The sequence below is a fragment of the Amphibalanus amphitrite genome, unplaced genomic scaffold (genome assembly GCF_019059575.1).
Source record: "Amphibalanus amphitrite isolate SeventyFive unplaced genomic scaffold, NRLGWU_Aamphi_draft 000670F_arrow, whole genome shotgun sequence".
Classification (NCBI taxonomy): domain Eukaryota; kingdom Metazoa; phylum Arthropoda; class Thecostraca; order Balanomorpha; family Balanidae; genus Amphibalanus; species Amphibalanus amphitrite.
Window position 1 is genome coordinate 1 of NW_024882164.1, and position 288,358 is coordinate 288,358.

Here is a 288,358-nt window from a genome sequence, read left to right on the forward strand (position 1 = left end):
TCGGCCGCCGCGGCTCGGGGCGGCTCATTTTCCCCGTCCGAATGATCGTGCCGGACGTCCGCCAGTGCCGCGCGCCGTTTTGGCGCCCGTAGCCGGTCGCTCATGGACGCCATGCTGCGTCCCAGCAGTCACGTGACGTAGCGCCAAGGTCACGAGCGGCGGCCGCGCGGCGCTCCGACGGCCGTCGACCCGGCGGCTGCGAGGCCGCGCTTGTTTGGTCAGGCCTTGGCGCGCTCTCGGAGCCACGTGACCGGCCGGGGCGTGTTTGTTGTCACGTGTGCCGCCCCGGGTAGCGTCGGTGACGGACCGAGAGCGGGAGGGGGAGGGGCTGAGAATTACCGGGCCATGGGACGTCTGTCAATTCAGCAGCAACGAATATCAGCCACACAGCAGCACATTTCGGGGTGTCTCAATTTTGCTCTAAATTGGTATTAACCCGCGCCCCACTGGGGGGGGGGGGCTATTTATAGCCCCCCTCCCGTTTTTCTGCAATAACTTCCAAACCGCTTGACGGATCGACGCCAAACTTTCAGTACCTTCGGCTGCATCAATTTGACACCTTGTGTCAAAATTTGAACTTCGTAGCTACCATAGGTCGGCCGGAAATGACGTCAGAGTGACGTCATGTTCGTCCGATTTCGACGCAAAACATTGAACCACGGCAATCGCTCCCAAGAGCTCAGTTTTTAAGCTAGATCCAATTTTTTTGCATGAAAGAACTCAGAATTGACCGTGCTATCAAACTGCTATCTCGGATTTCCAAAATTTTCAAAATTCTGAAAATTTTATATAATAATATTCAAAATTTATATTTTTATATTTTTCTCAAAAAGTTTTTGACTTTTCGAAAAAAACCGGAATATATGTGACAGAACGCATGATTATGACTAACTCTAGCAAGTTTAAGCTAAATATCTTCAAAAATGGCCCAAGTTATACGCATTATTGCAAAAAATTCACAATTATTAATTTTTCAAATCAATTTTTCAGTACGTATTTGACATCGTACACCAATATAAATGGCACCATCGTGTTCCTGAGCTCAAACTGCATCTAATAGACACCTTTTTTGTTGAAAAATTTTAACTTCAAAATTTGACCTTTTTGACCTGAAAGTGACCTGACCTAAGCTGAATTCGACTCAAAATGACCTCGAATGACACAGAAGACATCAAATTCGAAATCTATGGCCTAAATGGACCATAAAACATGTGTCACGTGACCGACGCATGGTATAATATTTTCGTGACCTGTGATGACCTGACCCTGGCCTGAAAATCAAAGTACAAGTTTGGTACCCTCAAGGTATCTAGAGAATCTGTTCACGAGTGTGGAAGCCAAAAATGAGCCTGATCTGACTTGTAAGACGGCGGCCAGAGCCCAAAATGTGAACAAGCCAAAATGCTAATAATTTTTACTTTGACCTGACCTGTGACGTCATCGGTGACCTCGAGGTCAATGAAATTAGGTTTCGTTCGACAGTTTTTCCGGGGCTATCAGACGCCGTTTGAATTTTGACGATCGGCCCAGTAGTTTCGGAGTTAGGAGGGGGGGCTATGAATAGCCCCCCCCCCCCCCCAGTAGGGCGTGTTATACACAGACCCCAGTGGGGCGCGGGTTAAGCTTCCAGGTGCATTTTTTGCCGCCTTTAGTTTTTTTTATATCTCCAGAACGGCTACGCCGATCGTCACGTTACCAAACTTTCAGTACCTTCCGTGGAGTAGCTATTACACATTGTGACCAATTTTTTTTCCATAGGCTATGATAGGTTGGCCGCTAATGACGTCGGAGTGACGTCATTTCTGCCATTTTCGACCCAAAACAAGTTTCGCGGGAAGAGCTGTCACTAGAGTATCTGTCCACGGCTACGAGGTACAGCCCACCGCTAAAGTAATGTAGGGTTTTACCAATCTCAACGATTGGCTTTGACTGGCGATTGTTTAATGCGGAGTGATCGAAAGGAAGATGTCCATAGCTAAAATTGCAGCTGCAAGGGTGACGATACATATAAGCTACATTCAAAGTTTCATTGTAGTCTGGCTAATCGTTCCTAAGCTTCAGAAGCAGAACATATCCATGACTGAAACCGCACATTACTTCTGCTGTGGACTGTACTTCCTGCCGGCGTGATCGGCGAAGTCGATGTGTAGTTCCTGGATTCTGGAACGGCCTTTCCGCTGGCGGTCTCCTCATATACGAGTAATCTCTATCTCCGTCACTTGTGTCTGGTCTACCATATTTGTCTGTCTTTCGTCTACCGTCTGTCTTCTGTTTTTGCTCTATCGTTTATGCATTTTGCATGCTGTCCACTTAAGTACCGTCTACCGTTCATCTCATTGTCATTTTGTCTCCTCTTCCTTTTTCTTTTTTTTTTCTCCGTCCTTATTTGTCGTAGAACAACTTATTAAAAGTCCATGGCATGCAAACAAGTGCGCCACTGTACCGCGCCGCGCGCGCACCACCCGCACGCCGGGAGCGCGCGCCACTCTACCGCGCCGCGCGCGCAACACCCGCACGCCGGGAGCGCGCGCCACTCTACCGCGCCGCGCGCGCAACACCCGCACGCCGGTTGGTCAGGAAACAGCGGGGTCTGTCGATTCGGCTGAAAATTGGTGTACAAAGCCTCCTCAATGCGCTGATTCTGAAAATGTACCTCTTTTGAGGCAGTATTTTGCATCATTAACGAGTTAATGGCCTGTTAACATTTGAGAAATGTTGACGGACCGTTAACTCTTTAACCGCGAAAAATACCATCCTTATAAGGTTCACTTTCGAAAAAAGTGCATCGAGGAGGCCTTGTATACCGATTTGAGACACCCCGAAATATGCTGCTGTGAGGCTGATATTCACTGCTGCTGAATTGACAGACCGGGTTGACAGACCGAATTGATTGCTGAATTGACATGAGCCGGCGAGAGCCGGACTGGCGGCGGGGACGGCGCAGATACCATCTACTGTTGCGCGGAGGGCGGCCGGATTCTCCAAACTGAGCTGCTGATGGTAGTTAAAATTTAACGACTTACTCCCGTTATGGCTATGATGGAGCCATCACTTGTCTGTGTGTGCTTCTTAACCCCTCGCCGCCGTCTAGGCTCCGAGGGCTTTCGTTAACGTTGGGCTGGGCCCTGTTTCACGGCCGCTGCTAGCGCGCTGCCATCACACGTTTTAAATTGGGTTTCCATGGAGACATTAACAAATCGAATCTCCAACACTACTGCCACAATGTATGACGTCAGCTCGCGAAGTGCGCTGGCAGCGGGGCACCAGCGTCCAGTGAAACACCGCCCTAATACCCGAGGCACGTCATCGTTTGACGCTTGTGACGTCAGCGAGTGAATCGCGTCATCGCCCTTGCACATACTATCAGGCAGCCGAACAGCGTCACTGTGACCAGCTGCGCTTGCCTCTGGTCTGTTTGTGTCGGCGAAAGCCTGCGGGTGGGTTTGTTGGTGAGGGGCCGGGCGACTCGGCGGCCTCTGCGCCGCTGCCTTGCAGTGTTGCCGCTGACGGTCCGTGCTCGGATCGATGCGCCGCTGACCGGCTCTGCCGTCCGTCCACAGATCCAGCGGGCGCTGGGCGTGGGGCTGAGCCCGCCGCCGGCCGGCGCCGCGGCCAGCCGCACGCCGCCCTCCGACGCCCTCTGGCCCATGGACATGGACCAGCTGATGGATGCGCCGCCGGCGGCCTACTCGGTCGGCGTGCCGATCCCGGGCCGCCAGCAGTGGCAGTTCTCGGGGCCCGAGTTCACCGAGATGCGCGCCGGCCGCGCCGAGCCCGAGCTGGCCACCTCGGCCGGCCGCGCCGGCTCCTTCCCGCCGCCCACCGACTACGGCTCCAGCCCGAGCCCGGGCGCGCCGTGGCCCGTGCACGCCGACCTGGCGCGCAACCTGGCCGGAATCCAGATCGACGACTTCGACCTGGAGGACGTGGACGTGGCCGACCTCATCAGCGGACCGATGCGCGAGCCGACTCTGACCGAGCTCAACGCCGGCGACGACCTCGGCGAGCTGTCGCTCGACTTCGCCGGCGACTCATTCGGTGCCCCGGCGACACCGCTCGTCAAAACGGAGCTGCTCGACGCGCCCGTCAAGAGCGAGTGGGCGCCCTTCTCGTCATCGATCCCGGCGTCGTTCGCGCCGCAGACGGGGGCGCCGCTGGTCGGTCAGCACGACCCGATGCTGCCCAGCTTCCCGACCGGCGGCGGCGGCGGCGGCACCAGCGGCGGCCGTCTGACGCTGCAGGCGCTACTGGCGCAGCCGGCGGCGGCGCCGCGGCCGTCGGGCGCCGCCGGCCGACTCAGCAGCTCGGTGCCGTGCGACAGTCACCTGGAGCAGCAGCGCGCCGCCGGCCGGCTGGGCCCGCTGGCCGCCGGCGCGCGCGTCGACGAGCTGCGCGGCTCGAGCTCGTCCGTCTCGACCGGTGAGTGGGGCCGCCGGCCGGCACTGCCGCTGGCCGCAGCGCCACGGACGCGGCCAGTCGCACAGGCCGGTGGATCGGCATTGCACGGTGCACACGGACCATCCTGGTGCCAAAACAGGTCCGGACCAGTCCGCGTATCGGACGGTCAGTCTAGTGCCGTGGCCTGGTTTTCCTCCGTGCTTGTTAGAAGGAAGTTGAGCGTGATGACTTCAGTTGTGTGTCCTTGGGCTCCTCTAGTGAGAAGCGCCGACCAAAAGTGTACCCGTATTCGTACACAGCAGCTCATGCCTTCTAGTGTACGTTCTGCTGAAGTATTCCTGGTTTCTTGGCCGCCTCAGAAGGCGCTTACAATGATCGTAGTTGGGTGGTCCCCGATTGCCCTGGAATTGCTGTATGTACTGTGGCACAACAGTGGCCATAAGTTAATGTTCTGAAATCTTCCCAAATTATTCGTTTGTGGCGTAGAATAATTTGAAAAGCACGAGATCACTTTCGAAACCCTCTTAACCCGGCAGTTGCTGGGGTATTTTGCCATCCACCAGTTGTTGGGGGGGGGGGGGGGGCGTGAAAACTCCCAGCCGATAACTCGGAACGAATAATTGCAGCCAGGCGGCAAGCGAAAGAACGCAACGAGAGGCTTTTGATCAGCATTTTAAACTTTGCCGCTCCCGGCCGGGATGGGCGTAGACCAGAAGAGAACAGTGATTCGGTTCATAGTGTTACAGAAAAAGGCACCAAACGTTATTCACGAAGTTATCGGTGGAGCCAACAAATAACTAAATAGCACTGCAAAAATAGCACTACAAATAGGATGAATAAAAACAAGTGTCACGTTCCATGAAGACTTTAAACGTAGCCAGTGTTGACGCAGTTTGAATTTATCTCTGCTATGTTCTCAGTGTGTTTGAAATATGTGCATTTGATGTGCATTTGAGACGTATATTTATATTTTAACTTGTAATTTTATTCTGACGAAGGTTGTTTGAAACCGAAACGTCAATAAAAGTACGTGCATTTAGTTATTTGTTGGCTCCACCGATAACTTCGTGAATAACGTTTGGTGCCTTTTTTTCTGTAACACTATGAACCGAATCACTGTTCTCTTCTGGTCTACGCCCATCCCGGCCGGGAGCGGCAAAGTATGTTACGTTCAACTAGCAGCCTGAACTAAGTACAGGGTAGAATGGTTAATGTCCACGTAAGTGGACGTCCCAATAACACATTATTGAGCACACCGCATTGCAGGCCGAAATTCCAACTCTTTCATTGTTTGGCCGAAAACTTTTTGAACTCCCCTGTAATTTCGAGTCACCTGGCGGTCAAAAGTTCATTCCAAGAGTGGCCGATTTTCTCCAATTTATTTGCAACTAAAAGTCCACATTAGATGTCCGTGCACCCTGTGCGGCTGTATGTGTGTCAGAATGTCGGTCCAATTGGCGCGAATGGTGCTTTTCATATGACCCGTGAGCCACTGGCCGCTGGTTCTATCGGTCTATTTGGTGGTCTCTGTTAATGCTGATGTCCCAGACTGGTGGGCCGGGGACTCTGCCAGTCTGGGTGTCCGCGGCTCTGCTAGTCTGGGTGTGCCGGGACTCTGCCAGTCTGGGTGTGCCGGGGCTCTGCCAGTCTGGGTGTGCCGGGGCTCTGCCAGTCTGGGTGTGCCGGGGATCAGCCAGTCTGGGTGTGCCGGGGGCTCTGACAGTCTGGGTGTGCCGGGGGCACTGGTGGATCCAGGGGGGCCACGGGGGCCATGGCCCCCCAAAGGCCTAAAGTGGCCTGTTTGACCCCCCCCCAAAACGTCAGAAAAATTGCTAAGAAAGTATACCTTGATAGAGGTTTTTAGCCACTTGGTGAAGTAAAGCTTTCCACAGCATAATATGGAAGCAATATGGTAGCAGTGAGGGTCAGTCAAAAGTTGCGCGAGCGGAGTCGACCTTAAAAAAAGACTTGTTGGCACGTGTTTATGGCGCGGCAGCTTGTAGTCGGCGGTGCTTCGCGTGGTGTGGCATCACTGGCGGATCCGGGGGGGGGGGGGGCACGGGAGCCTGAGGTGCCCCTGACAGGCCCGTGGTGCCCTTGCTAGGCCTGTGGTGCCCCTGGACCCTGGCAGGCCTGTGGTGCCTCTGGCGGGCCTAGGGTGTCCCTGCTAGGCTGCTGATGCCCCTGGGACCTGACAGGACAGCTGTGGTACCCCTGACAAGCCTAAAGTGCCCCCAACAGGCCCTTGATGCCCCCGACAGGCCCAAGGTGCCCCTGCGTGATGCCGTGATGCCTGCGAGGCCGGTGGTGCCCCTGCGAGGCCGGTGGGCCCCTGACAGGCCCATGGTGCCCCTGCGAGGCCGGTGGTGCCCCTGCTAGACCGGTGGTGCCCCTGGCAGGCCTGTGGTGCCCCTGCTAGGCCGCTGGTGCCCCTGGGCCCTGACAGGACTGTGGTACCCCTGAAGGCCCAAGGTGCCCCTGCAAGGCCGGTGGTGCCCGTGTAAGGCCTGTGGTACCCCTGCTAGGCCTCTGGTGCCCCTGACTGGCCCATGGTGCCCCTGCGAGGCCGGCGGCGCTCCTGGCAGGTCTCTGGTGTCTCTGACAGACCTGGGGTGCCCCTGACAAGCCTGTGGGGCCCCTCACAGGCCCGTGGTGCCCTTGCTAGGCCTGTGGTGCCCCTGGCGGGCTGGTGGTGCCCCTGCTAGGCCGGTGGTGCCCCTGACAGGCCTGTGGTTCCCCCGGGCGTACCAAGGGGGGTCATGACCCATGTGGCCCCCCTTGGATCTGCCACTGATACATAATATATATTGATTTGTAAAGGCGTTATGGCTTATGCAATATGCAATTGCAGGCACTTAGTATCCCTCACCTATCCCTCATTGGAGGCTCTGGCGGGCTCCTGAGGGCCCACGTCTATCTCCGGGAGCCCTAGACAGGCTCCTTTGGGTCCTTTCAGTCCACTATAGCATAAGAGGTCTCCATGCGAGTCCTATACATCTGAGGGCGTACCCTGACGTCTGAGGTACCCAACTGCAGCTCCAATGGTCTCTTACACTGGCGGATCCAGGGAGGGGGCATTTAGGGCCCCCTTCCCATGCCCCCTTCCCAGAGGCCTAAAGTGGCCCGTTTGCCCCCTCCCCCAAACGATAATGAAACATAGTTCAATCAGTGCGTGGCCCAGGAGCCGAGTTAGACAGGGGGTGTTTTACCACCTCCCGGCCCGCAAAGGGACCCTAGCACTGACTCGAAGCTGGTTAACTGGTCGACAAAAGCAATGGTAGGTATTTACAAAGTAATATAAAGGCATGGGTCGGGTGGGCTACCATTTATATATATTTTTTTAGTTTAAAAAAATATTTATAGTGTCAGGGCTGTGACGAAAAATAAGTGGCCTAAATCCGATGAGAAAACAGGATTTGGGGGTACCCTAGGTTTGGCTCCTGCATGAGTTGCCCCCCCCCCCCCAAAACGCAAGCCTGGATCCGCCAGTGGCCAGTGGCCTCTGCCAGTCTGGGTGGGCCGGGACTCTGCCAGTCTGGGTGTGCCGGGACTCTGCCAGTCTGGGTGTGCCGGGGACTCTGCCAGTCTGGGTGTGCCGGGGCTCTGCCAGTCTGGGTGTGCCGGGGCTCTGCCAGTCTGGGTGTGCCGGGGCTCTGCCAGTCTGGGTGTGCCGGGGCTCTGCCAGTCTGGGTGTGCCGGGGCTCTGCCAGTCTGGGTGTGCCGGGCTCTGCCAGTCTGGGTGTGCCGGGGCTCTGCCAGTCTGGGTGTGCCGGGGGCTCTGACAGTCTGGGTGTGCCGGGGGCTCTGCCAGTCTGGGTGTGCCGGGGCTCTGCCAGTCTGGGTGTGCCGGGGCTCTGCCAGTCTGGTGCTGCTCTCAGTGGCTGTCCGTCTCGGTCCGGCCCGGCCCGCCGATTACCGATCTCTGCAGCGGAGCAGGCGGGCTCCGCTGCAGCCGCCGCCGAGCGGTGCCGCTCCGGCCGCCGAGCGGTGCCGCTCCAGCCGGCCAGCCCGTATGGCGACGCAGACATATTATAAAACATTCATTGGGAACAGTTTGGCCGGAGTACTCCGTCGAGTAACTTTGCGAGGCAAACCATCATGAATATGATGCCGATGGCCTGTGGGTGCGCTGCGGAGAAAAGTCCGTGAGCCGTACCTGCCCAGATGAAAAGTTGCCAAGCACATATTCCTACATGTCAACTTGGGCTTTAAGATGTCGGTTGAGATGCGAGCCGGCTGCGGTATGCGGCCGGTCTGCGCCGGTCGAGCACGGCTCACTGAGCAGTCGGCCCGTCCGGCACGGCCCCGTCTGCCGGACCCAACTGACCAGCGCGCCCTGCGGCCGCCGCCCTCTTTCACGGCACGACGCTACAGCGAGATACGCGTATCGGTGTATTGGGTTTCCATGGAAACATCAACAGACCCGGACGCTCGCACCGCTGGAGCCCGCCGAGGCGAATTCGCCTCAAACGCCGCTCCAGTAAAGTCTCTTGAAAGCATCGCGACTCGGAGGGGAGGGCGCCACTTGTCCCAGCCGCGGTTGAGCGGAAAGTTTGAGAGCTACTGTTAGCACTGATCAAAGCCTGACACGCGGTGGCAGCCAGCGCGGCGGGGCGAGGGGAGTGGTTATGGGAGGGAAGGGGGATGAGCGGGCAGTCGCCGTCCGGTAACTTGTGATGGCAGTAAGCGTGTGGTCAACGGAAGCTACCCTGCTCGCAGAGGAGGTGTTGAGACTGGTTTCATTACAAAGCTGAAAATTTTACCCGTCATCGGCACGACTACCACAGGTTTTTGGTGCGCGGCCAGAAAGGAGCCCGCATCAGTCGTCAAGCGGGTGGTTGCCGATGCATGCTCAACAAACGTCATTGATCTATCCAAAACTAGCTAAACGACAGATCAGGACCAGCTACAAAACATTCTACTTTTCGCCACTATTTTCGACATTTTTTTGGATTTTTTGGGTCTCTGGACTCTGGCCTAAATATATATATATATATATATATATATATATATATATATATATATATATATATATATATATATATATATATATATATATATATATACATGCCACAAAATAGTAAACTGAAACACTGTATTCTAACGAATGTGTGCTGACCCTTGAAAAGCCCGAAAAAAGGTGTGTAGACGTCAGATGGCTACAACGCCCAACAGCGGGGACGGCCAGGTATCCATGGAAAATCAAAGCGTGAGACAGTTTGAGCCACGGTGCGCTCAGCCCCAAAGACGACCGATAACACATAGTACTAGTTACTACTGTGGTAATATTCTAGCATTAATATTCGGCAGAAACTGGGTGCCGCGAACCAAATGGTCATGAACGGGTTTGTTTTGGAAACCAAACCTGATTGAAGCCAAAGAATGCAGGCATGAAAAACATCAACAATGCTAGAATGCTAGAACAGTGGTGTAGGTCGACTTTTTTTGTGAGAATGTCTTTGGCCTGAGAGTACTTTGGATTTTTATCTAATCATTATTATAATCATTTTCTATAGATTATCGAATTAATTAAATCTAAAATGATTGTATAATCCTCCGGCTGGCATTTTTTCACCGTTGTCGGCTAATCTTAGTACTAGACAGTAGACTGTCCTGGCATGTGCCATTTCATAGCTACCTAAGTTGTCTATATCGGACGATAAAAAGAAAAAGTGCATTTATTTTTTGCCTTATCTTATACGATAATACCTTAACGATGTTCGAGTACCTACTTCTGGGACACCCTGTAGGTAATAGGTTGCGTTCGATATTTTGCCTGTCTGATATACTGGCTTCGATATTTTGTCTTTTCGATCTTTTGTCTTTCGCTATTTTGTCCTCTACTTATTTGTTTTTCGAAATTTCGTGTTTTCAATATTCTGCGTTCGATAATTTGTATTTTCGACAGCTTTTCGGTGTTGTGTCTTTCGATATTGTGACATTTCGATATTATACGATTCAATATTTTACGATTAGATATTTTGTCATTTCGATATCTTGCTTTAGATATTTTGCGACTTCGACATAATGTTTTCTAAATTTTGTGATTGGATATTTTAGTGCGGACCCCTGGAACCCCCTTCACATCCCCTCAGTCAATTGTGTTCGGCAGGGGACGCAGTGGAGCGCTGGTGAATTGGCTGCGACTGCGACTGTGACTGTGACTGTGACTGTGACTGTGACTGACGGCCCGTGCCGTGTCCGCAGGCGTGCTCAGTCCCGGCTCGCACGAGTCGTACGTGGACGAGGGAGCCGAGTCACCGTATGACCACTACTCGGACAGCGACAGCGAGGCGGGTGGGTACAGCGACAGCGAGGCGGGTGGGTACAGCGACAGCGAGGCGGGTGGGTACAGCGCTCGGAGGCGGGTGGGTACGGCGACAGCGAGGCGGGTGGGTACGGCGACAGCGAGGCGGGTGGGTACAGCGACAGCGAGGCGGGTGGGTACAGCGACAGCGAGGCGGGTGGGTACAGCGACAGCGAGGCGGGTGGGTACAGGCGACAGCGAGGCGGGTGGGTACAGCGACAGCGAGGCGGGTGGGTACAGCGACAGCGAGGCGGGTGGGTACAGCGCTCGGAGGCGGGTGGGTACAGCGACAGCGAGGCGGGTGGGTACAGCGCTCGGAGGCGGGCGGGTACAGCGCTCGGAGGCGGGTGGGTACAGCGACAGCGAGGCGGGTGGGTACAGCGACAGCGAGGCGGGTGGGTACAGCGCTCGGAGGCGGGCGGGTACAGCGCTCGGAGGCGGGGGGGTACAGTACTCGGTACGCTGACCGTCTGACAGTGTACTCCTATGTACGGGCGGGTGCAGCACTCGGGACCGGTATCTGAGGGGTGCGGTGTCACCGGGTGTGAGCGCGGGGCCCGGCGCGGTCCCACTCGGCGTGCCGTGAGCGTCCGTCTGCGTATGGGCCGGCAGGCTCGACGCTCGGGGACGACGCGCCCGGCCTCAGCTCGTCACTGGGCAGCCGCCGGGAGCGGTACTTCTGGCAGTACAACGTTCAGGCCAAGGGACCCAAGGGCCAGCGCATCCAGCTGACTGAGAACCTCAACGACCCGCACCACATCAGCCAGGCCGTCGATCCCGTCTTCTCGTCCAACATCAAAATGGAGGGCATCAAGCACAGGTGAGCGGCCGTGTGGGGACGGGGGGCGGCCGGCTGGGACCGTGTGGGGAAGGGGGCGGCCGGCTGGGACCGGCGCTACCGGCGCTCGGTGCGCCTCCTCGTAAAGCCATCCGCCAGTGGCCGGAAGCCGTGCCGCGGGGGACGCCAGCGGCGGGCAGAGGGGGCCGCCCCAGTGACTGACCCACTGGCCCCGGCGGGTTGACAGTGGTAAGGCGCGCCGCGGGGACGGTAACGACCTGACGCCCAGCCCGCGCAAGCTGCTCAACATCCAGCGCGACCTGGACAAGCTGAACCGGCTCATCAACGACATGACTCCCGTCTCGGAGCTGCCCTTCAACGTGCGCCCCAAGTCGCGCAAGGAGAAGAACAAACTGGCGTCGCGGTGAGTGGGCGCCCGCCGCCAACAGGCTCGGTAACTGTAAATATGCACGATATTACAAAAAAATTACCCGACGTTTCGTTTATTATAACCTTTTACTATGTTAGTTATAATAAACGAAACGTCGGGTAATTTTTGTTGTAATATCGTGCATATTTATGGAATACTTGTCACATTACAACTCAACTGTCAGTCAACAGGCACGGTAACCTATGTGCAGCCCTCAGCAGACTTGCTGATGGGTATTCTTTTTTTTCGACAAAACCGATAACAACTCGAAAGCTATGTTCTCAGTCGGTCGGAACTCACTGTAAATAGATGCGTCATGCTCCACTTCTTTGATTGGGTCTATCACTAAACAAAGAATACGCATTGTTTGACAACAAAATGCAAAAATTTGTTTTGGTGTCAAATGTTAACTTCTGGGTTTTGTTGCCAAACTGGATGGAAAATGAATGCGATAATACCAATCTAAGGTGCGGAGTCTCGCGCGTCTTGCTGTTACTGTTACGATTTCCGAGTGACCGATAGCATAGTAGGTATTCGGGTTATTCTAAGTTTTGTCAAAAAAAAGAATACCTAGGTACCACGCAGTTTGCAGAGGGCTGTATGCGGCGTGCTCTGCGCTCAGAGCTCTGTATTGGTGGATTTGACGTCGATTTGGCCCGTCTGGCCGCGGTCGCTGGCGCCCGGCGGCTGGGAGGCTGGCCGCGCAGTGTGACTGTACAGTGTGTGCCCGGGGCCGCCGCCGCCGCCCGCTCTGACACCGAATATCCTGTGCACTCTATTTGGCCGCAGGGCGTGCCGTCTCAAGAAGAAGGCGCAACACGAGGCGAACAAAATCCAGCTCTCTGGACTGGGCGAGGAGCACAGTAAGTGCCGTGCAGGCGCACTACGCGGCAGCTTCCAGGGGCTGCGCGCCGAGCGAGTTCGCCTCGGCTTCCCTCCTCCCCCAAAACTGCCTGATCCGTGTTACAAGTGAGTGAGCTTGAGTCAGCCGTTGTAGTAATCACGTCCCTAAGATGCGCGCTAATTAGATACTACTCGTTAAAGGTCAGGCTAGGTATATGCGGCGGGAGCGGCCCGAGTCGGGCTGCCGCCGGTGGTACCTACCGCGGTGTCGACTGACGCGGCCGGCCGTGCACCGCAGGGCGGCTGACGGCGGCGCTGCGCGACATGCACGAGGCGCTGCGGGCGCGCCTGGTGCCGCCGGCCGACGGTGGCCCGCCGCTCACCGCCGAGCAAACCGGCCAGATGGTCGACAGAGTCGTCAAACAGGCGCACAGTGAGTGCACGCGCTGTCCCCGGCAGCCACCCGCCGCTTCCAATGACGGAACGCCTGTCCGGCCGTACTGAACTCCTACCCGGGCCGTACTGTACTGCACTGTACTGGTTTGTCCGACTGTACTGCACTGTACTGGTTTGTCCGACTGTACTGCACTGTACTGGTTTGCCAGGCCGTACTGTACTGCACTGTACTGTTTTGTCCGGCCATACTGTACTGTACTGGTTTGTCCGGCCGTACTGTACTGTACTGGTTTGTCCGGCCGTACTGTACTGTACTGGTTTGTCTGTACTGTACTGTACTGTTTTGTCCGGCCGTACTGTACTGTACTGGTTTGTCCGGCCGTACTGTACTGTGCTGGTTTGTCTGTACTATACTGTACTGGTTTGTCCGGCCGTACTGTACTGTACTGGTTTGCCCGGCCGCACTGTACTGTACTGGTTTGTCCGGCCGTACTGTACTGTGCTGGTTTGTCTGTACTATACTGTACTGGTTTGTCTGTACTATACTGTACTGGTTTGTCCGGCCGTACTGTACTGTACTGTTCTGTGCTGATTTGTCCGGCCGTACTGTACTGTACTGTACTGGTTTGTCCGACCGTACTGCACTGTACTGGTTTGTCCGGCCGTACTGTACTGTGCTGTATTGGTTTGTCCGGCCGTACTGTACTGTACTGTACTGTGCTGTATTGGTTTGTCCGGCCGTACTGTACTATACTGTACTGGTTTGTCCGGCCATACTGTACTGTACTGGTTTGTCCGGCCGTACTGTACTGTGCTGGTTTGTCTGTACTATACTGTACTGGTTTGTCCGGCCGTACTGTACTGTTCTGTGCTGGTTTGTTCGGCCGTACTGTACTGTACTGGTTTGTCCGGCCGTACTGTACTGTACTGGTTTGTCCGGCCGTACTGTACTGTACTGGTTTGTCCGGCCGTACTGTACTGTACTGGTTTGTCCGGCCGTACTGTACTGTGCTGGTTTGTCTGTACTATACTGTGCTGGTTTGTCTGTACTATACTGTACTGGTTTGCCAGGCCGTACTGTACTGCACTGTACTGGTTTGTCCGGCCATACTGTACTGTACTGGTTTGTCCGGCCGTACTGTACTGTGCTGGTTTGTCTGTACTATACTGTACTGGTTTGTCCGGCCGTACTGTACTGTTCTGTGCTGGTTTGTTCGGCCGTACTGTACTGTACTGGTTTGTCCGGCCGTACTGTACTGTACTGGTTTGTCCGGCCGTACTGTACTGTACTGGTTTGTCCGGCCGTACTGTACTGTACTGGTTTGTCCGGCCGTACTGTACTGTACTGTACTGTACTGTACTGTACTGTACTGGTTTGTCCGACCGTACTGCACTGTACTGGTTTGTCCGGCCATACTGTACTGTACTGTTTTGTCCGGCCGTACTGTACTGTGCTGGTTTGTCTGTACTATACTGTGCTGGTTTGTCTGTACTATACTGTACTGGTTTGTCCGGCCGTACTGTACTGTACTGTACTGGTTTGTCCGGCCGTACTCTACTGTGCTGGTTTGTCCGGCCGTACTGTACTGTACTGGTTTGTCCGGCCTTACTGCCACCACTGAATTAGGCGGTCGGAGCCGTCGGCTGCGTTTGAGTGTTACTTTGCAACGAGAGGCAGGTTGGATGACTTGATTTGCGACGCATGACTTTCACAGTGAGCGGCTCCTTGGGATAAAAGACTCGCATGAGAACTCCATAGATTTTGACATTCATAGCGCTTTAGTGGGGGGGGGGGGGGGTATTCAGCGAGTGCGGGGAGTTAATCCAGTGAGTGCGGGGAGCGGTTCGGTGACGGCGCCGCGTCCCCTGTCGGCAGAGCACCGCGTGGCCGGACACCTTCCCGAGTATGTGGAGCGCATCCTGGAGCGGCACAGAGCCGGAGCGGGCGCCGGCCACGGCGGCTCCGAGCCGGCGCTGGCCCACACCGACATCGGCTAGGCGCCGCGCCGGCCGCTCAGCACTGGCGGCGCGCCGCCGGCCACGGGTAGCGGCTGGGTGCGCAGCGGCGGCTCTGTGCACGCGGCCGTGCCTAGTCAGCCGGGCGCGCCGCAGCTGCCGCCGCCGACCGCCACCTGCTCGCCCGCGCGTTCATGTGATGTGATGCTCTGTCCAGGTGGCTCGGATATGTTATTTTTAAGCTAGATTTAAGGCGTGCGTCTGTGTTCTGTTGGGCCGCCGCGCCGCGCCTGTGTCGTTGTCTGCCGCGGCGGCGCGATGAGCGGCCGCCGCCCGCTGCGCGCACCGGACACTGCCGAGATCCCTGGCTGTGCGGGGCCCGGGGTCGGGTCGGGGCAGCGGCCGGCCGCCCCGCCGCGCGTGTCGCAGAGTGCCGAGACCATGTAACGGCGGGTCCCGCCGGTGTGTTTGTCGACTGAAGCGCCGCTGCAGTACATACATGCACGCAGACCAGCGCGGCGTGTGGCTGCCGGCCGGGGCTCGGGGAGGCGCCGCGCGCAGCACAGCGGCTGGATGCGCCACGTCAGCCGGCACTAGCTGCCAGCAGGGCTGCCCGGTCCGAGTCGCAGTCGCCAACATCTTATCGACTCAAATCCGACTCCGGAGTAGAATTAGTCAATTTCGTGTAGGTCAGCCATGCCCTACACAAGTTCACTTCAAAATATTGTTGTTCGTTGATGTTTCCATATCAGTTTTTTTTCGAAGCTGAGGTAATTTTTTATTTAGACGAAAAGCAGAAGACAATGGCTGCATTAGACCTTGCTCATAGTTCTGCAATCTGCATACCTACTAGTTATTTATAAGTATATTTGCAACGTGAGATCTTGGAACCCTTGCTTGGAACCGGCAAAGGATTGTTTCAGACAAGACAAAAATATCTCAGACATGAACTTTTCTATCATGATATGGACTTAAGAGAAACAACCGGGGTCGGAGCTGGGGTCGGAGTCGGAGTCACCAAAAATTTCATTGACTCCACAGCTCCGGATGTCAGTCTGTCGGAGCGCGTGCGCTCTGTCCCCCCCCCCCCCCCCCCCCCCCCCCTGAGCAGCAGTCCACCCCGGGCGGCACCGCAGTCGAGCAGTTGGCGCGGAGCAGTCGCCGCCAGGCGGCACCACAGACCGTCGAAGTCCAGTGTGGAAGGAGCCTGGCCTCGACCAAAACTAACCATTATTCACCGCACCCAGGCACTTCACCTTTCATATTCACTGTCGATTGGTATACATATACGCCGGCCGGCCACCGAGCGGCGGCTCAGACGCTTTGTATTGACTAGCCGCCGGCCAAGCACGCACTGCCAAGCCACTAAACAATCCCAGCACACATTGACAAGCCACCGAACAATGTCTGGCGGCCGGGCCGCGTCGGCGCGCCGAACCTGACCGCCCGCAAACATCCGCCGCAAAGGCCCGCTACTTGCCCGAAAACAGCAGTCAGCAACACATGCAAAACATTGGCGCCAGAACATATGTACGGTTGACTATGTATGTACAGAAAGATGTTCCACTCTTCAGAAGCCATCAGTTGACTGGAACGCTTGTCTGTGCCGTTCATCACGCAATTAAGCTGAGAGCTGGGTCACTGTGAACTCTGCCCGTGCGGCACAGACTACACCACTCCGGACAACTGATTGACTGTGGAAAGTGGTACTTGATTCCAATTCTGCAGTTAACTGTACACTGCGGCCTACGCAGCAATACACAAGTCTAGAACTAAGATAATGTCAACATAAGCGTAAGCGTGCTTCCATTCCAGACAGCTGGGCTGCCGATAAAGGCGACAGACAGACTGGAAAATTCCCATCCTGGCTATAGGATTTGTTTTAGTACACTCGGCAGAGCATGAGCCGCTCACTCGGCGGGCCAGGAGCAGCGCGGCCCAGCCGCTCAACACATTCGCGGTGGGATAAAATGACCGGCGACACGGGCGCGCAGCGTCCGGCCAGGTGTGCCAGATCTGGTGACTGGCCGAGGGCCCGACGGCGCGCGCTCCCCGGCTGACTACACGGAACAGGACGGCACGGCACGGCACGACACGGCACGGCACGGCACGGCACGGCGGCAGGCACTCCCGGCAGCGCGCACACACCCCTCCGCACGCCGCGCTGAGTGTACTGAAATAGCACCCCGCCCACACGGCGCGCGACGTGGCAGCTACTACATAGCGCGTACGGCAGTCAGCTGGCCTCCACAGTCGGCAGAAGAATGGTGTTTTCCGAACAACAGCGTGCGAAACCAACTTCAGGAGGCGAGTCGAGACGTCGCAACTAACTGAAAAGGGGCGATGGCAGCAATATTGTGCGATTAGCTATGTCGTGTCTGGTAATCTACTGGTAAGCGACTCCTATACTAAACCCCGTAGTGAGCGTTAGTAAACCGATCTATCGTGGCGGATGCGATTAAACCGTCAAACGAGCAAAGGCAAGGTTGATACACATATGTGCTGCAGAATGGTCCAATCAAAATGCCTTTTAACCCGCGCTCGCTCGCCTATTCACCCATAGCGCATCCGCGGGCGGGGGGGGGGAGGGGCGGGGGAAGGGGCTGTTCCGAAAGGATGGTCTCAGAAAGGCGGGTGAAACGGCCATTGAAAGCTCTCAACAAGTCTGACAGTTGAGAACAAATTGTTTCGCCCAAGTTGGTCACAGGTCAGCTCGAGGGTAAAAAATACTGAAGTTTCTACAGTACCAGCTTTGGAGCCCAGTTGGCGAAGAATTTACTGAGATTGGTCACCCAAAATACGTTCTTGACCATAATGCATGAGCATTGCATACAATGTTATGCTAAGGTGAAGGTCAGGTCAAGTCAGCAAAGACGAACTATAGAATTGGATATGTGCAGCACATGCTTCCCGGGTCGTTTTACGCATATAACTCAATAGGCATTGGGCATACTTAATTAGTAAAATTGACCATATGTGCATGAAGTTCAGTTCCATGTCAGGTCAATTGAGGCCAAATTATTTAGTTGATTTTGAGACCAAAAAGGCATCAATCTGGTGCAGTTTTCACATCGAATCCGATACTGTCATTTTATTCCTGCACTTAGGCTAAGTCCCTAAAATTTGCTTTGAAAAATTTTGTGTGTCGTGACGTCACTGAAATCCGAAAAAAATTAACCAGATCTTCTAAAAATTGGAATATAGGTGCGCAGGCTGCAGACCGCACCTACTTCTCGAAGTTGAAATTTCGTTTGGTGCAAAAAATTTATTTTATAGCGGTCTTTTACCAAGAAATAGGTTTTTGAACATTTTCAAAGTTTGAAATTTAACAACATTATTTCACTCAATTGAATGAAAAAGAAAAATCACGTACATTCTTTTTAACTCTAGTAAATCACGTGCATGCTTTTTACCTCCAGTAAAATCACGTACATTATTTTTACCTCGTGATTAAGAATTGAAGGTGTTTAAGTCGTTTGAATTTTTGCAGCCCTTGAAGCAAAAATGGCTTGACGTCACTAAAACATTTTCTCAGAAATTTTGTATCGGATTTTGTTTAAATTTTAAAGGAATATGTCAAAACGACGTGTGACAAGGTACTTATGTTTGACGACGATGGACAGGCATGGGGAAGCTTTTAGCTTCTGCCCCCCCCCCCCCACGGGGTGCGGGATAGGTTTGGCCAGGCTGAGGGATGAGATTCGCGTGCTGCGTGGCGCCCGGCGGCGGCACAGCACCCGGTCGACATACGCCATCCGAGGTAGGACGGCCGCGGCTGCCGGCCCCAGGGCGGCGGCGCGGCAGCGGCGGCCCGAGCTGCTCGGTCGGAGCGGATTACTTCACCTCCGCTCCCGGCACCTTGGACAGCACCTGGCGGCAGAGGGGGCAGTCACAGTGGACAGCTACCGTGGACGGTCACAGTGGAGAGCTATCGTGGACGGTCACAGTGGAGAGCTACCGTGGACGGTCACAGTGGAGAGCTACCGTGGACGGTCACAGCGGAGAGCTACCGTGGACGGTCACAGTGGAGAGCTACCGTGGACGGTCACAGTGGAGAGCTAATGGTCAGAGTGGACAGTAACAGCAGTCAGTTACCGTGGAGAGCTGGACAGCTGTGGTCAGTTACAGCAGTCAGCTACAGTGGAGAATTGTGGTCAGTTACAGCAGTCAGCTACAGTGGAGAGCTGTGGTCAGTTACAGCAGTCAGCTACAGTGGAGACTGGACAGCTGTGGTCAGTTACAGCAGTCAGCTACAGTGGAGAGCTGTTGTGGTCAGATACAGCAGTCAACTACCAGTGGAGAGTTGTGGTCAGTTACAGCTGCAGTCAGCTACAGTGGAGAGCTGTGGTCAGTTACAGCAGTCAGCTACAGTGCAGAGCTGTTGTGGTCAGTTACAGCAGTCAACTACCAGTGGAGAGTTGTGGTCAGTTACAGCAGTCAGCTACAGTGGAGAGCTGTGGTCAGTTACAGCAGGCAGCTACAGTGGAGAGCTGTAGTCAGTTACAGCAGTCAGCTACAGTGGAGAGCTGTGGTCAGTTACAGCAGTCAGCTACAGTGGAGAGCTGTGGTCAGTTACAGCAGTCAGCTACAGTGGAGAGCTGTTGTGGTCATTAACAGCAGTCAACTACCAGTGGAGAGTTGTGGTCAGTTACAGCAGTCAGCTACAGTGGAGAGCTGTGGTCAGTTACAGCAGTCAGCTACAGTGGAGAGCTGTAGTCAGTTACAGCAGTCAGCTACAGTGGAGAGCTGTTGTCAGTTATAGCAGTCAGCTACAGTGGAGAGCTGTTGTGGTCAGTTACAGCAGTCAGCTACAGTGGAGAGTTGTGGTCAGTTACAGCAGTCAACTACAGTGGAGAGCTGTGGTCAGTTACAGCAGTCAGCTGCAGTGGAGAGTTGTGGTGGTCAGTTACAGCAGTCAGCTACAGTGGAGAGCTGTGGTCAGTTACAGCAGGCAGCTACAGTGGAGAGCTGTAGTCAGTTACAGCAGTCAGCTACAGTGGAGAGCTGTGGTCAGTTACAGCAGTCAGCTACAGTGGAGAGCTGTTGTCAGTTATAGCAGTCAGCTACAGTGGAGAGCTGTTGTCAGTTATAGCAGTCAGCTACAGTGGAGAGCTGTGGTCAGTTACAGCAGGCAGCTAACAGTGGAGACTGGAGAGTTGTGGTCAGTTACAGCAGTCAGCTACAGTGGAGAGTTGTGGTAAGTGCTCACTGTGCGTGTGCGTGCGTGTGCGCACACAAGGTGATCAAGGTGATCTTGTCGTGTGCGTGCGTTGTGTGTGTATATGGGTGTGGGTGTGTGTAGCGGGGTCACTGACCTTTGAGAGGTCGACGCCGGTGAGGGCGTTCAGCGCCGGCGGCACCTGGCCGACCAGCCGTGTCAGCTCCGATGTGATCTTGTCCTCGCCACCCAGAAGCACCATTTCGTCCACCTTGGAGAGCGGCGCGGAGATCTCGGCGGCAATCTGACGACACAGGGCCGGCCGTCAGCCGGCACAGAACACACAGAGCACACATCACACAGAGCACAGAACACGCAGAACACACAGAGTACAGAACACGCAGAACACACAGAGTACAGAACACACAGAGCACAGAACACACAAAGTACAGAACACACAGAGCACGCAGAGCACAAAACACAGAGTACAAAACACACAGAGCACAGAACACACAGAACACACAGGGCACAGAACACAAAACACACAGAGCACAGAACACACAGAGCACAGAACACACAGAGCACAGAACACACAGAGCACAGAACACACAGAGCACAGAACACACAGAGCACAGAACACACAGAGCACAGAACACACAGAGCACAGAACACACAGAACACACAGAGCACAGAACACACAGAACACACAGAGCACAGAACACACAGAGCACAGAACACACAGAGTACAGAACACACAGAGCACAGAGAGCAAAGCACACACAACACACACAGCACACAAAGCACACAGAGCACACAAAACACATAGAGCACACATTACACAAAGAAGACATAAGACAGCACACGACACACAGAACACAGGGCACATAGCACGAGGCATAGGGCCAACAATTACAGTGGTTGGAGGAAATACAAACACGGTTTAGAGCAAACACAAGACCAAGTGAGAAAGTAAACCAACTGGTAGCTTGTTATTGTTTGTTTATTGTTTATGGTAAACAAGCACCAACAGGCAGCATGACCGATAATAAGACAGTCATGCACTTAAAATGACGATAGTTCAGATGCATATGAATAAATAGCATAGCTGTTACCACGGAAACTAAAACTTCATACACATATCCACAGCCATATAAGACGGGTAGGTGCCGCCGCGCGGCTGGCGCAGTCTCGGACACTGGTAAGGAAGGAGTAGCGGGTTGAGGTGGAAAAACTGCTGACGAACAGGATCTTAGGAAGGGAGTTGGTGTGCGTTGGCATACACAGGAGATTACGGAGGAGGGAGGAAGGGAGGGAGGGAGCACAGAGCACACACAGGGAGGGAGAGATAGAGATAGAGATAGAGATAGTTTCGCGAACATCGTGAACTGGAACCCACAAGAAACGAGCTCTATTAATAATTGGAAATGACTATGTATATGTAGTGTAGCGCGGCCTTCACATTAGTACGTGTCAAAGGGACACCTTCAAAAAAGTTAATGAATTCGCATAAAAGCGGTGTCACATGGTTCAGAGTGAGCAAAAATGAATATCTACCAGATTTCAGTGAACAATGTTAACTTGTTTTTGAGATATAAGACAATTACTTTTGTTTATTTTTCAGCCTCCGCTGTTGCTAGGACATTTGGAAGCAATAATTTGGTAACTTAAAAGTGCGGCAGATGTTGCGCGCAAACAGCATATACCACCACTGCTTCACAAATATGTTAGTATAAGATTTTAAAATCGCTAGATCTGCGCTGACGTCACAAATTCAGAGGGGGCATTCAAATGTATTAGCACTTCTGAATCCAAAGTGCTGCAACTTTGAAATTTAATATATCTAAATTGAAGCAGTTCTCGATGCTGTGAGTGTCCAAACCGGTAAGTGCAAGTCACGGTAAGTGCACCGGTAAGTGCACCCCAATTTAGCTATCTCAACTAAAAACTAATGTTAAGGTGGGATGGTCACTAAGCTATCGAAACAATCCGCATGTTTCATTACGAATAGGTACATACAGGGATAACATAACAAGAAAGGTAAAACTGGGACGGAAAAGGTTCCAAAAAGTCCGGAGAACGACCGCCGCTGAGCGCGACCGGCGCCGAGTGATCACCGCCACCGCGTGGGAGACGAGTAGGGACGGCGTATAGTGGCGGCCTCTCAGCCGACCGGGCGCCGCGGCAGCCGCGGCCGGTCCCCCTACTGACCTTGGGCAGCGCCTCCAGCACCATGGCGGCCATGGCGGCGTCGCCATACTGACTGTACGCGGCCGCCTTCATGCGCATCCGCTCGGCGTCGGCGCGCCCGACCGCCTCGATGCCGACCGCCTCGGCCGTGCCAATCAGCCGAATCGTCTCGGCCTCGGCCTTGGCCAGCTCGACCGTCTGGTACCTGGCGACGAGTCAACGGTCACAGGTACTGTATCTGACCACGGGTCAGAAGTCGCGTATTGTACCTAGGTCACGGGCATGAAAAGCATTGCACAAAAAGAGCCCGACCCAGCAAAAGCGGTACAAAAGGGAGTCGGTCCGGTGGCCGCCGGCGCCGGGCCGAGCTGGCGCGTCAGTGCGTACCGTTTTCCCTCTGCGAGCGCCTCCAGTTTATAGCTCTCGGCCTCGGCGGGCAGCTTGACGGTGCCGGTGAGCTCCTTCTCCTTACGCTGAATCTCCTTCTCCTCCACCTGCGGGACAGACACACGGTCACCGTCACACGCAACTACAGTCACACCGACACACAGGTACAGTCAGTCACACAGTCACACCGACACACAGGTACAGTCAGTCACACAGTCACACCGACACACAGGTACAGTCAGTCACACAGTCACACCGACACACAGGTACAGTCACACAGTCACACCGACACACAGGTACAGTCAGTCACACAGTCACACCGACACACAGGTACAGTCAGTCACACAGTCACACCGACACACAGGTACAGTCAGTCACACAGTCACACCGACACACAGGTACAGTCACACAGTCACACCGACACACAGGTACAGTCAGTCACACAGTCACACAGACACACAGGTACAGTCAGTCACACAGTCACACCGACACACAGGTACAGTCACACAGACAGTCACACCGACACACAGGTACAGTCAGTCACACAGTCACACCGACACACGGGTACAGTCAGTCACACAGTCACACCGACACACAGGTACAGTCACACAGACAGTCACACCGACACACAGGTACAGTCACACAGTCACACCGACACACAGGTACAGTCAGTCACACAGTCACACCGACACACAGGTACAGTCAGTCACACAGTCACACCGACACACAGGTACAGTCAGTCACACAGTCACACCGACACACAGGTACAGTCACACAGTCACACCGACACACAGGTACAGTCAGTCACACAGTCACACAGACACACAGGTACAGTCAGTCACACAGTCACACCGACACACAGGTACAGTCACACAGACAGTCACACCGACACACAGGTACAGTCAGTCACACAGTCACACCGACACACGGGTACAGTCAGTCACACAGTCACACCGACACACAGGTACAGTCACACAGACAGTCACACCGACACACAGGTACAGTCACACAGACAGTCATACCGACACACAGGTACAGTCAGTCACACAGTCACACCGACACACAGGTACAGTCAGTCACACAGTCACACCGACACACAGGTACAGTCAGTCACTCAGTCACACCGACACACAGGTACAGTCAGTCACACAGTCACACCGACACACAGGTACAGTCACACAGTCAGTCACACAGCCGCACCGACACACAGGTACAGTCAGTCACACAGTCACACCGACACACAGGTACAGTCAGTCACACAGTCACACCGACACACAGGTACAGTCACACAGACAGTCACACCGACACACAGGTACAGTCACACAGACAGTCACACCGACACACAGGTACAGTCAGTCACACAGTCACACCGACACACAGGTACAGTCAGTCACACAGTCACACCGACACACAGGTACAGTCAGTCACTCAGTCACACCGACACACAGGTACAGTCAGTCACACAGTCACACCGACACACAGGTACAGTCACACAGTCACACCGACACACAGGTACAGTCAGTCACACAGCCGCACCGACACACAGGTACAGTCAGTCACACAGTCACACCGACACACAGGTACAGTCACACAGTCAGTCACACAGTCGCACCGACACACAGGTACAGTCAGTCACACAGTCACACCGACACACAGGTACAGTCAGTCACACAGTCACACCGACACACAGGTACAGTCAGTCACACAGTCACACCGACACACAGGTACAGTCACACAGACAGTCACACCGACACACAGGTACAGTCAGTCACACAGTCACACCGACACACAGGTACAGTCACACAGACAGTCACACCGACACACAGGTACAGTCAGTCACACAGTCACACCGACACACAGGTACAGTCACACAGTCAGTCACACAGCCGCACCGACACACAGGTACAGTCAGTCACACAGTCACACCGACACACAGGTACAGTCACACAGTCAGTCACACAGTCGCACCGACACACAGGTACAGTCAGTCACACAGTCACACCGACACACAGGTACAGTCAGTCACACAGTCACACCGACACACAGGTACAGTCAGTCACACAGTCACACCGACACACAGGTACAGTCACACAGACAGTCACACCGACACACAGGTACAGTCAGTCACACAGTCACACCGACACACAGGTACAGTCACACAGACAGTCACACCGACACACAGGTACAGTCAGTCACACAGTCACACCGACACACAGGTACAGTCACACAGACAGTCACACCGACACACAGGTACAGTCAGTCACACAGTCACACCGACACACAGGTAGTCACACAGACAGTCACACCGACACACAGGTACAGTCAGTCACACAGTCACACCGACACACAGGTACAGTCAGTCACACAGTCACACCGACACACAGGTACAGTCAGTCACACAGTCACACCGACACACAGGTACAGTCAGTCACACAGTCACACCGACACACAGGTACAGTCACACAGACAGTCACACCGACACACAGGTACAGTCAGTCACACAGTCACACCGACACACAGGTACAGTCAGTCACACAGTCACACCGACACACAGGTACAGTCAGTCACAGTCACACCGACACACAGGTACAGTCAGTCACACAGTCACACCGACACACAGGTACAGTCACACAGACAGTCACACAGTCACACCGACACACAGGTACAGTCAGTCACACAGTCACACCGACACACAGGTAGAGTCACACCGACACACAGGTACAGTCAGTCACACAGTCACACCGACACACAGGTACAGTCAGTCACACAGTCACACCGACACACAGGTACAGTCAGTCACACAGTCACACCGACACACAGGTACAGTCACACAGTCACACCGACACACAGGTACAGTCAGTCACACAGTCACACAGACACACAGGTACAGTCAGTCACACAGTCACACCGACACACAGGTACAGTCACACAGACAGTCACACCGACACACAGGTACAGTCAGTCACACAGTCACACCGACACACGGGTACAGTCAGTCACACAGTCACACCGACACACAGGTACAGTCACACCGACACACAGGTACAGTCACACAGTCAGTCACACAGTCACACCGACACACAGGTACAGTCAGTCACACAGTCACACCGACACACAGGTACAGTCACACAGACAGAGTCACACCGACAGTCAGTCACACAGTCGCACCGACACACAGACACACAGTCACACAGACACATTTCAAAGTCACATGGACACTTTTCACAGTCACACAGTCACACCGACACACAGGTACAGTCACACCGACAAACAGACACAGCCACACAGACAGAGTCACACAGTCACATTTCACAGTCACACAGTCGCACCGACACACAGGTACAGTCACACAGTCAGTCACACAGTCGCACCGACACACAGACACAGTCACACAGACACATTTCACAGTCACACAGTCGCACCGACACACAAACACAGTCACACAGACACATTTCACAGTCACACAGTCGCACCGCCACACAGAAACACAGTCACACGGGCACATTTCACAGTCACACTGTCGTACCGACACACAGAAACACAGTCACACGGGCACTTTTCACAGTCACACTGTCGTACCGACACACAGAAACACAGTCACACGGGCACTTTTCACAGTCACACAGTAACATTCACACCGAAGCTGTCACACAAACACACACAGTCACATGAACTCACACACACACAGTCACAGACACAGGCACACAGTCACAAACCTGAGCAGGGCACTGGGGGCAGCGGACGGGGCAGGGCGGGGGGGGGGGGTTCAGACGGACGGGGCTGCCTGGCCTGTCTCTGGGGCAGCAGACGGGGCAGGGCCGTTCACCCACCTGAATCTGTTTTTTCCTTTCGATAATGTCGATGGAGATCTCCTCGTTTCGAATTCTCTGCTTCTCTTTGGCCTCCTGCAGTTCGTAGGCGAGCTGCGCCTCTGCCCTCTGCGGACGCACCGCGCCACACCCGGTGAGAGCGGTCTGCCAGCGCACACTGCGCCCACTGGAACCTCTAGCACATGGGTCAAAAAGGAGCTCCGTGGAAGTGCAATAAACCCATACCTACCTAAAAGTAACAAGCAACCAGCGCGGTGGGCGAGTCGGCACAGCAGCGCAAGCCTAATTCAAAAATTCACAAATACACTAAACAACGCATACGCATCATTTCATAACGACCCCCTAGGTGACATTGCGGCTTTGGACGTAGCAGCCAAAAACTAGCCCGTACCGGGCCGGCGCTCGGCGCTAATCGCGCCGGGCCAGAGAGACGTCTGAACACCCCTCCCTCCCCTTTTCTAACTCGGCTTCAAGTTTAATGCAAGCCTCATTTTTGGACGAGCCGAGCATACCTTGAATAGCATAGCCTCACTTCTCCACAAAGTCACGGTGTGTTCAAATTGCCCCACCGTAGGGTAATTTGAACAATATGAACATACTGCCTTTACATGCCATAAAAACGATAATCTCGCCATCACCGATATTGTTTGATCCATAAACAAATAGGCAGAACAATTCTAAACATACCTTCATTTGAAAAATCAACACAACAAAAATAACAGTTGCAAAGTATCAATATCTGTACGCTGCACACCGGTCAGTTGACAGAATTCGCCTCTCTTCAATAAACAGATCATTTCTGTTCGATAAAAACTCTACCAAACCCTACTGCATCTGTAAAAGTGGTGCCAATCGGAACCTGGACATTCGGAGTTCCCATTTTTTCCAATGTCCAATTCGGAATTGGTTGAACAAAGGCAGCAGACTGGACAACATTGGACGATGGCTTGCTACAGTTCAGCATTTTTATAAAGTAATCGTGCATAGCATTGATTGGCCAATGGAAAGCTTGTTAAGCTCTCAATATAATGAACACTTTTCGGCTGGTAAAATTACAGAATAAGCAATTTAAATGATAATTTTGAGTGTTGATTACTGCATAATTTTCGGATATATTTGGACAAATGGCTGACTTTAACATTTTTTTGGACGGAAAATTAACGAAAACGCCGGACATTGGACGGGTATTGTGACTGCAGGCCACCGCCGTGCTGGTGGCCTGAGTTTTCCGCGTCGTGCTGGGGGGGGGGCCTTTTCACACCCCCCCCCCCGATGTAATTCGGCTCCTGGGCCACGTAGCGACACACAGTAAGCGGCAATCGAAAGAGCGTCAAAAATAATTACGAAAACACTTCGGCCATTTTTAGATCAGATCAAATGTCGGGTCGCCATAGGTCAGCAAAGGTCAAAATAAGTCCACTTCACAAGTTTGGAAGCTGCCAACGGCTAACTCGGAAGCCATTGGAGCTACAGCGCCGCGGAAAAGCACATTTGCTAGCCATTTTAAAGACCTTTCTGAATTTTGTTCTCACATTTGACCTCAGGTTAACAGATTAGCCTCCAGAGGGCAAAAACTCTCAAGATAGCCGTTTTCACGAAACATGTTTTTCGGTAATAACTTTTGACTCAAGAGAGCCACGATATTTATTTTGCAAGCATCGCTTTCCTCTCGTCGAGATGCGTCGAATGAACTATATGTCGGCATCGAAAGGTCAAGTTGAAAATTTGACCTCGGGTCAAGGTCATGTCAGAGGGCCCGAGCACCGGCTCTGCGCTGTATGAGGAGCTACAGCCCCGCACACCCGGACGGTTCAAATGTGCCCAGTTGACGTGCAACAAGCTGCCCCGTCCCGGGGGCCGCAATCAGTGCGAAGGGCATCGATCCGAGACAGCGCTCGGTGACCGCTCGCCCGGCGGCCACCAGAGCCAGCAGCCGTGCCACAGCCAACCTAACCGGCGCCTGGGGCCCCCCCAGTCAGCCGCCGCTGGGGACCAGCCCCTCAGTCAGCCGCCGCTGGGGATCAGCCCCTCAGTCAGCCGCCGCTGGGGATCAGCCCCTCAGTCAGCCACCCCCAGAGAGGTGCGTACGGCCGCCCGCCGCGCCCGCCGCCGCACGTACCGCCGTGTTGACCTCCCGGTCGAACTGGGCCTTCTGCAGCTTGAACGCCTTGGTGTTGTCCTCGATCTTGGTGTCGGTACTGTACTTGACGTCCATGGCGGCGCGCTCGCACTCGGCCTCCTGGAGGCACACACAGACAGACAGACAGATGTCACCAGCACGGCGCGGCCAGCTAAATTACAACTGCACTCGGTGTAGCCCGCCCAGCGCGGCGCCGCCGGTCCGGCTGCCGGAGTCCCCCACCCACCCTGCCGGAGTCCCCCACCCACCCGGAGCTGCCGGAGTCCCCCACCCACCCACCCGGAGCTGCCGGAGTCCCCCACCCACCCTGCCGGTGTCACGGCTGCCGGCGTCCCCCACGCACCCACCCGGCTGCCGGAGTCCCCCACCCACCCGGCTGCCGGAGTCCCCCACCCACCCGGATGCCGGCATCCCGCAGCGCCATGGCCACGCCGGTGTTGGCGTCTCTCTTGACGGCGGCCGTCTGCGTGCGACCCAGCGACGAGAGGTACTCCACCGAGTCGTACACGTCCTTGATGGTGAAACTGAGGATCTCCACACCCATGCGTCCGACGTCCGGGGCGGCCACCTCGCGCACCAGGGCGGCGAACTGGTCCCGGTCCTTGAATATCTCCTCCACGGTCAGCGTTCCTGAGGTCAGAGAACAGCAGCGGTCAGACTAGGACAGCGGTCAGAGGACAGCGGTCAGAGGACAGCAGCGGTCAGAGGACAGCGGTCAGAGGACAGCGGTCAGAGGACAGCAGTCAGTCAGAGGACAGCGGTCAGAGGACAGCGGTCAGAGGACAGCGGTCAGAGGACAGCGGTCAGAGGACAGCAGTCAGTCAGAGGACAGCGGTCAGTCAGAGGACAGCGGCCAGTCAGAGGACAGCGGTCAGAGGACAGCGGTCAGAGGACAGCGGTCAGTCAGAGGACAGCGGTCAGAGGACAGGAGTCAGTCAGAGGACAGCGGTCAGAGGACAGGGGTCAGAGGACAGAGGTCAGTCAGAGGACAGGTTGTCCTCTGACTGTATCTGGTTGTCCTCAGCTCTTCCCCCCCCCCCCTCCATTCCAGCAGCCAAGGATGGCCCGCAGGAATCCCTCGAGCGTCTGCAGTATGGTGACTAACTAGCTGCCCCTCCCCACCCCACCCGGCCCCTGCAGGTACCGAGGATGGCCCGCAGGTGTCCCTCGAGCGTCTGCAGTATGGTGACTAACTAGCTGCCCCTCCCCACCCCACCCGGCCCCTGCAGTTACCGAGGATGGCCCGCAGGTGTCCCTCGAGCGTCTGCAGTATGGTGACTAACTAGCTGCCCCTCCCCACCCCACCCGGCCCCTGCAGGTACCGAGGATGGCCCGCAGGTGTCCCTCGAGCGTCTGCAGTATGGTGACTAACTAGCTGCCCCTCCCCACCCCACCCGGCCCCTGCAGTTACCGAGGATGGCCCGCAGGTGTCCCTCGAGCGTCTGCAGTATGGTGACTAACTAGCTGCCCCTCCCCACCCCACGCGGCCCCTGCAGTTACCGAGGATGGCCCGCAGGTGTCCCTCGAGCGTCTGCAGTATGGTGACTAACTAGCTGCCCCTCCCCACCCCACCCGGCCCCTGCAGTTACCGAGGATGGCCCGCAGGTGTCCCTCGAGCGTCTGCAGTATGGTGACTAACTAGCTGCCCCTCCCCACCCCACCCGGCCCCTGCAGTTACCGAGGATGGCCCGCAGGTGTCCCTCGAGCGTCTGCAGTATGGTGACTAACTAGCTGCCCCTCCCCACCCCACGCGGCCCCTGCAGTTACCGAGGATGGCCCGCAGGTGTCCCTCGAGCGTCTGCAGTATGGTGACTAACTAGCTGCCCCTCCCCACCCCACCCGGCCCCTGCAGTTACCGAGGATGGCCCGCAGGTGTCCCTCGAGCGTCTGCAGTATGGTGACTAACTAGCTGCCCCTCCCCACCCCACCCGGCCCCTGCAGGTACCGAGGATGGCCCGCAGGTGTCCCTCGAGCGTCTGCAGTATGGCGACTAACTAGCTGCCCCTCCCCACCCCACGCGGCCCCTGCAGTTACCGAGGATGGCCCGCAGGTGTCCCTCGAGCGTCTGCAGTATGGTGACTAACTAGCTGCCCCTCCCCACCCCACGCGGCCCCTGCAGTTACCGAGGATGGCCCGCAGGTGTCCCTCGAGCGTCTGCAGTATGGTGACTAACTAGCTGCCCCTCCCCACCCCACCCGGCCCCTGCAGGTACCGAGGATGGCCCGCAGGTGTCCCTCGAGCGTCTGCAGTATGGTGAGCTCGATGTCCTCCACCGACTTTCCGAGGAACTGTTCGGAGGCCGTCTTCAGGATGTCGTCCTGTTTGATGATCTTGCACTGGGCCACGGCGTTGACGGTGAGCGGCACGCCCTGCGCCGTCTCCACGCGCTCACACATCGGATTCAGCGTCATCGTCTGCCGCGCAGAGAGAGAGAGAGAGCCAGGCGGGGACGGTCAGCGGGGGGTCACCGCCTCCCGACAGACGACAGACCGCGCCCAACCGAGCACAGACACTGCACTGAGTGACTGCACGAGCCCTACCTGGAGGCTGAGTGACTGGACGTCGGTGACCGCCCACCAGGCCCAGGCCCAGCCGAGCACAGACACTGCACTGAGTGACTGCACGAGCCCTACCTCGAGGCTGAGTGACTGGACGTCGGTGACCGCCCACCAGGCCCAGGCCCAGCCGAGCACAGACACTGCACTGAGTGACTGCACGAGCCCTACCTCGAGGCTGAGTGACTGGACGTCGGTGACCGCCCACCAGGCCCAGGTCCAGCCGAGCACAGACACTGCACTGAGTGACTGCACGAGCCCTACCTCGAGGCTGAGTGACTGGACGTCGGTGACCGCCCACCAGGCCCAGGCCCAGCCGAGCACAGACACTGCACTGAGTGACTGCACGAGCCCTACCTCGAGGCTGAGTGACTGGACGTCGGTGACCGCCCACCAGGCCCAGGTCCAGCCGAGCACAGACACTGCACTGAGTGACTGCACGAGCCCTACCTCGAGGCTGAGTGACTGGACGTCGGTGACCGCCCACCAGGCCCAGGCCCAGCCGAGCACAGACACTGCACTGAGTGACTGCACGAGCCCTACCTCGAGGCTGAGTGACTGGACGTCGGTGACCGCCCACCAGGCCCAGGCCCAGCCGAGCACAGACACTGCACTGAGTGACTGCACGAGCCCTACCTCGAGGCTGAGTGACTGGACGTCGGTGACCGCCCACCAGGCCCAGGCCCAGCCGAGCACAGACACTGCACTGAGTGACTGCACGAGCCCTACCTCGAGGCTGAGTGACTGGACGTCGGTGACCGCCCACCAGGCCCAGGCCCAGCCGAGCACAGACACTGCACTGAGTGACTGCACGAGCCCTACCTCGAGGCTGAGTGACTGGACGTCGGTGACCGCCCACCAGGCCCAGGCCCAGCCGAGCACAGACACTGCACTGAGTGACTGCACGAGCCCTACCTCGAGGCTGAGTGACTGGACGTCGGTGACCGCCCACCAGGCCCAGGTCCAGCCGAGCACAGACACTGCACTGAGTGACTGCACGAGCCCTACCTCGAGGCTGAGTGACTGGACGTCGGTGACGGCCCACCAGGCCCAGGCCCAGCCGCCGACGATGGTCCGCTTCTGTTGGGAGCCGCACCACCCTCCTGCGGACCGGGCGCAGGGCGGCGTCAGCGGACAGGGCGCAGGGCGGCGTCAGCGGACCTCTCTCCCCAGACCGCCGGCGCTAGCACCCACCGGACCGGGCGCAGGGCGGCGTCAGCGGACCGCTCGCCCTTCCCCCTCCCCAGAGCCGGCGCTAGCACCCGCCCAACTTGCCGCACGGAGACACCACCAGAATCGCCTGCTCTCCATATCTGGTGCGTGCCTGCCAAATTCCGACCCGTAAAAACAGCCAACTTCACATGGGTGGAGCCTTTCCAGGGAAGCTGGTGGGGCAAAAAGTCATCAAACCTACAATGTCCAATTGTTAAGTTGATAATGTGCAACAATGAATCAATTATTTTCTTTACATAGATAATATGTTGCATTACACATGCATTTCAAAGTCCCTCGATGCAAAAAAAGATTGGTTTGCTAAGCACCAAATCAGTTAAAGTTGGTGGGGCAAAATGTTTATTGGTGGGGCAAAATGGCAAGTTGGTGAGACAGCCCCCCCCCCCCGTCAACTGAATAGGAAGCTCCGCCCCGCAACTATTGGCTACGTAACACAGCCCGGTGATCATGCAATATAGCTGCAGTGTGATAAAACGAGCGCTCTGCATTGATTGTGGCAGACCGAGACAAGCATACCTGAAACTACGAGGGCTTCATTTGGCCCAACAGTGTGGATATTCCCCATGACGGCTGCTTTAAACAAAACACCTGAAACATAGTACATTGTTAACCAGCCAGAAATGCATTACTGACATTAATTAGTAAAAGCTGTCACATAAATCCTCAGGCAAACATGGATGAAACTTTGACATAAGCACTGGGGTCCCAAACGGCCAAGGGGGCCTCCGCCCTCTATCCAAGCGGGGGCCTCCAGGCTCCAAGAGTCGCAGGAGCACTAATTTACGAACTGCAACCAAAACACGCGAAGAAGGCCGAAATGCCTACGCATTACCCACGCCGGCCGAGGGGGGCGGGTACCGGCAAGCACAGACACTGCATTACACATGGGTGAATAAATTCATTTTGAAGGATCCATAAACCAGTAGGGTAGTGTGGGGTAATTTGAACATATTTTTACGTCTTCTCCGTTGTACCAAATTCCATCTCAACCCTGGATGAAGAAAAACTGCTTCAGTAGCGCAAGTGTCACTTGCTTTCACCATGCAAGCCTCATTTTTGGACGAGCCGAGCATACGTTGAATAGCATAGCCTCACTTCTCCACCTAGTCACGGTGTGTTCAAATTCGCAACGCCCTCACTGCCAGAGTAGCTTTCACAGGGAAATGAAACTTGCAGGATCTAGTATCCATTACGAGTCTCACAACTTGTATATCTCGGATTTTTCCTAAAGGTCATATGAGGTCAGGTCATTTTCGTGACCTCACCATTATAAGTCAACGGGAAAAAATAAAAACTGCTATTTTGGCACCGGGAACGATCTCCCACTATCCCAAGCACACAGAATCGTGATTTCATGCACTCCTTGCAAGGTTAGAGGCGTCATTTTTGCAATGTTGACGTTGCGTAACGTCATTTATGACGTGATTAGGTTCATAGTTTTTCTTCAATGACTCCCGATCAATTTGAGCTACCGAGTCGGGAAAGCCACCAATAGACTCAGGAAGACCTGCCGAATCGATTTTTTTTTTTAAATTTAGTCCGAACCTTTTGAATGGAAGGATTCACAAGGACAGAGCCACAGCTAAGCGAAGCTTGTTGCGATGACCCTGCCCTCTACCCTCCGATCGCGCAATTCCGGTTCTATGGCAGAATTTAGAGTCCAAAGTTTAACGTGCGCACAAAGCCGCGCACGGCCGGTCCCCTCGCTGACTTCGCCTGGCTACGGCCTGCCACCAACCGCAACCATACCTGTCAGGAGGCCCATAAATCTCGAGCGCCCGTCGCGCTTCGAACCCGGACTGTCGTAACCGGGAACGCGTGCTCTCACCACGCGGAGTCCAACGCTCTAACCAACTGAGCTACGGGACCGGCTGATATGATATGCCGATATGAATGATATGCGACATGACCTCCTTCGACCAATTTGGTGACCAGGGGCGTTTTTGCCCCCCCCCCCCTTGGCCGGCGCATATGTAGAAAACCAATGGGTTCGGCGAGGGATATATGTACAGTAGGGTAGTGTGGGGTAATTTGAACATATTTTTACGTCTTCTCCGTTGTACCAAATTCCATCTCAACCCTGGATGAAGAAAAACTGCTTCAGTAGCGCAAGTGTCACTTGCTTTCACCATGCAAGCCTCATTTTTGGACGAGCCGAGCATACGTTGAATAGCATAGCCTCACTTCTCCACCTAGTCACGGTGTGTTCAAATTGCCCCACCGTGGGGTAATTTGAACATACTGCCTTAACCTGTCATAAAAACGATAGTCTCGCCAGCACCGATGGTGTTTGACCCATAAACAAATAGGCAGAATAATTCTAAACATACTTTCACTTGAAAAATCAACACAACAAAAATAACAGTTGCAGAGTATCAATATCTGCACGATGCACATCGGTCAGTTGACAGAATTCGCCTCTCTTCAATTACCAGTATAACGCCTTTGGGGCGACTAACAGAGCGAGCAAGAGGGTGAGCCTTGCACGTGCGAAATTTCGACGGGGTACCTCCAGCTGACTTGTGCACGGCACCCTACTAACCGGTCTCTAGCGATGTGCCAAATTTCAGCACAATCGGCCCAGCCGTTCTCGAGATCTGGAAGCGGCACCCTGCACGTGCGCACGTGCAAAATGGGTCCCAACTGACTTTTGCACGGCACCCTACCAACCGGTCCCTAACCATGTGCCAAATTTGAGCACGATCGGTCCAGCCGTTCTTGAGATCTGGAATCGACCCCTGCACGTGCGCACGTGCAGCAGCACCCCAATTCTGGCACATGGATATGCATTGCCTAGTGGGTGCCTACCTACATGCCAACTTTCAGCGCAATCGGCCAAGTAGTTACGGAGATATTGCAACAATTACAAAAGTGACACCTCTTCGTTTTGCACGTGGCACGTGCATAAGGGGTCACCCACATGCATCGGGAATAGTCCAATACTTGGTAGAAGGAATGAAGCTACCCTACAAAAATTACCGCGTGTAAATCGGTCAAGTGGTTGCTGAGATATAAGCGTCGCAGAATCGTGACCACGGCCGGCCGGCCGGCCGCTCATACTCAGAAAGGAAAGACTACGCTCGCTTCGCTCGCTCCGTAAACAGAACGTCTATCATTTTTGTTCAATAAAACTCTCCCAACCTTACTGCATCTGTTATAGTGGTGCCAATCGAAACCTGGACATTTGGAGTTCTGATTTTGTCCAATGTCCAATTCGGAATTGGTTGGACAAAGGTAGCAGACTGGACAACATTGGACGATGGCTTGCTACACTTCAGCGCTTTTGATAAAGTAATCGTGCATAGCATTGATTGGCGAATGGAAAGCTTGTTAAGCTCTCCATATAATAACACTTTTCGGCTGGTAAAATTACATTATAAGCAATTTCAATGACAGTTTTGAGTGTTGATTAATGCGTAATTTTCGGACATATTTGGACAAATGGCTGACATTAACATTTTTGAACGGAAATCACCGAAAATGCCGGACATTAGACGGATTTTAGACGTAAATTCTATAAAACTGGCATCACTAATCTGGTACTACTTTGGCTCGAAAATATTGGCAAAAAAACTGGGAGTGTTGTTTTTTTCGGAGCTATCCCTGTCTTCAATGAAATTCTCACACTATGTTCAAATTACCCCATGCTAAAAGTTATTTTACCATATTTAAAAACAGGTTTCAAAAGCAAATTTCTTGTATTGAAGGCACTGATTAGGTCATTGTTCAACAAAAGCCGTTGCGTATTAGGCGCTAACAATGCAAGATTTTGCGCTGCAATGAAGTTGCAATGACGTGTTTTTAGGCGTTTTTACTTGCGAAAATGATTTTTACAGTGTGCGTCAGCATCTTCATTCCATGAAACTTTAAACCCCGTTCATGACAGCCCTTTTAGTTACGATAATTTCCCTCACTGGTCATATTGTCATGCCACTTATGGATTTTCCGTAATTTTGTGTTTTTCACACTATGTTCAAATTGCCCCACAAGTTCAAATTACCCCACCCTACCCTATGCAGTGTACAGCGGACACAGCTGTATACAGTAGCACTCCGTAGTTAAAAAGAAGTAGGACCTAGGAACTCGTCCATATTCCGTAATACGAGTATGAGCAATAATTGGCAGGCTAGCAGTGGCGCAGCCAGGGGGGGGGGTAAAGGGGTGAGATCTCACCCCCGTCTCTTATCCTAGGGGCCCACCGTCAATTCGAACTGTAACGTTATGCAGCCTGACAATTTTTTATCATAATGTCAAGGTTCGTCAGATGATTGAAAACAGTATTCAGGCCTGATAGCCCCCCTTTAGCCCGCGCCCCACTGGGGGGGGGGGGCTATTCATAGCCCCCTCCCGTTTTTCTGCAATAACTTCCAAACCACTTGACGTATCGACGCCAAACTTACAGTACCTTCGGCTGCATCAATTTGACACCTTGTGTCAAAATTGGAACTTCGTAGCTACCATAGTTCGGCCGGAAATGACGTCAGAGTGATGACGTCGTCGCCAATCGCTCCCAAGAGTTCAGTTTTTAAGCTAAATCCAATTTCTTTGCATGAAAGGACTCAGAATTGACTGCGCTATCAAACTGCTATCTCGGATTTTCAAAATTTGAAAAGTTCGAAAATTTTATACAAGAATATTCAAAATTTATATTTTTATATTTTTTTCAAAAAGTTTTTGACTTTTCGAGAAAAAAAAACGGAATATATGTGACAGAACGCATGCTTATGACTAACTCTAGCAATTTTTAGCCAAATATCTTTAAAAATGGCCAAGTTATACGCATTATTGCAAAAAAAAATCACAATTATCAACTTTTCAAATCAATTTTTCAGTACGTATTTGACATCGTATACCAATATAAATAGCACCATCGTGTTCCTGAGCTCAAACTGCATCCAATAGACACCTTTTTTGTTGAAAAATTATAACTTCAAAATTTGACATTTTTTTACCTGAAAGTGACCTGACCTAAGCTAAATTCGACTCAAAATGACTTCGAATGACACAGACGACATCAAATTCGAAATAAATGGCCTAAATGGACCATAAAACATGTGTCACGTGACCGACGCATGATATAATATTTCCGTGACCTGTGATGACCTGACTCTGACCTGAAAATCAAAGTACAAGTTTGGTACCCCCAAGGTATCTAGAGCATCTGTTCACGAGTGTGGAAACCAAAAATGAGCCTGATCTGACTTGTAAGACGGCGGCCAGAGCCCAAAATGTGAACAAGCCAAAATGCTAATAATTTTTACTTTGACCTGACCTGTGACGTCATCGGTGACCTCGAGGTCAATGAAATTAGGATTCCTTCGACAGTTTTTCCGGGGCTATCAGACGCCGTTTGAATTTTGACGATCGGCCCAGTAGTTTCGGAGTTAGGGGGGGGGGGCTATGGAGAGCCCCCCTCCCCCCCCCCCAGTAGGGCGTGTTATACGCAGACCCCAGTGGGGCGCGGGTTAGAATTCATAGTTTCATTATATGATTTAAGAGGGTACCTACTACCTACCTACATCCAAGGCCCGATTGAGCTAATCCAAGGCCTACATAGGAGGGCCCGTTCCATGGCATGAGAGGGCCAGTTCAGGCATTAGAGAGCCAGTTCAGGCCTGAGAGGGCCCATTTCAGGTCTGTGAGGGCCCATTTCAGGCCTGAAGGGGCCCAGTTGAAGCTTGAGAGGGCCCATTTCGGGTCCTAGAGGGCCTGTTTGAGGCATGAGAGGGGACATTTCAGGCCTGAGAGGGCCCATTTGATGCCTGTGTGGGCCCACTTCAGGCCTGAAGGGGTCCATTTCAGGCCCTAAAGGGCACGTTTGAGGTCTGAGAGGGTCCATCGCAGGCCTGAGAAGGGTCATTTCAGGCCTGAAGGGGCCATTTCAAGCTTGAGAGGGCCCATTTCATGCCCTAAAGGACCCGTATGAGGCCAGAGAGGGCTTGTTTGAGGCCTCATTCAGGCATAAGAGGCACCATTTCAGACCTGAGAGGGCCAAGTTATGGTTTGAGGGGGCCCTTTTTCGACATGATAGGGACCATTTCCGGGCTGAGAGGGCCCAAAAATTAGATTAGCCAATCAACGGCTGGAGTGGGCGGGGCGATGACCATACAGGGGTGTGCGCTAGAATCCGGAAAAACTTTAAATTGGCGTATCGTATAAACTTTTTTGAATATATCATTCTTCTTTTCCTCATAGGTTTGTGACTTCAGTCGCCTTCGATCGGAAACAAAATAAGTAGAAATATCCTCTTAGCTCGAGCGCCGCACCTCGGTTATTGTGGCCCTCCGTTGCGGCCGCGCGCCCAAGGAAATTGTGGACTTCTTTCAGTTCCCGAAATCGGCCGTGTACGACCTTGCAAAGTCCTTCAAAGAGTCTGAAGAGACGATGAGTGAGTCTCTGACTCCTAAGAGGAAGGAACAGGACCGATTCGAGGTTTGGAAGCGGAATAAGGACTTCTTGGAGCAGCTCGAGGCCATGATTGGAGAAGGTCCGAGCCTTCCCATGCAGAAGGTGACTTCGAGGCTCAATCTGCGCAGGGTAACAGTTCTTCGTGCCATTCACGACAATCTCCGATACAGGAGCTACGTTCTTCAGGTGAGACAGATGCTCTCAGAAGTCATAAAGACCAGGAGATTCGGAGATGTTAGCTGATCATCACTTCTTTGGAGCACAGAGCCACCGGCCAGAGCAGCTTCTTTCCCGACCAGAAGATTTTCCGTGTCCGTGCGACCACTTTCTCTGGGGCGTCCTTGAGAGAGAGTCCAACAAACGACCTCACAACACTTTCGACTCCCTGGGGACCGCCATCATCCAGGCCGCGGTCAACTTAACCCGGGAGCAGGTCACCAACGCCTGCGGCAGGTTCCGGCGCCCTGTGGAGGCTGTGATTGGAGCTGGAGGGTGCTAAGTCGAGTGACAGTACAGAGGAGGGATCAGTCTTCGCTATAAAAGTAAAAATTTTGAAGGGAAACCTTGCGATACCAAATAAACCCTGAAGTTCTTTCCCTTACATTTTTTTCCGGATTCTAGCGCACACCCCTGTATATGGTCATAAAATCAGACAGCTTCATCTTTTCAATGAATCCTAGCATTCAAATGAAAAAATAAGGCATAAGAATGTTTTTTAACCACACAAGGCCTTCACTCACTTGGTGCAAAATTAACTGGCGGCTCTAAATCGCAGAATTACAATGCAAGGTCAAACAGTGATTGGCAAATATGGCTGATTGAAACAGACATGCCAAAAAATGTAAGCAGTACCGTGGTTTAAAAATGTCATTATTTTTATTATTTTTTATGGTTTTTCTAATTGTGGTTAAGTTATCTTTTTAAAATTAAATACCTTTGCTTATTGTAATTAAATTAAATCTTCAATTTTCTTTCAAAACACCAATCCATTTATTGAATGGCCAGCTGATTGTGACCCCCAGAACCTGCAGAAAAGCCGTTTTCCTATCACCATTTTTTAGTCAATTCGCCAAATTTAATCAAATCACACTAATTCCTAGTGAAAAATGGAAGCCTTTTCTCTCCGATAAGTGGACGCCATACCGCAAGTAGGTACCGGCTTGTTATACCATTTTTCACCCTTAGTAGCGGGGGCTGCATTTATGACCATATATTGGACGACAGTGAAAGCAGGGCGCCTGGGGCGATTTGATCAAGGTTCGTGAAATTCACACGAGACGTTTAGCATGTAGAAGGCCGACGGAGGGGGAGAAGTTCCAAATGTCACATGACTAATATGCCCTCCGACGCCCTGTTTTCACCGGCGTCCCATATATGATCATCAAAAGTCCATTCATTGACCAATCATTTTTTTGATATTCGCCTCGTAGGTATCTAGTTACTAGTTTCCCCAACTGAAATAATAAAAATTATGACATTTTCAAACCATGGTGCTTCTTACATTTTTTGGCGCGTCTGTTTCAATCTGCCATATTTGCCAATCACTGTTTGACCTTGTATTGTAACTCTGCGATTTAAAGCCGCCAGTGCATTGTGCACCGAGTGAGTGTAGGCCTTGTGTGTGTGGTCAAAAAACATTGCTATGCCTTATTTTTTCATTTGAATGCTAGGATGCATGGAAAATATGAAGTCTGATTTTTTGACCATATATGGTCATTGCCCCGCCCACTCCAGCTGTTGATTGGCTGATCCAATTTGTGCTTGGCTCCTGCCTCCTCGTAGTTTCCCCAACTGAAACCTCCCCCGACTGAGGGTGAACGTTGACGTTTGCGTTGGGCCGTAAAAGCTCCTGATTTGTGCTTGTCTCAGCTCAAGCTACAAAACTGCTATTCATATTCAAAACCCCATGTTAAAAGTGAACTATTTCCTTTAATGTGATATCACGCTTTCTCACCTACCCTTCCAAAACAATTTCTCTACGGTTTTGTTTATGTCGAGTCCGAGAATCGCGAAATGACACCGCTCAACATGTAAGAAAACCCCCACTAACCAATGCGTGTTTGGACTGATGACGTCATCGAAAATGGGGGATTCGGGAAAATGTGCCACACATGTGTAGCAGCAATAAATTTTCACCACCTTTTGCAGGAACCTGAAATTGGCATCGTTGATTGGCGATCAAAAAACCTCACACGGACAGAGTGGAACGTAACTTTAAAATAATCCAAGAGCAATCTCGCCGATTCTCATATCTTGTGGTTTGGTCTAATTACGCACAACATGCAGACCAAAAAATCAGGTAGATAAACAAAAGGCATGGCGGCTTGCGCGGGTGTAGTTCCGTTTACTCAATGCAGGATGTTAATTTTAAGTCAAATTCGCCTCTCCTGTTGCAAGCGAACATTTTCAAACACCCCTAAGCGACTGACACCTAGTTCCGGAAATACGAAGTAAGTGCTGCTGCTATAGAAATAAAGACGCCTCTGCTCACGATTTTTTTTTTTTCAATATCGCTGCGTTGTAAATGTCACCGTAGAAATGGTGTTTGTCAAATTGGAACACTGTAATTTTTGCATTCGGCACGGCCTGGTACGGCCCTCCAGGTATTTAGTCGTTGGTTGCCAACATCACAATAAGCGATCTGCATGGGTGAATACGTCTAATGGCTGTTGAAACCCATTGCCGAAGTGTGTGCACGAACCCTCTTCTCATTTCTATTGAGTCATTTTACAGGAGTGTGTCTCTGTCATTCAAAGTTATTACACCAAAAGCACATAAGCTAACCAACCACTCTTTTGCTGGAGGGCCGTACATACAGGGAACCGCAGTGGTAGCCGTAATAGCAGGCGTCACACTTCTGTGTATATGCTGGAGGTAGTGTGACGGGCTGTGCCTTGAGACTGGCGCTAGTGTCGTCGCAATATATTACGTCACGGACGTACTATCGATGCGTGTTTTCTATCGATGAGGGAGGGATTACCGGGCATGACAACCAACGACAGCGGGACGTAGTGGGACTCAGCAGACTACAGCGGAACAAACTGGGACTCAGCCTGACATCAACGGAACATAGTGGGACTCAGCCGACAACAGCGGGAGTCGGGACATCGTGGGGCTCGGTCGGTCCCAGCGGGACACAATGGGACTCAGCCTGTCCCAGCGGGACAAAGTGGGACTCAGCTGACTACAGCGGGACAAAGTGGGACTCAGCCGACTACTGTGGGACATAGTGGCATAGGCGGCGGAACGGGGAGGGCACCGGGGCACAGTGCCCCCTTTGATTTTGGCATTTTAACATAAGCCTTATGGGTGTTGCATGGAAAGAATGGGACCAAAAGTCGGCAGTGCCCCCTTTAATTGAAGGTGTTCCGCCGCTACTGCATAGTGGGACTCAGCCTCACCCAGCGGGACAAAGTGGGACTCAGCCGACTACATAGGCGGCGGAACGGGGAGGGCACCGGGGCACCGTACCCCCTTTGATTTTGGCATTTTAACATAAGCCCTATGGGCGTTGCATGGAAAGAATGGGACCAAAAGTCGGCAGTGCCCCCCTTAATTGAAGGTGTTCCGCCGCTACTGCATAGTGGGACTCAGCCTGTCCCAGCGGGACAAAGTGGGACTCAGCCGACTACATAGGCGGCGGAACGGGGAGGGCAACGGGGCACCGTGCCTCCCCTTGATTTTCGCATTTTAACATTAGCCCTATGGGCGTTGCATGGAAAGAATGGGACCAAAAGTCGGCAGTGCCCCCCCCTTAATTGAAGGTGTTCCGCCGCATACTGACTGCGGGACATAGTGGGGCTCAGCCGACTACTGCAGGACATAGTGGGACTCAGCCAGACTCAGCCGACTACGGCGGGACAAGTTGCGATTCAGCCGACTACGGCGAGACACAATGGGACTTGACCGGTCCCAGCGGGACAAAGTGGGACTCAGCCGACTACTGCGGAACAAAGTGGGACTCAGCCGACTACTGTGGGACATAGTGGCATAGGCGGCGGAACGGGGAGGGCACCGGGGCACAGTGCCCCCTTTGATTTTGGCATTTTAACATAAGCCTTATGGGTGTTGCATGGAAAGAATGGGACCAAAAGTCGGCAGTGCCCCCCTTAATTGAAGGTGTTTCGCCGCTACTGCATAGTGGGACTCAGCCTGTCCCAGCGGGACAAAGTGGAACTCAGCCGACTACATAGGCGGCGGAACGGGGAGGGCACCGGGGCACCGTACCCCCTTTGATTTTGGCATTTTAACATAAGCCCTATGGGCGTTGCATGGAAAGAATGGGACCAAAAGTCGGCAGTGCCCCCCTTAATTGAAGGTGTTCCGCCGCTACTGCATAGTGGGACTCAGCCTGTCCCAGCGGGACAAAGTGGGACTCAACTGTCCGACTACATAGGCGGCGGAACGGGGAGGGCAACGGGGCACCGTGCCTCCCTTTGATTTTCGCATTTTAACATTAGCCCTATGGGCGTTGCATGGAAAGAATGGGACCAAAAGTCGGCAGTGCCCCCCCGCCCTTAATTGAAGGTGTTCCGCCACATACTGACTGCGGGACATAGTGGGGCTGTGGTGCGCCTGCGTTATTCGTTGCCTCGTCACGATGATGCAATAACCACGTGTGTCGCCGGCCGGCACGGGAGTCCCCGGGCCGGCGCAGACCGATTCGCGCGCCGACTTGTTGTGAGTTGTGACGTCGCTACCCCCCCCCCCCCCCCCGGTGCTGGGGGCGGCCCAGGGCGCGCCAGTGAACCTTGTACCCTTTCACGAGGCGACCAAGGCCATCTATAGAAGGTACAGTCACTCCCCCGCCGACCAATCAGAGACAGATCCTGAGTGACGTCATCCCTGATGCTCGCAAGGGGTACTCCATTCCTTTGCAACGTAAAAATGACTAATTTCATTTGAAGATTATTGATGGCACTCTACACATACCGCTCAACCGTTGATGTCAATGGAAAGCCCAACTAATTTTCTAGCGACAAAAAAGAGCAGCAATATGCTAAGAAATGGCCGGTTTTGAAGATATAGACGATTTAAGAACCCTCTGCAGCAGCAGGAAAGCAACGTAAAAATGCATCGAGCTTATATTTTTACTTTGAATAAATCATTTTTCAGTAAGTTTTTAAATATGTTACAGATTTATGTTACAATTTTATTACAATATTTTCATTATTTGAAACTTTATTTAAAAATAATATTTTCAAAAACACTAGCTGTTGGCAAGTAGCTTGGCAGCGATTGTGGCGCACCGCGCCATTAATTGTCCTGAGACCCCCTTATGATGTCATCAAAAGTGGAGTGACATGGGCCTGGAGGCGACCGCGTGTCTGCAGCCTGCAATGCAGTGATTCTGCTGACCAATCCGCGCTCGATCCGCCGCCACGTTGTCTCCGAGTGTTTCTGCGCATGTCTGGGGTCCGGCCCGCTGCGTCGGGCCGCGCGCTCCCCCGGCATTCTAGGCCTAGCTCTTGACCCGAGCAGACGCGTCACGTCTGGCTCCATTAGGGCCGTTCTGTCCGGGATTTAGAACTTAAGATTAGCAGGGCATATTTGGCAAACTTGGATTTCGCTCTCGTCTCTTCGTCACTCCACTGCATGATTCGTTGTTTCGGTTTTTGACTTGGTTTTGGAACTTAAAATATAACAACCCGCTCTTTTGATTAATTCTTTTACTTGGGGCCGTATGGATCGAACTGATTGAATTTTTGGAACACGCACCAGGTTGATATTTTCCATTTCTGATTAACGTAAAATCCAGTCACTGATATGTGGTGAACAGCCCCACAGCACCACATATTGGTGACCCCGACGTGATTCTTGTTCGATTTTTTTCCATACTTCCGGGTTGTCGCCTCCGCTCATTCCCGAATCAATTATATTATATTATTCCCCCACATGGATTGCTATTCCGTCGCTCCACAGTGGCTTCTGCGCCACTTTTCCATGATGGTTTCTGTGCCATCTCTCCGCCGTGTGATTAGTTAGGCATTTATCTTCTCGGTGATTTTATTTCGGCGTTCCATTGGCTCTTTCGGATTTTGCACTCGGTGTTTTAAATTTTAATTGTTCAGTGCATTGCAAACACCGGCTATACTTTAACGATCATGACGAACGAGGGCACGATGGAACCCGCTCATGCTGAGCCGGTCCATCATGTGTCGATCAAGCCGCCGGTTTTTATGGACACCGCGGTTGACGGCTGGTTTGCTATTATGGACGCCCAATTTAACATTGCCAAAATTACCAACTCGCAGACCAAATTCTACCACGTTCTCTCTGCCCTGCCTCCGGAAACCATCTCGCACATTCCGCGTGCTGTCTTGAGCAACAAAAATTTCTCTGAGCTACAGACAGCCGTCACTGACATGTACGAAAAGACAAAGCCAGAGATGTTTGAGAAACTGATCAGCAAAACGCGTCTGACGGGCCGACCCTCACTCTTTCTAAGCGAACTCAGAGAGGTGGCCGACAAGGTTGGTGTCGGAGACGATCTCGTTCGGCACAAATTTATCCAGTCGCTACCCACAGGCATTGCTACGGCCCTGGCTTCTCAGCGCGAGCTCTCACTGTCGCAGTTGGGCAAACTCGCGGACGAACTAATGCCTCTTGTGCAAAACTCAGCTGCTAACATGGTTCACTGTCAGGATCAGGACCCACAGTCTGACTCACAGGCGTTCCTTGTGGCTCAGCAGCACCCAAGGTACCACAGGGCCACTCAGTCGCAGAGCCGAGCCGCCACACACTCCCCTGCTCGTGGTGCTCGTGATTCAAGGACGTCTCTCGGTCTCACGCCGTTCCACCCTGACCAGAAGCCGAAAGTATGCCGGGCTCACGTGTTTTTCGGCAGCAGAGCACGCACTTGCAAACCATGGTGTCACTGGCCCGACAAAGCTGCTGATCTGACCATGCAGCCGTCCTCACGAGCTGCATCTCCCTCCCGTGCAGCCTCAGAGTCGGGAAACGAGAGGAGCAGGCCGTAAACGCAGCCCTCGGCCTGCCGCTCCTTAGGGTAACAGCCAAGGTGAATGATCAGCCCCTGAAATTCATCGTGGATACTGGCGCTGGTGTATCCCTGGTTCCGCCCTCCTATGTGAATGGAACTTTAATCCACCTGTCCGCTGTTTCGATCACGACTGCCAGCGGGCAGCCACTGCGCGTGCATGGCGAGGCCACTCTCGATATTGTCCTCCCCACACTCAGACGCAGTTACACATGGACATTTGTAGTGGCTGAAGTGACAGAGCCACTACTCGGTAACGATTTTCTCGCTCACAACTCGTTGGTTGTCGATTGTGGTTCCCAAGTTCTCCGCGACTCCACCACTCTGCTCTCTGCTCCCGGTGTACCGACGACCGGGGAGTCTGTTCATTTGGTGATAAATGATCTTGCTCAGGTGCCTGAGGCAGTGCGGCCCATCCTAGAGGATCATCCCCCTGTTCTCAGCCCTAACCAGCCGGATTACACAGACTCGCCAATCAAAACCACTCACTTCATCGACACCGGCAGCGCTCCACCCACGTTCGCCAGCCCACGCAAGCTGCCGCCCGACAAACTAACCGCAGCAAAGCAAGCACTCGATGTGCTGCTCAAAACAGGAGTGATTCGTCCGTCTAGGTCCCCGTGGGCCTCACCCATCCACATGGTTCCGAAGAGTACCCCTGGTGAGTGGCGTGTCACCGGTGATTACCGCGCGCTCAACGCCGTAACCAAACCGGACCGTTACCCACTGCCGCACATTCAGAGCCTCTCAACCAAGCTCCACAACGCTCAGTGGTTCAGCAAAATCGATCTGCTCCGTGCATATCACCAGGTGCCTATGAACCCCGCTGACTCAGAGAAGACGGCCGTCACCACGCCCTTCGGCTTGTACGAATACGCCTTCATACCAATGGGGCTTCGCAACGCAGGTGCCACATTCCAGAGGGTCATGGACGGCATCTTCCGAGACGTGCCGTGCGTGTTCGTCTATCTCGACGATATTCTGGTATTTTCCGAGAACCAGGAGCAGCATGAGAAGGATTTGCGTCTCGTGTTCAGCAGGCTGGCTGAGCACAAGCTTCGCATCTCGCTGGAGAAATGCGAGTTCATGAAGAAGTCACTCATTTTCCTCGGTCATGACGTCACCAGCACAGGTGTCACACCTCCCAAGGCCAGAGTGAAGGAGATTCTGGACCTCCCTCTACCGCATGACTCAGAGTCACTGCGTCGCTATCTTGGACTCATCGGCTTCTACCGGCGTATGATTCCGCGATTCGCCGATGTCACGTTCCACCTGACCGAACTGATTCGACTCAACCCAAAAAGCAAAGAACTGACGTGGACAGAGGAACAGACTCAGGCGTTCAGTGACAGTAAAGCAGCGCTGGCTGGCGCCTGCACTCTGCCACACTCAGTGCCACACTGCGAACAGTACGAGCTCGTTACTGACGCATCACAAGTCGCAGTGGGTGCCGCGCTCCATCAGATTGTGGACGGAGTACCCGTTCCCATTGGCTTCTTCTCACGGAAGCTCAGTCAGGCCCAACAGAAGTACGCCGCGTATGACAGAGAGCTACTCGCGGCTTATCTGGCCACACTCCATTTTCGTGACATGATCGAAGGCCGCCACGTTATCCTGCGAACAGATCACAAGCCACTCGTGCGCGCTTTTCACAGCCCGCACACGGCTAAGTCTGACCGCCAACAGCGCCACTGGTGTGTCGTCACGGAATACATCACGGAGGTCTCGTACATTCGTGGCAGTGACAACGTGGTGGCGGACTGTCTCAGTCGCCCGGTAAATGCAGTGTCCCTCGATGCATGTGACCTCCATTATATCGCGGCGGCTCAGAAACAAGAAAAGGAGAGAGACGCCGACAGTGCCGATTCAGAGCACCAGCATGCCGAGTCAGGTTCAGAATCGCGCTCAAAGCCGCAGGACACCTCCCGATTTGAGCCAGTAACACTGTCTGGCGACATCACAGTCCTGTGTGAAACCACTGGACCACATCCACGCCCGTACGTACCAGAGGCATGCAGGCGCGCCGTGTTTGATCGTTTCCACGGCCTGTCACACCCGGGTAGGAAAGGCACCACCCGTCTCATCAGCTCTCGCTATTTCTGGCATGATATGCGCCGTGACATTGCGCGATGGGTGAAGGAGTGTGAAGCATGCCAGGAAGCCAAGGTGCACAGGCACACTCGTTCTCCGCCCGATCGGTTTGACGTGCCCTCACAGCGGTTCGAAACTGTACATATAGACATAGTCGGGCCGCTGCCCCCGTCAGTACCCCACGGGCACCCCTTCACCGCGCCATTTCGTTATTTGTTGACATGCATCGATCGCGCCACGCGTTGGGTCGAGGCCGTGCCGTTGGTCTCGATCACCGCGGAAAGTGTAGCCTCTGCTTTCCTCGACACTTGGGTGTCCCGATTCGGAGTTCCGCTGCATGTAGTCACAGACCGTGGTTCCCAATTTGAAGCGGAAGTGTTTGCGCACTTGTCTTCAATGATAGGTTTCCATCGCCTCCGAACCAATGCTTATCATCCGACGTGCAATGGAATGGTGGAACGGGTCCACCGAACGCTCAAAGCCGCGATCAGGGCGCGCCGGCAAGAGTGGCTGCGCGCGCTACCAGTAGTTTTGTTAGGTATAAGAGCTATGCCAGCAGAGTCGGGTTTTTCGGCATTCACTGCCGTCACAGGCGCGCAGGTGCTGTTTCCCCGCTGCGCCGTCGAGAAGGTCCCCGTCGGGACAAAGTACGTCCAAGAACTGGCAAAACGTATGTCAGAAATCGATTTCGTCACACTCTCACAGGGCTCGAACCACGCCCGCACACCACCGACGCACGTGCCACCCGATCTCATGACATGCACACACGTGTGGGTACGCGTTGACCGCGTGCGGCACTCTCTGGAGTCCCCGTACCGCGGCCCCATGCGAGTCATCAGACGCAGCCCTAAAGTGTTCACGTTGGAGCTGCCGACTGGCGCCCACGACACTGTAAGCGTCGACAGACTCAAACCGGCACACATGCCGCCACCTGCGGACACGCTTGGTCCGGGTAGTACCGAGCCTATGGCTCCGGAGCAGCAGCCGTCACCGTCGACCTCGCTCGGGCCCCTCGCCACTGGGGCACCCGACGAGCCGACACAGACGCCGACGACTACAAGACCGTCCAGCAAGAGGACTTCAAAACCTGGAGTGACGTCTTCCGCATCGCCGGACAAGGACGACAAGCCGTCCGCGGCTGCGCCGGTGCACACCCGCAGCGGCCGCCGCGTGCAGTTCCGGCCGCAACCGGACTTCCGATATTTTTAGTGCGCCCGCGTACGTGCGTTCGAGGACGATCCTGATCGCGTGGCGCCGACAGTGAAGTGATAACTGCGTCGCGCGGTGTAGTGATTCTTGCGTCGCGCAGGACCGTGCAGTGACAACTGCGTTGCGCCGTACCGTGTAGTGATTATTGCGTCGCGCAGTGAAGTGTTGATCGCGTCGCGCACCGAGTGACGTGAAAAGTGATCGTTTTGGCTTATCGTGTATGCGCTCCGCGCTGAGGCGGTGAGTACTGTGGTGCGCCTGCGTTATTCGTTGCCTCGTCTCGATGATGCAATAACCACATGTGTCGCCGGCCGGCACGGGAGTCCCCGGGCCGGCGCAGACCGATTCGCGCGCCGACTTGTTGTGAGTTGTGACGTCGCTACCCCCCCCCCCCCCGGTGCTGGGGGCGGCCCAGGGCGCGCCAGTGAACCTTGTACCCTTTCACGAGGCGACCGCGTGTCTGCAGCCTGCAATGCAGTGATTCTGCTGACCCGCTCTCGATCCGCCGCCACGTTGTCTCCGAGTGTTTCTGCGCATGTCTGGGGTCCGGCCCGCTGCGACGGGCCGCGCGCTCCCCCGGCATTCTAGGCCGAGCTCTTGACCCGAGCAGACGCGTCACGTCTGGCTCCATTAGGCCCGTTCTGTCCGGGATTTAGAACTTAAGATTAGCAGGGCATATTTGGCAAACTTGGATTTCGCTCTCGTCTCTTCGTCACTCCACTGCATGATTCGTTGTTTCGGTTTTTGACTTGGTTTTGGAACTTAAAATATAACAACCCGCTCTTTTGATTAATTCTTTTACTTGGGGCCGTATGGATCGAACTGATTGAATTTTTGGAACACGCACCAGGTTGATATTTTCCATTTCTGATTAACGTAAAATCCAGTCACTGATATGTGGTGAACAGCCCCACAGCACCACAGGGCTCAGCCGACTACTGCAGGACATAGTGGGACTCAGCCAGACTCAGCCGACTACGGCGGGACAAGTTGCGATTCAGTCGACTACGGCGAGACACAATGGGACTTGACCGGTCCCAGCGGGACAAAGTGGGACTCAGCCGACTACTGCAGAACAAAGTGGGACTCAGCCGGTTCCTTAACCCGCGCCCTGCTGGGGGGGGGGTGTTTGAACACCCCCCCTTGTGGTTTTTCGTGAATATCTCAAAAACGGCGGCGCGGAGCGCCGCCGTTTTTGGTACACCTTATCATCCATCAATTCTATACATGTTGTGAAAATTTCAGACCAAGGTCATTCAAGGTCAGGTCACCAGGTCACTTGAAGTGACCTCACCTCATAAAAAGTTTCAATGTCTGTCATAGCTACACCGAGTGACCGATCGCTTTGAAACTTTCAGCGATTGCTAAGAGCAATAGCATGTACAAGATGTATATCTCAGAATTTTGATATCGATGACCTAAGGTCAGGTCAATTTTGCGACCTCCCCATTATAAGTCAATGGGAGAAAATTGAAATGCGCCTCTTTTGGATGAAAGACGTTATAAACACTCCCAAACACCGAATTACAAGTGGTTTAGACACACTGAACATGAAAATGGTGTCCGTGACCCTTATTTATGCCCTGAGGTCATCTTAGGTCACGAATGGTATCTAACAGTTTTTCGCAAATAACTTTTGATAGAGGCATGCTAGAGCGATGAAAACACCTTAGATGTGTTCAGCTCGACGATACGGATCGACTGATATGCAACATGACCCTTTCCGGTCAGGTCATGACCTTGACCTGATGTCAAATTTTCAAGTTGACCTTTCAAGGTCAGGTTATAGTCCATTCGATGCGTCTTGACGAGAGGAACACGATGCCGGTAAAAGTAAGCTCGTAAAAGGCTTGGGTCAAAAGTTATTGCAGAAAAACTGTTTCCGGAAAAATCGGCTATTTTTGCAGTTTTTGCCCCCTGCAGGCAAAACCGTTGACGTTAGGTCAAATCTGAGAGCATTATTCAGAAAGGGCGTTATTAGGGCTATCGAATGCGCTTTTCCGCGGCGCTGTAGCTCTATTGGTTCCCGAGTTAGGGTAAGTGGCCCCTATCACGCACACCTAACAGGAAAACTACTCGTGTGACCTACTGACGCCTGTAATGTTGACAAGGTTGGTACCAGTAGTTGTCCTAAACATTTCTTTGTTTAGCCCGGCATTTGCTTTTCAGCGGTTTCCTATCATTTATGATATATAAGGCCAAACGTCGACCAACTCGCGGTGTGCGCTTATAGAGCATCAGTGCTGTTATTACGCACATGCACATGCTTCAAATGCGCACAGGAAGAGATGACAGGATGGGGATCAAAATCATCGAAATAAGTATGGACAAATCGCTTTATTTGAAAGTGCCCCAGACTCGGTCTCTCCGGCCGAGACCCTGGGTCCGGTCCTACCGCTCGAGACCCTGGGCCTAGTCCCACCGCCTGAGACCCCGGGCCCGGTCTTACCGCCCGACAGTCCGAGACCCCGGCCCCGGTCTCACACCTGAGGCTCCAGGCCCGATCTCACCACCCGAGACCCTGGGCTCTCCAGCCGAGTCCCCGGGCCCGATCTCGGTGGTCGAGCCCCGGGCCAGGGCGGAGTTTCACGGCCGATAGCAGCACACTGCCAGCGCATTTCGCGAGCTGATGTCACAGTTTGCAGCTGTGTTGGATATACGAGTTTGTTGGTCTCCGTGGAAACCCAATTTGACACGTGTGCAGGCAGCGCGCTGCTAGCGGCCGTGAAACACCGCCCTGGAGTCACCGTCCGAGCCCCCGGACCTGGTTTTAAATCCCTTGGCTTTTTGTCAAAACGCAGGGGATCATCAATCTTCCAGAACTCTGTCAAATGTTAACGTATCACAGTAATGCGATTTAAACCGTTCCCTCTAAAAAGAAACGTTAAAAAATCCATCTGATGTATGTGCATTTATGCAGCATGGCACCTGTGCGTCATTGGAGAACCAGCTGCCCTAAACACGCACGCTTCACATTCAGCCCTTTCCTGTCTTCCTCGACGCATTCCAGGTAATACACGTATGATCAAAGAAAACACTGACTTATTGGCCACAAATTGATGCCTGATAATCTATCCGGTATATTTATGGTTCCGTGAAAAATTAATGCACACCGATACACGCATTATTATATCAGGCACTTTTTCAGCGTTAAAAATCAGCACTTCCTTTACAAAGCATGCTATCATTACTTACCTTTTGATGCGAGAACGCTGAAACAACTGCCCGCCGCGGCACAAATGTCGCCAGAAATCGTTTTCGGTCGATTTATGCTTTCTACACTTCTGCTTGGGCAGCTATATTAAAAAGAGTCATTGGTGTGCGTGTTTAGGACGTGTGCGTGATAGGAGCCACTTACCCTATGCGTTGGCTTCTTGCAAGTTTTCGACATTCGACCTGGAAATCGGCGAAATTTTGCCTTCAATGACCTCTGGTGACCTGACCTTTGACCTGACCAAAAATTGACCGAAGTGATTTCGTCATTATTTTTTACGCTCTTTCGAACGCCGCCTTCCGCGTATCGCTACGTGGCCCAGGAGCCGAGTTACAAGGGGGGGGGGTGTTCAAACACCCCCCCCCCCAGCAGGACGTGGAAATCCAGGACCCCCAGCCGGGCGCGGGTTAATTGAAGGTGTTCCACCACCACTGTACAACTGTGCTATTGTTTGCGTGCTGGTGGCCATTGGAGAAAGAAAATGTAGCGCAAAGTATAAAGGAATTATACATGTCTGCCCCTAGGATGAAGATTATGCATTATTCATCTTACCGTCAAAGATATTTTTCCAAAACTAAAATCGCGCTATTTTTCTGTTCTGGTTGCCTCCCTAGATCCCGTCCTTGGTACTTGCTTACGCTCCCTCTACGTGAATGAAAGTCACACTCACGTGACTACTAACTACACGTTTGCGCACAGTAGGTACTAACACACCTAGCCCGAGGGCCGGACCGTAGCGGGGAAGGGTAGAACGTCAGAGCTCCAGCGCAGTAGAGGTGGTAGTGGCCCGTATCATAAAAAGGCTGGCGTACGCAAAACGTTCAAAACGACGAAATTGACATTCGCTGACAAGTCAATCGCATTGATAATCGCTGAAAAGGTTTCGCTCCAATGTCGCTCGCTGAAATGACGCTCGCTCAAATGTCGCTGGCTGAAATGACCAGAACCGGTTGTCACCAGATGTGGCGAATGGCGTCACAGCCACACCTGCAACGGTTCGTTAAGCGTGAGCAGTAGAGTTCAAGCCAGCATGGGCCTAAAGTTTTTTGTGCATATAAGCTTCTTATACTTAGCTCCTCAATCTAGAGCCACTTCTCTCAAGCTTCATTTATTTTAATTGATGCTAATACCTATTGTGCAAGTCGTTATTGCATTTCAGCTCGATGATCGGTAAGAAACTGCAATCAGAAAGGAAAATTGAGTGCTTCGGCAGTAGGCACTTAATAGATATTTATACAATAGATATTTAAAAGATAGACACGCCAATAGATATTTAAACCTCGCCCGTTTTGACATTTTTTCAGCGTCTTACATATAACGGAGGGGCAGCCCCCAGCCGTTCGGCCCCTGATAGAGCTATAGGGCTTCACGGACAAAAAAAAAATTAGCGTGCTGCCCGTGGCGAAAGAAAGCCGATGGTTTTTTCTAGATTTACGTTATAGGTCAGGTTAATAACCCTAATGCACGGGACATCTGGTCCTGCTAGATTTTTTTTTTTTGAGGTGAGCATGGCTAGTTTGAGCATAATTATGAATATTATGATGTTAGAAAATGACCTTATGCTCATGATACAATGAAATGATATTAAAATAAGTCCAAAAAGTATTATGATATATTTCGACTTGCGTCGTCTTCAGAATGTACATTTTCGGAATTGTCGACGAGCAAATTCAAATCCTTTCAAAATAGCGTGCAACATTTTTGTGAGATCTCTGGCTAACAAATTACAGTCAGGTCATACCTTTGATAAATTTTAACAGCGTACAATACAATGCTCCAATATCACTGAATAAGAATTGGATAAATATTGTCAATGCTACACAATACCTAAAAGTAACACAGGCATATGCTATTTGTGCAGCACGCCAAACTCGCGAAAATAATGCAAAACCTATGCAGAGTGATTGGCATGATAAGATGCATTCATACACTTAATTACACATGTTTCAGGTGCGTACAACTAATACATACACACAGCAGAGTAAACATGACACCAGTGTAGAGCTCGCTAAGGTGGTGCATGAGTGGAGGGAGGGGGACGCTGTCAGCTGCGTCTACCCCAAATCAAATTAGTACAAATGGCGATGAAAGACGCAACAAGCTCTTCAGGTGACACAAATAATGCGAGCAAAAAGAATGGATAAGCCAATAGAGACATGCTGACAAAAAAGAGGACGGAACGCCAAGCATAGAACATTGCCTATGTGGGAGTGTAGGCAGGGGGATGGAAAAGGGGCCAGGATGAGGGTTGTGTGTTTAGGCATGGTTTTTGGTTTCTTTTTTCAACAGATTCTGCTAATTTCAGATCAGCCACATCTTTACATACTCTCTCTATGGTAATTTTGAATGAGGATGACGATATACTACATGATGGGTGGTTGAGGTTAACATGGTATTGGTCTCCAAGAGGGGTGTTTTTGGTCTTGTTTTTAGCATTCCGTAGATGCTCATTAACCCGCGACCTGGTGGGCGGGGGGGGAGGGCTATTTTGCCCCCCCTCCAGACTTTTCGATATATCTCCAGAACCGCTGCGCCGATCGTCACCAAACTTTCAGTACCCTCCCGGACATCAATTTTACACATTGTGACTAAAAGTTTTTCCAAAGGCTATGATAGGTTGGCCGGAAATGACGTCAGAGTGACGTCATGTTCTGCCGTTTTCGACCCAAAAAAGGGTTTCGCGGGAAGAGCTGTCAGGCCTATAGCTTTGCAAATACAGAAAAATGATCAAGACATAAAAGGTGTAGAATTGACAGGGCTACAAAACTGCTATCTTGGATTTTTAAAATTTTTGGATTTTGACCCCAAAAATCAAACAATAATTTTTTGGATATAATAATCGAAAAATCCAAAACGTTTTTTGAATTTCGCAAAAACCGGAATATATGTGATAGTCCTTACCGCCTTCCATCCACATACCAAATTTGAGATTGATAGCTCTTTTTTTGGCGAAGTTATAGCGAAAAAAACTGTTAAAAATTGATGACGTCAAATTTTCGAACTCAATTTTTAGCAATTCTAGACCCCGTAGCGCAAAACAAAGACCACCATTAGACTCCCCGTGACGAGCTGCATCGAATCAATACCAATTTTATGCAAAACTATCAACTTTAAAATTTGACCTTTTTTGCCCTGACCTTGACCTGACCTTGACCTGAACTTTACCAGAAGGTGACCTAAGCCGTACCTGATAGTCTTATAACCAACACCATTGAGTTGGAAATGAAAAATTGGCCATAAAACATGCATCACACAACCTTAGTAAAGTTGGGCTCATGTGACCTGACCTGTGACCCTTGGTGACCTGACCTGTGACCTGACCTGGTATTGTCAGTGACCTCTAGTAGCAACATATCTACTAGGCAACTGACGTCCTATCGCTGATTCTCGGCAAAATGCGTTTTCCTCGCCCCTAGGTGTTATAGCGCATTCCCTAGAAGACCCGTGAAAGGTGAAACATTTCATCTTTGACCTGACCCCCAGCCAGCAATTTCACTCCGGGCCCAAGCAGGCTAAAGTGCGGCTTGCCCGAGATTTTAGTCGGGCTTAAGTCGGCTAGGGCTTGGGCTAAAGTCGGCGTATGACACAAAAACGCCGACTAAAGCCCATGCTCTGCCGGAGGTATGCCCGCTCTGCGAGCTCCAGACAACCGTAGTTAAACCCTAGTTGAGCGACGATTGGCGGTAGCCCGATGTAAGCCCGACCAAAACGTGACTGGCGTAGAAATGCGCATGCGTGAACAGCCGATCAAGCATGGCTAATCTCTGGCTTTACTGCAGTTAGCCAAAGGAGACAGCCAGCTTGATCAGCCCGCGCTCCGCCCAAGTTGAGCCTGCTTTGGATGCGCGGGCGGATGACGGGCTGCGCTGCAGCTGGCCACACTGGGGCATAGCTGCGGCATGCCCAAGCTCAGCCCAAGTAAAAAATGCATTGGTTTTTATCTAACTGGGAAAACCCAAGCTAAGCCCAAGCTGCCCGACGTTTGCCATAGTTTAGCCCAAGCGAATTGCTGGCTGGGCCTGTGACGTCATCGGTGACCCCGAGGTCAATGAAATTTGGTTTCCTTCGACAAATTTGACAGGCCTTTCGAACGCCGTTTGAATATTGCGGATCCGTCCAGTAGTCAGTGGCGGATCCAGGGGGGGGGCTGCGGGGGCTGGCAGCCCCCACCCAAGGAAAACTGGCGCCACTGCGCCGAAGGCGCAGTGGCGCCAATTTTCTATTCGCAACTCATCGGAGTGCCGCATACTAGGACTAGGATGCAAAAATCAGTCGAATAACGTCGTTTCAGTACGCTCCGCACCGATATTTCCAATCGTGTGGTGTCACTGTACATACTGATCCTGGGCGCCTCTTGTCAGGGCCACTGGGCGCCAATATTTCAGCGCCAATACGATGCGACTATGGCGCCCATCCGGGGCGTGGCGCCCAATTATGACCTGCAGCCCCTCCCCAGTGAAAATCCTGGATCCGCCACTGCCAGTAGTTTCGGAGATACGAGGGGGGGGGGCAAAAAATAGCCCCCCCACCAGGTCGCGTTATAAACAGACCCCACCAGGGCGCGGGTTAACCCGCGCCCCGCTGGGGGGGGGGGGGAATCTACCCCCTCCCGTTTTTCGCCAATAACTTCTAAACGCGTTACGCCAGCGACGTCAAACTTTCAGTACCTTATAATACATCAATTTGACACGTTCCCTGAAAATTTGAGCGAAATCCGTCGGGAATATTTTGAGAAAATGACGTTTTAGTGACGTCATGTTCGCCATTTTCGCCTCAAAAACGGCAAAATTTCAAACTCCGCTAACATCTTCGTTTTTAAAATAATCAAAACGTACCAAAAAAGGTTATACGTGATTTTTCTTTGTCTATCAAATGGCTATCTCGGTTTTTTTTTTTTAAATTTTGGATTTTGGCCCAAATTTTTTTCTTCAAAAAACTGATTTTTTGGGAAAATAATTATAAAATCCAAAATTTTGAGTGTATCGAAAAACCGGAATATATGTCAGAGAAGTGGTCTATGTGCACCTACATACCAATTTTTAGAAGAATCGGTTAAAAAATGTGGGAGTTACTCAAAATTTTATGACGTCACGACACACAAAACTTTTGAAAAATGAATTTTTTGGAAGTTCTAGACCTTGTACGGAAAAAATAGCACGATTCGATTCGCCGTGACAAACTGCATCAGATAGACACCTTTTTAGGCCTTAACAACCAACTTCAAAATTTGACCTCACCATGACCTGACCTTGACCTGACCTCGACCTGAAATTCATCCAGATGTGGTCCATATCACTTATGGAGTGTGCCTATTGAATTCTATGAATAAAATGACCCATAAAACATGTGTCGCCCATGCCCTTTTCTATATTTTGTTTTTGGTGACCTGACCTGACCTGATCTGACTTTGATCTTGACCTTCGAATGATATTGTATGCAACGAATATTGTCTTGGTAGCCTAAGAACACTTTTTGGGCAATCAGTCTCAGTCCATTCTTCGGCAACTACGGTGCAAGGCCGATACTGTAGAAACTTGCGTTTTGTACCCTTGACCTGACCTTGACCTGACCTCTGACCTACTTAAACAAAAAATTTGGGCTCTTAAGATCCGCCTTGTTGAGAGCTTTCGATTGCCGTTTTCCCCGTCTTTCTACGACCATCGGTTCGGAAGTTAGACAGGGGGGGGGGCAGAAGCTGCCCCCCCCCCCCCAGCAGGGCGCGTATGGCTGAATAGCCCAGCGGGGCGCGGGTTAAATCTTTCGCGGACTCTCCTTTTTGATTCACCTACGTACACAGCGGGTTTCTCATCACACAGGTTACATGTGATTTTTATATATGTTACAGGGAGTTTGAGAAATCCGTGAGTTTGCAAACTCCCTAGGGAGTTTGCAAACTCCCTGACCCATCAGTGAGTTTGCAAATTCACTAGGGAGTTTGGCAAACTCACCAGGGAGTTTGCAAACTCACGGACCAGTCAGGGAGTTTGAGAAATTCCAGAGCGATTGGGACAAATAAAAACAAGTGTGCAGCATGTGGGTGGCATACGTGCCGTCCGTAATGTTAAAACAAACGCGCCTAGTTGTACATGCGGCCTTTTTAACAGTCGCTTGCAGACAAAAAGCTTACAGATCATATGCACCACCATACTTTTGATTTTAAACTGTTCAGTGATCTAGCACAAAACATGTAGCGCCGCTTTATTTATACATTTATTTAGTTCACGGCCCAACTGTATCCGTTCCACACAAGTGTGGCTATTCCAGAGTCAGGCTCAATATATCAAAGTAGAAACAGCTCTGTTGGTCATTTATGCTAAAGCATATAAGGCATACGTGTGGAACACTTGTGTGGAACGGATCTATGTATAATTGGGACGTGAACTAAATAAGTGTATGACTAAATGAAGCGGCGGTACATGTTTGGGCTAAATCACTGAACAGTTTAAAATCTCAAGTAGGCATTTATGGTGTGCATATGATATGCAGGCTTTTTGTCAGCGTGTGACTGTTAAATAGGCCGTAAAACTAGCCACCTTTGTTTTAACATCACGGACGGCACGTATGACACCCACATGCTGCACACTTGTTTTTATTCGTCCGCAATCGCTCTGGAATTTCTCAAACTCCCTGACCGGTCAGTGAGTTTGCAAACTCCCTAGCAAATTTGTAAACTCCCTAGTGAACTTGCAAACTCACTGATGGGTCAGGGAGTTTGCAAACTCCCTAGGGAGATTGCTAGGGAGTTTGCAAACTCACGGATTTCTCAAACTCCCTGTAACATATATATCATTCGGTGCGGCTTGACATAGCGAATGCGATGGTACTGTTGTCGCAAGATAAGGGCCCAGGCGACCTGTAGTTCGGATGCGGTGAATACCCTCACCCTCGCCACAACTCGAGTGGGGGCTGAGCTGGGTGGGAGGAGGGGTGCACTCGGCCCGAGCTGTGGCGAGGGTAAGGGTATTCACAGCATCAAAACTACATGCCGCCTGGGCCCTTATGTTGAGACCAATAGTACCACTGCCGTAGTTCTAAGACCATTTTTGTTGAAGGCATTTGCGAAAAAAAACTAAAACCCCAGGTTCTGGGTCTTTGACCTGACATCTGGCCTCAGGTCACCATAACTATTTTTCTATTTTTATGGGTCAAACGCTACGCAACCGTGCTCGTAATTTGCCTTTATCTCTAAAACACTGTTTTTGCAGCTATTTGACGTTCACGTCTGTGACGCCGAAGTTTGCCGTGCGTGGGTCTGGAAAATCGACCCTGTGACGTCATCAAGGGGGCTAGGTCCTTTTTTTACTTCAGAAGATGTCAAATTGATGGGAGAAAAGGTACTGAAAGTTTCGTCTTCCTATGCCTAAGCGTTCGGGAGCTGTCGCCAATATTCGCCGGGGGGGTGGGGGGAACAACGGCCCCCGTGCTCGTGCACACTTTGGAGACCGTCGCCAGCTGGCGTCGTATTTCTCTTTCGTAGAGGCGAAGAATGGCGAGGGATGGGTAGGGGATCTCAGAGTCGACCACCACCCGGATCAAGGGGTGACATGGCTTGACAAGCGGCAAACGGCAGGAGCAATGTATTAACCCGCGCACCGCTGGGCTATTCAGCCATACGCGCCCTGCTGGGGGAGGCAGATTCTGCCCCCCTCCCCCTGTCTAACTTCCGAACCGATGGTCGTAGAAAGACGGGGGAAACGGCAATCGAAAGCTCTCAACAAGGCGGATCTTAGGAGCACAATTTTTTTTGCTTAGGTAGGTCAGAAGTCAGGTCAAGGTCAGGTCAAGGGTACAAAATGTAAGTTTCTACAGTATCGGCCTTGCACCGTAGTTGCCGAAGAATGGACTGAGACTGATTGCCCAAAACGTGTTCTTAGACTACCAAGACAATATTATTTGCATGCAATGTCATTCAAAGGTCGGTCAACGTCAGGTCAGGTCAGGTCAGGTCACCAAAAACAAAATATAGAAAAGGGCATGTGCGACACATGTTTTATGGGTCATTTTACTCATAGAATTCAATAGGCACACTCAATAGGTGATATGAACCAAGGCCCTAAATACAAGGTTGCACGGATTTATTTCTACTAAACCTACCAGAATAAAGTTTCACGGTTGATAATTTAAATAATTATTCAATCAAAATTTCTTTATTATTACCTCGTAATCATTTATAAACAATTTTATAAATCAACTTTCAATTTGCTTGCCTTTTACTAGCAAAATAACTTTTCTAGTATTGGGTCAACATAGTGGTGTAGCAGTAGGAACCACATCTGGCAAAACCCCAATACCTACATACAGCAGAAAAGCAGCCACCAGGCGTCGCTACAGTCGCAGCACAGATGTCGCGCGCGTCGCCAATCGCCAAACTACCGATTTCCATAAGGCTGCATATGTACAAATATGTAACGGAAAGTCGCCCTTAAGGATTACGCTTACATCCTTCGCTTATCAGGTCGATGGTTGGAAATTGGGAGGGTCTCGGCTATTTTCGACCACGGATATGCCTTTATCACATGATGAGGAACATGCTGATAAGCGTTTTATGTGTCATAACAGCACAAAAGTATTTTTAATCATTTTTCAAAAATAGCCGTTCTGCCGTATCTTTCAGTGCAAGGTGCCGTCGGTCATCCCCGACGTGACGTCACGCCGGGGATTTCCAGATTTTCCTACTAGACTTCGACGCCCCCTGATATGAACCACCTCTGGATGAATTTCAGGTCAGGGTCAGGTCAAGGTCAGGTCAAGTGAGGTCAAATTTTGAAGTTGGTTGTTTAGGCCTAAAAAGGTGTCTATCTGATGCAGTTTTTCACGGCGAAGCGAATGGTGCTATTTTTGTTTCCGTACGAGGTCTAGAACTTCCAAAACATCATTTTTTTAAATTTTGTGTGTCGTGACGTCATAAAATTTTGAATAACTCCCACATTTTTGAACCGATTCTTCTAAAAATTGGTATGTAGGTGCACATACATAGACCACTCTCTGACAAATATTCCGGTTTTTTCGATACATTCAAAATTTTGGATTTTATAATTATTTTCCCAAAAAGGCAGTTTTTTTAGAAAAAAATGGGCCAAAATCCAAAATTTTCAAAAAACCGAGATAGCCATTTGATAGACAAAGTATAACTTTTTTTACATCACGTATAACTTTTTTGTTACGTCTTGATTCCTTTAAAAATGAAGATGTTAGGGGCGTTTGAAATTTTGCCGTTTTTGAGGCAAAAATGGCGAACATGACGTCACTAAAACGTCAATTTCTCAAAAATTTTCGACGGATTTCGCTCAAATTTTCAGGGAACGTGTCAAATTGATGTATGATAAGGTACTGAAAGTTTGACGTCGCTGGCGTAATGCGTTTAGAAGTTATTGGCGAAAAACGGGAGGGGGGCAAATTCTGCCCCCCTCCCCAGCGGGGCGCGGGTTAAGTTATTAACACGCGCACTGCAGCGGGTCTGAGCCGAACACGAACTGCAGGGGGGTTGAAAACAACCCCCCTGAGATCTCGAAAACGGCGCAACGTAGCGACAAGCGGTAAACGGCGTTGGATAGGTTGAGATGAGATCTACTAGAAATACAAATATCATTTTTGGGTCAGGTCAAAAACGAGGTCAGCAGAGGTCACCAAACTCAAAATGTTGCGATTTTTTAGCGATCTCGACATCCCTCCATATTTCCCGCTTTATCTCGGGAACTAGATGAGCTAAAAAGTTGCGAAAAAGCATTCGATAGCTGTTGAAACGCTCTTTCGCTAAGCTGTCCTCAGATTTGACCTAAGGTCAACGGTTCAGCCTATAGAGGTCATGTAATGTCAGATCAATATTGCAAATTTTCCGGAAATGCTTTTTCTGCAATAACTTTTCTTCCCAAAGAGATAGAGAAATAATTCACACACCATCGTTCTTAGCTCGTCAAGGTGCATCGAATGGTATATAATATGACCTCGAAAGGTCAAGTTCAAAAGTTGACCTCAGGTCAAGGTCATAACCTGACCGAAATAGGTCATGTTGCATATCATTCGATCCGCACTGACGAGACAAACACGATAAACGTCGAACGGAGATAAAATAAGCGGGATGGTGAAAGAATGGCGTTTCTATGTCCCATACTTCTCGAGTTATGTCCGAAATTGCATGCCGGGCCCCAAAAAGTGACCTGACCTAAGGTCACAGAAATAAAAATTTCGAAATATACAAAATGTTCCTTGTGGTCTCCTAATATGTTTCTGAAATTTTCATAGCATTCAGCCAAATGGTGTGGATGTAGAACAGCGTCAAACTTTTTATGAGGTGGGGTCACTTATCGTGACCTGGTGACCTGACCTTGCATGACCTAACACTAATTTTTTTCAGAGGTGATGTAAAATTGTTTGATGGACAGCTATACAAAGTTTCAAAGTCGTGGCTTCACTGGTTTTTGAGTTACAGCGAAAAAACCAGAGGGGGGTTGAAAACACCCCCCCCCCCCTGCAGTGCGCGTGTTGGGGAGCATTCATTCTGGCCAGGGTTCATAATGTCCAGGGTACGTTATGCCCAGTGTCGAAATGGCCAGTGCCTTAAATGGGCCAGAGTTCATAATGTTCAGGGATTGCATGGTCCAAATGCGGCCAACTGGCTGCAGATAGGGTATATTCAAAGAGGCCAGGGTTCATAATGTCCAGGGCACGATGTGTCCAGTGTTCGAAACGGCCAGGGTTCATAATGTCCAGGGCACGATGTGTCCAGTGTTCAAAATGGCCAGAGTTCATAATGTCCAGGGCACGATGTGTCCAGTGTTCAAAATGGCCAGTGCCTTGAATAGGCCAGAGTTCATAGTGTCCAGGGATTACATAGTCACTGAAAGTGACGTCATTATGTAAAAAACACGGAACCAGCTCAATGCGAAGCAGTGCAGTGCCGAAGGCAATGCCTTAGGAGAGATTACAGGCAATAGTAAATCAAATATTTTTAGGTTAAGTGGTTATGCATCAGGCTTCAGGCCGAATCGCTTGCAATCTATTCATGCGAGAAACTATTTCCTTATCCCCGGTAGGCAAACATCATTACCTTAGGTTAGGTTAGGTTAGGTTAGGTTAGGTTAGGTTAGGTTAGGTTAGGATAGGTTATGTTTGGTTGGGTTGGGTGGACTATGTAATCCCTGGACACTATGAACTCTGGCCCATCCAAGGCAGTGGCCATTTTGAACACTGGACATATCGTGCCCTGGACATTATGAACCCTGACCATTTCGAACACTGGACACATCGTGCCCTGGACATTATGAACCCTGGCCATTTCGAGCACTGGACACATCGTGCCCTGGACATTATGAACCCTGGTCTCTTTGAATTTACCCTATCTGCAGCCAGTTGGCCACATTTGGACCATGTAATCCCTGGACAATATGAACACTGGCCAATTCAAGGCACTGGCCATTTCGAGCACTGGACACATCATGCCCTGGACATTATGAACCCTGGCCTAAATAATACGCACCCAAAACGCACATGGGGGGGGTTCCCTCCCCCTCCGCGCCATTTCGTTCCTGTTGGAGATAGAGCTTCGCGGTAAAGACCAGAAAGATTATTTGGGAAGAGACGAATCCAATGATACCCATTTTAACCTTCTCAGGTCAGTCATTGACCTTCCAGGTCAGGTCAAACTAAAAAATGTTGCTGTTTTGGATCACCGTTGGATATCAAGTGCGCTGCTTATCATATACCGATGACAATGCCGTTTTGTGGTGCAAGGCAAGCTAGAAATTCTTTTTCACACTATCCGACCAGGTTTTTGCTGCTGAGGTCATTTCAGGTCAAGTTAGGTCAAGGTCAATGATGTGTTAGTATGTCTGTGTGTGTCTCTGTGTGCACCCTGTATTAACCCTCGCCCGCACATGCCATTTTCACATCCTAGAACGCACATGGGGGGGGGTTGCCACCCCCCGCGCCATTTCGTTCCTGTTGGAGATAGAGCTTCGCGGTAAAGACCAAAAAGATTCTTTGGGAAGAGACGAATCCAATGATACCCAGTTTTACCTTCTCAAGTCAGTCATTGAGCTTCCAGGTCAGGCCAAACTAAAAAATGTTGCTGTTTTGGGTCACTCATACTCATACTCATACTCATATATTTCGGTTACATCCAGGAAATTGGGTTTTCAGTAAACCACGTCATACATTCAGTAGTTCAAAACTCATACCTGTACATACAGGACAGATTCTATAGAGGTTAAAACACACCACACATGATAAACTAACTGACCACATTGACCTAGCGCAGCCGGATTAAACATGCCGTTTCTTAACCTTTTTACGGAACGCCGCCAGGATGTCACCGTTGGATATCAAGTGCGCTGCTTATCATATACCGATGACAATGCCGTTTTGTGGTGCAAAGCAAGCTAGAACCTCTTTTTCACACTATCCGACCAGGTTTTTGCTGCTGAGGTCATTTCAGGTCAAGTTAGGTCAAGGTCAATTATATGTGTTTATATGTCTGTGTGTGTCTGTGTGTATACTGATGTGTGCACCGATTGTTTATGTGTCTATATTACATGAGATCATGAAATGAGAAGCTTTTACCAAAAATACAGTCAAAGAAACATCACGAAAAGTAAATTCAGCTTGCCTAAAACGCAATGTTTTTAGATGACCTAGGTTGACCTTGACCCTGACCTTGACTTAAGTACATCGTTCGTCTAACAGCATGTTCCATGATAGGTGGGAGGTAAGACTTGGTAAAAAAGGCCGAAATCAACGTGTCAAAAGCTCACAAGACCCATAGCCAACGCAAGATATTGGGTATTTGTCCTTTGGGTCATGACATGACCTGAAGAACAAGGTCATATCTCCGAAACCAAAAACCATAGAAACTTGAAATTTTCAGTGGACATCAAGAAAGGATAGAGGAGCAGCTATATGAAAAATCAGGCTTCTAGCTCTAAAAATGTTGAGTAGCTAAGTGCAGAGCAGAAAAACTACCTGGGGAGGGGATGGCACCACCCCCTTCCCCCCATGTGCGGGCGAGGGTTATCGATAGCGAGGTAGGCATTGCGTTGAGTACGCCGCTGCGGCTGTGTATACCTAGTACCTACCTCCTGTTGTGGTGCGCGCCGCCGGCTGCTGACAGTAGGTGTGCCGGCTGCTGCGGCTGTGTATACCTCCTGTTGTGGTGCGCGCCGCCGGCTGCTGACAGTAGGTGTGCTGGCCGCCGACCGCCGGCCGCTGCGGCTGTGTATACATCCTGTTGTGGTGCGCGCCGCCGACTACTGACAGTAGGTGTGCTGGCCGCCGACAGCCGGCCGCTGCGGCCGCTCGCCGGCGGCGCCGCCACGCGCGGCCTGCGCATCTACACCAAGACGGGCGACGGCGGCACCTCCAGCACGTTCACCGGGCAGCGGCTGCCCAAGGACGACGCCCTGTTCGAGGCGCTCGGCTCTGTGGACGAGCTGTCGGCCACCGTCGGGTGAGCGTCCACACCAGCGCACCAGCGCACGCACTCCCAAGCTTATGTATAAGGGCCCAATCTTATGTATACCTAAACGGCATGAAATGGATATGGCAGCACTGTAAGGCTCGATGTATAGCACGCAGTCTTATAAAGGCCGTGAGATCGAAAGTACGGCACGCTATTTTCTGTACTTGGTAGCAGTCGGTTTTTGAGGATGCCGTAGAATGATTTCACCCGTGAGCAGCTGCGCACATGTCATAACACCGACAATAACCAGTATAACGCCTTTTGGGGCGACTAACGGAGCGAGCGAGAGTGTGGGCCTTGCACGTGCGAAATTGCGAGGGGGTGCCTCCAACTGACTTGTGCACGGCACCCTTCTAATCGGTCTCTAGCGATGTGCCAAATTTGAGCACAATCGGTCCAGCCGTTCTCGAGATTTGGAAGCGGCACCCTGCACGTGCGCACGTGCAAAATGGGTCCCAACTGACTTGTGCACGGCACCCTACTAACTGCTCCGTAACCGTGTACCAAATTTGAGCGCAATCGGTCAAGCCGTTCTCGAGATCTGGAATTGACCCCTGCACGTGCGCACGTGCAGCAGCACCCCAACTCTGGCACATGGGTATGCATTGCCTAGTGGGTGCCTACCTACATGCCAACTTTCAGCGCAATCGGCCAAGCAGTTACCGAGATATTGCAACTATTACAAATGTGACACCTCTTCGTTTTGCACGTGGCACGTGCATAAGGGGTCACCCACATGCATCGGGAATAGTCCAATACTTGGTAGAAGGAATGAAGCTACCCTACAAAAATTACCGCATGTAAATCGGTCAAGTGGTTGCTGAGATATAAGCCTCGCAAAAGCGTGACCAGTGACCACGGCCGGCCGGCCGGCCGGCCGCTCATACTCAGAAATTTCCGTTATTCTACGTAAGACTCCGCTCGCTTCGCTCGCTCCGTAATCAGCTATTTGCGGCTTCAGCGGCATCCATTTCACGCCAGACTTTGCAGCGTACTTTGACGAGCTGCTTTAGTCTGTTGAATTGATGCAATATAAATTCCAAGTTTTTGACGATGTAAATATGCAATACCTTACATTATGATACTTTTAACCCGCCCATAACTGGGGTATTTTCCATAACGCGAGTGACAGGGTCGGGGGGAGGGGGAGGCTCTACAGAGTTCCCCAGCCCCTCCTATCTCCGAAACTACTGGGCTGGTCGTCAAAATTCAAACGGTGTCTGATTATGATAGTCCTGGAAAAACTGTCAAAGCGAAACTTAATTTAATTGACTTCGAGGTCACCGATAAGACGTCACTGGTCAGGTCAAATTAATTTTTTGAAGCATTTTGGCTTGTTCACAATTTAGGCTCTGGCCGCCGGCTTACAAGTACAGTCCACAGCAGAAGTAATGTGTGGTTTCAGTCATGGGTATGTTCTGCTTCTGAAGGCTAGGAACGATTAGCCAGACTGCAACGAGACTTTAAATGTAGCTTACATGTATCTTCACCCTTGCAGCTACAACTTTATCTATTGACGTCTTCTTTTCAATCAGTCCGCATTTAAAAATCGTCGGTCAAAGCCAACCGTTGAGATTGGTAAAACCACACATTACTTTAGCGGTGGACTGTACAATCAGGCTCATTTTTGGTTTACGCACTCCTTCATATATGCCTTAGAGGCCCTGAGGGTATCGGACTTGTACTTCGAATTTTTCATGTCAAGGCCAGGTCATCCTATATCACGGAAGTTTGCGCGTTGCAGGCTGAAATTTCAACTCCTTCGTGGTTGGGTCCAGAACTTTTTGAATCCCTTAACCCGCGCCCCACTGGCATGGGCAGCGCCACCATGGGGGGGGGGGGGACCGGTCCCCCGCTATCGAAAGTTAGGGGGGTACGGTACCCCCTATCGGCGAGGCCCGTTCAATAGTTGATAGTAGTGTGTTGCGGAGTTATCCGTCGCATTTAATACATCGTTGGTTAAGCAAGGCAGATTCTGAATAAAGATTGCTGCTGAAATATATCGCAGGTGGTCTTAGCCATTTGCTAAACATATAGCTGTATGGAGCTCTGGGCCCAGTTCATTTAGAGCCCCCTTGCTACTAAGTGACACTTATTGGAAAGGGCGACCAATCAAATGGGTTCATATAGCCACCCTTAGGTACAAACCTGCACCAATGTTCCCAAAAGTGTCTCTCTGATAAGTGGCACTTTGGCAAAGTGACACTTGCCGACTGGCTTTTCTATATGAATTGGGTCCAGATGTTAGTGATCGGCAGGCCCTCTGGGATCGTACCCTCCCCTCTTTGGGCGCCAGGCAGAGCCATTACCTGCCCCCCCCCCCCCACACACACACACACCTACCAGACCCCATTGTCGACACAACCAAGTTTACTGAAATTCCATAATACATTTCAGTTACCTACTAACTATATGTATATTTTCCATTCCTAATTAATCAAATTTTTATTTAAGTATGGCAGTTCTACCACAGAAACCATTTACAATGTGTGACATTTAACCCTAGCACTTATGGGGAGAACTGTTCGGATGGATCCAGGGCCAAAAGGTCACGCAGTAGCCCAAAACCTTACAATTGAGTAGCATCGACTCCCTCTCGTCAAGGGGAGAGCGCTCGTTTTTTCCGCAAAACTTAAGTTCGGTCGGAGGCCGAACGGCTGGGGGTCTAATCGAGCCCTCCTCCCTGGCTACACTATGCGTTTTCTGCGTGCGTTTTATGCGAGTTTGCGTGATTTGCGGAATATCGTTCTAGAAAGAAACGACATTAAGTTTTTGTTAAATGTTTTCATGTAAACTTTTAATTAATATAAACATTTTATTAACTTTTATATTAATATTAAAGAAGTTGAATTAACCCGCGCCATGATGGGGTCTGCCGAGCAACGCGGTCTGATGGGGGACCCATTTTGGCCTCCCCCTAAGATCTCGAGAACCACGCAACATAGCGGCAAGTAGTAAACGGCTTTGGATAGCCCTAACGGGGAACTACCTTGTGACCCAATTTCATTGACCTCGGTCAAACCGATGACGTCACAGGTCAGGTCAAAGGTTGATTTTTCACCGTGTTCAGGCATTTCAAGAAATGCGTCGTAAAATCGAGTAAAATGCATTTCATTGAAAATCATCGGTGGGGAAATGTTCTTCAAACACATATTTTGCTATTTGAGGTCACTGATACCAGGTCAGGTCACAGAGGTCAGGTCACCATGGGCGGTCACAATATGAAAGTGTCGTGTGATACATGTTTCATGGTCCATTTTACATGACAAATGCGAGTTTGTGGGTCAGGCAGACTTTTGGGCCAGCTTAGGTCACGTTTTGGTCAAGGTCAGGTCAAATTACGTCAAATTTCAAAGTTGATATTTTTGCATAAAATGGGTATCGATTCGATGCAGCTTGTCACGGGTAGTTCAATGGTGGTCTCCGTTTTGCGCTACGAGGTCTAGAATTGCTAAAAATTGAGTTCAAAAATTTGACGTCATCAATTTTTAACAGTTTTTTTTTTGCTATAACTTGGCCAAAAAAGAGGTATCGATCTAAAATTTGGTATGTATATCGAAGAGCGCAGGGACTATCACATATATTCCGTTTTCGAAATTCGATAATTTTTTGGATTTTTTTTTAGTTTTTCTAAAAAAAACATTTTTTTTATTTTTAGGGGTCAAAATCCCAAAATTTCGAAAATCTGAGATAGCAGTTTTTTAGTGCCGTCTTTTCTCTACACAACCACATAAAGAACTTTAAAATTGCTTGTTAACTGTAGAATTGGTGAGCGTTTCAAGATGTCATGTTTTTTGCTCATTTTTACTCGAACATGACCTCAGTTTGACCTCGATAACTCCTGACCTGAGGTGACCTGTGACTTGCAATTTTGTGTGTAGGTGTCAAATTGATGCCCGGTAAGGTACCCAAAATTTGGCGGCGCTGTGCGCCGCCGTTTTCTCGCTATTTAAGAAAAACCACAGGATGGGCCAAAATGCTCCCCCCCCCCCATCAGGGCGCGGGTTAATAATAACCTTTTTTCTGGAACGATATTACGCAAAACACGCAAACTCGCAAAAAACGCACGCAGAAAACGCATAGTGTAGCCAGGACTTTACGTCAGCGCGGCTGTGAAAATGCCATTACGGTTGATTGTTAAACAAAACATGGCAGTTGGGGCATTCTACGAAAGATCGTACCAGGCCCGTCACCCTCATCTCTCAGATTGTAATGAAAATGGGTCGTAGGGGTAATCATAGGCCCCAAAGACGCCTGGCAAAATATCAGACTTTTCAGATCAAAACTTTTTGAGTTGCATTAGGCATTTTTTTAACTTCGGTTTGTAACGGTGAGTTTGATGGCCTATAACTCAAGAACGGGTTAAAGGGACCCTCCCACCTTAAAAAAAGTTAATGAATTGGCATGAAAGTGATGTCGCTCGGTTCAGAAAGAGCAAAAACGAATATCTACCAAATTTCATCGAAAAATATTCACCGGTTTTCAAGATATTAGACTTTTACTTTTGTTTACTTTTTGGGATCTCCGCTGTTCCTAGCGACTTTATTTGAAAGTGCGGCATTTGTTGCGCGCAAAGCAGCATATACCACCGCGTGCTACAAAACGTTTTAGTCAAACATTTAACGGACGTTCGAAAGCCTGATGACGTCATCAGATTCCCGTAATGGTTAAGAGATAGGGACCACGCTGGTCCCACCCTGCAAGTAAAGGGAAAAAATTTCTTGAACACCATAAAGCTGCGGGGGTTGCGACCAGGATAAATGGTGGTTTCTGAGCCTGGCCACAAACTTGGCTATCTCAACTTAAAACTAATGTTAAGGTGGGAGGGTCCCTTTAAAGGGACCCTCCCACCTTCAAAAAAGTTAATGAATTGGCATGAAAGTGATGTCGCTCGGTTCAGAAAGAGCAAAAACGAATATCTACCAAATTTCATCGAAAAATATTCACCGGTTTTCAAGATATCAAGATATTAGGGGTTGCGACCAGGATAAATGGTGGTTTCTGAGCCTGGCCGCAAACTTGGCTATATCAACTCAAAACTAATGTTAAGGTGGGAGGGTCCCTTTAAGCAACCAACAAACGGTAAACAACACTAAGCTTGCAATGAATCAAAAAATTAATATTATTTTTTTTAAATTCCAACGAAAAATTTTGATTGTTGAACAAAAACTTTAACCTTTTTTCAATTGCCTCTAATGACTTTTGGGACCAAAATTTTTCACAATTTTTTTTCTTCAAAACAAACTTCATGTCTATTCGGGTCTCGGCCAGACCCCTCGTCGGTCATGGCCGGACCTGCACTGCACTCGACACGCGCGGCAATCACACAGATGCACACGCGTCCGTAGGTCGGATCAGACTGTTGCGCTGCCCGTTTATTGGCACGCTTGGCACCGGGCCAAACCCGGCCGGTGCCGCCATCTCTTGGCTGGTACGGGAACTGCTAGTGCAGCCCCGCACACCCCCTCACCAGTCGGTGGCCGCAGTGGCGGATCTACGTTGGGGCAAAATGGGCAATTGCCCCCCCCCCCCTAAACGGAAAACCTCTGGGCAAACATATCTTTTTGCCCCCCCTAAAAAACTACAACTTGAATACTAAAAATATGGTGTTTGAAAAGAAAATGTGAAATAAATGGAGGACTAGAAGGTTGTCATATTCGTGATATTAAGTTGTGAGCTGATAAAAAGTCCTCCGCCCCATGAATGTCAGTCCATCATCCATCAGCAGTGCTACTACTGCTACTGCTACCAAAAAAAATAAAAAAATAACGCGATTTATTGAAAACTTGAACCAAGTAAACAAACCGTCAACAGCAGACCGCCAGACGCCAGTGGGGTCAGGGGTCACCACACTGGTGAGCGGTTGGACAGTGGTGGGTTTGCATGGGTATATAAGAAGTGTTTGCATAATGTTTTATTGCTAGATAGCATGGGTGTAGGAGCTGAAAAAATATTGGTGGGTCTAAATATCCATTAGTACCTAGCATTTCCACTGTGGCTACATTAGTTATGTCCAGAGGCGGATACAGCCATTTCCAAAGGGGGTGCCAAAAGGGTGCCAAAGTCCGAGAGTCTCTACAAGAGCTGCATATGTGTATGCATGAAGTGCGAGATAGGTTTCTGAGCGGAATAACGTAAAGAAGATTACCAATCGCGGCTTTTTCATGAGCCATACCGTTATCTAACGGGGACAAACACAGAAAGGCTCAGTCAGAGCTTTTGGTTTGCGAGGTGTTGGAGAAGCTCAGTATGTTGTGGGAACTTAACGCTGTTCAGTGTGATTCCGTTGGCTGTTGCGCTGTGGTCCTATGTAGTCTGTAGAAGCATCGTTTATCTCCTCTCGAAAGTAACACTTATTGTATAATTTTGCTAGCTCGCGAAGTTTAGTCCCAAAGTTAAGGAATGTTCATTGTAATTGCATCAATAAATGCAGGACCGAAAACAAATGCGCTGTTCTTCGTCTATTTCTTGTTGGGATTCTTAATCGACTGATCTCATTTTCTATTACCGGAAACAACTGTTAATACGTTTAACTACGAGGCAACCCTGACTGCGTATAGTATCGCAGGTACGCTGATGCGGCCTTTGGTCGTGGGCATTTACACATGAACCTGCTGCTGCGACCCTTATCGGTCTCCGGATACAGAAGCCCTTGAGAACCGGCGCGGGCGGACCTTTCGGACGAGGTCTTGCCGAGGTGATGCGGGAGGTAGAGGACGGACCGTCCATAGCGCCGGTGAGCTATTCTCTAACCCGCGCCGGGCCGGTGCTCTGAGATTCCGCGCCGGGCCGCGGGGGGGGGTGTCTGAACACCCCCTTCTAACTCGGCTCCTGGGCCACGTAGCGACACGCGGTAAGCGGCAATCGAAAGAACGTCAAAAATAAGGACGAAAACACTTCAGTCATTTTTTGGGTCAGGTCAAAGGTCAGGTCACCAGAGGTCACCAAAGGTAAAATGTTGACTATTTCAACATTTTGGAAACTGCCAATGGCTATCTCGGGAACCGATAGAGCTACAGCGCCGCAAAAAAGCGCATTCGATAGCCCTTTTACAGACCTTTCTGAGTAATGTTCTCAGATTTGACCTCAGGTCAGCAGTTTAGCCTCCAGAGGGCAACAACTCCAAAAATAGCCGTTTTTTACGAAAAACGTTTTTTTCGGCAATAACTTTTGACTCAAAAGAGCTATGACATTACTTTTGCCAGCATCGTGTTCCTCTCGTCAAGACGCGTCGAATGAATTATAATTTGACCTTGAAAGGTCAACTTGAAAATTTGACCTCAGGTCAAGGTCATGACCTGACCGGAAAAGGTCATGTTGCATATCAGCTGATCCGCAACGTCGCGAGCCGAACACATCTAAGGCGTTTTCAGCGCTCTAGCGCTCCTCTATCAGAAGTTAGCATCGAAAAACTGTTAGATTCTGTTCGTGACCTGAGATGACCTCGGGGACATAACGAGGGGTCACAGTTGCCATTTTCTGGTTCAGTGTGTCTATTTTACCTACATCTCGATGTTTGAGAGTGTCTAGAATAGCGTTCGTGCAAAACAGACGCTTTTCAATTTTCTCCCATTGACTTATACCTAATGGAGAGGCCGCAAAATTGACCTGACCTTAGGTCACCGATATCAAAATTTCGAGATATACATTTTATAGATAGTGTTGATCTAATCAATCGCTGAAAGTTTCAAGGCAATCGTTCAGTCGGTGTAGCTATGACGAGCATTCTTATTTTTTCTGAGGTGAGGTCACTTTGCGTGACCTGGTGACCTGACCTAAGGTGACCTGGGTCTGAAATTTTCACAACATGTGCGGAAAAGATGCACGAACAGGTGTGCCAAAAACGGCGGCGCTCCGCGCCGCCGTTTTTGAGATATCTGCGAAAAACCGCAAGGGGGTGTTCAAACACCCCCCCGGCCCGGCGCGGGCTAACTATCTCCCGGAGTCAGGGTGGCTGCAAATTTTTTTTTTGCGCTGCCCTGGCTTGGCCGGACTGACAAAAATGTAAAAAATAAAAAAAAATCCCGAAATCCGAGGAGAAAAATAGGGGTAGCTCGTTTTTTTTTTGTTCCTAAGACTGGACGTTTGAAATTCTCGCCGACTTGCCTGGCGGCGCAATGTTTGCCCCCCCTAAACTCAAATCCTAGATCCGCCACTGGGTGGCCGGTCAATTACGCGCAGGTAAAACCGGTCACCGATTCAAACAAACATACAAACGGTGAATCAATGGCGAGCCCTTTGCACACACATGTTGCAGCTCGGCGCTGTGCAACTGCACACGCCACACACACACACATGGGACATATCGCGACTAACTCAGTCGCGACTCAGCCCGTGCACAAACGACTCACGAGTGTCGTCGCTCATTCCGAAACGGCGATAATCACGGTAGGATGGAGCACACACTCACTCTCCCACCCCTATGTCGGCGTCAGATCAGACAGCCGACACTCGGCGATCAGTCAGGCCCAGAGGTCGGCGCCGGTCGCGCTCGGAGCGTCGCTGGAGCACCGGCGGCGGTGGCGACGGTGGCGTGGCGGGCGGTTCTGGGAGCTGCCTGCCGACCAGAACCCCTCGGGAGCCACGCGAAAAATGCTGCGCAGCTCCTGCTTGAGCTGGGCAGTAGTGGCGGTCTTGCCGAGCGAGCGCACAACTTGCCACCCTGAGAAGGGGTCGACCGCTACCAGAAAGTACCGGCGAGAGTCCTCGTAAAGGTCGGCACACTGGTGCTGGAACGGCCGTATCGGTGCCTCGTCGAGAGCGACGGGAGAAACGGAGGTGGCCGGATCGTCCTCGGCCAGCTCGAGGTCGGCGGCGAGCGGAGATTCTGAGAGGACGCACTCCGGCTGCACGCCGGGCGTCGGTCGCGCGCTGGGTGGCGCCGGCCACTCGTGGCGCGCCGGTCGCGCGCTGAGGGGCGCCGGCCGCGTGCTGGAGGGCACCGGCCGCGTGCTGGGCGGCACCGGCCGCGTACTGGAGGGCACCGGCCGCGTGCTGGGCGGCACCGGCCGCGTACTGGAGGGCGGCGGTCGCTCGCCGGTCGCCGGCCGATCGCTGTGCGGCGGCCCTGCTCGGTGGGGCACCACCGCCGTTGGTCTCGGCGGCACTGAGGGCGGCGCTGCCGCTCGGGTGCCCACTTGGTCGGGCGTCGAAGTCGCCAATCTCGGGGGCACGGGTGGCGGGGAGGATCCCGGTTCGGACCACGGCATCGCCGGTCGCGCGCTGAGGGGCGCCGGCGGCTCGCCGGCCACCGGCCGCTCGCTGTGCGGCGGCCCTGCCCGGAAGGGCACGGCCTCCGTCGGGCGCCGAGTCACTGAAGGCGGCACTGCTGCTCGGGTGCTCGCGTGGTCTGGCGTTGAGGTCGCCGATCTCGGAGGCACTGGTGGCGGAGAGGCCACTGGACTGGTTCGGTCGCCTGCGCTGGTGCGGCACACAGCCGGGGCCCGCGTTGGAAGCTGCTGCGGGTACTGCTGGGGCTCGAGTCTCGGCCCGCTCACTGTGCCGCAGGAAAGGGAGGCCACGGTAACTGCCGATGCAGTTTTTTCGCCGCGTCGGTCTGGGGCTTCCTGCGAGCGGCACACGATTGAAAAGTGTCCGGAGGAGCCGCATCTGTAGCACCGGCGGCCACGCGCCGGGCACTCGCCGTCTCGTCGATGCGCGCCCCGTCCGCATTTTCCACACGCGGCGGCCACCTGGCGGCCGCCATCTTGAAACCGGCCGGCCGACTGGCCGCCGAAGCCGCCATGTTGGCGGCGCCCGCGCCGGGCTCCAGCCGGGGCGCGGCACGCGGCGACGCTGACCCCCACAATGTCCTCAACGGCCCGGGACGCGGTTTCTTCAGCGCGGCACACGCGAACGGCCTCAGTTAGGCTTAGGTTCGGTATAGCACACAGCTTGCGCACAGTCTCTGGGTCGCGGAGGCCGACGACCACGCGGTCGCGCAGGGACTCACCGCAGTCGTCGCAAAATCCACACGAGCGGCTGAGGTCACGCAAAGCCGTCAAAAAATCGTCAAACGACTCTTCCTCGTGCTGACACCGCAGGTGAAAAGCTCGCCGCTGCAGTACTGGGTTGACTTGACCCACGGCGTAGGCCTCCAAGTGCCTCAGGACCACGGCGAGGTCAGTGCGGTCGGAGGCGGAGAGCGCAAAGTTCGCAACCACTTTTACCGCTTCGTCTGACAAGCACGAGCGGAGCACGGCCATCTGGACCGCCGGCTGCTGTGTAGCGAGGCCCGACAGCAATGCGAAGTCATCCCATCGGGCCCGCCATGCACGAAACGATTCGCCGCGATCCGTCGTCAGATCGAGCCGCGGCGGCGCGAGCCTCGGCAGCATCGCGGCCATAGGAGACGCACTAGGATTCGTAGGCGGCTGCGCCATGTTCGGGTCTCGGCCAGACCCCTCGTCGGTCATGGCCGGACCTGCACTGCACCCGACGCGCGCGGCACTCACACAGATGCACACGCGTCCGTAGGTCGGAGCAGACTGTTGCGCTGCCCGTTTATTGGCACGCTTGGCACCGGGCCAAACCCGGCCGGTGCCGCCATCTCTTGGCTGGTACGGGAACTGCTAGTGCAGCCCCGCACAATGCCATTGGAAATCGACATGCAAAAAAATAGAAAGGTGTTCTTTCTATAAGTTCCTCATTTTCTCGCAAACAAAGTGGGTTTGGGAGGGGTTGACACGACCCCAGCACGCCGTTTTGCTTCTAATAGAGCTAGAGCCTCGCGGAAAAAACGAGCGTGTGTGCCGTTACAAGTCGCAGCGATTGGTGGAAGCTACCGTGGAAATTGTTTTTATCAGATCAGAGGAAGACCTTGCTACCGGCGCTCCTGATTTCCTCCAATATCTTTTGGGCCCTGTGAAGCCGCTTCTCCTTGAATGCCGCCGAAATTAGGTGTCGACGTTGCATCGTGTATGACTTAAGGCCCAAATTGTCGTTCATGATTCTCCTGATCGTTTTGGGCGAAAAATCGAGGTCCTTTGGCAGTTTGCGCATGCTTCGCCAAGGATTTCGAGACACCATCTTGTGCATGATATCAACCACCTTTTTGGTGCGGACATGCGTTGTTCTGCCTGGGATGGACTTCATCGACACTGCACCTGTCCTTTTAAGGCATTTCATTATACAGCTCGGCCGGATACTTGCTGTTTTACTCGGCCATCGACCAGCGGCTGTAGGCTCTGGCACTTCCGCCCGTAGCCGAGCGAACGTTCAGTTCGTCCTCCATTCTTGAGGGCACTGTGAGTTTGTAACGTGACTGCAATGATTGCGTTATTCAAGCTATAGGTAGGGGACCTGTAAGTGTAACAGAAAATGTAATATTTTCTGCATTTCACGTTATATTTGAGACTAAATTGTTTTCATTATTGTATTGACAATCGCCGACACTCCACAAACACAGTAGTGGCTGTTCCGTGTCGTAAGTCACGAAGTAAAAACAATGCGATACGTAGGTAGATGGGCATAAGAGAAACATACGCTCACGTCATTCACCACTTTCACACAGATCTTAGGCCTGTCCCCTCGCGGAGTCCCCATTACGCTGCGACTTAATGTAACGCTGGAAATGAGCCGGGTCAAGTTCGATGACAGCCGGTGGAGGTTCGTTTAAAAGAGATGTTGCGCGATATAAAAAGGAGCGTTGCCCGGCTGCTGAGCGAGTAAAAGGAGGTCTAAAATGCCGGTCCTGTCGAGTGCTACGGTCACATCGTTGTTGGCGCGATTCACCGAAAGTCACAAACAGAGATGAAATGTCGGCCGGCTCGTCATACACAATTGCCTTATGGGCCACAGCCATTGCTGATATCTCGTACATACGTCGAGGACAGAGCAGTCCAAGGTCCTCTCGCGCGCGAGACACGTGACCGTACTTTCTGAGGCCAGTGATCACCCTGGTAGCAAAGTTGATCACGCTGAGCAGCCTTGAGTCGTTTTTTGCGGTACCACCGCCATATACAGATATACAGTATCTCACGCGCGAGAGGACCAGACCATCGACAACAGTTCGCAGTACACCCCGCGGGAGGAGATTCCTCAGATGGCGGAGACCGATCAGGAGGCCAATACAACGCCGGACCACGTCACCAACGTGTGCGTCCCAGCTAAGGTGGCGATCGAAGATCAAGCCCAAGTTTTTTACTGTCTGGCTCTCCTGAACGGTCTCCCCACCGACCCGTACGCTGACAGGGGATAGGTCACGCGTGTTCTGCCGGGTACCAAGGACGATGATTTCAGTTTTGGATGCGTTGAGCTTTAGACCATGGGCATGGAACCATGTAGACAGGGTGCAAAGTGTGAGTTCCATGCGTTGGATAAGGGAAGGAAGGTTGCGTTTGGTGTCGGATATAAGGATTTGGGTGTCGTCAGCGTACTGGGTCACATGAGCGTACGGCGCGTGCAGGCTGAGGTCATTGGCGTATATGGTGAACAGGAGAGGACCGAGGGCAGATCCCTGAAACACTCCCATGGCATTAGGGAGTGGATCTGAGATCATGGAGAGGATCATTATATTGTTAACAGTTTTTATGGTAACACCGAGCTGTTTTGGAACGCTTCAGACGCTGTGGCCAGTCTGCATCGGCGCCGCAATTTGAGCTCTTTTTGTAATTTCCGCCATAGCTCATCAACAACCATGACGATATTAAAAACGATCATAATTTTTTTTTTATCCCAGCGGGCTCGGTCTATATATTTTCACATCCATGATCAAAAGTTATGACAATTTTTCGAAATGCTGTATCCAGCTGCGCAACATAATATTATCGTCACCCCACACACCGTCACCACGTCACTTCCCCTCCCTCCTTCTGGCCCCTACCCTCCACCATGTCCCAGGTCAGCCGTCCGCGTGGCTGCCGAGTCAAATCGCGTGGCAGCGCTGCTGGCGGTCCCGCCCCGCCACCGCGAGGGTGGGGGAGCGCGTATCGTGCTACTGCCGGCCAGCGCGGTTCGCCACTCGCCGTGCGCCGGGGCAGTGCTCTTAGCACCATCATCGCCAGTGAAAACTCCTTCAGGGGCGTGTCTCTCTCGGGCCCTGTAGCAGAGAAGGTAGGCGGTGGCGTCTCGAACGCTGGCGGCAGAGCACTCTCTCACTTTAGAGTCATCCATAAAGAACCAGCTGTCGGCGGGATGATCGAAGCTGTGCGCTGTGACGTGGCCGCTATCATAACAATTATACACGAGTCAGTTGGAAAGCCGCATGCAAAATTTCACAAAAATCCGTCCAAAACTTTTTGAGTTATGGGCTGAAAACAAACAGGTAAATCTTTCTGCCCCACCCTGTAGCGCGCGCGCCCGTTGGGTATTGTTAGGTTTTGAGGTTAGATACGTAGTTAGTTGAGGTAGGTTAGGTAGGTATTGAGTGATAGCTTATCCGTCGGTGCTGGTTATAAAGGACCATTAAGTATCTTTCATACGTGCATAAAAAATGATTACGAGCGAGCGAGCGCAGCGAGCGAAGCGAGTCTTTTCAATATAACGGAAAAATCTCAGTATGAGCGGCCCGGCCCGGCCCGGCCTGTAACGCTTTTTAGAGGCTTATATCTCAGCAACCGCTTGACCGATTGGCCTGCGGTCTTTTTTGCTGGGTTGCCCCATCCCTTCTACCCCGTAATTGACTACTTTTGATACATCTCAGTGACCGTCGTGGCACGTGCCACGTGAAAAGCCAAGGGTGTTCAAGCTGTTTTGCAAAAGTAGTTATTTTGAGAGGCTCATATCTCAGCAGCCGCTTGGGCGATTGACTTGCGGTAATTTTTATAGGGTAGCCGCATCCCTTCTACCAAAGGTCGGATACTCTTTATCTATGTGAGTGACCCCCAGTGCACGTGCAAAATACAACAATAAGAGGTGTCAAATTTGTTCCCATTTTAATAACTCGGTAATTACTGGGGCGATTTCGCTGAAACTTGGCATACAGGTAGGCACCCACCAGGCAATGCATTCCCATGTGTTGCGGTTAAGGTGCTACTGCACGTGCGCACGTGCAGGGGGCGCTTCCAGATCTCGAGAACGGCTGGGCCGATTGCGCTCAAATTTGGTACACGGTTGGGGACCAGTTAGTAGGGTGCCGTGCAGAAGTCAGTTTGGACCCCGTTCGCACGTGCGCACGTGCAGAATGCCGCTTCCAGATCTCAGGAACGGCTGGGCCGATTGCGTTCAAATTTGGTACACCGCTAGCGACCGGCTAGAAGGGTGCTTTGCGCGAGCCCGTTGGAAGTACCCTCTCGCCCTTCCGCACGTGCAGGGCTCACTATCTCGCTCGCTCGTTCTTCGCCCAAAAGGCGTTTTACTGGTTACGAGCGAGCGAGCGCAGCGAGCGAAGCGAAATCTTTTCAATATAACGGAAAAATCTCAGCATGAGCATTGAGCAGCCCGGTCCGGCCTGTACGCTTTTGAGAGGCTTATTATCTCTCAGCAATCGCTGGACCGATTGGCCTGCGGTCTTTTTTGTTGGGTAGCCCCATTCCTTCTACCCCGTAATTGACAACTCTTGATACATTTTAGGGACCGTCGTGGCACGTGTCACGTGAAAAGTCAAGGGTGTTCAAGCTGTTTTGCAAAAGTAGTGATTTTGAGAGGCTCATATCTCAGCAGCCGCCTGGGTGATTGTCTTGCGGTAATTTTTGTAGGGTAGCTGCATCCCTTCTACCAAAGGTCGGATACTCTTGATCTATGTGAGTGACCCCCAATGCACGTGCAAAATGCAAAAAAAGAAGAAGTGCCCAATTTGTTCCCATTTCAATAACTTGGTAATTACTGGGGTGATTTCACTGAAACTTGGCATACAGTTAGGCACCCACCAAGCAATGCATTCCCATGTGTTGCGGTTAGGGTGCTACTGCACGTGCGCACGTGCAGGGGGCGCTTCTAGATCTCGAGAACGGCTGGGCCGATTGCGCTCAAATTTGGTACACGGTTGGGGAACGGTTAGTAGGGTGCCGTGCAAAAGTCAGTTTGGATCCCGGTTGCACGTGCGCACGTGCAAAATGCCGCTTCCAGATCTCAGGAACGGCAATGTTGTTTGACGCGCAAGCTTTTTACGCGTTCATTAAACATATCGCGTAGCTCAAACCCATTGGCTGTAAGCAGCATGCTGCTTGGCTGACGATGACGTGGCTGCATTCCTCAGCAAGGCACTTTTTCGGGACGAGAAATGGAATATCTTTGCCTAGGGTGATCGTTGGGCCGTCAAAGCTCCTGATTTGTGCTTGTCTTAGCCCAAGATACAAAACTGCTATTCCAGTTCAAAACCCCATGTTAAAAGTGAACTATTTCCTTGAAAACATTTTCTAGAAAGATGGCAAAGTCACCCAGCTAGGCAATGTCGTCCCCGTTTACGGTACCATAAAAATCAAATGGCTATCTTCGATTTTTGCTATTTCAATAATCTTGAATTCAGTCTTGGCAATTTCTCGCCACTCGCGCTGCGCCTACGATTAACGCCCCCCCCCCCCCCCATCAACTGGCGGGTGACGGAATACCCCAGCTACTGCCGGGCTAGTTTTCGAGTTATGCGCCTGTTTGTTAACCATTGTTCGAGGTCAACGGACGCCGCCGCAATAAGCGCTACAAAGTGACTACGTCGCACACGGCGGCGGCGGCGGCGGCGGATTGGATTATGTTAACACAGACACTGACAGGGAGTGTTAACCTGTCAGTGTCTGTGCTTATTTAACCGTTAACTATTGTACGTGTTTGTGTCCGATATCTTGGTGGTAACGTTGATGGCGAATAAACCTGTTGATTGTTCGACATTTGACCAGAAAATTAGCGAAATTTGGCCTTTAATGATTTCTGGTGACCTGACCTCTGACCTTACCTGAAAAGTGACCGAAGTAACTTCATTTTTTGCGCTCTGTCGATCGCCGCTTAGTGCGTCGTGGCCCAGGGACTGGGTTAGAAGGGTGGGGGGGGGGGGGTCGTTCAAACAACTCCCTTCCCCAGCAAGGCGTGGCAATCCAAGAGCCCCAGCCTGACGCGGGCTAACCTTCGCCCGCACTTCTTTGTTACGACGCCTAACGTATAGGGGACCGTTGGACCCCGTGCCGTTCGGCCCCTGATCAAGTTGAGGTTTCGCGAGAAAAAAACGAAGGCGTTGCCTGTGACGAGGAAAAGCCGATGCTGCTAAATTTTAAGGTCCTATGTAATTGGTTAATCTTACATGTCAATCAATGACTCAAAAGTGGGAAAATTGGGACCTGCTAGAACTTTTTGTCAAGTGTGAGATTATACGTTCTTTTCGGGTCCTGATTACGAATGTCGTATTTTAGTTGCCATCAAACTGATGTCCTAATGCATTTGGGGTAGGTTGTCGGGTCAGGTCAGATCACTAGACGGGCAGTGGACTGCAGTGGACGGGCAGTGGACGAGCAGTGGACGGGCAGTGGACGGGCTGTGTGACGGGCAGTGGACTGCAGTGGACGGGCTGTGTGACGGGCAGTGGACGGGCAGTGGACTGCAGTGGACGGGCAGTGGACTGCAGTGGACTGCAGTGGACGGGCAGTGGACGGGCAGTGGACGGGCAGTGGACTGCAGTGGACTGCAGTGGACGGGCAGTGGACGGGCAGTGTGACGGCTGCCCTCTGACGGCTACCCTCTGACGGGTATTGTTGGCCCTGCAGGCTGGCGCGCGTGCTGGCACGGGACGCCGGCCACACGTACTGCTGGCAGCTGGAGCGTGTCCAGTGTGCGCTGCAGGAGGTGGGCTCGCTGGTGGCCACTCCGCGCGGCTCGGCGCGGCCGGCGCACACGCGGCGCACGGGCCAGCGCGTGCCGGCCGCCTGGGTGACCGAGCTGGAGGCCTGGATAGACGAGCACACAGCGCGGCTGCCGCCTCTGACCAACTTCATCCTCCCGGTGGGTTGCCGTCTGCAGCACCGCCGCACGCTGGGCCAGCGGCCCGGAAAAACGCCAGAAAGACCCCAACACTGTCCCAATATGAATAAAGTAGGTACAGTATATCTAAAAAGTATGTCCCTGGTTTGGCTCTCCCACAGGAGGCGAATCGGTAACTTGGCTGAATCCCAGTTGCGGCACCCGGCCGCCAGGGTCGCTGCCGCGCGAGCGGCCTTGACCGCTCGCATGTCATTGGCAGTTCGGTCCCTCCCCATCTATACCGAGGTGGGGAGGGGAGAAGAGGGGAAGAGAGGGGAGGGAGCGGCATCCGCTCGGCACTTGGCGATACCTGGCTGACCCCGCGCTCCCTCGCTGACCTTTGTCCTGCCCTCAGGCGAAGCTCGACTTCCTGGCCTGTAGCGGCCCAGCGGAAAACCGAGCTCGTGGGGCGCGACTCCATTGGCCTAATCTTATAAATGGAATGCTGTCGTATTCACGGCATTAGATAGGGGAAGTTGGGGCAATGCCGGAGTTGGGGCAAAGCCGAAATTCGTGATATTTCGAAAACCGTAAGACATGGATGCCACCTGTCAGTGATGCTCTGAAGCTTAAGTGACTACAATTATCGCATGTTTGTTACGAGTCGTCATTCGGAATACTTCGACTGTGAGGGCGCCAAGAGCGTTTTCAAGGTACGTTTCCCCATGGGCGGCGCCATCGGGGGGGACGGGGGGACAGGTCCCCCGCTATCAAAAGTTAGGGGGGTACAGTACCCCCCTATCGGCGAGGCCCGTTCAATAGTTGATAATAATGCATTGTAAAGTTACCCGTCGCATTTAATGCATCGTTGGTTAATCAAGGCAGGTTCTGAATAAAGATTGCTGTTGGGATGTATCGCAAGGGGTCCTGGCCATTTGCAAAAGGTGTGGAGCTGTGATGTCTAGAAGGTGATCGGCAGGGCCTCGGGGATCGTGCCCCCCCCCCTTTTTGGGGCGCCAGGCTGGGTTATTACCTCCCCACCCCACTGCCAGACCACATTGCCGAGAAAACCAAGTTAACTGAAATTTCATAGATTTCCGTTACTATATGGATATTTTCCATTCCTAATTAGTCAAATTCAAGCATGGCAGTTCTACCACAGGAACCATTTGAAATCTATGCCATTTAACCCTAGCACTTGTGGGGAGAAGTGTTCGGATAGATCACAGGCAGGACCAAAAAAGCACGCAGTAGCCCAAGACCTTATAATTGGGTAGCATCGGCTCCCTCTCGTCAAGGGGCTCGATAGCACTCGTTTTTTTTTTCTGCAAAACTAAGTTCGGTCGGCGGCCGAACGGCTGGGGGTCTAATCGAGCCCCCCCCCCCCCTCCCCTTCTTACGTCAGCGGCTGTGAAAATGCCATTACCAGCTGTTGAAACATGGCAGTTGCTTTTGCATGAGTGTACGAAAGTGTTTTAGGTACGTGATACGTGAAAGGTTCTACATGGAAACTGAGATTCACCAGCTTATCAAATTGTGCTCACTGTGGTGCGCTCGGTTTTACCTTGACTAGTCTTTGAATTTTGGGGTGAAGCAGACCAGTCAAGAAACCTGTTCCATAAGGAGAGCCACTAATGCTAAAGAGATGTCAGATGAGGGATGAGGTTTCCAGAGACCTTCATTACCTCCCAAAGGGGGTGCCCCGCCATTTGTCAATCCCCATGCTGTGTTGTTACGATTGGAGGGTGAATATTAGAACGATGCAGGTCGTGCCAGCTCGATCATGACGAACACAATGGTGCCGACATCACAAGCTCTTCTGCCATTTTTGACGAAGTTAATCAACAAGGACCGGAATCCTACCCTGGGGCATTTCACCTGCAGAGGCCGCCGGACCTGAGACCCTTTCACTCAATTTTTTTCAACGGTGCATGCGGCATGCGCTCGTTTTTCCCGCGAAGCTCTTGGTAAGTAAAATCCATCAGAAAGTGTGATCAAATAACGGCTGGTGACCTTCCTTGACCTACATAGCATGACCTTTTGAGTGACCACCAATGACATGACCACTGACGGCTAGCCATTAGCTGCACCCTGCCCGTTGCATATGGATCAGGTGGTGATGTCATGATTCTGAAATTATATTGCAGTTTTGGCGCACTTGTCAGAGCAGAAGACATTCCCACTTTTCCTCCATGACTATATGATGGTGAAGCCATGAAGCTGACCAGACGTAAGATCGAAAATTTGAAAGTACGAAACGTAAGAATAGTTGGCACTGCTACTCGACACTGACCGACCGGTCGCGAACTTCCCGCCTCCGGATTTCCAGCCGGACACCCAATCCACTCGGCCACGCGGCCAGTATCCCTAAGCAATTCGCAGCTTGTAGGAAACCAGCTTTGAGTTGGCAAGACTGCAAATTTTGATTTAGAGGCAAGGATGCTTGAAAAGGTGATCGATCTTAGGTGTCCTAGGATAAGTTTGGAAACGGGATGCACCATTCGATGTGTTTTGGGCTTTGCCAAGTTTCGCGGCGTTACGTGCCTCGTTTTTTTTTTTGCATACACGATCAGTATCTACTTTTGGGATTTTCGGACAGCTACAGTCCCCGTCCCCCCCTATCGAAAACCCGTGGCGCCGCCCCTGCGTTTCCCTTGTACTACATGCGCCTTTGAAGCTGCATTTCTTACTCATTATGCTACCGTTTGTCTGGCCAATTCGGTCAAGTAATCTTTAGCATGTCTTTGCATAAGTGTGCTGCCTATTTGAAATTTATACAGCACGTTGAAAAGTTATGGGCCTGCAAATGAAAGTATGGCAGGCTGGGGTAATGCCGAAAACGTGCGATTACGCACGTGTTAAAAGCACGCTACGTGGACTTTACTGCTGTAGAATAGCAACGCGTATTTTTAGTCACACAAATTACACTTTCAACCGACACAACGGCCTGTTACCTATAAGGAATGATTTACCTGGCATGTTCTTATTATATCACACAATTATAACTTCCAGTGTGCACCGCGTCCTCAAGCTCTTAAAACGCGTGTCAGCTTTGATCAATTCTGGATAAAGTTTGAGATAAAATGGCAAAACATCAATGTCGGCATTCCCCGTAGATCATTTCTCCCATTTTCGGCTTTCCCCGCAGTCCGGGGCAACGCCGAAAAAGTCACTTCTTTGATATTTTTAGTTTGTGCGCTTAACGGTATGCGAATTCATCAAATGCGCCTGGTATGTTTGAAAGGCAAAAGACTGGCCTCTCGAATGACGCCAACAAGAATAGCTTATGTTGTCTACCTTGCGTGCTACGGGCGTCAGAAAAAAGTCTTCGGCGTTCCCCCAACTTCCCCTAATATTAATAGTGATACCAGCAGTGGATGTGGTAAAATACAATCCAAAATAAACGAAAGCACACGATTCGTGCATAATGCGCCCTCCCATTCAAATAAGCCCGCCCACTTTGATAGATGGTGTAGTTTCTTAGGGCGTAAAAGATGCAAAACACTACCGATTTTTTTAGCTCGGCCACTGGGACCGACAATATACAATTGACTGAAATGCATGAAAACCATTTTGCATTTAGGTAATATAGTTCGTTTTTTTTCAAAAGGACGCTGGCTCAAAGTTCAATATCGAAGCTCTCACGTGAGTTTTGGCAGCTTCAGTGTCTGGCGAAGAATTTCTTACCGAAAAATAACCGATTTCAAATTGTGCACGGTAAGTAGCTGGAAACTGTTTCTTAAAAATGAACATACTACGATGACGTCACTGGTGGCAGCAGGCACCCAAATGTACGTGCAATGGGACAAGTGTCAACGAATTTGGGTGAAACTTAGTTTTTCACTGTTGCCGAGCTTATAATCGAGTAAGCAGTTCCGTCCATGATAGTTATATGTTACATTGCAATACATGTTCGACAGTATGACGTCACCACTGTTCTCATATATGGTTCCAAAACGCACATATGGAAATTATCGGGAAGAAATCGCATGCTAACATTAGTCGACGTTCGATTTTCTCAGGTTCAGTTTTTGCTCGTTTTGCTCGCTAAAACACGTGCTTGTTCGAAAAACATACTTGGAGCCAGCGTCCTTTTGAAAAAAAAAAAAACGAACTATAGCCGTTTTCTGCACCCAAACTTCAGCCAGTGACGCCCTGTCCATTCTAAAGCGTTTATAAGATTGGTCCCAGCACCCGATTTTATATGAGGAAGTGGTTTAAAAAGCATCTTATTTCTAACGAATTTATTATTATGGCCACTTTTACAGGACGTCTATAGAGCTTTGACTTTTACATTTCTTCCTCGTTCAGGAGAAACGTTTTAACCCTCACCGGACCTTCAGGTTTTCTGAATACCGAGGGGACGTTGGGGGTTGGAAGTGAGGAAACAACCCCCTTCGCCGATTCGCCCCTAATTGAGCTAGAGCCTCACGAAAGAAACGATCGTGTGCGTCGTTACGAAATGCAGCGATTGGTCTCCGATTTAAGGACCAGGGTCAGCCGATGACTTCGGAGGTCAGGTAAAGTGGCCCAAGGCACAGGTTCGGTTTTTGGTAAATAACTTCGCTAAAAATGATCGCAGATCCGCGATTTTAGCAGCATCGTGTTTGTCTAGCTCAGGCGTCTCGAATGGTATACTTTTTCTTCGGGTGAGATCAACTTAACCCTCGCCCGTATAGAGGGGGGGGGGTCGAACGGACCCCCCTCCCTCGGTTTTTCGCGAATAACTCGCGTAAAAAGCGGCCGATCGCGACGAAACTTTCAGTACCCTCGCGTTAATCAATTTTACACCCACCCTGAAATTGTCATGACCCTGACCTTAATGACCTTTGACCTTTGACCTACTTTTCGAGACCATGTTTGGCCGGAATCGCGATTCGGCGTATGTCGGCTCGCATTAGCGGCGCGTTTGCAGTCTTTTCATGGTTTTAAGCGTTCAAACATGGGATATGATGTTGCTTCCATGCATTAGGGTGGGTGTCAAGGTCACCGGAAAGTCAGGTCAGGTCATTGACCTTTGATGACCTTGGTTCACTTTTTCGAGGTTTACATGTTTCTAGGCCAGTTTTAGGAGCTGAATTCGAATTTAGCAGCCATATGAACATTTACGAAGTAGTTTTGGTGCCCTCGTAACATGTTGCGAAGCTGTCAGAGGCGGTTGCCACCTACTACGAATACCCTTACTGGTTGACCTGACCTGACCTGACCCGACCTGGCCTAAATGCATGAAGACATCATCTGTGATCAAAGCTAACATGATATTCGTGATCAGCACCCCGAAAACCCCATAGCAGCCACGCTTTACGACTTTCTAACAGGTCCCGATTTTCCCGACTTTTGGGTCATTGATCTGACCTGGAAAGTCAACCGATGACCTATGACCTTAAAATTGGGTATCATCGACTTCCTTTCGTCACGGCCAACACGCTCGTTTTTTCCGCGAAGCTCTAGCTCGATCAGGGGCGAAACGGCAAGGGGGGTCCAACGGACCCCCCCCCCCCTTTTACGTTTGCGGCTGGAAAAACACCAATACGGGCGAGAGTTAAGGTGTTAACCTTGCGTCAAGGTCAGGTCACAGCCCGTCAGGTCACGAAGCTGGTCAAAGAAGGTCATATTGCATATCAATCGATTCGGCAGGTCTTTTCATGTCCATTAGTGGCTTTATCGACACGGTAGCTTTAGTTGATCGGGAGTTATTGACGAAAAACTGATAGCCTTAGTTACGTGATAAATGACGTCACGCAAGATCAGCAAAGCAAAATTGAAGCATCAGACCTTGCAACGAGCGCATGCCGCATGAAATCACGATTCCGTGTGCTTGAGAATTTGAGATAGTTGTATATCATTTCCGGACCAAACCCCATACTTATCGTATGATAAAGAACGTCAGTGTTAGAAACTTAATTAACAATTTTATTTAGGATAGTTTAATTCAAGTGGGTATAATCCGACTTGACAATTTACTAGGAGGGTTTTGCAGCGCTATTAGTTCGGCATTTAATTATAAATCATTGCTAATTTCGATCCGGATATCGTTATTCAATGCTGGCCTTTGCGTCCTCAGAAAGTTGTTTATAGTCATGAAGGCTTGCATTGACCCATACTTTCCATTTTTCAGCATTATTATTCGCCGTAGTTGACCACTGACCAGGTGTTTTTCTTCAGCTCTCCCCTGAATCCTTTGGCTTAGACCTGGCGTATCACCCGTGCATCGCAAGACGGGTGACGGGTACCACACAAAAGTTCACGATCCCCACGAACCCGCATCAGCGTCCGTTCGCTTGTTGTGTGACCCCCTTGACCTTTGGCCGCGACAACTGCCAGCTTGCTGGAGCACCCCTCCCTACACGCGCTGCCCCGCCCGCTCCCCTCCCTCACCCCCCGCGGGGTCGTGTCACGAAGGTTCGGGCTTACGCTACTACCGGCCGCTGCGCAGCTGTCACCTAGCGCTTGGGAATGTGTGGTCTGGTGCGGATTCAGCCAACTACCGGCTCGCGACACCAGCGCCACGTAGTGGCGACGGTACATTCTTTTTAAACACACTGTACGTACATACAGTACCTATGTCTAAAAAGAATGTACCGTCACCCCTACGCGGCGCTGGTGTCGCGCAGTGTTCCATTTTTCGGAATTTTGGGTGGAAAATCACACCTAATGGGCAAAATATTTTCATCCCCAAAACCAGGTAAATTGGAATTCTTTCATTTTTGAAAAATGCTCAACTCATGCTCAACAATTAACAGCCAGATTACCAGATATACCTAGCAGCGCCATATAGACAGTTAGAACTTATAGGTTTGCTACATAATACATAATTTCCATGAAAAAAAGATGCGAAATCAAGGCACAAACCCAACAACTCACCCTGACTGACAACGAAAGAAAATAACCTTGCACACTTCCAGCTGTTAATAACAAATATGCGTTGAATGACCTTGATCACCTCAACTGTTTGTAAAAACCAGGTTTGTGTTCTGAATAAATGCTTTTGGATATTCATAACAACTATGATTAGTGGTTTGCTGCCAACGCAAAACGGATGAGCCGCTGCTTGCGCAAATTAAACACTACCTATGCAATTCGCTTTTGACTAAGTTGCGCAGGAAACGCCTACAAAATTTTCATCTTTGGACCCGCAGTCAGCTGGGCACACCCTGGCACACCCTAGGGATGAATTTAAAACTCCGCGGGCTCTGGCTGGTTTCATAGGTAAAATAATGTTTTGAGACCGATGCCAATTTATTCTGCGTTTATTTCTGATCCTATCGCATTAATTTCGCCACAAATTATGTCCGTCAATGGCTTCTAGAGGACTTTAAAGCTCGAGGCGTCGCGCCTGGTAGAGGTCCAAGATGAGAAAAGCCACCCTGGGCACACCCTAGGGATGAATTTAAAACTCCGCGGGCTCTGGCTGGTTTCATAGGCAAAATAATGTTTTGAGACCGATACTAATCTATTCTGCGTTCTTTTCTGATCATATTATATCAATTTCACCACAAATTATTTACGTTATTAGTTTTTAGATGTCTTTAAAACTCGAGGCGTCGGGTCGGGCAGGGGTTCAAGATGACTGACACGCCACCCTGGCACACCCTAGGGATGAATATGAAACTCTGTGGACTCTGGCAGGTTTCATACGCGAAATGAGGTTATAAGACCGGTAATGATGTATTTTACGTTAATTTCTCATGCCTTTGCAATAATCTTACCGCCAATTATTCATTTCAATTAGTTTCTAAAGGTTTTTAAACACGAAGCGTTCGGCCGAGGGAAAGCCAAGATGAATGAAAGGATACCTTGGCACACCTCTAGGGATAAATTTAAGATACGGTATTCCCAAATCTGCCCAATACATGTTCTGAAGCTGATAGATGGGATTAAGAAGGCCCTAGCTTCTTAATAAATTATCCCTCGCCCGCATAGGGGGGGGGGGGGGTTGTCGAACGAACCACCCCTCGTTTTTTTTTCGAGAATAACTCGCGTAAAAAGCGGCCGATCGCGACAAAACTTTCAGGACCCTCGAGTCAATTAATTTGACACCTACTCTGAAAATCTCATATTCCTGACCCAAATGACCTTTGACCTGTGACCTATTTCTTGAGGCCATGTTTGGCCGGAATCGCGATTCGGCGAGCCGCTAATGCGTTCCGTTCACTCCCGTTCCGTTTCGGGTGTTCTGGTCAGTTGTGCTCTCGCTTTCCCTTCCGCTTGGGGTGTCCTGATCAGCGATGCCCTCCGTTCCGTTGCAGTTGCTCTGATCAGTGATCACTGATGCCCTCCGTTCTGTTGCGGGTGCTCTGATCACTGATCACTGATCATTGACGCTCTCACTCAGCACTTATCACGTGACATGATACGAAGCTACCGCTCCGTTTCGGTGGCCGGCCATGAGGTCGGTGGCATCCTTTTATTTTTTTTTTTTGCATCCCGTTCCGTTCCGATATGGATGCCCTGGTTACTGGTTAGTTGCACGCTTTTTATTGCGATATTGCGTATTATGCTGCGCAGTGCACATCGTTCCGTTTGGGGTGCCCTAATCAGTGACCCTTTGTCTAGTCTCATGTAGTGCACCGTTCCTTTCGAAGAGTTGCGCTGACACCGTTTCCATTTTCACTATGCGTAATGAGTACCGACTATCGCTGGCCGTTCCGGCGTTCGGGCCGGGAGATTTCCGGCGTATGTCATGCTGCATAGTGCGACTGCAATTGCATACTCAATACTGCGTCCCGTTCCGTGTGCCCAGAGCAAAGGCACCATTTCCAGTATCATCCGGCCATTGTCATATCTGTTGAAAATGGAAAGCTCAAAGCTATACTGTGTACACTGTACGAATATTACCAGATCAGATGCGAACGAAAACTACATACTTATATTGCCGCATATTATCTCAAATATACAGTAATCTTGGAAGCGGTGCTGCCATATTGTAGGCGCAAAACGTCCCAGAGGCCAGAACACATGAGTTATACGGTTTCTGGTTTCATAGTGATCAGTTACGTCAACAAACTGCCCATCAGGGTATCATGATTACCTAAGATTTTATGTCTGACAGTGTCACAGTGATGACCACGCCTCACGCATTACACAGTCTGAGTCAACTGCACTAAATCAATAATACAGGACGACAGAATGATACCCTTTGCAACGGCGACAGGTTCCTTCCCACTTCCTTTGCTTAAAAAAGAAAGAAAACTTCTCCACATGGCACTAGTACCAAAGCCTGCATATAGGGAGAGCTCCCTCACCCGCCCCTACCCCACCCTCCTTAAGATATGACAACAGATTTCAACAGAATCATTGCATCTTCTGCTTCTTAAAGACCTAGTTCGCTCGCATGATGGCGACTGGCGTCGCGAGGATGGAGGTCCGCGGATGATCTTCTTTAGGAGAAATATACAGGCAGAAGGACCGTCCTGGATCCGTGCCAGTAAGCATGAGTAGGAACTTAGCAGATGCTGACGGTAATATCTGCTGTCTGCATCTGAAACGGAAAGGAAGGCATTGATTTAAGGCTAGGAGAAGGATGGCCACTGGACAGTCATTCAATTGTGACAATGCATTTTGACTTGTGAGGAAAATGAAATCTGACTGGTTGAAGTAGGTATTCATTCTTAGCTGTATAAGAGACAAGGGTGATTCTTAACTTCATTAGTCTCAATCAAACACAAAGGTTGGGATAAAATGGGACGGATTTAGAAACACTTGGCGATCAGATGCTTAAGTTATAATTCTGCCGTATATCATCCTTACCTATTTGCATCGTCTTTTTCGGTTAGTTTTGGTGGTCAGGAATGGTATGTTCTTTTATTATCAGCCAGCGTAGCGTTACGCCTTTATTGCGAAACTGACATAGGTTTTCACTTGTTTTTTTCTCATCCTAGATTTTTTGGTCATCATCGTCACACCCAACCAAAATCCAATTTTAGAACACTGGTGTCGCGAGCCGGTAGTTGGCTGAATCCGCACCGAGAGACTCTACGTATTCACATGCACTCGGTGAGAGCTACGCAGCGGCCGATAGTAGCGTAAGCCCAAGCCTCCGTGACACGACCCCGAGAAGGAGGGAGGGGAGCGGGCCGGGGAGCGCGTGTAGGGAGGGGTGCTCCGGCAAGCTGGCAGTTGTCGCGGCCAAAGGTCAAGGGGTCACACACCAAGCAAACGGACGCTGATGTGGGTTCGTGGGGATCGTGAACTTTTGTGTGGTACACTCGGGGGCAGATTGATGTTCCACCACTCCCTACCCATTGGGCCCCCATGGCTCAGCACTGGCCGCTGCCAGTGTTGCCTGCCCTCAGCACTGCTCAGCACTGCCTGCCAGTGCCAGTGCTGCCAGTGCTGCCACTGGCAGCAGCCAGTGCTGAGCCATGGGAGCCCGATGGGCAGGAAGTGGTGGAACATCAATCTGCCCTCGAGTGTACCCGTCACCCGTCTTGCGATGCACGGGTGATACGCCAGGTCTAAGCCAAAGGATTCAGGGGAGAGCTGAAGAAAAACACCTGGTCAACTACGGCGAATAATGGTGCTGAAAAGTGGAAAGTATGGGTCAATGCAAGCCTTCATGACTATAAACCGCTTTTCTGAGGACGCAAAGGCCAGCATTGAATAACGATATCCGGATCGAAATTAGCAATGATTTATAATTACATGCCGAAATAATAGCGCTGCAAAACCCACCTAGCAAATTGTCAAGTCGGATTCATACCGACTTGAATTAAACTATCCTAAATAAAATTGTTAATTAACTTTCTAACACTGACGTCTTTTATCATACGATATGTATGGGGTTAACCAAGATTCAGCATCTTCCGCGTTCAAACAATCACCTGTAAGGCTAGAACATTAATGACCAGGGAAAAACAAGGTCGGGATTTGATTAACCGGATTATAGGGGAAGCGGGGGAGCACCGCCACCTTGAGCATTTCTGCTCACCGAGCTGATATGCGTAGTAAAAACGAAGCTCTTTTGCATTCATGTGAAAGTGGGGATGTTTTCCTACATGTTGGCAAAGCTGACTGAAATAGTAACTCATACTCATATAAGACACACAAAAGTTGGTTGTTAGTTTGTCACAGATCAGACTGTTTGGTGCGGAGAACAAGATACAAACCTATGCAGACAACCTATGCATACAAAGGTGAAGGAAAATTCACATTTATTTCGAAACATCAACGTGAGGCTACTCCGCACTCGCATATCCATGAAAAATGCAGAACACATTCAGCGCCACATGCCGGCGACTGTTCATCATCTAAGGGTTTTATCTGTGACCTTAACTGTCAGTAGTGTGACCTTAACCCTCGCCGGCCGAGGGGGGGGGGGGGGCGGGTGCCGCCCCCCCCCATAGGGTTTTTTCGCGATAGCTCCGAACACGCTGGCGATAGAGAGCTGAAACTTGGCATACCTGACCTTTGATCCAAGCCGCATCTTTTGACACCAACCGCATTTTTAGGTCAGGTCAGGTCACTGACCTATGACGTCATAAGTGAACCTCTGCACGGTCTTCAGATGTCGCAACTTCGCAACGCCCTCACTGCCAGAGGAGATGTCACAGGGAAATGAAACTTGCAGGATCTAGTATCCATTATGAGTCCCACAACTTGTATATCTCGGATTTTTCCTAAAGGTCATATGAGGTCAGGTCATTTTCGTGACCTCACCATTATAAGTCAATGGGGAAAAATTCAAACTGCTATTCTGGCGCCGGGAACGATCTCCAACTATCTCAAGCACACAGAATCGTGATTTTATGCACTCCTTGCAAGGTTAGATGCGTCACTTTTGCAATGTTGACCTTGCGTGACGTCATTTATGACGTCATCAAGGTCATATTAGTTTTTCGTCAATAACTCTTGATCAAATTGAGCTAGCGAGTCGGGAAAGCCACCAATGGACTCAGGAAGACCTGCCGAATCGAATGATATGCGACATGACCTCTTTCGACCAACTTCGTGACCTGGGGGTGCTGACCTGACCTTGACCTGAGGTCAACACCCCAAGTTGACCTGACCCGGACAAAAAGTATATCATTCGACGCGCCTGAGCGAGACGAACACGATGCTGCCAAAATCGGCGCTCTGCGGCCGTTTTTTGCGAAGTTATTCACCAAAAACTGAACCGTACCTTGGGGCACTTGACCTGACCTCAGAGGTCACCGGTTGACCTAGGACCTTAAAATCGGGTACCAATCTCTGCGTCTCGTAACGGCGCACACGCTCGTTTTTTCCGCGACGCGCTAGCTCCACCAGGGGCGAAACGGCGAGGGGGGGGTCGTACCCGCCCCCCCCCCCCCTCGGCCGGCGCGTATGTAGAAAACCAATAGGTCCGGCGAGGGTTAACTGTCAGCGCTTTCTACTGACAGTTAAGGTCACAGATAAAACCCTTAGATGATGAACCGTTACTGCACATTTCATGAGCCCAGCCACCGCATGAACTGCACCGCAACCACACTTCATTGCGTCGAGTGACGCCCTCTTGGCAGTACAGTCTGTCTTGAAAGTACCGCAGCATGGCAGGGTGGCGCTGGTGGGCCGGCGCAGCGGAGGGCGGTCAGGTTTGAGGGCCACTGGATCGCCTGACCCTTGGGGGGAAGGGAGGGGAGGGAGGGAGGAGAGGGGTGGGCGCGAGTGAGCGGGCTCTCGGTGCTGCCAGTGCGGCAGACAAGGCGCTGTTTTATGAATACGTTATACAGAGACACCAGCTAAGCGTAGTAATTCTCTTCCTGACATGAAAGTTTTGATAAATGGAAAGTGAAGCTTCCCTTTCGAGCCTCGCCAGACATTTACGTGTTTCACTTGTAATCCGGCCAGAGGGCAGCGGGTGCAGCCTCCGTCGTATTTCGCTCAGATTCAGCTAGGGCTTCCAGAAAGTTGTGTGCGTGGTTACGAGACACACGTTGAGAGTATTGGCTGCTTTATAGCGTCCACTGATAGAAATGGTCCGTAGGAACCCGCCTTACAGCCGTTCGGCTCCTGATCGGACATGTGAAATGATCAGGTCGGCCCTGATCATTTCACGTGCTGGGACCTGATGTTTCAATCACAAAAGGCCTGGAAACGCATAGATAATATGCGCTGACATGCATGGAATCGGCATTTTGGCCTGACATGGTGTCGAGAAGGAATTTACGGGTCAAAGGCCATTGGGTTCAGGGTCATTTTCAGGAAAGATATAACATTGATCAATTCGAGGATATTGAAAGTTTTGTCGTGGTCGGTCGGTCGGTCGTATTTTACGCGAGTTATTCGTGAAAAAGCCGTGAGGAACCTCCTCCTGTAAGTGTGAAGGTTAAGATCTCAGGTCAACCGGTGATCTCTCGAGCATTCTTTAGAGCCGGCGAGCATTATAACTTTTCCTGAGGCTAGGACACTATAATGTAACCTAAGTGACCCGACCTTAAAAGATCTGGGTCTGATTCATTCCGCCATCAAAGTGTTTAAAAAAGATGCAATATCAGGTATGTGTGGAGGGACGTTGCAGCCCCCCCCCTTCCCCCCAACGCAGCAGTGTGCAGAGAGCCTGCTTTGTGAAGCAATAAATCTAGCCAGCTACTTTGAAGCCGAAAATATAAAGAAAAAGGGTTCTGAGTCGCGACGGCGCTGTTCCAACTGCAACTCCAAATCTGACTTCGGCCTGCTGATCGGCTCCGACTCCGACTCTGACTCCGGACCAGTGCACTGCCATAAGCATAAACGTATCACTTGCCGGTACGGGGATTGACGCAACTCTTCCGGACTGCTTTTGGTAGCTATTTTAGACTCTGCAACATTTGTTGGAGTCCGCTAAAATTTTCAGCATCTTGTGGAGGGAGAGGGAGAGAGATAGAGAGAGAGAGGGAGGGAGGGAGAGGGAGGGAGAGAGAGAGAGAGAGAGAGAGAGAGAGAGAGAGAGAGAGAGAGAGAGAGAGAGAGAGAGAGAGAGAAAGGAAGAAAGAGAGGGAGAGATAGAGAGAGAGAAGAGAGAGGAGCTTTGATAGATCATTTTAACCCTCGCATGTGTGCGGCGTTTGCCAGCTTCTAATGTGTAGGGGGGGGGGGGTCGGTTGGACCCCCCCCCCCCTTGCCGTTTGGCCCCTGATCGAGCTAGAGCTTCGCGGAAAAAACGAGCGTGTTGCCCGTGACGAGAGGAAGCCGATGATACCCAATTTTAAGGTCCTAGGTCATTGGTTGACCTTCCAGGTCAGGTCAATGACCCAAAGTCGGGAAAATCGGGACCTGTTAGAAAGTCGTAAAGTGTGGCTGATAAGGGGTTTTTCGGGGTGCTGATCACGAATATCGTGTTAGTTTTGATCACAGATGATGTCTTGAAGCATTTAGACCAGGTCGGGTCAGGTCAGGTCAGGTCAACCAGTAGGCGTCGTGACGGGTATTCGTAGTACGTGTCAACCGCCTCTGACAGCTTCGTAACATGTTACGAAGTCACCAAAACTACTTCGTAAATGTTCAAATGGTTGCTAAATTCGAATTCAGCTCCAAAAACTAGCCTAGAAACATGTAAAACTCGAAAAAGTGACCCGAGGTCACCCGAGGTCACCAAAGGTCAATGACCTGACCTGACCTTCAGGTGACCTTGACACACACGGGAGTAACATCAAATCACATGTTTGAACGTTTGAAACCACGAAAAGCTTGCAAACACGCGGCTAGTGCGAGCCGACATACGCGAAATCGCGATTCCGGCCAAACATGGTCTCGGAAAAGAGGTCACAGGTCAAAGGTCATTTGGGTCAGGGTCATGAAATTTTCAGGGTAGGTGTAAAATTGATCAATGCGAGGGTACTGAAAGTTTCGTCGCGATCGGCCGCTTTTTACGCGAGTTATTCGCGAAAAACCATGGGGGGGGGTCCATCCGACCCCCCCCCCCTACACATGCGAGGGTTAAACGAATAAAATTCACACCATACAGCCTCGTATGATCTCAACTCTCATCTTGATTCTTGAACTGAACAGTGAACAGTGAGCACTCAGGAACTGAAGATTAATATGCCGCTACCTGTTAATACCCATAATCTTAGTGACCTTTCGGCATAAATCTGCATACCCCGTGTTTGGTATACGATTATCAATCCTCTACCTAGAAGTAGGCGCTGCGAACAATTGCTTGGCCAGCCGATCGTAAAATGAAAATATTTGCCTATAACTTTTATGTATAGGAAATAAGGAGTATAATGTGTTAGTTATTTTGTGATGTTTTTTTATGTAGAAGCCATTTGCCTTCTATAGTGTTTTTTTTTTTTTTGCATGATAATGATTATACTTCTAATAAGATGGAATAGTAATCTTTGGCATATAACTAAAGGAAGACAAAAACACACAAGTGTAGGATTTGCTTTGGCTTCCTTTAGTTATGAGCAAAAGGTTATTATTCCATCTTACATCCATTAGCTTTCGCTTAAATACTATTTTGTTTCAATCTCAACAAGGGCGGTGAGAATGGGAGTTTTTTTTTTACTTTTTATCTCGCATAAATAAATACGAAACAAATTACTTTATCCTAAGTTACTGGATCAATCGATCAGATTTTAACCCTATTCCTGGCGGGCTCCGCCGGGACAAGAAACTGGCGGGGGGGGGCCGATTCGGCCCCCCCCCCCTGAGATCTCGAGAACGAAGCAAGCTAGCGACAAGCGGTAAACGGCATCGGATACGCACGGCCAAGATCTACAATTTTTACTAAGGTCATTTTCAGGTCAGGTCAAAGATGACGTCACAGGGGTCGAAAAAGTCAAAATGGCGGCACTAGATATGGAGAGAGTTTTTCTCGAATAACTTTCGAATTAGTCAAGATAGGAACAAACTAAGGGCATCATCGTGATCCTCTCGTCAATCCGCATCGAATGATATATATGTTGACCTCGAAAGGTCAAGGTCAAAGGTTGACCTCAGGTCACGTGACCTCGAGGTCATCATGTATACCATTCGATGCGTCTTGACGAGCTGAACACAATAAGACCATCCACGCGTCTGTATCTTGTTCCTGTACGGAGTTATTGGCCAAAAACCTTTGGTGACCTTTGATGACGTCACATGACCTCACAGCTGCCCAACAGCAAAACAGACCTCAAGGTAGTGAAGGTTGATCGTATATGAAGTCATGTATGGTATATGGGGCCATTCCGACCCGTTTTAGTGGTAAAAACAGGGAGTTGATTTTTCCCCCATTGACTTATAATGGGGAGGTCGCGAAATTGACCTGACCTTAGGTCACCGATATCAAAATTCCGAGATATACAAATTGCACATACTGGTACCCTAACTAAACCCTGAAGAGAAGAAATTGATCGGTCAAAAACTCTAGCTCTGGCGTGATTGCAAACTTTTCTGAGGTAGCGTCAGCAAACCGCCTCTGGTGACCTGACCTGAGGTCAAATCAACTCAAAATTTTCAGACATGTTGCGTAGAAGCCTTTTAGGAAAAGTCAGAAAATTTGAGCTTCCTAGCTCAACGCGTTTGGGAGATATAACCAAAAAACCTCAGGGGGGGCTCCTGAGGCCCCCCCCCCCCCGCCAGGAATAGGGTTAACCCAAAGTTAATCTGAGATTTTCGACAAACTACTGCGTTGACATTGTTCTGTGTTGTTATTCACATTGTTATTTCAGTTTTATTACATTTATTCTGTTCTGTTCCATGATCGTAAAGTATTGTTCATAGTGTTCAATATGTGTCATGTTCTGATAACAATGCAAGTAGTCGCGCTCAGCCTTTAGATTGGCTTCGTCTGTCTTTTCGTCTAGAATAAAACGGTTCCAAGGGTGAACCGGCCACCGCGCCGGGGGATCGGCCGGGCCGGTCAAGTTCTCCACTCGTGCTCGCGGACGGCCCGTGCCCCCGGGCGACAGGCGCCGCAGCGGGGTGGAAAGAGTAAGGGAGAGCGGCACCCCACGCGACCTGCCCGGTCACTCTCTCCTGGCTCACTGCCGTCACGTGCTCTGGGGCTCTCAAACCACCGAGCTCCCGACCTTTAGTTCGCCGGACCGCCGCAGCCCATGCTGCGGTACTTTCAAGACAGACTATACATGCATATGTCGCTGTCCGCCGTGTCAGCTGTCTTACTCGCTTTCTTGGTTTTCTTCTTTGCGCTCTTCTGCTGTTTCTCTTTCGGAGTCTTCAGGTTCTTTTTACGCTCTTCTAGCGCCTTTTTCACTGGCGAGCTTGTCAGCACCACAGACGACAATCTCTTCCTGCTGTTACTTGCTGCCTTCTTTCTCTTCACCTGAGGCACTGGAAGAAGGTCATACAGAGAAGCATCAGGACCATCCATGGAGTAATCCTGAGCTGCATCTTGCAGAGAGGCTTCAGGAGCTGGACCCACGGGAGCTGCACCCTCCTAGGAGGCATCAGGAGCTAGACCCACGGGGGCTGCACCCTCTTCAGGTGTTTCAGGAGCTGGACATACGGGAGCTGCACCATCCTGGGAGGCATCAGGAGCTGAACCTACGGGAACTGCACCATCCTGGGAGACATCAGGACCTGGACCTCGCAGGAAGGAATCGGAAGTGGAAGACTGCGCGATTGGATCGCGTCCATCTTGAAGCAGCGACTCCAAATCTTCGGTTTCCCCAGGTTCATCGTCAGCGGTCAGGATGGTGTTGTGCACGAAAACATCATCGTTGCACATCACGCTGTCCGGGTTGTATGGATGGATGCCGGTAGCCTTGAAGCCGCTGATGATGTTGTTGTGACCTGCCCTGACGGCGGTGTCGTACGCTCTTCCAAACAGGGCTCCTATGTCCCCATCTCCGATCCGTTCACCCGGGTGGTTGTCGTGATGGTACTGAACCTGACGGTTCCACGCCTTCTTGAAGGGCCCATAGACCGACACGTCCAGTGGTTGTAGGACATGTGATGTATGGGGCGGTAGGGTGATTATGTCCACCCCATTACGGCGTGCCTCGCACACTAGGTCCATGCTCACATGACTCGAATGATTGTCCATTATCAGGAGACACCTCCTCTGTGGGGAGGCTCCGACATGGTTAACAAAGTGCTCAAACCATTTCATGAACAACTCTGTTGTCACCCAGCCATTATCACTCACACCTCCGATGGTGCCAATCGGGCACCCGGTCAGGAGTTCTTGCTTCAGCCGCTTCCGACCCCCGAAAATGAGCATCGGGGGAACAGTCTCGCCAGCCGCACTCACACAGCAGATTGCAGTTGTTGTTTTGCCTCGTTCACCGGACGCCACTCGGCCAATTTTCTTGGCCCCTTTAGTGGCCAGGACTTTTTGGCCAGGGACGACGGGCGACAGTCCCGTCTCGTCAACGTTGAAAATGCGATGCGGTGAGTATGTTCCCTTGCTGATGACCTCTGCAAGGTTGTCGTAAAAGGCTCGCATATTCTTGCGATTCACGGCTTCGATACGCGCCATGCTTACATTCTCAGGCTTCCTTACTGAGATTTCCGGATGTCTGCGCAAGAAGCCGTTCACCCAGTCACGCCCAGCCCTACGCGTTGTCCGGTTGAAGCGGTGAGCGATCTTTTGACGCTCGGCGAACTCAAACGCAACTGACGCGAGCTTGTCTGTGGTTATGCCATAGAACAGCTTCGACAGATGCAAGATTCGTCCTACAAGGTCTGCTTCAAACTCCTCTGAGATGACGCAGACGCGACCGAGGATCGGTGGAGCGGTCTCCCTCACCGGACAGTCGTCTTTGAGTCGGTCTCGAAGTGTTGACCTGGGGATGTTAAACCTTTTGCTTGCTGCTTTGACCGATACGCCTCTCACGCGCACCGCGTTGAGCGCGTTGGTCACACTTTCGCAGCTCCACGAGCCTCGATCCGTTTTTCTAACGTAGTTTCGTGGCATCGTGTTCGGACAGGGACGGCTGTAAGGAAAGAGACCCAGGGTTAGGACCTTGAAATTGGTATTAGGTAGGTAAACGGGTATGGGACAACACCAGACATGTGCAAGTGGTTCCAGGCAGGCTAATTGTCTAATGGAGTTGGCTAATGGATATGGATGGATATGGATATTCAGCTTTTTTGCATGGATATGGATGGATATGGATTAATTTAATTTTTTTGGCGATAGATATGGATGGATGGAATCCATATTTACAAACTTCATGCATGTCAATCTCTAGCTTATCCCGATTTACAGGCCGGGATGAAACATGCATGCTAGCCTGTGAATATGTACCTAATGATTAAATCTATTAGGGAAAATAAGTAGATACGGGGGAAGGTATTGATAGGTAGGTAAGAGCCAAAAACGATGTTTTTTAAACGAATATCTTATGTGCCTACCTAAATAGAGACCAAATGTAGGTTTACAATATTCCTTACACGCGTTAAATCGGTTTCTTTCCACATTTACTAGGTGTGCAGTTGCCTAATCCACAAATTAATATCATTATCTTTATCGGGCACCACTTATTACCACTAGCAATCAATGCATAAGTGTGAATGTGGGTAACACCGCCACCCCTTGGGGTAGCACCGCCGAGCATGGCGGTGTTACCCCACACACAGTCATGGACTGACAAAGCCCCGACGGGAAAGCAAGTCGGGACGCGATTCTTCTGGAATTCCTTTCTTAAAGGGACCCTCCCACCTTCAAAAAAGTTAATGAATTGGCATGAAAGTGATGTCCCTTGGTTCAGAAAGAGCGAAAACGAATACCTACCAAATTTCACCGAAAAATATTCACTGGTTTTCAAGATATTAGGCTTTTACTTTTGTTTACTTTTTGGGATCTCCCCTGTTACTAGCGACTTTATTTGGAAGCAATAATTTGGCAGCCTTAAAGTGCGGCAGACGTTGCGCGCAAAGCAGCGTATACCACCACGTGTTAACGATGGTTTTAGTCTAAGATTTAAAAATCGTTAGATCTCCGCTGACGTCACAAATTCTAAGGGGGCATTCCAATGCATTAGCCCCTTAGAATCCGAAAACTGCAAGTTTGAAATTCCATATCTTCGAATTAAAGCATTTTTCGATGTTGTGAGTGCCCAAACCGGTATTTGCAGGCCATATCCACCAATTTGGCTATCTCAACTCAAAACTAATGTTAAGGTGGGAGTGTCCCTTTAACGAAGAGCACTTCATGCCCTCAAATTTAACGTAAAAATCGAGGCACTCAGACATGAAATGACCACTTTGACTTACATGCTGCTAAAACATGCCAAATGATTACAACGATGGTGAGAAATTCACAAAATGGGCAATTACGATCTTAAAATCAAATAAATCTTAGCGAAACTTACCTAACGTGGCGCACCGCTTCCGTTCGGACACCGAAATGGCGGATGTTTACATTTACAGTTGAGAGTTTCGCCGATAGAGGGGATGGCGGTGTTGCCCACATGGCGGTGCTACCCCCGCTTCCCCTAAGTTGATTTTTTTAGTCGGGATTTGATAAGTCGGATTTTTTTTTTTACGCCAACCGCATTTTTAAGTACAGTCAGATCACTGATCTATGACGTCATAAATGAACAGTCCTAAAATGAGCTGTGTGAAACTGTCCTAAACTGTCCTAAAATGAACATTTTAGGACTGTGTGCAAAGTCCTATAATGTTCCAACTTCGCAACACCCTCAGTGGAGAGCTTTCATAGGGAGATGAAACTTATAGGACCTTATAATTTTTTTTTTATTCGTGCCTCCCTCCAACGGGCTCTTGCATATCCCAATTATAGGAGGGCTCCATCTCCTCCCGGCCACTGTACCCCACCCCCCCAGGCTACGGCTGAAGTGGGAGCCTACCCCACCCTGGTGACACAGCCGGGGACGACGCCCGCGGAACGGGCGGAACCGGGAATCGAACCCGAATCCGGCACCGCCCGCACCGCGGGTCGACGCCTTAACCCTCGCCCATGTAGGGGGGGGGGGTTGGTGCAACCCCCCCCCCCCTGAGGTTTTTCGGAAATAGCGCAAAAACGGCGGCGCGCAGCGCCGCCAAATTTTGGGTACCTTATGGGGCAAACCTTGCGCATCTTTTGATAAAAAAAATTTGACCGGGTCATGTCAGGTCACGGAGTTATGACGTCACAAAGGGAACAGCCTCCGGCCGGATTTTCACAAACTGAGTGCCAACGCCCGAGGTTTCCTGCCGGTGGTACGGAGATCGGTTGATGGATCGTGATGAAACTTCCCATGCATGTTGGGGCAAGTATTGGCTATCATATGGTATAAGAAACTTGACCGGGTCAGGTCAGGTCACGGAGCTATGACGTCACAAGAGGAACAGCGTCCGGTACTATTTTTGAAAAGCGCCCGAACCACTATTTTGCTAATTCTTGTCACCTCAATGGGAATATGCAGCAATATTAGCTTCTATAGGGAGCAAATGGACCTCCCAAATCCAAAAATACAATCAGATTTCAAAAATTTAAATTTTGATTTTTCGAATTTCTGCCGCCGACTGTGACCTTGCCGACTTCCGGCGCTCCCAACGCGCCATTTTTAGAGCTAGGGAAACGAAATACATACCAAACGATAGAGAATTGATCAAGGAACACGATAGTGAAGGTTTCAAGTCGATATCTCCCACCGTTTTGCTGCAATCGCCGCCGAAAGTTGAAAAAAGTCTATTTTTCCGAAAATTTGACCTTTGACCGGTCAAAAGTAGGTCAAATGTTGACCTAGGACCAAAAAATATACCACCAATCGCGAGATCTCGGCGAGAGCAATCCGTTGGTTTTTTCCGCTAAGCTCTACGACGCTCCGTTTTCAAACGCCAAGGGGGGGGGTCGCACCAACCCCCCCCCCCCCCTGCATGGGCGAAGGTGGCAGATCGCCGTTTACGGGCGAGGGTTAACCGACTGCGCCACCAGGGCCGCTTTATCATCGAGAGGTCTCACAACTTGTATAAATGTATATCTCGGATTTTCTGAAGGGTCGCCGGAGATAGTCGGTCTATCGCCATTAACCTTCCAGGCGGTGGGGGTGGGGGGATTTTTTGCCCCCCCCCCTTAGTTTTTTTTCGATATATCTCCAGAACCGCTGCGCCGATCGTCACCAAACTTTCAGTATCCTCCCGTGAACAGCTATTCCACATTGTGACCAAAAAAATTTTCCAAAGGCTATGATAGGTTGGCCGCTAGGTAATGCCGGGTTAAAAGTCAGGGGGAATATGGAAATTGCTAGTTTGGTCCGGAAATGATCTACAACTATCTCAAATTATCAAGCACACGGAATCGTGATTTCATGCGCTCCTTGCGAGGTCTGATGCTTCTCTTTTGCTTTGTTGATCTTGCGTGACGTCATTTATCACGTTACTAAGGCTATCAGTTTTTCGTCAATAACTCCCGATCAACTAAAACTACCGAACGGATAAAGCCACTAATGGACATGGAAAGACCTGCCGAATCGATTGATATGCAATGTGACCTCCTGTGACCAGCTTCGTGACTTGACGGGCTGTGACCTGACCTTGACCCGAGGTTAACACCTTAAATTGATCTCACCCGAAGAAAAAGTATACCATTCGACACGCCTGAGCTAGACAAACACGATGCTGCCAAAATCGCGGATCTGCGATCATTTTTAGCGAAGTTATTTACCAAAAACCGAACCTGTGCCTTGGGCCACTTGACCTGACCTCAGAAGTCATCGGCTGACCCTAGTCCTTAAAATCGGAGACCAATCGCTGAATTTCGTAACGACGCACAAGATCGTTTCTTTCGTGAGGCTCTAGCTCAATAAGGGGCGAATCGGCGAAGGGGGTTGTGTATAGCGAATATTCGTACGACAGCTCGTCTTCGCTCCGTCACGAGACGTTGAGCCAAAAATTCAAATTCTCTTGCATCGTTTTCTTGATTTCATATTTGAATAGGATTTTGTTATATTCGGCACTGTAGTAAGTTATATCATTTTGTTGTTATATTTGATCATTTACATTTTTCTATATCCTTTCTTGATTAAAAGCGGTGTTGATTTCCTATCTTACTGACGGCTTGTTTGTTTCAGGATGAAACCTTTTACTTTTGAAACTTTGAAATTTTTACAATACGAAACGAAGAAATATGAATGAATAAAGTTATACGTCTCAGTGCTATTATGATTTGTCTTTCCATTGGTGATTTTGCGAAACAGACAAAACAGGTTGTTCCCTGACTTCCAACCCCCCAACGCCCCCTCGGTATTAAGAAAACCTGAAGGTCCGGTGAAGGTTAAAACGTTGCTCCTGAACGAGGAAGAAATGTAAAAGTCAAAGCTCTATAGACGTCCTTAAAAGTGACCATAATTATCCCTCGCCCCGTTGGGGGGTCCATTTTGCCCCCCCCCCCCTGTGGTTTTTTCCTAAATAGCAAGAAAACGGCGGCGCTGCGCGCCGCCAAATTTTCAGTTCCTTCCCGGGCATCAATTTGACACCTTCACACCAAATTTCAAGTCTTAGGTCACCTTAGGTCAGGAGTTATTGAGGTCAAACTGAGGTCATGTTCGAGCAAAAATGAGCAAAAAACATGCAATCTTGAAACGCTCACCAAATCTACAGTTATCAAGCAATTTCAAAGTTCTTTATATGGTCTAGTAGACAAAAAGCGGCGCTACAAAACTGCTATCTCTGATTTTCAAAATTTTGTGTTTTTGGCCCCCAAAAATTCAAAAAATTATTTTTTTTTTTATAAAAAAACTAAAAAAATCCAAAATTTTCCGAATTTCGAAAAAAACGGAAGATATGTGATAGTCTCTGCGCTCTTCTATATACATACCAAATTTCAGATCGATATCTGACCCACATAATCGCATTTGTCATGTAAAATGGACCATAAAACATGTATCACACGACACTTTTGTGACCCCCCAGTGACCTGACCTCTGTAACCTGACCTGGTATCAGTGACCTCAAATAGCAAAATATGTGTTTGAAGAACAGTTCCCTTATCGATGATTTTCAATGAAATGCATTTTACTCGATTTTACAACGCATTTCTTGAAATGCCTGTAAACGGTGAAAATTGGACCTTTGACCTGACCTGTGACGTCATCGGTTTGACCTAGGTCAATACAATTGGGTCGCACGGTAGTTCCCTGATAGGGCTATCAAACACCGTTTGCCGCTTGTCGCTAGGTTGCGTGGTTCTCGAGATCTTAGGGGGGGGGGGCAAAATGCCCCTCCCCCAACAGGGCGCTTTGCTCGGCAGAGCCCAACGGGGCGCGGGATAATAAATAAATTGGTTAGAGATTAGATGCTTTTTAAACGAGTTCCTCATATAAAATCGGGTGCTGGGACCAATCTTATAAACGCTTTAGAATGGACAGGGCGTCACTGGCTAGTGGCTAAAGTTTGGGTACAGAAAACGGCTATTACCTAAATGCAAAATGGTTTTCATGCATTTCATTCAATTGTTTATTGACGGTCCCAGTGACCGAGCTAAAAAAGTTCGGTAGTGTTTTGCATCTTTTACGCCCTTAGGAACCGATAGGCGTTATCACAAGTGTATTCGCGGCCATTGGGGCGACGTAAGAAAAGAAGAAAACAACTGGCCCCAAGAACTTTAAATTATCAGTTAGCATGCACCTTTTCCTTGATATGTAGAGAATTTACCATTAATTGTTAGAGAAAATTGCATTTAAATCTTCCATTTATGCTTTTTTCATCGTTTGCACAGTATGTTCTTTTACTAAGCTAGAAACACTAATTATAAATAGTTTCCGCATCATCAAGAACAAAAGGAAAGTTTTGAAGTGAATACAATAATCTAAACGGTTTTGTAATCCATGTGAAGACACTTCTAAAATTGCCTGTAGAAATATTAAAGGCAAAAGTTCAACTTTTTCACAAGACGGATGGCTATAAACCTATTCAACGTGTGACAACTCAGCCGGTATTTCGTCGCCTACAGCCCAGCTTTTCCTAGTGACCGATAGAGGCGCTGCTATCGATGTCCGCCCGTGCCGCCTAACGCTACACCATCTGTTGAAGTGGGCGGGCTTATTTGAATGGGAGGGCGCATTATGCACCAATCGTGTGCTTTCGTTTGTTTTGGACTGTATTTTACCACATCCACTGCTGGTATCACTATTCATATTATCTAATGCCGTGATTACGACAGCATTCCATTTATAAGATTGGGGCAATGGAGTCGCGCCCCGCGAGCTCGGTTTTCCGCTCGGCCGCTACGGGCCGAGGAAGTCGGTCTTCGCCTGAGGGCAGGACTGAGGTCAGCGAGGGAGCGTCAGCAGGTATCGCCCAGTGCCGAGCGGATGCCGCTCCCTCCCCTCTCTCCCCCTCTTCTCCCCTTCCCACCTCGGTATAGATGGGGAGGGACCGAACTGCCAATGACATGCGAGCGGTCAAGGCCGCTCGCGCGCCAGCGACCCTGGCGGCCGGGTGCTGCAACTGGGATTCAGCCCAGTTACCGATTCGCCTCCTGTGGGAGACCCAAACCAGGGGACATACTTTTTAGATATACTGTACCTCAAGGTGGGGTTATTTGAGACAGTAGGGTAGAGGCACAGTTGTGGCAGCTGTAGAGACAGCTGTGGAGAGGCACAGCTGAGTTTTTACCATTAACCCGCGCATGACTGGGGGCTCTTCAGAGACCCCCTCCCGTTTTTCGGCAATATCGTCTAAACCGTTTAACAGATCAACACGAAACTTGCGGTACCTTCAGCGGCGGCAATTTTACACCTTGTGTTAAGATTTCAACTTTCTAGCTACCAACGTTTGGCCGGAAATGACGTCAGAGTGACGTCATATCGGCCGATTTTCATGCAAAATATTGAATTACGGCAAACGCTCTCAAGAGCTCAGTTTTAAAGCTAGATCCAATTTCTTTGCATGAGTGGACTACAAATAGACGTAGCTATTAAACTGTTTTCTCGAATTTTCAAAATTTTGACAATTAACCCGCGACCTGGTGGGGGGGCTATGTTTTGCCCCCCCTCCAGACTTTTCAATATATCTCCAGAACCGCTGCGCCGATCGTTACCAAACTTTCAGTACCCTTCCGGACATCAATTTTACACATGGTGACAAAATTTTTTTCCAAAGGCTATGATAGGTTGGCCGGAAATAACGTCAGAGTGACGTCATGTTCTGCCGTTTTCGACCCAAAAAAGGGTTTCGCGGGAAGAGCTGTCAGGCCTATAGCTTTGCAAATACAGAAAAATGATAAACACATAAAAGCTGTAGAATTGATAGGGCTACAAAACTGCTATCTCGGATTTTTGAATTTTTTGGATTTTGACCCCCAAAAATCAAAAAATAATTTTTTTGGATATAATGATCGAAAAATCCAAAAAGTTTTTTGATATTCGCAAAAACCGGAATATATGTGATAGTCCTTACCTCCTTCCATCCACATACCAAATTTGAGATTGATACCTCTTTTTTTGGCGAAGTTATAGCGAAAAACTGTTCAAAATTGATGACGTCAAATTTTCAAACTCAATTTTTAGCAATTCTAGACCACGTAGCGCAAAACAAAGACCACCATTAGACTCCCCGTGACAAGCTGCATCGAATCAATACCCATTTTATGCAAAACTATCAACTTTAAAATTTGACCTTTTTTGGCCTGACCTTGACCTGACCTTGACCTGAACTTCACCAGAAAGTGACATAAGCCGTACCTGATAGTCTTATAACCAACATCATTGAGTTGGAAATGAAAAATTGGCCATAAAACATGCATCACACAACCTTAGTAAAGTTGGGCTCATGTGACCTGACCTGTGACCCTTGGTGACCTGACCTGTGACGTGATCTGGTGTTGTCAGTGACCTCTAATAGCAACATATCTACTAGGCAACTGACGCCCTATCGCTGATTCTCGACAAAATGCGTTTTCCTCGGTGTTATAGCGCATTCCCTAGAAGACCCGTGAACGGTGAAACATTTCATCTTTGACCTGACCTGTGACGTCATCGGTGACCCCGAGGTCAATGAAATTTGGTTTGCTTCGACAAATTTGACAGGCCTTTCGAACGCCGTTTGAATTTTGCGGATCCGTCCAGTAGTTTCGGAGATACGAGGGGGGGGGGGCAAAAAATAGCCCCCCCCCCCCACCAGGTCGCGTTATAAACAGACCCCACCAGCTCGCGGGTTAAGAAAAATTAGTATTTACAATTACAAAAATATATTGAACCGAGGTCATCAAAGGTCAATGACCTGACCTTACCTTCCGTTGACCTTGACCCCCACCCTTATGCATGTGAGCAACATCATATCCCATGTTTGAACGCTTAAAACCACGAAAAGACTGCAAACGCGCGGCTAATGCGAGCCGACATACGCCGAATCGCGATTCCGGTCAAACATGGTCTCGAAAAGTAGGTCACAGGTCAAAGGTCATTAGGGTCTGGGTCATGAAAATTTGAGGCTAGGTGTAAAATTGATTAACGCGAGGATACTGAAAGTTTCGTCGTGATCGGCCGCTTTTTACGCGAGGTATTCGCGAAAAAACCGAGGGGAGGGTCCGTTCGATCCCCCCCCCCTATACGGGCGAGGGTTAATATTAGTGTGGTACCCCCTCCTGGCGCGCCGTCCCGCGCCCGCCGAGAGTCCGACGGCGCGCCGTCCCGCGTCCGCCGAGAGTCCGACGGCGCGCCGTCCCGCGCCCGCCGAGAGTCCGACGGCGCGCCGTCCCGCGCCCGCCGAGAGTCCGACGGCGCGCCGTCCCGCGCCCGCCGAGAGTCCGACGGCGTGCTGGGCCTCGTTTCATAAAGCGAGTCCGTAACTTACGCCGGTTTTTGGTCTTGTATTGTAAGTACATGTGAAGCGATGATGATAGTTTGAATCGTTGAATTTATTCATCTTGCAAGCAAGAACAGAAGGGAGAAAGGGAAATAAATTTATCTATTCACATGCGCTTGCAATACAAGCCCAAAAAACGGCGTAAGTTACGGACTCGCTTTATGAAACGAGGCCCAGGTCTGCGTCGGCTGAGGGTCACGTAGGCTGACGCTGTGCTGGGCGGCGGCTGCCACGCCATCCATCCGAGTAGTGCTCGCTGCAGCAGCAGCCCCCGTTGCTTCCGCGGAGTTCATCTGTCTCGGATAGTTCGCTGGAACAAGCCCGAGATATTTCGTGACGTGCCAAGACAAAATCAATCGTCTTACACCGGGGATGATGTGCACTTGCTCGACAACTTGAGCGGGTCCTAGGCTAATGTTTACACCTATCTGTCCGATGGCGCAAGTGGCGCGACCATCGACCACCTTGGGATGGACTGTAGGTGGTGACATACAGCCGCGTCCAAATCTTTCAGCGAATTCGGGGCCCGCCAGGCTGATGTCGGCCCCCGTGTCAGGAAGAGCGCGCACTTTGTCGTGTGACCTCTGTGACGCCTGTGACGTCACAGGATAGCGTCCGCCGACCTCGGCCGCGCGCCGCACCGCTCGGGGGCAACGGTACCGCACGGCCGCGCGCAGCACCGCCCGGGGGCAACGGTACCGCACGGCCGCGCGCAGCAGCCGAAACGTCTGGGCCGGTCCCGCCATCGGTGATGTTATAAGCATCGCGTGTCGCGCATTCTTCAGAACGGCAAATGGTGATCGCCTGATCGAGCGTAAGGCCGGGTACCGCACACAGACTTCTGATCACATCGGTATCTCTGATGCCGTCACGGATCAAGCTGTCTCTGCAACCATCGCAGAAGCCACAGTCTTTGCTTAGATCCCTGAGACATGTTACGAAATCATCAAAGGTCTCGCCTGCTTGTTGAGCGCGCAAATTAAACGTCCATCTTTGCATCACTTGGCTCACCTGTCCAATAGCATGTCGTTCCAGGCGCTCGAGTATGACATCCAAGTTTGAACTTTCAGCCTGCGATAGTCCCATGTTCTCGACTATACGAATGGTGTCATCCGATAGACCTGAACGCAACATTGCCATGTGCACCGCAACTGGCTGGGACGGCAGACCAGATAGCGTGCCATCCGTCCACCGAGTATTCCATGCTCTGAATGTTGCTGCTCGATCCACTGCTAAGTCCAACTTATCCGGCTGAGTCAGCTTGCCGAGCCACTGTCCTGGTAGCGCTACAGCGCCCGAAACACCGGAGACCCCATCGGGGTTGGACCCTGCCGGCTGCGCCATGTGCGAGTCCGACTCGGCTCCCGCGCACGCACAGACACACACTCGCCTCGGTCACTCAGAGATAACTCTATTGCCCGAGCGCCCGAACCCTGTACCGATCGAAGAGCCACCTAGTGGCACTGGACACAACTCTCACAGAGGGCAAAATAAAAGTTGTGGGAGGGTGTGACATTAATTTTGGGACACCCTGTAGGTGACACTCAGTTTTTTCGCATGGAGACAGCTTTTAGGATTTATAAGAGTCGAAAAACTTACCCCAGCCGGGCCGGAGTTGACTGAAAGTTACCCCGGCCACGGCCGGGGTGGCCGGGGTAGGTTCTCCAATCCCCAACCATGGCGGCAGATAAGTTTCAGGTACCGAAATGACGGTGCTGCGACCATTTGGGGGATTTATTGACCGACAATTGGATCCCTGCTTCAGGGCATTTGACCTGACCTCAGAGGTCACCGGTTGACCATAATGATATAGCTGTATTTGGAAGGTCAGCTTAAGATGTTTTCCTCAGGTCGAAGTCACATCAAAACCGCTGAGGTCAAGAAGGTGGTCAACTGAGGTCATATCAGCCGTTTTCATGACGGATGTCTGACGAATCTAGCCAAAGCTGTTTTACTCTAGCTATTTTCATAACGTAATTTTGTTCCAATGTTTGATTTAAAAGTAACGTCTGATAATGTGATAAATAAGGTCAATGAGCAACTAGTGCAACCCAAGCTACTAGCAATTAAGAATCAGCTATGAACCAAATTTGACCAAATCGCATCAAATATCAGCAAATGTGTGTTAGATACTTGTCGTGAAAGCGGCTATTGTAGGTATATGTATGATTAAGTTCAGCAGGGTTCCGCGAGTTCACGCACTGGTGGCTTATTCGACTCGCGAGATTAATTCCATTCAAAGTCATTGTCAAAAAGAAAAAAGATGACCTCAAACGACCATACAAAGCACCAGCCTATACGACGTCATGCAAGGTCCCCAATGCCAAACCTAAGAATCGCCCTTTGCAAAGTGTATGAAATCACGATTACAGGCGTTTGATATTGATTTCAGGCTTAGGTCGTTTCCGACATCGAAATAAGAGTTTCAATGTTGTAATATTTCCCATTGACTTGTAATAGTGAAGTCACGTGACTGACCTCGAGTGAAAGTTAGGAAAGTTGATGTGAAATCTCAAGAGCCGTTACTAACTATATGCCGTTACTTGTTTCATCCCCTGCAAAAGGTTTACTGAGGGCGCTGTAAAGCTGCAACTTTTTGCATCGTTCCAAGATTTATTTGTGACGTCATAGGTGAGTAAGCTGACCTCAGCCTCAAAATCCTGTTGGCGTAAAAAAATCCAGCTTAAATCAATGATCAGGTTAAGGTGGGTATGTCAACTTTCAGCTCTCCAGCCTTACAGCGTTGCAAACGATCTCGAGAAAACCGTTGGGGCTGCACATCAAACCATCCCCTTCGGCTAGGTGGGAATAAAAATACTATGAAAGTGAATGTTAGTGAAACATGGAGCATCCCAAGCCATTTAATACCTTGAAATACATTAATCCAAAACGTTAGAGGTGCTTCCAGTTCCAGAAAAAGAGAATACAATCTCGGCCAGTTTTCACGTACTTGTAATTTTGTCACCTCCACCCTCTCTGACCTGGTCACGCCCCTGGCAATTGCAATCAATTACTTCCAAATGCCGCATTTTGTCTGCATTTATTTTGTGTGTGGCATATTCAATAAGCAATATCACTGAAAGCCCATTATTTACATGGACAGAGCGAACTGCATGCGATTACTAGCTTCAGCCTTCTCCTTATTTAACCCTAACACAGCCTCGGCTGTTATGAACGATTTTTTTTTCGCATGTCCGGCCACAACGTCCGATTTACAAATTTGATATTTCCTAGCCTTTTATCAGTGCAAGCTGTATAGAAGCGTGTCAGAATTACATGCAAGGCAGCGCACATCAATGTTCGCCTAACTTTCTTGACAGACATTGAACAATGCCCGAAAGTGAAGCAAAAGTGAAACGAAAGTGAAGCAATGATTATTGAATAATCACATGCCGGTTGTGTGAGTGTGAGTGCCAGGCTTTTATTTCCAACTTTCATTAACTATTTCGAGGATATGAGGGCAGGAGAATGATTGGTTTTGGAAAGTGTCACCAAATGTTCCCTTTTACACTAAACATTGCCGTAAACAAAAAGTTATATAAAAATCTCCAATTTTTTTACATGAAATTTCCATATCCAGAGGCATCTTTTGGCGTAATCTTTTTGTCAAAAATTTAATGGCCACATTTTGAAAATCAAAAATCAAAAATTTATTCATTAATAAAATGTTGTGATTTTGATTTTTTCAAAATATTTTGATTGATTAGTTTTCTACGGTCAATGAGGATTCCAATGATATACATATTAATTGTAAGTTACTGGCCATATTTTTATATAATACGAGTCAAAAAGAGGGTTACTCTGAGCATTTTGAAAAATGCCACTGGCTGTAACTCGTAAACCGTTTGTAGTATAACGCTGAAAATAGGAGATTAAGAATCTACGGTACAGATAACCCCCCAGACGTAATTTCATCAAAATCTGAGAGGTAGGGAGTTATGGCTTGGTCGATATGTCATGGAACGCCCCAACTGCAAGGTAGCTGACAAGCAGCGTTGTGCTCAATCCGTGAGCTGGAAGCTGCCAGCGCGGCGCCACTGCTCCTTGGAGGTGTCGGCACCAGCCGGGGCCGCTCTGCGCGCCCACTGCGCTGCAGCTCGCTGACTGCTGGCGACAGCCACCAGGACCGATGAAAGGAGCGGTGGCCGGCGGCGGCGCTGCTCCCGACACGGCCCATTCCGCTGCCAGCTTCGACAGCCCACTGTCGGTGAAAGGCCACCCGGCCGGCCGGCCGGACCCAACAGCCTACCTTGCCACACGGACGGTGCGACCGTCAGCCCACGGCCTAAGTTTTAGAGCAGGGGAGACAGGCATGCATACTCTGAAGCTAGACTTTCCCAAATGTTTCATTTTTTTTTCATTGTTTGAGGAGCCTTGTCTATTCAAACTGAACGACTAAATGTTGTACTATATTTTACATCATTGGTACTCTTCCACTCAAGGTGGCCATTGCGAGCCCTCGTCAAAACAGTAAGCGCGTTAAAAAGACAATAAAAAGCGCGGACCAGACATGTCAGGAACGGACCTGAAGCTCCGTTCTTATGGCATGTTCGTTGTACAGTTGATACGCTCGCTGCTTAAAAGTTCTTAGGCCAAGGCTGGTTCGAACACGCGGTACATGTTAACCCGCGCCCGGCTGGGGGTCCTGGATTTCCACGCCCTGCTGGGGGGGGGGTGTTTGAACACCCCCCCCCCTTCTAACTCGGCTCCTGGGCCACGTAGCGATACGCGGAAGGCGGCGTTCGAAAGAGCGTAAAAAATAATGAGGAAATCACTTCGGTCAATTTTTTGGTCAGGTCAAAGGTCAGGTCACCAGAGGTCATTGAAGGCAAAATTTCGCCGATTTTCAGGTCGAATGTCGACAATTTCCAAGAAGCCAACGCATAACTCGGGAACCAATAGAGCTGCAGCACCGCGGAAAAGCGCATTCGATAGCCCTATTAACGCCCTTTCTGAGTAATTTTCTCAGATTTGACCTAACGTCAACGGTTTTGCCTGCAGGGGGCAAAAACTCAAAAAATAGCCGATTTTTTTTTCGGAAACAGTCTTTCTGCAATAACTTTTGACCCAAGCCTTGTACGAGCTTACTTTTACCAGCATCGTGTTCCTCTCGTCAAGACGCATCGAATGAACTATAACTTGACCTTGAAAGGTCAACTTGAAAATTTGACCTCAGGTCAAGGTCATGACCTGACCGGAAAGGGTCATGTTGCATATCAGTCGATCCGTATCGTCGAGCTGAACACATCTAAGGGGTTTTCATCGTTCTAGCATGCCTCTATCAAAAGTTATTTGCGAAAAACTGTTGGATACCATTCGTGACCTAAGATGACCTCAGGGCATAAACAGGGGTCACGGACACCATTTTCATGTTCAGTGTGTCTAAACCACTTGTAATTCAGTGTTTGGGAGTGTTTATAATGTCTTTCGTCCAAAAGAGGCGCATTTCAATTTTCTCCCATTGACTTATAATGGGGAGGTCGCAAAATTGACCTGACCTTAGGTCATCGATATCAAAATTCTGAGATATACATTTTGTACAAGCTAATGCTCTAAGCAATCGCTGAACGTTTCAAAGCGATCGGTCACTCGGTGTAGCTCTGACAGACATTGAAAGTTTTTATGAGGTGAGGTCACTTCAAGTGACCTGGTGACCTGACCTTGAATGACCTTGGTCTGAAATTTTCACAACATGTGTAGAATTGATGTATGATAAGGTGTACCAAAAACGGCGGCGCTCCGCGCCGCCGTTTTTGAGATATTCGCGAAAAACCACAAGGGGGGGGGGGTGTTCAATTACCCCCCCCCCCAGCAGGGCGCGGGTTAATGACCCGACTGCCTAGTCTGACGCTCGGAAATATCCCTATTGTACGATATGTCCTGTCGCAGTACAGGTCTCGCGAGATTAAGCGGTAGGTTTTGCACTTTTACATTTCCGGTTATATCTCAGAAACTAATCGATCTACGATGAAGCCATTTTACACGATCATGGCCGACTTGTTACCCAACAAGTCGATCGCATCTTCAACACTTAAAAGCTTAAGACGACGAAGATATAGCCTGAAGTACACTAAATTTTCTAGGTGCAAAACCTACCGCTAAAACCCGCGAGACCTGTACCTCAGGCTCACCCCTGCTATCACCCTGTTTAGCAGACACGTCTTTCATGTCAATCAACGCACTGACGGGGGGAGCCACTCCAAACTCATAATCACGTCTGACACATGATCATACTTCTGTCTGCCAGATGTCACTCTGGCAGCAAAGTTTTGCACTTTCTGCAGTCGCTTTAAGCTCGTTTTGCTGGCACAGCCGAATACTTGACTACAAAAGCGCACATGTGACATGCACAATTCAGTATGAACCGTACAGAAGCTATTCGGAAAGTGAATTTTGAAGCTACCCATGCAAATGGCCCAATTTGCAAAGTGCGATAGGTATGATAGAATCTGTAGGAACCGTAGAATCTGTATTTCTATCTGACTGGCTGAAACTAAGGCCTACCATAAAAATGATTTTCAAGCATTTTGGTCCATCATACCATACTTTGAGGTTTCCAAGAATACGCAAAGTGGCGATGCAATAGCGTCGCCCGACCGATCTGAAAAAGAGAAGCAAAAAAAAATACCACACCGCACGCCCGTGGCGGCGCGAACAACGCCAACGCAAACGTCGCAAAAATATCCAGAAAAAAAAACGAAACAATGGAAAAAACCGCGCCGTTTGCCCCCCCCCCCCAGCCAACAACGCACTGCAAACGATGCGGGAAAGGAAAAGAAAGAACAAATGAAAGGAAAAATGCAAGTGACAATTGAAGTACTGAATCGCTTCGCGGTCACTCGTGACGAGAGCAGAGGGCGGTAGGGGGGATGTTGCCCAGTGGCCGGTGCTCCCCTGTCTTTTCCACTTTTAATCGTTAGCATGTGCAGAACATGAGAATATGCTGACGCCTTAAACATTTGAAGGACCAGTACAGTTTTGTTTTGCTGTAGCTTATCCCTGAGAGCCCAGTTTTCTGCCTGGTCTCAAATCCGGTGCGTACCTACTCTGCGACTTGCCGTACCTCCTCCTTCCGCTGTCTGTGGCATGTTTGATGTTTGCTCCGAGTTTTTTTTTTTTGCAATCTACGATTCAATATGATGGATAGCCGAGACGGATTCTAATATTCACACGACACCCAGCACAGACGTACAGGTCACCGCTGAAGTAATGTGACGTGCTCCTCACTGCTGTATCAACCAAAACCTAGCACCATTCATTGCAGGTGAGATGTATCGTCAAAGACAAGGATCGCACAGTTTTGTATTTTACAGGGTGTCCGGAAATTATTTGCCCCTCCATCAGCTCGCCGCCATTATTAATAAACAAACAGCCCCCGAGTCACGGTTTATTGACCGATTTATTCCCTCATCCACTTTGGTATTCCATAGATCAAGATGTCAAGAGTATTCGCGCTGATGCTCAGCCACACCTTTCACAGGTTCCTCTTCAAGTCCGTTTACTGTGGGAGCTGGTTCAATCTTGCCGAGCCCCTCCTTCATGATTCTCCATAGGTGTTCAATTGGGATTAGGACAGAGGAATCGATTTGACTTCCTACTTCATTCCAGTCTTCACCATAACTTCAGCGCGATGAGGCTTTGTCAAAGAATTTCTTTCGTTAAAACGACGTTACTGATTGTTGATGCAACTGATGTAGCTGCTGTCACTAATATGATGATACTTTGGTGACTATAACTGCTGTGACTGGTATAACTGCTGTGACTAGCAGGGTTGTATACCAATCAAGTCGATTGAATTGATTGATTTGATTCAACGCGTATTTTGAGTTGATTGGATTGAGTCGATTGACTTTTCGAGATGACTGGTTGACTGACTCGTTTGACTTTAGCGACTGGTTGACTGATTTGATTCCCGAAAATTAGAGTGACTCGTATGATTGAGTCGATTGAATGGAAAGTTGAAATAAGTTTTAGTTGACGAAAAATAATGACACCAATTGATGACATCAAAGATCACAAAACTACACTGAAAACTGCTTGTCATCACAACTGCAATATGGGGTAGATGGCCAAATAAAGAACAGGGCCTAAACATGAACAGCCAACTTTGACTTTCAACTGCAATAACTGCTCCAATCCTGTGATAGAACCTGGCGATGCACCTACCTAGTACCTACCTTTCTGCACTCAGCAAGAAACTTTTTTTTTAATCCAGATGATAAAGTGCAAGGCCCTATATACTAATAAAGTGTGATTAATTACTAATTCACATCTCCACATCTCCTCAGAAACAACCCACTGAACTCTATAAATATCTGAAACCCCTACAAAAATAACTGAAACAAAAGCGCCGTTTTCGTCTCGCTAATTACGTTTACATTAATAGCTAATTTGCTGCATTGTTTAATTTGCAGCAGAACGTTTGTTGATCCTTTTCTCCTGAGAGCCTAGGCATAACATATTTAATATATTTCATTTTCCTTAAAAAAAATTACCGAATATCATTAAGTGGTTTTATTTCTAATGAAATAATAATTAAAACGAAATTGGTGTTGTACAACCGATTTATTTTATGATGATCTACCATACTACATGATAATCAATGACGTCATCTTACCAAAAAATCAAAAGACGTAGAATAAGGATTTATAAAAGCTTAGCATACTTCTTGGCAAAACGTTTTCTTTGTTTTTTTTTTCCGCAGTCGCACCGCACCAACGGCATTTAATTTTCCTTGTTCCTCTTCCTTTGTCCTTAACTTATCCTGTGGTTCCAGAGTCCCTGTCCTTTCCATTTCCTTTTAAATATATTTTAATGCTCATCCCTATCCCCCAGTCCTAACAGTTTCAAATTGTATTGCAATAAAATGTTTTGAATTCTTCACATATAACCTAATACCTATCTACCTTCGTTGGTACTGTTGGTAGCCAGTGACACATCTAGGCAGGTAAGTAGGTACCTACCTGCTTTCCTGCTGTCTTCATAAAGCATACCTAATGAAGTTGTCAAATTTGTAGCACATTTTCAACACTTTCATATCAATATGGTATCAGTGTGGCATGTAACCTAGCTAGGTTCATTATGTTCAGGGTTCAATTCAGAAGAGCTCCGCATAACTCACATAAGAGACAGACGGGGGCTTTACATGGGGTAGATGGCCTGATGACTTAGCTGGAATATGGCCAAAATTAAATTGACAACTTTTAGGTGAAAGGTGGTGATTTGGGTTAACCCTCGCCGGCCGAGGGGGGGGGGGGCGGGTGCCGCCCCCCCATAGGGTTTTTTCGCGATAGCTCCGAACACGCTGGCGATAGAGAGCCGAAACTTGGCATACCTGACCTTTGATCCAAGCCGCATCTTTTGACACCAACCGCATTTTTGGGTCAGGTCAGGTCACTGACCTATGACGTCACAAGTGAACCTCTGCACGGTCTTCAGATGTCGCAACTTCGCAACGCCCTCACTGCCAGAGGAGATGTCACAGGGAAATGAAACTTGCAGGATCTAATATCCATTATGAGTCCCACAACTTGTATATCTCGGATTTTTCCTAAAGGTCATATGAGGTCAGGTCATTTTCGTGACCTCACCATTATAAGTCAATGGGGAAAAATGAAAACTGCTATTCTGGCGCCGGGAATGATCTCCAACTATCTCAAGCACACAGAATCGTGATTTGATGCACTCCTTGCAAGGTTAGATGCGTCACTTTTGCAATGTTGACCTTTCGTGACGTCATTTATGACGTCATCAAGGTCATATTAGTTTTTCGTCAATAACTCTTGATCAAATTGAGCTAGCGAGTCGGGAAAGCCACCAATGGACTCAGGAAGACCTGCCGAATCGAATGATATGCGACATGACCTCTTTCGACCAACTTCGTGACCTTGGGGTGCTGACCTGACCTTGACCTGAGGTCAACACCCCAAGTTGACCTGACCCGGACGAAAAGTATATCATTCGACGCGCCTGAGCGAGGCGAACACGATGCTGCCAAAATCGGCGCTCTGCGGCCGTTTTTTGCGAAGCTATTCACCAAAAACTGAACCGTGCCTTGGGGCACTTGACCTGACCTCAGAGGTCACCGGTTGACCTAGGACCTTAAAATCGGGTACCAATCTCTGCGTCTCGTAACGGCGCACACGCTCGTTTTTTCCGCGACGCGCTAGCTCCACCAGGGGCGAAACGGCGAGGGGGGGTCGTACCCGCCCCCCCCCCCCCTCGGCCGGCGCGTATGTAGAAAACCAATAGGTCCGGCGAGGGTTAAGGGGCGTTTGTTGAAGTCAACTACTTGGTTATTTTGCACCCATTAAATGAAACTTCTGCTCCAATTCTACCCATTGAACCTCAATATCATGATCCACCTGTCCATCACTAGGTATCCTTCCTTTTTACATAGAAACTTTGAATGGCATGGCAATTTATAATTTTAAATGACAATATTTTTGTTTCTTCTGTAGGTAGGTAGGTAGGTAGGTACACCAGACTGCTATGGACACTTCCAAGTTGGTGGGGCAAAAAACCTAATGTATGTCTTGGTTTGAGTCGTTTGATTGAGTTGATTGATTCCTTTCATTGTCGCGTTTGAGTCGATTGAATCAATTCCCGAAAATTGCTCTGACTTGATTGATTTGATTGGTTTCCCAAATTTGTCGTGATTGAATTGATTGCTATTGATTGAGTCGTATACAACCCTGGTGACTAGTGTGTCTAGTGTGACTGCTGTGACTGGCTTGTGACTGTGCCGACTGCCGTGGCAGGGCGGCGGTGTGGCCGGCGCCACGCTGCACCTAGCACGGACCGTGTGTCGCCGCGCAGAGAGGGTGGTCACGCCGCTCACCAGAGCCGACCGCGTGGACGCCAGCGTGGCTGTCTACCTGAACCGGTGAGACCCCCCCCCCCCCCCACACACACACAAGCACACAACCATACGCCAGTCGGCTGCTGGTACACGGGGCGCCGTGTGGGACGCCGGGACTGCACCGCCGCCGACGGCCGGGGCCCAGCGTTTGACTCAGGAACCGTACACTGCCACGCTCAGTGCTCAGGGGACGCCTGAACTACAACGTATCGATCTGTAGCCGTTCTAAACCATGTAGCGAAAAACTCAGACCAGCATCGGATTGTTCGGGAGAAGGCACATACGTCAGGAAACCACTTCATATTCTTTGCCAAAGGCACATTTTAAATTCGTAAGACCACAAAAAGTGTTTCAATTTACTTTTTTGCTGAATATGATGTTTTCCTAGCTTCCAACAATACGCGCTGCCTTTTTGTTAATTTTGGCATATTTTTCGTTCCAGAGGCGTTCCTGATGTTTTATAGACTTTAGACAGCCTTGATCATGATCATTCGTCGTATACCTAGCGTGCAGATAGATCGGTGACGTTTGTTTACGACCATGGGAATCACCCGCTTGACGACTCGTGCATGGTCCGTTTTGGCCGCGCTCAGACATGTAAATCATGTTACCTCTTGCTCTCTCTGGCTTCGCTCGCTGTGCTTTGCTCAACCGTTACTGCTTGCAGGTGAGCTGCTGGAGCTCTCCAGCAAGAACCACGCCGAAAGTCCTTTTAGAAAGTTCACAATTGCACTTGATTCAGCGTGGTTACATTTTGTCTGCTAAGCTTAAAATGGAAAGGGACTACTCTGCTGGCTCTGGGTAATAAGTAATTGATTCGAGTCGTGACCGGTTATCGAAACCACACACTCTTCAAGCTCTGTAAGTTAAGGGATGTTTTAGAATCAAGCTCATTCGTGCTTTTGGCCACAAATTAAATGTTCTTCAATTTTGGGACACCCTGTGCAGATAATTTTGATCAACTTGATCATCTGTGGAAAGCAGTGTGCGCTAGCCAGTTTTCCAAGTAACCTATCTAACAAATAGCGTGCTGTGTTACCAGAGACCTTTATTGGGGGTCGAACTTAAAATGCGAATTATATTTTTTCACTCATATCTGTTAAACCCTCGCCCGTATAGGGGGGGGGGGGGTCGAACGGACCCCACCTCGATTTTTCGCGAATAACTCGCGTAAAAAGCGGCCGATCGCGACGAATCTTTCCGTACCCTCGAGTTAATCAATTGTACACATACCCTGAAAATTTCATAAACCTGACCCAAATGACCTTTGATCTGTGACCTAGGTACTTTTCAAGACCATGTTTGGCCGGAATCGCTATTCGGCGTATGTCGGCACGCATTAGCCGCGCGTTCGCAGTCTTTTCGTCGTTGCAAGCGTTCAAACATGCGATATGATGTTGCTCTCATGCATTAGGATGGGTGTTCAGGTCACCTGAAGGTCAGGTCAGGTCATTGATGTTTGATGACCTCGGTTCACTTTTTTCGAGTTTTCCATGTTTCTAAGCTAGTTTTTGGAGCTGAATTCGAATTTAGCAACCATATGAACATTTACGAAGTAGTTTTGGTGCCATCGTAACATGCTACGAAGCTGTCAGAGGCGGTTGATACCTACTACGAATACCCGCCAGGACCCCTACTGGTTGACCTGACCTGACCTGACCCGACCTGCCCTAAATGTATAAGGACATCATCTGTGATCAAAACTAACATGATATTCGTGGTGATCAGCACCCCGAAACAACCCATAGCAGCCACACTTAACGACGCTCTAACAGGTCCCGATTTTCCCGACTTTTGGGTCATTGACCTGACCTGGAAGGTCCACCAAACCAATGACCTAGGGGCTAGGACCTTAAAATTGGGTAGCATCGGCTTCCTCTCGTCACGGGCCGCGGAGCTCTAGCTCGATCAGGGCAGCTTATCTCTTGCTCTCTCTGGCGTCGCTCGCTGTGCTTTGCTCAACCAATACTGCTTGCAGGTGAGCTGCTGGAGCTCTCCAGCAAGAACCACGCCGAAAGTCCTTTTAGAAAGTTCACAATTGCACTTGATTCAGCGTGGTTACATTTTGGCTGCTTAGGCTAAAAATGGAAAGGGAAATGGAAATGGGCGAAACGGCAAGGGCTGAAAAACACGTTCGCGGCTGGAAAAACACCAATACGGGCGAGGACTAAGCCATTTACCTCAGGCAAGACCCGTATGCAGCATTGTTTTTGAGCCTTGTTCGTCGGCCGTGCTTGGTCTTCGGAGCGTGATGTCACCGACCCGGTGTCCCGGGCTCAGCGACTGTCCGACCTCTCACCGGCCCGGTGTCCCGGGCTCACCGACTGTCCGACCTGTCACCGACCCGGTGTCCCGGGCTCACCGACTGTCGGGCTTTTTGTTCACGGTGGCCCGGGTTCCTGTGTTCACAGACTGTCGGACTTTTTGTTCACGGTGGCCCGGGGTTCCTGTGTTCACAGACTGTCGGACTTTTTGTTCACGGTGGCCCGGTGTCCTGTGTTCACAGACTGTCGGACTTTTTGTTCACGGTGGCCCGGGTGGCTGCGGCGGCCGACGGCGTCGACGAGGAGGTGTACGTGCGACCGCCGCCGGGCCAGCCGTCAGAGTGACCGGTAACAATAGGTACGGCCGCCAAATCGACACATAGGCACAACCGGCCGGTGCTGTCTGGCTGGTTACGCCCCATGCTTAGATCTTCTCCATGAAGCGTTTGATACAGTCGTGTGATTTTGTTTAAAAAGTGCTAAAATGCCATTTTTACATCTGGAACACACGTTTGATTTGCATTTCATTACCAATATGTTTTAACAGTTTAGATAACTGAACGAATACGTTAATAACTTCACACACTGAAACCGTTTAAAGGAAATAAGTGTATGAATATGAAAATTAGCAACGCACTGTCGTTGTAGTAAGCTCTTCCCCTCCCGTCAGGTCGGAGTGGTCTGCCGGGCCTCTCCCGTCAGGTCGGAGTGGTCTGCCGGGTTGCGGCTGCGCCGTCTGCCCCCTCCCCCAGCGCGGCCCGGCCCCCACCTGCAGCGCAGTGCTCTGCAGGCGCGTATAGCGACGAGGGAGCTGACGCACAGCTGCGCCGGCCACGCTGGGCGCGACAGTCGGCACACGACCCGCCACCTACAAAATGCCAAAACAAAACGGGACTGAAAATGACCTCGAAGCTCGGATCATCGGGCATCCAGTTACGCCCGAGGCCTGATCTGTGTAGATCTGATATGGGTGTTGTGAAACGGGATGTGGTATACATAGTAAATACGCTGCGGCTTGAAACTGCATTTGAAGTTATTAAAGGTAGTGTGCCACCTTTGAAAGATTTCCCATTTTATTTTTCCTAGGATAAGAAGCTTCTGTTTTTACCTAATATCGCAAAAAAAATCAAAAATGGGCCTGGAATAGTGCCTTTTTCGCCTAAAAGTTTATCGGTTTTTAGATATGTATAACAACTGTAGTGGGCTCACCTGCAAACAAGCGTCGGCAACAATCGCGAATGCGGCGCACATGTGACAATAAGCAAAGGTCATTATAGTGTTACGACCATACGACGTACGGGAATGAGTTATCAGCTGTCTAATCGTAGACAACACAATGTCGAGCCTTAAACTGTAAGCCTGTATTGGTATTGTTTCTTTTATTTGGCTGTCGAACATTATTTATGGTTTGAAATATGATTTTATGTAAAATAATTGATATGAAAAAGCCGTCTCATAAGTTATGACCCCATTTCACCACACGCAAGTGGCAGAAATGACAATGATCAGCTGACGCATTTTTCTTGGCCGAAGTCAGAGCGCGCAGCCCGACGCACCACCACCGCACCACAAAGTATGAGCAGAAGCCGCGCCCAAAGCCAGGGCCCCGGTAACGTGAGGTAGCCGAGTCGGGGCAGCGTGCGCTGACCCAAGCCGGGGCCGCAGCTTTGGGCGCGGTCTACCGCATCCCCGCGGGCAGCCCCGGGCTATCACATGACACCGGGAGGACGCGCGGCTCCGGCTTGGGTCAGCGCACGCTGCCCCGACTCGGCTACCTCACGTTACCGGGGCCCTGGCTTTGGGCGCGGTCTACCGCACCACCTAACAGGCGTGTTCGAAACCGCAGGAGCTGATGATGAACGGGTTTATCGAAACTTGATTGGATGAGCATATCGGTAATAGCGATTTCAGTGTGTGCATTTATTGTTCATAGTGGTGTGAAATGTGGTTGGGGTACGACCGACAACCCGTCGGGGCGAATTTCGCACTGGGGTACTCAAAATTTGAAGAATTTAAGACGTTTCCATGAGTTTTGAAGGTATGGATAAGTTCTAAAAATCCGGTTCTCCTTATCTGGGCCATTAACTCCATACGGTCCAGGAAAGCTGGCACACTACCTTTAAGCAGTCGCGTTGTGAAACATGAGCGCTCTCTGTCTCGGCGTCGCTGAGTATGTCGTGTGCAAGCGCTGTAATGAAAAAAATATACCCGCTCGTCAGCTGTACGGATTTTCTCCCTTCACCGAGCTACAGGGTGTAACGAAATTATCCGGACATCTCTCTTCGCGCTATAAGTAAGAAGCAAGACAATCTGCTATTTTCCCTTTTGAATTATTGTATTATTGTATTTGTATCGTATTTATTGCATACCATCAACAGGTCTGAAAACCCAATAATAGACGGAGTCAGACATATAAAAACAATAAATACGACACACATTGTTAAAACTTCACACTGTATGGCGAACGAACACAGACACACACTTCATAAACCGAGAGCGCCTTCCAAAAATGTCCGCTCCGCTGAATTATTACATTCAATATCTTTCATAAAAGCGCAGGTACTAATTTTTTGGAGCATTCAGCCACTGGGTTTTCCAGCACAGTGGGTTTCATTAGTGATGTCAATTACGGGAAATCGGAATACCGATACCAAACCAAATACCAACCAAAACCGTGGGGAAATACTGAAACCAAACCAACTTGGGAATATGAGGGAAATACCAACTTTTTACCAAGTTTTCAGCCTGTTATACATTAGTGAGGGTTCATGATACCAACAAAATACCAAACACAATAGCATTTAACCCTCGCATGTGTGCGGTGTTTTCCATGGCCCCTGATCGAGCTAGAGCTTCTCGGAAAAAAACGAGCGTGTTGCCCGTGACGAGAGGAAGCCGATGATACCCAATTTTAAGGTCCTAGGTCATTGGTTGACCTTCCAGGTCAGGTCAATGACCCAAAGTCGGGAAAATCGGGACCTATTAGAAAGTCGTAAAGTGTGGCTGCTAAGGGGTTTTTCGGGGTGCTGATCACGAATATCGTGTTAGTTTTGATCACAGATGATGTCTTTAAGCATTTAGACCAAGTCGGGTCAGGTCAGGTCAGGTCAACCAGTAGGCGTCGTGACGGGTATTCGTAGTACGTGTCAACCGCCTCTGACAGCTTCGTAACATGTTACGAAGGCACCAAAACTACTTCGTAAATGTTCAAATGGCTGCTAAATTCGAATTCAGCTCCAAAAACTAGCCTAGAAACATGTAAAACTCGAAAAAGTGAACTGAGGTCATCCGAGGTCACCAAAGGTCAATGACCTGACCTGACCTTCAGGTGACCTTGACACCCACCCTAATGCATGGGAGCAACATCAAATCACATGTTTGAACGTTTGAAACCACGAAAAGCTTGCAAACGCGCGGCTAATGCGAGCCGACATACGCCAAATCGCGATTCCGGCCAAACATGGTCTCGGAAAAGAGGTCACAGGTCAAAGGTCATTTGGGTCAGGGTCATGAAATTTTCAGGGTAGGTGTAAAATTGATCAATGCGAAGGTACTGAAAGTTTCGTCGCGATCGGCCGCTTTTTACGCGAGTTATTCGCGAAAAACCATGGTGGGTCCATCCGACCCCCCCCCCCCCTACACATGCGAGGGTTACATACCAAATATCATGTTGGTATCGGTTTGGTATCGGTATACCAAAAAGTTGGTATCCGATTGACATCTCTAGGTTTCATATAAGAGTAGCGCCTTACTAACCTATGCCCACAGTTGGGTGGCGCTGGTGGCGGGTGTCCCCTCATTCATCTCCTGCTGGACAAAAGTGCATAACATATCGATGGAGTTGGGATGGAAGCTATTTCCAAGCCATAGCCATAGCCATAGAATATTCAAAGCCTGAAGCCCAAAGTTCAGGAGCTGACGTTTGAGCTCAATCGTCACTACGTCATGCTTCTGGCTGAGACCTGGCTGCGCTCGACAACCCCGAACCGCCTCCTGGTCAATCCAGGATACACGCTCTGTCGTGCGGACCGCCCAGATGGTAGCGGTTACGGCGGTGTCGCAATTATCACCAAGGCTAAAATCACGTCAACCGCACTAAAGATCCCGGGCAGTGGGAGCTCTGCCAGCAGCCTGGAGTCACTGCGGGCGCTGCTAAAGCTTGAACAGGGCCGGCAGCTGATTATCTGCTCCCTGTATCGGCCACCCCGACACAGTGAGGCTGCTCTTCTTGCCGACTTTACGGACCTCGAGGTCCAACTGCAACGAGTTATAATCGATTACCCCCAGTGTTCCGCTTGTCATCTGCGGCGACCTCAACTGTGATTTATTGAAAGAGCCTAATTTCCGCGCGTGTCAACACCCAAGCAGCTTCCTATCAAATTACTCATTAGATCAATTAGTGACAACTGCAACATTTACCTCCGGCTCACTCCTGGATGTGTCTATTGTTAACAACCGTGAGCTCGTTTGCGACACCCGTGTTAAAGATTGTCACTTCAGTCCTCACAAATTTATCGATGTCGTTGTGAATGTGCCGAAACTGCGTCAAAAGCCCACGGTTATCTCGTCACCAGGTCACTTTTAATAACCCAACCTCAAGTCACTTTTTGCAACTTTGTCGCCGTGTCAGAGCCACAGTTATAGATGACGGACGCCTTTGAAAGTCACAGGATATTATTAGGTCATTGGTAGCTAAAATTTGTATATCTCGGAATTTTGATATCGATGGCTCAACCCGGCAGGCGGTGGGCCTCCCGGCCACCTTCCGCGCGGTGGGGGGGGGGGGGCTTTTTTTGCCGCCCCCGTATCTCCGAAACTACTGGACGGATCCGTAAAATTCAAACGGTGTTCGATGGCCCTGTCACATTTGACCTCGGGGTCACCGATGACGTCACATGTCAGGTCAAAAATAAAATGTTTCACCGTTCACGGGTCTTCTAGGGAATGGGCTATAACACCGAGTAAAACGCATTTTGTCCAAAATCAGCGATAGGGCGTCAGTTGCCTAGTACATATGCTGCTATTAGGGGTTACTGATGATACCAGGTCAGTTCACAGGCCAGGTCACCAAGGGTCAGCACAGGAGCCCAACTTTACTAAGGCTGTGCGATGCATGTTTTATGGCCAATTTTTTACCGCGAAATTTTCAGTACCTTCCCGGGCATTAATTTGACACCTTCACACAAAATTTCAAGTCTTAGGTCACCTTAGGTCAGGAGATATTTAGGTCAAACTGAGGTCATGTTCGAGCAAAAATGAGCAAAAAACATGAAATCTTGAAACGCTCACAAAAGCTACAATTACCAAGCAATTCAAAGTTATATATATGGTCATGTAGACAAAAAGCGGCGCTACAAAACTGCTATCTCGGATTTTCAAAATTGTGGGATTATGACCCCAAAAATTCAAAAATTGTTTTTTTTTTAGAAAAACGCAAAAAACATCCCATTTTTTCCGAATTTCGAAAAAAAACGGAATATATGTGATAGTCCCTGCGCTTTTCTATATGCATGCCAAATGTTAGATAGATACCTCCTTTTTGGCCAAGTAAAAAACTGTTCAAAATTGATGCCGTCAAATTTTTGAACTCAATTTTTAGCAATTCCAGACCACGTAACGCAAAGCAAAGACCACCATTGAACTCCCCGTGGCAAGCTACATCGAATCGATACCCATTGTATGCAAAAATATCAACTTCGAAATTGGACCTAATTGGACCTGACTTTGACCTGATCTTGACCTGACCTTCACCAAAACAATCTAATCTGACCCCAAAGGCTGCCTGACCCACATAATCGTATTTGGCATATAAAATGGACCATAAAACATGCATCGGCATGATATTTTCATATTGTGACCCTCAGTGACCTGACCTCTGTGACCTAACCTGGTATCAGTGATCTCAAATAGCAAAATATGTATTTGACGAACATTTCCCCATCGATGATTTTCAATGAAATGCATTTTACTCGATTTTACAACGCATTTCTGGAAATGCCTGTAAACGGTGAAAATTCGACATTTGACGTGACCTGTGACGTCATCGGTTTGACCTAGATCAATGAAATTGGGTCACAAGGTAGTTCCCTGTTGGGGCTTTCCAACTTCGTTTGCCGCTTGTCGCTATGTTGCGAGGTTCTCGAGATCTTAGGGGGGGGGGCAAATTGCCCCCCCCCCAGCACGGCGCGTTGCCCGGCAGACCCCAACAGGGCGTGGGTTAAAATTGAGTTTAAAAATTTGACGTCATCAATTTTGAACAGTTTTTTCGCTATAACTTGGCCAAAAAAGAGGTATCGATCTCAAATTTGGTATGTGGATAGAAGGCCGTAGGGACTATCACATATATTCCGTTTTTTTTTCGAAGTTCAAAAAAAAACTTTTTAGATTTTTCGGCTATTATATTAAAAAAAATAGTTTTGATTTTTGGGGGTCAAAATGCAAAAATTTCAAAAATATGAGATAACAGTTTTGTAGCCCAGTTTATTTTACACCTTTTATGTCTGAAACATTTTCTGTATCTCTAAAGCTGTAGGCCTGACAGCTCTTCCCGCTAAACCTTTTTTGGGTCAAAAATGACAGAAATGACGTCACTCCGACGACATTAGCGGCCAACCTATCATAGCCTTTAGAAATTGTTTGGCGCCCTAAAGCCCCAATAAACAAACAATATTTTTTTGTTTTGTTCATAATGTGTAAAAGCTATTCACGGGAGGGTACTGAAAGTTTGGTGACGATCGGCGCAGCGGTTCTGAAGATACATATCGAAAAAAACTAAAAGGGGGGAAAAGATGCCCCCACCCCACCGCCTGAAAGGTTAGTGCATTTTTTAAGTACTATTGTGTCACATGCATAGGCAGAAGGACGTTGGCAGGTGTTTCATGATCTGAAAATATGCCTACAACCGCGTAAGTTCTTCGTTTTTTTCCCTAATAAATATTCATTATTCTCTCTCGTTTTTTAATTAACCCTCGCGGGCCCGGGGTTTGTCGCCCCGCTGGCGAATATTTGCGATAGCTCCCGAACGCTTAGGGAAGCGAAACTTTCAGCAACTTTTCTCCCATTAATTTGACATCTTCTCAAGTAGAAAATTTGAACCTTCGACAAAAATGACCCTAGAGATACGGCAGTGGTACAGCCCACCGCTAAAGTAATGTATGGTTTTACCAATCTCAACGGTTGGTTTTGACTGGCGATTGTTTAATGCGGAGTGATCGAAAAGAAGATGTCAATAGCTAAAGTTGCAGCTGCAAGGGTGACGATACATATATGTAAGCTACATTCAAAGTTTCATTGTAGTCTGGCTAATCGTTCCTAAGCTTCAGAAGCAGAACATACCCATCACTGAAACCCCACATTACTTCTGCTGTGGACTGTGGACTGCATTCGCCTTGTCAAACCGCGTCGAATGATATATATTTTGTTCGGAAAAGGTCAAGTTTTATGTTGACCTCATGTGACCTCGATTGACCTTTGGTTGACCTTGACACATGAAAGGTCGTTTATGATGGCTTTGTACCCGCTGATCACGAATCTGGCATCTATTTTCCTCTAATCCTTCATTTAGAGCCTCCGGATGACAAAATTGTCTCGTTTATTATTACTAACTTGAATCAGTAAAATAGCCTCTAGCAAGGATACGCTTCTGTGACTTTGACCTTTGAGCAGCCTTGTATCGTAAGATGAACCACAAATAGGGACCTGATAAGTCTCAAAACATTTCAAAACATCTTGGAAGCTAGCACGCAAGATGTACGAAAAAGTGCAAAGTTTGAGGTCAATTTTGAGCATGAGTTTGACATTGACATTTAATTTTGAGCACATTTTCGAAATCCTCAGATTCTCTTCTTTCGTTTGACACCCAATTTTGCCGGTTTTATGGATCCTGCCGTCCTCTAGAACGCTTACTTTGAGATCACTAAGCATGTGCCGGTTTTGCCTTTGACCTTGACCTCTGACCTTGAAAATTGACCTGAGGTCAAAAATTTTAGGTGCTTTAGAATAATCTCGTAAGGACCTTTCGTTTGGTATCGCTTTTGTTTCCGTAGCTCCCTTATTTGCGGAGTTAGATATGGGGGGGGGGCGGAAAAGCACCCCCCGGGCTGCGGTGGTTGGGATTACCCCCGGGCCCGGCCGGGTTAAAATGGCCGAAATCCAACAAGGAACGCAGATTTAGGGGTAGGTGGGTATTGGCGACCAGACTCAAGCGAAGGTTTGTGGCGAAGCCCTGGAAAAATGTCCCTAGAAGTTCTGAAACCATTTTTTTTTATAAATTTAGTCCGAATGGTTGAATGGGTGGATTTGAGGAATCAGAGCCCGCACTAAGCATAGCTTGTTGTGCTGACCCTGACCCCACCACCCGATCGCGCAATTCCAGTTGTATGGCAGAATTTTGTCCGAACGTTTAACGTGCCCTCACGACTGGACACGGCCCCCTCCGCTCACTCACGTTACCTGGCTTCTGTGCGGCCCCTGCCACAGACACGCACGCCATTACACGTAGGAGCTAAATGTGGCCGCCCGCACCGGGGCTTGAACCGGGCTCTCACTACCGGCTAAGCGTCGAATTCCGGCGCTTTAATCCACTCGGCCACGGAGGGGACATGGTGACGCCGCTGCATTTTTAGAGGTGAAAAACGAGCAGGCTAGGGGTCATAGGCGTCGCCAGAGATTTTCGGTTGGGGGGGGCAAAATCAACTTTTGTGTTAAATCTTGCCTTTCCCCAGTAGTTACTCACTCGTTTTACATATCGTTCGACGCGCAATGGTGCGAAGAATTCCATGGTGACAAAGTTTTCCTTCTAGCTATGACATGCAACTTTTTTACAGAGAAATTCGAAATTTTCAAATTTCTGGACAAAAACGACCGGTAGAATTACAGTGGCTGCGTTGCCGACGCACTGCAGAGGGCCCTTGTGCAGACTCTCGTCGCTCATGATCATTACCCAGAAAAAGGTGACCAACGCTCCATTTAATCCGATCACCCTGCTAAAACCTCCATTCACGCAAGCATGCAGAGGTTTTACGTGAAATGCATAGGGCTTATCCCAGCCGCCGATTGTAGCGAAGTTGGGCATTCGCCGGAGACTGAGAGTGAATCTCGGAAGTGTGAATCGGAAATAATTCATCTTTGCTCCAGTGAGAGGAAGTGTTTTGTTCACTCGAGTGTGAACAAAACGTTTCTCGTTTTTCGTGTGAAGGGAAGCGCTGCAAACGTGAACAAAAAATGTTTAACGGAACCAAACGTTACGCACGGCATAGCGGCAAGGGATCCCTTAGAGATAGGCTTGGGACTTCCAAGCCATTTCAGGCCACTCATGATCAGTGTGGACTCTCAGAAGCCTGCTTAGGACACCTGAGATCGGCGTGGGTCATCCCAAATATTTACGTGTATGTGGTGCTTTGGGGCTTTCCGAGCCCAAGGTGGGACCCACAGAAGCCAGTGTAGTCGGCGGGCGCTAAGAGACTGGGCCCAGGGTAAGCCTGGAGCCCTCGGATAACAGTGTGAACCGTCGGGGTCTGTGTCGAATCCCTTAAGACCCTACGTAGGGACATAAGAAACATGTGTTGCGGCCCTCAGAGGGACACGTTAGTTGTGATCCCTCAGATGCCGGCTTGGGGTTACCAAAGTCTGTCGCTGAAAAGTTCGACTGAACTATCCGAGGCCAATTAAGGTTCTCAGAAATTTTCGAAGGCATCCTCAAAGATTCGTGTGTCCCTTCAGAGGTCTACATAATGTATAAGGTCCTCAAAGATCCCTGTAACGATCCCTCAAAGATCCCTGTTAAGGGCCCTCAGAGAGCATGGACACCAGTGGGACTTTCAGAGGCCGGTTTGGGCCCTCTGAAAGCTTCTTCAGGGCTCAGTGGAGCTCCTTAGGAGCCTGTGTGAAAAGCAAGCTCATGAGCCCTGCGGCACTTGAACGGTAGTTGAGCCTGTCACAGACATTTGGCGAGAGTTCAGAAAGGCCGCGAAGATTTCGTGTCACGCTTTGAACGAAAATTATGTCAGTAGGCTCCAAAACTTATGAAAACCAGCTATAAAATGTAATAAAGAACCAACTAGGAACATGGAATGAATCACAGCATTGGCATTTCTGAGTCTGGAGTCGGAGTCTTGAAGATTTTTGGCGACTGCGACTCTGACTCTTGTTTGAACTGCACGCTCCAACCGAGTCTGACCTCACAGACATTCTCCGAAAGGTACCCCCATTTTTTCCCGACTCGAAAATCTCATCGGATCTGCATCGATCTCAGGGGGTGCCCGGTCCGAGGTTGGGGGGGCAAGCTGCCCCGCTTGCCCCCCCGTGGCGACGCTAATGCTAGGGGTGATCAGATTCGGGTCATAATCGATAGCGTAGCTTACTCAGGCTGAGGAGTACGGTCAGCTCAGGTCAAATTTAACTTATATACCTGACCTGACCGTACTCCTCAGCCTGAGCGAGCTACGTTATCAACTATGACCCGAATCTGATCACCACCAGCCTCTGCCCGTTTTTTCAGCGCTAAAAATGGGTTGTGCAGTGTGCACCTTCCTATGTGCAACCATACTCACACCCATTCTGATGCACACAGTCAATGCACTTTGTTATCTTATCCCCTAATCGCACGGCAAATTTGATCGAAATCGGGAAGCACACAATAAATGCACTTTGTTATTTCCCCATCGCACACCAGCTTTTACTGAGATCGGTTTGTCCGTTTTTAGCTGTAAATATGGGGTGTGCAGTGTGCACGTGCGCACTTGCATTATCACACCTTCGTCGACTTAGAAAAACTCATACACATTCAGCACCCAATCACACACAAAATTTCATTGTAACCCGTCGGTCCGTTCCTGAGATATGACAGATGGGTGTGCACGTGCGCACGTGAGCACGCGCAGAGCTACAGGCTCCTCGGTGCACGGCACCCTACCTACTGGTCTCTTGTGATGTGCCAAATATGAGCGCAATCGACACAGCCGTTCTTCAGATGTGGGAGCGGCACCTTGCACGTGCGCACGTGCAATGTGGGTCCCAACTTACTTTCGCACGTTTTGTGGATGAAATGACTTTCCGACGAACCGTTTTATTTTGCTTTAAACCATACGTATAACTAAGTAACTACACCTTAGTTAGAACACCGGGCCAGCCCGCCGCCGCTGCCACCGCCACCGCCGGGCCGAGCCGGCCGGCCGACCGAGCGTCCCCTCAGCGCCCCAGGGCAAGACCTGTCAACCAGCCGGTTAGCGCGGCCGCGCCGGCTGACGGCACGCGCCGCGGCGGCAGGGGCGCATCCAGGCAGCGGGGCAGGCGGGGAGGCGCCAACTGGCGCCGTCACGGTGACGCTGGGTCGGATCAACTCATCATAGGACAACTCAACATTCAGTCCTACAAACCCAAGCTACACGACCTTCGGAATGACATTCATGATACCTACGGCTTTGACGTTCTGGCGCTCTGTGAGACCTGGCTGGCGCCGCCCGTGCCTGACCGGCTAGTCGGTGTGAGCGGCTATAGGCTGTTTAGACTGGACAGGCCGGCCACCTCCAGCCTGCCCAGAGGGAGGGGCGGTGTGGCCGTGCTGGTCCGTGACAGCCTGAGCTGCGAGCTGCTCCCGACACCTGTGACGGGCGTGGCCGGCTCCAACCTGGAGATCATCTGGGTGATGGTGCGGACCAGCAAGCACCAGTCGGTGCTGGTCGCGTCGGCATATCGAGTGCCGCACAACACCGCGCGTCAGCTCGCGACCGACCTGGACGACCTGGAGTGCCAGCTTCAGCATATGGTCGCCAACTTCCCACGAGCAACACTTATCCTCGGAGGCGACCTCAACTGCTGTCTACTTAAAGGGAGATTATGACCTTTTTCCACAAAATCTGAGTTAGGACCATTTTCTGACAAAACACAACAAGTTATAATGTAAATTAAAACCATTTTGCTCAATTCGGTACCTTGCCGCAAATATCTCAACTTGAAGTCACGTTAGCGGGGAGCGCTGAAAATGACCGTTGAATAAGTACTTACATCACTTTTTGGTACTTGCATGTAATTTTGTAAAATGAGCGTATTCATTACATTTGATCTTCATCACATCTAGTTAGTTAATGGTCGTCTATAGTGCCTTCAAAAGATATTCATGGTTTGGGGGTGGTTTATGTCTAAATTTACGCAACTATTTTTCCTGTTCATCATCTGTCGCCATATGCTGCTATTTTAGTAGCAACGACTCAATTTTGAATCGGTCCCGCCGACTGCACAATAAAAGAAGATAGATACAACACTTTTGCGGCATCACTGAAAAACTTATGCAGTACTGTTATCAAAATTCTCATAACACCGTTCGACAAACCTGAAGTCTTTTTGAAATAAATATGCTTGTATTTTTCGCTTCAGGCTCTGAGGCCAAAATAATGAATTTCGTAGTCGCAATCGCAAGATTTGGCTGCGATTCTGGCGCATGCCGTTCATTTGTGGCGCAAAATAATACTTGGAAACAAAGAAGAGTAGGCACTATGTACCCCCGAATTAGAATCTAATTAATTCTAAACCGAATTGACTCTAATTCAAATTAGAATCCTTACAACCAAGCAACGACAAGGCGATAACATAAACAAAAACCCAAGCGTCGCTGTTTGAAACAAAAGCGCCATATACTGCGACTTTTTATAGAGAAGGACAACGCATTTCGGTGGGTGTTACAAGTACTGCAAGTACTGCTTCTTTTTTGCAGAAATAAAAACCTTTTTCACATACGAAAATGTGCTAGGAAATTTTCATATTTTATAGAAACTACAGTAGAAATAGTATAGATGTCGAGTAATTTTTATTTAAGAAAAAAGAAAGCTCATAATCTCCCTTTAAGGCGAAGACTAGTGACACCAACCCCCTGATTAGACTCTGTACCACCTATGGACTCCACATCACCAACCAGTGTCGAGCTACTTATCGTCCGGCCGGGTCTCTGCTAGATGTCGTCATTACTAACCGTCCGGAGTTGATCAGACGTGTCGGTGTCACCAGGGCCCAATCTTACCAATGCCGTGAATAGGATTTGGCAGCACTGGCCGGAATTTACGGCACTGATATCAAAGATGTCCTTTTTATTTACCTCCAGGTAATCTTGTCCAATGATTTTGATAGCGTGAATGATTATGAATGTCGCCAGAACGAATGAATAACTGAATGTGGAATAGTTCTGAATGTCACCAAATGCCGTGAATACGCATTCACGGCATTTGGTAAGATTGGGCCCAGGTGTCACTACGGAGGTCCGCATGACTTCACTCGTGTTATGGTCAGTCGTGAGAGTCGTGCGGCGCCACGCCGGGAATCCAGTGTGTACCGACGCCCTATCAGCAGGATAGATACAAACTCGTTTAATCAGCAGCTTGCTGATACCGATTGGTCTCCTGTGTATTTCTCGGACTCGACTGAGCGTAAGTGGAGCGTTTTCCGTGACACGTTCGTTGAACGATTGGATGCTGTCGCACCGCTCAAACTCGTCCGTGATAGGCAGGTGACTGCGCCGCCCGTGTCAGCCGAGACCCAGCAGCTGCTGCAGTCCCGCCGCGCGGCCTTAGCTCGGGGCGATCGAGCCGAGTACAAACGGGTGAACCGGCTGTACCGCGCCGCCGTGCGGAACGAGACCCGCGCGCGGTATGCTGGTGCTATCAGCCGCGGTGACCGGGGCGGGCTGTGGCGAGTGCTGCGGCCGGTCGTGGGCAGGAAGCAGCAGTCCTGCGAGATACCGAGAATCACGCCGAATGCATTGAATGATTATTATGTTGCGATCGGTCCTTCCACTGCAGCCAGTGTCCCCGCCGCTACTGTACGTGTGCCCACGCGACTCCCGAGAGTTTTGACGTGTGCATTTGAGGTGCAACCTACCGATTTGGACACTCTTTATGCCACATTGCTGTCGATGAAACCATCTATGTCGACTGGCAAGGACGGCGTCAGTGTGCGCATGTTACAGAAGTTCTTTCCCGGGATTGGCCATGCGGTTGTTGTGAACTCCAGCCTTTCTAACGGAGTAGTACCGCAGGACTGGAAACACGCTCTGGTTACCCCAATTCCGAAAGGAACGAGGGCTACCGAGCCGTCCGACACGCGTCCCATCTCCATCCTGCCTGCGATTATGAAATTAGTTGAACGTGTCGTGCAAAAACAGTTGGTCTCTTATCTCGAAGAAAATTTCCTTCTCTCGGACGCCCAACACGGTTATAGAAAACAACGTTCAACGGAAACCGCGCTTCACGTCTTTACTGATCATGCTCTTCAGGCAATGGACAATGGTAACATTTGTATCTTGGTACTACTAGACCTCTCAAAATGTTTTGATGTTGTTCCTCATGTTACACTTCTCGACAAATTGTCTGTGTACGGTATCAAAACCACATGGTTCCGTGCCTATTTGGCTCACCACTCGCAGCAGGTCCAAGTGAGGTGCGCGGACGGTTCGACACTGCTGTCGGACAGCAAGGCTAACGCGATTGGCGTATACCAAGGCGGCGCCCTGAGTTGTCTCATGTACATGCTGTACTCAAACGATCTGTGTCTGTGTGTTCCCGATGACGTCACGGTAGTCCAGTATGCTGATGACACCCAGCTGATGGTTACTGGCAAGAAGAGCGACTTGAATCTGTTGACCGCGCGTATGGAGGATGCACTGGGTCGAATGTATCAGTGGTTCTGCCACAATGGAATGAGACTTAATGCTGCGAAAACACAGATGCTTGTGATCGGCACCCCAGCGATGCTTCGCAATTTGCCGCCTGTCACGCTGACTTTCTGCTCTACCACCATTACGGAGTCAGAAACTGTTAAAAATCTAGGAGTGACGATCGACCGTCACCTCAGCTTTGTGTCCCATGTAGACGGTGTGGCGCGGAAATGTACCGGGATGCTGACAGCGCTACTGCACGCTCGTCACGTTATACCGCGGTCAGCACTGAAGCCGATAGTTGAAGCCCTGGTTGTATCTGTGCTGCGGTACTGTCTGTCGGTGTACGGCTCGTGTGGTGAGGTGCAGTTAGGACGGCTGCAAAAAGTTATAAACTTTTGTGCACGCGTTGTGTCCGGTCGGCGACGACGTGATAGCGTGGCGGCTGTCATCAAGCAGCTGAAGTGGTTGACTGCCAAGGATTTGGTAACATACCACACAGTGAGTGCTGTCGAGCGTATCTTTGTGTCGGAGCAGCCGGAGTACCTCAAAGGTACGCTGGGGCAGCGGGCTAGCCAGCGGCACCGGCACAACACTAGGCAGGCCAGCTACCTCACCCTCCCCTTCATTCGAACGGAGTCGGGAAGACGTAGATTGTGCTACCGAGGTGTGACTCGTATGAACGAACTTGGAGTAGAACCAGGGACATTGTCGTACCGGGCGAACATCCGAAAGGTGCTGCTGTCTAAGCAACAGACATGAGCAATAGCATGTATGGGTGCGTGTGTGGGAATTATGCGTGCTGCACACTGTTCCTCGTTTTGTATACTATCATGACGTGGACATGTGAAAAGCCTCACTATTGAGAGGACCTTGTCTGAATATATCTGTAATCTGTAATCTGTAATCTTTTTTCATTGCGAGTCGGCATAGATTCAATTGACCGTAACCATAGGCGGCCCAGTTCGGTAAATGAGCATTGTGTTAGACTTACTTTGGACTGTACGACAGTTTTCATTTCGTTAGTTTATCCGCTGTTTATTTTCGAACGGTGTCACAGTATATATCGACAAGGGCATTTGATATCGACACGACACTGACAATAGATTTAGTCTTAGTTCACTTAACCCGCGCCCTGCTGGGGGGGGGGGGTGTTTGAACACCCCCCTTGTGGTTTTTCGCGAATATCTCAAAAACGGCGGCGCGGAGCGCCGCCGTTTTTGGTACACCTTATCATACATCAATTCTACACATGTTGTGAAAATTTCAGACCAAGGTCATTCAAGGTCAGGTCACCAGGTCACTTGAAGTGACCTCACCTCATAAAAACTTTCAATGTCTGTCATAGCTACACCGAGTGACCGATCGCTTTGAAACTTTCAGCGATTGCTAAGAGCAATAGCATGTACAAAATGTATATCTCAGAATTTTGATATCGATGACCTAAGGTCAGGTCAATTTTGCGACCTCCCCATTATAAGTCAATGGGAGAAAATTGAAATGCGCCTCTTTTGGATGAAAGACATTATAAACACTCCCAAACACTGAATTACAAGTGGTTTAGACACACTGAACATGAAAATGGTGTCCTTGACCCTTGTTTATGCCCTGAGGTCATCTTAGGTCACGAATGGTATCTAACAGTTTTTCACAAATAACTTTTGATAGAGGCATGTTAGAGCGATGAAAACGCCTTAGATGTATTCAGCTCGACGATACGGATCGACTGATATGCAACATGACCCTTTCCGGTCAGGTCATGACCTTGACCTGAGGTCAAATTTTCAAGTTGACCTTTCAAGGTCAAGTTATAGTTCATTCGATGCGTCTTGACGAGAGGAACACGATGCCGGTAAAAGTAAGCTCGCACATGGCTTGGGTCAAAAGTTATTGCAGAAAAACTGTTTTCGAAAAAATCGGCTATTTTTGCAGTTTTTGCCCCCTGCAGGCAAAACCGTTGACGTTAGCTCAAATCTGAGAGAATTACTCAGAAAGGGCGTTAATAGGGCTATCGAATGCACTTTTCCGCGGCGCTGTAGCTCTATTGGGTCCCGTGTTATGCGTTGGCTTCTTGGAAATTTTCGACATTCGACCTAGAAATCGGCGAAATTTTGCCTTCAATGACCTCTGGTGACCTGACCTTTGACCTGACCAAAAAATTGACCGAAGTGATTTCGTCATTATTTTTGAAGCTCTTTCGAACGCCGCCTTCCGCGTATCGCTACGTGGCCCAGGAGCCGAGTTACAAGGGGGGGGGGTGTTCAAACACCCCCCCCCCCCCAGCAGGGCGTGGAAATCCAGGACCCCCAGCCGGGCGCGGGTTAATTTAGTCGCTTCTCGATTGAATTAGGCAATACAAAATGGATTTCGTTAATGGATAATTTGATTTTTATTTGCATTTGATTTTTTGTAGGACAATGAAAATATGAAACATGTTTTGTTTTGTGTTGATAAACTATGCTGAAGTAGCAAACTGACCACGTGGCGTATCTATATCATTTACACTTGAACCTCTACTGGTTCCCGGTAGGCTAGGTGACCTCAAGCCAGGTCAGTGTGCTTGCGTCATTCGGTATCAAGATGCCGGGACTCCGCCATACCGTTTGTGCCGCGGACCGCGAGCGAATCATCCAAGCGTACCGTGATGGCAACGATTACGTCGCTGTGGCCCGCCGGTTGAGCGTAAAGAGGACGACCGCCTGGTACATCGTGGCAAAGTGGATGCGTATTCGCCGTTCTTGAACCCCATTGAGAACTGTTTCTCTGTCTACAAAGCAGACCAGAAGCAGCGTCTTGGACAGGTGCAGGGTATACGCTGGACGATCGCGGCACGGCTCTGGCGGCAGGACACCGTGGCATCGGAACGTGGATGAGCGCCATTCTGGAGGAGCTGGCGGATCAAGCGATGGCTGCCATCACCCAGGAGAAGGTGGCAGCTGCTTATCAACACGCTAATGCGTTCATCGGCGCCTGCCTGGCCAGAGAGGACACCTGGGCGGAGTGAACGCACCGGCGCGGCGACAACTGGCGGCGGCCGAGCGGTCGGTTATGTGCACTGGTTGTGCTGCTTGTGTTCATTGTTAATGCAGTGTCACGTAGTGTTCTTTTGATGTGGCATGGCCATTGGCCATACACAAATGAAATTTTGTTTATCATGTTGCTTTTTTACCAGAGGCATTTCAAGCTGATGAGCCATTACTGTGGATTAAATTGATTCGTTAACTGCTTGTATTTATTTGTCTTAAAATGTTGAAGTACACACACATAAATAAAAGTTCTACTTGTATTGAAACCAAATTGTGTTGTATCGTGCAATGAGACTAAAAAGCAATTCTATGGTGTTTTATGAACGTGATAACAATTCATTATCTGCGTATATTCGTAGAGACAGGCCGCGAGGACAATCAAACCAAATTCAGTTATGGGTATGTCGATTATGAACGCTCAACTCATACATATTGATGATATGTATACGATGAAGTTTGAAATAATCGTAAACGAAATTAAAAGACCTTTGTCAAAATTGATTCACGCCCGTCTATATCAGATGGACGTTGTCATATTCAGTGCGCTATGTCTAAATCCACTGAACAGTGTCGAAGTTGTGCACACTGCCTTTTTTCAATGCCCCTTATCGCGAAGGCGCGTTGTGTCGATGAGAGGCGCGCAAATGTCGAAAGACCACGCCTGCCGCCGGCTTAAATGAAAGAAGTCTATATGACCTGCACAGATGCCGACTCGCAATGAAAAAAGGTGTGGTAAGGATGGTGCCGAGGCCGTTGCAAATACCTTTCGCTCCATTTTAGTCAAAATCATCACAAACGCTTTCCGTGGCAATTCCAAATTACGCTCTTATCTCATTTTGGCCTTGTGTATGTGCAGCGTATGGCGCCTGCGCCATTCGAAATCGAGCCTGTTAAAAACCTAGAAAATCGTCAAAAGTCTGGTCGCTTTGGGTAGATAAGGTGACAATAAAAACGACCAATCATGTTCCATCACAGCCCGCGGTGATCTAAAATTTCCCCTGACGGGCGAGATTGTAAGAAAATATACATGTTCGCGTATTTACTTTCTACCCTGTAAGCTCTTTCCACTCTGAGACGGTCGAGCGGTCGGCCGCCACGCCGGTGGTTCACATTTCCGACAAAGGAGGAGGTTTCGGCGAAACGGACTACTTGGCTGACCGAGCAGAGCCGGGCAGGGATATTTCTGCGGAGACGTTCAGCAGTTAGTCACGTCGTGTCAGTTGGGTGCTCTCCTCTTAGCTCATTTAAAGTGGACACTAAAATGGAACGGTCGCCGTCTCGCGCAGCCGACATGCAACACCTCAGAGAAGCTCAGCTCATTTTGGTCCCAAATATTGCTCAGTGAAAGATCGGTAAATGACTGGGCTCCGTGTGGCTTGTGAAGAAGGCCGTATCGCCTCTCGCTGGCAGCGGCGGGTTAGCGGCCGGAGAGTTTCACGCCTTTTGACACGCGCTTCCTCACTCAGCCTGCTGACTGAGCATAGAAACGCTAAAATATAGACTAACTAAAATATAGACTAGGGTAGTGTGGGGTAATTTGAACATATTTTCACCTCATCTTCGTTGTACCAAATTCCAGCTCAACCCTGGATGAAGAAAAACTTTCAGTAGCGCATGTGTCACTTGCTTTTACCATGCAAGCCTCATTTTTGGACGAGCCGAGCATACCTTGAATAGCATAGCATCACTTCTCCACCAAGTCACGGTGTGTTCAAATTGCCCCGCCGTGGGGTAATTTGAACATACTGCCTTTACCTGCCATAAAAACGATAGTCTCGCCAGCGCCGATGTTGTTTGACCCATAAACGAATAGGCAGAACAATTTTAAACATACCTTCATTTGAAAAAGCAACGCAACAACAAAAATAACAGCTGCAGAGTATCGATATCTGCACGCTGCACACCGTTCAGTTGACAGAGTTCGCCTCTCCTCAATTAGCAGAACGTCTATCATCTCCGTTTGATAAAAACTCTACCAAACCTTACTTCATCTGTTATAGTGGTGCCAATCGGAACCTGGACATTCGGAGTTCCGATTCTTTATAATGTCCAATTCGGAATTGATTGCTCAAAGGTATAGTAGTCTGGACAACGTTGGACGATGGCCTGTCACACTTAACCCTCTCTCAATTAGCAGAACGTCTATCATCTCCGTTTGATAAAAACTCTACCAAACCTTACTTCATCTGTTATAGTGGTGCCAATCGGAACCTGGACATTCGGAGTTCCGATTCTTTATAATGTCCAATTCGGAATTGATTGCTCAAAGGTATAGTAGTCTGGACAACGTTGGACGATGGCCTGTCACACGACTGGGAGCACTCTCCGTCACTGTGGCAGTCTGCTACTGTCCGCCAGATAGCAGCACCAGCCTGGAGCGGATCATGACCTGTCTGGAGCAGCTACCGGCTGGGCACCGCCGGCTGATCGTGATGGGTGACTTTAACCTACCGGAGATCAGCTGGACCCATACGGCTGGCGGCTGCACCGCTCACCTGCGCCGGGCCTCCGCCCGCGGGACATGCTTCCTGGACTGGTGCCAGCTACTCGGACTTAAGCAGTGGGTGCACGGTGCGACGCGCGGTGATAACACACTGGACCTCGTCCTAACCCGGGACATCTCTGCTTCTGTGACGGCCAGGGACAGTCTTCTCCCGTCTGATCACATGGAACTGGTGGGGGCATGTCATATTCCTGTGACACGCCCGCCTCTAGTGACCCGCTCCAAAGTGTTTAATTATCGAAGGGCCGACTTCAATGGACTCCGTCTCGCCCTGAGAGCCATCCCCTGGGATCTACTAGAAGATCTACCGGTTGATGAGGCTGTAGACGACTTCTACACACTGCTGGAGGCGGCGATCGCGGACCACGTGCCGGTGGTGACTCTGGGACGCAGTTATCCCCCGTGGTTCAGCCAGGAGGTACGAGCCGCTCTCCGGCAAAAGGAGGCCGCCTACAGGAGACTAAGAAGAAACCGGCAGGATGAGACGGATCGTGATTTTACAGATAAGCGACGCGTCTTTAAAAACCTGGCGAATGGCGCGTATATAAAGTACCTTCGTGATCTTACTGACGATTTTAGAACTAACCCGAAGCGTATGTGGTCTTTTTTGAAATGTTTCAATAGAAAAGGCGGAACTGCCCCGATTCTAACAGATGGTGTCAGGAAGATATCGGATAGCAAAGAACGAGCCGAACTTTTGAACCGCACTTTTGCTGCTAAGTTTACTGACCCGTCGGCCAGCTTTTACCCAGACGTTATTAGTCACAGCATTTCCAATCTGTCGACTCTTCGTGTTACTAGTAATGATGTGCGCAGGGTTTTGCTGAGCATCCCCAGTGGCAAAGCTTGTGGACCTGATAACATCAGCTCTAGGATAATCAAGGAGTGTGCCGAAGAGCTTGTAGCACCGCTAACCATACTGTGTCAACTGTCCTTCAAACAAGGCGTATTTCCCTCTAAATGGAAACAGGCGAATGTTGTTCCGATTCATAAGGGTGGTGACCGCACCAACCCGAGGAATTATAGGTCAATTTCACTGCTGCCTTTGTTCGGTCGCGTTCTTGAGAAGATCGCCTGCGACATATTGATGCAACATGTTCGCCCTGTCATATCGGATGCTCAGCATGGCTTCTTATCCGGCCGCTCTTGTACCACGAACCTGGCTGTGTATCTGTCTCATGCGTGGGAGACCCTGTCGGAGGGATGTCAGACGGACGTTATTTACACAGATTTCTCGGCCGCCTTTCAAAGTGTTAACCATAAACTGCTGTTACATAAGCTTCAAAATTCGTTCCACGTTGAGGAACACGCCTTAAACTGGTTCGTCTCATATCTCTCCGGCAGGGCCCAGCGTGTTGTGCTAAATGGCAAAACGTCAGCATGGACTCCTGTCATCTCCGGAACTCCGGAAGGCGGAATTTTATCGCCGCTGCTCTTTTGTTTGTACGTCAATGACCTGCCTTCTGTCGCGGAGTCGCACTCTTTGATGTACGCGGACGATTTGAAACTGTTTCGATGTGTACGGTCAGAAGATGACAGCGTTCTTCTACAGAAAGATTTGAACCACGTATCGGATTGGGCAGAAACATGGAAATTGGCCCTGAATGCATCGAAGTGCAAAACCATGTCACTCACTCTAAAGCGAAATCCTGTGCAATATGTATACACAGTTAGAGGGACTGTCTTAGAAAAGCTGGACACGATGCGTGATCTCGGTGTTATGTTAGACAGTAAGCTAACTTTTACCCCACATGTCGACAGTGTTGTTTCCAAGGCCCGCCGTGCGTTAGGCGTTCTTATGCGATCATTTCAGCTGTGTCACAGACAGAACGGACTCCTGAATGAGAAGGCTATTATGGCCGCGTACACTGCCAACGTGCGCTCTATCTTAGAATATGGATCGCAGATATGGGCCGGAGCAGCGAGTACACACCTGGATAGAATAGAACGTGTCCAGCACAAGTTCCTTTTATGGTTAGCACATCGCACAGCGACCGGACGACAAGCGAGGGATTTGTCGTATGATGCGCTGTTGGACTTGTTTAAACTGCAGACGCTTGCATCTCGTCGACAGCAACATGACATTGTCTTCTTACATAACATTATCCAGGGTAGATGTGACTCGATGTATCTTTTGGGCCGTTTCTCTATTCGTGTACCATCCAGAAGCACTCGCTACCGTGCTGCTTTTTTCGAGCCTGTCGCCAGAGTGAATACTATTAAAAACGGCATGTTTTGTAGATTACCCAGACTCACCAATGTTTTTCTTGCACGCTGCCCTACCGTTGATATGTTCTGCGACGGCAAGGCGACGATTATCGCACGACTAGCCAGGTGCCTGACAAGTGACCATCTGTAATGTTGTGACGCATATTTATTTATTTATTGTTTGTGTTTTATCTACTCGACTTTGCCTATCATTGGGAATCTGTCCTGTTGGCAATAAACTGAATAAATACAAATACAAAAAATACAAATACAAACCCGCGAGTTGCTGGGGGGGGGGCGTTAAACGCCCCCACTTTTTTCGCCTGGCCATAGCATAAAAATGGCGCGCCGCAGGCGCGCCAAATTTTGGGTACCTGTAGGGAATTGATTGAAGTTGATTGTGACAAAGTTTCAAAAAAAAAATCGGTCGGAAAATTTTTGAGATATCGAGGTTTTAGTGATGTCATGATTTCTGAGTTTTCGACCAAAAACGGCATATGTTCAAAAAATCATATAAAATCACAGAATAGACATACAGACATGCCGTAAACGCCATTAGAATGCCAATACCATGAACAATCAAATGGCTATCTTTGATTATTGATTATAGTTCCGCATTTTCCAAAATCTTGAACTGAATCGTGACAATTTCTCGTGACTACTTCACGACCATGATACATGAATTTCTTAAATTGATCTTTTTAAGCCAAACACGTACACATATGATAAAATGAATGTCACCATCGTGTTCTACGGCCCAAATTACCCATAAACCATGTGTCATAGGCTGCGAATAACAGTTTTGATTTTCGGGGATATGTGCCTACCCGGTTGACCTGACCTTGACCCTGACCTATGCTTGACTGATCCCTACATGAAACTGACACTCTTGTAGGCCTTATATGATGGATTGTGCACCGTTTTGACAGAGTTTCTGACGAGAGGCGCCCATTGCGAAGTCCTGAAGTCCATGCTACTGAAAGCCCGATTTCAGGTGTTTGACCTGACCTTGACCCGACCTGTGACCTCAAAATTCAACTTTAAAGTACTCATCTGAAGCGTCTCGTCGCGTTCTTTCGTTTGCCGCCTCGTGCGTTTCGCTGCGCCTATTGGTTCTCGAGTTATCGGCTGGGGGCGTTTAACGCCCCCCCCCCCCCAGCCAACGGTGGGTGGCGAAATACCCCAGCAACTGCCGGGTTAAGCATTTTTATCAAGTAATCGTGCGTAGCATTGATTGGCGAACGGAAAGCTTGTTAAGCTCTCAATATAATGAACACTTTTCGGCTGGTAAAATTACATGATAAGCAATATAAATGACGGTTTTGAGTGTTGATAGCTGCATATTTTTCGGACATATTTGGAGAAATGGTTGACTTTAACATTTTTGGACGGAAAATCAACGAAAATGCCGGACATTAGACGGATAATAGACGTAAATCTTCTAAAACGGGCATCACTTATCTGCTACTGCTTTGGGTCGAAAACATTGGCAAAAAAACTGGGAGCGTTGTTTTTTCGGAGCCATCCCTGTCTTCATTGAAATTCTCACACTATGTTCAAATTACCCCACGATAAAAGTTATTTTGCCATTTTTTTAAAAACAGGGTTCAAAAGCAAATTTCTTGGATTGAAGGCACTGATTGGGTCATTGTACAACAAAAGCCGTTGCGTATTAGGCGCTAGCAATGCAAGATTTTGCGCTGCAATGAAGTTGCAATGACGTGTTGTTAGGCGTTTATCCTTGCGAAATTGAGTTTTTACACTGTGCGTCAACATCTTCATTCCCTGAAACTTTAAACCCCGTTCATATGATAGCCCTTTTAGTTACGTTAATTTCTCTCATTGGTCTCATTGTCATGCCACTTATGGATTTTCCGTAATTTTGTGTTATTCACACTATGTTCAAATTGCCCCATCCTACCCTACAGAACAATACATAATCTACACTGACCTAATCTTACCTACAACCTACCAATTTACAACCTACCGTCCAAGATATACAAAATTCATATAAAAAAAATATTGTGATAGCGAAAACCGACATATAAAACAAGATAACTGCTGAGATCATGCCTACTTAACTTGGTCCTACCCCCTTATTTCATATACCCTGACCTTTTCCGCTTTTTCCTTCTCTATTAGAAAGTTGAATTGTATGGCACTTTTGTTACAAATAAGGACGCTTTGTTGTTTTGGTTTATCGCCCCTTGCAAGGCTAAAGGACTTAGCATTTAATTAATAACCGTTTATTTTTGGTTTATTAATAAATTAACCCGCGCCCCGCTGGGCTATTCAGCCATACGCGCCCTGGGGGGGGGGGCAGATTCTGCCCCCCCCTGTCTAACTTCCGAACCGATGGTCGTAGAAAGACGGGGAAAACGGCGATCGAAAGCTCTCAACAAGGCGGATCTTAAGAGCCCATTTTTTTGCTTAAGTAGGTCAGAGGTCAGGTCAAGGTCAGGTCAAGGGTACAAAATGCAAGTTTCTACAGTATCGGCCTTGCACCGTAGTTGCCGAAGAATGGACTGAGACTGATTGCCCAAAACGTGTTCTTAGACTACCAAGACAATATTCGTTGCATACAATGTCATTTAAAGGTCAAGGTCAAGGTCAGGTCAGGTCAGGTCACCAAAAACAAAATATAGAAAAGGGCATGTGCGACACATGTTTTATGGGTCATTTTACCCATAGAATTCAATAAGCACACTCAATAAGTGATATGGATCACCTCTGGATGAATTTCAGGTCGAGGTCAGACCAAGGTCAGGTCAAGTGAGGTCAAATTTTGAAGTTGGTTGTTAAGGCTTAAAAAGGTGTCTATCTGATGCAGTGTTTCACGGCGAATCGAATGGTACCATTTTTGTTTCCGTACGAGGTCTATGACTTCCAAAAATCATTTTTCAAAAATTTTGTGTGTCATGACGTCATACAATTTTAAATAACTCCCACATTTTTGAACCGATTCTTCTAAAAATTGGTATGTAGGTGCATATAGACCACTTCTCCGACACATATTCCGTTTTTTTCGATACACTCAAAATGTTGGATTTTATAATTATTTTCCCAAAAGTCAGTTTTTTGAAAAAAAATGGGACCAAAATCCAAAATTTTCAAAAACCGAGATAGCCATTTGATAGACAACGTAGAATCACGTATAACCTTTTTTGTTACGTCTTAATTTCTTTAAGAATGTAGATGTTAGTGGCGTTTGAAATTTTGCCGTTTTTGAGGCGAAAATGGCGAACATGACGTCACTTAAACGTCAATTTCTCAAAAATTTTCTGACGGATTTCGCTCAAATTTGCAGGGAACGTGTCAAATTGATGTATGATAAGGTACTGAAAGTTTGACGTCGCTGGCGTAACGCGTTTAGAAGTAATTGGCGAAAAACGGAGGGGGACAAATTCTGCCCCCCCCCCCAGCGGGGCGCGGGTTAACCCTCGCCCGCACATGGGGGGGGGTGGTTGCCACCCCCCCCCAGGCAGTCTTTCTGCTCTGCACTCAACATTTTTAAAGCTAGAAGGCTGATTTTTCGTATAGCTGCTCGTCTATCCTTACTTGATGTCCACTGAGAATTTCAAGTTTCTGTGATTTTTGGTTTCGGAGATATGACCTTGTTTTTCAGGTCATGTCATGACCCAAATGGCCAATTTTCAACATCTTGCGTTTGCCATGGGCCTTGTGAGCTTTTGACACCCTGATTTCGGCCTTTTTTGCCAGTCTTACCTCTCACCTATCATGGAACATGTTGTTCGACGATGTACAGGGGTCAAGGTCAGGGTCAAGGTCAACCTAGGTCATCTACGATAATTGCGTTTTAGGCAAGCTGAATTTACTTTTTGTGAAGTTTTTTGACTGCATTTTTGGTAAAAGCTTCTCAGATCATGATTTCATGTGATATGGACCCAAAAACAATCGGTGCACACATCAGTATACACACAGACACACACAGACATACAAACACATATAATTGACCTTGACCTAACTTGACCTGAAATGACCTCAGCAGCAAAATTCTGGTCGGATAGTGTGACAAAGAGGTTCTAGCTGGCTTGGCACCAGAAAACAGCATCGTCATCGGTATTTGATAAGCAGCGCACTTGATATCCAACGGTGACCCAAAACAGCAACATTTTTTAGTTTGACCTGACCTGGAAGGTCAATGACTGACCTGAGAAGGTAAAACTGGGTATCATTGGATTCGTCTCTTCCCAAAGAATCTTTTTGGTCTTTACTGCTAAGCTCTATCTCCAACAGGAACGAAATGGCGCGGGGGGGGGTGGCAACCACCCCCCCCCCCCATGTGCGTTCTAGGATGGGAAAATGGCATGTGCGGGCGAGGGTTAATAATGTGGAAGGCGCATCGGCCGCCAGATGGTGTCCAACGGTGCCGCCATGCTGGCAGACCAGGAAGTGGCCGCCGCCTGTGTTGGAGAATAGGGAATTCGGGACCTCGATTTACGTTTGCGGCCGCTTCATCCGTTACGTTCAAGCTATGTAGACGCGGAACCCGGCATCTTACGCAGAATTGAGTGGAGAACAAGATGAAATCTTAAAACATCCTCAGATACAGGGAACTTATACGTTAACCCGCGCCCGGCTGGGGGTCCTGGATTTCCACGCCCTGCTGGGGGGGTGTCTGAACACCCCCCCCCCTTCTTACTCGGCTCCTGGGCCACGTAGCGATACGCGGAAGGCGGCGTTGGAAAGAGCGTCAAAAATAATGACGAAATCACTTCAGTCAATTTTTTGGTCAGGTCAAAGGTCAGGTCACCAGAGGTCATTGAAGGCAAAATTTCGCCGATTTCCAGGTCGAATGTCGACAATTTCCAAAATGCCAACGCATAACTTGGGAACCAATAGAGCTACAGCGCCGCGGAAAAGCGCATTCGATAGCCCTATTACCGCCCATTCTGAGCAATTCTCTCAGATTTGACCTAACGTCAACGGTTTTGCCTGCAGGGGGCAAAAACTGCAAAAAAAAAAAACGATTTTTTTCGGAAACAGTTTTCTGCAATAACTTTTGACCCAAGCCTTGCACGAGGTTACTTTTACCGGCATCGTGTTCCTCTCGTCAAGACGCATCGAATGAACTATAACTTGACCTTGAAAGGTCAACTTGAAAATTTGACCTCAGGTCAAGGTCATGACCTGACCTGAAATGGTGATGTTGCATATCAGTCGATCCGTATCGTCGAGCTGAACACATCTAATGCGTTTTCATCGCTCTAGCATGCCTCTATCAAAAGTTATTTGCGAAAAACTGTTAGATACCATTCGTGACCTAAGATGACTTCAGGGCATAAACACTAAACAGGGGTCATGGACACCATTTTCATGTTCAGTGTGTCTGAACCACTTGTAATTCAGTGTTTGGGAGTGTTTATAATGTCTTTCGTCCAAAAGAGGCGCATTTCAATTTTCTCCCATTGACTTATAATGTTCGTAAACTTGGGAAGCAAGTTGTTTTCGATGCAGATCTGGTTAAATGTAACAGCAGCATTTGTCCTGATAAGTCTTTTCCAATCAGACACAGGAACCCAGACATCAACCGCCAGTACAAATTTAAAGTATACCTTAGTTTGTTTGATGGCCCCAGACTTGTGTAAAATAGCTAGTGCTAGATTCTGTGTGATCCTTTTCCAAAAGTCACCATGTTTCGTCTTTCACGTGTACCATTGTTATTTTTGTGTCGCTGTGTCACTTAAAGTTTGAATCGATTTTCGTCATCTGTGGTGTATAATTGTTTCACTGGTATTCTATAATTTTGCACTGTTATATCTACCAATATGGTGACCTAATATTTAACGTCTTTGTCATGTTGCAATGTCCTAACTTATAATTGTATCGTGCGCAACATAGTCTCGCTGAGGATGATATAGGGACTAGGGAGTATATCGAAACCGGTCCGAAAAATGTATGTAACTTGGAATGTGTTTTTACTTGCTATCATGAATTCTATCTTCAGTAGAGTATCGATCCAAGAAAAGAAGGCGATAAGAAAACTAGAATCCATTGGAAAAGACTTAATCAGGACAAATGCTGCTGTTACATTTAACCAGATCTGCATCGAAAACAACTTGCTTCCCAAGTTTACGAATGTTCGCCTCTACAACGAAGCAGTGCAGCAGGAGCCGTTTACCGGGGAGTTCAGACGAAACCTCGTGAAACATGAACTTACTACAAAGAGAAGGCGACAAGCCGTACTGCTACAGCATTTTGGTGAAGCCAGAAAGAGTTTCTTTGATAAGTTATCAAAGAAACTCTTTCTGGATAACATAACCGACATTGTCCTACAGGAAAACATAAGGGCAACGTTTGATGAGCAGCTTGACCACTATAAGCGGGTGATTGAGTCTAGAACACAAAAGAAACTATGCAGGCTGTATGGAAGCTGGGTCCCCCTCCCCGTACCTGCCGAAGGATACGTTAACCTGTCTGATTCAGAACTCAGTGATGACCAGAAGGAACTGCTCAATCTTGGCCTGAACTTTTCCTACAGCAAGAAATTTTCACGACTGGAAAAGGAGGCGGAATTGGAATTGTTGTATCAGGATATTTGCAAACTAAGACAGCAGGAGAAGATTATTGTGAATCCTGATCTGAGGGAACAGCTTCAAGCAGAATCTACTAAGAACAGGGGTAGATTTGATAAGCCGTCCCTCCCACCTAGCCCTCGCCCGTATTGGTGTTTTTTCCAGCCGCGAACGTATAAGGGGGGGGGGTCCGTTGGACCCCCCCCCCCCTTGCCGTTTCGCCCCTGATCGAGCTAGAGCTTCGCGGAAAAAACGAGCGTGTTGCCCGTGACGAGAGGAAGCCGATGATACCTAATTTTAAGGTCCTAGGTCATTGGTTGACCTTGCAGGTCAGGTCAATGACCCAAAAGTCGGGAAAATCGGGACCTGTTAGAACGTCGTAAAGTGTGGCTGCCACGGGGTTTTTCGGGGTGCTGATCACGAATATCATGTTAGTTTTGATCACAGATGATGTCTTCATGCATTTAGTCCAGGTCGGGTCAGGTCAGGTCAGGTCAACCAGTAGGGCACCTGCCGGGTATTCCTAGTAGGTGTCAACCGCCTCTGACAGCTTCGTAACATGTTACGAAGGCACCAAAACTACTTCGTAAATGTTCAAATGGTTGCTAAATTCGAATTCAGCTGCAAAAACTGGCCTAGAAACATGTAAAATTCGAAAAAGTGTACCGAGGTCATCAAAGGTCAATGACCTGACCTGACCTTCAGGTGACCTTGACACCCACCCTAACGCATGGGGCAACATCATATCACATGTTTGAACGCTTGAAACCACGAAAAGACTGTAAACGCCGGCTAATGCGAGCCGACATACGCCGAATCGCGATTCCGGCCAAACATGGTCTCGAAAAGTAGGTCAGAGGTCAAAGGTCATTGGGGTCAGGGTCATGAAATTTTCAGAGTAGGTGTAAAATTGATTAACGCGAGGGTACTGAAAGTTTCGTCGCGATCGGCCGCTTTTTACGCGAGTTATTCGCGAAAAACCATGGGGGGGGGGTCCGTTCGACCCCCCCTATACGGGCGAGGGCTAGGCTGAAACAGGCTGCAAAAGAGCTCCGTGAGAACGAAAACATCATTGTGAGGCGCGCGGATGAGGCACAAGTCTATGTAGTCCTTAACAAGGCAGACTACTTGAACAAAACGAACGACATCCTGAACGACACTACGAAATTCCGAAAGGTACGCAAGAACTACTCCATCGACAAGTTAAAGACAGCGGCAAACGCCTTGATTGATTCTGCCAACTCTCACATGACTAACAAAATAGAAAGAATAGTGGGAGACTACAAACCTGGGTACTTTTATGGAAACGTTAAGACCCACAAAGATGCCAACCCATTGCGCCCAATAATCTCACAGATTCCGCTCCCAACGTACCGACTGGCCAAGAAACTGAACGCCATCTTGCAACCCTACGTACCTACCACCTACTCACTAAGGTCCACGTCTGACTTTGTGGACATCGTAAGAGACAACCCACGCCGGGGAATGCTAGCTTCATTAGATGTCTCCAGTCTCTTCACAAGTGTTCCTCTGGAGAAAACCATCGACATACTCGTCAAGTACGCTTACCATCATGACAGTATGGATGCACCCGAATTACCAGAGGCGAACATGAAGGCGATGCTCCGTCTCTGCACCAAAGAGGCTCCGTTTAAGAGCCCACAAGGTGACATGTACCTCCAGGTCGATGGCATTGCCATGGGCTCCCCGTTGGGAGTGCTATTTGCCCAGGCGTACATGGCGGCCGTTGAAGAAGAGGTGCTTGCCGTCAACAAACCGTACGTTTATGCTCGGTATGTTGACGACATATACGTCGACATCGAAAACGAAGAAGCGCTGTTAGCGCTCAAAAGACGCCTTGAAAAAGAATCAGGCTTGAAGTTTACACTTGAATACAGTGTCAACAACAAGATCAACTTCCTGGATGTTGCAGTGGACTCGTCAGGCTCGCAGACGACGACAGACGTTTACCGGAAGCCGACTGACGCTGGTAAATGTCTCCACGGTCAGAGTGAGTGTCCAACCCGCTATAAAGAGTCTGTGGTCCGGGCATATGTACATAGGGCTATCAAATGTTGTTCGTCCTGGGAGCTCGTCAATCAAGAGATTAGAAGAGTGAAGCAAATGCTTACGAACAACGGCTACCCAATAAACATGATTGACAGAATAACAAAGAAAACAATGGCGAAACACATCGGACAAGAAAACGACAGTGAACGCAGGGTGACAGGCACGACCCACGTACTATACTGCAAAAACCAAATGTCCCAGGCGTACAAAACAGACGAGAGCGCCCTCCGAACCATCGTTCACCGAAACTGTAAGCCCGCCCAACAAAACGACAAGATCGACCTACGAATTTACTACATGTCACCAAAAACAAGATCCCTAGTCATGACCAACAACCTAACAAGAGACAAGGCTCCACTGTCACAGACCAATGTTGTTTACCAGTATAAATGTAACAAGGAGGGATGCGCACTCCAGCCTGGTAACGCTTACATCGGCAAAACAGTGGATACTCTAGATCACCGACTACAAGGACACAAATACAAAGGAGCACCAGAACAACATAACGATGAACACCACGCGGATCCCTTGACTAAAAAACAGTTAGAAGAGAGCACCACTTTCCTCTGCTCAACGACCAACCGGAGACGTCTGGGTGCGCTAGAAGGAGCCTACATCAGACACAGGAACCCAGACATCAACCGCCAGTACAAATTTAAAGTATACCTTAGTTTGTTTGATGGCCCCAGACTTGTGTAAAATAGCTAGTGCTAGATTCTGTGTGATCCTTTTCCAAAAGTCACCATGTTTCGTCTTTCACGTGTACCATTGTTATTTTTGTGTCGCTGTGTCACTTAAAGTTTGAATCGATTTTCGTCATCTGTAGTGTATAATTGTTTCACTGGTATTCTATAATTTTGCACTGTTATATCTACCAATATGGTGACCTAATATTTAACGTCTTTGTCATGTTGCAATGTCCTAACTTATAATTGTATCGTGCGCAACATAGTCTCGCTGAGGATGATATAGGGAGTATATCGAAACCGGTCCGAAAAAATGTATGTAACTTGGAATGTGTTTTTACTTGCTATCATGAATTCTATCTTCAGTAGAGTATCGATCCAAGAAAAGAAGGCGATAAGAAAACTAGAATCCATTGGAAAAGACTTAATCAGGACAAATGCTGCTGACTTATAATGGGGAGGTCGCAAAATTGACCTGACCTTAGGTCATCGATATCAAAATTCTGAGATATACATTTGGTACGTTCTCTTAAGGACATGATGTGGAGTTTGTTAATGTAATAGGTAAGTGAATAAGGACTTTACTCCACAAGAAATCGTTCGGGTCGGAGCTTTCGAATTGTATTACAAAACTTCGTCAGCGAGTCGTAATCGGGTTCGAGGGGTATCGGTCGCAAAATTCAGGACAGTTCGCAGTCGGTAGACAGTGGCATGACACAGATAGTAAAATACATGAAAAGCACGTGACATCCTATGCTAGAACTATTTAACATTTATTTAATAAAGAAAAACTAATAGCACTGTTGTACAACTCCTAAACATAAGGTGACTAAATATGAAAGCTTTCAGAAAAGTAATAAAGTGTAATAAATATCTGCATACCTTAATAAGTATACAAAGGCAATATAAGGCTCAGGCGCGGATACAAGGGGGGGGGGGCATGGGGGCCATGGCCCCCCCCCCTTGGCCGATTTTTTTTTTCAAAAATAAAATAAAAAGTTAAAAAGTTAAAAAGCTGAAAAGGGGGCCTCCTGAAAATAAAGTGGCCGAAATCCGATGAGTTTTTTTTAAACCTACCCACTTAGTTATTTCTTAGAAGACTAGCTGAGAAGACTTCTTTGTTAGAAGATTGGTAAAGCTTTTCATAACTTGGAGGTCTCTTATACTCACAGAAATGACCACTTTTACAGGGCCTCCTAACCCGCACAGAGGGCCTCCAAGCCTGCACAGATGTTGAGATGTTGCCTGAACAGCTAGATAAGCTCAATAGACGCAGTTTTTTTGGGGGGGGGCCAACAAGTGGGAAGATGGGCCTCCAACAGGTGGGATTATGGGGGGGGGGGCCTCCTGGTTTCTAATGGCCCCTCCCTTGGAGATTTTCTGGATCCGCCCCTGATATAAGGAGAGCAAAAGGAAAAAGCTGTATAAAAAAGCACCTTCACACGACATGGACCACAATGAAGGGGGGGGGGGTGATGAAATAAAAACAATGTGAATATGTGCTCAATGTAAAATACAGTCAAAAGGCATAGAAAGCCTTAACTAACAACATTAAAAGCAAAGTACAAAGTATGGTAGAAAAGTCATATAAAGTTGCCGTATCAAAGGGGGGGGGGTATAAGACTATAAAAGGTTAAAAAACACGACTTATTGGCGGCACGCACTGCGGATAATAGGTAACCAGCGATCCTGTAACAAAGCACCTGAGTTTCTGTTCAAATTGGCATCATTTGGCGACACTAACACAGTCTCGCGTCGTCCTACCGTTCTGATATAGGCAGATTCCAAAAGGAGTCGCATCTGGTGGTGGGCGGCACGGTCGAGGATCTTGGCATCATCAAAACGAGGCGTGCACTGCCGATGGGTGTTGAATGCTGAGGCGTTGGCTCTGGAGCTCCTCGAACCAGACCAGCAGTCTCGGTGCTCTCTGACTCTCGTTCCCAGCTCCCTGTCCGTCTCGCCGATGTAGATGACCGGATCACCGTCGACCTTGCAGGAACACTCTATTTTGTAGACCACATTGCTCTCCTGGTGCTTCGGTAGCTTGTGCTTGGTCTTACTGCACAGAACCGCTCCAAGTGTCTGAGTTGGTTTGGAGACGAGTGAGACGCCGATCTTGTTTGCTGCTTTTTTCAGTTGGTAAAAGCAAGCACCGGCGAAGGGCACAGATATTCTAACCGGCTGCTGACTGGGGCTGGTGTCTGGTGGAGCGGGCAAGGCCCGAGCTTTCAGACGGAGGTCTTCGTTGGTCTTGTGAATGGTGTCGTTGATGAATGAAGTGGGGTAGCCGTACTGATGAAATTTCCGGCGAATGATGTCCATTTCTCTCTGACGATCTTTTACGCTCGTGCAGTATCTGCTGGCGCGTATACAGTCTGATCTGATGGCCGATCGAAGGTATCTTGTCTCAGTGTAGGAGTTGAAGGATGGAACTTGATTTGTAGAACACGCTTTTCTGTACACTTTTGTCTTATAGCTGTCTTCCATTCTGCTGATCATGATGTCCAAATAAGGGAGTTGTCTGTCTTCTTCTGTCTCTGTGGTGACTTTGATGTTCGGATCTTTGCTGTTCAGCTGCATCACCCACTCTGTGATGACGTCATCACTGCCTTCAAACAGGACAAGGTATTCGTCGGCATATCTGCAGAAGCCATGGACTTGGCCTCCACAAGCGAGAGCCACTCGCTCCAGGTCACTTTCCCAGTGGCCCATGTAGAGGTCAGCGACCACAGGCGAGTAGCTCTTCCCCATGGCCAGGCCAGTAGTTTGTTTGAACCATCTCTCTCGGTCCCCGTCTCGAACCACTGCGTGGCAGTTCTTGATGGACAGGTCCAAGAGGTCGGCGATAGCTTCTGGCTTCAGACAGGTGACGTCATACAGAGCTTCTCTGTGTTCTAGAAGCATGCCTTTGATGAGTGGAATGGCTTTCTGCGTCGGGATGGATGGAAACATCGCTTCCACGTCTAGGGATACCATGCGGCATCTGCTTGCTGTGTGCTGCATGCTGTTCAGCATCTCTAGCACTTGGAGCGGAGAACTGATGGAATGTGGTGGTCTTGGTAACACTTTCAAGCAGGTTGTCAGATGTTTTGCCAGCTCATAATCTACGCCGCGGTGGGCTGGGCAGATCGGTCGAAGTTTGAGACTGGAGATCCAGTGGAGCCTCCAACAACAGAGGCCGAAAGGCTCCACTGGATCTCCAGTCTCAAACTTCGACCGATCTGCCCAGCCCACCGCGGCGTAGATTATGAGCTGACAAAACATCTGACAACCTGCTTGAAAGTGTTACCAAGACCACCACATTCCATCAGTTCTCCGCTCCAAGTGCTAGAGATGCTGAACAGCATGCAGCACACAGCAAGCAGATGCCGCATGGTATCCCTAGACGTGGAAGCGATGTTTCCATCCATCCCGACGCAGAAAGCCATTCCACTCATCAAAGGCATGCTTCTAGAACACAGAGAAGCTCTGTATGACGTCACCTGTCTGAAGCCAGAAGCTATCGCCGACCTCTTGGACCTGTCCATCAAGAACTGCCACGCAGTGGTTCGAGACGGGGACCGAGAGAGATGGTTCAAACAAACTACTGGCCTGGCCATGGGGAAGAGCTACTCGCCTGTGGTCGCTGACCTCTACATGGGCCACTGGGAAAGTGACCTGGAGCGAGTGGCTCTCGCTTGTGGAGGCCAAGTCCATGGCTTCTGCAGATATGCCGACGAATACCTTGTCCTGTTTGAAGGCAGTGATGACGTCATCACAGAGTGGGTGATGCAGCTGAACAGCAAAGATCCGAACATCAAAGTTACCACAGAGACAGAAGAAGACAGACAACTCCCTTATTTGGACATCATGATCAGCAGAATGGAAGACAGCTATAAGACAAAAGTGTACAGAAAAGCGTGTTCTACAAATCAAGTTCCATCCTTCAACTCCTACACTGAGACAAGATACCTTCGATCGGCCATCAGATCAGACTGTATACGCGCCAGCAGATACTGCACGAGCGTAAAAGATCGTCAGAGAGAAATGGACATCATTCGCCGGAAATTTCATCAGTACGGCTACCCCACTTCATTCATCAACGACACCATTCACAAGACCAACGAAGACCTCCGTCTGAAAGCTCGGGCCTTGCCCGCTCCACCAGACACCAGCCCCAGTCAGCAGCCGGTTAGAATATCTGTGCCCTTCGCCGGTGCTTGCTTTTACCAACTGAAAAAAGCAGCAAACAAGATCGGCGTCTCACTCGTCTCCAAACCAACTCAGACACTTGGAGCGGTTCTGTGCAGTAAGACCAAGCACAAGCTACCGAAGCACCAGGAGAGCAATGTGGTCTACAAAATAGAGTGTTCCTGCAAGGTCGACGGTGATCCGGTCATCTACATCGGCGAGACGGACAGGGAGCTGGGAACGAGAGTCAGAGAGCACCGAGACTGCTGGTCTGGTTCGAGGAGCTCCAGAGCCAACGCCTCAGCATTCAACACCCATCGGCAGTGCACGCCTCGTTTTGATGATGCCAAGATCCTCGACCGTGCCGCCCACCACCAGATGCGACTCCTTTTGGAATCTGCCTATATCAGAACGGTAGGACGACGCGAGACTGTGTTAGTGTCGCCAAATGATGCAAATTTGAACAGAAACTCAGGTGCTTTGTTACAGGATCGCTGGTTACCTATTATCCGCAGTGCGTGCCGCCAATAAGTCGTGTTTTTTAACCTTTTATAGTCTTATACCCCCCCCCCCCTTTGATACGGCAACTTTATATGACTTTTCTACCATACTTTGTACTTTGCTTTTAATGTTGTTAGCATGGGTGGAGCTTTTCCAGGAAAGTTGGTGGGGCAAAAAGTTGTCAAACCTACAATGTCCGATTGTTAAGTTCGATAAAATACAACGATGAATCAATTCTTTTCATTACAGAGATAATATTTTGCATTACACAGACATTTCAAAGCTCCTCAATGCGAAAAACATTGGTTTGCTAAGCAGTAAAGTCCTGCAAATCGGCTTAAGTTGGTGGGGCAAAACTCTTATTGGTGGGGCAAAATGGCAAGTTGGTGGGGCGGCCGCCCCACCAAGTGAATAGGAAGCTCCGCCCCTGGTTGTTAGTTAAGGCTTTCTATGCCTTTTGACTGTATTTTACATTGAGCACATATTCACATTGTTTTTATTTCATCACCCCCCCCCCTTCATTGTGGTCCATGTCGTGTGAAGGTGCTTTTTTTATACAGCTTTTTCCTTTTACTCTCCTTATATTGCCTTTGTATACTTATTAAGGTATGCAGGTATTTATTACACTTTATTACTTTTCTGAAAGCTTTCATATTTAGTCACCTTATGTTTAGGAGTTGTACAACAGTGCTATTAGTTTTTCTTTATTAAATAAATGTTAAATAGTTCTAGCATAGGATGTCACGTGCTTTTCATGTATTTTACTATCTGTGTCATGCCACTGTCTACCGACTGCGAACTGTCCTGAATTTTACGACCGATACCCCTCGAACCCGATTACGACTCGCTGACGAAGTTTTGTAATACAATTCGAAAGCTCCGACTCGAACGATTTCTTGTGGAGTAAAGTCCTCCTTATTCACTTACCTATTACATTTGGTACGTGCTATTTCTCTTAGCAATCGCTGAAAGTTTCAAAGCGATCGGTCACTCCGTGTAGCTATGACAGACATTGAAACTTTTTATGAGGTGAGGTCACTTCAAGTGACCTGGTGACCTGACCTTGAATGACCTTGGTCTGAAATTTTCACAACATGTGTAGAATTGATGTATGATAAGGTGGCGCCGCCGTTTTTGAGATATTCGCGAAAAACCACAAGGGGGGGGGTGTTCAAACACCTCCCAGCAGGGCGCGGGTTAAACCCCTATAGGTCAATGGAGAAATATGGAAATTGCTATTTTGGCGCCGGGAATGATCTGAAACTATCTCAAGCATATAGAATCGTGATTTCATGCACTCCTTGCAAGGTCCGATGCTTTACATTTGCATTGTTGCCCTTGCATGACGTCATTTGTGACATCACAAGGGTCATAAACTTGTCTTCAATAACTCCCGATCAAATTGAGCTAGCGAATCGGGAAAGCCACAAATGGACTCAGAGTGACCTGCCGAATCGAATGATATGCAACATGACTTTACTCGACCAGCTTCGTGACCTGAGAGCTTTGACCTGACCTTGTCACGAGGTCAATGTCGTAAATTGACCTCACCCGAACAAGAAGTATATCACTCGATGCGCCTGAGCTAGGTGAACACGATGATGCCAAAATCGCGGCTCTACGGCCATTTTTGGCAAAGTTATTTACCAAAAACTGAACCCGTACCTTAGGTCACTTGACCTGACCTCAGAGGTCACCGGTTGACCTGAGACCTTTAAAGCGGATTCCTACCAGTCACTCTGCAATGCATTCTGCCGCATACGACCACTTAAGTCTTTACCGCTAAATTCTAGTTGAATTAGCGACGCATTAGCGAGGTTGGTTCAATCAACCCTCTCGGCCGGGCAAATGTAGAAAGACGATGGTCTGGCGAGTGAATTTGAGGAATTCTGAAGATTCGATGGTGTTCCCCACTCAATGCTGCGTAAGATGCCGGGTTCCGTATCTACGTAACTTGAACGTAACGGATGCGGCGGCTGCAAACGTAAATCGAGGTCCCGAATTCCCTATTCCTCAACACAGGTGGCGGCCGGTTCACGGTCTTCGCAATATGGCCGCCACCGTTAGACACTACGGCCAATAGGGTTGAAGCGGCAGTGCTCCCCTGTGGGCACGCGCCAAAAACGAAGCGAAATTTTCGATAGCGACTACTAAATTCATTAAGCGAGCGTCAGAGCCTAAAGTGAAAAATGCTTGCATATTTATTTCTAAAATACCTACTTCAGGTTTATGGAACCGTGTCATTAGAATTTTGATGATATAAATATATAGTTGGATATATAAATATATTTTTTATAGTACTGCAGTATTTTTTCAGTGATGCTGCAAAAGTGTTGTATCCATATTCTTTTATTGTGCAGTCGGTGGAACCGCGCGATTCAAAATTGAGTCGTCGCCACTAAAATAGCTGCGTATGGCTCAGATAATAAAACGCAAGAATAATCGTGTAAATTTAGACATAAAACACCTCCAAACCATGAATATCTTTTGAAGGCACTTTAGACGAATGGTAAGTAACTAGACGTGATGCAGATCAAAGGTGAGGATTACGCTCGTTTCAGAGAATTTCATATAAGTACCAAAAAAGGATGTAAGTACTTGTTGACCGGTCATTTTCAGTGTTCTCCGCTTACGTGACTTTGAGGTGAGATATTAGCGGGAAGGTACTGATTTGAGCAGAATGGTTTAATTTACATTATAACTTGTGTTTTATCAGAAAATGGCCCTAAGCCAGATTTTGTGGGAAAAGGTCATATTCTACCTTAAACTGCTTTTTTAAGATAGGCCGACGAAGAAAGACGAACAACTTCCGAAAGTTCCCATAACTAATAAACGAAGCTGGTGTTTTGAATATTTTTATGCTAGAATGAGCTGTTTCTTCTTTGATATATTGAGCCTGACTCTGGAATAGCCACACTTGTGTGGAACGGATGTAATTGGGTCGTGAACTAGATAAATGTATGTATGACTAAATAAAGCGGCGGTACATGTATGGGCTGGATCACTGAACAGTTTAAAATTAAAAGTATGGTGCGCATATGATCTGTAAATGTAACGGAAGTTAGCCCACATTCAGCCCACATTCGGCCCAGCCCAGATTGGGGCTGCCAAATCTAGGGAAAAATCTAAAAATCTAGGGAAAAATCTAAAAACCGTTTTACGCCTAAACGGCTGAGCGAAACTGAAAAATAAGATCACCATTTGAAAGATCTCTTCACCCCGGACCTAATGATATAGGTAAATACCGGATCAATTTAACCAAAAGCATGATTTAACCAGGATGAAAATTTTCGGTCAATGGGGCGGCCCCTACGATTTTCTTCAAAATCGGCATGGTGATACTACAGGCCGAGATGATCAATCTGGCTGAAGAAACCCCTATGGGCATTGAAATCTATGGGGTAAAAACGCCCTTGGAAAGTTTTACCCACGCATTTCTGGCAAGTGTATTGCACGCATCCCCCCAATATGGGTATCATATAAAAGCCCATGAAAACCCAAACAAAATGGCGGGGTAAAATTTACCCATTACCCCATCCAGGGTAAAGTATACCCAAGATGAAAATTTTCGGTCAATGGGGCGGCCTCTACGATTTTCTTCAAAATCGGCATGGTGATACTACAGGCCAAGATGATCAATCTGGCTGAAGAAACCCCTATGGGCATTGAAATCTATGGGGTAAAAACGCCCCTGGAAAATTTTACCCACGCATTTCTAGCAAGTGTATTGCACGCATCCCCCCAATATGGGTATCATATGAAAGCCTATGAAAACCCAAACAAAATGGTGGGGTAAAATTTACCCATTACCCCATCCAGGGTAAAGTGTACCCAAGATGAAAATTTTCGGTCAATGGGGCGGCCCCTACGATTTTCTTCAAAATCGGCATGGTGATACTACAGGCCGAGATGATCAATCTGGCTGAAGAAACCCCTATGGGCATTGATATCTATGGGGTAAAAACGCCCTTGGAAAATTTTACCCACGCATTTCTAGCAAGTGTATTGCACGCATCCCCCAATATGGGTATCATATGAAAACCTATGAAAACCCAAACAAAATGGTGGGGTAAAATTTACCCATTACCCCAACCAGGGTAAAGTTTACCCAAGATGAAAATTTTCGGTCAATGGGGCGGCCCCTACGATTTTCTTCAAAATCGGCATGGTGATACTACAGGCCGAGATGATCAATCTGGCTGAAGAAACCCCTATGGGCATTGAAATCTATGGGGTAAAAACGCCCCTGGAAAGATTTACCCACGCATTTCTGGCAAGTGTATTGCACGCATCCCCCCAATATGGGTATCATATGAAAGCTTATGAAAACCCAAACAAAATGGTGGGGTAAAATTAACCCATTACCCCATCCAGGGTAAAGTTTACCCAAGATCCAAATTTTCGGTCAAGGGGGCGGCCCCTACGATTTTCTTCAAAATCGGCATGGTGATACTACAGGCCGAGATGATTAATCTGGCCGAAGAAACCCCTATGGGCATTGAAATCTATGGGGTAAAAACGCCCCTGGAAGGTTTTACCCACGCATTTCTGGCAAGTGTATTGCACGCATCCCCCCAATATGGGTATCATATGAAAGCCTATGAAAACCCAAACAAAATAGTGGGGTAAAATTTACCCATTACCCCATCCAGGGTAAAGTTTACCCAAGATGAAAATTTTCGGTCAATGGGGCGGCCCCTACGATTTTCTTTAAAATCGGCATGGTGATACTACAGGCCGAGATGATCAATCTGGCTGAAGAAACCCCTATTGGCATTGAAATCTATGGGGTAAAAACGCCATTGGAAAGTTTTACCCACGCATTTCTGGCAAGTGTATTGCACGCATCCCCCCAATATGGGTAGCATATGAAAGCCCATGAAAACCCAAACAAAATGGTGGGGTAAAATTTACCCATTACCCCATCCAGGGTCAAGTTTACCCAAGATGAAAATTTTCGGTCAATGGGGCGGCCTCTACGATTTTCTTCAAAATCGGCATGGTGATACTACAGGCCAAGATGATCAATCGGGCTGAAGAAACCCCTATGGGCATTGAAATCTATGGGGTAAAAACGCCCCTGGAAAGTTTTACCCACGCATTTCTAGCAAGTGTATTGCACGCATCCCCCCAATATGGGTATCATATGAAAGCGTATGAAAACCCAAACAAAATGGTGGGGTAAAATTTACCCATTACCCCATCCAGGGTGAAGTTTACCCAAGATGAAAATTTTCGGTCAATGGGGCGGCCTCTACGATTTTCTTCAAAATCGGCATGGTGATACTACAGGCCAAGATGATCAATCGGGCTGAAGAAACCCCTATGGGCATTGAAATCTATGGGGTAAAAACGCCCCTGGAAAGTTTTACCCACGCATTTCTAGCAAGTGTATTGCACGCATCCCCCAATATGGGTATCATATGAAAGTTAACCCTCGCATGTGTAGGGGGGGGGGGGTCGGATGGACCCCCCCCCATGGTTTTTCGCGAATAACTCGCGTAAAAAGCGGCCGATCGCGACGAAACTTTCAGTACCCTCGCATTGATCAATTTTACACCTACCCTGAAAATTTCATGACCCTGACCCCAATGACCTTTGACCTGTGACCTCTTTTTCGAGACCATGTTTGGCCGGAATCGCGATTCCGCGTATGTCGGCTCGCATTAGCCGCGCGTTTGCAAGCTTTTCGCGGTTTCAAACGTTCAAACATGTGATTTGATGTTGCTCCCATGCATTAGGGTGGATGTCAAGGTCACCTGAAGGTCAGGTCAGGTCATTGACCTTTGGTGACCTCGGTTCACTTTTTCGAGTTTTACATGTTTCTAGGCTAGTTTTTGGAGCTGAATTCGAATTTAGCAACCATTTGAACATTTACGAAGTAGTTTTGGTGACTTCGTAACATGTTACGAAGCTGTTAGAGGCGGTTGACACGTAATACTAATACCCGTCATGACGCCTACTGGTTGACCTGACCTGACCTGACCTGACCTGGTCTAAATGCTTCAAGACATCATCTGTGATCAAAACTAACACGATATTCGTGATCAGCACCCCGAAAAACCCCTTAGCAACCACACTTTACGACTTTCTAACAGGTCCCGATTTTCCCGACCTTGGGTCATTGACCTGACCTGGAAGGTCAACCAATGACCTAGGACCTTAAAATTGGGTATCATCGGCTTCCTCTCGTCACGGGCAACACGCTCGTTTTTCCGCGAAGCTCTAGCTCGATCAGGGGCCAAACGGCAAGGGGGGGGGGGTCCAACCGACCCCCCCCCCTACACATTAGAAGCTGGAAAACGCCGCACACATGCGAGGGTTAATGAAAACCCAAACAAATTTAATGGTAATGGGTAAATTTTACCCCACCATTTTGTTTGGGTTTTGATAAGCTTTCATATGATACCCATATTGGGGGATGCGTGCAATACACGTGCCAGAAATGCGTGGGTAAAACTTTCCAGGGGCGTTTTTATCCGATATATTTCAATGCCCATAGGGGTTTCTTCAGCCAGATTGATCATCTCGGCCTGTAGTATCACCATGCCGATTTTGAAGAAAATCGTAGGGGCCGCCCCATTGACCGAAAATTTTCATCTTGGGTAAACTTTACCCTGGATGGGGTAATGGGTAAATTTTACCAAACCATTTTGTTTGGGTTTTCATAAGCTTTCATATGATACCCATATTGGGGGATGCGTGCAATACACTTGCCAGAAATCCGTGGGTAAAACTTTCCCTAGGCATTTTTACCCCATAGATTTCAATGCCCATAGGGGTTTCCTCAGCCAGGTTGATCATCTCGGCCTGTAGTATCACCATGCCGATTTTGAAGAAAATCGTAGGGGCCGCCCAATTGACCGAAAATTTTCATCTGGGTAAACTTTACCCTGGATTGGGTAATGGGTAAATTTTACCCAACCATTTTGTTTGGGTTTTCATAAGCTTTCATATGATACCCATATTGGGGGATGCGTGCAATACACTTTCTAGAAATGCGTGGGTAAAACTTTCCAGGGGCGTTTTTACCCCATAGATTTCAATGCCCATAGGGGTTTCTTCAGCCAGATTGATCATCTCGGCCTGTAGTATCACCATGCTGATTTTGAAGAAAATCGTAGGGGCCGCCCCATTGAACGAAAATTTTCATCTTGGGTAAACTTTACCCTGGATGGGGTAATGGGTAAGTTTTACCCCACCATTTTGTTTGGGTTTTTATGGGCTTTCATATGATACCCATATTGGGGGATGCGTGCAATACACTTGCCAGAAATGCGTGGGTAAAACTTTCCAAGGGCGTTTTTACCCCATAGATATCAATGCCCATAGGGGTTTCTTCAGCCAGATTGATCATCTCGGCCTGTAGTATCACCATGCCGATTTTGAAGAAAATCGTAGGGGCCGCCCCATTGACCGAAAATTTTCATCTTGGGTAAACTTTACCCTGGATGGGATAATGGGTAAATTTTACCCCACCATTTTGTTTGGGTTTTCATAAGCTTTCATATGATACCCATATTGGGGGGATGCGTGCAATACACTTGCCAGAAATGCGTGGGTAAAACTTTCCAGGGGCGTTTTTACCCCATAGATTTCAATGCCCATAGGGTTTTTTTCAGCTAGATTGATCATCTTGGCCTGTAGTATCACCATGCCAATTTTGAAGAAAATCGTAGAGGCCGCCATATTGACCGAAAATTTTCATCTTGGGTAAACTTTACCCTGGATGGGGTAATGGGTAAATTTTACCCGACCATTTGTTTGGGTTTTCATGGGCTTTCATATGATACCCATATTGGGGGGATGCGTGCAATACACTTGCCAGAAATGCGTGGGTAAAACTTTCCAGGGGCGTTTTTACCCCATAGATTTCAATGCCGATAGGGGTTTCTTCAGCCAGATTGATCATCTCGGCCTGTAGTATCACCATGCCGATTTTGAAAAAATCGTAGGGGCCGCCCAATTGACCGAAAATTTTCATCTTGGGTAAACTTTACCTTGGATGGGGTAATGGGTAAATTTTACCCCACCATTTTGTTTGGGTTTTCATAAGCTTTCATATGATACCCATATTGGGGGGGATGCGTGCAATACACTTGCCAAAAATGTGTGGGTAAAACTTTCCAAGGGCGTTTTTACCCCATAGATTTCAATGCCCATAGGGGTTTCTTCAGCCAGATTGATCATCTCGTCCTGTAGTATCACCATGCCGATTTTGAAGAAAATCGTAGGGGCCACCCAATTGACCGAAAATTTTCATCTTGGGTAAACTTTACCCTGGGTGGGGTAATGGGTAAATTTTACCCCACCATTTTATTTTGGGTTTTCATGGGCTTTCAGATGATACCCATATTGGGGGATGCGTGCAATACACTTGCCAGAAATGCGTGGGTAAAACTTTCCAAGGGCGTTTTTACCCCATATATTTCAATGCCCATAGGGGTTTCTTCAGCCAGATTGATCATCTCGGCCTGTAGTATCACCATGCCGATTTCGAAGAAAATCGTAGGGGCCGCCCCATTGACCGAAAATTTTCATCTTGGGCAAACTTTACCCTGGATGGGGTAATGGGTAAATTTTACCCCACCATTTTGTTTGGGTTTCATAAGCTTTCATATGATACCCATATTGGGGGGATGCGTGCAATACACTTGCCAGAAATGCGTGGGTAAAACTTTCCAGGGGCGTTTTTACCCCATAGATTTCAATGCTCATAGGAGTTTCTTCAGCCAGTTTGATCATCTCGGCCTGTAGTTTCACCATTCCGATTTTGAAGAAAATCGTAGGGGCCGCCCCATTGACCGAAAATTTTCATCTTGGGTATACTTTACCCTGGATGGGGTAATGGGTAAATTTTATCCCACCATTTTGTTTGGGTTTTCATGAGCTTTCATATGATACCCATATTGGGGGGGGATGCGTGCAATACACTTGCCAGAAATGCGTGGGTAAAACTTTCCAAGGGCGTTTTTACCCCATAGGTTTCAATGCCCATAGGGGTTTCTTCAGCCAGATTGATCATCTCGGCCTGTAGTATCACCATGCCGATTTTGAAGAAAATCGTAGGGGCCGCCCCATTGACCGAAAATTTTCATCCTGGTTAAATCATGCTTTTGGTTAAATTGATCCGGTATTTACCCATATCATTAGGTCCGGGGTGAAGAGATCTTTCAAATGGTGGTCTTATTTTTCAGTTTCGCTCAGCCGTTTAGGCGTAAAACGGTTTTTAGATTTTTCCCTAGATTTTTAGATTTTTCCCTAGATTTGGCAGCCCCAATCTGGGCTGGGCCGAATGTGGGCTGAATGTGGGCTAACTCCTGTTACATGATCTGTAAGCCTTTTGTCAGCATGCGACGGTTAAAAGGGTCCTACAACTAGCCGCCTTTGTTTTAACATCACGGACGGCACGTATGCCACCCACATGCTGCACACTGGTTTTATATGTCCCAATCGCTCTGGAATTTCTCAAACTCTCCGACCGGTCAGTGAGTTTGCGAACTCCCTAGTGAATTTGTAAACTCACTGACGGGTCAGAGAGTTGGCAAACTTCCTTGGAAGTTTGCAAACTCACGCGTTTTTCAAACTCCCTGTATTATTTATTAACATATGCACGCACGCACGCTCTCATCTAGTCCAGTATCTGGTGTCCGGACTTGCCCGGTGCCCGGTGTCCCAACCTGTCCGGTGCCCGGTGTCCGGACCTGTAGGGTGTATCCAGCTCCACGCCGCGGAGCCAGGGCTGACGCCAACTGAATTCCATTCTGAAATGTTGTTCCTTCTCAGTCGTCTGGAAAATGAAACGTCAGAGCCGGGAGAATCATAGACTTTTGATGGAAGTAAGTTCAGCGTACCGTGTACAAAGTTCATTAGGAATGCAGGTGTAGAATGCCTAATGCATATTCTTATTAGAATTCAAATAATGTCCATAGCTACTTGCTGGTCGACGTAGCGGGCAGCCCAGCTCAGCTTCGCTGCGTATCCAGCGCACAACTCTTCTCACATATGAACCTGATGCACAGTGGCCAACTTTAGAGAATTAATCCGGCTAGCATAGTTTTCCCACAACAGTTGATGGGGTAAGTTTGATGTGCCATTGAGTTGAAACACGGCCTGTCTTCTCACAGAGCTCAGCAATCTGTTTTGTGTCAAACGAATACGCTAGCGTTAACGAATCAGAGGAGCATAAGATGAGGGAGCCATGAAACTGCCTTTAAACTCCGGATTCTTTGATCATGTATTTTGGGAATAATAATGCGATTTTGTTTGCTATTGCTATTTTAAGCAGCGCTCCGCTGTGGGTCCTGGATCTCCACGCCCTGCTGAGGGGTGTCAACGGATAGCTACATCGCCGCGTAAATGCACATTTGATAGCTCGTTTAACCCGCGCCCCGTAGGGCTATCGGTGGTCTCTACCACCCGTAGGGGGAGGGGGTGGTTTCACCCCCCCCCCAAGATCTCGAGACGTCACCGGCCGATTTTTAACATTCAAACGGCGTTCGATAGCCCAACCGGGAAACTACCTTCTGAACCAACTTCATTGACCTCGTTCAAACAGATGACGTCAGAGGTCAGGTCAAATGATGTAACCAAAGGTCGCATTTTCACCGTTTACAGGCATCTGAAGAAATGTGTTGGAAAAGTCGATTAAAAGGCATGTTTTTTAGAATCATCGATGGGGCATTGTTCGTCAAACACATATATTGCTATTTGAGGTCACTGCTACAAGGTGAGGTCACAAAAGTCAAGTCACTGTTGGCCAAAATATGAAATGTCGTTTGATGCATGTTTCATGGTCCATTTTACATGACAAATGCGAATATGTGGGCCAGGCAGCGTTTGGGATCAGTTTAGGTTATGTTCTGGTGAAGGTCAGGTCAAGGTCATGTCAAATTACGCCAAATTTCAAAGTTGATATTAAAAAAAAATGGGTATCGGTTCGATGCAACTCGTCACGGGGAGTCTGATGGTGGTCTTTGTTTTGCGCTACGTGGTCTAGAATTGCTAAAAATTGAGTTTGAAAATTTGGCGTCATCAATTTTGAAGTTTTTTTAGCTATTACTTGGAAAAAAAAAGATAATCGATCACAAATTTGAGTAATATGGATCGAGGTCGGTAGACTATCACATATATTCCTTTTTTCGAAATTCGGCAAACTGTTTGCAGTTTTTTGCTATTACATAAAAATACGTTTTTGATTTTTTGGGTTAAAACCGGAATTATAAAAATCCGAGATAACAGTTTTGTAGCCCGGTCAATTTCACACCTTTTAATTCTTCAACATTTTCTCAAAAGGCTTATGAGAACGTTTTTGCAAGTATTGCCAAAAGATATTGACCGAAATCCAAGGAGATAATAGATTTTGAGGTAGTTAGGATGCCTCAAAAGTTCGAGGCGGTGCCTCTGCGAGTCTGTCCCTCCTTCCCACCCCCACGCACCTTCTAAAATGTTCCTACGCCTTTGATTTAAAGGTTGCACAAAACTCTTGATGGGCATGTTGTTGGGTGCAGTAAACCACATTAGTTCGCAGTCCTAGCAAAATCGGTGGCGGAGTGTTATGTCATTTTGTTAAAAACCATAATTAAGGTTTATTCATCTATTTACCTACCTGTATTGTTAAATGTCTGGTGCAGAAACATTGTTTCTGTCTAGGAGTTGGTGGATCCTCTGCCACATAGAATATCATGGTAGGACGTAGGTACCAGTATAACGCCTTTTGGGCGAAGAACGAGCGAGCGAGATAGTGAGCCCTGCACGTGCGGAAGGGCGAGAGGGTGCTTCCAACGGGCTTGCGCAAAGCACCCTTCTAACTGGTCGCTAGCGGTGTGCCAAATTTGAACGCAATCGGCCCAGCCGTTCCTGAGATCTGGAAGCGGCATTCTGCACGTGCGCACGTGCAAACGGGGTCCCAACTGACTTTTGCACGGCACCCTACTAACTGGTCCCCAACCGTGTACCAAATTTGAGCGCAATCGGCCCAGCCGTTCTCGAGATCTGGAAACGCCCCCTGCACGTGCGCACGTGCAGTAGCACCCTAACCGCAACACATGGGAATGCATTGCCTGGTGGGTGCCTACCTGTATGCCAAGTTTCAGCGAAATCGCCCCGGTACTTACAGAGTTACTGAAATGGGAGCAAATTTGGCACCTCTTATTGTTGTATTTTGCTGGGGGTGACCCACATGCATCGAGAGTATCCTATTTTGGGTAGAAGGGATGCTGCTACCCTATAAAAATTACCGCAAGTCAATCACCCAAGCGGCTGCTGAGATATGAGCCTCTCAAAATCACTACTTTTGCAAAACAGCTTGAATACCCTTGACTTTTCACGTGGCACGTGCCACGACGGTCACTGAGATGTATCAAAAGTAGTCAATTACGGGGTAGAAGGGATGGGGCTACCCAACAAAAAAGACCGCAGGCCAATCGGTCCAGCGGTTGCTGAGATATAAGCCTCTCAAAAGCGTTACAGGCCGGGCCGGGCCGGGCCGGGCCGCTCATACTGAGATTTTTCCGTTATATTGAAAAGACTCACTTCGCTCGCTGCGCTCGCTCGCTCGCTGCGCTCGCTCGCTCGCTGCGCTCGCTCGCTCGTAATAAGTAAATCTTGAAAATTTGAATGATTTGGGCATCACACAGTTCTGAAAGCCGGTAACGTTTGAAGCAGTGATAGTTTAAAAATACCGTGTATTTTTGTAGTCGTAATATTTATTCAAAGCCTCCGAAAATAGTGGAGATTTGTGGTTCGTGGAAATACGCCTTGTTATGTAACAGGCAATGTGTCAGTGTGGGATCAGGCGATTTATATAGAATTATACAGAATCCCTAGGCGTTCTGTAGAATGCCTAAGTATTTTGATTGTCCGAAACAACAATTCGAAATTTGTGTCAGAGGTAGTAAAACTATTTGTATAGGGGAGGATGGGGTAATTTGGCCGCTTTTTAGGAAGCGCTGTAGCTCGAAATTTGCGACATACTTCTGCACTCTTTCAACGTTGGCAGATGTAGCATTCATTTTACTTTCTTGTTCAGTAAACTGGAAATTATAGAGCAACTACTTATGCCTGAATTTTGACGTTTTACAAAGATGTGCAAAGCGGTCAAAATGCCCCGCTGGCAGGGTTGTTGGGCCGGTGGGGTGGCGCAATTTGGCCAGTGTTTAAGGCCTTTATTTAATTTTTATGGTATGAATATTTTCACAATGAAACTGATAATCAGTAAATAGTGAAAGGGCATTGTCTGAGACAGATGCTGAAGAATACCAGCTTTGAGTGGTCTCCACAGGCCTGCCGCGACTTCCAAACACTGAAGGACCTCATCTCTTCTAATGCAGTTCTAGCGTACTATGACTCATAGAAGCCGGTGACGCTTGAAGTCGACGCTTCCAGTGTGGCGCTAGGTGCAGTGCTGCTGCAGGAAGACAGACCAGTCGCGTTTGCTTCCAAGGCGCTGAGCGACACTGAGACAAGATACGTAAACATCGAGAGAGATGCTAGCGGTCGTATTTGGATGTGAGAAGTTCAGGACGTACCTGTTTGGACGTACGTTCGAGATCATTTCAGATCACAAGCCTCTAGAGATGATTCTCCAGAAGAGCATCTTTCGTGCCCCGGCGCGGCTGCAAAGGATGCTCCTTCGCATAGAGAACTACACGTTCACGCTCAAGTACAGAAAAGGAGACACGATGTATGTCTTCGATGCACTGTCCCGACTTCCTACAAAGCGTGAAAGTCCAGCAGCAACTATTCCTCTGGAGGTATGCGTCGGACTAGTGCAGTTCACTCCAGCTCGTGTAGATGAACTGAGAGCAGAAACCAGAAGGGATGAAACACTCCATGAGCTAAAGAAGGTCATCTTGAATGGGTGGCCAGCAAGACGCTGTGAAGTGCACCCGACGGTGAAGGAATTCTGGTCTATTAAAGACAGTCTTGTGATAGATGACAGCCTCATCATCAAGGGCACCGCCGTTGTCATCCCCAGCTAGCTCCAGCTGTGTTATCTAGACAGATTGCACGATGGTCACCAGGGCCGCGTGAAGATGGAGCTAAGAGCCAGAGATGCCGTCTACTGGCCTTCGATGAAGAGGGAAATCGAGGCGCGCGTCGCGTCCTGCCTGCCATGCCAGACGACGCGCCCCGCCGCAAGAGCCAGCACCATCGGTGCTGAGCATCAGCAACCCGTTACAGCTGGCCCATGGATCGATGTCAGCACCGACCTGTTCTACACCAGCGGGAAGAACTACATCGAGCTAGCAAGCACAACCAGCACTCAAGTCGTCAAAGTACTGACACAGCTGCTCGCAGAGCAAGGTTCACCCAGCACTGTGTACTCCGACAATGGTCCACAGTACAGCTCAAAAGGGTTCAAGGAGTTCGGCGAGACGTTCGGCTCCCAGCATGTCACGTCATCTCCACACCACCCTCAGAGCAATGGCATCGCAAAACGGCACGCACAAACCGTCAAGAGCCTGTTAGGCAAATGTGCAGGAAACTTTAAAAAGTTTCAAATAGGACTTCGTACGCTGAGAGCGACGCCGATCGACAGCGCTCTTCCTTCGCCCGCTGAGTTATTGTTCGGACGCCGATCGACAGCGCTCTTCCTTCGCCCGCTGAGTTATTGTTCGGACGCAAGATTGAGCTTCTTCCGCGCCGATCAGTCGAATGTGATACGGCGGCCAGTCACAGAAGCCGCTTAGAGTACCGACAGCAGCGGCAATGCGAGGAGCACAACGCACGGCTCAGACGTGGCCATAAGGCAACGGTGTTCAGCTCCGGCGACCAAATCTACATCCGTAACAAGGTCTCCAACCACTGGGAACGAGGGACCATCAAAGGAGAAGACAAGACCCCAGCATCATACCTGGTGACACAGGAACGCACAAGGGACTGCAGTGTCTCCTCAGAGGAACACGAATGAGTCCCACGCACCGTTCGGAGGACGGCACATGACATAAGACCGGACCCACAAGTCAGGCGCTCTGGTCGTGTGTCCCGCGCGCACACTGAGAAAACAGTGTCCCGATTTTCGGGCTCAGAGACCAGTTTTCGGGCTAATGTACCATATTCAAAACAGACAGCACATTTCGAGAATACTTTCTGAGCTAGCGCCACATGGGCTCATACGATCCCTTAAATCGGTATCATTGATCGCAGAAACAGAGCTCAGTCAGTACCCATTATCGGTGTCAAGCTCTAAAACTAGTCTCACTATGATACCAGTTTTCAGCCTGATCCCCATTTTCGAGCTCACCTGATTCCAGTTTGAGGGCTCAAATTGTGTGGTGAAGCCAATATTAGGGCTCACGTCATCGCTTTTCGGGGCTTTGGTAAAAGCTGGATTGCGTCAGCTGGCTGGCCAGCTGGCGACGCACGAAAGGTATTTAATTTTAGATATACCTAAGCGCGGTAGTAGGATGGACATAAATATTTCAAATGGCTTTCAATGAAAAATTGATTGGTAAATATTCATTCTTTTATATCTAGCATTGATATGTAAGAAGCTCTGCTAGCGCCACCATACGGCGCCAGCTGGCAAAAAATCCAGTTAATACCAGAGCCCGCTTTTCGTCCGATGCAGCCCCTCCTCCCCCCTCCCCCGTGTCCAGCAGCTGCGAATAAGACGAAGCCGCGGACAAACTTTTTTTTTGCTCGGCCAGCCTAGCGCCAGTCTCGAGCGGTGGGACAGTTAACCGGCAATTTTGGCCGGGATGCAAAAGTTACGTTAAACCGGTTTATGTTAACCCGGGAGCAAATAACAACGTGGGAGCCTATCTTAGGTGTGGCAAAGCTAACGGATTACTTACTTGTTGCCGAGGTGCCCAAAGAAGGTACTGGAACCGAAAACACAACATTGGTTCATGTATTTATTAACATTCATACACACAGTCATACTTGTGCAAGGTGTCAGTGTTCGGTTGTGGGGTGTAATAGCCAGGGAAAAAGTTCTATGAACTGAAAAACCCGGCGCCTATTACTTCGCAACATGGTTGTGTATTCAACATGAACTGCAAGGAGTGCAGACGACATTGCCTGTGCTAACTTAACGTCTCACGGGCAGCGCCGCGCTCTGACACCTTGGTCCCAGAAGCGGCGGCGTTTCTGACCGCAAATCGCCGGAGAGCCGGTCGACGCCGTTGAGGGGACTGAGCAGGCCGCTGCCAGCTCCACCTTCACGTCCGCGCGGCGCAGCTCGGTGTGCGGCGGCGGCTCATCGCGCGGGCCGCACCCGTCCGTCCGCTGCACGAGCCGCTTTTCGATCCGACAGCGCAACACCGGCACGCCATTGTGCTGGCTGAGCGGCGGCAGCGGCACGTAGGCAACAAAACAGTAGAAATCGATGGGCCTGGATCGGCGTTGCCAGCAACGCCGGCAGCGGCGCGGCGGGAGGCGCCAGTGCCGCCGTCGGGGACGTGTGCCCTTCGCTGCGCTCATTCGAGTTGGCCGGCCGGCCGCGCGGCGTAGTCCTTTTGACACGGTGCGAGAAGAGCCGGATGAAGGTGGACTTTTTATTGGCGTTGCTGGTGCTCACGCCGCCGGCGTCCAGTTTGGGCGGCAAGTCCGAGTACCAGGAGTCGGACAAGTCCCGCGCGAACGCCGCCAGCCGGTCGTCGTCACTGCTGGCGGCGGCCCGCCGACGGCGCTGCCTCAGAATCGGACGAGTCGGTGGTACTGAGCACCTCGCGGGACGGGTAGCTGGGAGTGGGCCGGCCGCGGCCCCTGCCAGGCCGCGCCACCTTCACCGGCGCAGCCGCCTTCAAACTGCCCTTGCTGGGCGGCGGGTTGGTCGGCGGAGGCGGCAGCGGTGCCTCGACGTCAGTCCGAGTCGCTGTCACTGGGCGGCCGCCGCGGAGACGGCTTCTGTTTGACCCGCAGCCGGCCTGGGCCGGCTCGGCGCCCTCGGCCGGCGGCGCGCGCCGTTTCGAGCGTTTCACCTTTTCACTGTTACTCTCGCCTGGTCCTCAGCGTCGAGCGGCTCGGCGCTGTTCGGTTTCATGTGGCCCATGCTGCTGGGAAACTCGGGTGGGGACAGCTTTCTGACTGGAGTGCCGTCGAAGATGGAGGAGACGGGGGTGCTCGCAGAGTCCTTGCCCAATGCCCATGATAGAGCCGAGGCTCCACTGGACGCCCAGCTTAATCGGGCTATCGCCGCCCTCCTTCTATGGTGGATTCTTCGGCCCCCTACAGCCACTAGGGCCATCATATACTCCCAGATGGCGGCACCTAGGGGATGAGGGGGGGGGGTGTCTGGGCCACTTGTCCACCTCGTGGCGTCGCCAGCGACGCCTGCGAGTCGGAGCAAATGATTATGGGGTCTTTCGAAGGACGGGTGCTTCAGGAGATGTTGCTTTGCCGTTTTGGGCGCCACCATCTCAGATCGGTAAATGGAGCAAATCCTCCCCGCCGCCTCCCGCAGTACCAATGTTGTACTGTCTGGGTGCTCGGTGAGGACCCCAGCGCCGCCTTCCTATTACTCCCCCGGTCGCAGACCCGTCGACCCAGGCCCACGTCGCACGCTGGGGGAGCGCTCCCAGTCACGCCTCCGCAGCACTCCTCCTCGCTGTCGCGGACGCCCCGATCGGCAGCAGGTCCAGGTGGACCGTGACGCCGTCTGTTGGCGTCTACGGGGGCAGTCTCGTGGATAAGCGCGCCTCGGCGGGCAGCGCCACTCCAGTGGTCCCACACCGCTCCCCCGCGCTCTCTCCAGCCGGTCACTGACTTCAGTCACGGTTGGGGGGGGGGCTTCCGCCACGACGCGGCGGGTCCTCCGACGGGAGGGAGAGCGCCTTCGCCAGTAGGCGCGATGCCAGCGCATCCCTCCTCATCTCTCCATCGGCACGACGCCCGCCTCGGCCCTCACGGCGAGTCTTGGAGCATGGAAATCGGGCAGCCAGTGATGACTCATGCCACCATCAGCATCTCCGCCTCCAGGACGCCAAGATGTGTGGCCGCAGCCGCAGGCAGCCACGCCGACCCCGCTGCCCGCATGCCCAAGTAGTCTCGAATCGCTGACACCTCTCCTGAAACAAGAGTGGTGTCGTAAACTTAAACCCCTTGCTGGAGCCCGCCAGCCGCGACAACACCGCCACACCAATTTTTGTGACCCCGGAACTTCCGTCCCGAGCCTTATTTCACGGCACGATGCTACAGTGCGCTACACGTATTGTGGTATTCAGCTTCCATGGAAACATCAACTAATTTGGACGCTCAAACATGGGAGTCAGGAGTGGTTAAGGCCCAGAGCGTTCTGTCTGGTTTATAAAACCTTGGCCAGCAGATGTAAACGTGCTTTTTGTATAAGTGGCTTAATTTTGACGCAAAAGGGCACTAACTTTCGGCGCAAATAATGCAGAAATTTCAGCGCAAATTGCAAAATAGCTTGCGCCGAACTTCGGCGCATGACGGCTTCACGGGCGTCCGGCGTACCATATGGATGTTTTCCAGTTTGGGCTGCAGGTTTTAGCTCTAGGTTTTAGACTGTAGGTTTTGGGTTGGGTTGGGCTGGGATGGGCTGGGCTGGGCTGGGCTGGGCTGGGCTGGGCTGGGCTGGGCTGGGCTGGGTTGGGCTGGGCTGGGCTGGTTGGGGTGGTTGGGTTGGGTTGGATTAGGTTAGGTAAGTTTAGGTTAGTTTAGTTTAGGATAGATATGAATACCTATTTTTTGTAAGTTGAATTATTTTTTTCATTTTGTAGCATCATATGCCTTCCATCTTTGAACTGCCATATTCAAGCACCAGAATAAGTATGGACTTGAACCTTTTCCAGTCTGGATGCCTGTATGGAAGTTGTGCAAAATCATGCAGTTGAAGGTATTGTAACCACAAATAAGAGCTCATGACTCAAGTCTCAACTTGTCCATAATTGGTTATCTTGATGTATACTTGTAGACCCTTCCTCTTACTTGGCACACAGGCATGGTGTCACAGTGTTCTAAAATTGGATTTCAATTGGGTGTCCCAATAAAAAAAATCTGAAGACAAAATGAGATAGATTTAGTCTTTCCGCAAAACTGCATAATGCCATTTTTACCTCAGATTTTGTCAGAACCTTCACAGGATCTGAAATGAAATGATGTAGAGTAGATGCATCAACTGTCAAGTCATGCGTAACCTGGCAGCTGGCTGTTGAATCAAACTTTTGACATATTTTTTTAGCAAAGATGAAATAAAGCCACTTGTCATATTTTTAGGATGAAAACATTTTCCCCATCATGTATGGTTATTCACCTAAAATTCTGAAACATGGAACACTGTCATACCAGCATTCCATCCCAATGCGGATGTCAACCAGCATTCCGCAGCATGTTAGCAGAAGCAGCAGCATGTTATAAGTATATGAAAGATCCAAATAGGTTGTAGGTTGGTAGGTATTGGTACTAAGTTTAACTTAATAGGTTAGTAGGCAAGGTTAGGATTAATTTTAGTTGAGCATCAAGATAACCATTATGAACAAGTAACAAAATCCTTACCTACCCTTGAAAGCATCGCTTCAATCACATCATCACGAAGAACCAGACAAAATTTTTGCACATTCTTACACTATTTGACATCCTGAATCCAGATATGATGCTTTCATGTGGCGCAAATACAAGAAAAACGAATAATCAAACCCGTGCGTATTCGTATCAACGGCGCCACAATTGTAGATCAGACCTTTTCTGAACAAATGCCACCACAATTTTAATTGATAAGGGATTAAAATGGCATGAGCATCAACATCTTGATTTTTTCTAAAAGATAGCGATAACTGATAACTAATAACTTACCATTCATTTTGAAATCACGGCGGTAGGTACACCAACACATGGCACTGAAAACAGCAAAAGACGGAATGGCGGAATGTCGTATGGAGCCCTAAAACGCAGCTCGAATTGAGCCCGAAAAGGAAGACGAACTGATGCCGCTTTCGGGGCTAATGTACTTTGAGCCCGAAAAGGGCGCCTAACTGATCCCGATTTTAAAATCATACAGATTTGAGCCCTGTTTTGGCACTCATATGAGCCCTTATTCAAAAATGTTCTCAAAGTGTTTTCTGAGTGCAGCTGTCCGTTTGACATATACAAAGTGGCTGGCCATGAGACGTAGTGCCGCTACAGAGTGTTCATAGTTGTGCCAATGTCTTCAGTGTGTTCTCCCTTATCTGTTGGAGGAAGGGGATGTAATGGTTAGTGGTCAGTGACCACTATGGTAGAGGTCACTATGTGTCACGATGTCACGTGCTGTGCAACACAGTTAAAAGGTGACATTCTGTTGAGCGAGTAACCCAGTTTTTTTTTCATACTAAAAAACACGGCTTACAGTCTACTACACTCTGTACATGATCAGGGCCAGTTTCACCAATAAAAAACAGACGGCTGCGATTATTTTTTGACAATACGATAGTCTATAAATCCTATTTACCGGTGGAAAAAGTAATTGCTGACCAAATAATATAGCACTTAAAAGCTACGTTATTACATTTTTCAAGTCAGCGATTAGTATTTTTAGCAGTAAATGACATTTTGAGACTATCGTTTTGTTAAAAAATAATCGCAGCCGTCTGTTTTTTATTGGTGAAACTGGCCTCTGAGCAGTTTTTTCCAGGAGGTTTTTTGGAACTTTCAGGGGTGGCAGAGATCGGTGGCTGATGCCTGATGCTGATGCGACAGTTCAACGCTTTCGCCGCAAAAGCCACAAATGCAAGACAAAAATAACAATCATGTCGGACCGCACGTGATTATAGGCACTAATTGCCTTCAATTAAATCCCAAAACAAAGACATGCGTGACATTACAGACACCATAGCACCGAATCATAAAGAGGGTGAGAGGATCTCATACTCCATTCATTTATTCATTTATGAATTCATTCACTCTCACCCTCTTTCCGCCCTCTAGGTCGAACGCACGTTTAGTCCCCCGTCTTTGTCGGTTAGCCCCATCCAGCGGTTCTCCCTCGACCTCCTATAATCCACATTCCCCCTCCACACTCGTTCGAGTCCGACCACTTGCAGGTGGTCCAAGGAGTGGTCTGTCGCTCTAAAATGCCTATCCACAGGTAGGTCGATCGCCGGGTTCTCCACACGGATAGACGAGAGGTGGTTCTGCATATGTGTGTAGATGCTCCCCCGGTCTCACCGACATACACAACCTTTTTGCACGCGTCACACCAGATCCCATAGACGACATTTTGTGATCTGCATCCTACTGTCCTATCATAAAAGCACTCTTTGGGGTTGCCCTTTACTCTACCATTGCCAGAATACAACCGTTTACACATGACATAATCTTTCCCACAGCTTTCCTGACCGCGCAGTTTCTCCCCATAAACAGCCCGCTTGGTTTTCCTGTGAACCAGATCGTCTCTGAGATTTCGACCCCGCCGAAAAGCCACTAGAGGGTCCTTGGTGAATATGTTCCTAAGATTTTCAGAGTTCTGTAATATGTGTCTCTTTCTCTGTAGAATTTTGCGCACATCCGGGAGATGACTAGAGTACGTTAGCACCAGAGGGACTCTGTTATCTGTTATCTCTGTTATCTGGAATCGACCCCTGCACGTGCGCACGTGCAGCAGCACCCCAACTTTGGCATATATATGGATATGCACTGCCTGGTGGGTGACTACGTACATGCCAACTTTCAGCGCAATCGGCCCAGCAGTTACCGAGATATTGCAATCGTTACAAAACTGACACCTCTTCGTTTTGCACGTAGCACGTGCATAAGGCATCACCCATATGCATCGGGATTAGTCCAATACTTGGTAGAAGGAATTGTAGCGCGGGGGACTGAACAGGGGTGCGGTGGAGTGGGGGTGGAGTTGTTTTCCGGGGGGGGGGGACTTTCTTGGAGGGGTCTGTTAGCAGTGGGATTTCGGTGCCAATGTGAAGCGCTGGAATTGTGCTGTTGGAGACTGGAAGTGTGTGCGTAAGTAAAGTTGATTTCTAGAAGCCCACCCGGCATACAAATGCATCTGATGGGAGATGCTTTCATTTTGAGGCTTGATCATCATCGCATTGTATAGACGTCGACTCGGTAACTTCACTGCTCGGGCAGGATGGACGGGCTCCAGCCCCTGGGATATCAACACAGTGAGAAAAGGGCTGGATAAGGCAGTTGGGGTCGTAATGATCACTGCCAAGCCATTTGTTGGCGTTTAACTTGATTTACTGGATGGTCATTAGTCCAGTCACCAATTCATCATCACTGGTCTACTCTACCCTTTTCAAATTTGCCCACTTATATCGTATTAGCGTAGCTGAATTTAAGTGCCCTCGAGAATCATTGGCGTGACTGTCCTAACCGAGCTGCACTTAACTCCTATCGGCCTTAACCCTATTAGTGGCAGGCTCCTGGCTACAGGGTTGAAAAAAAGCTCCGACTCGCCGACGCACGCAGGTGACAGCTTATGACATTTGATGAGACAGCTGGCGGCTTGTCAAATTGATAGTTGACAACGAAAAGCTATAAACAGTCATCACGTCCGCAATCCCTCACAATTCACATTCATTCCAAAGCATAATATATATCCTAATGTGAAGTCACGTTAAAATCATACCACGCAAAAATATAGCAGACGCGTCCACCAGCTTCCGACATCCCTGCTGGCCAATGAAAAAGGCCGGCCATGTCGTGAGTATACCGGTGGGTTCGATGGGTCAGCTACAATTATGGCGCGATTCTTATAAATAGTGGCTAGTGATTTGTTGCACCACATTTTATCACAACGTAAATGACGTCATTAAATTTGTGAATTATTTTTTCCATCTGTAAGAGTCCATGTAAAAGCAGTTATTTGTTACATATTTAGATTGTTTAATCCAAAAGTAATGTTTTCATGTGCTTTTTGAGCTATTTGCTAAAATACCTACTCATAAGTTTTATTTGTCAACGACTCGCGTTTTTCTAGCAAGCAGACCAAGTCAACTAAAGAATGCACGCTGTTTCTAGCAAGTAGGCAGTAGCCAGTAGGTCACATTTTGAAGTTTATCATCCTGAAGAAATCAACTAATTCAAATGGTGAATGACCCGTGCTCACGTGAATGATCGCAGCAGATCGCAGACTCTTTGTCCTGTTTGTGTGGCGGGATTGTGGCCGTTGGCGTTTTTGGTAATTTTTGTTCCACGTGGTTGTGCTCCACTGAAGATGGGAAAAGCCAGACATCGGACACCAACACAAACACCACGAATGATGCGAGTGGTGCCTCTGCATCTGTCTTTTCTCAATCTCAGTCTACTGCAAACATGCCATGTCAGGTAAGTCAAAGCATTTGGTTGGCTTATGGCTACCATTTTGCACGAAATCAAGCCGATCTTCTAGGGCGTACCTACAGGGTAAATATTTCTCTGCACCCCACCAGCCACATCGCATCTCTCCGGGCCGCGCCGCTCGGGCCCATATAGCGTAGTTGGTAGCGTCTCGGATTACGGATCCGTGGGTCGTGAGTTCGCATCTCGGAGGCGACGCATGTTTATTGTTTATGCGATGAAGTTCGAATCAGGTTTGCATTATAAAGAGGAAAAGTGTTTAACGGTGAACATATGTTATTTGTAATACCAGCTTGCTCCTGAGGTCGATAACAAGTAAAAGTGCTATCTTGTTCAGTAATATCAAACAATCAGGTTACGTTTTTTCAGCTAATTGTAAATTAAATTTGCGGGGTATTTGTTAACGGTGATTCTATTCCCGAAAAAAACTACAAATGCCCGATATAGGTACTTACGATGTTATACCAATGCGTAGCGCTAGTCACAATTCCTCTGCGCAATACTCGGCCTCACAACCGACACAACGAGGTTCGATCACTAAGACTTTTCAAATTCGACTGACCAGTAGAATCTTCGGGGTGCCATCGCCGGCCCCATAAACAGGCCTCGGACGTTATGGGACGATAGGACTGAGACTCCGCCGAATCGTCATAAACCGTGGGCAAGGCAAGGCCGTATAACAGGGACAGGGGACGGCGATCCTCGCCGCTCGCCATGGGCCTAACAACCGTAGGTATCTATTGGTGTCTCGAACAAGCTGAGTTTGTTGGTGCTACATACTAATCAACTACTCTCTAACCGAACCGAGTTTTAGAAGGAGCATGCTAACGTCACTCGACGAGAGCCACCCGTGTTTTGAGGATTATGATTTATGATCAACCGTTGTTCCATCTCCTTTTCTCGAAAACATTCACCTAAATGGAATTGTGGATGATAATCTTGTTTGTGATGTTTCTCTTCGTGTCGAAACGACCTCAAGCCATGCATTAAATAGAACGAAAATTTGCTTCCGCTTTGAATGGACAATACACTCAGCGCTCCTCTACAGCTTCTTCCTTTTATCTACGTGTCAGTCAGTAGCGGCGGAACACCTTCAATTAAGGGGGGGGGGGGCACTGCCGACTTTTGGTACCATTCTTTCCATGCAACGCATATAGGGCTAATGTTAAAATGCCAAAATCAAGTTGCCATTTGATTTTGCCAAATCAATCCTTTTATCTACGTGTCAGTCAGTAGCGGCGGAACACCTTCAATTAAGGGGGGGGGGGGCACTGCCGACTTTTGGTACCATTCTTTCCATGCAACGCCTATAGGGCTAATGTTAAAATGCCAAAATCAAGGGACACGGTGCCCCGGTGCCCCCCCCCCCCCGTTCCGCCGCCTATGGTGTCAGTGGTTTGTGATTCCAATAACTGCAGCACAATGATGTGAGTTGTGACTGTCGAAAATTGATAATTTCATGATAGGCGTACCTTGAGGTCCTCAGCGCATCTCAAACTTCATTTAGCTACTGCTCAAATGTCAAAATTAGGCGTGAGTCAGCTGGACCTTCCGTCGGTGACAGCCTGAGACATTTTTTCACCCCTGCCTGGCTACCCCATATTAGTGGCAGGGGGGGCTGTTTACGACCCCCCCTTGATATCTCGAGATCTAACCGGCCGATTTTCAAAATTCAAACGGCATTCGATTTGGCTCAACAAGATCTACATTTCTAAAAAAAAAATGTCAATAGGGGGGGGGGGTAGAGGGGGGTAAAAACGGGCAAATTGCAGATACATTTTAGACTGTTTATCACGGCCAGGTTTCTGAACCAATCTTAACGCAACTTTTGCCGATCGATAGAGAATGAACCAGGAATTCACATGGATCCTAAAAATATGCATTTTCAAAAATCATAGGCGGATACAGATCATTGAGATTGAGATTACACAAAAAGTATAGTAAATAAGGTTTTCGTTGGTACTGTTTCTAAAAAGGGTGGCAATGGTCTTGTTATGTTACAATTTTCTTATGAGAGAACGACTAAAATTGTATTGGTCATGCATAGGCGGTGTCAGGGCACCTATGTTGGGAGGCAAAAAATAACCCCCCTTTTTGGACGCCTGGATCCGCCTTTTATAGCAAAAACGTGTCAAAAGAGGATGCACAATAACTTTGTATATGTTATCACATGATACCTTTCATTCACTGTTCGTAAAACTGGTGCAGCATCGTGATCTTCGCCCAAATGACTCGCTTCACGAATAGGACCCCCAATTCCCAGTGCTCTGGAGCCGCCCCTGGTAAAGTTATGAACTTGAAATTTTCAGGGAATGTGCCCAATTTAGTTTTAGGAAAAGTCAGAAAATTTCAGCATCGTAGCTTCAGCGGTTTCGGAGATATTCCCGAAAAACCTGAGGGGTGGATAAAAACAACCCCCCTGCCACTAATAGGGTTAATCTGAGATTCATTCTTTTATCATACGCACTCACATTCTCACACACAAGCGCTCTTCATTTATTCACCAAAATTTATTTAGTGCCCCTCGAAATCCCTCCGATAGTGTTAGGTGCCTGGCAACAATAACCTCCCCGGCGAGATAAATGTCTCTCTTATGAATCCATGTGTGCTCCCGCTAACCGGTGGCCAAGCCACAGGGCTGTCCAGTATTGCATGCAGGTAATTCTTCACCTTTATAATTTAGTCGGATCCACAACACGTTCAATAGACTTATGATGCGAATTCGCGAATTACACCCGGCTGGTTTCCCTTTTGAGAGAGCGCTAGGCCTCGCGCTCTCTCCGGTCCACGTCCTGGAACTTACCGTTCACGTCCTGGGACCATAGTTCACGTATCCACGTCCTGGAACTATCTGCCTGGAACTCATCTGGTTCCGTGGGTCTTACGTTACCAGGACTCACGAACTCCGAGGGGGGACTCTCCCGGTCCCCCAGAGGCTGTCCATCACCGGATGTGGCCGGAAACTCCTGGCTCATGCCGATGATCAAGATGCAGATAAGTATGATGAGTTCCTGGGACTTACGGCTTCCTTCACCACCTGTGGATGACTTACCAGTGACCCAGCACTCCACCATTCCTGATGAATCCTTGACTTCCGCTGGGATCCGCCGTTTCATGCCTCTGAGCCTGCCTACCTTTGCCCACTAAATAATTCTGCGGGACACCAACGACAACCGCGGTATCGCCACGGTGGGTAACGTGAATAGCTCTGCTAAAGACGATGTGCTCCTTACCTTATATTACCGGTCTGGACGAATTTCTCAGGAAGTTCTGTGTCTAAGTCATGCTAGTCAACATTCCGACATAAGAGCCGGGCAAACAAACCCTCTCCTCATTTAGACTCCGGCTTATTGATCTAAGATAGTCAGCTTGCAATATACCTTATAGCCACTCGAATATGACAGATAGAAAGATCAAATGTATACTCTTGAGCCATTAAATTTTCGTCAATCTGTGTCGGGTGAAATACTTACCACCAGCAACCACAAAATCACGAGTATTCAGGTTCGCTAAAAATATAAGCCCCAACAATTTCACTGATATTGTTTACCTGGTCTGAAATATTCTGCGTCAATAAATCTCCCATAAATTACGACCGAGAGCCGACGGACCGTCCTGTCCGCCGCCAGCTCTGTCCTGCGACTAGTGATGCAAACAGTACGCCCGGACTGCCCAAGATAAACGTCATTTGATGGCTATGCTCGATAATACCGCGACATTACGACGACCTAGTGACATTATGATGACCCAACATCTTTGAACAATTTACCACGTTAGTTCCAAAATTGCATGCCTCGAGTAATTGAATTCCTTAACAGCTGAATTCTGACCTGAATTTGCAGTCCAGCTCATAAACCTGGGCGGCCCACCGCCGCGCCGCTTCACCCGTCGGAATTAACAGCTGGACCAAGGTCGATCAGATACCGTGTGCTTCTTCTATATGTACTCTTCGTATTCGGTGTGTGTGTAAATCTAATGTAAAACTCTATACTGTAGTGTGAACTGCACGAAACACCAGAGTGGAAAAGCGTTGATGACATCTCGACGGATGATCTTATTGACCTTGTGGCTAATCACCCGTTTACAAATTTGTAAGAGCTCGATCCTTCCCACTATGCCCACAACAGAACGTTTCATAGCTTTAGTGTGTATTCTAAATTAAACACGTTGAATTTAAATACAGTCTAATTCATGTTCCAAGTCAAGAAGCTAATTCAGCAGAATACCAATAATATATGACTTAGGTATGCCTAACTGGGTAATTTGTTAACTTTGTCTTTGACAGGTTCGCACAGAAACTAACAGCTTCATTATTAACCCGCTATGTGGCGCAGCAATACCAGCTCACATCACTGTAAAAGAGACTGAAACCACGCCTTGAACTCCTCTCATAAGCCCAACTGAACGTCACTGTTGAATGAACATACTCGTAAACACACTGAGAATCCCATTGTAATCCTAGTCTGCAAATGGTAAGCTGAAGATCCTAACAATGACATATACGCACTCGTGAATTTTTAGCTAAACCTCGATCACCTATAACGCAGCTTATCCGGTATTAAGACCCCAAGAACAAAACCGCAATACAGCTTTACACCAATAATTACTGGCGATCGCGGAGAGTGGAGACCACAACTAGAATTGTCTGGACCGACCGTATAAATCAAAGCAATTTGCTATTAGCTTGGCAACGACCATTGGAGAGATCGGGCAAGGCGTGAACCAGGGGGGGGGGGAGAAAGGATCAGGGAGAGCAGACTTTCGACCATTCAGATTGAACACTCACATTAAGCAGCTGGAGTGCGACGTCAACCTCGGCTGTTGCACTTGTGTCCCTTTTCGTCGACGGCTGCTGTCCTGCGTCTCCATCACTCGAGGCACTAGCAGAGAACTGGAACAGGACGATTGCAGCGATGCGGCTGAACTGGCCCGTCTCCCGGCGGCATGGCTTCTCGGGCGCGGTGATCCCGGCGCGACTGCGGCGGTCCCACTGACTCGGTCCTCCCGTCCCGGTCTCACTGTCTCGGTCTGACTGATCCCGAAGTAAAGCGGTCCCTTTTTTATAGTTGGGTCAGGGTGGTGTCGCCCTCTCCTGACCTGGTTCCGGGTGCTGGCTCCGACTCAGGTGCACTTCTTTTGTCTTCTTACTGCGGTGGTTTGAGGGTGTGCCCGGTTTTGCATTTGCAACGGCCTCTCCAAAATACGGTTGCACTGAATGTGAAAACATTTAAATAGACATGATGGCACAATTCTTCGGTTCCAGTCTTCATCGGCGAACGATGCCCGTTATTGTTGATCTGCGCTTGTTTCTGATAAAGCGGCTTGAAATCGAAATGCTTGTTTATAGTAGGCAGCCCGCAACGATTTATCCTTTGTAAGGTTGTCACTAGTTTCCGTTACACTTGCTCACCCACTCGTACTCTAGGTGCCGTACCTCTTGTTCAGATGCTCCTCCGCCACAAGGACTTGCTTTCCGAGCTCATTAGCTGCTAGCGCAATGACTTCCTCTGGATATCATTTAGACAGTCTACATTCCATAAACGTCCTTGTTGCACTGCTCGTTGCTGGAATGTTGTATGGTGGGGTCAGGCGATAAAACTATTGCGACTTTCGGATCGCTTGGTGTTCAAGTTGATCTGAATTGCAGCTTTGTGCAACGTCCAGTATTGAGTTGATTTTTTTTCATAACTGCATTCTTGCATGGCTTTATCATATTCCCTTCCGGTTGGTGCTGCCCTCAAGTGACGACGTCCGTAACGAACGGTGACCCGCTAGGTCAACGCGTCTCTTTCTTCCGCGTTACCTCGCTCTGTGCTGCTGTCATTTCTAAATTATGGGCGGCCGGTGTCGATAGGGACGTGGGACAGGGAAAAACAAAGGAAAGGGTCTCTACGGAACGCGGCCAGCGTGTCCGGATCGGGCAGAAGTCGGTCGTGCCAGGATTTAAAGTTTACAGCTAATAGTAAACTAATAGAAAAGATGTAGCCCGCTACAGAATGAAGCTACCCTACAAAAATTACCGCATGTAAATCGGTAAGGGGTTGCTGAGATATAAGCCTCGCAAAAGCGTTAGAGGCCGGGCCGGGGCGGGCCGCTCATACTGAGATTTTTCCGTTACATGGGAAAGACTACGCTCGCTTCGCTCGCTCCGTAATTACACTCAGTTTTTGAACACGAAGTGTCTTATTCAATTGATGCATCAAGTTTCATATCTGCATTGAAGGGATTGAACCGTTTCTATTGCAGCGCCTTCACGATACCATGGGGACATTTTGTACAAACGCACAAACATTTGCACAAGTATACAACAAACACGTAAGCAAAACTCCTGTTAATTCTCTTTTAAAGCAGAGCAGGTTTGGTCGATCTCTATTCGCGGCATCACATCTCAGTTACACTAAAAATCACAGCAAGTGCGCCACCGGGCGCGGGCCCAGGGTGTGCTCATCGTTCACAGATCAGCACGACCGCCAGCCACCGAACGCTCGCGCAGCTCGCGCGCCATCGACTAGAAACAGTACATACAACGGCGCTGGAAGGTGAGCGGTCACTGGTCAGGCTCAGCTCGTCAGTCTCAGGTGCACTATGGTGGCTGCGCCCCATTGGAGGACATCGGTCATCTTCATGCTCTTTGTTTGGTGTCCGTCAGTCGTCCGGAGCGGCCACCCTATACCGTCCGGAGGGACCGTGTGAAGGGTGCCCTCCCAGAGCCCGGAGGGTCGCCGGCGCCGCGCACAGGTCGCCCGGAGCGCCTCACAGCTACATATAGTCGGATTCAGGTCAGGTCACCAGGTCACGTAAAGAACTCACCTCAGAAAAGGTTAGAATGCTCGTCCTAGCTCCACCGACTGACCGATCGCCTTTAAAACGTTGAGACATTGATACGAGTAACAGTATGTATCAGTTCAGGGCCTCGTCGGAATTTTCACTGGGGGGGGGGGGGGGGGCGGTGGGCAGAGACTGAAGGAGCCAAACCTAGGGTACCCCAAATCCTGTTTTCTCACCGGATTTAGACCACTTATTTTTCATCACAGCCCTAACATCATGATTTTTTTTTTTGAAACTAAAAAAATAGTAGGCGATCCGACCCATGCTTTTTATTAGTTTGTAGCCTCCCCACATTGCCCCATCAGACAGTAATTATCACACTTCTCGGTGTCAGGGCTACAAACAGTTCATAATTGTCATTTGTCAAAGAGGTCATTTTGAGGCTACAAACAGTTTTTTGCCAATAACTCTCGATTGGAAAAAGATAGAACGCTGGGGTTGGCCTCATGGTGTTTGTCTTGCCGAGACGCATCGACTGATATGCAACATGACCTTTTCCGGTCAGGTCATGACCTTGACCTTTCCGGTCAGGTCATGACCTTGACCTGAGGTCAAATTTTGAAGTTGACCTTTCAAGGTCAAATTTTAGTTCATTCGACGCGTCTCGGCGAGAGGAACACCATTCTGGCAATAGAAATGTCCTAGTTTTTTCAGTCAAAAGTTATTGTCGAAAAACACTTTTCGTAAAAACAGCTATTTTGGGAGTTTCTGCCCTCTGGAGGCTAAACCAGGGCGCGGGAACTACTTTCCGACTGGGGGGGGGGGGGGGGGCACACCATAACAGAGATTAACCTAGGGTACCCCCAAATCTAGTTTTCTCACCGGTTTTAGGCCACTTATTTTTCACCCCTCGGCTTTTTCAACAAAAAAAGAAAACTTTTGCAAAAAAAGTGTGGTATTCCGTCTCAAAGCTGTGGGGGCACCGCCCCCACGGCCCCAGAGTTGGGGGGGGGGCAAGCTGCCCCCACTGCCCCCCCGGCTCCCGCGCCTATGGGCTAAACCGTTGACCTGAGGTCATTTTTGATAATGACCGTATCAAAAGAAGAGCTGAAAAGCTATCGATTGCTTTTCCCTGCGTTTTTCTAGCTATCATAGTTCCTGGGATAATGGCATGTTTTCTAAAAAGATATAATGACAATTCGCAAATTTTGACATTTGATAACCTCTGGTAACCCCAATATTGCTCTAAGATGAAAAATGACCGAAATACTTTCAAACGTACGCATCAAGAGCTATCGACTGCTTTTTACCGCGTCTTTCTATCCATCTTAGTTTTTTAGGTAGAGGTGGGTGGTAACATATGCCCCCCCCCCCCTCCCCTACTACTAGGGCGAAGTTGGCTGAGACCGCCACAGGGGTGCGGGTTAATCTAGCACCTAATCCTATATTTACAACTACCCACGCCCTGCTGGGAGGGGGGTGGGGTGGGGTGTAAGGGAGTGTTTGAACACCCCCTTGTGGTTTTTAGCACACCTTTTTATACATTTTCTCTGCACACGTGAAAATTTCAGACCCAGGTCACTTAAGGTCGGGTCGCCAGGTCAGGTCAAGTGACCTCACTAGTCACTAAATAAAAAGTTTCAATGTCTGCCATAGCTATACCGAGTGACCGATTGCTTTGAAACTTTCAGCGGTTGATAAAAGCAACAGTACTTATGTAAAAAAAAATGTTTAGGAATTTTGGTATCGGTGACCTAAGGTCAAGTCAATTTTGCAACCTCTCTAATAGGTATAAGTCAGTGGGAGAAAATTGAAAGGCACCTCTTTTGGACGAAAGTCATTATAAACATTCCCAAACACTGAATTAGAAGTAATTTAGACACACTGAACATGGAAATGGTGTCCGTGACCCCTGTTTATGCCCCTGAGGTCATCTCAGGTCACGAATGGTATCAAGGGTTTTTCACAAATAACGTTTCATAGAGACATGTTAGAGCGATGAAAACGCCTTAGTTGGGTTCGGCTCGACGATAGGGATCGACTGATATGCAACATGACCCTTTCCGGTCAGGTCATGACCTTGACCTGAGGTCAAATTTTGAAGTTGACCTTTCAAGGCCAAATGATAGACCATTCAATGCGTCTTGAGGAGAGGAACACGATGCCAGTAACAGAAAACTCGTGTAAAATTCGTGCAAGGTTTCGGTCAAAAGGCATGCAGAAAAACTCGTGTCTATTTTAGTAGTTTTTGCCCCCTGCAGGCAAAACCGTTGACGGCAGGTCAAATCCGAGGAATCACTCAGAAAGAGCGTTAATAGGGCTATCAAATGCGCTTTTTCGTGGCGCTATAGCTCTATTAGTTTCCGAGCTGTGCGTCGATTTATTGAAATTTGTCGAAATATGACCTGGAAATCGGCGAATTTTTGTCTTCAATGACGTCTGGTGACCTGACCGGTGACCTGACCAAAAAAGTGGCCAGTAATTTCTTCCTTATTTTGGCGCTCTTTCGAACACCGCCTTCTCCGTATCGCTACGTGGCCCAGAAGCTGAGTTAGAAGGGGAGGTGCTCAAACCCCCTCCCCCCCCCCCTGCAGGACATGGAAATCCAGGACCCCCAGCGGGGCGCGGTTAATGATGTCTTAATGATATGATGGAGGAAAGCCATTCTGCAAAGTCGGCTAACCTTGTGCCATGGAAACGTAACATCTATCAAAAGTTATTGTAAAAAATGCGGACACCTTTCATGACCTGAGATGACCTCATGGGCACAAAGTCACTGGTGTAATTTTCCGATTCAGGGTATCATGTTTACCTGTAAACCGATGTTTGAGAATGTTTAGAATAGAATGACGTTCGTCTAAAACAGACGCATTTCGATTTTCTCCGATTGACTCATAATGCAGAGGTCGCAAAATTGACCTGACATTGGGTCACAGATAGCAAAATTAACCCGCGCACCGACGGGGGTCTGCACCAACTTACAACCGCTGAGATCTCGAGAACGAAGCAAGGTAGCGACGAGCGGTAAAGGGCATGGGGTACGCACGGACAAGGTCTACAATTTTTACTGGGTCATTTTCAGGTCAGGTCAATGATGACGTCACGGGGGTCAAAAAGTCAAAATGGTGGCGCTAGATATGGAGTTTTTCTCGAATAATGTTCGACTTACTAAAGATAGGAACAAACTAAAGGCATCATCGTGATCCTCTCGTCAATCCGCATCGAATCACATATATGTTTACCTCGAAAGGTCAAGGCACAGGTTGACCTCAGATCACGTGATCTCGAGGTCATCATGTGTATCATTCGATGCGCCTTGACGAGCTGAACACAATGAGACCATCCGTGCGGCTGTATCTCGTTCCTGTAAGGAGTTATTGGCAAAAAACCTTTGGTGACTTTTGATGACGTCACATGACCTTACAGCTGCCCAACAGAAAAAAAATGCCTCAAGGTAGTGAAGGTTGATCGCATATGAAGTCATGTATGGTATATGGGGCCATTCCGACGCGTTTTAGTGAAGAAAAAAAACAGGGAGTTGATTTTCCCCCCTTGACTTATAATGGGGAGGTCGTGAGAAATTGACCTGGCCTTAGGTCATCGGTATGAAAATTCCGAGATATACAAATTGTAGATGCTAATAGCCTAATAACATCCTGCGACTTTCAAAAGCTTCCGTCATCTACTGTAGCTCTGACACGGTGACAAAGTCACAAAAAAGTGACTTGAGGTTGGGTCATTCAAAGTGACCTGGTGACCTGACCTTAAAAGTTAGGAGGTTCAAACTTGCACACCATGTGTAAAATTGATGAGAAAATAGTCACACCCGCACACCCGTGTTTTCCCGTTATTAAAGAAAAAAAAAACTCGGGGGGGGGGGCGGATAACCGCCCCCTGTCGGTGCGCGGGTTAAGGTATATACAATACATTTTGTGCATACTGTTACTCTTGTTAATCGCTGAAAGTCTCAATGCGATCGTTCTGTCAGTTTAGCTATAGCATGGGGTGGAACTTTTTTTGAGGTAAGGTCACTTGACGTGACCTGGTGACCTGACGTTGAACAACCTGGGTGCGAAATTTTCACAACCTATGCAGAAAAATGTATGATAAGTTGTGCTAAGAACTTGGGGGGGGGGGGGGGCGTAAAAACGCCCCCAGTAAGGCGCAGGTTAAAACGATCCGACCAGCTTAAAATTCCGAATATATTAGTGTCGGGGAATCTGCTCTGCAGGCTTCAGAGGAGCGCCCTGCCGTCGCTTTGCTGGTAGCAGGCTATTTCGGTTTATTACGAGCACCGCTGAGCTCTGTGGGGTCATGGGGCTAGAAAGAGCCATTGGGACTGTGCGGACCACCGTAAGGGACCGTCCCGGAGCGGTGGGACGGGGGTGTACCTACCGCCGGGACTGCCCGCCCTGGCACCCAGCCGGTCAGGCAGGCCGCCCACCCTGGCCAATTCAGATGGGCTTTGTCTGATGAGGGTGATGGTCAGTCCGGGTAAGGGGTGGGGATGCGGTGTCGGTGTCGGATGCCGGCTGCTTCTCAGAACGGATCACAGCTGTCGGGAGGTCAGTGGGTAGGGTGTCCTTCTCAGAGGTCTCAGTGCTCACAAAGGCCAGTGACATTGCCCACGCAGAGGTTACAGAGGTCACAGAGGTCAGGTCACAGAGGTCAGTCACAATCCACGCCAGGTCGCACAGGTCACAGACGGTGGCGCTCACACCGTCTGCGGCTCCACTGAGCGGGCGCTCACACCGTCTGCGGCTCCACTGAGCGGGCGCTCACACCGTCTGCGGCTCCAGTGAGCGGGCGCTCACCGCTCACACCGTCTGCGGCTCCACTGATCGGGCGCTCACACCGTCTGCGGCTCCAGTGAGCGGGCGCGCGGCACCGCTGCTCGCCACCGCTCACCGCGGCTGGCGCCCGGGTGCGACCAGAGCCGAACCGAGCGGCGCGCCGGCGCCGCCTGCTCGGCCGGCCGGCAGTGCTGCAGTGGGCGCAGCCACAGGCCGCTGCTGTCCGAGCCGCCGGAGCCCTCCGACCTCCGCGGCTGGCCCCCGAGCGGCCACGGCGACTCAGGCGGTGACGGCGACGGCGAGCGGGAGCAGGCCCGGCCGTGGCGGCGCGGCTGCAGCTGACCGCGCGCCGCCGCCACCGCCGCCGGGTCGTGCGGGATCGGCAGCGGCGCGCGCTGCACCGCGCCGCCAATCGCCGCCGGGAACCGGAACGCGCGGGCGGCGATCGCCGCCGCGCCCACGGCCAGCCTGGCCGGCGAGCGCTGCGATACCGGCGAGCCGGCCGAGCTGTCCGAGTCGGCCGGCAGGGCGTCCGTGGAGTGGGCGCGCAGCGGCTCCGGCCGCCCCTCCAGTTGCTGGCTGACCTGCGCCCAGGTCAGCTCGGAGGCCTGGCGCCGCAGTCGCGTGTGACGCCGCCGCCGGCGCCGACGGCGCCGCTGGTTGGGCGTCCGGACGAAGGCGTCCGACAGCCGGCGCTGCAGATGTTTGGGAAGCTGCATGGTCAGCTGGGTGGCGATCGACGGCCGCTGCAGGCACGCCCGCGGCGCGCGCGCCTGGATCTCCAGCTGCATCTCCGACTTGTACAGCTGCTTCCGCACAAAGTTCTTGAAGACGCGGCGCAGGTTTTTGCTGCGACACCCGTAGATGAGGCCGTTGAGCGGACTGAGGCAGAGCAGCAGGTGGGCGCCCAGCGCCAGGCGCTCGTCCACTAGCGCTCCGGCCACGCTCTGCCAGGTGACCAGGCTGGCGAACGGCACGTACATGAGCAGCAGCGGCAGCAGCACGTTCACGGTGGTGCCCAGTGGCGAGCGGCTGCGCTGCGCGCACTCGAGCCGCTGCTGAGGGACGGCCAGCCGCGCGTTCATCGTCACCGCCGACACGATGGCCGACACGATCCGACTGCGCTGCGTGCGCGCCACCAGCAGGATGCGCACGTTAAAGAAGACGATGAGCGCGGCGGGCAGCAGCAGCATGCCGCAGATGTAGATGATGCCGAAGGCGGCGTCGGGCAGCCGGCGGAAGTGCGGCAGGCAGAGCCCGGCGCGCTGCTGGTACGAGAGGCCGGCCGCCAGCGGCGCCAGTACGCAGCCGGCTGAGAGCGCCCAGCACGCGGCCAGCGCCGCCGACACCTTCCACTTTGTCACGGCCTCGCTGTAGGAGAGCGGCACGCAGATGGCCGAAAACTTGTCGTAGTTGAGGCCACAAATGGTCCACAGCGATACAGCGTGCAGGAGCAGCGTGACGCCGCCAACCAGGGCGCACTGCGCCCCGCCGGGCACCCAGTTCTCCTGCGGGAGGGGACAGCGCCAGGCTGAGAGGACACAGACCAGTCTGAGTACATACAACGCCAGTCTGAGGGGACAGCGCCAGTCTGAGAGGACACAGACCAGTCCGAGTACATACAACGCCAGTCTGAGGGACAGCGCCAGTCTGAGAGGACATAGACCAGTCCGAGTACATACAACGCCAGTCTGAGAGGACAGTGCAGGTGTGAGAGGACACAGACACCAGTATGAAAGGACACAGCTTCCAGTCTGAGAGGACACAAAGCAGTCTGAGAGGACACAGCCAACAGTCTGAGAGGACACAGACAGATGCCCAGTCTTCTGAAGTCGGGATCATTTATAATTGGGTACAGCCGCACCAGACGCATATTATAATCCTAGTACCGTAAAGTGGGGCTATTTGAGACAGTGGGGCTATTTGAGACAGTAGGTATTTAAAATCGCTATAAAATAAAGATCGTTTGATTTTTGTGTGATATTTTTGCTCAGGGAGGTGTGGGATCGAGCAGTAAATCGCCTGAGCAAAAAATTAAGGATAAATTTTAAGTGGTTTTTATTTTATAGCCATTTTAAATACTGTCTCAAATAGCTCCACTGTCTCAAATAGCCCCACCTTACGGTATGTATATGTGATATGTATGTATATATGTATCTATATGTATGTATGTATAAGTAGAATATGTATGTGTATGATATGTATTTATGTAGGTATATGTGATATGATACTATAATGTGTATGATGATAGTTACCAGTAAAACGCCTTTTGGGCGAAGAACGAGCGAGCGAGATAGTGAGCCCTGCACGTGCAGAAGGGCGAGAGGGTACTTCCAACGGGCTTGTGCAAAGCACCCTTCTAACCGGTCGCTAGCGGTGTACCAAATTTGAACGCAATCGGCCCAGCCGTTCCTGAGATCTGGAAGCGGCATTCTGCACGTGCGCACGTGCAAACGGGGTCCAAAATGACTTTTGCACGGCACCCTACTAATCGGTCCCCAACCGTGTACTAAATTTGAGCGCAATCGGCCCAGCCGTTCTCGAGATCTGGAAACGCCCCCTGCACGTGCGCACGTGCAGTAGCACCCTAACCGCAACACATGGGAATGCATTGCCTGGTGGGTGCCTACCTGTATGCCAAGTTTCAGCGAAATCGCCCCAGTAATTACCGAGTTACTGAAATGGAAACAAATTTGGCACCTCTTATTGTTGTATTTTGCACGTGCAGTGGGGGTCACTCACATAGATGAAGAGTATCCGACCTTTGGTAGAAGGGATGCAGCTACCCTATAAAAATGACCGCAAGACAATCGCTCAAGCCGCTGCTGAGATATGGGCTTCTCAAAATCATTACTTTTGCAAAACTGCTTGAACACCCTTGTTGACTTTTCACGTGGCACGTGCCACGGCGGTCACTGAGATGTATCAAAAGTAGTCAATTACGGGGTAGAAGGGATGGGGCTACCCAGCAAAAAAGACCGCAGGCCATTCGGTCCAGCAGTTGCTGAGATATAAGCCTCTCAAAAGCGTTACAGGCCGGGCCGGGCCGCTCATACTGAGATTTTTCCGTTATATTGAAAAGACTTCGCTTCGCTCGCTGCGCTCGCTCGCTCGTAACTAGTAGGGTAAGGTGCCTAATTAGCGACCCCCTTAATTTGAACCGTCATTGCTCACGCTCTGTGGGTGCCACTGTATTACTGGCTTGATTTTCGGAGAGATCGTTCATTTTTCTATTAAAATATAGTCATTTTCTGCCCCAATATTCACTAACTTATTTGTAGTGAGCATTTTAGCAACCCATTGCAAAAAAAACGCTAATAGGGAACTCTTCCCGATTAGCGACCGGGGAGGGTCGCTAATAAGTCTATGGGTTTCCCCATATTAAAAATAGCAAAAAAATGCGACGCCTGAAAAGATGAAATATGATCTCAAAAAGGTAACCTATACGCAAAGCACTCAATCACTCGAACAAGGACGTTTATCCAACACATTTACGTAAGTAAAAACTGATCACGTGATGCACCGAAGGCGAAAAGAAGGCGGAAGCCCAAATTTTGCGGGCTATCTCGTATGATATTCGAGGTCCGCGCTGAATTCGGCACCCCTGCAGTCGGTGACGACATTTGGCATCCCCTGCCACACATTGCAAGCTTCAGCAACACCTCATTTTCATTTCTCTCTTTTTCCCTTTCTTTCCCTTCTTGAGCTATTTGCGACCATGTCAGGCGCAAATAGGAAATATGAGTTGCGACACATTTTTAACCGTCATGCTGTGCACAGTTGAGCGATTCACTATGGGAAAACGGCAATCAATTGAAAAAGGAATGTCGATTCAGAATAAAAAAGGTGCATCATCCTAATGTGCATCGCTTTTCATCAGAGAGGGCCCAAACACACACGTTTTGGATAAGAAACTCGTCATTTTTATTTCAACTCACCTGAAACGTCCCACCAGAAACATCGACGACCGGAAAATAATTTAATTTGATAACCAAAGTATGGCTGACCTTTTGACGATGTTTTTACCCCGTTTTCTCCTGCCAGTTTTTCTGTAGGGAGGTAGGTCGCAAATCGGAAAAGGTCGCTAATTAGGCACCTTACCCTAACTAGGCTGACTTTTGGATACATAAAGAAAACAGACCGGAGTCCGAGGAAGAGAGGGAAGATTCTTCCTCGCTGTTTTAATGTTGGGGAAGGGGGCCCGCCTCTTGGCTGCTAAGCTGGGGGAGAGGGCAAGCGCTCGCGCTGCTCCCCCGTTCCTGGAATAATGTAGCTGCACGCAGCTGTGGATGGACTTACCTGCACGTAGCTGTGGACGGACTTACCTGTACGCAGCTGTGGACGGACTTACCTGCACGTAGCTGGGGACGGACTTACCTGCACGTAGCTGGGGACGGTGGCCAGCAGCGTGGTGGCGCTCAGAGCGACGTCCACCAGAGCCAGGTGCAGGATCAGAATGGTGGATCCGCTCAGGTACTGGAACGACAGACGGTGGGACGGTCAGCGGTCGGCCCACCCACGTGAACTGCCACCAGCGGCCCGCCGCTCATCACTGGCTGTCCATTGTTAATGTGGCCGGTGGTACAGAACAGACTCTCGCTCGGCCTGGCAACCAATTCATGGGGCAATTCTTATTTATGAGGTCATCTTTTTCTCAATATGCGTGTGGTGAAGGAAAAGGGTTTGAGCGACGGCGAGCAAACAGATAAATCAGACATTTATGAAGCGCACGGACAGACGGAGTAGCGCACCCGGCTGGCGCCGTGCAGCTATCGTTGGGACCCGGCTGGGGCCGTGCGGCTATCGTTGGGATCCGGCTGGCGCCGTGCGGCTATCATTGGGACCCGGCTGGGGCCGTGCGGCTGTCGTTGGGACCCGACTGGGGCCGAGCGGCTATCGTTGGGACCCGGCTGGGGCTGACGCCGCCGAGCGCCGCGCCGGCCGTCCGATGCCAGATCCAAACACACTGCGGTGCCGGCGCGGCCGCCACGGTGTACAGTAGGCCTACAAAATAAGTCTCCGTCGTATGCAGGTCACCAGTGGGCAGTTAGCGCCTGAGCGCAACTCGGGCGCCACCTGCCCGCATACGGAGAGGACTTGCCAAGCATTGGGCCGCCGCCCCTATGACCCATCCGGGCCAACTTGGGTACCGGTCCCACTTGAAAGGGACCGGTCGGCCGCCCGGGCGGGAGGGGCGCCGGCCTGTCGGGTCGGGTCGGCGCTCCCCTCGCCCGGGCGGTGGTTAGGGGGCACCCCCGGGAAAGATGATTTTCCGGGGGTGCGGGCGGGGGCTCGCGGCCCGTCTGGAGCGCCGGGGAGGTATCCACTAGATCTCCCCGGCCCGGGGAGGTATCCCACAGCTCTCTCCCCGGGGCCGGAACGGCACCGTCCCGGTCTGGCCAGACGGGCCGCCGTACAAAGTTAGGGGGGAGGCCGCAGGCTGGCGGAGCGCGTGTGGTCCAGCTGTAACTTGGTCGGAAGGTCTGTCGGGGTGGCGCGTGGGACCTGGTGTGTGTGTGTGTGTGTTTATTTCGGTGATGCTTTGTTTCGTTTTGTTTTGTTGAAGAGGTGCCTCGTAATGTGTTTATGCTTTTGCACCAATTCAACTTTATTTCTGTCTATTGTCCATGCCCATAATCATGAATAAACGACAAACAAACAAACAAACTTATTTTGATATATTAGATATTTAGGCCTAACCTACTGTACGGCTCTCGCGAGATTAAGCGGTAGGTTTTGCATTTTTACATTTCCGGTTATATCTCAGAAACTAATCGCTCTACGATGAAGCCATTTTACGCGAGCATGGCCGTCTTGTGAACCAACAAGTCGATCGCATCTTCAACACTTAAAAGCTTAAGACGACAAAGATATAGCCTGAAGTACACTAAATTTTATAGGTGCAAAACCTACCGCTAAACCCGCGAGACCTGAACATTGGGCCTCGGCTCGGCCGACCCGTTGTCCACTGAGCGACGGGCGCCATTACAGCGTGTCGACCGCCCGCCCGCTGCCAATTTCTCGCGCCAGCCCTACAAAGAAGGCGCGCCGGCGCGGAAATTGTTTCCGATGAGTGCACAGGGTGATTGGCAGAGTCGGTGCGGCGAGCAGAGTTAGGTCAGTGGTGGGGCGCCCGGCCTGCTTCTCCTATGGAACATCTCCAGTCGGAGTGTCACAGCACGTTTGGCTTCCTGAGTAAGGCTGGTGAGGCTGGCCGAGGAGGCCTCATAGCCATAGTCATATTCACCAGTGTTTGTTGTTTCAGTTTGTTTACTTTTTCAATGAAATACACAAACAAACTGTTCACGAACAGATGTGTTTGCTAACGAGTGACGTCATCGGCCAAATTTTATAGTACAAACAGGGAAAAGTTCGTGAACGTTAATGAACTGTTCGCGACCACGGTGAAGAGGGGGGTGGATAAAACCCCTCCCTAGCCGTCTCTTTCTTATTATCTTGTCAGAGGATTGGTCGGAGGAGTCGTACGTAATTTGAAGTGTTCCGTCATTTGCATTGTTTTTATGGGAATTATATTCTAAGTCCAGTATGAGCTGAAAAAAGAATTCGTCATAGTAACTTTTGATGTAAAAATGGTTTTGTGTCTAACCACTTAACCCGCGCCCTGGTGGGGTCTGTTTATAACGCGACCTGGTGGGGGGGGGGGGGGCTATTTTTTGCCCCCCTCGTATCTCCGAAACTACTGGACGGATCCGCAAAATTCAAACGGCATTCGAAAGGCCTGTCAAATTTGTCGAGGGAAACCAAATTTCATTGACCTCGGGGTCACCGATGACGTCACAGGTCAGGTCAAAGATGAAATGTTTCACCGTTCACGGGTCTTCTAGGGAATGCGCTATAACACCGAGGAAAACGCATTTTGTCGAGAATCAGCGATAGGGCGTCAGTTGCCTAGTAGATATGTTGCTATTAGAGGTCACTGACAATACCAGGTCACGTCACAGGTCAGGTCACCAAGGGTCACAGGTCAGGTCACATGAGCCCAACTTTACTAAGGTTGTGTGATGCATGTTTTATGGCCAATTTTTCATTTCCAACTCAATGGTGTTGGTTATAAGACTATCAGGTACGGCTTAGGTCACTTTCTGGTGAAGTTCAGGTCAAGGTCAGGTCAAGGTCAGGCCAAAAAAGGTCAAATTTTAAAGTTGATAGTTTTGCATAAAATGGGTATTGATTCGATGCAGCTCGTCACGGGGAGTCTAATGGTGGTCTTTGTTTTGCGCTACGGGGTCTAGAATTGCTAAAAATTGAGTTTGAAAATTTGACGTCATCAATTTTGAACAGTTTTTTCACTATAACATCGCCAAAAAAAGAGGTATCAATCTCAAATTTGGTATGTGGATGGAAGGCGGTAAGGACTATCACATATATTCCGGTTTTTGCGAAATTCAAAAAACTTTTTGGATTTTTCGATCATTATATCCAAAAAATTTATTTTTTGATTTTTGGGGGTCAAAATCCAAAAATTTCAAAAATCCGAGATAGCAGTTTTGTAGCCCTGTCAATTCTACAGCTTTTATGTCCATATCATTTTTCTGTATTTGCAAAGCTATAGGCCTGACAGCTCTTCCCGCGAAACCCTTTTTTGGGTCGAAAACGGCAGAACATGACGTCACTCTGACGTCATTTCCGGCCAACCTATCATAGCCTTTGGAAAAATTTTTGGTCACCATGTGTAAAATTGATGTCCGGGAGGGTACTGAAAGTTTGGTGACGATCGGCGCAGCGGTTCTGGAGATATATCGAAAAGTCTGGAGGGGGGGGCAAAAAATAGCCCCCCCCCCCACCAGGTCGCGGGTTAAGAAGACTTTATCGACATGACAAAAGCATCAAAAATAACATTCTATCTGCTCTTCACTATAATCACCAGTTTTCTGGGAAATAATCAACTTGGGACCTAAAAAAGCTCAAAATGTATCTGTATGCCCACTCCAATGTGCATATTAATGCATCGGTGTGCATCCTTGACATAGTGTGGAAACTCGAGCTAATCGAAAAAATGGATACCTTTTCCGAATTCGGCACACAAAACTTGCATTGGAACGGTTAAGAAATCTTCAGTCTTGGGGGGAAATGTGTCAGCATGCCCACTCCAATATGCATATTAATACATCAGTGTGTGAGCTGTTATCCTTGACATAGTGTGAAAACTGGAGCTAATCGAGAAAAATGGATAGCTTTTTTGGATTCAGCACACGAAACTTGTATTATAGAACAGCTGAGAAATATCCAATTTTGGGAAACAATGTATCAGTATGCCCACTCCAATGTGCATATCAATACATCAGTGTGTGAGCTTTTATCATTGACATACCTAGTGTGAAAACTCGAGCTAATCGAGAAAAATGGATAGCTTTTTTGAATTTAGCACACGAAACTTGTATTAGAACAGCTGAGAAACATCCAACCTTGGGGAAAATATATCAGCATGCCCACTCCAATGTGCATATTAATGCATCAGTGTGTGAACTTTTATCCTTGACATAGTTTTAAAACTCGAGCTAATCGAGAAAAATGGACAGCTTTTGCGGATTCAGCACACAAAAATTGTATAAAAACAGCTGAGAAGCATCCGACCTTTTGAAAAGTCTTGAAACGCCGGCCAGTGAAATACACAGTCGCCGCGATTCGCACACGGGAGAAGCTCATAAACGCAAAATACTCGTATGCTATCTCGTTTAATGAATTTTGCTTATCAAACAATCCGCTCCCTAGATTTACAAATGCCCAAAATGTGTATAGGTACACGCCGACCATTGCTCCCGTCCCTTTTTCCGGTCCTGGCTGTCCCCCGCCGGTCCCAGTTGTCCCTCCCGAGCTGTCCCTCCCGGCTCCAGCCGTCCCGCCTCGACGGTCTGCCCAGTACCCACCTGTTTGGACCAGATGAGGCCCGTGGTAATGCACGCGTTGCTGAGGAATGTGCAGATTTGAACCAGCGCTAGAGAAGCAGCCACGGCGACCGTCACCGCGCCGGGCATCTCCTGGCGACAGTGACGTCAGCGGCGCCCGACAGTGACGTCAGCGGCGCTCGACAGTGACGTCAGCGGCGCCCGACGGTGACGTCAGCGGCGCCCGACAGTGACGTCAGCGGCGCCCGACAGTGACGTCAGCGGCGCCCGACAGTGACGTCAGCGGCGCCCGACTGACGTCAGCGGCGCCCGACTGACGCCAGCGGCGCCCGACGGTGACGTCAGCGGCGCCCGACAGTGACGTCAGCAGTGCCGGTCAGCGTGCACACCTCCTGTTAAAGAAGGAAGGGTCACTGGCGGTCACTGGCGGTTCCAAGGGACGGGACAGTTGGGAAATTGTCCCCCTTGCAGCTCACGAAATTGATGAAAATTTGACTTTTTCCTAGGATAGCATGAAAACTAGACACAGAGAAAAAGTTAAAGAAAGAAAGAAAAAGAAAAAAGAGAACTTGAATGGACTAAAATCTTGCTTTAAACTAGTTAACAATGTATATGTTACAGGCAATGCGTGGAATCAGGCATTCTATAGAATGCCTGCCTGACCGACCAGGCATTCTATAGAATCCCTAGGTATTCTATAGAATGCCTGACCCAAGGCCATATATAGAAGGTACAGTCACTCCCCCGCCGACCAATCAGAGACAGATCCTGAGTGACGTCATCCCTGATGCTCGCAGGGGGTGCTCCATTCCTTAGCAACGTAAAAATGGCAAACTTCATTTGAAGATTATTGATGGTACTTTTCACATATTGCTCAACCGTTGATGTCAATCGAAAGCCCAGCTAATTTTCTAGCGACAAAAAAAGAGCAGCAATATGCTAAGAAATGGCCGGTTTTGAAGATAGAGGCGATTTAAAAACCCTCTGCAGTAGCAGAAAAGCAACGTGAAAACACATCGAGCTTATATTTTTACTATACCTAAGTCAATCATTTTTCAGTATATTTTTAGATAACGTATTGATATGAATATTTATTACACTTACATTTACATTTATTACATTTAATTTATTTATTACATTTGTTACATTTACATTTACATTTATTACACTTTATTACAATATTTGTTTTATTATTTGTAACTTTATTTCAAAATTATATTTTCAAAAATGGCAAGTTTTGGCAAGAAGCTTGGAAGCGATTGTGGAGCACCACGCCATTATTGTCTTGAGTCCCCCTTATGATGTCATCAAAAGTGGAGTGACATGGGCCTGGCCTGACCCACCAGGCATTCTGTAGAATGCCTGATATTCAGGCATTTATTTGCTTATTTTATTTGCTGGCGAATCCCCTTTGCGAGCGGTGCCTTGCGTCGGCGTTTGTTGTCCAAAGTTCAATGACCTCCCGGCTCTGATTCTTTTCACTCAGTTTTGCAAGCGAAGAACTGAGCCTAAAGCACGTGCAATTCTGCTCGGCGCCAGCCGCGGCCCCACCACGTGTACACCGCTGAACCCACCCGCTCGAAAAGTTGACACGACAAATGAGTGCACGCGTCCGACTTCAAGCAAAAATTTCACCCCCGTAGCCCTTACCGTTTCTGAGCAATAGCGTGTGTTTGCCGTTTCTAATGCTAACCATATTGCACACGTGAGCACGCGCCAAGGGTGCACCCCCGGCCGCACCGTGACCAAAATTGAATACGACCTGTTGAATCATGTGACCCACGAGTGGTAAAAATTTCACCCTTCTTCGTCAATCGACGGCGCAGCAATAAGCGTTTTTGGGAGTAACCCCGACGGCGGTGGCGGCGGCGACGGACTTTTTGGGATTTATAATATGGACTAGGCGCCCAGCATTACGCGCAGCGTAATAAATCAATTTTCATTTAAATCGGCCCAGTAGCTACCGAGTTATTGCAACAATAAATTTGGCGTCTCCTCCTGGCCGGTGGTGCCCTGCGCCGGTGGTCATTGCCAAAGGTCAGTGACCTGCCGGTTCTGATTTCACTCAGCTTTGCAAGCGAAGAAACTGAGCCTAAGGCGCGTGCCGTCTGCTCGGCGCCGGCCGCGGCCCAAAATGTCGGAAAGATGCACCCGCCACGTGCAAACCGCCGAGCGCACCCCCACCAAAATTTAATGCGACAAATGGTTGCACGCGTCTGACTCGGCGCCAAAATTTCAACCCCGCAGCCTGCATCGTTCCGGAGCAACAGCCCACCAAAGGAAACTGACGCGTTCCGTACATACATACTTACAGACGTTTTGATTTTTATATAGGTAGAGGGACAGCATTACTCACAGCGTAATAAATCGATTTTCATTAAAATCGGCCCAGTAACGGCCGAGTTAATCTTACTTAAAGGGACCCTCCCACCTTCAAAAAAGTTAATGAATTGGCATGAAAGTGATGTCGCTCGGTTCAGAAAGAGCAAAAACGAATATCTACCAAATTTCATCGAAAAATATTCACCGGTTTTCAAGATATTAGACTTTTACTTTTGTTTACTTTTTGGGATCTCCGCTGTTCCTAGCGACTTTATTTGAAAGTGCGGCATTTGTTGCGCGCAAAGCAGCATATACCACCGCGTGCTACAAAACGTTTTAGTCAAACATTTAACGGACGTTCGAAAGCCTGATGACGTCATCAGATTCCCGTAATGGTTAAGAGATAGGGACCACGCTGGTCCCACCCTGCAAGTAAAGGGAAGAAATTTATTGAACACCATAAAGCTGCGGGGGTTGCGACCAGGATAAATGGTGGTTTCTGAGCCTGGCCGCAAACTTGGCTATCTCAACTCAAAACTAATGTTAAGGTGGGAGGGTCCCTTTAATAAATTATAAGTTGTCTGCGTGTCCGTCAGCCTTATGTGTCTTAATGCGCCGGCACGGCGCCGCGTATCGACGTGAAATTTGGTGACCACAAACATTGGGTGGGGCGGACCATCGTATCAAAAGATGGGCGCAATCGGACCACGGGTGCAGCGTCAGCGCGTGCATCTCTGCCCCAGGCTGGCCGAGGCCGGCGCCGAGCAGAGGGCACGTGCTTTAGGCTCAGTTGTTCGCTTAAAAAACTAAATGAAAAGCACCAGAGCCGGGAGGTCGTTGACCTTTGACAATGAAGGCCGACACAAGGCACCGCTCGCCAAGAGGATTCGCCAGTAAATACAATTAATTTGTTTTTGCAATATCTCAGCCGTTTCTGGGCCGACTTAGCTGAAACTTGGACTGTCGGTGGTAGTGTAGTGTGGGGTAGGGTAGGGTGGGGTAGGGTAGGGTAGGGTAGGGACTAGGGGTAGGGTTGGGTAGGGTAGGGTAGGGTAGGGTAGGGTAGGGTAGGGTAGGGTAGGGTAGGGTAGGGTAGGGGTAGGGTAGGGTAGGGTAGTGTAAGGGTAGGGTAGGGTAGGGTAGGGTAGGGTAGGTTAGGGTAGTGTGGGGTAGGAGTAGGGGTAGGGTAGGGTAGGGTAGTGTAAGGGTAGGGTAGGGTAGGGTAGGGTAGGATATGGTAGGGTAGGGTAGGATATGGTAGGGTAGGGTAGGGACTAGGGGTAGGGTTGGGTAGGGTAGGGGTAGGGTAGGGTAGGGTAGGGTAGGTTAGTGTAGGGGTAGGGTAGGGTAGGGCAGGGTAGGGTAGGGTAGTGTAAGGGTAAGGTAGGGTAGGGTATGGTAGGGTAGGGGTAGGGTAGGGTAGGGTAGGGTAGGGCAGGGCAGGGTAGGGTAGGTTAGGGTAGGGTAGGGTAGGGTAGGGGTAGGGTAGGGTAGGGTAGGGGTAGGGTAGGGGTAGGGTAGGGTAGGGTAGGGTAGGGTAGTGTAAGGGTAGGGTAGGGTAGGGTAGGGTAGGGTAGGTTAGGGTAGTGTGGGGTAGGAGTAGGGGTAGGGTAGGGTAGGGTAGTGTAAGGGTAGGGTAGGGTAGGGTAGGATATGGTAGGGTAGGATATGGTAGGGTAGGGTAGGGACTAGGGGTAGGGTTGGGTAGGGTAGGGGTAGGGTAGGGTAGGGTGGGGTAGGTTAGTGTAGGGGTAGGGTAGGGTAGGGCAGGGTAGGGTAGGGTAGTGTAAGGGTAAGGTAGGGTATAGGGTATGGTAGGGTAGGGGTAGGGTAGGGTAGGGTAGGGCAGGGCAGGGTAGGGTAGGTTAGGGTAGGGTAGGGTAGGGTAGGGTAGGGTAGGGTAGGGTAGGGTAGGGTAGGGTTGAATTGAGTCACATCCTAACTTACAAAGGGCTCGAACAACTCGCATGCATCACCATCATGCTTTACAGTTCAATTAAAAGCAGCTACCCAGTTCTACACAAATAATACCAATAATAAAAATGCAAGTTTCTACACCCAAACTAATGCATCCGTTAATCATACATATCAAAACATACAGTTATCGCGTAAACCTGTACCTCTAGTCTTTTACTTAATAAATTACAAGTTGTCTGCGTGTCCGTCAGCCTCATGTGTCTTCTTGCGCCGGCACAGCGCCGCGTATCGACGTGAAATTTGGTGACCACAAACTTTGGGTGGGGCGGACCATCGTATCAAAAGATGGGCGCAATCGGACCACGGGTGCGGCGTCAGCGCGTGAATCTCTGCCCCAGGCTGGCCGAGGCCGGCGCCGAGCAGAGAGCACGCGCTCTAAGCTCATTTTATTCGCTTGCAAAACTGAGTGAAAACGATGAGAGCCAGCTCGGGAATTCAACTCTGTGGATATCAAGAATACAGAGCCCTGTTCGGGACGTTCGTATAATTGCATGCAGATTGATATCAATCTCGTACATGCAGATTCCGGACCCTTTCAAATCGCCTCAAAATTGGCATGTAGACCAAACAGGACACGCTGATCACGAATCCGAAGTCCGTTCCGCGGCACATATGAAACTTTTCCCGTAATTGACGAATTACGGATCTGCATGCAGATTCCGGACCCTTTCAAATCGCTTCAAAATTGGCATGTAGACCAAACAGGACACGATGATCACGAATCCGAAGTCCGTTCCGCGGCACATATGAAACTTTTCCCGTAATTGACGAATTACGGATCTGCATGCAGATTCCGGACCCTTTCAAATCGCCTCAAAATTGGCATGTAGACCAAACAGGACACGATGATCACGAATCCGAAGTCCGTTCCGCGGCACATATGAAACTTTTCCCGTAATTGACGAATTACGGATCTGCATGCAGATTCCGGACCCTTTCAAATCGCCTCAAAATCGGCATGTAGACCAAACAGGACACGCTGATCACGAATCTGAAGTCCGTTCCGCGGCACATCTGAAACTTTTCCCGTAATTGACAAATTACGGATCTGCATGCAGATTCCGGACCCTTTCAAAACGCCTCAAAATCGGCATGTAGACCAAACAGGACACGCTGATCACGAATCCGAAGTCCGTTCCGCGGCACATATGAAACTTTTCCCGTAATTGACGAATTACGGATCTGCATGCAGATTCCGGACCCTTTCAAATCGCCTCAAAATCGGCATGTAGACCAAACAGGACACGATGATCACGAATCCGAAGTCCGTTCCGCGGCACATATGAAACTTTTCCCGTAATTGACGAATGACGGATCTGCATGCAGATTCCGGACCCTTTCAAATCGCCTCAAAATCGGCATGTAGACCAAACAGGACAGGCTGATCACGAATCCGAAGTCCGTTCCGAGGCACATATGAAACTTTTCCCGTAATTGACGAATTACGGATCGGCATGCAGATTCCGGACCCTTTCAAATCGCCTCAAAATCGGCATGTAGACCAAACAGGACACGCTGATCACGAATCTGAAGTCCGTTCCGCGGCACATCTGAAACTTTTCCCGTAATTGACAAATTACGGATCTGCATGCAGATTCCGGACCTTTTCAAAACGCCTCAAAATCGGCATGTAGACCAAACAGGACACGCTGATCACGAATCTGAAGTCCGTTCCGCGGCACATATGAAACTTTTCCCGTAATTGACGAATTACGGATCTGCATGCAGATGCCGGACCCTTTCAAATCGCCTCAAAATCGGCATGTAGACCAAACAGGACACGCTGATCACGAATCTGAAGTCTGTTCCGCGGCACATCTGAAACTTTTCCCGTAATTGACAAATTACGGATCTGCATGCAGATTCCGGACCCTTTCAAAACGCCTCAAAATCGGCATGTAGACCAAACAGGACACGCTGATCACGAATCTGAAGTCCGTTCCGCGGCACATCTGAAACTTTTCCCGTAATTGACAAATTACGGATCTGCATGCAGATTCCGGACCCTTTCAAAACGCCTCAAAATCGGCATGTAGACCAAACAGGACACGCTGATCACGAATCCGAAGTCCGTTCCGCGGCACATATGAAACTTTTCCCGTAATTGACGAATTACGGATCTGCATGCAGATTCCGCGGAACGGACTTCGGATTCGTGATCAGCGTGTCCTGTTTGGTCTACATGCCGATTTTGAGGCGATTTGAAAGGGTCCGGCATCTGCATGCAGATCCGTAATTCGTCAATTACGGGAAAAGTTTCATATGTGCCGCGGAACAGACTTCAGATTCGTGATCAGCGTGTCCTGTTTGGTCTACATGCCGATTTTGAGGCGTTTTGAAAAGGTCCGGAATCTGCATGCAGATCCGTAATTTGTCAATTACGGGAAAAGTTTCAGATGTGCCGCGGAACGGACTTCAGATTCGTGATCAGCGTGTCCTGTTTGGTCTACATGCCGATTTTGAGGCGATTTGAAAGGGTCCGGAATCTGCATGCCGATCCGTAATTCGTCAATTACGGGAAAAGTTTCATATGTGCCTCGGAACGGACTTCGGATTCGTGATCAGCCTGTCCTGTTTGGTCTACATGCCGATTTTGAGGCGATTTGAAAGGGTCCGGAATCTGCATGCAGATCCGTAATTCGTCAATTACGGGAAAAGTTTCATATGTGCCGCGGAACGGACTTCGGATTCGTGATCATCGTGTCCTGTTTGGTCTACATGCCGATTTTGAGGCGATTTGAAAGGGTCCGGAATCTGCATGCAGATCCGTAATTCGTCAATTACGGGAAAAGTTTCATATGTGCCGCGGAACGGACTTCGGATTCGTGATCAGCGTGTCCTGTTTGGTCTACATGCCGATTTTGAGGCGTTTTGAAAGGGTCCGGAATCTGCATGCAGATCCGTAATTTGTCAATTACGGGAAAAGTTTCAGATGTGCCGCGGAACGGACTTCAGATTCGTGATCAGCGTGTCCTGTTTGGTCTACATGCCGATTTTGAGGCGATTTGAAAGGGTCCGGAATCTGCATGCAGATCCGTAATTCGTCAATTACGGGAAAAGTTTCATATGTGCCGCGGAACGGACTTCGGATTCGTGATCATCGTGTCCTGTTTGGTCTACATGCCAATTTTGAGGCGATTTGAAAGGGTCCGGAATCTGCATGCAGATCCGTAATTCGTCAATTACGGGAAAAGTTTCATATGTGCCGCTGAACGGACTTCGGATTCGTGATCAGCGTGTCCTGTTTGGTCTACATGCCAATTTTGAGGCGATTTGAAAGGGTCCGGAATCTGCATGTACGAGATTGATATCAATCTGCATGCAATTATACGAACGTCTGTTCGGGTCCGCGCAAAATATTTTGCTGAGTGTGAAGTCACACATGCGATGATGTCAGCCGCCTGGCTCCGCCCATGCTCCGCCCCCTCTCCGCCGGCCCGCAAAGCCGAGGGCCACGCGACACGCGGCGAACCGTGGCGCGGATGGACTGGTGTGTTTCGTTCAATTACTGAGTAAAATGCGTTCAAATGTGGTTAATAGCAATGTGCCACTGAAAAGAAAGATAATGATACCAAAATAACACCAAACTAACCACTTACAATAAGAAATATATGAAGGTAAACTTTAATCCGCGCCACTCTCGCCTCCTGCAGCTACTATTTTCTTCTTGCGCAAAACTGAAAGATTTTGCGCGAGCCTACGTCACACGTGTGACGTCATACGCCGAAGGGCGGAGCTTGGCACCCGAGAGACCCCAACTGCGCATGCGTGGTGCAAAATTTTGCAATAGGATGCGCTGCCCGAACAGGGCTCAGGTTTTCGGTTAGGATCAGGTATAGGCGCAGGTACAGGTATTAGGTTCAGGTTTCACCAGTAAATAAAATAAAGTTATAACGGAGCGAGCGAAGCGAGCAAGGTGCGAGCGAAGCGAGCAAACTTTCGGATCTGCAGCGCTCCTCGAAAAGCGCATATACCTACATGCCTACCATACAGTGAAGTAAGTAAACAAACTTAACCCTACTAGCATAAACGTACAAGTTTTAACAACCAAACTAATAATCCCCTTAAACATATCTCTCGAATCTATACAGTTATCGCGTAAACCTGTGTTCTAGGCCGGCCGGCCGTGGTCACGCTTTTGCGAGGCTTATATCTCAGCAACCACTTGACCGATTTACATCCGGTAATTTTTGTAGGGTAGCTTCATTCTTTCTACCAAGTATTGGACTATCCCCATGTACGTGGGTGACCACTTATGCACGTGCCACGTGCAAAACGAAGAGGTGTTGGTTTTGCAACAATTGCAATATCTCGGTAACTACTGGTCCGATTGCGCTGAAAATTGGCATGTAGTCTTACTTAGGTGTCTCAATGCTTCTAAATCCTCTGCCGCTCATTCTTCGTCACTATATCTACCCTAATCTGTGTCTTCATTTAAGAGTAGCGAACCAACTTTCAACACGGCATTGCCGTACAGTATGCACTCAGGCGGCTATAACCGCCAGAAGCGACATTGCGGTACAGTATGCAATCAGGCGTTCGATAGTTCTGCCATCTAGCGCGTAAAAGGAAAGGTGGGGCGGCGGACACGACATTGCGGTACAGTATGCACTCAGGCGGCTTTATTCGCCAGCACCGTCATTGCGGTACAGTATGCAATCAGGCGGTGATACGGCAGACGCGGCACTGCGGCACAGCGTCCATTCAGGCGCTTGGTGCTCCTGCCATCTAGCGAGTAAAAAGGAATGTTTGGGCGGCTATGCGAGCCGCACTTATTGGGTAGGTATGCACACTCGATTTTCTACCTGGCAATCTTCAAGAGAACAACCTTTCACCATTTAAAGCATTAACAATATCCATGATATCGAAGAAACGAATGTGATAGAATACAATTAGAGTAGTTTACAGTGCTCATGTTAAGAACGTAGGTATGTTATGTTACAACTTACTGGTGGTTATAGGAATGCACTAGAGTAAGGTGGGCATAGAGCCTATGAGTAGGGTATGGGTAGGGTGTAGGTAGGGTATAGGTAGGGTAGGATATGTATATGGGTAGAATAGCGCTTTTTTGCGGCGATCCCGATTGGCGGCGGGTGGGCGTGTGATGCGGGCGATTTTCATTTTTTGTGGCGTTTGCGGCTGGCGGCTGGCGGGCGGGCGATGCGGGCGATTTTCACTTTTTTGTGGCGTTTGCGGTTAGCGGCGGGTGGGCGGGCGCACGATGCGGGCGGTTTTCATTTTTTTCGAGGCGTTTGTGGTTGGCGGCGGGCGGGCGTGCGATGCGGGCGGTTCTTATTTTTTTTTTGCGGCGTTTGCGGTTGGCGGCGGGCGGACGCGCGATGCGGGCGGTTTTTATTTTTTGCGGCGTTTGCGGTGTTGTTTGCGATTGGAGGCGGTCGTTTTTTATTTTTGCGGCGTTTGCGGTTGGCGGCGGGCGGGTGTGTGTTTTTTTTAACCCGCGCACCGACGGGGGGGCGGATATCCGCCCCCCCTGAGGTTTTTCGCGGATAGCGGGAAAACCGCGGCGCGTAGCGCCGCGAAATTTGGTATGACTATTCTCTCATCAATTTTACACATGGTGTGCAAGTTTGAACCTCCTAACTTTTAAGGTCAGGTCACCAGGTCACTTTGAATGACCCAACCTCAAGTCACTTTTTTGCAACTTTGTCACCGTGCCAGAGCTACAGTAGATGTCGGAGGCCTTTGAAAGTCGCAGGATGTTATTAGGTCATTAGTAGCTACAATTTGTATATCTCGGAATTTTATGTCGGTGACCTAAGGTCAGGTCAATTTCGCGACCTCCCCATTATAAGTCAACGGGGGAAAAATCAACTCCCTGTTTTTACCACTAAAACGGGTCGGAATGGCCCCATATACCATACATGACTTCACATACGATCAACCTTCACTACCTTGAGGTCTGTTTTGCTGTTGGGCAGCTGTAAGGTCATGTGACGTCATCAAAGGTCACCAAAGGTTTTTTGCCAATAACTCCTTACAGAAACAAGATACAGCCGCGCGGATGGTCTCATTGTGTTCAGCTCGTCAAGACGCATCGAATGATATACATGATGACCTCGAGGTCACGTGACCTGAGGTCAACCTTTGACCTTGACCTTTCGAGGTCAACATATATATCATTCGATGCGGATTGACGAGAGGATCACGATGATGCCCTTAATGTGTTCCTATCTTGACTACTTCGAAAGTTATTCGAGAAAATCCTCTCCATATCTAGCGCCGCCATTTTGACTTTTTCGACCCCTGTGACGTCATCTTTGACCTGACCTGAAAATGACCCAGTAAAAATTGTAGACCTTGTCCGTGCGTATCCGATGCCGTTTACCGCTTGTCGCTATCTTGCTTCGTTCTCGAGATCTTAGGGGGGGGGGCGGTCATCCGCCCCCCCCCCCCGTCGGTACTAAGTTGGCGCAGACCCCCGTCGGTGCGCGGGTTAATGATTCCGTGTCCAAATTTTGGGATCCGTAGTGCTCCTCGAAAAACCATGCCTACCTACTATACAATTAAATAAAGTAAATATCAAACTCAACCCTACTGATATAAGCATACAAGTTTTGACAACCAAACTATTGGCCCCATGAACAATATATATCCAAACGTACAGTTATCGCGTAAACCTGTATTCTAGTGCAAGAATAAATTTGGCGTCTCCTCTTGGCCGGCGGTGCCCTGCGCCGGTATTCATGGACAAAGGTCAACGACCTCCCGGCTCTGATTTCGCTCAGTTTTGCAAGCGAAGAAACTGAGCCTAAAGGCCGCCCCACACTGGACCTCGCATGCGGGTTGCGAGTTTTTGGGTTTTGCGGTTTCTTCAAAATCAAATAATACAATCTAAGCTGAATGACCCACACTACCATCTAACAAGCGAGTCTGCATGTTTTTAGCTTGTGAGCGACCTTGCATCGCATTCCAAAAGTTGTATTTTAATAAACTTTCGATTTCCCTCGCAGCGAGGTCTGCGAGTTTTGCCAGGTTTGTGGGTTTTTCGTCGAAGTCGAATTTTGGCTCGTTGTGCTGGTGTTGCGACTATATGTAAGTTTCTGAAGGTGTACCGGCTTCACTGCATTCATGAAGTTACCATAAGGGAACGGTCTAATCACTCTATGAATTAGTATTATGCCCGCAAACTTAAAACCCGCAAACTCGCAACCCGCATGCGAGTTCCAGTGTGGGGCGGCCTTAAACGTAAATTGTCAGCTAAAATACAAAATTTGATATTTGGTAGAATCAGCACTCCACTTTACGAAACTGAAATCAGATTTTCGAAATTCGGTCTAAGTCACGAGTAATTTAATGTTGAAATTGGGATATCACATACTTTTGTACTATTTTTACATTAAAACCCAATGAACCCAATGTTGAACCCAATGTTGAAATTGGGATATCACATACTTTTTGTACTATTTTTACGTTAAAACCCAACAGATTCCCCAACTATCACTATATTTGAATCGCGTGAAATCGGAGCTTCTCTACGAAACTTCAAATCAAAAGTTAATTTACGATTTCGCCGAATATCAACATAATAATATCATCCTAGGTTATGAACGTTCTGAATGTACTACCAGTTAAATTATTTTCAAAAACCATTGGCGTTTCGCATTTTTCATTTTGCAAAAAGAAAGCAGAAATCGATTCGCCGATGCTGTGGCTTTGGAGATTAGTAAACATTAGTACCATTCACTCAACGTTGGCGCCGGAAATCCCGGCTTTGGACCCGGCGAATCGATACGCCGCAAAAGTAGGTAAACAAAGCCGGGTTGACGAGATTCAACGTTCGGGTATGGTACGAAGGTATCTGGTTGTGTGTTGGCATCATTTTTTCCCTTTTTCTTTAAATGTGGAACGGGCGTGAGGCTTATATTGAAAAAAAATAACGTTGTAGCTTGCCTTCGGAAATTGCGTGATATATGTATAAAGTGCGCCATTCAAGGTGACAATTTCGCCGTCGGCCATCATGAAAATAGTGATGAAGGCTTTTCGCACGTACTATTTTAGACTTGTAAGCGACTCTGGAATCATTTATCGAAAGATCGTGTTTGAAGAATCCGGTAAGTCTGAAACCTGCACAGAACGACTTCTAAAATTCGAATTGTGCAATCTTATAAAAATGAAAAAGGTGATAGTTTCCCTTTAAGGCGCGTGCTCTCTACTAGGCGCCGGCCGCGGCCAAAATCCCGCAAAGATGCGCCCGTCACGTGCAAACCACCGAACCCACCCCTTCCAAAACTTTATACGACAAATGGTTGCACGCGTCCGACTCGGCGCTAAAGTTTCACTCCCGCAGCCCGCACCGTCGCCTCGCAACAGCCCGCCAAAGGGAAATGACGCGTTACGTACATACGTACAGACATTTTGATTTTTATATAAGTGAAATTATGACGTGAACATGGCATTGAGGTGCACTAAGGTGCAGGCTGTAAACGGTTGCTTTAGAGGGGCTCAAGCGGTTTCAGAGGGGCGTCATGCGTTTCCGCACTTCTTCCAAAAAACAAACTTTGGCAACATACCGAAAATCTTCGAAGTTCTAGAGTCATTTACAACAACGCACGTGATTTATTGAATTTGAATTATCGGCCAATAGGACCCTCCGCGATGTCTTTCTTACCGTCTCATTAGAGGGATTTTTTTCATTTGACTCAAGCTATTTTGCCACTAGCTTTTTTGATCACCCTAGCTATTTTTCTTCACTACCGTAAAGTGGGGCTATTTGAGACAGTGGGGCTATTTGAGACAGTAAGGTAATGGTATAGTAAAATCGCTGTAAAATGAAAACCGTTTGATGTTTTTTCGTCATTTTCGCTTAGGCTAATGTGGAATTGAACAGTGGATGCTCTGAATAACCTTTTTGAAAATTTCGAAAAGTTCTGAAAGAAATTTGCAATAAAATACGAAATACAGAGAAACGCACAATTTAAGTTGCTCGAAAAGGACCCCTACCTGCAGCTTAAAAAAGTTGAAGTTTTAACAGCTTCGCCACTGTATCCATCGTTACTACCTTTTTGCTTATAGGCTAAGCACATTTTTCATGAAAATATTATATATTGTTAACGGTACTCCCGATTGCGTAACCCATTGTCTCAGAATCCCGATGATGCCCACCTGGTCAAACCTCAACGGATATGCCAAATAGCTGATGATAACGGTGATGCGATGTACCCGAGAAGACTTACCGCCATCTACCTGAAGTGCATCGAACGTTCGACATAAGCATCACCGGTGAATCGGTCGTGGTCATAAACGTACAGTGGGTTCATGGCAGGTACTTCAAGCAGCAAACAATATTTACATGTTCGTAGTGTAACATAATAACCCTTTAGCTGGTGACCAAACTAGTTACTCTGATGAATATGTGCTTAAAATTTGTTTCATCAGTTACTGACTCAGTCGACAATCAACATATGTCTACCTTGGTTGACCAAAAAACACCATTGAATGTTACTTAACACATGAACGTACTGTTAGGTGAGCCTATTCAAGTATTTGTGGTAGGGTAACCGGCCAATTGATACAGCATGCAGCGATCGAGGAAAATTGGCATAAAATCAAAACCGTTTAACATTTTTCTGTTATTTCTTCGCATGGAGATGTACAATGGAACAAACAATCATGCAGACCATTCACTCAAATGTTTTCGGAAACCTTTTGCCTTGTTTGATTCATTACAGTGTGCTTCATAAGGTAGCGAGACTGTCTCAAATAGCCCCACCGACTTTCGGTATATCTGTTTTCACGTCACCGGGGCTAGATACAAAAACTTACTTTCAAAATTTTACTGTCGATGACTTCGAAATAGTCCTTGATGATCATCCCGTCATTTTGAAAGCTATGGGTCACATCATATTATGATAGCCTTAGCATATAGTGATGCAATTTTATACCCTACCGAAAAGAAGTGTCCTACGAAAAAGGAAAAGCTTGAATATAAAGGTCATATAACAGTCTTTGAAAAAAAACAATTTTTGCCAAAATGATCAAAATTCAATTTCCAAATGCATGGCGTTTAAAAAATTATCTCTAGCATGACCGAGTTTCTTGAATTTCTTTGCAACTAAAACTGTCTCAAATAGCCCCACCCTATGGGGCTATTTGAAACAGGCTTTAACATAAAAATAACCTTAATCATTATTACTAGCTGAACCAAAATGCACCTATATGAAAGAGCTCACAGAGAACTACATTTTTGCAATTTACATGCTATAAGAAATATGAACCGTCTTAAAGGGAGATGCCAACAACTGTAAAATCCGTTTCAAATAGCCCCACTTTACGGTAGCTATTTCGACGATAGCGATTTTGTCACTAGCTGTTTTGAGGTACTATGTCTTTTTACTAGCTGAAAAGTCACTAGCTCAAATATCACTAGCTTGCGCCCTGGTGGGGGGGGGGGCTATTTTATCCCCCCCCCCTCCAGACTTTTCAATGTATCTCCAGAACCGCTTCGCCGATCGTCACCAAACTTTCAGTACCTACCTACCCTCCCGGGCATCAATTTTACGCATTGTGACAAACATTTTCCAAAGGCTATGATAGGTTGTCCGCAAATGACGTCAGAGTGACGTCATGTTCTGCCGTTTTCGGCCCAAAAAAAGGTTTCGCGGGAAGAGCTGTCAGCCTATAGCTTTGAAGATAAAGAAAAACGTTCAATACATGAAAGGTGTAGAATTATTAGGGCTACAAACCTGCAATCTCGAAATTTTGAATTGTTCGAATTTTGACCCCCCAAAAATATGTTTTCTGAATATAACTGCCGACAAATCCGAAAAGCTTTCGATTTTCGAAAAAAACGGAATAGGGTAAGGGCGGGTTAGAGTACGCGGGCGATAAGAGTACGCATCAGCTGTTTCGGTTGCTTAGCAACGCGGGTTCGTCGAGTTCATGAAGTGACATGAAGCCGCCAGTGCGTGCTTGTCACCAACGGAACGTGGGCGTTGAGCGGCGACGCTGTTGAGTTTAAGGCGATGAATATTATTTTTGAGCGTTATGATATTATTATGGTATAGTACAATAATTTTGATACTTGGCAGTTGAGATAAGGTACATTTCCGTGATTGTTGTGGGAAACTTGTGAGGTTTTCTGGGGAAATACTGTGCAGTGCAATATTCTGTTTGCGAAGTTTTGCACTACGTTTCGGGGTTGTTTTTTGCGCGAATTGCATGTACGGTAAGAGCACGCACTGTTCAGGAGGGTAAGAGTACGCAGAATTATACATTAAATCGAATATACAGAAATATAAAGTTATTAATCTATCGCTCAATGACGTTTGTTTTGTAGGTATATCATCAATGGAGCACTGTGAATTGCAGATGCGTACTCGAAATTCTTCCAAATACGAGTTATTCTCCCTTTTGATTGTGCATTTTTTTAAAGAAACAAACGACATGATTATTTCCTGATTTATAGACTTGAAAGATTTATTTTATGTTTTTCTTTTTGGATACTCGAATTAACTTAAATGCCTTCTGAGTTTGAAGTTAAGCATTTGGACAGTACAAGCTGCATAGGTGTGTGTTCATATGCTTGCGTACTCCACCCGCCTGGCGTGCGTACTCTTACACACCCCATATGGTAAGAGTACGCAACTGCAGCGGTTCAGAAAATGTCAGTTTTAGACCACTTCCATTTACGCTGAAGGATCGTTGCCCCATGGGTTGATGGCTAATTCAATGAACTTTAATATTCCCTATTTGCGATTTATTTCTTTCATATATTAAACAAATGAGAGCAAGAAATCCACTAAGTGCGTACTCTTATACGACTTCACCCTATATGTGATAGCCGCTACCGACTTCTATTCACATACGAAATTTCAGATCGATACCTTTTTTTGTCCAAGTAAGCTATCCCGCGCCCCGTAGGGGGGGGGGGGCCGAAACGGCCCCACCCTGTCCTTTTCGGTCGATATCTTCTAAACGGCTGGAGATATCGCCACCAAACTTTCAGGACCCCTCCGGGCATTAATTTTACACATTGTGACCAAAAATTTCTAGAGGCTATGATAGGTTGGCCACAAATGACGTCAGAGTGACGTCATGTTCTGTCATTTTCGACCGAAAAAAGACCTTCGCGAGAAGACCTGTCAGGACTACAGCTTTGAGGATACAGAAAAATGATCAAGACATAAAAGGTGTAGAATTGACAGGGCTACAAAACTGCTATCTCGAATTTTTGAAATTTTTGAGTTTTGGCCCCCAAAAATCAAAAAAACTTTTTTTTGGATATATTCGCCAAAAAATCCAAAAAGTTTTTTGAGTTTCGAAAAAACCGGAATATATGTGATAGTGCCTACCGTCTTCTATCTACATGCCAAATTTCAGATCGATACCTCGTTTTTTGGCCAAGTTATAGCGAAAAAAAACTGTTCAAAAATGATGACGTCAAATTTTCAAACTCAATTTTTGGCAATTCTAGAACTCGTAGAGCAAAACGAAGACCACCATTAGACTCCCCGTGACGAGCTGCATCGAATCGATGCCCATTTTATGCAAAAATATCAACTTTGAAATTTGACCTAATTTGACCTGACCTTGACCTGACCTCCACCAAAACGTGACCTAGGCTGGCCCCAAAGGCTGCCTAACCCACATAATCGCATTTGTCATGTAAAATGGACCATAAAACATGTATCACACGACACATTCATATTGTGATCCCCGGTGACCTGACCTCGCTGTGACCTGACCTGGTATCAGTGACCTCAGATAGCAAAGTATGTGTTTGACGAACAATGTACCATCGATGGTTTTCAATAAATTACCAATTTACTCGCTTTCACAGCACATTTCTTGAATTGCCTGTGAACGGTGAAAATCTGACCTTTGACCTGACCTGTGACGTCATCGGTTTGACCTAGGTCAATGAAATTTGGTCACAAGGTAGTTCCCGGGTGGGGCTATCGAACGCCGTTTGAATTTTGAAAATCGGCCGGTAACTTTCCGAGATCTTAGGGGGGGGGGGGCGAAACGGCCCCCCCCCCCTACGGGTGGTAGGGTCCGCCGGTAGCCCTACGGGGCGCGGGCTATAGCGAAAAACTTCAAAATTGATGACGTCAAATTTTTAAACACAATTCTTAGCAATTCTAGACCACGTAGCGAAAAAAAAGACCACCATTTGACTCGCCGTGACGAGCTGCAACGATTTGATCCCCATTTTATGCAAAAATATCGACTTTGAAATTTGACCTTTTTTGGCCTGACCTTGACCTGACCTCCACCAGAAGGTGACCTAAACCGTTCCTGATGTTCTTATAACCAACACCATTGACTTTGAAATGAAAATTTGGTCATAAAACATGCATCACACAGCCCTGGTGAAATTGGGTTAATGTGCTGACCCTTGGTGACCTGACCTGTGACCTGATCTGGTATTATCAGTGACCTCTAATAGCAACATATGTACTAAGCAACTGGCGCCCTATCGCTGATTTTCGATAAAATGCGTTTTACTCGGTGTTATAGCTCATCCCCAAGAAGACCCGTGGCCGGCAAAACATTTTATCTTTGACCTGACCTTTGACGTCATCGGTGACCCCGAGGTAAATGAAATTATATTTCCCATGACAAATTTGACAGGGCTTTCGAACACCGTTTTAATTTTGCGGATCCGTCCAGTAGTTTCGGAGATACGAGGGGGGGGGGGCAAAAAATAGCCCCCCCCCCCTCCCACCAGGTCGCGTTATAAACAGACTTCACCAGGGCGCGGGCTAGCTATTCTGACGTGCACCCGCCGCATGAGCCTGAAATGGTAGACTATCCCGGTGAACACCTGAGTGCTGCAGTCAGTCTACCTTCCCGTAAATCCTTGGTCTCGGCGCTAACAGCTGGGGTTTCCAATACAGCGGTGCGGCACGGAGAGGATCGAACTTAATTTGGGAGCAATAATACAACACAAAAACATTAAATCGGAGCATATGTTTTCTCATGTTTTTACAATTGCAGCCATTCATGCAAATTTCCTTAGAACTGATCATGGCCTCAATACCTCAGGTCAACCGAATTTGACGAAATGGGCTGCATGAGATGGCACTCGGTGAGCTTAGCATATCCTACAAGTTTGAATCAAATCGATGGACCACTCTATATTTCATTGAAAAGGTGCATTTTTACCTTTTAAAAAGTACCGGTTTTTGGGACTCTATTACTTCCATCGCCGTTAAACTAGTCCAATTTTACTTTGACCTTTTACCGGTTTTTGTGACACCTGACCTAAAATGACTGAGACCTGAAATTTTTAGGACAGGTATGGAATGTTGCCCCAGACGATAGGTATGCCAAATTTTAGAGGGGAGGGTCTGCATTAACCCCCTCAACGGGCGAAGATTCACGAGCGCATTTATTTTTCAGCAAACAAACATCGAGCATCACTTCTAGCCATGCAACGTCGAACTCGACTCCTAGTCTGACTTAGGGTAGAACTATCGACTCCGACCGACTCGGACTCCGAATCTGACTCCGACTTCGGAACCTTATGTTTGATGACGAGCTGCACTGGCGAGTGGCGCTCAGCACCACTTTTGAATAATTAATAAACGTCTTTGACGCCACTTGCTTCAGCCAGTAGCGGCGGAACACCTTCAATTAAGGGGGGGGGGGGGCTGCCGACTTCCATTCTTTCCATGCAACGCCCATAGGGCTAATGTTAAAAGGCCAAAATCAATGGGGGCACGGTGCCCCGGTGCCCCCTCCGTTCCGCCGCCTATGGCTTCAGCACCCAAACGTGCTGCAACCAGTACAACAGAGTTTCATAGAGTGGTGGGGAGCCGGCGGCCCAGAGCGAGGGCGCTGCCGGAATATTAATTTATACGCGCAGTTCATCCCGGCCGCCGGAATGTTACACACAATTATTCACCGTGGCCCGCTACACACAGGTCACTCCAGCCTGTTGCACGCACTCCACGCTGGCCCACCCCGGGGGGGGGGAGGGATGGGGGGCGCCTGGGCCTGCCCTCCACCGCAGCTCGGTCAGCTGGAGCACATAAGTACCAGACTTGGGGTAGGTACCTACTTGTCGGCCGAGCGGGCAGGGAACGCCGCCTGCCCACCTCTGGGTAATTCCCGAGCCAGGGAGCTCGCCGGCCGGCCTGCCCTTCTCTGGGTAATTTCCGAGTCAGGGAGCTCGCCGGCCGGCCTCTGGGTAATTCCCGAGTCAGGGAGCTCGCCTGCCCAGTGCTGGGTAATTCCCGAGTCAGGGAGCTCGCCGGCCGGCCGCCTGCCCACTGCTGAGTGACGGAGGGCCGCGGTGTCCCGTGCCGTGGGCCGCGCGGCCAGACGTGTATAATTGAGGCGCGGCTGACGAGCGGCGGCCGGCCCGTATCGACGGCGGCGCCTTCTCCGAGCGGCGCGGCGGCGCGGCGGCGCGGCGGCCTGTTTTGTGTGTATCGGACCAGACGCAAAGGCCGGCCGTCGTCCCCGCGGACGCTCGGCGCCGCCAGCGGACGATAATGTGAGCGACCTCAGCCGGAAATAACAGTGTGCTGCAGTACTGATGCGTACATACAGGAATTTCCCATTTCAGCTGAGGCATCTTGCCCCAGAATATCTACTAGCAGCTAGGTAGGATCGGCAAAATACCTACCTAGTAAACTTACTTACGTCGATACATTCTGTTGCACCAAGTTCTCAGACGCAAAGCCATCGCTCTGATGTTAATGTTTGCCAGTACTCTGGCGAGGAACATGATCGATACAATTATATGAAAGAAAAACACTGACCTTTTTCCTCGAATATAAAGCAAATTTATTGCCAAGTTACCTTTTATTTACGTGATATTTCGGCCAACAGACCATTATCAAACGAAACTAGAACCAACGATTTCTACATTGTCCTTTCTTTCGTTTGATACTGGTCTGTTGTTATTATCTGTTGGTGTTATGGTCTATTGATCATTATCAAGCGAAAGAAAGAACGATGTAGAAGACATTGTTCTTCTATGGTCTGCTGGCCGAAACACCACGTACCTAAATAAAAAGAAAACTTTGCATTCATTTTGCTATATATTCGAGGAAAAAGTTCAATGTTTTTCTTTCCTATAATTTTACCTCTGTGGTGGGTAAATTGGAGGTTGAGTTGTTTTAACCCGCGCCCTGGTGGGGGGGGGGGGTATTTTTGCCCCCTCCAGACTTTTCGATATATCTCCAGAACCGCTGCGCCGATCGTCACCAAACTTTCAGTGCCCTCCCGGACATCAATTTTACACATTGTGACCAAAAATTTTCCAAAGGCTATGATAGGTTGGCCGGAAATGACGTCAGAGTGACGTCATGTTCTGCCGTTTTCGACCCAAAAAAGGGTTTTGCGGGAAGAGCTGTCAGGCCTATAGCCTTGCAAATACAGAAAAACGATAAAGACATAAAAGCTGTGGAATTGACAGGGCTACAAACTGCTATCTCGGATTTTTGAAATTTTTGGATTTTGACTCCAAAAATCAAAAAATAAATATTTTGAATATAATAGCCGAAAAATAAAAAAAGATGAAGTTCGCAAAAACCGGAACATGTGTGATAGTCCTTACCGCTTTCTATCCACATACCAAATTTGAGATTGATAGGGTAAGGTGCCTAATTAGCGACCCTTTCCGATTTGCGACCTACCTCCCTACAGAAAAACTGGCAGGAGAAAACGGGGTAAAAACATCGTCAAAAGGTCTGCCATACTTTGGTTATCAAATTAAATTGTTTTCCGGTCGTCGATGTTTCTGGTGGGACGTTTCAGGCGAGTTTAAATAAAAATGACGAGTTTCTTATCCAAAATTTGTGTGTTTGGGCCCTCTCTGACGAAAAGTGATGCACATTAGGATGATGCACCTTTTTTATTCTTAATCGACATTCCTTTTTTAATTGATTGCGTTTTCCCATAGTGAATCGCTCAACTGTGCACAGCATGGCGGTTAAAAATGTGTCGCAACTCATATTTCCTATTTGCGCCTGACATGGTCGCAAATAGCTCAAGAAGGGAAAGAAAGGGGAAAAGAGAGAAATGAAAATGAGGTGTTGCTGAAGCTTGCAATGTGTGGCAGGGGATGCCAAATGTTGTCACCGACTGCAGGGGTGCCGAATTCAGCGCGGACCTCGAATATCATACAAGATAGCCCGCAAAATTTGGGTTTCCGCCTTCTTTTCGCCTTCGGTGCATCACGTGATCAGTTTTTACTTACGTAAATGTGTTTTATTAACGTTCCTGTTCGAGTGATTGAGTGCTTTGCGTATAGGTTACCTTTTTTGAGATCATATTTCATTTTTTCAGGCGTCGCATTTTTTGCCATTTTTAATATGGGGAAACCCATAGACTTATTAGCGACCCTCCCCGGTCGCTAATCGGGAAGAGTTCCCTATTAGCGTTTTTTGCAATGGTTTGCCAAAATGCTCACTACAAATAAGTTAGTGAATATTGGGGCAGAAAATGACTATATTTTAATAGAAAAATGAACGATCTCTCCGAAAATCAAGCCAGTAACACAGTGGCACGTACAGAGCGTGAGCAATGACGGTTCAAATTAAGGGGGTCGCTAATTAGGCACCTTACCCTACCTCTTTTTTTTTGGCGAAGTTATAGCGAAAAAACTGTTCAGAATTGATTCAATAACCCAAAAATTGGGAAAATCGGGACCTGTTAGAACGTCGTAAAGCGTGGCTGCCATATGGTTTTTAGGGGGTGCTGGTCACGAATACTGCATGTTAGTTTTGATCACAGATGATGTCTTTATGCATTTGGGCCAGGTCGGGTCAGGTCAGGTCAGGTCAACCAGTAGGGGTCCTGCCGGGTATTCGTAGTCCGTGTCAACAGCCTCTGACAGCTTAGTAACATGTTACGAAGGCACCAGAACTACTTCGTTAATGTTCGTATGATTGCTAAATTCGAATTCAGCTCCAAAAACTAGCCTAGAAACATGTAAAACTCGAAAAGTGATTCCAGGTCATCAAAGGTCAGTGACCTGACCTGACCTTCAGGTGACCTAGACACCCACCCTAATGCATGGGGGCAACATCATATCACACGTTTGAACGCTTGAAACCACGAAAAGACTGCAAACGCGCGGCTAATGCGAGCCGACATACGCCGAATCGAGATTCCGGCCAAACATGATCTCGAAAAGTAGGTCACAGGTCAAAGGTCATTTGGGTCAGGGCATAGACCACTAAGTTGATTAACGCGAGGGTACTGAATATTTCGTCGCGATCAGCTGCTTTATACGCGAGTTATTCGCGAAAGACCGAGGTGGTGTCCGTTCGACCTCCCCCCACCCCTATACGGGCGAGGGTTAATGCTATTTTTTAGTTTAAGCCTGTCTCAAATAACCCCATAGGATGGGGCTATTTGAGACACTTTTGGTTAAAAAGAAATTGAAGAAAATCGGTCACGCTAGAAATGATTTTTAAATCATTCTGGCAAACATTGTTTTGCAAAGACTGTTATCTTGTCCTTTATATTCAATCTTTTCCTTTTTCGTAGGACACTTCATTTCGGTACGTTATAAAATTGCATTCCATGCTAAGGCTGTCATAATATGATCTGACCCTCTACTCTCAAAATGACAGGTGGATCATCAAGGACTATTTTAAAGTCATCGACAGTAAAATTTTGACCCTTCTTTGACATGGCACCCTTCTAACCGGTCTCTAGCAATGTGCCAAATTTGAGCGCTAACCGTTCTCGAAATCTGGAAGCGGCACCCTGCACTTGCGCACGTGCTAAATGGGTCTCAACCAGGGGTCTCAACTGGCTTTTGCACGGCACACTACTAACCGGTCCCTAACCATGTACAGGTCTCGCGAGATTATAAAGCGGTAGGTTTTGCACTTTTACATTTCCGGTTATATCTCAGAAACTAATCGATCTACGATGTAGCCATTTTACACGATCATGGCCGGCTTGTTACCCAACAAGTCGATCGCATCTTCAACACTTAAAAGCTTAAGACGATGAAGATATAGCCTGAAGTACATTAAGTTTTCTAAGTGCAATAAGTCCTTTTTTTTTCAAAAGGCGCACGGCCCGAAAATCGATTTTAGAATTGTCACGTGCAATGTGATGGTTTTTACAGAAATCAACGAACACCGGCTTGGCACGTTTCGAAATCAGACCAGACTGGCCCTTGGACTGGCCGGCTCGATCGGTTAGAGGGCCTTGGCTCGATCGGCCGGTCTCTGACTTGCGATAGTTTGGAAAAAAGTATAGACATACGACTCATAATGAGGAACTGTGAATCGAAAATGCTTTCATACGGGGTCTAGCCATAGGCACTAAACAAATGATTAAACTGCTCACGTGGATGACCTGTTTGCAGACCTACAAAAGTAACACACGGATTGACATTTTGTTTTAGATTTATTTCTGTTGAGTACCAGAAAGAAAAAAACATGAGCCAGCATATCTGCCGATCTAGTACAATGCTGATCGATCGATTTCTGTACTGGGAAGAAATCGGGTATGCGCCAACTAAATCTGGAAAGACTTTGACTTATAAAAAGACGACTGAAGTTTGTAGGTAGCATGCGAGAACACAATGTAAGACAACAATATGGAACGTCACCAGCTTCAGCAGCTAACAATGACATGTTTTCCATGAGCTTGCCGCTCAGAATTTCGGCCCCCGACAGATTCTGTCTTGAATGTTTAAATAGTTGCCGCTTGCTATTTCTCAAGTGATGGGCTGGCTGTGGAATCAAGGTTAATACAGGAGTGACGTTACATTTGCATGCAAAATCAACAGAATGGCTCAAATCTATGAATTTACTAACATTCTGCAATGTGACACGATTTAAAAACTAAATTGAACAACTTGCTCCGTTGCACTGTGCTTACTCGAGGGCAGCGCTTTTCGAGGAGCGCTGTGGCCCGAAGGTTTGAACTTTGAATTGTGAAAAACGCCCGCCCGCCGCAAAACGCAAACACCGCAAAACGCGCAAAACGCACACCCGAAACGCCAACACAAAGGTCGCAAAAATAAACAAACGCCCGCCCGCCGCAAACCGCAAATAAAAAAACGCAAAAACGCCGCAAAACAATAAAACCGCCCGCATCGCACACCCGCTAACCGCCAACCGAAAACGCCTAAAAATCGCCCGCCCGCCGCCAAAAAAAAAAAAAAAAACACCGCAAAAAAACGAAAAAGCGGCCGCCAACCGCAAACAAATGTAACACCGCAAACGACGCAAAAAAAAAGAAAACCGCCCGCATTGCCCGCCCGCCCACCCGCCGCCAAAGACAAACACCGCAAAAAAAAACACAAAACGCCCGCCCGCTGCAAAACGTAAACACCGCAAAACGTGTAAAACGCACGCCCGAAAAGCCAACGCAAGCGGCAAAAAAATCGCCCGACCGCCGCAAACCACACAGAAAAAAACGCCGAAACGCCGAAAAATAAAATCGCCCGCACCGCACCGACGCTAACTGCTAACCGAAAACGACTAAAAGTCGCCCGCCAGCCGCCAAACGCAAACACCGCAAATAAGCGGCCGGCCGCAGCAAGATACTAATTTATCAACGACTGGCATACCGCTAGGCTGGTCATTTTCACAAATCAAAAAGATATCTGCAAAAATCTCCTAGATGAAAGCGCCCGATTAAAAAACGGATGGCACGTGCGTGTTCCTCGCCCCCAACTTCCATCAGGTCAATCGTCATTTGGGTCACCTAACGCATTGACGACCGGCTGGGTGGAATGCACATTGCGCCAAGAAACGTTAGTATATTGTCAAAAAGAATCCCCAGAATGGTGGATCCCAAAAGTTTGAAACTACCACTTTGACCCACTGCACGACACCTTAAACAGTTGCCGACCGGATGACACCCATTGTTTGGTCACCTACGCCATACTTTGCATCATGGGTGCGCCGAAATAACCAAAAGTCCCAATTTCCGGTGTGCAGGGTCATTTTCAACGGCACGTGGCACGTGGTTCTGGACTTTTCCGGCCACTTTGCGACATACCCATGAGTAGTGCACCGAATGGTGGTTGATCCGCATGGAAGAAAATGGGGGGTCGTTTGGATCGTTTTCGAGCAATCTGCCGTGGAACGCATTTTTTCATTTTGCCCATTGGCTTAACACGGGAATTTGCAAAGTCACGTGGCACGTGCACCAGATGGTCCGCGGAGGGGAGACCCATACCAGAACGTAGATCACCTGGCCCACTAGAAATCCTGAAAAAATCAGAATTTTTGGAGCAGCCGTTTTCAAGAGCATCAAGTTGTACTGATCTCAGGCAGCTTTTGCCAAATTGTCAGGGAACTCAGATTTGTTTTCAATAGAAAAACACAATTCTAAAGAATAGTGTTTTAACTATTGACAACAAGCCTTCGGTTATCTTTCAAAAATGGCCGCGAAATTCATCTCGGCTTGCGTTACCCGGCATCTGCGATGCCGGGCTCCGCATCGCGGGACCGCAGGTTGTTTGAGCAAGCACCTTTGTAAACGCAGCAAAAACGCCCGCCACCAAACGAGAGGATGAGCCTTGCACGTGCAGACCGGAGTCGGTGTGCTACGGACTGACGTGCACGGCACCCTATTCGTCGGTCTATAGCGGTGTGCCAAATTTGAGTGCAATCGACCCGGCCGTTTTCGAGATCTGGAAGCGACACCCTGCACGTGCGCACGTGCAGCCTAGGCCCCAAGTGACTTGTGCACGGCACTCTATTCGCCGGTTTCTAGCGGAGTACCAAATTGGAGCTCAATCGGCCCCGTCAATTTCAAGATCTGGAAGCGACCCCTACACGTGCGCTCGTGGAGCTGCACCCCAACCGTGGCACATGAAAATACATACTAACTGACTTGTGCACGGCACCCTACTAACCAGTCTCTAGCGGTATACCAAATTTGAGCACAGTCGGCCCAGCCGTTCTTGAGATCTGGAAGCGTCAGCCTGCACGTGCGCACGTGCATAACGGGTCCCATCTGACTTGTGCACGGCACCCTACTCGCCGAGCCCTAACGGTGTGCCAACTTTGATCACAATCGGCCCAGCCGTTCTCGAGATCTGGAATCGTCACCCTGCCCGTGCGCACGTGCAGCTGCACCCCAACCGTGACACATGGAAATGCATTGCCCGGCGGTTGCCTACATCCATGCCAAGTATTAGTGCAATCGGCAAAGTAACTACAGAGTTATTAGACTTGTTACCGAACTGACACCTCTTCGTTTTGCACGTGGCACGTGCATTAGGGGTCACCCATACGCATCGAGAATAGCACAGTACGTGTAAGAAAGGGAGGAGCTGTCCCACACAAAAGACCGCGAGTGAATCGGTCAAACAGTTGTGGAGATATAAGCTTTGCAAAGGCGCCCCCACGGCGGCCGACTGCTAATATTTAGCAATAATCAATGTCGCGTCCGCACACGGGAGGCATCCCCGTCACCTGTTCGTATACTCTAATGTGGTTGGGTTCAAGTCACAGGCGAGCCCTGCTTTTTTGCAACTTTTCTTAGAAACGGCACATCGTGCAGTGACGTGCTATACATCGTTGGAAAGAGCATCGAAAGTTGTATACTATATTAACTTTTCACTTTGATATATTTGGAACGTAAAAAGTTATTAAGCAACAAAGACGCTCCCATTGACTTTACATGTTAAAAATTTTAAATTTCAAATTAACTTTAAAAGAAAAAATGAGTTTTGCCACCTTAACGAAGCATAACGGCACGTACTATGCTCTTTCCTCTACAAGATATAAGAGTTTGGGCGAAATCTATCTCTAAAAGTTTGTACAAAGATCGAATGAAAATGTCTCTGCAAAGTCTCGACATCGCCGTCCATTGACTTAACATGGAACACAGCAAAATTCCAACTTTGACCTCGTGCAAAGACACGTTCCGAGATTCTGAGGGGTATACAGCGCACACTGGCGTGTACCCAAACGTGTTTGCCATAAAATGCTGGGAAGAAAACCACCTCTTCCTTGGCTCGTTTTTCCGCTATTGGCGATCGCGCAAAAAGTGTCCAAAACCCCGTTCACTTAACATGGGGAAAATGGAATCGCACGTGCCACGCGCAAAAGACTTCTTAGCGAGTAGCGACCGATGCCATCAGGTACACCTCTTTAACGCCGCAAAAACGCCCGCCGCCAAACGAGAGGATGAGCCTTGCACGTGCAGCCCGGAGCGGGTGTGTCACGAACTGACGTGCACTGCACTCTACTAACCGGTCTCTAGCGGTTTGCCAAATTTGAGTGCAATCGACCCGGCCGTTTTCGAGATCTGGAAGTGACACCCTGCACGTGCGCGCGTGCAACCTGGGTCCCAATTGACTTGTGCACGGCACTCTATTCGCCGGTTTCTAGCGATGTACCAAATTTAATCTGAATCGGCCCAGCCGTTTCCAAGATCGGGAAACGACCCCTACCCGTGCGCACGTGCAGCTGCACCCCAACCGTGGCACATGAAAATACATACTAACTGACTTGTGCACGGCACCCTACTAACCAGTCTCTAGCGGTATGCCAATTTTGAGCACAGTCGGCCCAGCCGTTCTTGAGATCTGGAAGCGTCAGGCTGCACGTGCGCACGTGCATAACGGGTCCCATCTGACTTGTGCACGGCACCCTACTAACCAGCCTCTAGCGGTGTGCCAAGTTTGATCACAATCGGCCCAGCCGTTCTCGAGATCTGGAAGCGTCACCCTGCCCGTGCGCACGTGCAGCGGCACCCCAACCGTGACACATGGAAATGCATTGCCGGGTGCGTGCCAACATCCATGCAAAGTACCAGCGCAACGGCAAACTAACTACAGAGTTATTAGACTTGTTACTGAACTGACTTCTCATCGTTTTGCACGTGGCACGTGCATTAGGGGTCACCCATACGCATCGAGAATAGCACACTACGTGTAAGAAAGGAAGAAGCTACCCCACACAAAAGACCGCGAGTGAATTGGTCAAGTAGTTGTGGAGATAGAAGCTTTGCAAGGCGCCCCCAAGGCGGCCGAATGCTAATATTTAGCAATAATCAGTGTCGCATCCGCACACGGGAGGTATCCCCGTCACCTGTTCGTATACTCTAATGTGGTTGGGTTCAAGTCACAGTCGAGCCCTGATTTTTTACAGCTTTTCTTAAAAAACGGCACATCGTGCAGTGACGTCCTATGCATCAGTGGAAAGAGCATCAAAAGTTGTATATTATATTAACTTTTCACCTATATATCTTACTAAAGATAAAAGTTATAGAGGAATAAAGACGCTCCCATTGACTTTCCATGTTAAAAATTTTAAATTTCAAATTAACTTTAAAAGAAAAAATGAGTTTTGCCACCTTAACGAAGCATACCAGCAAGTACTATGCTCTTTCCTCTACAAGATATAACAGTTTGGGCAAAATCTATCTCTAAAATTTTGTACAAAGATCGAATGAAAATGTCTCTGCAAAGTCTCGACATCGCCGTCCATTGACTTAACATGGGACACAGCAAAATTCCAACTTTGACCTCGTGCAAAGACACGTTCCGAGATTCTGAGGGGTATACAGCGCACACTGGCGTGTACCCAAACGTGTTTGCCATAAAATGTTGGGATGAAAACCACCCCTTTCTTGGCTCGTTTTTCCGCCATTCCCGATGGCGCAAAAAGTGTCCAAAACCCCGTTGACTTAACATGGGGAAAATGGAATCGCACGTGCCACGTGCCACGAGGTTTTAAGCGAGTAGCGACCGGTGCCATAAGGTAGATCGCCTCCGGGAGCCCATACACTGAACTTTTTACGAAGATTGTACATTTCGTCTAGGCCCCGCTCAAGTTGCCCCAATCTCAGGCCAACTTTGCAAAACATAGCCCGGTGAACGACTGCTCCGGTTGTTTTTCAATAGAAAAACACAATTCTAACGAATAGTGTTTGTCTTTTCAAACAACCTGCGGTTAGATCGCCTGCGGGAGCCCATACCCTGAACTTTTTACGAAGATTGAGCGATTCGTCTAGGCCCCGCTCAAGTTGCCCCAATCTCAGGCCAACTTTGCAAAACATAGCCCGGTGAACGACTGCTCCGGTTGTTTTTCAATAGAAAAACACAATTCTAACGAATAGTGTTTGTCTTTTCAAACAACCTGCGGTTACCCGGCATCTGCGATGCCGGGCTCCGCATCGCGGGACCGCAGGTTGTTTGAGCAAGCACCTTTGTAAACGCAGCAAAAACGCCCACCGCCAAACGAGAGGATGAGCCTTGCACGTGCAGACCGGAGTCGGTGTGCTACGGACTGACGTGCACGGCTCCCTATTCGCCGGTCTATAGCGGTGTGCCAAATTTGAGTGCAATCGACCCGGCCGTTTTCGAGATCTCGAAGCGGCACCCTGCACGTGCGCACGTGCAAGCTGGGTCCCAATTGCCTTGTGCACGGCACTCCATTCGTCGGTCTCTAGCGGTGTACCAAATTTGAGCTCAATCGGCCCAGACAATTTCAAGATCAGGAGGCGACCCTGCACGTGCGCACGTGCAGCTGTACCCCAACCGTGGGACATGAAAATGCATACTAACTGACTTTTGCACGGCACCCTACTAACCAGTATCTAGCGGTATGCCAAATTTGAGCACAGTCGGTCCAGCCGTTCTTGAGATATGGAAGCGTCAGCCTGCACGTGCGCACGTGCAAACTGGGTCCCATCTGACTTGTGCACGGCACCCTACTCGCCGAGCCCTAACGGTGTGCCAACTTTGATCACAATCGGCCCAGCCGTTCTCGAGATCTGGAAGCGTCACCCTGCCCGTGCGCACGTGCAGCGGCACCCCAACCGTGACACATGGAAATGCATTGCGCGGCAGGTGCCTACAACCATGCCAAGTATCAGCGCAATCGGCAAACTAACTACAGAGTTATTAGACTTGTTACCGAACTGACACCTCTTCGTTTTGCACGTGGCACGTGCATTAGGGGTCACCCATACGCATCGAAAACAGCACACTACGTGTAAGAAAGGAAGAAGCTATCCCACACAAAAGACCGCGAGTGAATCGGTCCAGTGGTTGCAGAGATATAAGGTGTGTAAAGGCACCCCACAGGCGGCCTACTGCTAATATTTAGCAATAATCAGTGTCGCATCCGCACACGGGAGGTATCGCCGTCACCTGTTCGTATACTCTAATGTGGTTGGGTTCAAGTCACAGTCGAGCCCTGATTTTTTACAGCTTTTCTTAAAAACGGCACATCGTGCAGTGACGTCCTATGCATCAGTGGAAAGAGCATCAAAAGTTGTATATTATATTAACTTTTCACCTATATATCTTACTAAAGCTAAAAGTTATAGAGGAATAAAGACGCTCCCATTGACTTTCCATGTTAAAAATTTTAAATTTCAAATTAACTTTAAAAGAAAAAATGAGTTTTGCCACCTTAACGAAGCATACCAGCAAGTACTATGCTCTTTCCTCTACAAGATATAAGAGTTTGGGCGAAATCTATCTCTAAAATTTTGTACAAAGATCGAATGAAAATGTCTCTGCAAAGTCTCGACATCACCGTCCATTGACTTAACATGGGACACAGCAAAATTCCAACTTTGACCTCGTGCAAAGACACGTTCCGAGATTCTGAGGGGTATACAGCGCACACTGGCGTGTACCCAAACGTGTTTGCCATAAAATGCTGGGAAGAAAACAACCTCTTCCTTGGCTCGTTTTCCCGCTATTGGCGATCGCACAAAAACTGTCCAAAACCCCGTTGACTTAACATGGGGAAAATGGAATCGCACGTGCCACGTGCCACGAGGTTTTAAGCGAGTAGCGACCGGTGCCATCAGGTAGATCGCCTGCGGGAGCCCATACACTGAACTTTTTACGGAAATTGAGCGATTCGTCTAGGCCCCACCCAAGTTGCCCCAATCTCAGGCCAACTTTGCAAACATAGCCCGGAGAACGACCGCTCCGGTTGTTTTTCAATAGAAAAACACAATTCTAACGAATAGTGTTTGTCTTTTCAAACAACCTGCGGTTACCGCTCCGGTTGTTTTTCAATAGAAAAACACAATTCTAACGAATAGTGTTTGTCTTTTCAAACAACCTGCGGTTACCCGCCGCAAAACGCAAAACCGCAAAACTCGCAAAACGCACGCTCAAAACGCAACGCAAAAGCCGCAAAAAAACAATCGCCCGCAGGCACAAAACCGCAGAAAAAAAAACGCAAAAAAAGCCGCAAAAACGCCCGTCCGCCGCAAAACACAAACACCGCAAAAACGCAAATACCACCGCCACAAAAAATCGCCCGCATCGCCCGCCGCCAAAGGCAAAACGCCGCGAAACGCGGCCGCCCGCCTAAAACCGCAACACCGCCAATAACGCCCGGCCGCCGGCGACCGCAAAACCCCGCAAAAAACGGCCGCCCGCCGCAAACTACAAAACGCCGCAAAAAACGGCCGCCCGCCGCAAACCGCCGCTTCCAAACGCAAACGCAAACCAAACGCAAACCAAACCAAACGCAAACACCGCAAAACACCCGCATCGCCCGCTCGCCCGCCGCCAAACACAAAAAAACGCAAAAAACGCAAACACCGCGACAAAAAACGCCCGCAACGCACGCCCGCCCGCCGCCAACCGCAAAACCCCGCAAAAAACGGCCGCCCGCCGCCAAACAAAAACACCGCAAAAAACGCAAAAACGGCCGCCCGCCGCCAAACGCAAACACCGAAAAAACACAAACACCGCCGCAAACACGCCCGCCGTAGGCAAAACGCAAACACTGACGCATTAAAGGGACACTCCCACCTTAACATTAGTTTTGAGTTGAGATAGCCAAATTGGTGGCCATGGCCTGCAAATACCGGTTTGGGCACTCACAACATCGAAAAATGCTTTAATTCGAAGATATGGAATTTCAAACTTGCAGTTTTCGGATTCTAAGGGGCTAATGCATTGGAATGCCCCCTTAGAATTTGTGACGTCAGCGGAGATCTAACGATTTTTAAATCTTAGACTAAAACCATCGTTAACACGTGGTGGTATACGCTGCTTTGCGCGCAACGTCTGCCGCACTTTAAGGCTGCCAAATTATTGCTTCCAAATAAAGTCGCTAGTAACAGGGGAGATCCCAAAAAGTAAACAAAAGTAAAAGCCTAATATCTTGAAAACCAGAGAATATTTTTCGGTGAAATTTGGTAGATATTCGTTTTCGCTCTTTCTGAACCAAGGGACATCACTTTCATGCCAATTCATTAACTTTTTTGAAGGTGGGAGGGTCCCTTTAAGACAAATATGGCGCCCTGTGGCAAATGTGGTGCATTCATATCTACCGTTTAAGCAGCCACCGCTTAATTACAGCGCATCCTAATCGTCCAATTTTCGACAAAATAACGCACATTCTGCACTTTGTGGCAAAAATGGCGCTTTGAGACAAACGTGGCGCACTGCAACAAACGTGCCTCATTCGTTCATGTCGCTTAACAATTCATCAACCCACCAAATTCTAGTCCAATCGGACTTAAACTGACAAAGTTATGTACATTTGAATATTTCACTATAAAATATATCCGCAACGGAGGTGCCCAAATTTGCACGTGTGCCACGTGATCGCCGGTGGTGTAAGCAGGACTTGTCTCCTCACTGATTGCACCATTTCAGTATTCCTGGCTTGTGCGGTTTTCGGTCTCTAGCGGTGTACCAAATTTGAACTAAATCGGCCCGGCCGGTCACGAGATCTGGAAGCGCCACCCTGCACGTGCGCACGTGCAGCGGCACCCCTACCGTGGCACATGAAAATGGATCGCCTAGTAGGTGACTACCTCCATGCCAAGTTTCAGCGCAATCGGCCCAGTAATTACCGAGTTATTGCACTTATTACAAAACTGACACCTCTCCGTTTTACACGTGTCACGTGCAGTAGTGGTCACCCGCATGCATCGTCCATAGTAAAATACTTGTAAGAAGGGTATACCCTACCCCACACAAAAAACCGCAAGTGTATCGGTCCCCTGGTTGCGGAGATATAACTCATGCAAAAACGTTCCCACGGCGGCCGGCCGCTAATATTTAGCATTAAATCGCATCCTTCAATGGGAGGTATCCCCGTCACCTGTTCGTATACTGTCTGAGCCAAGACCTTATATAGGTCTGAGCTCAAATCTCGGTAATGTCGTGCTTTTTTACTAAATTTCTCGGCACCCTACTCGCCGATCCCTAATGGTGTGCCAAGTTTGATCACAATCGGCCCAGCCGTTCTCGAGATCTGGAAGCGTCACCCTGCACGTGCGCACGTGCAGTTGCACCCCAGCCGTAGCACATGGAAATGCATGGTCCGGCGGGTGCCTACATCCTTGTGTAGTTTCAGTGCAATCAGCCAAGTAATTACCGTGTTATTGTCATTACAACAAAAGTGACACCTCTCCGTTTTACACGTGTCACGTGCAGTAGGGGTCACCCGGATGCATCATCCATAGTAAATACTTCTAAGAAGGGTATACGCTACCCCAAACAAAAAACCGCAAGTGTATCGGTCCCCTGCTTGCGGAGATACGAGTCGTACGAAAACGTCCCCACGGAGGCCAAACGCTAATATTTAGCATTAAATCGCATCCTTCAATGGGAGGTATCCCCGTCACCTGTTCGTATACTGTCTGAGCCAAGACCATATATAGGTGTGAGCTCAAATCTCGGTAATGTCGTGCTTTTTTACTAAATTTCTCAAAAACGGCACAACGTGCAATAACGCTCTATATATCATTGGAAAGAGCATGAAAAGTTGTATATCCTAGCAACTTTTCACTTAAATATATGTTCAACGTACAAAGTTATTAAGCACCAAAGACTCTCCCATTGACTTTCCATGTTAAAAATTTTCAATTTAAAACGAGCTTAAAAAGAACAAACGAATTTTGACAGCTTAACAAAGCATAACAACATGTTCTATGGTCTTTTCTCAACAAGTCCTGAAAGTTTAAACAAAATCGTATCATATAATTTTGTACAATGAGCGAATGAAAATGTCTCTGCAAAAACGCCCATTGACTTAACATGGGGAGCGAAAAAAGTTCAACTTTGACCTCGTGCAAAGACACGTTACGAAGTTCTGAGGGGTATACGGCGCACACTAGCGTGTACCCAAACGTGTTTGCCATAAAATGCTGGGAAGAAAACCACCCCTTCCTTGGCCCGTTTTCCCGCCATTGGCGATCGCGCAAAAAGTGTCCAAAACCCCGTTGACTTAACATGGAGAAAATGGAATCGCACGTGCCACGTGCCACGAGGTTTTAAGCGAGTAGCGACCGGTGCCATCAGGTAGATCGCCTGCGGGAGTCCATACCCTGAAATTTTTACGAAGATTGAGCGATTCGTCTAGGCCCCAACCAAGTTGTACTGATTCGCTGCCAGACTTGCAAAACATAGCCCGGAGACGGACCGCTCCGGTTGTTTTTCAATAGAAAAACACAATTCTAACGAATAGTGTTTGTCTTTTCAAACAACCTGCGGTTATGCCAATGATCAGCGCAATCGGCAAACTAACTACAGAGTTATTAGACTTGTTACCGAACTGACTTCTCTTCGTTTTGCACGTGGCACGTGCATTAGGGGTCACCCATACGCATCGAGAACAGCACACTACGTGTAAGAAGGGAAGAGGCTATCCCACACAAAAGACCGCGAGTGAATCAGTCCAGTGGTTGCAGAGATATAAGGTTTGTAAAGGCACCCCACAGGCGGCCTACTGCTAATATTTAGCAATAATCAGTGTCGCATCCGCACACGGGAGGTATCGCCGTCACCTGTTCGTATACTCTAATGTGGTTGGGTTCAAGTCACAGTCGAGTCCTGCTTTTTTACAACTTTTCTTAAAAACGGCACATCGTGCAGTGACGTTCTATACATTGTTGGAAAGAGCATCGAAAGTTGTATATTTTATTAACTTTTCACTTTGATACATCTGCAACGTAAAAAGTTATTTAGCAACAAAGACGCTCCCATTGACTTTCCATGTTAAAAATTTTAAATTTCAAATTAACTTTATAAGAAAAAATGAGTTATGCCAGCTTAACGAAACATAACGGCATGTACTATGCTCTTTCCTCTACAAGATATAAGGGTTTGGGCGAAATCTATCTCTAAAATTTTGTACAATGAACGAATGAAAATGTCTCTGCAAAGTCTCGACATCGCCGTCCGTTGACTTAACATGGGACACAGCAAAATTCCAACTTTGACCTCGTGCAAAGACACGTTCCGAGATTCTGAGGGATATACAGCGCACACTGGCGTGTACCCAAACGTGTTTGCCATAAAATGCTGGGAAGAAAACCACCTCTTCCTTGGCTCGTTTTCTCGCTATTGGCGATCGCGCAAAAAGTGTCCAAAACCCCGTTCACTTAACATGGGGAAAATGGAATCGCACGTGCCACGCGCAAAAGACTTTTTAGCGAGTAGCGACCGGTGCCATCAGGTAGATCGCCTCCGGGAGCCCATACACTGAACTTTTTACCAAGATTGAGCGATTCGTCTAGGCCAGACTCAAGTTGCCCCAATTCGCTGCCAGACTTGCAAAACATAGCCCGGAGAACGACCGCCCCGGTTGTTTTTCAATAGAAAAACACAATTCTAACGAATAGTGTTTGTCTTTTCAAACAACCTGCGGTTACCCGGCATCTGCGATGCCGGGCTCCGCATCGCGGGACCGCAGGTTGTTTGAGCAAGCACCTTTGTAAACGCAGCAAAAACGCCCGCCACCAAACGAGAGGATGAGCCTAGTGTTTGTCTTTTCAAACAACCTGCGGTTACCCAGCATCTGCGATGCCGGGCTCCGCATCGCGGGACCGCAGGTTGTTTGAGCAAGCACCTTTGTAAACGCAGCAAAAACGCCCGCCACCAAACGAGAGGATGAGCCTTGCACGTGCAGACCGGAGTGGGTGTGCTACGGACTGACGTGCACGGCACCCTATTCGTCGGTCTATAGCGGTGTGCCAAATTTGAGTGCAATCGACCCGGCCGTTTTCGAGATCTGGAAGCGACACCCTGCACGTGCGCACGTGCAGCCTAGGCCCCAATTGACTTGTGCACGGCACTCTATTCGCCGGTTTCTAGCGGTGTACCAAATTGGAGCTCAATCGGCCCCGTCAATTTCAAGATCTGGAAGCGACCCCTACACGTGCACTCGTGGAGCTGCACCCCAACCGTGGCACATGAAAATACATACTAACTGACTTGTGCACGGCACCCTACTAACCAGTCTCTAGCGGTATACCAAATTTGAGCACAGTCGGCCCAGCCGTTCTTGAGATCTGGAAGCGTCAGCCTGCACGTGCGCACGTGCATACCGGGTCCCATCTGACTTGTGCACGGCACCCTACTTACCAGCCTCTAGCGGTGTGCCAACTTTGATCACAATCGGCCCAGCCGTTCTCGAGATCTGGAAGCGTCACCCTGCCCGTGTGCACGTGCAGCGGCACCCCAACCGTGACACATGGAAATGCATTGCGCGGCAGGTGCCTACAACCATGCCAAGTATCAGCGTAATCGGCAAACTAACTACAGAGTTATTAGACTTGTTACCGAACTGACACCTCTTCGTTTTGCACGTGGCACGTGCATTAGGGGTCACCCATACGCATCGAGAACAGCACACTACGTGTAAGAAAGGAAGAAGCTATCCCACACAAAAGACCGCGAGTGAATCGGTCCAGTGGTTGCAGAGATATAAGGTTTGTAATGGCACCCCACAGGCGGCCTACTGCTAATATTTAGCAATAATCAGTGTCGCATCCGCACACGGGAGGTATCGCCGTCACCTGTTCGTATACTCTAATGTGGTTGGGTTCAAGTCACAGTCGAGCCCTGATTTTTTACAGCTTTTCTTAAAAACGGCACATCGTGCAGTGACGTCCTATGCATCAGTGGAAAGAGCATCAAAAGTTGTATATTATATTAACTTTTCACCTATATATCTTACTAAAGCTAAAAGTTATAGAGGAATAAAGACGCTCCCATTGACTTTCCATGTTAAAAAATTTAAATTTCAAATTAACTTTAAAAGAAAAAATGAGTTTTGCCACCTTAACGAAGCATACCAGCAAGTACTATGCTTTTTCTTCTACAAGATATAAGAGTTTGGGCGAAATCTATCTCTAAAATTTTGTACAAAGATCGAATGAAAATGTCTCTGCTAAGTATCGACATCGCCGTCCATTGACTTAACATGGGACACAGCAAAATTCCAACTTTGACCTCGTGCAAAGCACCGTTCCGAGATTCTGAGGGGTATACAGCGCACACTGGCGTGTACCCAAACGTGTTTGCCATAAAATGCTGGGAAGAAAACCACCTCTTCCTTGGCTCGTTTTCCCGCCATTCGCGATCGCGCAAAAAGTGTCCAAAACCCCGTTCACTTAACCCGCGCCCCGTAGGGCTACCGGCGGACCCTACCACCCGTAGGGGGGGGGGGGGCGTTTCGGCCCCCCCTAAGATCTCGGAAAGTTACCGGCCGATTTTCAAAATTCAAACGGCGTTCGATAGCCCCACCCGGGAACTACCTTGTGACCAAATTTGATTGACCTAGGTCAAACCGATGACGTCACAAGTCAGGTCAAAGGTCAGATTTTCACCGTTCACAGGCAATTCAAGAAATGTGCTGTGAAAGCGAGTAAATTGGTAATTTATTGAAAACCATCGATGGTACATTGTTCGTCAAACACATACTTTGCTATCTGAGGTCACTGATACCAGGTCAGGTCACAGCGAGGTCAGGTCACCGGGGGTCACAATATGAATGTGTCGTGTGATACATGTTTTATGGTCCATTTTACATGACAAATGCGATTATGTGGGTTAGGCAGCCTTTGGGGCCAGCCTAGGTCACGTTTTGGTGAAGGTCAGGTCAAGGTCAGGTCAAATTAGGTCAAATTTCAAAGTTGATATTTTTGCATAAAATGGGTATCGATTCGATGCAGCTCGTCACGGGGAGTCTAATGGTGGTCTTCGTTTTGCTCTACGAGTTCTAGAATTGCCAAAAATTGAGTTTGAAAATTTGACGTCATCATTTTTGAACAGTTTTTTTTTTCGCTATAACTTGGCCAAAAAACGAGGTATCGATCTGAAATTTGGTATGTAGATAGAAGACGGTAGGCACTATCACATATATTCCGGTTTATTTCGAAACTCAAAAAACTTTTTGGATTTTTTGGCGAATATATCCAAAAAATGCTTTTTTGATTTTTGGGGGTCAAAACTCAAAAATTTCAAAAATTCGAGATAGCAGTTTTGTAGCCCTATCAATTCTACACCTTTTATGTCTTGATCATTTTTCTGTATCTTCAAAGCTGTAGTCCTGACAGGTCTTCTCGCGAAGGTCTTTTTTCGGTCGAAAATGACAGAACATGACGTCACTTTGACGTCATTTGTGGCCAACCTATCATAGCCTCTGGAAAAATTTTTGGTCACAATGTGTAAAATTGATGCCCGGAGGGGTCCTGAAAGTTTCGTGGCGATATCTCCAGCCGTTTAGGAGATATCGACCGAAAAGTACAGGGGGGGGGCCGTTTCGGCCCCCCCCCCTACGGGGCGCGGGTTAACATGGGGAAAATGGAATCGCACGTGCCACGCGCAAAAGACTTTTTAGCGAGTAGCGACCGATGCCATCAGGTAGATCGCCTCCGGGAGCCCATACTCTGAACTTTTTACGGAAATTGAGCGATTCGTCTAGGCGCCAATCAAGTTGCCCCAATTCGCTGCCAGACTTGCAAAACATAGCCCGGAGAAGGACCGCTCCGGTTGTTTTTCAATAGAAAAACACAATTCTAACGAATAGTGTTTGTCTTTTCAAACAACCTGCGGTTATTTTCTAGCCTCTCGCACGTGCCAACTCCAAAATAATGCTTCGGGCCATGAGCCTTTTGAAAAAAATGAACTATAGTGCAAACCCCACCGCTAAATCCCCCGAGACCTGTACCAAATTTCAGCGCAATCGCTTCAGCCGTTCTCGAGATCTGGAATCGACCCCTGCACGTGCGCACGTGCAGCAGCACCCCAACTGTGGCATATGGATATGCACTGCCTAGTGGGTGCTTACCTACATGCCAACTTTCAGCGCAATCGGTCCAGTAGTTACCGAGATATTGCAATTGACACCTTTTCGTTTTGCACGTGGCACGTGCATAAGACGTCACCCACATGCATCGGGAGTAGTCCAATTTGAGTCCAATACTTGGTAGAATAAAGCTACCCTACAAACATTACCGCATGTAAGTCGGTCAAGTGGCTGCTGAGATATAAGCCTTGCAAAAGCGTTACAGGCCGGGCCGGGCGGGGCCGCTCATACTGAGATTTTTCCGTTATATGGAAAGACTACGCTCGCTTCGCTTGCTCCGTAATTAACCAGTGGGGGGGGGGACGGCCCCTTCTCCTTTTCTGTCGATATCTCCTAAAGTACTGCAGATATCGCCACCAACCTTTCAAGACCCTCCGGGCGTCAGTTTTACACGTTGTGGCCAATTTTTTACAGCTTTGCGAGAAAAAAAAAAACAGCTTGTTGCCCGTAACGAGAGAAAGCCGATGATACCCAATTTTAACGTCCTATCTGATTGGTTGACTTTCCAGGTCAGTTCAGTAACCCAAATCAGGAAAGTCGGGAGCTCTGTTAGAACTTCGTGAAGTGTGGTTATTTGATTTTGTTCGGGGTGCTGACCAAGAATTTCATGGTAAGCTTGATCGTAGATGGTGTATTCATGCATTTAGGCCAGCTTCAGTCAGGTCAGGTCAGGTCAGGTCAACCAGTAGACGTCCTGACGGTTAACCCGGCACCGCCTGGGCTATTTCCGTGCCCACGACAGCATGGGGGGTCGGATCCGACCCCCCTGTTATCTCGAGAACCAATGGTCGTATCGAGCCCCGCGAGGCGGCGTTCGAAAGGTCTCTACGAGACCTTCCCAAAGCACTCTTAAGATTTTAAGATTGAGGTCAAGGCTCGGGTCAAGGTCAGGTCAAAGGTCAAATTCAGGGGTTTTGCATGATTAGGCTTACGGACAGCGGAATCGATAGCTGCTGCTCGAAACTCACCAAAAATGACCTCAAAGGCCTAGTGAAGGTACCATGTGCGTATAAGGGTCTTACTAAGTACGGGTCAAGGTCAGGTCAGGTCATGAAAGGTCACGGTTTTCACTTTCTGCTACATGGGCGTGCGACACATGTTTTATGGCTTATTTTTCACGCCGAATCCGATGGTAATGGTTATATGTGACCCCAAGTCACTGTGCGGGTGATAAGTGTGCATTGAAAGCATAAACAATCATTTATACCATACATAACTAAACGAGGGCTAAGAAAAAAAAATCAATTTTTCAATTTTTTATTTTTGACATCAAAATGCACTTTTCTAGACGAGCTTTGTCCCAGGAATCTAGTGGTGCCATTTGTTTTCACAAGCGATGTTCAGAAGTGCCTCTAATTCACGAAAATGCTTATGACGTCACCATGCCCTATGCATGTTGGAGCTATTTTTTACAATTTGGGGGTCAAAAATTAAGCTAGAAAGTTGAAATTTGGGACATCTAATTTTCTAATAGAGCTCTATAACATATATTCCGGTTTTTTGAAAATCTCAAAATTTTGGATTTTATTAGCTGTTTTCCAAAAAATGTAGTTTTTTGAACTTTTAGGGATGAAAAACGCATTTTATGGAAAATCAGAGATAGCCATTTTAAAGAACTCGTTGAGCTGCGTCTATTCATGTCCTTAATTTGCAACTTGCTTTAAACCTCGATTTTTGGCGATTTTTTAAACATTTAGCACTTTTTGACTAAAAACGCCATGTAGTTGCATCACTAAAATCGATATATCTAAAAAAAAAATGGAATTTTTTCTTAAAAATTGCACAGGAGACGTCAAATTGATGGGGGAAGGTATGCAAAGTTTCAAGTAGATGGCGTAAGCGGTTCATGAGTTATTCAAGAAAAACGGAGGGGGGGTCGGATCCGACCCCCCCCAGGCGGTCGCGAGTTAACCATAGTAGGTGTCAAGTACCACTGACAGCTTTGTAACATGGTGCGAAGCGAAGACACGAAAACTACTTCGTAAATGTTAATGCGGTTGCTAGATTCGAAATTAGCTAAATACACTACCCTTGAAACATGTAACTAGGAAAAGTTCTCAAAGGTCATCTAAGGTCAATCAGCTTGACCTGACCTTCACATGACCGTCCTGGACACCCACCACAATGCATGGGACTAACACTATTTCACATGTTGGAACGTTTACAACCACAAAAAAAAAGACTGGAAACGCGCGGAAAACTGCGCCGGCATGCGCCGAATCGCGACTCTGGTCGATCATGGTCTCGAGAAACAGGCTTCAGGACAAAGGTCGTTTGGGTCAGGGCACAGACTTCTCTATATATGGACTGCACGTTAATATTGAGCAAAATAGCATTGGAGGCCCAAATTCCTGCAGCCAGTGAACCCACATCAATGATCATATACCGGGTGGCCCAGAAAAAACGTTCCGAACTTTGGAGGCCTATATATCAAATTCGAGTGCAAATTACGAGCCAAAATTTTCACCAAGTTTGCGTCATTACTTTGCGCATTGGTATGCCAAATTATAACACTATACCATCATTTTCAAGCTGGCAATCTTGAGTTGAATTAAGCAAGACGTTTTTGCTTTTTTGCCTCTGTCAAACGATAGTGATGATTGGGTTAGACGTCTCATGTTATAAAAAAGAATAAAAAATAGAGCACGTGAATGAAAACAACATGTATGTTCTTATTTTTAATATTGTCTCACTTATGTGCCAAATATTCAAATACTGAGCCAAAATGGTGCTCATGGATGCCATTCGTTTCAACACCAAATCATGTTTCGAGCAGGAGTGGCACGGTGCATGGATTACTGCTGATCAGTAGATCCTTTCAGTAGATCAAACAGTAAATCGACCGGATAAGGAAAACAAACTAAAGCAGACTGGTTCCTGTGCCAGAAGACCACAGAATAGCTTATGAAAAACAACATTGCCAGCAGATGACCAAAAAAAAAAACTGGTTGAAAAGCTACCTTTCCCCAGGAATGTCAGCCAGGAAAGCATTTGAGCCACAAGATGGTTAGAAAACTGGAAACTTCTTCCGATGCCGCTGGCACAGAGCCATCGTGGTTGCCTGAGGGAATGTGTCATCCTGAGACCCGAACCATCAATGAGACTAGCTGCCAGTAGAAGTCATGGCTCTAGGCCGCGGTGCCGCGGGGTGAAAGTTACCCGTTCACTCACATTATTTAGTAAACATCGGAGCAAAAAAGTAATTTTTACATGGCATGCTTGAGACACGAACCGTTTAAAAAGTAATTTACTGAGCACCATGAAAATCACACCATTTACTGAAAATGTATGCCGCATTGACTATTCGAAGTTTCAATGTTGTATCTTTATCACTTTATGAGAAATATTGATTTAAAGTTGGGAACGTTTTTTCTGGGCCACCCGGTACATTTCTTCATATTTCTTTGTGTGGTTTGCATTTAACTATAGCCTGGAAAACCTAAGAAAGAATGAAGCTAAGGATCCTGAATAATTTTGCCACGTGTGTTGATTACTGGACGTGTATGGTTCGGAGAAAATTTATGTAAAAAGTATAAAATATAAATAAACATTTTACCCGCATACGTGACACGAAGTGCAACATTAAAAGGTTTGCAGCGCACTGTGCACCCAGCACACCTATTTCCACAGCGCCTTAAAACGCTTGTCCGGTACTGTCAGTGTGCCGAATTTGGTGCGCCGAGGTTTAAGATTTCCGGAATCGGAGGGTGCCTCCTCAAAACATGTTTATCGCCCCTAGCAAGTGCATTTCGCACCCCCCCCCCCCGGTACGGAGCATAAAAATGTTAGTGGTCGAACACCGGGACTGCAGATTTGGTGCCTGTACCGCCCTTCGCTTGATTTGAAGCGTCGCTGAAATATTTTTGCCCTTCCTGAGTTTGTCGGCACGTGGCACGCGCCACATGACACCGGGTGACCTGTGGCATGCATCATCACCTGCCTCAAGGCATTACGCGTCAACACCAGCATCTCGATCCGATCATCCGTTTAGACACAATTGCAATTGTATTGACTCGATGACCTTTCAGAGCACGGGTTTTTGGCAACGCAAGATGGCGCCTTGTCGGCTTCACCTGAATGGAGATGGTTGTGGGTCCAGTTTATTTATACCTCCGTGAAGAAGTCGTGAGAGAAATATCTATCTATTCTTCAATATATTTTATTGAACATCGAAAGGTGCATCAATCGTGGTTGCGCTTTGAATCCGTTCTTTCTTAGGTTTGCCAGACTATACATTGCTACATTTTACTACTGCTCTGCTGCTGTAAGACAAAATAAAACTACGGCCCATCAGAATGTGTAGGGGAGAGAAGTCATATTACGCCACCTTAATCCGCGCCCCGCTGGGGGGGAAGGGGCAGAATCTGCCCCCCTCCCGTTTTTCGCCAATAACTTCTAAACGCGTTACGCCAGCGACGTCAAACTTACAGTACCTTATTATACATCAATTTGACACGTTCCCTGAAAATTTGAGCGAAATCTGTCGGAAAAATTTTGAGAAATTGACGTTTTAGTGACGTCATGTTCGCCATTTTCGCCTCAAAAACGGCAAAATTTCAAACGCCGCTAACATCTTCATTTTTAAAGGAATCAAGACGTAACAAAAAAGGCTATACGTGATTCTACTTTGTCTATCAAATGGCTATCTCGGTTTTTTGAAAATTTTGGATTTTGGCCCAAATTTTTTCAAAAAACTGACTTTTTTGGGAAAATAAATATAAAATCCAAAATTTTGAGTGTATCGAAAAAACCGGAATATATGTTAGAGAAGTGGTCTATGTGCACCTACATACCAATTTTTAGAAGAATCGGTTCAAAAATGTGGGAGTTATTCAAAATTTTATGACGTCACGACACACACAAAATTTGAAAAATGAATTTTTTGGAAGTTCTAGACCTCGTACGGAAACAAAAATAGCACCATTCGATTCGCCGTGAAAAACTGCATCAGATAGACACCTTTTTAGGCCTTAACAACCAACTTCAAAATTTGACCTCACTTGACCTGACCTTGACCTGACCTCGACCTGAAATTCATCCAGAGGTGGTCCATATCACTTATTGAGTGTGCCTATTGAATTCTATGAGTAAAATGACCCATAAAACATGTGTCGCACATGCCTATTTCTATATTTTGTTTTTGGTGACCTGACCTGACCTGACCTGACCTTGACCTTGACCTTTGAATGACATTGTATGCAACGAATATTGTCTTGGTAGTCTAAAAACACGTTTTGGGCAATCAGTCTCAGTCCATTCTTCGGCAATTACGGTGCAAGGCCGATACTGTAGAAACTTGCATTTTGTACCCTTGACCTGACCTTGACCTGACCTCTGACCTACTTAAGCAAAAAGATTTGGGCTCTTAAGATCTGCCTTGTTGAGAGCTTTCGATTGCCGTTTTCCCCGTCTTTCTACGACCATCGGTTCGGAAGTTAGACAGGGGGGCAGAATCTGCCCCCCCCCCCCAGCAGGGCGCGTATGGCTGAATAGCCCAGCGGGGCGCGGGTTAAGGATATCGGCCTATTGCGGCTAAAGTTGACCAGCTGTCATGCTTGAGGATATCTCAAATTGTACTTCAGTTATTTTAGCATCAAATAACAACTCCCAATTTGTATCACACCCAGAAAAATTAACAAGAGAAAAGTTTTCCGACACACCTGCAAAGGGCGCATTTACGGACTCCCCCATCAAAAAGCGCCCATGCCTCCCATGTAAAAGCGCCCTATTATGTAAAACAACGGTTTGCCACCTAACTAAGAAGCCTATTTGAACGTGTCAGCCCATTAACCATTTATGCGGTGAAGGCTAAGGTAATGGTAAGATGAGCGCTCTAATGATCAAAGTGTTCAATGAAATGTCTCCCAACCACCAGATGCTGTTTCTCTGGGTTGAAGAATAGGGCGCAAATAGGGTGGGCGCATGGTGTGTCAAAAGTGGAAATAGCCGGTGCGCCGTCTGGCAACCCGGCAGCCCGCCGCCATTGGGAAATTCATGCTTTTTGTCGCTTTTTCGCTCCTTATGAGTCACTTGATCTAATTAGAGCTTAACTAGGAACGAGGCGGGTCACTTGGACGTATTCGGGAGCCGAATACGGTGTTTTGGAGCCAATACCTGGGAAACCCTACCCGCCCAATGCGAGTATTTAAGAGTCTGCATGCCCAAATTAACGCTGAGCGCGGCCGTTTTCGGTCGGTTTTCCGCGACCTTGTAGCGAAATCGCCTTATTTATTCAACCAGGGTGGGCTAATTCGCTTAACTAGGAATGAGGCGTTGAAGAGAATTATTCAAGGAATAGAGTTGTGCAAAAATATTTTTTGTATTGTTAAAACTGTATCCGCCCTCGAACGATAAATATTGTTGACCCATCAGGAACACATCCCCTGGAATGCGTTTGGACTTGGCTGGATCTAATATTAGCGAGTATCTGCTAATGCAGTTTCTTGGCTTACACAGTACGCACACAAGCATACATACTTCCTGCCCTTGGTTATCCCTCACTTGAGTGAAAATTTTGCTATAATAACCATTCCAAGCAGTTAACAGGTTTTAGTGCAGTGCTAAGTCGGAACCGTTCAGCGCCGCCAGTCTCCCAGGCGGCGCGTAACGGCCGCGGCCCGCCGCCGGCCGCGCGCCGCCGCTCTGGCAGGGTGTTTGACTTCATATCTCTGTTGCTAGAAAAGTTGTGGACCGATTTACATGATTCTTGCATGAAAAGATCCGCCATTAAATTCTTAGCAGATAACGAAAATTTGACGTCAATTGCACGATCTGCTGCCCATATTGTGGTACTGCCATCTATTGACAAGGCTGGCGAACTAAAGCCGGGCGGCTATTTCCACTTTTGACACACCATGGCAATTACGAATGGAACACATTTTTCATGAGCTTGAAATATGGCGGCGACAGCGAAGCCAGTGGTGGCAAGCTTTCAAAAGTGCCATAAAACGAACAATTAACAATGATCATTAGTTGAATCACTATCTCTAAGATAAACCATGAGTCATGACACTAGCAAAGGTCGAAATAGACTGTTTCGCGCAAGAAAATAGAGAAAATCCCTAAAAATGGCCTGCGAGAAAGCTGAGACACCTCACCTGCCCCCGTGGACCGGAAGAAGAGCGAGTTATTGGTGGTGAAGTAAATGCACACATTCGAGTACTCGTTCGAATCGTATTTTGGACAGGAGGAAGGTGTGGCGCATTAAAGAACAGGGCGCAATATGACTTCTCTCCCCTACAGGGTGTCCCAAAGATTCTTTACACTCTTTAACGTCCAATAAAATCTATATAAGTGTACTGAGGCCGTTTATTTACACCTTACAAGAACCGCCGTACAATTTAGCATACCATCAAACACACTAGGCATGTTTTTCAAAAGGACACTGGAGCCAATCAACGAAAATGCGCGACGATGTCAATTTTAGCCATACCGCAAACTCAGGCTGGGCGCCGGGTCCCAGATCATTCGAGCTGTGTTCCAGGATAAATCGGAAATTTGTATGGGTTTTTAATTGGGTTCGTCCGTAAACCATGTCTCTTCGTCCTAGTACTCAGGAGTGGCATTTGTGCCATTTTTGGGTACATTTTAACGAGTGCCTGAGTGACGCCCATTGCTGCGAAGCAGGGCCTCTGACCTGCTTTCGAACCTTTTCTTCTCAGTAATACGCATGTTTTCAAACGGTTAACCGCAGCAATGAGTGACATTCACAGTATTTGAGAGGCGCTCTTTTGGGCCTTTACAAAGCACAACCTGTTTTATTGGCATTGTATGAAGTTATGTCACCATATCGGCGTATATTGCGCCCCTGATCATCCCCATTGCTCAGTTCCTCACTGCGTGGACGGAGGACATTTAATCGCATTATTTGACCTAATTACCATTGGATTTACCAGCGTGGCGAATTGCTGCGTGACTTTGGTGTGATGCACTTTCCTGTCTTACACTGTGGAAAACTTCTCATCTGATCTCAGTCGATTTACTCATTTGAAGCTGATCTTTGAATACTGATTCATCTTTCCAAATAACTTATTTTTATTTATAAAAGTCTACTTTTAACTATTTTACAAAGCCTGCAATCTGCAAATACTGCTGATTTTCTATTATTTTCGATTGATTGAGCCATATGTGCGGTTTCTAAATTATACTTATTGATTTAAAAAAAAACAGTATGTTTATAGCTTTGGTACTTGTGATCCCTTCCCTGATAATCGCATTGTAAATTTTTGCACACTGTGTCCCCGCTTGCCCATAACCTCCGAACAAGTGATTTTCACGTTATTCACACCACAGATGGCCGGCCGGACCACCATTTTCTTTTCAGGTTTAATCGTGCAAGAATGTCGTTTCCACCAATAACAATCGTGGTTCGGGGTACACCAAACGTCTTTGCAGCTTTAACCCGCGCACCGACGGGGGGGGGGCGGATATCCGCCCCCCCCCCCTGAGGTTTTTCGCGGATAGCGGGAAAACCGCGGCGCGTAGCGCCGCGAATTTTGGTATGACTATTCTCTCATCAATTTTACACATGGTGTGCAAGTTTGAACCTCCTAACTTTTAAGGTCAGGTCACCAGGTCACTTTGAATAACCCAACCTCAAGTCACTTTTTTGCAACTTTGTCACCGTGCCAGAGCTACAGTAGATGTCGGAGGCCTTTGAAAGTCGCAGGATGTTATTAGGTCATTAGTAGCTACAATTTGTATATCTCGGAATTTTGATGTCGGTGACCTAAGGTCAGGTCAATTTCGCGACCTCCCCATTATAAGTCAATGGGGGAAAAATCAACTCCCTGTTTTTACCACTAAAACGGGTCGGAATGGCCCCATATACCATACATGACTTCACATACGATCAACCTTCACTACCTTGAGGTCTGTTTTGCTGTTGGGCAGCTGTAAGGTCATGTGACGTCATCAAAGGTCACCAAAGGTTTTTTGCCAATAACTCCTTACAGGAACAAGATACAGCCGCGCGGATGGTCTCATTGTGTTCAGCTCGTTAAGACGCATCGAATGATATACATGATGACCTCGAGGTCACGTGACCTGAGGTCAACCTTTGACCTTGACCTTTCGAGGTCAACATATATATCATTCGATGCGGATTGACGAGAGGATCACGATGATGCCCTTAGTTTGTTCCTATCTTGACTACTTCGAAAGTTATTCGAGAAAAACCCTCTCCATATCTAGCGCCGCCATTTTGACTTTTTCGACCCCTGTGACGTCATCTTTGACCTGACCTGAAAATGACCTGTGTAAAAATTGTAGACCTTGTCCGTGCGTATCCGATGCCGTTTACCGCTTGTCGCTATCTTGCTTCGTTCTCGAGATCTCAGGGGGGGCGGTCATCCGCCCCCCCCCCCCCCGTCGGTACTAAGTTGGCGCAGACCCCCGTCGGTGCGCGGGATAACCTCTGTCTTTTACCACCCTCAATTGACCTAATTCCACGTAGTCGGCATACTTGTCCTGTTCTGACCTTCCTCGGCACCTTCACACTTACGATTAAAAATGGGTGTGGGATTGACCACCATGGATCGTCTCTGAGATAGCCTGGGGCGGTAAAATGGTTCCCTCTAATTCGAGACATACTAAGCATGTCAATAGCAATATCATGTTTCTCGCTGTTCTCAAAGTGGTAGGAATGACCAATATGTAATGAAAGGAATGACCAATAATGTGAAAAAATAGGTGTTAAACTTTTGGGGCACCCTGCGTATGTGCATTTCTCCTGAGTTTACGAACAACATTGGTAGCTCGCCTGTGCAGCCCTCTCGTCCAGCTCACCTCGCACCAATTAGCTTACGAATTTTGTCCGAACCCTCACTGCGGTTACCAGTGTGTGATCATAACTCCCTTCTATTCCCGCGATGAAGGAGATAAATTGAATGGTTGTGGAGCCTCACAAAACCATGTTTCAGAAATGACGCGCAACATAAACTGACGCACAAAGACTGTGCTCAAAAGCATGAGTAGCAACCCCGCAAGAACTTGATGACGAATGAATAGCGTATGTACCTACTGCTCGGTCGTCACAGCAACCAGCGAGCGTCACAAATTTCGAACATTATCGAGTGCGTCTACAACGAGATCGACTACAACGAGGACGACAGGTGGTGGCTGCCAGCTGATGAAAATAATGAGAAGCAATAAATGTAGCTTTTGTGCGCGATTGAAGTATTATCGTTTGTTACCTTTAAATATCACTGAATAAGTTTTTGTGAATAAATCAATTAAAAACTCCTCCATACAAAAAGTTTCAACAGTAAATCGAGGCTTATGAAAATCGTGAGCAGGTTTGAGAAAAGCATCACGTGGCTACCACGTGACTGCGGCACCAACGGCAGTCACCAATCTGTAAGAATCTTGCTCTCGGGAATGTCCTCGAACGAGCCGTCGGTCACAGAAGCAGCCGCAGCATATTCTGTTATCTCTATGACGGCCCGCTGTTCATTTTCGACTCGGTGATCGGTGACGGGGTGCATGGCCTCTGCCACGGCATCAGCACCGTAGCCGACAGTCACGGTAGGACTTTGGCACGGATGATCGCCTCTCCGACAAAAAACAGTCAACAAACTGGCCAAGGCTGCCGCTTGAAAGTTTCCTGAGATGCCCAAAGTAACTTTCTATTTTGTCCAGAGTGTACTTTTCCTAAAAGTACATATATTATCTAGGCCACCGTGGCCCAGAAGAAACCTCGCCAGTCCAGCTAGTCCTCGCCATGTTGTGGCGACTCCACTAATCGTGTCAGTAGACGCTTGTTTGTCTCATTTGCCTGCTTTCCCCCCGTCATAATTTTCACGAGCTTTTCGATGCAAGACCTTCTTGCCGTTTGCATTAGAAATGGGCTGCATCATCTCATTATTTCTCCGAATATGCTTCCAGGGTGACTTGACGTTCACGATGTCAAACCACGTTCGAACATGGTGAAGGAACTCCGCTGTTAGGCTGAATGCACTGTACTGGTCCTGCTTGCCATAAACTGTAACGCTGCAATGGACGTTTCGTGTGTAGCTGCGGTCGCGAGCTGCATGTTGATACTCTTGATGCTGATCGGATGAAGCGTACTTTGTGATGCGGTATGCCATTTTAGCGGGAGAACTGTGCTCCGTGGCATGGATCTTCCCTGGATGACTGATGCTCACGTCCAGCACGTGCGTCAAGTGCTTTGATATTCAGATACACTTTCACATGGCACATGAACCTTCCAGGCGGTAGGGGGGGCATTTTTTGCCACCCCCCATTTAGTTTTTTCGATATATCTCGAGAACCGCTGCGCCGATCATCACCAAACTTTCAGTACCCTCCCGTGAATAGCTATTGCACATTGTGACCAAAAAAATTCCAAAGAGTATGATAGGTTGGACGCTAATGACGTCAGAGTGCCGTCATTTCTGCCATTTTCGACCCAAAAAATGGTTTCGCGAGAAGAGCCGTCAGGCTTTAGCTTTAGAGATACAGAAAAATGTTTAGACATAAAAGGTGTAGAATTCAGAGGGGTACAAAACTGCTATCTCGGATTTTTGAAATTTTTTGATTTTGACCCCTAAAAATCAAAAAATATATTTTTTGAATATAATAGCCGCAAAATCCAAAAGTTTTTTTTTGAATTTCGAAAAAAAAACGGAAGATATGTGATAGTCCCTACCGCCTTCTATCTACATATCAAATTTGAGATCGATACCTCTTTTTTTGGCCAAGTTATAGCGAAAAACTGTTCAAAATTGATGACGTCAAATTTTCAAACTCAATTTTGAGCAATTCTAGACCTCGTAGCGCAAAACAAAGACCACCATTAGACTCCCCGTGACGAGCTGCATCGAATCAATACCCATTTTATGCCAAACTATCAATTTTGAAATTTGACCTTTTTTGACCTGACCTTGACCTGACCTCCACCAGAAAGTTACCTAAACCGTACCTGATGGTCTTATAACCAACACCATTGAGTTGGAAATGAAAAACTGGTCATAAAACATGCATCGCACAACCTTAGTAAAGTTGGGTTCATGTGGTGACCCTTGGTGACCTGACCTGCGACCTGACCTGGTATGACCAGTGACCTCTAATAGCAACATATGTACTAGACAACTGACGCCCTATCGCTGATTTTCGACAAAATGCGTTTTACTCGGTGTTATAGCGCTTTCCCTAGAAGCCCGTGAACGGTGAAACATTTTATCTTTGACCTACATGTGACGTCATCGGTGACCCGGAGGTCAATTAAATTTGGTTTCCTTCGACAAATTTTACAGGGCTATCGAGCGCCGTTTGAATTTTCCGTATCTCTCCAGTAGTTTCGGAGATACGGGGGGAGCAAAAAAATGCCCCCCCCCCCCCCCACCGCGCGGAAAGTGGCCGGGAGGCCCACCGCCCGCCGGGTTAAAAAAAACTCACCAAATGCAGTTTTGGCTGCCATCATGCAGCCAGGGAAGCCCTGATTCTGAAAATGTATATCTCAATATATGACACTCACCAGTTTACGAGATATGCCTGTTTTCCCTTTGAAAGTCATTCAAGGTCATATAGTGGCAGGTCTTTAACCCGTGCCCTGCTGGGGGTCCTGGATTTCCACGCCCTGCTGGGGGGGGGGGGGTGTTTGAACACCCCCCTTCTAACTCGGCTCCTGGGCCACGTAGTTATACGCGGAAGGCGGCATTCGAAAGAGCGTCAAAAATAATGAGGAAATCACTTCAGTCAATTTTTGGTCAGGTCAAAGGTCAGGTCACCAGAGGTCATTGAAGGCAAAATTTCACCGATTTCCAGGTCGAATGTCGACAATTTCCAAGAAGCCAGCGCATAACTCGGGAACCAACAGAGCTACAGCGCCGCGGAAAAGCGCATTCGATAGCCCTATTAACGCCCTTTCTGAGCAACTCTCTCAGATTTGACCTAACGTCAACGGTTTTGCCTGCAGGGGGCAAAAACTGCAAAAATAGCCGATTTTTTCGGAAACAGTTTTTCTGCAATAACTTTTGACCCAAGCCTTGTACGAGCTTACTTTTACCGGCATCGTGTTCCTCTCGTCAAGACGCATCGAATGAACTATAACTTGACCTTGAAAGGTCAACTTGAAAATTTGACCTCAGGTCAAGGTCATGACCTGACCGGAAAGGGTCATGTTGCATATCAGTCGATCCGTATCGTCGAGCTGAACACATCTAAGGCGTTTTCGTCGCTCTAGAATGCCTCTATCAAAAGTTATTTGCGAAAAAACTGTTCGATACCATTCGTGACCTAAGATGACCTCAGGGCATAAACAGGGGTCACGGACACCATTTCCATGTTCAGTGTGTCTAAAACACTTGTAATTCAGTGCTTGGGAGTGTTTATAATGTCTTTCGTCCAAAAGAGGCGCATTTCAATTTTCTCCCGTTGACTTATAATGGGAGGTCGCAAAATTGACCTGACCTTAGGTCATCGATATCAAAATTCTGAGATATACATTTTGTACATGCTATTGCTCTTAGCAATCGCTGAAAGTTTCAAAGCGATCGGTCACTCGGTGTAGTTATGACAGACATTGAAACTCTTTATGAGGTGAGGTCACTTTAAGTGACCTGACCTTGAATGACCTTGGTCTGAAATTTTCACAACATGTGTAGAATTGATGTATGATAAGGTGTACCAAAAACGGCGGCGCTCCGCGCCGCCGTTTTTGAGATATTCGTGAAAAACCACAAGGGGGGGGTGTTCAAACACCCCCCAGCAGGGCGCGGGTTAAAAAAAACTCACCAATATAAACCAAAATTACATGATATATAGTCACTGAACTCTATAATATGGAATGCGCATCGGCCGTCAGATGGTGTCCAACGGTGCCGCCATGTTGCGCAGACCAGGAAGCGGCCGCCGCCTGTGTTGGGGAATAGGGAATTCGGGACCTCGATTTACGTTTGCGGTCGCTGCATCCGTTACGTTCAAGCTATGTGGACACGGAACCCGGCATCTTACGCAGAATTGAGTGGAGAATAAGATGAAATCCTAAAAAATTATCAGATACAAGGAACTAATACGTTAAGCCCTTATAAGTCAATGGGGAAATATGAAAATTGCTATTATGGCGCCGAGAATGATCTGAAACTATCTCAAGCATATAAAATCATGATTTCATGCACTCCTTGCAAGGATCTATGCTTCATATTTGCATTGCTGCCCTTGCGTGACGTCATTTGTGACGTCACAAGGGTCACAGTTTTTCTTCAATAACTCCCGATCAAATTGAGCTAGCGAGTCGGGAAAGCCACCAATGGACTCAGGAAGACCTGCCGAATCGAATGATATGCGACATGACCTCTTTCGACCAACTTCGTGACCTGGCGGTACTGACCTGACCTTGACCTGAGGTCAACACCCTAAGTTGACCTGACCCGAACAAAAAGTATATCACTCGATGCGCCTGAGCTAGCTGAACACGATGATGCCATATTCGCGGCTCTACGGCCATTTTTGGCGAAGTTATTTACCAAAAACCGAACCCGTGCCTTAGATCACTTGACCTGACCTCAGAGGTCACCGGTTGACCCGGGACCTTTACAGTGGGTTCCTACCAGTCACTCTGCATTATCCTTTGTCGCAAACGACCAATTTACCGCTTAATTCTAGTTTAATTAGCGGCGCATTAGCGAGGTGGGTTCAATCAACCTCCTCGGCCGGGGCAAATGTAGGTCCAGCGAGTGAATTTCTGAATTCTGAAGATACGATCGTGTTCCCCACTCAATTCTGCGTAAGATGCCGGGTTCCGTATCTACGTAACTTGAACGTAACGGATGCGGCGGCCGCAAACGTAAATCGAGGTCCCGAATTCCCTATTCCTCAACACAGGCGGCAGCCGTTTCTTGGTCTGCGCAATATGGCCGCCACCGTTAGACACTACGGCCAATAGGGTTCAAGCGGCATTGCTCCCCTGTGTATATAGTCTAAAGCAGCCTCCATCAAATGGTGGTAGTCGCTATTCATGACACTTCTGCGTTTTTTTTTTTGTACACAGGCCATTTTCACATTCAAATCACAAATGCCTATCTTGCAAATGTTAACACTGCCTGACTTAAATGCTAGTTTTCGGGACGGGCCCGCACCGTACCCGAACACTCATTTATCGGACGCTCGAGCTCCGAGGATTGACCTCATGACGTCAGGCGGCGCGTGACCTCGGCGGCCGGGTCGAGGCCGGAGGCTCTTTCACTCACTGGACGGCGTACCAAACGGTCGTGTTCTCTGCTGTCTCCGGTCCATCAGGTGAGAGCCTACGCATTACAATTTGGTTTTACGATCGTACTTTGCTATCTATCGCCACATATTCAGTCACATTGATATTCACATATTCACATTCATATCATTCATATGTGTCGGGCAGGTGTATCATTTTATGCTTATTATGCCTTTTGTTATACATTCTATGCATTTTACGCATTTAAGCTCAGCAGATAATACCCACGAAATAAGTTGATGCCCATTAGGCATTTTCTGCCAAATTATGAGTTTCTGCCCTATTTTGAGTATAGTTGCCAACTTCTAAAGCCACTCTTGCAGCCACTTAAGTACACATCCAGCAGCCTGCAGCACTTGGCATGTTTCTCCCAGACCGTGTACACAATACACACGGACTGTGTCGCTTGGTGGCGTGAATCGCTGCAGTCTACGGCATTCGGTATTCATCTCCCAGACCGTGTACACAGCTAACATAGACTGTGTTGTCTGGCAGCATGACTTGCGCCGTTAATTGGACCGTTCGGCTTGTGGGCCGGTTATACGGCGCTGCCGTATTTTCCCCCCTTCTCCGAGGACGGGCGGTTTTCTTGAGGGCATGTTTTGAACCACTATTATTTATAGCTAGTCAGGCGTTGTTCAGTGCGAGCCTTCTGATGCGTCAGTCATGGGTATTATCCCCCGGTTATCGACGCTGACTCGGTCGTGCGCTTCTTCTGGCTAGTTTTTTTTTTTGCCCTGCCGGCCGGCTGCCGACGTTACGGTCTGACGGCATGTGCCAATCTCACAGTATGTGCCCTTTCTGGCGGCATGTTTCATATGCCGCCGCTTTATACCTGGCATGGGTCCCGTCATCTTTCCCGTCATCACCAGTCGGCGAACATTTTCGGCAAAATATTATTTCCATCCCTCACTGATCCACCCAACGAACCATGTCCTGCGGAGGCTTTTTAGCTGACCGGTGGCAGCTTCTCATGTCGCAATGCGCGAGCTCCCGATGGGCGATGGCTTCCTGGAGAGGGACGGCATCCACCCGTCCGAGGACGGTTGGCGGCGCCTCCAAAACCTAGTTCACCATATCGTGACCATCTGCATAACTATTACCTACTTCCCACGGCCTAACCCAGTCCCTAGGCCCGTATTTTTGGCCCTAGGCAGCATACACGCGACAGCAATTCCTGGTTTCATTTCCTTTTTTGCCGTTAATCAGTGTCTAGTTACGCAGAGGGTATCTATGAAATCCGATGTACGGCTCATTGTAGAAGCGATTCAAGCAGCATATTGTATACTCACTTTCGCTAGCACGTTTGTTTTGAATGCTCAACTGTATTCAACTACGTACGTATGCTGCTAATGTTCTCCTTTTTGCCGAGCATCCCGAGTACGAGGCTGCGCCTGCGGTCTCCCAGAGCTGGAATTGAACGACCCTGGACAGCGGCGACGGCACGCATCGCAACCCGCGCGGCGAGACAGTCTGCTCCGCCCGGCAGCCAACAGCAGCCGCGCGGCGCCGAGCAGCGGCCCAAACACCCGAGGCCGCTCTCGCGCTGGGTCCGTATCAAAGCGTCCAAAACCGCAGCATCCAACGTACGCAACATCCAGAACCGCAGCGTCCAAAGTACGCAACGTCCAAAATACGTCCAAAATCGGGTATATAGGGAGCATTCACAACGTCCAAAACCGAAACATCCAAAACCGCAACATCCAAAAACGTATCATCCAAAAACGCAACATCCAAGGACGCAGCATCCAAAGTACGCAACATCCAAAGTACGTAACCTCCAAAACCACAACGTCCAAAACAGCAACATACAAAGTACGCAACATCCAAAACCGCAGCATCCAAAGTACGCAACATCCAAAATACGTCCAAAATCGGGTATATAGGGAGCATTCACAACGTCCAAAACCGCAACATCCAAAACCGCAACATCCAAAAACGTATCGTCCAAGAACGCTACATCCAAGGACGCATCATCCAAAGTACGCAACATCCAAGTACGTAACCTCCAAAACCCACATCCAAAACCGCAACATCCAAAGTACGCAGCGTCCAAAGTACACAGCGTCCAAAGTACGCAACATCCAAGTACGGAACATCCAAGGACGCAACATCCAAAATGGTTTGAAAGCTTCAGTTTATTTAGCACCCACTAGATGGCACTGCCATGAGTAAGTGGTGACGTCACTTCTGCTCCACGGTGGATACAGTCGAATGCCTATAACACCAAGGGAGATCTGGCCAAACTGCACTGCCTCGTACCTCGTGGGTGGAAAATAACCGCTCTTCTGCCGCCGTCGTTCACGGCCAAGCTAGCTCGCACCTGTCTAGGTGGTCAGTCATTCTATAATTTACCTCGTCATTATCCCGCGTCCTGCTAGGGGGGTGTTTGAACACCCCCTTCCTGTGCGGTGTTTTGCGAATATCTCAAAAACGGTTTTTGGCACATCTTATTATGCATCGTTTTCGCCCATGCTGTGAAAATTTTAGCCCAAGGTCACCCAAGGTCAGGTCACAGGTTACTTCAAGTGACGTCATCTCCTAAAAAGTTTCAATGCCTGTCATAGCTATACCGATTGACCGATCACGTTGAAACTTATAGCGATTGATAAATGTAACAATATTCACAAAATGTGTATCTCGAAATTTCGATATCGATTATCGATGACCTAAGGTCAGGTCAATTTTTCGACCTCTCCATTAGGTATAAGTCAATGGGAGAAAATTGAAAAGCGCCTTTTATAGACGAACGGCATTCTCAACATTTTCAAACACTGAACTACGAGTAAACATGACACGCTGAACCGGAAAATGGCACATGTGAGCCCTCGTTATGTCCCCGAGGTCATCTCAGGTCACGAATGGCATCTTTTGAGCGACAAACTGGCATCACGACAGTTTTTCGGTCTTAACTTCTGAAAGAGGCAAGCTAGAGCGATGAAAACGCCTTGGATGTGTTTGGCTCGGCGATACGGATCGACTGATATGCAGCATGACCTTTTCCGGTCAGTTCATGACCTTGACCAAAGGTCAAATTTTGAAGTTGACCTTTCAAGGTCAAATTATAGTTCATTCGACACGTCTCGACAACAGGAACACGATGCTGGCAAAAGTAGTGTCGTGTCTATTGAGTCAAAAGCTATTGAAGAAAAACATTTTTCCTAAAAAGCAGCTATTTTTCGAGTTTTTGCCCTCTGGAGGCTAAACCGTTGACCTGAGGTCAAATCTGAGGGCACGTTAGCGAAAGAGCGTTAAAAGAGCTATCGATTGCGCTTTTACGCGGCGCTGTAGCTCTATTGGTTCCCGGGGTGTCCGTTGGCAGTTGTCGCGGAGGCGCGGATTGAGAGACGACTGCGGGCCGAGACTTGTATTGCAACTATGATCGACTGGTTCACTGGATGATGTTCGCCAGTGCGTCTGCGTTATATGCAAGGTGATTGCGCAATGGAGGACCGGTCCGCTGACCCACTGGGTCGGTGGACGGTGCCGACACGATTGGAAAGTGTCGGCTATTTCAATGTAACGTAGCTTGAACGTGTACTCTCTTTATCATGATATGGAAGAAGGGAATATGTCCCACATTATCTTCCCTCCCCCAGGGAAGCGTAGGGAACCGAAGCGACCATAACAAAGGGAGGAAACGCTTAGCTGACGGAGAAAGAAATTTCAGAAGAGCGTAACACAAAATGGTATGAATCAGATAAGTAAGTTTCGTGACAATTACACCTACTACCTGCCACGGTGGCTTGAATGGCCTTTCATGTCCGTTTGCTCTAATGCATAGCATTGCAAAGGAAAAGGACCATTGCCAGGCCGCATTGCGTACCCGTCAAGGTCGTGGAGCTTATCCCTCCGCACTCTTGGCGGGGACCGTCCCTGGGCATCTCTGGCCCTCGGCATATCTGGCCGAATATCAATACATTATAGTTTCAGTGAATTGACCACGATTAACGTATTTGAATGTTCATACCGTTGAGAACAGGCTCTTTTTCCGTTTACTAGTGTCAAAATGACACGGCAAAGTGCAGGCAAAAATTAAACGCACTTGCAATTTCTCCGTAAATTTTGGGTTGAGCAGCCACAATGATGTGCAACAAACGACAGAGCACTGACGAAAACGGATAACGAAACAGTTTTGAAACACATCGGAGTTGAGGCAAATTTCACAGCACAATTTCACTGTCGCTTTTTGACGAAAATACAGCAAAAGTTCATAATAACACATCGGAGTTGAGGCAAATTTCACAGCACAATTTCACTGTCGCTTTTTGGCGAAAATACAGCAAAAGTTCATAATGGGTGAATTTTCTTGATTTTGGTGCCAAATTGTCTTGAATTTAGCGTTGAAGTTTTTGTTTTATCTTCTCTCCTCCGATCTTGAGTCCTTCAGCGAGGTGGTGTCCATCACTCGATGACGGTGAGTGGGACGGCGCTGGCTGACGAGCCGTGCGCTGTCGGTGGGCTCCGTAGTAGTCCAGGGCAGCTGATGACGTTGCCGCAGGTCAGATGGTATTGCCGGGCAGAGCTACTCACTGGAGTCGGTGCTGCTGGACGATGACGAGTCCAGGATGGTCAGCTCCCTAGTCGATGACGTGACGTAGGGGCGATACACTGTCACGGAGCACGGACTAACCAGTCTGCGATGTCAGTGCAGATGTAGAGGCTGGGGTCCGTGTTGAGGGGCACAAGTCCCCTCGACTGCCGCTGCCACCATTGTCGCGGAGGCGCGGATTGAGAGACAACTGCGGGCCGAGACTTGTATTGCAACTATGATCGACTGGTTCACTGGATGAGGTTTGCCAGTGTGTTTGCGTTATATGCAAGGTGGTTGCGCAATGGAGGACCGGTCCGCTGACCTACTGGGTCGGTGGATGGTGCCGACACGAGGGGAAGTGTCGGGCTATTTCAATGTAACGTAGCTTGAACGTGTACCCTCTTTATCATAATATGGAAGAAGGGAATCTGTCCCACACAGTTTTGAAAAGTGTTGAAATAGCAAAATTTCACCTTTGATGACCTCTGGTGACCTGACCTTTGACCTGACCTAAAAAATGACCGAAGTATTTTCGTCATGGTTTTTGACGTTCTTTTGAATGCCGCTTACCGCGTGTCAACACCCCCCCCCCTTCCCCCAGCAGGGCGTGGAAATCCAGGACCCCCAGCGGGGCGCGGGCTACAGTAGAATCCGCTTAATAAATCCACCTTGGTGACACGTTTTATTGACCCACGCCCTGCTGGGGGGGGGGTAAACACCCCCTGCGGTTTTTCGCGAATATCTGTGAAAATTTTAGCCCAAGATCGCCCATGGTCAGGTCATCAGGTCACTTCAAGTGACCTCACCTCCTAAAAAGTTGCAATGCCTGCCATAGCTATACCGAGTGACCGATCGCGTTGAAACTTTCAGCGATTGATAAAAGTAACAATATGTTCAAAATGTATATCTCAAAATTTGGATATCCATGACCTAGGGTCAGATCAATTTTTCGACCTCTCCATTATCCCGCGCCCCTTGAGGTCTGGCAGGTTCCATGTCCTGTTGTGGGGGGGGGGGGGCAAAGGCCCCCCCGTCGTATCTCCGTAACCAATAGCCGGTTCGAAAAATTCAAACGGCATTCGAAAGAGCCTATTGAGGTGCACAGGATACGATGTCGAGACCTTGATATTTGACCTGTGACGTCACAGGGAGGTCAAACAAGGTCAAATCATTCCAATTTACAATGACAAGATGTCGGTCATAAAAATGAAATCTAGGTTTCCAAAATGAGTCTGGATATGATGTAAATGATAGATCTGGCATGTGGATAGTCACCTGAGTGGATAATGACCTGGGACATCACAACAGAGGTCAGCCTCGACCAATCAGAAAACACTCTCGTGAATCGTAAGGAAAGGCTTGTTAAATTGTGAATACCTATTCGAGTCTTTATGAAGACATGTCATATATATGCAGCCACAGAAACCTTCTTGACCATTTTTCTTGGATCTATGACGTCACAGGAAGGTCAAATAAGGTCAAATTGTACCGGCTTTCAACGAAAAACATTTTTTACGTAAAAGTGACTTTATTCACGCAAAGGATCAAATTCAGTCAGGAAGAGGTTGATAAGTATCATAAATATTACTCCTGACTGATTTCAAGCACAATTATCGAAAATATTGTGACGTCATAAGAACAGTAGCTACGTTTTCAGTCATTCAAATGGCTATATCTCTGGCAGTTTTAGAGATATTTTGCTAATTTTTGGTATGTGTGAGGCTTGTAAGGCTTGTAATGTGTGAGCTCTGACATCTCTTCCGTTTTTTTTTTTTTGAAAATTTCCTCAAATTTCAAAAATATCTCAAGAAATCTAATTTTTGCGTTAGCAAATCCCTAGATCTAGGGTTTTTATATTTTGGAAATTTCGAGATAGCCATTTTACTTGCCATGCTTTTTTATAGTAACGGTAGAATTTTTAAGTTTCTAGATTGAATCTCTGATTTTCTGCGATTTTTCTCCGTGAACAATTTTTCGACGAAAAATCGCCGAACATGACCTCAGTTGGACCTCTATAGATCGTGACCTGAGATGACCTGGGACCTCATTTTTTTCAGGATTTGTGTAAAATTGATGCCCCGAGAGGTACTGAAAGTTTGAAGTCGAAGTTTCAAACTTTGTTTGAAATTCGCAGCCGTTTCTCAGTTATCTGTGAAAAACCACAGGGGGGCCCTTTGCCCCCCCCCCCCAACGGGTCTCGGATTTATAAGTCAATGGGAGAAAATTGAAAAGCGCCTGTTTTAGGCGAACGCCATTCTAAACATTTTCAAACACTGAATTACGAGTAAACATGACACGCTGAACCGGAAAATGGCACCTGTAACCCCTTGTTATGTCCCCGAGGTCATCTCAGGTCACAAATGGTATCTAACAGTTTTCGCTCATAACTTCTGATAGAGGCAAGCTAGAGCAATTAAAACGCCTTAGATGTGTTCGGCTCGACGATACGGATCGACTGATATGCAGCATGACCTTTTCCGGTCAGGTCATGACCTTGACCAAAGGTCAAATTTTGGACCCTTCAAGGCCAAATATAGTTCATGCGACGCGTCTCAACGAGAGGAACAAGATGCTGGCAAAAGTAATGTGTCTCTCTTGAGTCGAAAGTTATTGAAGAAAAACATGTTCCTTAAAAGCGGCTGTTTTTGGAGTGTTTGCCCTCTAGGCTAAACTGTTGACCTGAGGTCAAATATGAGAACATTACTCAGAAAGGCCTGTAAAAGGGCTATCGAATGCGCTTTTTCGCAGCGCTGTAGCTCTTTTTTCACTCTCTTTATTTTTATTTTACCAGACACAAGACAAAAAGCACGTCATACACACACAATGCACATAACGCTCACGCAGTAACCGGACGAAGGTTCGTAAGCGTAAGGTTCGTATGGGGAGAAGTTCGTAAGCGAAGGTTCGTACCAGATAAGGCTCGTATGGGATAAAGTTCGTAATGCCTGAAGTTCGTACCAGAAAGGGTTCGTATCAGCTAAGGTTCGTATGTAGAAAATTCGTACAGGATAAAGTTCGTATGCATAAAGTTCGTATGCCTAGCAGGGTTGTGCTCGACTCAAAAAAAAAATTGCCGACTCGACTCATCATTCAACTTCAGAAAGCCCTGACTCAACTCTGACTCAAACAAGGAGCTGATTTTTTCCCTTGACTCGACTCATGACTCAAGCGGCTCAATGAAAATATGAGTTGACTCAAACTTGACTCAAATTTTTTGTTGAGTCAAGTGTGTTGACTCAAAATTGACTCAGATAAAAAAGTTGTTGAGCGGGGGGGGGGTGTGAAAAAAAATCCGGCAGCCGGGCCAGGCCTAAGTTGTTAAGCGGGGGGGGGGGGAATGAAAAGCTTATATATGTTACAGGGAGTTTGAGAAATCCGTGAGTTTGCAAACTCCCTAGGGAGTTTGCAAACTCCCTGACCCATCAGTGAGTTTGCAAACTCACTAGGGAGTTTACAAATTCACTAGGGAGTTTGCAAACTCACTGACCGGTCAGGGAGTTTGAGAAATTCCAGAGCGATTGGGCCAAAAAAAAATCAAGTGTGTAAGATGACGGTGGCATACGTGCCGTCCCTGATGTTAAAACAAAGACGACTAGTGGCAAGGCCTTGGTTAGGCCCATATAACCGTCACACGCTGACAAAAAGCTTACAGATCCTTAATTGTTTTACCGGAAAAAATGCTACTCGCGGCTATGTAAAGGGGAGGTTCGGAGCAACGTGCTCCTCCGTTCCGTCGTTTCCATCCTCAGGAATCACTAGTATACTGAAATCCTTCTCCTCCATGCCGAAACCCCCACTCCGGGCTGGACAGGCACCTTTATCTCATGCGGGCTGCTCCCTTGGAGCGGCACCGCTGCTCCCGAGGGAGTGCACCCGGTAGCCGGGTGCAGAGAGTGCTTGGGGGACTGGTCGGCCTGTCCATTCGGACGGGCTCAGCCCCGGCGACTCCGTAGGGTGTCTGCCCAGACCAATGTCTCCCCCTAATTCCTATCATTCGTCCGGCTCTGAAATGGTCTTGTCAGACGGAAAGGGCCTAATACAATAAAACAAAAACAAGCAAGCAGCGTGCGCCAGTCGCAGCTGGGCTGGCTGCCAGCAGCGCCGGCTCTCGATGACACGTCTATGGCGGAGTGGGAATGGGCGTGAATTGGTGCGTGTGCCTGTACTTTAGCATAAGTGACCAACAGTGAGCTGTTTCTTCTTTGATATATTGAGCCTGACGCTGCCTGACTCTGGAATAGCCACACTTGAGAGGAACGTATCTATTTGGGACGTGAATTAAATAAATGTATGACTAAATAAAGCGGCGGTACATGCTTGGATATATCACTGAGCAGTTTAAAATAAAAATGGTATTTATTGTGTGCATATGATCTATAAGCTTTAAAAAGCTTATAGATCGCTTATATATAAAAAAGCTTATAGCTTATAAAAAAAGCTTAATTTATAGAAAAGCTTGTCAGCGTGCGAGGCCTTTACAACTAGCCGCATTTGTTTTAACATCACGGACGGCACGTATGCCACCCACATGCTGCACACTTGTTTTTATTTTGCCCAATCGCTCTGGAATTTCTCAAACTCCCTGACCGGTCAGTGAGTTTGCAAACTCCCTAGTGAATTTGTAAACTCCCTAGTGAGTTTGCAAACTCACTGATGGGTCAGGGAGTTTGCAAACTCCCTAGGGAGTTTGCAAACTCGCGGATTTCTCAAACTCCCTGTAACATATATACCGATCGGTATACACTTCATGACTTTGACATTAGGTGAAGTTTTAAAATGACCTTTGAGGTCAAGTAATAGTTCATCCGACGCGTCTCCACAAGAGGAACACGATGCTGGCAAAATAAATATCGTGCCGTTCTTGAGTCAAACGTTATTACCGAAAACAGTTTTAATAAAACGTCTATTTTTGAATATTTGCCCTCTGGAGGCTAGCTAGCCTATTCATCTTAGGTCAGATCTGGAGCTCAATCCAGAAAGAGCATTAAAAGAGCTATCGTATGCGGTTTTCGTAGCGCTGTAGCTTTTCTGGTTCCCTGGTTATGGGCCTGTTTGTTGAAAATGTTGAAATGAGCAAAATTTGACATTTGATGACCTCTGGTGAGCTGACCTTTGACCTTACTTAAAGAAATGAATGAAGTACTTTCGTCATGATTTGTGACACTCTTTCGATTACCGCTTCCCGCGTGTCGTTACGTATCTCAGGAGCCGTCAGCCGAGTTTGTGTTCAAACATCTCGGGGGGGGGGGGGGAATTTCGTACACCCCTCCCGTTTTTCGCAAATATCTGACGCCGTAATCATTATGTTGCCGTCAAAGTTTCAGTACCTGGCCAGAATTAAAATGCACATCTTTCCGTGAAAGAAATAAGTGAATCGGTCGATAACGTTTTAAGTTAAAGGGGTGTTAGGTCAAATCTCTCGTGGGAGCGGCGGCACGGCGCGCCACCGCCGGCCGATTCTCGCTGCCGGCGCCGCACCGCGCGACCCTGCACCGTGCGCGCGTCACATGAGCTGTCGCCTTACCGCCGGCTGAGATCCGATGGCAGAAAGCGGCTGCTTGCCGCTACTAATGGTATAGATTCGCGTCAAAATCTCGGTGAAGTCTAAGAATTGTACAGGCAATATTATGGTGGAAAAAAATATGAAAATTCGCCAGTAAAATTCTGAGTTACGAGTTTGTAAACACAAAATTGTGACTGAAACGCTTCCCACGTCGGCGCTTCCCGGACCAAAGTTCGTTAACATGAAGTCCGTACAGGAAAACGTTCGTATAAAGCAAATGTTTACGAACCTTCGTCCGGTTACCCGCGTCGGCTATCCCCCGCCTCAATCGGATGGCATCTACTCTAGAGATTCTGAATACATGCCCAGAAATGTATGTTCCGTCGTATATATGTCGGCTTAGATTATGGAGGGGCAAAAATATAATTTTCCTCTCTGCCAGTTTCGTAGGAGGAGTAGCTGCCCCTTCTGCCCCCCCCCCCGGAATCCGCCGCCCTTATACACCTACACCTTACTGACGTCAGGCGGCTGGCTATGCCTCTTACGAGCTTTGGCCGTTACGAACCTCAGCACACGAACTTTTTGCATACGAACTTTATCCCGTACGAACTTATTACATACGAACCTAAGCCGATACGAACGTTTTTTTTGTTACGAACTTAACCCGCGCCCCGTAGGGCTACCGGCGGACCCTACCACCCGTAGGGGGGGGGGGGGCGTTTCGGCCCCCCCCCCCCTAAGATCTCGGAAAGTTACCGGCCGATTTTCAAAATTCAAACGGCGTTCGATAGCCCCACCCGGGAACTACCTTGTGACCAAATTTCATTGACCTAGGTCAAACCGATGACGTCACAGGTCAGGTCAAAGGTCAGATTTTCACCGTTCACAGGCAATTCAAGAAATGTGCTGTGAAAGCGAGTAAATTGGTAATTTATTGAAAACCATCGATGGTACATTGTTCGTCAAACACATACTTTGCTATCTGAGGTCACTGATACCAGGTCAGGTCACAGCGAGGTCAGGTCACCGGGGGTCACAATATGAATGTGTCGTGTGATACATGTTTTATGGTCCATTTTACATGACAAATGCGATTATGTGGGTTAGGCAGCCTTTGGGGCCAGCCTAGGTCACGTTTTTGTGAAGGTCAGGTCAAGGTCAGGTCAAATTAGGTCAAATTTCAAAGTTGATATTTTTGCATAAAATGGGTATCAATTCGATGCAGCTCATCACGGGGAGTCTAATGGTGGTCTTCGTTTTGCTCTACGAGTTCTAGAATTGCAAAAAATTGAGTTTGAAAATTTGACGTCATCATTTTTGAACAGTTTTTTCGCTATAACTTGGCCAAAAAACGAGGTATTGATCTGAAATTTGGTATGTAGATAGAAGACGGTAGGCACTATCACATATATTCCGGTTTTTTTCGAAACTCAAAAAACTTTTTGGATATTTTGGCGAATATATCCAAAAAAGTGCTTTTTTGATTTTTGGGGGTCAAAACTCAAAAATTTCAAAAATTCGAGATAGCAGTTTTGTAGCCCTGTCAATTCTACACCTTTTATGCCCTGATCATTTTTCTGTATCTTCAAAGCTGTAGTCCTGACAGGTCTTCTCGCGAAGGTCTTTTTTCGGTCGAAAATGACAGAACATGACGTCACTCTGACGTCATTTGTGGACAACCTATCATAGCCTCTGGAAAAATTTTTGGTCACAATGTGTAAAATTGATGCCCGGAAGGGTCCTGAAAGTTTGGTGGCGATATCTCCAGCCGTTTAGGAGATATCGACCGAAAAGGACAGGGGGGCCGTTTCGGCCCCCCCCCCCTACGGGGCGCGGGTTAAGCCGTTTCGAACCTTAGCCCATACGAACCTTATCTGATACGAACCTTCGCTTACGACCATTTGCTTACGAACTTTTCTCTGTACGATCATTTAATTGTACGAACCTAGGCATCAGGGTTGTGCTTGACTCATGAGTCGAGTCAGAGATTTGACTCAACTCTGACTCAGATGAGTCAGGTTTGAGTCGAGTCGGATAAAATGTTGAGCTGTTGAGTTGAGTCAGAGTTGAGTCAGATGAAAATATTAAGGTGTTGAGTTGAGTCAGGGTTGAGTCAGTAAAATAACTTTTGACATTGAGTTGAGTCAAAAACACTTAGGAACATGAGTCAGCTGACTCATCTTTCTAGAAACAATCTATATGTTACAGGGAGTTTGAGAAATCCGTGAGTTTGCAAACTCCCTAGGGAGTTTGCAAACTCCCTGACCCATCAGTGAGTTTGCAAACTCACTAGGGAGTTTACAAATTCACTAGGGAGTTTGCAAACTCACTGACCGGTCAGGGAGTTTGAGAAATTCCAGAGCGATTGGGCCAAAAAAAAAATCAAGTTTGTAAGATGACGGTGGCATACGTGCCGTCCCTGATGTTAAAACAAAGACGACTAGTGGCAAGGCCTTGGTTAGGCCCATATAACCGTCACACGCTGACAAAAAGCTTACAGATCCTTAATTGTTTTACCGGAAAAAAATGCTACTCGCGGCTATGTAAAGGGGAGGTTCGGAGCAACGTGCTCCTCCGTTCCGTCGTTTCCATCCTCAGGAATCACTAGTATACTGAAATCCTTCTCCTCCATGCCGAAACCCCCACTCCGGGCTGGACCAGGCACCTTTATCTCATGCGGCTGCTCCCTTGGAGCGGCACCGCTGCTCCCGAGGGAGTGCACCGTGTAGCCGGGTGCAGAGAGTGCTTGGGGGACTGGTCGGCCTGTCCATTCGGACGGGCTCAGCCCCGGCGACTCCGTAGGGTGTCTGCCCAGACCAATGTCTCCCCCTAATTCCTATCATTCGTCCGGCTCTGAAATGGTCTTGTCAGACGGAAAGGGCCTAATACAATAAAACAAAAACAAACAAGCAGCGTGCGCCAGTCGCAGCTGGGCTGGCTGCCAGCAGCGCCGGCTCTCGATGACACGTCTATGGCGGAGTGGGAATGGGCGTGAATTGGTGCGTGTGCCTGTACTTTAGCATAAGTGACCAACAGTGAGCTGTTTCTACTTTGATATATTGAGCCTGACGCTGCCTGACTCTGGAATAGCCACACTTGAGAGGAACGTATCTATTTGGGACGTGAATTAAATAAATGTATGACTAAATAAAGCGGCGGTACATGCTTGGATATATCACTGAGCAGTTTAAAATAAAAAAGGTATTTATTGTGTGCATATGATCTATAAGCTTTAAAAAGCTTATAGATCGCTTATATATAAAAAAGCTTATAGCTTATAAAAAAGCTTAATTTATAGAAAAGCTTGTCAGCGTGCGAGGCCTTTACAACTAGCCGCATTTGTTTTAACATCACGGACGGCACGTATGTCACCCACATGCTGCACACTTGTTTTTATTTTGCCCAATCGCTCTGGAATTTCTCAAACTCCCTGACCAGTGAGTTTGCAAACTCCCTACTGAATTTGTAAACTCCCTAGTGAGTTTGCAAACTCACTGATGGGTCAGGGAGTTTGCAAACTCCCTAGGGAGTTTGCAAACTCGCGGATTTCTCAAACTCCCTGTAACATATCTATTATGCAATATGCATATTGTATATTGTATGCGCATATGTATGTATTCATCTATTATGTCAAGTATGTATATTGTAAACATATATGTATTTTTGGCATTATGTACATTATGTATATTTGAAAGCATTACCATTTATAATGTGCAAATGTTGACACGCACCTGAATGCTTGTACGTACTGATCAACCTTATCCAACGAGAACCATATCAAAAGATGCACGTTTTGTATTCCGTTTGAATCGGCTTTGTTTCGCTGCTTAATTGCTATTCTTATTCTGATGACGGTGCAATATCGAAATATATCAATTTAGTTTTAATTATATCAATGTACAACATATAAAATGAGCATAAGGTTTTTCACTCTATTTATATTATTAATCATGCTCAGAAATACCATAGCTTACCTCCAAGTACTCCTTGTAGCATATATAGGGGAGAGTGGGGTAAGATGCCCAGGGTGGGAAAGACGCCCCACCCCCTCTAGCGGCGAAACAAAGAATCGGACCAGGAAATTAATGTTCTTAGCGTAAAGCGGAAGCCTGCCTTGTTAACTGCACAAAAAATTGCGAAGATCAGTTGGGCAACGGCTGGCTGATGATTGCATGTTTTTCATTTGCTGCTTTCAAAAAATATTTTGTTGTCAGAACATTGTAAATATCAAAGAAGGTAAATAATTTTTGCGTCCCTTGCTATAGTCGTGATACATTAGCATGCGTGTACTGTGTCCCAAACAATTTGTTTCAGGGTGTAGTTTTATGGCTAACAAATTGTACTGATTTAATGTTACTTCGGTACCTTGGGGTAAGATGCCCCCTGTCCTAATGGGGAAAGACGCCCCCTAAATCCGTAGGCTGTCCTTCAAACAGCCCGTCAAATCATTTATTACATACTTGTGATGTAGACAAAAGCCGATCTGGGACTATTGAGAGTCCAGTACGGTCGGGTGCTCCCCATGCCGGTCTCTCGGCCCTCACGACGGCCTCTGTGGGCCCCATTATTGGCTCCAGGGCCCCTCACGACATCCTTTGAGGGCTCCCACGTTGGCCCCACGGACCGCGCTGGCACCGGAGGTCCCCACGATGGGCTCGAGGGCCCTCAAACATCATGAAGACCTATAAGAGCCCCACAGTGGTCTCCGAACGCCACCACGGAGGCTTGTTTGGCCGCGCTGGACTATGATAGCCCTAACGATGACCTCTGAAGCCCCTTACGACTACTTTTGAGGGCCCTTATGATGACATTTGGTGTCTACTGCAGGCTCGAAGGGACTACTGATTCGTTCAGGCGATGCACGTGCCCATTTATGTCACTTATAGTGCAGGGGGCATCTTTCCCAACGTCAGGGGGCGTCTTTCCCACCCTCTGGGATAAGATGCCCCCTTTCACTTCTTCAGGAAAATGCTAAATAGCAAAAAAAGTTATAATATTTCAGGCACTTAAGTGTGACATTTTTGGAGAAAAATGATGTCGGCTTCCGTTGAAACTCCATGTTTTTGCTTTCCCATCGTTATTTTCGAATAATATATGGCATAGCAAAACCCTGGGCATCTTTCCCCACTCTCCTCTATATAGGTATGGTTTCACACGGCTATTATTCCTTGCATAAGTGAGGGGAAATTCAGCTTTTCCCGGTTTCTACAGCTTTTCACGGTTGTAGCTGCGGCGTCTCCAGCCCCAGCGGCCCCCTGTCGCCCACTCCTCCCCACCCACGTTTCCGCATTCCTGTGAGCCACGAGGCCTTGGCACGGTTTTTTGTTTTGCGCCAGCTGCAGTTCCCGCCAACACATGCTCCCGCCAACCTCAGTTCCCGCCAAATATGCGGCGGCGCGAGCTAGCTTGGCCGTGAACGACGGCGGCAGAAGAGCGGTTATTTTCCACCCACGAGGTACGAGGCAGTGCAGTTTGGCCGGATCTCCCTTGGTGTTGTAGGCATTCGACTGTATCCACCGTGGAGCAGAAGTGACGTCACCACTTACTCATGGCAGTGCCATCTAGTGGGTGCTAAATAAACTGAAGCTTTCGAACCATTTTGAATGTTGCGTCGTTGGATGTTCCGTACTTGGATGTTGCGTACTTTGGACGCTGCGTTCTTTGGACGCTGCGTACTTTGGATGTTGCGTACTTTGGATGTTGCGGTTTTGGATGTTGTGGGTTTTGGAGGTTACGTACTTGGATGTTGCGTACTTTGGATGATGCGTTCTTGGATGTAGCGTTCTTGGACGATACGTTTTTGGATGTTGCGGTTTTGGATGTTGCGGTTTTGGACGTTGTGAATGCTCCCTATATACCCGATTTTGGACGTATTTTGGATGTTGCGTACTTTGGACGCTGCGGTTTTGGATGTTACGTACTTTGGACGTTGCGGTTTTGGACGTTGTGGTTTTGGAGGTTACGTACTTTGGATGTTGCGTACTTTGGATGCTGCGTCCTTGGATGTTGCGTTTTTGGATGATACGTTTTTGGATGTTGCGGTTTTGGATGTTTCGGTTTTGGACGTTGTGAATGCTCCCTATATACCCGATTTTGGACGTATTTTGGACGTTGCGTACTTTGGACGCTGCGGTTTTGGATGTTGCGTACTTTGGATGCTGCGGCTTTGGACGCTTTGATGGTCCCCCCTCGCGCTACCAGCATCCCGGCCCGCCGCCCCAGGGTTACCACACCGGCTTCGCGACGATCTTCCGGCTGCCATGCTTCCTCGCGTGCCGTTCGCAACAGCCCTGCGGTCCTCGCCCCCGGGTACGATGCCTACATCTCGTCTAGCAGCGGCGGTAGCGTCAGCGCTCCTACCGCTCCAGCAAGCGCCAGCGCAGCCCCCGCTGCACTGATCGACGCCAGCCAGCTACGACAGATGGTACAAGAGCTGGTGGGAGTTCTATAGCCTTGAGCTGGTGCAGGAGACCTTGCCATCCGCCAGCACGGCTTGCTCGGATACGAACGCCGACGGCTTAGCGACGACACGCGCCATCCCGGGCGCCCTGGACGCTGCTGCTCCAGGTACGGCTGCCAACAGTAATCCACCATTAAAAACCTATGCCACTTCTACCGTCTCTGGCACCATGCGCCAAAAAATCTTGGAGCACAAATACGTTGACTTCGGGCACCTATTGGAGCCGAGCGAGCACTACAGCGACGGTTCTATTTCCTCGTTTCAACTGGTGGACGGCATGCTTCGCGCCAAACCCCGTCCCCACGCCCCATCGGCTCGTTCGGCGCATGGAGTGCCGCATTTGCCAAATTTGCGACCATATACACGGAGGTATATCCGTCTGAGGCAGCCGGCCTCTTTAAACACTTGTACCAGGTCAGCCAGCTCAATGCGCCAGGTTTAGGTTTTGCTTGGAGGGACTTCGATCAGACCTTTCGCAAAGCGCGGGGATCGATCCAACTAACCACCTCTGGAGCGAAACGACTGAGTCGTCGCCGATGTGGCTCCAATCCGTAGCCCGTGGGGTCGGAGGAGCGGCCAGCGTTTTTTTCCGGAGCAGAGACACTCTCGGGGCAACTTTCAACCCTGTTTTGCCTTCAATGGCATGCGGGGCTGCAACAGACCACAGTGCAGGTACCAGCACCGATGTCCCTCCTGCAGTGTCCCACTCGAGCAGGACCTTCCCTAGCTGCCAACGAGCGCAAAGCCATCGCCGCCAAGCAGGAGTAACATGCCTGATCCCACGCATACCAGTTCTCAACGCACGGTCCGATTTCGTGACCTGATGGGTGCGGGCTTGGCCGAGTATCTCAGGCTCTGCCCGGCTTGCCTTTCCGCGGACATAGGACAGCATTGACATAGGACCGCGGACAGCATTTCTGCATGCTGCTTTTAGATGCCCTTGTTTTCCGAAGTTAAGGCATCTGACGTAGGGTGGTACCCTACAGAACTTGATGAGGTGGTTCGTTTTCCCACACCTGAAGCACTGTCTCCTTTCAGTTTTCTTCAACTTCCACTTCCCGTTTTCTTCACCGTTTTCATTTTTCCATGGCTTCTTCCCTTCATTACTTTCATTTGCATTCCATGGTTTCCTTCTTTCCTTCAGTGATTCATTTCTTCCTTTGTTTTGCCACTTCACCTTGTTCACTGCTTCTTCTGTACTTCTCCCCATTCTTCTTACTTGTTCATTAACTGTTGCATCAGTTGACCATATCAGAATGGCACGCGATAGGGTCAGCACTCTTTCCTTGAGCATTGACTCCTTGACCTTGGAGGATGGGCACGTGGCCAAGAATATGTCCCTGATCAGATTGTCTATTTCTGACGCTTCGAAATTGCATTTCCTTGCTTGCCGTTTCTGCCACAGCTGCGCCGCCTGCATTTGGTGCTCGCCTCGCAGACCCCAGTCGAGGACGCTTGCTCCTCCGCATCTCGCAAATAAACAAACATATTTGATATAATGATAGCTTAGACCAAAACAAAAAATAAACGTCATAATATATCTAAAACAGATACAAATAGAATACCTATACCGTGACTTAATGTATTGACATAATGACCTCAAATACAAACTCCCAACCGTTCTCCGACAGATGCACTCCATCCCTTCCCACTATCCCTTCGGCATATTCCACCTTTATGTATGTGACCGGGCTCTGCCTGAACCTAGTCTCCCAAATGCGGTAAACCGCCCTCCTCCTCTGCTCATACCGCGCAGGTGTCACGTCCCCCGGCCTGGTCGTGGTTCGGGGCAGGATGGGCAGGATCCAGACCCTGCTTACGCCCAGGGCCTCCAGTGCGAGCCCCAGCAGCGCCAGCTCCTGGGACAGTTACGGGACGTCCATGTCCCGGGCCGCGATATCGTCCCCCCCCCCCAATATCAGCACCACGTGGTCCGGCCGGTGGGCCCGTGCCAGCCGGAGTAGCCGGAGCCGGTGCCGCTCCGAGGAGAGCCGGGCGCCCGGTATGCCCTCCGCGTTGACGTGCCGCAGTCCGCGGCCGTGCTGCAGCCGGCTCCGCATCCTCGCCAGCTTGCTGCTTCCCAGCGCATCTGTTATAATTAACCCATTAGTTTTAAGAGTTTCTTGGCGAATGCCTATAATTTATTTTTATAATTAAAAGGACATCAATGTATAATTTTGCGAACGATGTTTCTTCTTGTATAAAGCGGTCGATGAGGGGTAGGCCGGGTAAATCCGCTAAATCCCTTACATTCCCTTATCTGTACTTCTCATTAATAAAAGTACCGCCTCCCCGCTTGTTAATTTCCCAGACAATATTTATGTGCCATAATATAGCCCCCTGTCCCTGTCATCTCACCCTAATTCAGACAGAAGACCCGCTCCATCCGCGCCCGGGACTCGATAGTTACTTATTATTTCTTCGCTATTACCATCGATTCATAGATTCATGTTATCTATGCTATTACGTATTAATTACAGTAGACTATCCTCATACTATATTCATAGTATGTAATTATTTATTTGTGCAAAACGTTACCTGGTGTCATGGGACTGCATGGCTGCGCCGTTTACCCCCCGGTAATACGGGATTGCGGGGAAGCACCAGACACCGCCCGGTGCCAAAGGACTGCCAGGATGCGCCCGACACCGCCTAGTGTCAAGAGGACTGCAAGAAAGCGCCCGACACCGCCCGGTGCCAAGGGACTGCCAGGAAGCGCAGGTGTCAGAGACTGCAGGATTATGCCAGAACCTTTGTTTTGAAAGATAGGACCGTACCGGACCCCGCCCAGCTGCCGGATATGTATCCTAAGCGCACTTAGTGCTTAAGTATCTTCCAGTGCCTTCCACTCACCTTCGGTACTTCCGCCTGTTGCGAAAAAGGCCCGCTCGTCGTGTTCGCCGTGTCGTGTCCCTGTTCGCCTGTCCCTGTCGCTGTTCGCCGACCAAGTGGCCCGCGCGCGCGCCGCCCAGACCCACGCCGGCCGGCCGGCCTTGGCCCTGGCTTCTGATTGGCTGAGCGGTCCGTGTGACCAGGCGAGCCCGGTCGGCTGGGGTCGCGCCATCACGTGACCAGGGGATCCACGGGACCGGCTTCGAGGGCGCCCAGAGTCGCAGGTTGGCGGAAAAACCGGCTAACACTAGGTTTTAACCGTGCATTTCTGACGCTTCCAAATTGCATTTCCTTGCTTGCGTTTTCAGTTTGGCTACATACTACTCTACCCTACCTCCTTCATATTGCATCATGTTGAAGACATGACGCCCCACCACCATGTTCACTTGAAGCTCGAAATGCTTTTCCAATTGTGCTCTCAGTTTGACGTATGGGTCAGTTTCATCAGCTATATCAGGTGGTGTATCAACGATTTCTTGTACATCCGGTCCAAGAAGATGGAGCACGATGCTCACTTTTTGAGCAGATGATTCGATATTTTGAGCACCCATGTAAATTTCAAGTTATTTAATCCATTTAACAAAATCACCTTTTTCCATTCCTAGTGTCGGTGGCAGACTTTTAGCCATTCTCATTTCTTTTAGCAACTCAAATACGGTATTTCACACCTTTCACTTATTTTCCTGGTTCCTTTTTCACTTTCTTCCCTTTTATCCCTCGCATGTGTGGGGGAGGTCGGATGGACCCCCACCCCCATGGTTTTTCGCGAATAACTCGCGCCAAAAGCGGCCGATCGCGACGAAACTTTCAGTACCCTCGAGTTGATCAATTTTACACACACTGTGAAAATTTCATGACCCTGACCCAAACCTTTGACCTGTGACCTATTTCTCGAGGCCATGATTGGCCGAAATCGCGATTCGGCGTATGTCGGCTCGCATTAGCCGCGCGTTTGCAAGCTTTTCTTGGTTTCAAACGTTCAAACATGTGATTCGATGAAGCTCCCATGCATTAGGGTGGATGTCAAGGTCACCTTAAGGTCAGGTCAGGTCATTGACCTTTGGTGACCTTGGTTCACTTTTTCGAGTTTACATGTTTCTAGGCTAGTTTTTTAGCTGAATTCGAATTTAGAAAACATTTGAACATTAACGAAGTAGTTTTGGTGCCTTCGTAACATGTTACGAAGCTGTCAGAGGCGGTTGACACCTACCAAGATTCCTTTACTTCTCAGCTTGGTAGTTGGTTCACTAGGGAAATGAAGGCGCCGTGGTGACGTCATCAGAGGAAATCCTTCACGTTCAAATGAAGGGGTCATTTGAATTGCTGATTTTGGCTCGACATAGTCCTATTTTTTTTAGTTTCAGCCCCATTTTTCGTAATGAGGCGAACTCATTGTTACATTGGTACAACTTTTGATGACACATAATCCTTGTTTTTTCTCCAGCTCGCTCGAAAGATGATGAAATTTGCATGCATGCATGGGTGAAGGGAGATCCTACCGCCGTGGTGACGTCACGGTAAAGGGATTCTGGAACTCGTAAACGGGGGCTGACACCTACTACGAATACCCGTCACGACTTCTAATGGCTGACCTGACCTGACCCCATCTGGTCTAAATGCTTAAAGACATCATCTGTGATCAAAACTAACACGATATTCGTGATCAGCACCCCGAAAAACCTCATAGCAGCCACACTTTACGACTTCCTAACAGGTCCCGATTTTCCCAACTTTTGGGTCATTGACCTGACCTGGAAGGTCAACCAATGACGTAGGACCTTAAAATTGGGTAGCATCGGCTTTATCTCGTGACGGGCAACAACCTCGTTTTTTCCGCGAAGCTCTAGCTCGATCAGGGGCCAAACGGCAAGGGGTGGGGGTCCAACCGACCCACCCCCTACACTGGCCTACACGTTAGAAGCTGGCAAACGCCGCACACATGTGAGGGTTAACAACTCCCTTTGTCTTCATTTGCATCGTAAATCAACTTTTGTTTCCTTGCGACAATTGTTACGCACTTGTGACATTCCTTCAATATCCTCTCAGCTCTTATTCATTTCATCTCAGCTTGATCTCACTTTTTGACTCTTCTGATCTCACCCTTGTCGCCAATTTTGTTGTGCCGTGAGATTTGTCCACTTATTTCATAGCTGACTTTATCTTCGGTTCGAGCTGTATATTGCGCAGTTGTCGCACTACGGTCGGACACACAACAACAACCAGCCATGAGCCCTATATGGGTAACAGAGAGGCCCCGTGAAAAAGGGGCGACACATGTCCCTAAAATGCTGCCGTTACTTAAGCGCTGCCAGCCAGCTTGGGTAAGGTTAATCCACAACAATTTCATGTTTAAAATTTCAGCTTTTTTACCTGAAAGTGACCTGACCTCAGCTAAATGCAGGTGGAAATGACCGCAAATAACTCAGACGATCCTGTTTTCGAAAACTTTGAAATGGACCATAAAACATGCGTCACGTGACCGATACATGATATAAAATTTGCGTCATCAAGGATGACCTGGCCTTGACCTGAAAATTTCGAAGTACAAGTTCGGTACCCTCAGGGTATCTAAGGCATTTATGAAAAAAAATGCGTAAACCAAAAATTAGCCTCACCGGACTTGTTAAGTGGCGGTCAGAGCCTAAATTGTAAAAGACCAAAATGCTGATATTTTTTTCGAGGTCAACGAAATTAGGTTACGGTCGACAGTTGTTCCAGGGCTATCAGGCGCCCTTTAAATTTTGACGATCGGCTCATAAGTTTCGGAGATAGGAATGGGCTCTGTAGAGCACCCTCGTTAAGCACCCCCTCAGTCACTCGCGTTATGGAAAATACCTCAGTAATGCGCGGATTAGTGGGCCAACATTAGGCTTATTCTTATTGTTATTGGAAGGTGGCTGTGTCGGAATATTGTAGCAGAATAGTTGCGGCATTTGTTGACACGGTTTTACATAGCCTTGGTTGACAAGGGATTCAATAAACGTCACGTGCTGAGACATGGTGCCGAAACCACGTGGGACCTGGATTTGAACGTGGATTTGGATTTCTAGTGGATTTTGAATTTGAATTTTGATCAGCCGTGACTTGGGATATTGACCGCTTGTGATAAAAGCGTTGGAACATGGCCCAGTACGCGCCGCCGGAGAGATTTGACTTTGACCCTAAAGGCTGGTTCAGATGGAGAAAAATGTATATGACATTCAGACTCCTCACAAAACTGGAAAATGAAACAGGAGCAATTCAGGTGGCCTCCCTGAAGTACTGTATGGGCCCGGAAGCTGAAGATATTATGGCGACTTTCAACCTGAGTGCGGAAAGTGATCAGGATTTTGACACTGTGATTGGAAAATTTGATGACTATTTCGAGCCACGTAAAAACGTTCTGAGGCTGCAAAAACAATTCTCAAAAAGAGTTCAAACATCAGGTGAGTCTGTGGAAGAGTTCTCACGAGCTTTGCATGTCCTGGCAGCCGATTGTGAGTTTGGTGGGTCCAAAGAGGAGCGCGTTCGTGATCAGTTCATTCTCGGTGTAGCGAGCTCTGACCTGTCGGAAAAGCTCGAACTCCTTCACCTCACCAAAAGTGATGTCACCCTCGCGACTGTCCTGGACTATGCTAAAAATTACTCTGATGTGAGGCAAGGACGGGCAGCTGAAGCCGCAGTCAATGCTGTGAGGGGGTCACAAGCCCAAGGGCAGAAAAATGATGGTCAAAAGTACCCCCAGTGCAAGTTCTGCAAATTCAGCCATGACAAGGGACGCTGTCCAGCGTATGGGAAGCGCTGTAACAAGTGTGGCATGCTCAATCACTTTGCACGAGCCTGTTTGACCCCACAGCCACAGCAGCAGGAGACGAGAGGGTCACGGAACCCACAGCGTGGAAGAGGCTACAGCAGCCGAGGACGCAGGATCAGAGAAGTGATTGAAGAAGATGGAGATGTTGGAGAAGAGAACACTGGCATATTCCTGGGAGAGGTCATGGAAAAGCCAGGTGAGGCTTGGATGACTTACCTCGAGATGTGTGGAGCTGTCATTCCATTCAAGGTTGACTCAGGTGCCGATGTGAGTCTGATCAGCAGAGAAACGTTCGACAAGATGGTCTCCAAGCCCAGGCTGAAGGCCCCGGAGAAGAAGCTGATGACGCCAGCTGGAAGACTGGAAGTGATCGGTGTCTTCCAAGCTGAAGCACGCAGCAAATCACAGAACACAACTGTCCTGATGGATGTGTATGTGCTTCCAGACACCCCTCGAGGCTGTGGAAATCTGCTGAGCCGTTCCGCAGCCCAGACGCTCCGTCTGATCAAGTTTGTTGGAGCAGTGGAAGATGAAAGCCTGTTTGGCTTCGGGACATGGAACACCGACTCAGTGTCATTCATGATGAAAGAAGACGCAGTGCCATATGCAGTGAGCGCTGCCAGACGGGTGCCCATCCCACTGATGGAAGCTGTGAAAAAGTCTCTGACGGAAATGGAGGAAAAGGGAGTGATCTCTAAAGTAACTGAACCCACGGACTGGTGTGCACCCATGGTGCCAGTGATAAAACCGCAAAGAGAAGAGGGTACAGGCGAAAAGAAGGTCAGGATCTGCGTCGATTACAAGCGACTGAACCAGAGCGTCAAGAGAGAAAAGTTCTCGCTACCCACGTTTGAGGAGCTCACAGGGAAGCTGGCTGGAGCCAGAATCTTCTCGAAGGTCGACGCAGCATCGGGATTCTACCAGATTCCACTGGATGAGAGTGCGCAAGCATGCACGGCCTTCATCACGCCTTTCGGCAGATACAAGTACCACAGGCTGCCGATGGGAATCACGCTCGCCCCCGAACTCTACCAGCGCAAGATGACCGAACTTCTGACAGGGCTGGAGGGCGTCATATGCTCGATGGACGACGTCCTCGTCTTCGGAAGGGACGAGAAGGAACACGACCAAAGACTCAAAGCGGTGCTAGAAAGGATCAAAGCGAGCGGACTGAAGCTCAACAAGGCGAAATGCAGCTTCCAGAAACAAGAAGTAACCTTCCTCGGACATGTGATCACTGGCCAGGGTATCAAGGTCAGTCCGGCGAAGGTTGAAGCTGTGCTGAAGTTGGACCCGCCGACGGACGTCGCAGAACTGAGGAAGGTCCTGGGTATGATAACGTACCTGACGAGATTCATGCCGAACGCCCAAGCTGTCCTGCAGCCACTGAATGCACTGCTGAAGTCTGATGCCGCGTGGACATGGGATGCGGCACAAGAAGACGCTTTCAAGAAAGCCAAGAAGATGCTGGCAGAAGCACCGACGTTGGCATTCTTCGATGTCACGAAGCCGACTGTGGTGTCTGCAGACGCCAGCTCGTATGGGATCGGAGGTGTCCTGCTACAGAAGCACGGAGAGCAATGGCGCCCAGTCGCCTACTGCTCTCGCATGCTGACGAAAGTGGAGCAACGCTGGGCGCAAATAGAAAAGGAGTGCCTGGCAGCTGTCTGGGCGTGCGAGAGGTTCCACACATTCGTGTGTGGCATCGAGTTTGAGCTGCAGACGGACCATCGTCCACTGGTGCCACTGATCAACAAGAAGGACCTGTCGGACACACCGCTGCGGTGCCAGAGACTGCTGATGAGGTTCGCCAGGTATGCCCCTACCGCTGTCTATGTTCCAGGTCGGAAGCTGGTAGTGGCAGACCTCCTGTCGCGCCATCCGCTGCAAGGCCCGCCTGGAGGAGTGGCGGACGAACTGCAGCGTGACGTCGATGCTCACGTCAACTACGTGGCGTCCCACCTGCCAGCGTCTGGAGACATGCTTCAGCTGATCCAGACGAAGCAGCAGGAAGACCCCGAGATCAAGCAAGTGATCTACTACACTCTACATGGGTGGCCAGAAAACCTCGCGGAACTGCAGGATCTCTCGCCGTATTACGAGGTGAGAAGCCATCTCAGTGTCCTGGGCGTGTCTCTTCTGATGTTCGATGGCAGAATAGTGATCCCAGAGTCGTTGAGAGCCCAAATGCTGCAGCGGATCCATGATGACGGGCACACGAGTCTCTCAAAGTCCCGCGAGCGAGCGCACGCCTCGGTGTGGTGGCCTCGCTTGAGTCCTGACCTCAAGAGTTGGATAGAATCATGTAGATTCTGTCAAACGAACCGTCGAGCTCAGCACGCAGAACCCATGGTCTCCAGGGGACTGCCAGAGCGTCCTTGGATGAAGATCGGTGCGGATCTCTGTCAATATGGCTCACAGATGTATCTGATCGTCGTGGATTATTTCAGCCGGTGGATAGAGATTGAACACCTCAGAAGTACCACCAGCGCGCAGGTGATCAACCACATGAAGTCGCTGTTCGCCAGATGGGGCATCCCCGAGGAAGTACGGTCAGACGGTGGACCTCAATTCACTAGTGCCGAGTTTGCTGACTTCGCGCGGCACTACGGGTTCCTCCACACTCTGTCTGACCCGTACTGCCCCCAGGGAAACGGCGCGGCTGAGCGAGGCGTCCAGACGGCGAAGAGAATCATGGCTCAGCCAGACCCGTATCTCGCGCTTCTGACGTACCGGTCAACGCCGCTCGACGTCACAGGATGCACGCCGTCCCAGCTGATCATGGGCCGCCAGCTTCGATCGCGACTACCGACAACTAAGGCCCATCTCGCGCCACGCTGGCCAGACATGGCTCACATCGCTCGCCGGGCGGACGAAGCCAAGCGCAAGAGCACTGCTGACTTCAACAGGAGGCATGGAGTCAGGCCGCTGCCTGCTCTTCGGCCCGGTGATGTCGTCCTCACCCGCCTGCCAGGAGAGCGCTGCTGGACCGATCCCCAGCAGATCATCGGTCGAGCCGGTGAGCGGACGTATCACGTGCGTAACCGCCGACACCTGCAGCCAGTCGACGTTCCGTACGTGCCGGACACCCGCCGACCGCTCGCCCATAACGGAGACGGTCACATGACTCCGACTCCAGCGGCCACAGGGGGAACGGAAGACGAGCGGCCGCAGACCCCGCGGATCCAGAGGTCGCCCGAGCAGCCGTCGCCGCGGTCGCCCGAGCAGCCGTCGCCGCGGACCACAAAGCCAGCTCCGCCCCCGTCGCGTCAGCCCGCGCGCCCAATCCTGACACGATCGGGACGCGCCTCGGTGGCCCCCACGCGTTTGGATCTGTAGAGGGCCGCTGTGTTGTGCCGATGTTTAGTTCAGAGCCGGTGTCGTTTGCGTAGAAAGATGTGTCTCAGTAAAAAGGGGGAGATGTGTCGGAATATTGCAGCAGAATAGTTGCGGCATTTGTTGACACGGTTTTACATAGCCTTGGTTGACAAGGGATTCAATAAGCGTCACGTGCTGAGACAGTGGCACACTACCTTTAAAGGAAATAGTTCACTTTCACGAAATTATTTTTTTGCAATGGATTTATGATTTTTTATGTTCAAAATGATCAGCAAAGAAAATAAAACCTTTTTATAACAAAAGATTATTTTCTATATTTTGATATAGGAAGAACTTTTCAGTTTCTGTAAGGCACACGCGATCCAGTATGAAAAGAGCATGGGTCCCGAAAATTCTTCAGAAACTAGAGAAATTATCGCGGCCACCGGCATTTGGGCGATCTGCTCGTGCTTTTGTTACTGGAGCGCCTCTTTCCCAGAGATTGCGCCGGCCGCCTGCCATGGACGAAAAATACACGACTTTGAAATCCGGCTGATCGTGGGAAAATACCGCCGGAGGTCTCGGCTATATGCAGGAATTCACCGGGATGTATAGTATATACCACTGCCTCGATGTATAGGCTATAGCCTGCAAGCTGGTTTTGGTGCAAACATGTCAAACATGGTATAGGGCGGATTGTCGATTGATGTAAGCGAATCAGACGTTCAATTGACAATTTCCGATTCTTATTCGATAATTACGGCCAATTATATTTTGTTTTAGGAAGTGTTATTAGGAGCGGAGCAATAAAATCTCATTTCTCCCCTGTCTCTTTACCTATCTCTCAAATCCCTTGCTCACTCATCTTTCCTCTCCATAGGCGGCGGAACGGGGAGGGCACCGGGGCACCGTCCCCCCTTTGATTTTGGCATTTTAACATTAGCCCTATGGGCGTTGCATGGAAAGAATGGGACCAAAAGTTGGCAGTGCCCCCCCCCTTAATTGAAGGTGTTCCGCCGCTACTGTTCCTCTCTGTAGATATCAGTCTCCTTGCCGTCCTCCCTGAAGTCTCTGTTAGTCTTTTCCTTCATACTTATCCTCCTTTCTCTCACCACCCTCTCTCTCTCTCTCTCTCTCTCTCTCTCTCTCTCTCTCTCACTCTCTCTCTCTCATCTCTCTCTCTCTCTCACTCTCTCTCTCACTCTCTCTCTCTCACTCTCTCTCACTCTCTCACTCTCTCTCTCACTCTCTCTCTCAATCTCTCTCAGTCTCTCTCAGTCTCTCTCAGTCTCTCTCAGTCTCTCTCAGTCTCTCTCTCTCTCTCTCTCTCTCTCTCTCTCTCTCTCTCTCTCTCAGTCTCTCTCTCTCTCTCTCTCTCTCTCTCTCTCTCTCTCTCTCTCTCAGTCTCTCTTTCTCTCTCTCTCAGTCTCTGAGAAATAAGTGGCCTAAATCCGATGAGAAGACAGGATTTGGGGGGTACCCTATGAGTAGGTTTGGCTCCGTGACCTGGTATGCCCCCCCGCGCTGAAACCCTGGATCCGCCAGTGCGTGAAATAATGCATTGAAGATTAAAGAACCATGCAAAGTTAGCCCTTTTACTAGCTTTACTGGCAAGGGCGATAATGTTCCCCTGAATGTCCTTATTGATCAGTACGAGAATTTCTCTAGAGTTCTCGTAGATAATTTCTCTAGTTTCTGAAGAATTTTCGGGACCCATGCTCTTTTCATACTGGATGCAAATATATGCAAGGCACACATCCTCAACGCAAGACACCTTTTTCGGGACGAGAAATAGAATATCTTTGCCTAGGGTGATCGTTGGGCTGTAAAAGCTCCTGATTTATGCTCGTCTCAGTCCAAGCTACGAAACTGCTATTCCAGCTCAAAACCCATGTTAAAAAGTGAACTATTTCCTTTAAAAGGCTAAGACAATTTGACCGCGGCCCAGCGCCTCGGGCGATCCCGTGCCGTGGCACCCAGCCGGTCGAGCCGGCCGGGGAAGCGACGCGCTGCGGCGGCCAGCGCGCGCGCCGGCCTCTATTGAACGAGACCGGCATTGGCTTCCTAAAATAGGAGCCCACGTCCTACACCATGGCAAATACGTCATTAGCTGGCTCTTAAGAAAGGACGACATGATGCGCATCTTGCTCGACGGTTTCTAGCATCTACCAGCCTGTTGGCGAGCGAACAACGCCGCCTGCACCTTATCTATGTGCCAACTTTCTGGCCATAGCATTGTCCAATAAGCAGTAGATCTGGTCTACTGAGCGGAGAGCAGCAAACAAGCCTGATCCCGACCTTTGGAACTCCGAAAACGGACCGGTGAGCGCCCCGGTCTTTTTACCAGCCCCATCCGTTAGACCAGCCGGCACTCCTAGGAGAGACTGGCTGTCACATTCGTCGTGGCTCTCGACCGAACATAATGAGATCCAGAAACACCGCAACCGTGAGACCTTTTTACCTTAGTTTGACATAATGCGATGAAACTGTCTGTTACACTAAACTGCTTGACTGATGAAGACAGAGAGCCGTGTTCTCGTCCGTTGACTATGCGCTGTCGGAGCCCGGCCTGGGCGTTGTCCGTGCCTTCGAACAAAAACGCCAATGGACGCTACGTTGACGTCATTTATCGTTTTTATCCCATTGCCACATTTTCCAAACGTTTCTTCTAAATTCTGGAAGCCAATATATAGGCTTCTCTTACATGCATGGTGTCCCATAACTAAGTAACGTTATCATTTCTTTTGGTCACAGCTCCGAGAATATACAGCGGATTGAAATTAACTCATTAATTAACGGCGAGTGGCAACTATAGTTGCCAGCTACAAAAACCTACTGATGAAGGCAAGGTAGTAACTTCAGAACAGTAATTGTGGGATGCCTAATCAGCATAGTCATTTCTCATCATGATCAGACGGTTTTGGTCATGTCTTGTGCGCAACATGCTTCACAAATCAAGAAATAGTCAGACGGTGCAGATACGGCCGCCATATTGGCTTGACGGCCCCGAAGAAAACGACGCCGATTTTCCAGAGTGTCCGATATTTCTGAGCATTTTCGGCTTATTTTGATCCAGAAAGGATGTAGGCATGCTACCAGCGTCTCAAAACTTGAAAGCACTTTAGTGATTTGTAATTATTTGTATTATATTTGTTTTGTTTTTTTGGCAACTATAGTTGCCACTCGGCGTTGGCGTAGTCAAAAATATGAGCAGTTATTGTTACATAGATGTATTTATGGATATACTGTGCCAGAACATATGTAATTTAACCAGACTGTCCCCGTGCATCCCTAAAGACACACCTACATGGACTTTTGCAAATAAATTAGTAATTAAGGTAGAAAATTATCAGAAAATGCATGTATGTCTATACATTACCATAGTAAATAGTTTGTTCTCGACGTTGTTCAATCTGTTTATGTTTATCATATACTGAAGATATTTTTGTGCAATGGTATGCAATCTCGCTTTCTCTTTCCTCTCTCTTTCTCTCTCTTTCTCTCTCTCTCTCTCTCTCTCTCTCTCTCTCTCTCCCTCTCTCTCTCTCTCTCTCTCTCTCTCTCTCTCTCTCTGTGTCTCTGTCTCTCTCTCTCTCTTTCTCCCTTTCTCTCACTCTCTCCTCTCTCGCTCTCTTTTCCCTTCTTCCTCCACTGGCGGATGCAGGAAACATTACGGACATTTATAACTCGGGCAAAATCTAACCAAATGCCGTGAATGTGCATTCACGGCATCAGGGTTGTGCTTGACTCATGAGTCGAGTCAGAAATTTGACTCAACTCTGACTCAAATGA

General features: G+C 48.7%; 4 protein-coding genes across 10 annotated transcripts; 2 read left to right on the forward strand and 2 right to left on the reverse strand.

Moving 5' to 3' along the window:
• Nucleotides 1–3,222: 3,222 nt before the first annotated feature.
• LOC122364341 lies at nucleotides 3,223–16,052 on the forward strand. Its single transcript, XM_043334623.1, has 8 exons — nucleotides 3,223–3,244; nucleotides 3,496–4,419; nucleotides 10,606–10,695; nucleotides 11,318–11,525; nucleotides 11,731–11,907; nucleotides 12,703–12,776; nucleotides 13,055–13,189; nucleotides 15,029–16,052. Exons 1-8 carry the CDS (start codon nucleotides 3,223–3,225, stop codon nucleotides 15,148–15,150), a joined length of 1,752 nt encoding a protein of 583 aa, XP_043190558.1. The 3' UTR covers nucleotides 15,151–16,052.
• A 331-nt stretch (nucleotides 16,053–16,383) lies between these two features.
• Nucleotides 16,384–41,172, reverse strand: LOC122364342 (flotillin-2-like). 7 transcript variants are annotated; one of them, XM_043334630.1, is made up of 11 exons: nucleotides 41,146–41,172; nucleotides 33,115–33,186; nucleotides 32,374–32,468; nucleotides 31,023–31,224; nucleotides 29,208–29,440; nucleotides 28,790–28,909; nucleotides 26,671–26,778; nucleotides 22,841–22,947; nucleotides 22,475–22,658; nucleotides 20,424–20,570; nucleotides 16,384–18,978 (listed from the first exon to the last, which is right to left on the reverse strand). In XM_043334630.1, exons 2-11 carry the CDS (start codon nucleotides 33,161–33,163, stop codon nucleotides 18,943–18,945), a joined length of 1,281 nt encoding a protein of 426 aa, XP_043190565.1. In that variant the 5' UTR covers nucleotides 33,164–33,186; nucleotides 41,146–41,172; the 3' UTR covers nucleotides 16,384–18,942. The 7 variants fall into 7 exon arrangements, with proteins under 7 accessions (XP_043190565.1, XP_043190562.1, XP_043190561.1 ...); XM_043334627.1 differs by lacking the exon at nucleotides 41,146–41,172 and adding an exon at nucleotides 40,965–41,046; XM_043334626.1 differs by lacking the exon at nucleotides 41,146–41,172 and adding an exon at nucleotides 40,987–41,025.
• A 130-nt stretch (nucleotides 41,173–41,302) lies between these two features.
• Nucleotides 41,303–124,440, forward strand: LOC122364343 (corrinoid adenosyltransferase-like). The gene is made up of 6 exons (XM_043334633.1): nucleotides 41,303–41,456; nucleotides 65,794–65,961; nucleotides 82,602–82,836; nucleotides 121,197–121,321; nucleotides 123,804–123,919; nucleotides 124,232–124,440. Exons 1-5 carry the CDS (start codon nucleotides 41,323–41,325, stop codon nucleotides 123,904–123,906), a joined length of 765 nt encoding a protein of 254 aa, XP_043190568.1. The 5' UTR covers nucleotides 41,303–41,322; the 3' UTR covers nucleotides 123,907–123,919; nucleotides 124,232–124,440.
• Nucleotides 124,441–194,757: 70,317 nt separating this feature from the next.
• Nucleotides 194,758–196,574, reverse strand: LOC122364344 (adenosine receptor A2a-like). The gene is made up of 3 exons (XM_043334634.1): nucleotides 196,566–196,574; nucleotides 195,052–196,209; nucleotides 194,758–194,955 (listed from the first exon to the last, which is right to left on the reverse strand). Exons 1-3 carry the CDS (start codon nucleotides 196,572–196,574, stop codon nucleotides 194,758–194,760), a joined length of 1,365 nt encoding a protein of 454 aa, XP_043190569.1.
• Nucleotides 196,575–288,358: the final 91,784 nt, after the last annotated feature.

Excerpts from the sequence above, each read along its gene's own strand:
- LOC122364343 (XM_043334633.1), top strand. The coding sequence starts at position 41,323 with ATGGCGGCTTGCGCGGGTGTAGTTCCGTTTACTCAATGCAGGATGTTA. Across the intron at positions 65,962-82,601 it reads GAGCTGTCGGCCACCGTCGG|GCTGGCGCGCGTGCTGGCAC; the intron begins GTGAGCGTCCAC and ends TTGGCCCTGCAG. Across the intron at positions 82,837-121,196 it reads TGACCAACTTCATCCTCCCG|GGCGGCGGTGTGGCCGGCGC; the intron begins GTGGGTTGCCGT and ends CTGCCGTGGCAG.
- LOC122364341 (XM_043334623.1), top strand. The coding sequence starts at position 3,223 with ATGTATGACGTCAGCTCGCGAA. Across the intron at positions 3,245-3,495 it reads GTATGACGTCAGCTCGCGAA|TGTTGCCGCTGACGGTCCGT; the intron begins GTGCGCTGGCAG and ends GCTGCCTTGCAG. Across the intron at positions 13,190-15,028 it reads AGTCGTCAAACAGGCGCACA|AGCACCGCGTGGCCGGACAC; the intron begins GTGAGTGCACGC and ends CCCTGTCGGCAG.
- LOC122364344 (XM_043334634.1), bottom strand. Across the intron at positions 194,956-195,051 it reads ACCCGGCGGCGGTGGCGGCG|CCGCGGAGGTCGGAGGGCTC; the intron begins GCGCGCGGTCAG and ends CTCGGGGGCCAG.
- LOC122364342 (XM_043334630.1), bottom strand. The coding sequence starts at position 33,163 with ATGGGGAATATCCACACTGTTGGGCCAAATGAAGCCCTCGTAGTTTCA. Across the intron at positions 22,948-26,670 it reads AAAGGAAAAAACAGATTCAG|GTGGAGGAGAAGGAGATTCA; the intron begins GTGGGTGAACGG and ends TCTGTCCCGCAG. Across the intron at positions 20,571-22,474 it reads TGCTGGAGGCGCTGCCCAAG|ATTGCCGCCGAGATCTCCGC; the intron begins GTCAGTAGGGGG and ends CTGTGTCGTCAG.